The 283,651-nt window shown below is 55.8% G+C and overlaps 4 protein-coding genes, 5 long non-coding RNA genes and 1 other non-coding gene across 37 annotated transcripts; 4 read left to right on the top strand and 6 right to left on the bottom strand.

Annotated features, from left to right (window-relative positions):
- Positions 1 to 13,841: 13,841 nt before the first annotated feature.
- MYOM2 (myomesin 2) lies at positions 13,842 to 88,183 on the bottom strand. Of its 3 annotated transcripts, none has more exons than XM_045451773.1 (38): positions 88,053 to 88,170; positions 84,814 to 85,070; positions 83,116 to 83,234; positions 80,430 to 80,573; positions 76,847 to 76,985; positions 76,572 to 76,729; positions 75,324 to 75,416; positions 68,548 to 68,636; positions 68,421 to 68,471; positions 65,901 to 66,065; positions 61,658 to 61,819; positions 59,150 to 59,291; positions 56,921 to 57,120; positions 56,226 to 56,279; positions 52,174 to 52,301; positions 48,444 to 48,627; positions 47,039 to 47,213; positions 45,403 to 45,524; positions 44,332 to 44,519; positions 42,648 to 42,774; positions 42,049 to 42,227; positions 40,947 to 41,061; positions 39,840 to 39,996; positions 39,651 to 39,757; positions 37,152 to 37,196; positions 36,460 to 36,596; positions 31,737 to 31,881; positions 31,567 to 31,626; positions 30,281 to 30,348; positions 25,081 to 25,194; positions 24,805 to 24,892; positions 24,245 to 24,283; positions 20,680 to 20,785; positions 19,445 to 19,608; positions 19,204 to 19,240; positions 17,900 to 17,922; positions 15,695 to 15,750; positions 13,842 to 14,571 (listed from the first exon to the last, which is right to left on the bottom strand). In XM_045451773.1, exons 3-38 carry the CDS (start codon positions 83,220 to 83,222, stop codon positions 14,257 to 14,259), a joined length of 4,383 nt encoding a protein of 1,460 aa, XP_045307729.1. In that variant the 5' UTR covers positions 83,223 to 83,234; positions 84,814 to 85,070; positions 88,053 to 88,170; the 3' UTR covers positions 13,842 to 14,256. The 3 variants fall into 3 exon arrangements, with proteins under 3 accessions (XP_045307729.1, XP_045307733.1, XP_045307722.1); XM_045451777.1 differs by having other exon boundaries at positions 84,814 to 85,050; XM_045451766.1 differs by lacking the exon at positions 84,814 to 85,070 and having other exon boundaries at positions 88,053 to 88,183.
- Positions 88,184 to 111,947: 23,764 nt separating this feature from the next.
- On the top strand, positions 111,948 to 119,072 carry LOC123584157. The gene is made up of 3 exons (XR_006705204.1): positions 111,948 to 112,236; positions 113,265 to 115,116; positions 118,012 to 119,072. It is a non-coding gene; the product is annotated as an uncharacterized LOC123584157 (long non-coding RNA).
- A 4,717-nt stretch (positions 119,073 to 123,789) lies between these two features.
- Positions 123,790 to 151,784, bottom strand: KBTBD11 (kelch repeat and BTB domain containing 11). 11 transcript variants are annotated; one of them, XM_045451518.1, is made up of 3 exons: positions 151,657 to 151,784; positions 136,994 to 137,274; positions 123,790 to 130,583 (listed from the first exon to the last, which is right to left on the bottom strand). In XM_045451518.1, the coding sequence occupies exon 3, from the start codon at positions 129,802 to 129,804 to the stop codon at positions 127,750 to 127,752; it is 2,055 nt and encodes a 684-aa protein (XP_045307474.1). In that variant the 5' UTR covers positions 129,805 to 130,583; positions 136,994 to 137,274; positions 151,657 to 151,784; the 3' UTR covers positions 123,790 to 127,749. The 11 variants fall into 11 exon arrangements, with proteins under 11 accessions (XP_045307474.1, XP_045307500.1, XP_045307506.1 ...); XM_045451544.1 differs by having other exon boundaries at positions 137,134 to 137,274; XM_045451550.1 differs by lacking the exon at positions 151,657 to 151,784 and adding an exon at positions 151,315 to 151,551.
- Positions 129,126 to 131,212, top strand: LOC123584149. The gene is made up of 2 exons (XR_006705197.1): positions 129,126 to 129,216; positions 131,017 to 131,212. It is a non-coding gene; the product is annotated as an uncharacterized LOC123584149 (long non-coding RNA).
- A 25-nt stretch (positions 151,785 to 151,809) lies between the features above and the next one.
- Positions 151,810 to 153,566, top strand: LOC123584140. 3 transcript variants are annotated; one of them, XR_006705187.1, is made up of 3 exons: positions 151,810 to 151,993; positions 152,223 to 152,473; positions 152,609 to 153,566. It is a non-coding gene; the product is annotated as an uncharacterized LOC123584140 (long non-coding RNA). The 3 variants fall into 3 exon arrangements; XR_006705189.1 differs by lacking the exon at positions 151,810 to 151,993 and adding an exon at positions 152,003 to 152,123; XR_006705190.1 differs by lacking the exon at positions 151,810 to 151,993 and adding an exon at positions 152,003 to 152,135.
- Positions 153,567 to 163,530: 9,964 nt separating this feature from the next.
- LOC123584151 lies at positions 163,531 to 165,814 on the top strand. Its single transcript, XR_006705203.1, has 2 exons — positions 163,531 to 164,970; positions 165,432 to 165,814. It is a non-coding gene; the product is annotated as an uncharacterized LOC123584151 (long non-coding RNA).
- Positions 165,815 to 166,505: 691 nt separating this feature from the next.
- ARHGEF10 (Rho guanine nucleotide exchange factor 10) lies at positions 166,506 to 283,068 on the bottom strand. Of its 14 annotated transcripts, none has more exons than XM_045451395.1 (29): positions 282,959 to 283,068; positions 254,654 to 254,721; positions 246,841 to 246,990; positions 245,962 to 246,249; positions 243,555 to 243,618; positions 238,965 to 239,041; positions 236,630 to 236,686; positions 229,513 to 229,676; positions 225,960 to 226,076; positions 223,069 to 223,183; positions 219,529 to 219,635; positions 215,251 to 215,328; positions 214,841 to 215,020; positions 213,070 to 213,186; positions 211,074 to 211,166; positions 207,692 to 207,862; positions 205,677 to 205,822; positions 201,385 to 201,557; positions 196,471 to 196,586; positions 195,955 to 196,082; positions 195,694 to 195,794; positions 191,705 to 191,826; positions 190,467 to 190,553; positions 187,409 to 187,599; positions 186,749 to 186,906; positions 181,930 to 182,072; positions 177,627 to 177,801; positions 170,710 to 170,862; positions 166,506 to 167,618 (listed from the first exon to the last, which is right to left on the bottom strand). In XM_045451395.1, the coding sequence occupies exons 2-29, from the start codon at positions 254,691 to 254,693 to the stop codon at positions 167,107 to 167,109; spliced, it is 4,023 nt and encodes a 1,340-aa protein (XP_045307351.1). In that variant the 5' UTR covers positions 254,694 to 254,721; positions 282,959 to 283,068; the 3' UTR covers positions 166,506 to 167,106. The 14 variants fall into 14 exon arrangements, with proteins under 14 accessions (XP_045307351.1, XP_045307360.1, XP_045307370.1 ...); XM_045451404.1 differs by having other exon boundaries at positions 170,710 to 170,832; positions 282,959 to 283,057; XM_045451414.1 differs by having other exon boundaries at positions 170,710 to 170,832; positions 211,074 to 211,163; positions 282,959 to 283,057.
- On the bottom strand, positions 187,608 to 189,349 carry LOC123584133 (formin-like protein 5). Its single transcript, XM_045451694.1, has 2 exons — positions 188,762 to 189,349; positions 187,608 to 188,537 (listed from the first exon to the last, which is right to left on the bottom strand). Exons 1-2 carry the CDS (start codon positions 188,863 to 188,865, stop codon positions 187,709 to 187,711), a joined length of 933 nt encoding a protein of 310 aa, XP_045307650.1. The 5' UTR covers positions 188,866 to 189,349; the 3' UTR covers positions 187,608 to 187,708.
- LOC123584147 lies at positions 190,658 to 191,639 on the bottom strand. Its single transcript, XR_006705191.1, has 2 exons — positions 191,270 to 191,639; positions 190,658 to 191,232 (listed from the first exon to the last, which is right to left on the bottom strand). It is a non-coding gene; the product is annotated as an uncharacterized LOC123584147 (long non-coding RNA).
- TRNAR-UCG lies at positions 278,537 to 278,620 on the bottom strand. Its single transcript has one exon. It is a non-coding gene; the product is annotated as a tRNA-Arg (tRNA).
- Positions 283,069 to 283,651: the final 583 nt, after the last annotated feature.

Here is a 283,651-nt window from a genome sequence, read left to right as displayed (position 1 = left end):
TTCAAAAAGAACAGGCAAGAGAATTCACAGCGACATCAAGACATGGTTAACTCTGGAGCAGGAGAGGGGAGACAGCTGGGCAGCAAACTTCACATCCAACACCCAATGGTGTGAGTGTGTGCATGCGTGCTCCTGAGACACAATTTTCTGAAGTCTTGTGGGTGTTTTAAATTTTTACTTATAAAACCATAAAACTAAAATAGACCCGTGCAGTGTAAACACGAAAGGAAAGAAGGAGCAAGGGGAAATGGAGGGAGGGAGGGAAGAAAAACAAAGAGAGGAACCCATCCAGAAACAACCGTGATTATCCCTTAACGTTTACGAAGAGCATGATGACTCTTGATCTGGTTGTGCAGACACGGAGACAGCTCGACTTGTTCGATAAATTCCAATACATACCTAGGTTTCCTTCCATGTATACGAGGGCTGAATTATAAACATGGTTAACGAGATGTTTCCTCGACTATCTCTGGTAACACAAAGTGGAATGACAAGGAAGGACCTAGCATAGACCCTCTGTAGTTTGCCGCATCATATTTATACTCTGCAGAATATCCATGGAGCACCTGCCTTGTGCCAGGCATGATTCTCAGGGCTGGAGGTAACACAGCAAATAACACGGGTTCTGCCCTTGGGGGGCTACAGCGTATGGATGGTTAGGGCTTCCTGTGTTAACTGTTCCCGTGCTTCCGAAGTGGGCTTTCAATCTACTGGGAATCGGAGTGAGTGCAAATATTTCTCCCACGATCTTGTTCACATTTATTATTTTGCTTCGTAAATCCCCTGCTCAGAGATAATTCCAAATAAAAACTAGCTTATTAACCAAACTAGGTTATTTCGCTAGAGGGATCCAAAAAACTAAGATTTTCCCAGCTTTGTGGATCCGTCGATGAAGTCAATTTTTGCTGCAAAAATGCAATGTTTACCCCCTTTTATCGTTGTTTGCAAATGTCTAGTGAACAGCTATGATCTGAGCTGAATTGTGCTCAATGATAGAAGAACGAAATAATTCTTTGTGGTCTCAGGTGCTTGTTGAAGAAGTGATGGGATGAACACATGAATGAGTGAATGGTTTAATGACGATTTGCCTAGAGCCAGGACATAATTTTTCAAAAGACCGTAAGGCAAGTAGCAATGGTGTAGGGGTGGAAAATATTTTAAAAGCATCCTATTACCCAGGTAGCCTCGATGATAAATACAAGCACTTGCTTTTTCTTCTTCTTCTCTTAATCTTTAGTAGGGGAGCATGGAAACACAGGCCTGTGAGTTTTCTTCCATTGGGCAAAAATCGAAATCATTCTTTTTATAGCTGAAGAATACTCTATCGTGCATATAACATACACCACATCCTCTTCATCTGCTCATCTAACGAGGGTGGTTTCCATAAAACACTTGGGCTGTTGCTGTAATTTGGTTATTGTAAATAATGCTGCTATAAACATAGGTGTGCATGTATTTCTTTGAATTAGTGTTTTTGTATTTTGGGGGAGAATTACTCAGCCATAAAAAAGAACGAAATCTTGGGGCGCCTGGGTGGTTCAGTCGGTTAACCATCCGACTCTTGATTTCCACCCGGGTCATGATCCCACAGTTCATGGGGTCGAGTCCCACATCAGGCTCTGCACTGACAGAGTGGAGCCTGCCTGGGATTCTGTCTCTCTCCCTCTCTTTCTGCTCCTCCCCGCCCCCCCCCCCCCCCGCACACTCTCTCTCTCTCTCAAAATAAATAAATAAACTTAAAAAAATGAAATCTTGCCATTTGCAGCAACATGGGTGGAGCTAGAGAGTATAATGTTAAGCGAAATAAGTCAGGGAAAGGCAAATACCGTATGATTTCACTCCTATGCGGAATTTAAGGAACCAAACAAGCAAAGGAAAAAGAGAGAAGCCAGGAAACAGACTCTTAACTCCGGAGAACACACCGGTGGTCACCAGAGGGGAGGGGGCTGGGGGAGGGGGACACACATGATGGGAACAAGAACACACTTGTGGTGAGGGCCCCGGGTGGGGGGTGGACGTGCAGGGTCACTGTATTGCACACCTGGAACTAATATTACACTGTGTGTTAACTACACCGGAAAGAAAATAAAATGAAGTAAACACGGCAAACAAAAACCAAAATCACTCCATGCCAGTCGAAGGCAGACCTGAGGAGGGCCTGGAAGGTGAGGAGGCTGTGCCCGCCCACTGGAGGAGATCCCCGCCCCCCCCTCCCTTGGCCCCCCTTCCCCGACCCCTTCCCCCCACCCCCGCACCCACCCTCCTGCCCAAGCCCGGACCACCTGCTCCCCGAGCACCATGGCCCCGCCCACTGCTGGAGCAGGCCCCGCCCACTTGTGGGGACGGCCCCGCCCACTGCTGGATTCCGGGTTTGCAGGGCGGGACACACAGCCTTTCCGGCCGGAAGCCCTGGGCCTAAGGTCGCTGTGCTTCTCCAGCGCTTTGAGCTGTCTATGCGGGAATCCTCGGAAGACGGTCCTCTGTCCCGGGTGCTGTCCCCACCCTCCTGACAAGCCGGTCCTCAATCAGCAGGTGCCTACGAAGCGCCCTCTGGGGACCTTGGGGGGCACACTGCAGCCTGTCCAGGGCGAGTCCTGGAATGGCCCTCAAATGTGGCCTGTTTCTTAGAGTCCCTCCTGGTGGGGCTGGGAGGCCCGCTGTCTGTTACCGTGTGGTGACCTGGCTCTTCAGGCCCTTCACGCGTTCTGAATAGTTCCGTTAGGATATGGGAAGAAAGCCGGAAGGACGAGCGGGGTGGCTGCCGTCCCAACCTGCTGCCAGAACCGACGGTGGCCCGCGTGGCATCCCCGACCAGGAGACCAGCTCTGCGGGGGCAAAGGCCGCGCACAGTCTCCACCAGGCCAGGCCCGGGAGGACAGAGGCCTCGGCACCCCGGGCCCGTGGCACAGAGGCTGGGGAGCCGAGGTCGTGAGCAGACTCCCCATGGACACGAGAGACGCACGTGCTGACGTCCCAACGCGAGACCTCTGACGGGGCTTTACGAAACCTCTGGCCGGCTGGCCCGACAGAACGAACGATCCCAAGAAGGTGTTGGAAACGAAAGTCCCACGTGCAGGACACTGCGGAGCGTGCCCGGTGGGGGGTACAGGTGTGCTGGGCCCTTTGGCTCCTGAATGGGGCTCGGCGTGAGACCTGCTGACCCCGCTCCCCCCTCGAGGAAACCGAGGCGCGGAGAGACCAGACAGGCGCAAGGCGGTGCAGACAGCCCCTCGGAGCCGATACCGTGTTCTCCCGCTGTAGTCTGTGTTCGTCTGTTTGTGCTGTGGATGCAGTGAAAGAAGTGAAAGAAACCCGTGTGCGCCCGGAGAAGCGGACTCACATCTCGAGTGAGGTAAGAGCAGATCACTGAACGCAACGATGAGTGAGACCAGGCCCAGAGAGCAGACGTGATATATCAGGAGGGGGCCGAAGGGCAAATGGGACGGGCCTGTCGATGTCATAAGGCTGGATCGGGGGGGGGGGGGGGGGGGGGGGGGGCATCGCTGGTCTCCACTGGAATTTGTAATGTGATCCTTTAATGTGCCCCTTCGGTATTCCCTCCCCGCATAAGAAGTATCATTGTGGTTCTCCAGGTAAAATGATGTTTAAATGGACCCCATCCATTTTGAAGCCAGTGAAAAATGAGACCGTTACAAGTTAATCTTTCTTTCCATTACTTAACTAAATCTCAAAGGGGCAATTAAAACCAAGAAGCAGTAAAGACGCACAGTTAACCATGTTTGTTCACTGCAAAAGACGGGGTGATAGGACTCCCCGATGCCTCCCCAAACCTGCTTCTGCCAAATATCCATAAGGAAGACGCCTCTGAACATCAGGAACCAGAACAACCACGGAGAAAACACTCAAGGACACACAAGGACGCGGGGGGAGCGCAGCTCCGGGACGATCCAGAAACCCCTCCGCCTCACCTCCTCCGTCCCCGACTGAACTTCTGTAATATCAGGTGCTTCCCGTGAAAAACGTCAATGCCGTAGAATTCACTGCTTTGAAAAATGAGTGAACCGGCTGCATTTGACATGACTCCTTGAAACATGGAATATTTAATATTCATGCCCCAAACTTAATGTATAGATACATCACATATTTTGATGACTTTGCTGATGTCATAAGAGCCTTGTAATATCTCACAAGGTGTGTTTTATTCCTTCTAATGTGTATCATGTGAAGATTAAGAGGCTATATTATTGCCTTCAGAATGGCCTGCTATTTCCTGGAAACAGTACTTTGCTGGACCTGTCCTTGTCACGGTGCCTTTAATCATCTTCCATCACTAAGTGATTGTGTTTGCATCAGGAAGATGTATCCGGGTCGGCCGCGCAGGCAGGCAGTCCGGGATCTGTTCTCGGAGCGCCATCTAGAGGCTTCGCGGGGCCTGAAAACCATTCTTCGCGTTATTTATTTGGGTCCTAACACCCTTAGGTGAGGCTGGGAACGGAGGTCTCCAGGGGTGCTGTCATTATGTAACTTCTCTCCCAGGGGGAACCGATGGCTCAGCTGAGGGCCATCCTGGCTGGGGCGGGGCTGAACCCTAGTCTGTTCCCTCCCAGTGGGAACGGACAGGTGACACTCAGCTGAAGGCCAGCCTGGCCGGGGCGGGGCTGAACCCCGGTGGGGGGCAGGTTGTACCGGGGAAACAGAAAGCGGGAAGCTCACCCGTGAACCTCCAGCATCCCTTGAGGTAACACCTCAAAGCCGCCGAGAAGCTGGCCTTGGCAAGGCTTTAACAGAGTTCCTTTTCTGACAAGCAGGTGCGCAGGAAGATTGGGGGAGACGGGTGCTTCCGCAGGAGCACCGCGCGAGAGCCATCTTCCCAGCCCCACGGGCTCAGAAAGCACTGAGCTGGGCCGCCACCCGACCACCTGCCACCGGGAGGCCACGGCGGCCACCGCAGTTCTGGCGAGGGCAGTAGACACCATGGAAGAGGTCCCCGCCCGCCAGGCTGGGGATTCGCAGTTGAATCGCGCCCTGTGGGTTTGTCAGCACTAAGCCCTAAGACCGGGGAGGGGACCCTGCTTTACGCTGGAGTCACACGTGCTGTCTGTGCTGCCGTTTGAGCACAGGCGATGGAGACATGTGACTGACCAGTCTCGCTATTTCAGGAATGGCCGCCGACCTACCGAAGATTCCATTTTCTGCTGCTAGAGCAACAAAGCCATGATTTGGATGGAAATGCGGAACAATCCCATCTTTCCAAGAGCGTTATTTTTTTAAGGGAATGTTTACAGAGTAAACGTAGAGACAAGAAAAAAGCATCCCTCAGTAGCTCTACAGACAAGTGGTCCGTGACAGGTGGGAGGAGAGGCCTGACCCCAGATGAAAACTCCCGTGAAGGAAAACGGTACGGAACGGCCTAAAATGTTCAATGAAATCACAGAAAGGATGATTGAGAAAAGGCATCAAAGTGTGGATGGGGAAAAAGAGGAACAAATCAAGACAAAAATAATCTAGGTGAAATACTAAATATTAGACATTAATGCTAGTAGTGATGGGTGTTAGCCAACATGCATTTATGTAGCACTTGCTGTATACTAGGCACTTGACCTGTGCTCACAAGTGTTCCGATGGAGCCCTGGGCTGGAACTATCACCCCCACCTGACAGCTGAAGAATGAGGCACCAAGAGACAAGGATTGTCCCCGGCTCCCAGGGTGTCAACACAGGGCTGGCATTCGAACCTCACAGCTCAGGAGTCTGGGCCCTCGGCAGCCTTGGTGTGGACCGGCTGGGACACTAAACGGGGACCAGATGTACCACAGAGTGTGGGGGAAGTAGAGAGGAGAAGAAGGCTCCTTATTTCTTAAAGAATGATCTGGCCTGGGCATGCCGTGGGGGACGTCCGGGCAGGCTGGTGGCTGAGACGGGGCTGTGTTGGCCACCTGGTGCCCACGGCAGTGCCTCCCTGGCCCTCCCAGTGACAGGACATGGGGCCCTATCTGTTGTGATGGTTGTATGTCCGAGGGATGGCTCCCAGATCCCTGAGCGGGACAGTCCAGGTTATGAGACTGGCAAGGGGCTGGGAGATTTACGTACACGTCAAAGGGAGGTCGGAGGCATAGACACAGGAAGACTCCAGGCCACAGAGTTTCCTCAAGCTCACGTGAAGGCTGTCTTCATCAGGGCCTAGAAACTTCCAGACAGCTCAGAAAATGTTTGGGGCTGGCGGGACATCAGCGGAGCACTGCAGACAGACTTCGTCCAAGTGTAAGAACAGAAAGTGGCTGGGGCGCCTGGGTGTCTCAGTCAGTTGAGCGTCCGACTTCGGCTCAGGTCATGATCTCGCGGTCTGTGAGTTCAAGCCCCGCGTCGGGCTCTGTGCTGACAGCTCAGAGCCTGGAGCCTGCTTCAGATTCTGTGTCTCCCTCCCTCTCTACTCCTCCCCCGCCCATACTCTGTCTCTCTCTGTCTCTCAAAAATAAATTAAAACAGTAAAAAAAAAAACAAAACAAAAAACAGAAAGTGGCTGGGATGTGGAATCTTCCTCGTGGGACATTGCCCAACATTCCCTTGGGGCCTGCCTCCCTCACCTCTTGAACGGAAAGGTGAGTTAATGCCATTCCGTTGGGAACAAGGCGGGAGAGTCGTGTTGGTCTGACCGGTCACAGGCGCCCCGCGCACGCACCCCTGGCCTTCTTTGGAAACCCTCTTAGTAGAAATCCCTCCAACCCAGAACCCCAGAATGGAAGAAAAGCTTTCTGTGAAGCACCCAGGTGATAGACTTTCCCCCATCGACATTCGCACAAACCTACCTTTGTTTAGTTAATAAATAATTTGCATCCTTAAAACAAAACAAAACAAAACCTTTATAGCAAGTACCCACCCAGTAATGAAACACTCTGGGTACCTTTTGCCATGAATGCGCATCTGTTTAATGCCGTGCGCGTACTTTCTATGAAATTTAATTTCTAAATCTATTTATGGTTTTTAATTTTCCAAGTCATTAACGTTCACATGTGGATTCCCACTGAGCTCCCCGGTTAAAACGTTTCATGGGGGGAAAGTACGTGTTTTGCTGAAAGGAACACATTTGTTGCCCACTGAATGAGGTGAGCAAATGAAATCTGAGTGCTAGCAATGGTACCTGTCTCCCTCTTGGCCACCGGAGTAAATCCCCAGAACGCGTCTCCTTCTCCAAAAACAGCGAGCCGCTCTGAGGTGCTGTAAGAGATGGGATTCCCTGTAATGTCTCTTGACTAAAGAAGCTAGTGGGGGACCCTTAGGGAGCAGCTGGTTCGTGCAAAGGGCCTGCGGTCCCCTTTGCTTCTCTGCCGTGCATCTCGGGGATCAGGGCTCATGTGACGTAGGTGAATTGCACTAAACTCTGCAGACAAAGTGGTACTTTCCTGTTCCAGGGTCTCCATCCACAGGAAGTTTTACTTTTGCCAACATGCCCTTCCGATGCATAAAACAAAACGAAACAAACACACGAAAAACAGCAATCCCAGAAAGGAGTCTCCAGCTCACATTCTAACTCATACCCTTTCATTCTGGCCAGGCCTGAGAGCAGAGAGGAGGAAAGTAAGAAATGAATTATTTCTTTAAAAACAGGACATGAGCAATCTTAAAATTTAATTTTCAGAAGATGCAAAATCCTTCTGTTTCTCCCATGAGTTGACCGGGGTAGCGCATACATTCCCCCAGCTCTAGAAGATATAACTGAGGCAGGACATCTGGCAAAGCATACAAGGTGCTGATTTAATATATCGCAAAGGGATTACCACCATGGCGTCGCCATCACATAATTACGATTTCATTTTGTGGTGAGAGCTTTCCGGGTCAGCTCTCTTAGCAGCTTTCCCATATATAATACCGTATTGTTGGCCATAGTCACCCTGCTGTGCACGGGACCCCCAGAGCCCACTCATCTTAGAGCTGGAAGTTTGCTTCCTTTGGCCAACACCTCCTGTTTCCCTCGCCCGCCCCTGGTAATGAGCATTCTACCCCCTGCTTCTGCAGGGTCTCCCTTATTAGATTCTGCATATAAATGAAACCATACGGTGTGTCTCTTCCTCTGACTTACCTCCTTTAGGATAATGTCCTCAAGGTCCATCGCTGTTGTCTACAATGGCAGGATTCCCTTCCTTTTTGTGGCTGATATTCCACTCTGTGTGTGTGTGCGTGCACGCACGCGCGTGTGCCTGTGTGCGTGCACATGCGTGTGTGCACATGTGCGTCTGTGTGCGTGTGTGCATGCGTGCGTGCATGTCTGTATGCGTGCGTCTGTGTGTATGTGTGTGCACGTGTGCATGTGTGTGTGTGCACAAGTGTGTGCGTGCCTGTGTGCACACACGTGGGTGTCTCTGTGTGTGTCTGTGCACGCATGTGTGTGTGTGTGTGTGTGTGTGTGTGTGTGCGCGCGCGCGCACATCTTTATCGGTTCATCCATCCATGGACACTTACGTTGTTTCCACGTCTTGGGGATTGTGAGTAACATGGCAATGACCGTCGGGGGGCAGGTGTGTCCGGAGACAGTAATTCCGTTTTCTTTGGAGATATGCCCACGAGCATTAACAGATTCCAGTGACAAGCGGCTAGTAGGAACGTGGAAAGCTGCAAAGAAGTGTTGTGGTCGGCTGTCCCCTAATTAGCCTTGACTCAGTTTGGGAGCTGATGACCTGGGACGTCATCGGTTTGGTGAGCACAACGTTGGTAAACGAGGGCTCACTTTTCAGCTATTCACAGCCCCACACGCCCACCCTGCTTCCCGCTCAGGGCAGCCGCGTCTCAGGGGAGGCCGACTTGTGGGGCTGACTTATGTTAACTTGTATCTAACTATTCTCAAGAGGTGGCCCTAGAAATGGCAGAACTGACGCACATTTTTAACAGACGGCTGATTTATTTAAAAGCCCCACCTCTACCCCAAATCACCGTATTCTGTGATCACGCAAATCCTAAATTTGCTCTTTCTGTAATGAGCTATCGGAATACAGACCACACCCCTCATAAAAGGCATCGTTTCTTCTATTTTCATAGATTAAAGGAAACAAGGCTTAAAGAGTCCAACGACCGGCCCGTAATGAAAAAGCTGCCCGGCCACTGAGCGGGGACGCGGTGCAGGACGCGTGGACCCCGCACACCTTGCTGTCCTTGGCCCGGGTGCGGTCGTCAGCCGACAGCCACAGGTGGGAACAGGGGAGGTCGTGTCCGGGTCACGGGTCCTTCCCAGGGCAGCAAGCCGTGAAAAGGAAGCGTGACCCCCGACATGGGCGTTATCAGGGGAGCTCCCCATTCCCAGCCGGAAGTGCAGCCAGGGATGCTGGCAGAGGGCGGGGGAAGGGCGTGTGCGGACAGCTCAGAGGTGCAGACACGGGAAGGAGGACTGAGCGGAGCACAGACGAGTGAACGGTGCCATCGGGCACCACAGTAAACACGGACATATTGAATACAGAATGGCACGGGGCCCAGGAGTCCCGTGCGACGGTGACAGACCAGGCAGAAGTGTGTGACGACGAGCAGAGCAAGGACCACGAAATGGCACAGGCACTCTTGGAGCCACGGGAGAGTCCGTGGCTACCACCCCCGGGGAGCATTCACCTGGTCTCCACGTGTCCCCGCAGACGGCTTATGAGCCGCAGGGACACGCGGCCGCTGTGAGGTCCCTGCAGCCTCTGATCCCGGGACAGAAACACACTGCTGCAACGGACTCCACGCACCTCTGCACGGGCCACCGTGGGGGCCACCACAGCCGCGTGACCGTCAACGTATGTGTCAGCCAGAGGGGCCTGCAGGAGGCCGGCACCCGTGAGGACAGAGGAGCATGTGATTCGGGGGACCGAGTGGACAAACCCCATCATCCGATCCGCTGGGGCCCGAGTGGAGCGAAAGTGAGCGGGAAGGTGGACTCACCCTGCTTGAGCTGAGACAGACTTCCTCTGTCCTCGGACACCAGCACTCCCGCCTCTCGGGCTTTCGGACTCAGGCTGACGGCCACCCCCCCGTCTCCTGGGCCTCCACCTGCAGACGCGGTCGGTGGCATTTCCCGGCCTCTGTGACCCCATGAGCCCTTCCTGTAACAGATCTGCTCATCCTGATCCGTCTATGGGCTATCATCTATCTATCCATCATCTGTCTATCTACCTATATATGTCTATCATCTATCTACCTATCGTCTATCATCCTTCTATCTCCATATCTATCTATCTATCTATCCATCGTCTACCTATAATCTATCTATCGGCTATCATCTATCTCCTATTGGTTTTGTGTCCCTGGAGAACCTTAACTAATGCAAATAGTAATGCAACCAGGGATGCATAGCTTGAATTTAATCATCAGTAATTATCAGCAAACCCCAATTAAGAAAGACTCTACAGGGGCGCCTGGGTGGCTCAGTCGGTTAAGCTTCCGACTTCGGCTCAGGTCATGATCTCACAGTTCATGGGTTCGAGCCCCATGTCGGGCTCTGTGCTGACAGCTCAGAGCCTGGAGCCTGCTTCGGATTCTGTGTCTCCCTCTCTGTCTGCCCCTTCTCCACTCATACTCTGTCTCTGTCTCACAAAAATAAATAAATGTTAAAAACAGTTAAAAAAAAAAAAAGAAATACTCTATAAAATAACTGGCCTGTGTCCTTCAAAACTAACAACATGAAGAAAAGGAAGGGTGGGGAGCTGTCCCAGGTTTGAGAAAAGTCAAGAGACGTGGCCAGTAAGTGCAATACAGGATCCTAACCTGGGTTCTGGATTCAAGGGAACCTCTAGAGCTTATGACTGGGATAACTGGCCAGGTCAGAATGTGGATTCTGCATTACAGTTCTGGATCAAAGGTAAATTCCTTCTACTTGATAACCGTACGGTGGTAACATAAGAGGATACCTTGGACTTCGTTCGAAGGAGACATAGCCACAGTGTTAAGGGAGAGAGACCAATGATGTGTGTGACGTGTGCCGTGTGCTGTCATGTGGTTCTGAAAACAGTGTTATTTCGGCCCACCGAATCAGCGCCTCGGCCGGGCAGCCTTGTGCTTCTCGCGGCTGTCACGGGAGCACGCGATTCAAGGGAGCGTGTAGGGCTCCCAGGGCCCGATGGCGTCCCCTAACCGAGCCGTGAGCGTTCCTCACCCCCGTGCCCTGATCCTAGCCCAGCGCAGTCTCGACAAGAGCGGTGTGGATTCCAGAAAGGAACTAAAGGCAGACAACCGCTCTTTGGAGGCAAAGCCCAGTCACTTCTAGACAGTCAATGGAGGACACCGATACCTTCCCCAGGTACTTAATCCCTTCTGTTGCCCAGGGAGTCACTGGTAATCGTAGTGGGATCACCTATGCTGTGCTGCAGAGATACAGCAGGTGGGATGTGTGATAAAAAATACGAGATGACCCCAGCGCCAGGTCTTGGATTCTGGTCCCACAGTCCAGGACGAGGAACCAGGTGTCGCTGGAGAGACGGCCGAGTCTAGGGCTGGGCCAGGGTAGATGCAAGGTGAGCCCGCAGTGGCCGCGAGAGCCAGGTCAGGAAGGGCTCAAGACAGCAAACGGCAAAGGACCTGGGGGCCAAGCCCAAGGAGCCCGTGGGGGCCAAAGTGGAACAGTCTGGGCAAGGAGAGCAGTCGCTTCATCATGGATCGTAACCCAGAGTAGGAAGGAAGTCTCCTGACTCCATGCCAGTATACATGAGTGGCTGAAGAAAGAAAGACAAGGCAGAGAAGAGACTCGTGTTTCTTACAGAAGAACCCCAAATACCGTATGCAGACGCTCTCCCTCCAAGAGAGGGCTCCCAGCCCGCAGACCCCTCCCTTGAGGGCGGAAGGGCCCTCGGCACTCGGATGCAGGAACAGACCAGGAGAGGGGGAGTCGGTCACGCTGCGGGGAGAAACCGCTGACACCCCTCGTCACGTGAGGAAGGTTAGCGCCACCCTGATGTGTGGATGCGGGCCGCCCGCCAGGTCTTCCCAAAGCCCCCAAACCCCACCCCGGGCCCATCAGGAGGGGCCGTCGGACAGACCCAGACCGGACGGCATCCTCAAAACCATCGTGCTCTGGAGAAACAAGGGGAGACGAAGTGTCGGGGACCAGACTGGGGAGAAGTGGCAGCCGGGTGCCAGTGGCGTCCTGAGAGGGCACGGGTGCGACCAGCGGGGGGATCCAGAAGCTGGCTGCAGCGGACAGCCAGCCTACCAAGGTCGGGCTCCTGAGCTCCCGCAAAGGTACGGTGGAAGCCACGTGTGGGGCGGGGAACTCTGCACTGTCTTCGCAACGGTTGTGTGAGCCTCAGGTTGTTCAAACAGAACAAGCTCGTGTTTAAGATAGTGTAAGCCAGGGGGCGCCTGGGGGGCTCAGTCACCTGAGCGTCCGACTTCAGCTCAGGTCACGATCTCACGGTTCATGGGTTCGAGCCCCGTGTCGGGCTCTGTGCCGACCGCTAGGAGCCTGGAGCCTGCTTCGGATTCTGTGTCTCCCTCTCTCTGCCCCTCCACCACTCATGCTGTGTCTCTATCTCAAAAATAAATGAACATTTAAAAAACTTAAAAAACGTAAAATATTATAAGCCAAACTGGAGACAGCGAAGAGGTCGGTGGCTGCCAGGGGTTGTGGGAGGAGGGAGGACGAACAGGCGGAGCACAGAGAGGTTTGGGGCAGTGAGACTACGCCGTTACTCTCTAATGACGGACACACGTCATTATACATTTGTCCAGACCCTCAGAATGTACGACACCAAGAGGGACCCTGATGGAGACTGTGGACTCTGGGCGATGACGACACCATCAGTTCTAACAAATGCACCGTCTGGTGGGGGTGCTGGTGGAGGGGGAGGTTGTGCGTGCCGGGGCGGGGGGTGGGGGGCAGGGGTGCCCAGGAAATCTCTGCACCTTTGTCTCAAGTTTGCTGTGAACCTAAAACTGCTCTAAAAATATAAAGTCCACCAAAAGAAGTGATAGGGCTTTAAGAAATTCACCACCGTTTCATTCTTTCCCACGAACTACGATTGCTAAACAAAAATGACTATTGAAACTAGAAAAGAAGCCAGTTCCGTTTAACCCAATAAAGGCCAAATAACAGGAAAATCTGTCTGTGCCCACCCTTGCCAAGATGTCTGGGAAATACGCTCCACACCACAGTACTAATAGAGGCAGCTGGAGTTCGCCTGCCCGACACAGAAGGTAGAAATACTTGTGGAAATTCTGGAGGGTACTCAGTCTACCTGCTATAAACCCCCTCAACCACCTGGCGATACCAGAGACGTATTTAAATGGCAGAGTTTCTTTTACGGCCTTGGGAAAATATAACACAATCTCATGGAGTCTGGATTGGCCTTAACCACAGAGAGAGAAAATAATCTGAACCACCAAAGCTTTTTCTGATAAACGTCACGTGTCTACTACAAAACTAAAATATGGAGGTAGGATTTTTGCGCCCAAGGGATTTCAGCCTCTTCCCAAAGGAAGGAAGAAAAAGTTCAAAGGAAGGCTGGGTCCATCCGCGCACTTTAACTTCACCGAGAGACGGACGGTCGGCCAAATTTCCGGAGTTCCCCAGGCCACTGCTCCGCTCCTTTCTAACCGCTGCCTCCTCTCTTGGGAAGCCCCTGATTAATCAGCACGCTGAAAAGGAACACAGCCACCTGCACATTTTGTGGCCCTCTACAGAGGTGTGTTCAGGCCCACGCGGTGATAACCACGTAACAGTGCCTGTAGACGAGGTGCCCCTTCTTAGGACGCCCTCCTGGCCACCACCCCTGGAGGGGGCCCAGCACGGCTGGGCTCTGCTCGCCGCCCCGGCTCTCCGGATCACAGGCCCACGCGTTCGTGCTCCTGGCCACGCCACCACACGTACTGAGGCCCAAAAAGGGAGCAGGTGGAGTCAGGCACGGCTTCATACAGGAGAACCACGAGTTGTCTTTTAAAGTTTTATTCGTTTACGGCAACAAAAACCAGAGCGTACCCGGTAACACGTGCATTTAAGGCTCTACAACCAGGATTTCCGAGCGGCTGGATCTTGTCCACACCACAGACTACAACCACCAGGAGGCCTGGGGCTTTGCACCCCGTGCCAGCATCGATGGAAACCGGAGCGGCCACCTTGCAACCCGCCCTCTGCGGGAACCCGCAGACCTGAGCTGTGTCAGCCTAGTGCAAAACCTTAGCTTTTCCCCTTAGGTAAACATAAAATGCCAAGAATCAAATGCCAGAATTCAAAGCCTAACGCGTGACGGCCTATCGGCACACGTGGCATCCCCCGTGGCCGTGGTCACTCACGGGAACGGGTGCGCAGCACTCAGCGGCCTGCCCCCCGCCGGCGGCCACCCCCCTATTCCGTCACGGAGGCAGACGCCGGGATGAGCTTCGGCTTCGCCTGCTGGGGTGGTGCCACGTCGGGGATCTTCTCCCCGTACTTGTACACGCTGACGGTGACGTCGATCTTCTCACCTCCATACTTGTTCTTCACGTTGATGCTGTACTTGCCCGAATCCTCGGAGGTCACGCCCTTGATGGTCATGCTCACGTACTTGGCCTGCTCCACCTTGACCGAGAAGTGCTCGCTGAGTTCGATGTCCTTGTCGTTCTTGAACCACACCACTTCGGGGTCAGGGTTCCCAAACACCGTGCAGGTCAGGTTCAAGGTCTTCGGGAGGGAGGCGTGGGCGCAGAAGGGAGGGTTAGAGACAGAGAAGTCACACCAGCCTTCCAAAGGGGCCCGGCTCCCTGTGACACTCACTGAAGCGTTTACCTATCCCCCACGTTCATTTGGCCAACACCCTCTTTCTACGTGTAAGCACCACGCTAGACACGCGGGATCCGAACACAGCACACGCGAGCGAGTTCGCTGTCCCGCGAGGCAGCTCATGAGAAAAATCAGTGATAGTTTTCCCTCTTTGTTCTCAGTTTTAATCCATGGCCTGACAAGATTAATGCATTTAGAGGTAACGAAACCACATTTTACAGTAGACGTATTTAGCCTGTTTCTAAATTTCCTTTCTATTCCAACTAACGGATCCATTTTACCAACATCTTCTCTGGATTTCCTCTGGCAAATCCAGAGAAGGTGTCTTCTAACCAGTAATCAGGCGCAGCAAACGCACTGACAACGTGTGCTCGGCCCATGAGCAGCAACACTGCTAACAGCACCAGCACAGCCTCGTTGTGAGGCCCACGGTTCCTCCGTCTCAGGAACTCGCTAGAATTTCTTTAGCTGCTCAAGAAAAGGCCTATAAATTTTAGTGTTTGGGCCTAATAAAATTCTCTCGTGTCTCTGTCCCCTCGACACTGACTTAGGACGGCCGCAGACAGAGAGAGCTTCCAGTCGGATGTCGGCAACTCCACTGACAGGCAACAAGCACAAACTCCAGGAAGTGGTTTCCGTTATAAATTCCAGAAGGACCTCGAAAACCGGAGTGCTTTTCTACCTTCCTGCCGGGCCAAGGGTGGCGGGGGGTGCGGGTGTGTCCCACCTTCTCGGTGGGCAGTTACCACCTGGAAGGACCAGGACCCCGCAGAGGCCCAGGGCCGGGAGCCACACCTGCCACACACCGGCTGTGTGACACCTGCGTCGGGCTCCGTGTCCCTGTGGGCCTGTGGTTTCGGAATATTAAACTCTGCCGTCCCCTGAGAACGTGAGGGTGACCAGGGGCAGCCTGAGACCGCCATCGGGGTGGGTGGGGAGCTCCCCGTGGTCCGGGCTCTGGGCAGCAACCCTGTCCCCAGGCTCCCCCTACACTGGGCTGCATGAGTTCCACTGTCCTTCTTACCTTGCCCTCCATTATGGTCACCACGTCAGGTAAGCCACCGATCACCTTGCCACGATCTGCAACATGAAGGCCACTGGGTTGAGTAAACCGTCCCCGGGGACGTTTCTAGGAGCAGGCCCCATGCCGCGCAGCAGTGGATACAACACGACATGGGAGGGGCCCCCACCACTAGGAGGGGGACGACGGCCGGGCAGACCCGCTGGTCCCGTGAGGGACGAAACTGAGGATGAAGAGTTCCCCGAGGGCCACACAGGGAACCGGACATGTGGTCCCTGGAAGGCAGAGGGGTCCCCTGCGTCTAGACAGCAGGACTCTCCCAGGGCAGTGGACTGTCCACTGTGTTATGTTTCCAGTGTTTTCTGGGTTACGACGCTTGACATCCTAGAAACCTTCCTGCCTGGGAGACGGCGCCTCCCCCGGCAGCCAGTTCTCAGAGACGACAAAGGTCCCAGCCTGGGACAGGCCGCCAGCCCATCTGGAGCCAGCCCACCTGTACCCACCCCTGCACCCTGGAGGTGACCCCACCCCTGCCCCCGGAAGGCGACATCCCTCCACCCCACCTCCCCCACCCACCCCTGCCCCCGGGACGTGACCCACCTCCACCCTGTGTGCCCCCCCACCCACCCCTGCACCGGGATGTGCCCCCCCCAACCTGTGTCCCCCACCCACCCCTGCCCCCAGGAGGTGATCCCTCTTCACCCACCTCCCCCACCCAGCCCTGCCCCCGGGACGTGACCCACCTCCACCCTGTGTGTCCCCCCACCCACCCCTGCACCGGGATGTGCCCCCCCCCAACCTGTGTCCCCCACCCACCCCTGCCCCCAGGAGGTGATCCCTCTTCACCCACCTCCCCCACCCAGCCCTGCACCTGGAGGCAAACCCCCTCTATATTGCATCCCCCACCCACCCCTGCACCAGGAGGTGACCCCCCTCCACCCTGTGTCCCCCATCCACCCCTGCACTGGGTTGTGAACCCCCTCCACCCTGCGTCCCCCACCCACCCCTGCACCAGGAGGTGACCCCCCTCCACCCTGTGTCCCCCACCCACCCCTGTCCCCCGGGAAGCAACCCCCCTCCACCCTGGGTCCTCCACCTACCCCTGCCCCCGTGAGGCGACATCCCTCCACCCCACCTCCCCCACCCACCCCTGCCCCTGGGACATGACCCACCTCCACCCTGTGTGCCCCCCGACTCACCCCTGCACTGGGATGTGACCCCCCCCACCCTGGGTCCCCCACCCACCCCTGCTCCCAGGAGCTGACGCCCCTCCACCCCACCTCCCTCACCCACTCCTGCACCAGGAGGCGACCGCTCTCCACCCTGCATCCCCCACCCACCCCTGCACCAGGAGGTGACCCTCCTCCACCCTGCGTCCCCCACCCACCCCTGCACCGGGTTGTGACCCCCCTCCACCCTGTGTCCCATACCCACCCCTGCACCGGGAGATGACCCCCCCCTCCACCCTGCATCCCCCACCCACCCCTGCCCCCCGGGAGGCGACCCCCCTCCACCCTGGGTCCTCTACCCACCCCTGAACCCCGGAGGCAAGGTGACACCCCTTCACCCCTGCCCACAGGAGGCGACACCCCTTCACCCCACCTCCTCCACCTGCCCCTGCATCCAGAAGCCCTATTCCTCTGCCCTGATCATCCCAGGGCCTGGTGCCAGGCAACTGGGGGCCTCCCCTACTGACCAAAACCCACAAAACTGTTCAAACTAGTCACTCCTAAGTTGTTCCCCTGCCCTGCCTGCGTGTCCCACAGAAACCTGAACACAGGTCACGGCCTCAGCGCTCTCTTCACTCCCGCCTCCTCCACACCTGACCCGGTGCCTCCCCAGGTGCCTGCGTCTCTAGCACCTGTGAGTGTGATGGACTCTGATCCCCTGAGCCTCTCCTCTGCCTCCTCCACCTGTGGCTGCACCTGCCTGACATGTCGTAGAAGAACAGGGGGCAGGCGGGTGGAGGGCGGAAGGGAGGCGGAGGCCACACAAATGACAAGGAGCTGACAAGGGGAGGTGGGCTGGGCGGAGGCCCAGGGAGTGCCAGGATCGGGAGGGCAGGTGCCAGGAGTTCTGGAAGGTTCCCCGCCCACGGAGCAGGTCTGCTGTCTATCAGTGAATACACGGCATTAAAACTCTACCGTGGGACCCGCTGCCCCTCCCCAGATAATAAAGGGTGCTCGATACCACATAACATATACTCACTCTTCTCTGCAAAAGCGGCTGCCCTAGGAATTAAAGGGGCGGAGAGAACAGGAAGTCAGTCATGAGAAAAGGCTCTGCACGACAAGCACCACACATCTCAGGGCTTCGCCGGGCAGGGGGCGAGAGGAACAAGCAGTGTGTTCTCCCCTTGGAAGGACAGCAGGGCACAGGGCCCAAGGAACCATAAACTGTGTGCATTTCTCCTGCCCTCTCCCCCCGCCCCTTGGGGGGGCCCGGTGGGATTCCCTGTCTCTCAGCTGGTGAAACCCATGGGAAAGGTCGGCATTCAGGCTCGTAGGCTGGAGAGATTTCTTTCTTCACCAAGTTCACCAGATGGCACTGGAGAGTTTTAGATATCTTTGAAAACCCTGGTTTCGGACTTATCTCAGCCGTCTGCTCATCCGTTCAGCCAACGTTTCCTGACTAGCCTAGCATAGCCGGTGACCGCTGTCCGTCCTGGGTACTCCCAAATTCAGAGACACACTTAAAATCTCAAGTGATTCTTTAAAAAGTTGCTCTGAACAAGGGGATATTATCCAGCGCTAAACATAAAGGAGGCTTCGAGCCATGAGAAGACACAGAGCAGCCCTGAGTGCAGACTCACTAAGCGAAAGAAGCCGGCCTGAAAAGCCCACACACCCATGATTCAGCCCCGTGACCTTGCGGAGACAGCAAAACCGTGGAGACAGGGGACAGTGACCAGTGGTCCACAACGAGGGACACAGAGGATGTGGGAGGCATTGAGAATTCTCTGTACGATACTCCAGTCGTGGGCAGGTGCCACCATACATTTGTCCAGACCCACAGCCACTTAGAGGGAACCGTGACGGGCACGGCAGACTCTGCGTGGGGATGATGTGTCCGTGTGGCCTTGTCGATGGCAACGGATGCAGCACCCAGAGGGGATGCTGACGGGGGGGCTGGGTTTCGGGGACCCGGGAATACTCTGCACCTTCTTCCCCGTGGTGCTGTGATTAAATGGCTCTAGAAAAAACAAGGTCTTTAAAAAGAACCTAAATACCTGACATGAAAAAATTGCTCTGTGCCACGTTACCATAATTATAACTATTGCAGAAATCCATCACTATAATCACTGAAGCAACCCAGGGTTATGGGGACTCTAGAAAGTTACTTTATAAACACACGCATGGCTTAGGGGCATGCCTGCCCTCCCCACACTGGACGCTTCAACGCCACTTTTAGGTCAGTTCCCTGGACAGGGCGCCCAGCGGCCACCCACACGCCCACGAGGTCGGTGGCCCCAGGGACAGACAGACCGCCACGCACACACACACAAATCTTACTTGAGCTGCTGGAATTCCGCAAAGGCCTCATCGAACGCTGTAAGGAAACATTTCAAACATTTTAATGGTTTCGTTGCCAATGTATTGGCTTAATGAAAACCGACAAGAGCCAAAGACTAAACTGATTATTCGGAGAGAATCTTCTCCGAATGAAAATCATGAACCCGAGCGCTTCCTCTCCCAGCATTCTCTGTGGATCGCCGAATATGAAGTCAGGGGGTGCTAAGGAACGTGATCTTACCCTGGCCGGACAGGTCGAGGGAGCGATGATGGTTATCTTTGCCGTCGTAAATCTCAAAAGTGTACTTTCCTTTATCTTTCTCTGTGGGCTCACAGATCTGCAGCCAGGCCATATCCTCGGTGCCTCCAACCCTCATGTGCTCACTAGACGCGATCTTGGCATCTCTTTAAAAAGAAATCAAAGGGGGCGCCTGGCTGGGGGGCTCAGTCAGCTGAGCGTCCAACCTCAGTTCAGGTCATGATCTCGAGGTTCGTGGGTTCGAGCCCCGCGTCAGGCTCTGTGCTGACAGCTCGGAGCCTGGAGCCTGCTTCGGATTCTGTGTCTCCCTCTCTCTCTCTGCTCTTCTTCCCCCGCTCGTGTTCTCTCTCTCTCTCTCACAAAATAAATAAATGTCCAAACGTTTAAAAAACAAAAAAAAGAAACTATGGGCTAAAAATGTTGCCTACGCCCTCAGGTCAGAGCAGAAACAGCCCGTCCTGTTCCACCTGCCGCGGCTGACGCCCCCTCCTTTGCGGGCGAATGCTGACCTCCGTCCTCTGTGCTCAGAAACCACTTCTCTGACAACTGTTTCAGAGACACCCCTGGGGTGCGGGTTGGAAAGAGCCAGACCACAGGAGCCCGCCTGTGCCGTGACTATCACAACGGCTGCTTTGGGCGGGGACACCACCCACCTAGAGAGGCAGGAGCAGCAAATGTGAAACAGAAAACCTGCTGGTCTCACAGCCTTCATCTTCTTCCACGTTTTACCTTTGGGCTTGTTTGGTGCTTCTCTTCTTTTTTTTTTTTTTTTTTTTTTTAACGTTTACTTATTTATTTTGAGAAAGAGAGAGAAAGCAAGCAGAGGGGGGGCAGCGAGAGGGAGAGAGACCGCCCTGTCAGCACAGAGCCCGACGAGGGGCTCGAACTCACAAATTGTGAGATCACGCCCTGAGACCGACAACTGGACACTCAACCGACTGAGCCCCCAGGTACCCCAGCTGGTCCTTTCCTTCGCAACCAAGCTAGCGAGGAGCTGACCGACTGGAAACTGACAATGTGGTCTCCACGTATTATTTCCCCGTCGGCGGTCTGCTGGATTGCGGATGAGACGTGCGTCGGCAACAGAGCCACGTTTGGCAAAAGCCAGAAGGCGAGGACATTTGTCTCCGGCACCTTCAGGCATTTCTGTCTTCCCCTTCCGCGAGGCCCGCCTGCTGTCCCGGGCCAAGGCCACAGGGAACCACACTTGTACTTACTTGTGATACCAGTTCGCTTTCATCTCTTCGGTAAAATATTTCATGAAACACTGAAGCCTGATTCCTTCTGGGGTGCAGAGCACCTTGAGCGGAGAAGCGGACGCGCCTGCAGGGAACAGAAGGGATGCGGATCTAAGAAGGGCAGCGTGTGCGCCTTCGGAACGCAAGGCGCTACTGCCCCTTGGCGGCTCAGCTTAAGAAGAGGAGGAAAATTCTCGCAAACGGCGCCGAACACCGTTCGTTCTGCGTGAATTGATCCGGAACTGAAGTATGGGGGGTGGGGGGGGATGGTGAGTCAGCAGAAATGATGCAGGGAGGGGTCAAGGAGGGGTCAGGGAGGGGTCAGGGAAGGGTCGAGGACGGGTCAGGGAGGGGTCAGGGACGGGTCAGGGATGGATCAGGGAGGGGTCAGGGAGGGGTCAGGGACGGGTCAGGGATGGATCAGGGAGGGGTCAGGGAGGGGTCAGGGAGTCCTAAAACTGCAGTTCGGCCTTCAAGCTGAGTAAAGACGGGATGAGAGGGAGGAGGCAGGAGAGACGACAGGGGAGGAAAACCCACGACGTGAGAACAGACTTCATGTGTCTGGAGCAGGAACGCGGCCTCGCGCGACAGGACACAGGGTCTGGGGGGCGGCGAGGGGTCAGGACTCGGGAAGTTACGGCGAAGGCTGACCCGGAAGCGGAGATCGTTACTAGATGCGTAACTTCAGAGAACCGGCGTGGGCCCGGGGTATTCCATCACCCAGATGCCGTGTCCGTGCCCGGCAAAATAAAAGGAAACGATATGATGGAGAGGGACCTTCCGAACGCACCATCTCCTAACTGTGGCAAGCGACCTGGACACTTCTATTCATCCTAAAGTCACAGCACTCCACGCGGTCATCGTACCTACAGGCGTCGCCGCACCTGCAGCCCGAGGTGCTGGACGCGTAGTAGCTCTGGGGCTTCAGGTGTGACAGCCTTCGGCTCCAAACCAGGTGGACATTTTCCTGGAAGGGCCAGGGCTGTGGGGTGTGGGGGTGCAGGGAGAAGCTGGGCAGGAAGACAGACGTAGAGGGAGGGAGGGAGGGCTGAGAGCAGAGGAGGGGCAGGGGCTCGCTCGGCGAGGGGGCATCTGAGGTGTGAGTCTGTGTGTGTGTGTGTGTGTGTGTGAGGCTGGGTGTGTCTGTACGTGTGTGTGTGATTCTGTGTGAGTGTGTGAGTCTGTGTGTAAGTGTGTGAATCTATGTGTGTCTCTGTGTGAGTCTATGCATGTGTGATTCTGTGTGTGTGAGTCTGTGTGTATGTTAGTGTGTGTGTGTCAGTCTGTATGTGTATGTGTGCATGTGTGTGAGTTTGTGTGATTCTGTGTGTGTCTGCGTGAGTCTATGCTTGTGTGCCTGTGAGTGTGTGTGTGTGTGTGTGTGTGTGACTCTGCGATTCTGTGTGTATATCTGAGTCTGCGTGAGTCTGTGTCTGTGAGTGTGTGTGTCGACGTGTGTGTGTCGGTGCGATTCTGTGTGTGTGTGTGAGTCTGTGTGAGTCTGTGCTTGTGTGTCTGTGCACGTGTCTTCCATGAGTCTGTGAATGTGTCTGTGCTTGTGTGTATCTGTGTGTGTGTGTCTGTGAGTGTGTGTATGAGTCTGCGTGAGTCTGAGTGCATGAGTCTGTGTGTGTGTCTGTGCAATTCTGTGTGTGTGTGAGTCTGTGCTTGTGTGTATCTGTGTGTGTGTCTGTGCTTGTGTGTATCTATGTGTGTGTCTGTGTGTGTATGAGTCTGCACGAGTCTGAGTGCATGAGTCTGTGTGTGTGTCTGTGCAATTCTGTGTGTGTGTGAGTCTGTGCTTGTGTGTATCTGTGTGTGTGTCTGTGAGTGTGTGTATGAGTCTGCGTGAGTCTGAGTGCATGAGTCTGTGTGTGTGTGTAAGTGTGTGTGTGAGTCTACGTGAGTCTGTGGGTGTGTCTGTGTGTCAGTCTGTATGTGTGTGTGTCTGTGTGAGTCTGTGCTTGTGTGTGTCTGTGTGTGTGTGTGTGTCTCTGTGTGTGTATCTGTGAGTGCGTGTGTGTGTGTGTGTGAGTCTGTTCGTGGGCACTGCCGATGCTCCCAGGAGAAACCGAGGGAGGCGAGTGTGCTGTGTCCCCGAGGATGCAGGATGGAGACGGCCCCACCGACAGGTCCAAGAACAAAGGCCCCAGTTTCTGAAAGCCGAGGGGACCCACGGCACAGGGGATGGTGGCCCGTGACGAACGGCAGGTGGCATGGGAGCCCACAGACGTCGCTCCGGGACTAACGCAAGGCCGGGACACCTCGAGGTCGCCAGAAGTGTCCCTGCGGCCCTGCGAGGGGCCCGCGGAGAGGACGGCCCGGGGCAGCAGGCGGGGCCCTGGGGGTCCCGGACCGTGGCACGGGGCGCGGGGGCTGCGGGGAAAGCGGTGCGCTCCCAGCACACACGTGTCTTTCAGCAGACGGCAGCGGCTCCTGCCCCTTTCCCTCAGGGGCTTCCGCACACGCGGGCCTGGCCTCTCGGGAGAACACGGTCTTCGCGTGTGGGCCCCTGGAAGCCCCGCGTCTGTTCTCTCACTACTCTGGCCCCCGCACACGCCCGCTCACGTCTTCAAGGACGGCGCTCGGCTGCCTCCACGGCGCATGTGACACGACAACTTAACACAAGGTAGTTCCCAGGGGCGCGGGAGCGCACCCACCTTCCTGACAGCTCCATCCGCCTTCCCCAGGGGCTCCACCGCCACGAAGGCGTGTTTGGTCCCTTAATGACCATCGAGGCTAAAACTCACTTAAAACGTGGTCACGTTTCCTTGACCAAAAGTAGAAAGAAGTGAAATCTAGCCCACAGAGCTGTTCTGAGGAAACAACGAAAACCACAAAACCACAAGAAGCTTTTGAGGAGAAGGTCAGAAAGCCTGGCGAGAAAGCACTTGGGTTTGGAATTGGACGTGCGCTACTTGGCGGGAGAGCCGTGGCTCGAGCTAGTGAACGCCCACAGTTGAGCCGGGTTCCTGCTGCGGGCCTGGCCACTTGCTCCGAAGACAGAACTTAGGGGATCTCTAGAAAGCCCACAGCGGTAAGTGGTGTAACCCTTAGCATAAAACTCTACACGAATGCCAGCTAAGGTTACTGAGTCACTAACCGATCCCTTCATTGTCCGTTTCCATGGAAGGGGACGTGGAGAGAAAGAATTTATTTGCAAAGCTAGAGAATGGCCTAATACGTACGACGCAAAGCCAGAGGCTTAAAATCTACGATTGCCGCTCCACATGGGTAATAAAGACGCTGACAGCAATTACGTGCACGGCAATCATCCAAACAAAGCGGCGGCAAATCGGAAGACGTGGCTGATCAGGAAGTCCCAACTGGGTTTTTCAAAATACGACATAGATCCTAAATACAGTGCTGGAGACCCCTTTAGAAACCCTCGGGAGCGGTCAGCGGACGGCTCTGTCTGGCCCCCGGGCCGCCCGGCGTCCACGCGCAGGTGCCTCAGCCTTCCCCTTGCGGTGCTAAGTGCCCGTCTCCGCGAACGAGACGTCCGCACCCAAAATAACTCGAAAGTTAGTGGGCATTTACTTACCGCAGACTCTGCTCATTGCCAAAACCATATCCTCGTACACTGAAAGGAAGAAGGGAGAGGTGCCGTTACGACGTACGCTTTTATCAGGACGCAGCATTTTCATGTTTAATTAAATGGATACAGGAAATCGTCATGTTCATTTGAAAAATGAAACATTACAACGGTGACATTTATCCATTAAAGGTTCACGTGTGTCATAAATCCCTCTAACCTGTTCGCTTTTTAAACAAGGAACAAGAAAACCTTACGCCACGTAAATCCAGCTGTACCTTTAATTGAATTTAACTTCCTCGCTGTTTCAATCATTTTAACTGCATTAGTAATGGGATAAAACCTGGCTTACGATGACACGCTCAAATGGCGTTTCTAATGAAGGCGAAGTAACATCACACATTCTTCTAGAACGCTGAAGCAGGTTCGAATGGAAATAAAACACAAATCTACTTTCTCCTGCTGTGTTACCGCCATAAGGACACGGACGGACGTGCCCTCATAGCACGTGGCATCCCGCTGGCAAAACGGATCTCTCGTTGCGGGGAGCAAAGAGGGTTTTGTTTTACCTTTGCCAGCGATCTCCAGGACAGACACATCTTGACCTCTGTCGTCTTTCAACGTTGCCTTGTATTCGCCGAGGTCCTTCTTTGACAGCTGCAAGAAAACATACCCCACGTGCGTGTAAAATCAATGCCAAGATGGAAAATGTAAGAAGTGCTAATACGGTTTTTGGCCAACCCTGGGAATTCAGGCCACAAACTGGGAGACAGCACAGGATTTGCAAGTTATTAGAAAGACGAGCTTTTGTTTGGCCCTCCACCGTTTCACACGACACGGCGTACCTTCGGTATGAGGAGCTGACAAACTCCCTTCTCCAGGTCAGGCAACGTCTCCGTTTCATACAGAACATCATCCTTCAGCCATTTGAAAACCGTGTCTTTCTTAGTGTTTGCAACCTACGAGGCAGAAATCTTATGGTTAGTATGTAAATCGCTCCAGGAAAAAGTCTCTGGATTTTAAATCACAGACTTAAAAAAAAAAATACCATCAATGTTTATTATAGCCTCAAATAGAGGCTTATGGAAAAGCTGTCAGTCCTAATAATGGCCAATAGACTTCTAAATTCCAGCTTCTGAAATAATTAAGCCCTCACAGTTGCACACAGAAGGACAAATTGTCCTAGTCCGCGGAATTAAATGATGTGAGGCACTTTTGGTTTATATGAAATGCCAGTAATAAAAACAAGTCGTGAGCAGTGTATTTTAAATTTGCAGATAATATGAAATACTCTTAGACGTCTATAAGACCATTCACTGGCTGCTTTTCGGCAGTAGGACATTTCAGATGTGTCCTTATGGGGTGAATGCAACCATAACACAAGATAAGCCCACTGGGAATGGGAACTCCCCTTCTACTCAAATTCCTCACAAGTCAACCTCTGACGTGAGCTTGAATTTGAAACTAAGCTTTGCAGAATTCCAAGGGGGAGTACGCATGTCGATCCACATGCTGTGACACGTACGTCATATGGGTGAGAAAGGAGCCTGGTTCCTATGAACGGAACGTACCGGCCACACCAGAACACACAGGCTGGACTTATATCCATTTCATTTACAAGATGCATTTACATCCCATACGGGCTCAGCCACAGCGAGGCCAGTGTCGAACAAACAAATGACAAGTATCCAGACAGCGAGACTCGATCCGATTGCGCGGTAGCACGGCCCAGAGCTTCCGCGTGGGCCCTGAGCTGGTGTCACCGGTGACAGCGTCAGAGCACCATCCCCGGACAGCAGGGACTCTGAGTGTGCTACTCACACTTGCACCCCGGGCCACGGCGGCACGCCCACGAATGTCTGCCGAGCGGGTGGACGGACCGTTCCCACCAGACTGTGGGACAGGAGCTTGGTTCTCTACCCGGAAGCAAGAGTTGACACTAAATGGCAGGACGGACTGCCTCCAAACAATTCCGGCAGACGACCTCCCGTCCCTAACCAAACCTCGGTATCCATTTTCACTGCCAACCCTCCCCCCCACATCCTTCACCTCAAGTCAGTACTGCTTTCCCTGACTCTGGTTTTCCCGGCTGCATTGTCCTTGAGCGCTAAATAAGCCCTTTCCAAGGGCCTCCCGCCTCTGTTCTCTACAACAGACACCCTCAACTGGCTTCCCGGTCCAAGAGCTGGGACGTTCTTCTGCCCCTGGAGGACTCTGGTCTTTCCTCTGTACTCTCTACGATTTCTCCCTACTGCTCCTAAAATACGGGCCCCTGAAAGGTACATAAATACCTCGAAAAGACAGCAGCAAGACCCCCAAGACATCCACGTGGCACACGCCTGACTCACTCTCCAAGAGGGAGCGCCCTGAGTCCCCACGTCTGCTGTACAAGAACTTTCTAGAAGATTTTCTTCGGTTTCAGACTCAAGTTGCTTTTACTATAAACTTTTATTTTTATTTTTTTAGTTTTTTTTTATTTTTTTTTCAACGTTTATTTATTTTTGGGACAGAGAGAGACAGAGCATGAACGGGGGAGGGGCAGAGAGAGAGGGAGACACAGAATCGGAAACAGGCTCCAGGCTCTGAGCCATCAGCCCAGAGTCTGACGCGGGGCTCGAACTCCCAGACCGCGAGATGGTGACCTGGCTGAAGTCGGACGCTTAACCGACTGCGCCACCCAGGCGCCCCTAAACTTTTCTTTTAAAAGACGTTTTTTTCTGGGGCACCTGGGTGGTTCGATCGGTTAAGTGTCCAACTCTGGATGTCAGCTCAGGTCATGGTCTCATGGTTCATGAGATCAAGCCCCAGATCTGGCTCTGTGCTGACAGCATGGAGCCTGTTTGGGATTCTGTCTCTCTCCCTCTCTCTCCGCCCCTCCTCTGCTACCTCTCTCTCTCTCAAAATCAATAAACTTTAAAAAATATATACATAAATAAATTAAAGACGGTTTTCTGTAAAGTTATATTATGAATTATGTACCCTTGCATAAATCACCTCCCTGTGTCTCAATGTCTCCATTGTTTCTTAAGTAAATTTTAAAAATCTGCCCAAGTATCATTAAGGGAAAAACTATGTAAAATAGGTGACAAAATCACAGGAGATGGGGACACAAGTACACAAATTAAGTGCATTAAACTGCAAAATACTCAAATCCCAGTTAATATGTATTCAGTTTCTCCAACAGCTGTGTTTAAACACTTATAAATCGCTTTGGTCAGGCAATGTGAATCGTCCTCACGGATTATATGTGAAGGCACATACCACTGGGATGATAGCAGATGTACACGCAGAAGGAGAATTCCCATTTCGCCCGTGGAGGCGGGTACTGAATGCCCACAATCAGGAAAAGACCATGACCCAACCACCACCAGCCCCTCTGCCCCGGCTGGCCAACGAGAGCTGCTGACTGTCTGAAGAACAGACTTGGGCAGTTGCTGGGGTCGAAAACTTTGAAGATACACACCTTCTTTGCATTTGACAATCATCGGAAAACACTGTTGTTCTTCTGATCCTGTTTCCGAAATAAACGGCCCGTCCTCGGGGACCTTGTGGAGTTTCCCTGTAAATACCTACTGTTGCCACTTGCTGACCAGACACTTGTAACTTCGGTGCCCGTCAGCTTCTTGTACTTTAAGAATGAGGTGGGCGCGCCGGGCGGCTCAGTCCGTTCAGCATCCCACTTTGGCTCAGGTCATGATCTCGCGGTTTATGAGTTCATGTCCCTAATCGGGCTCCGTGCGGACAGCACGGAGCCTGCTTGGGATTCCCTCTCTCCCCCTCTCTCTCTGCCCCTCACCCACTCACGTTCTCCCTCTCTCTCAAAAATAAATAAACATTTAAAAAAAATGTTTTTAATGAGTTTGTCTCTGCGTCTTCCTTATCAGCATACCGGGGTAAGAAACTCACTATGAGAAGAAAGACATCCAGGAATTTTTCTGAAATGGCTCGGTAACAACCTCGAGTGTGTCAAATATCAAAACTTTAGCCTCAGTTATTACACACACAAAAGAGCCAGGAACAGGGCCTCTAGTTTCGAATTAGTCGCCAACACCAACAATGAGTGGGGGCGAACAGGAAAAGGTCGGGGTAAGCATGGGGTCTCAAGGCCCACCGGGAATGCACCGAGGGCGCCCACGGCCCTCACGCGGCTGCCTCCTGCAGACCGTCCTTACCTCACGCCCCCTGTCCCGGGGCCCTGTGCCCCCGCCGCATGTCAGCGCCCTGCACGTTTCTGCACCTGAGCACGGGCCTCCCCTTTACCCCGGCCCCTCATCTGACAACAGCAACGTGGAGAAGCCGGCATCCTGGTGCCCCTGCCCCGCCACCCCAGCAACCCCACTATCACCCGTCTCCTCCTGCCGCCCCCCCCCCCCGAACGCCAGCTCCCCGCACGGATGCACACCCGCATGGCCCACCTGCTCCTTCTCCATCAACCCATCGGGCCAGGGGCACAACCGGCTGACGACTGAATCACCAGCACACAGCGCCCGCTCTCACCTCCTCAGACCGGCCCCTCACGCCGTGGTCCTGACCGTCGCCCGTTCTCACCTCCTCAGGCGAATGCCACTCCATCCTTTATCCTACTCTCCTTTGCTTTCACCCCATAACTCTTTGTTCCCGACTTCACTGAGATATAGTTGACAATATCATTATTTAAGTTTAAGGGATACGACGTGATGATACGATATATTCAACTACTACGAGATGGTCACCACCTTAAGATTAACACATCCATCCCCTTACATAATCACCTTTTTTTGGTATATTTATGGTTGAGAACGCGAAGATCTACCCTCAGCAGTTTTAAGGGTGTTATATGGTATTACCAACTACAGTCACCATGCTGTCCACTTACCAGCCCTAGAACTACTCATCTTACCACTGGAAGTTTGTGCTCTTTGAACAACTTCTCCCCAGTTCCGTAACCCCCAGCCCCTGGCAACCACCCTTGCACGCTGCTTCTGTAAGCTCAGTTCTTTTAGATTCCACATATACGTGCGATCGTACGGTATTTTCCTTCTCTGTGCGACTTACTTCGCTTGGCACAATGCCCTCAAGGTCCATCCATGTTGTCACAAGTGGCAGGCTGCCCTTCCTTCCAAAGGATGAATAACACTCCACATTAAGGATACACACGCTGCCTTAACCCATTCATCTGCCCACGGACACTTGGCTGCCTCCTTCGGCTGTTGTGAAAAATGCTGCGGTCCACACGGACGCGCAGATACCTATCTGAGTTCCTGGTTTCAATTCCTTTCTCTGCCGGATCCTCAATAATTCTACATTAAATTTTTGAGGACCTGCCTTACCATCTGCCACGACGCCCAGCCTCCGAATATCCACAAGTTGGCAGTTTCCGAGCTCCGTTGCTTTGTCCGTGCCCTGGGCCTCCCTGGAGAAGTCTCTCCAACCTGACTGCCCCTGGACCGTTCCTGGTCTTCCTCCAGTGTCCACCCCAAAAACCCTCACTCTGTTGAAATTCTCTGTTTACCTTCTCTTTCATCTGCTCGTCTGTGAGTAGCTTGAGGAACAAAACCCTGCATTAGCGATCTTCCCCAGCACCTATGATAGTGCCAGTCTTGCAGGAGATGCTCCTTAAAGTCTGGTCCCCCAAACAGAGATCTGTACAGTCAGTAGTAACTAAGGCTTACTTTACTATTCAATTGTTAAAGAAAAGCGTTAAGGAGCATCTTATTCCCAAAACATACCTTTTATTTCTTAAAGAAACCACGTGAGCGGCACGGGAATCACCGGATGAATGTCATCGTGGCACACTGTCCCTGAGTTCACTCACCAAGATCTTAAATCTTCTAAACGGCCTACTTGACTCCCCTGGCACGCCACCACACCATAGTCCCCTCATAAGGAGCAGAGACAGGCACGGAAGCGTAAGACCACAACGTCCACAAGACGCAAAGTCGCTCAGCACACCCACGTGCGGCGTTTCTTCACGTCCTGGGACGGACAGCACACGCTTCCCCGAAAGGGCTCTCGCCGGCCCACGGACGACACCTTACCACTCTCTTGTTGGAGCTCAGTCCTCACCTTACAAACAAGTCGAACCTCGCACTCGTCTGTAACATCCCAGTGCAAATATTCAGCAAAATGAGGGCCTGGGGGGAAAATAGAAAAGTTTTAAAAGGGGGAAAAAATACACACACACACACACACACACACACATATATATCGCACCCACGCAATGCATATACACACACACACACACACATATATACTACACACATACATATACATACATATATATCACACATAGACACACATATATACACACACACATATATACCACACACGCATATATACACACATATATATCACACCCACACACATATATATCACGCACAGGCACACATATACATATATATGTGTGTGTGTGTGTATATCTATACTTGTGATGCATTTTGAGCAGAAGAACATAGCTTTTCTGTTTGAAACTGAGATGACATTTCTGATGGATGTACCCTTTCCTCATCACCACCCCCCGAATCATTCATGTGGTAAGTACTGAGTTCTGACCAGCCCCGGTCCCCAGAAGCTCAAGGTCATGGCCTCCAAAACACCAGCTCAGGTCTAGCATACGGGAGTGGCCTGGAGATCCAGCTCGCACTTTGCACGGTGCCCCAGATTGAATGGGGGACCGTGGGAGACTATGTCGCTGTGGGAGGGCCAGACCACAGAGGGATGGAAAATGTGTGTGGGGGGCGGGGGGGGTGGAGTGGGACTGTAAGGAGACCAGCGGGCTCAGGAGAGACTAGCTGGTCTGCAGGTTGGCCACAGAGCCCGGGTACCTCTGGTTACCCTGATCATGTCCCTGATTCGTAGTGACAGAAGTATGAACACTACCTAGTGGATTCCGGGACTTTTAAAGGTAGAAGCAAGAAAAGAATACAGATGAAATCCACGTAAAGTGCAAAAATCAGAGAAATACCCAAATTTCTGCAGATAAAAACCATCTAACATCGCGGTCATTTAAAATAGCATTTAGTCATTGGGCATTGAGCAGAATTGGCTTTAAACAAGCATTCAAATAAACACTGAGTCTGGGGGCTCCTGGGTGGCTCAGTCGGTTAAGCGTCTGACCTCAGCCCAGGTCATGATCTCGCAGTTCGTGACTTCAACCCCTGCATCAGGCTCTGTCCTGACAGCTGGGAGCCTGGAGCCTACTTTGGATTCTGTGTCTCCCTCTCTCTGCCCCTCTCCTGCGTGCTCTCTCTCTCTCTCTCTCTCTCAAAAATAAATAAACATTAAAAATTTAAAAAAAAAAAAAAACACTGAGTCTGCTGGGGGCTCGTGCTGGGGGCGGGTTAAGTACATACCTTGCTTCCTGAGGAACTCCTTTCTTTGAAATTCAGCCTCATCCAGAATAGCCTTGAATGCTAAATTCGGTATTTAAGGGGGAAAGAAATGAAAGATGTTTGTTTCTGTGTGGTCAACACAATTTTCTTTGAATTTTCTTTTACAGGCATACAAAAATAGTGTCGCATACCATCTCCGATGAGAACCAGAGAAGACTGACTTTTGGCTTTTCCGTCATGAATCTGAACAGTGTAGGTGCCCTCGTTCTCGATAGTAAATCGGTCCATGACCATCTCGATAATGCCCGTTGCTTTGTCGCATTTAATTCTGTGTTTCTGGAAGCAATGGGGGAAGTAGAGAGGTCTACAGTGAAATTCCGTCTTCCGGTCTGACCCCTGACGTTAGGTAGGGGCATAATGTCACTACTGCATCTTCGGGGACTGGGACGTACACAGAAACACAGAATGAAATTTTATCCACTAAACCTCTTGGAGAACGGCACATCCACCAAGGGACACAAACATCCCCTCGGTGACCAAGCCCGCGTGCTGCGTGGAAGCCGACGACGCCAGGAAGGCTCACTCCCAAGAAGAGGCGCCTAGCGCGAGAAAATTAGACACGCAGGAGGGACGAAACGGTGTGCATGTCAGCGTACCCCACGCTGACCACGAAACCACGGGGAGCCAGCAACAACGCACCGCGTGGCCTGCGGCTCCGAGGCCGCCGTGTGACCAGGGCCACAGGAGCTGCGTGTCAGGTGGGCAGAGGTTTTCTGGAGGAGTGAGGAGGAACTGTGCGTGCCTTGGCGGTTCTGGCACCTTGCGCCCGAGTCCGTCCTGAGGCCACGACCCGACACGGCCTCTGAATGCTCCCAGCGGACCGCCGGCCCCATGCCCTGCAGACTGGTGTGGGGAGCACTTGCCTGAACAGCCCTGGGGATCGGCGGGGTGCCTTCCCGTGAGATCCCCGCAGTGCCTGCCTGCCCTACAGGGCCATACCTTGCCCCGGTCCAGATGTCCTCTCGCTGTCCGCCCGTCTGGCTGGACGGTAAATCCTCAAGAGCGAGGACTGTCCTCACCCTTTCCACCTGGCACGTGAGCGCCCAAACAAGCGTGTAGGGGATTCTCGACGAGAAAGTCAGCCTGTGCCGATCGGCTCATTTTGCCGTCTACGGTGCTGAGCTGGCTGCGGTCCCTGACCGCAGCGTAGTTCCCCACCGACGCGTCCGACCGGGGACATGACCCCGTGCTGCCCAGCCCACCCGAAGCCCGGCTTCTTTTCACGGTGCTCTCATCTTTCGTGACGAGCTGACACACGCTGACGTGTTGTGGTGGCTAACGGACTCCATCTTATTCCCACCTCGGACACCACGGAATCTGAAACTTAGGGCCACGGAGGTGCGGGGACCACATCCAAAAAATGAGTCGTCTCCGATGCAGAGAATCAGCAGGGAAAGGACGGCACCAAGGCACTGGGGCTCCTCCCTAGAGATGCTGCTCACGGCAGGGCCTCGACCTCCGCGTGCCCAGGGTGACCTACAGGACGGCCCCTGCCGGCTCTCGTCCTCCCATTAGGCTGAGCCCCACTGGGACTGTGGCAGTGGCTCTCCAACCTGAATGACGACCTCGCTCCTGAGAAGGGGAGGCCCACGAGCCAGGAGAACAGAACAAACACCCGTGACCCACGGTCAGTAGGCTAAGGAAACCCCATTGGCCCCCTAGAAAGTGCGCTCCATGACATGCCCCTTTCTAAGAGTTTAGAATTTCTGTCTGCAGGTAACTTAACAGAAAACCTGTGAGCAGGGGCGCCTGGTGAGCGGGAGGGGGGGCAGTCAGTCGGTTGAGCATCAGACTCTGGATTTCAGCTCAGGTCGTGATCTCTCAGTTCGTGAGCTCGAGCCCCACGTCGGGCCCTGTGCTGACAGCTCAGGGCCCACTTGGAATTCTCTCTCCCGCTCTCTCTGCCCCTCACTCTCCCTCCCTCTCCCGCTCTCTCTGCTCCTCCCCCGCTTGCTCTCTCTCGTCTCAAAATAAATAAACATTATTTAAAACATCTGTGAACGGAGCCAGAGGAAACAGGACTCACTTTCTGACAAACACCGCATGTAATTTCCACGGTGCTCTCCTCTCTCTGAGACCACAGTGACGCCTCAGCATTCCAAATGGCTGTGTCCCAAGAGACTTCAGAACACAGCTATTGGCAAAACAGCAACTTTGCCCGGTTTACCGGTGAGCGCATCTCCAGGAGCATTGGGCACCGTCTAAACTCTCCCGCAGGAAGGCCAAGGCCCCGGTCTTGGCCCGCTCCCCTCCGGCTCCTGGCATCTAGCTGTCACACCGCCAGCGCTCAGCACAGGCAGCACCAGGCTGGCCTGTCCCCCGCCCACCTCCCCCAGACTCACCCCGGGCACCCCCGTTCCCCAAGCCTTCCTAACGGCTTGGGCCTCTCCCGTCTCTGCTGCCCCTGAGCTCAGATGGCCCTGCTGCTCTGTTCTCAGTCCCTGCGTCCTCCCCTGAGGGACCCGGTCCTCCAGCTCCAGGGGACCCTCCAGGAGGGCAGGCTCACCTCACTTCTCTGTCCCTACTGCTGGGCTGGCTCCGGGGGACCATCAAAAACGATTCGCAAAACATACCCCGCGGGAGACAAAGACGACTACCCCATTCTCAGTGGTTAACGATGAGGCTTCAGGTCCTGGCTCATCAAATACACCTTGTAGGTTTTAAGTGAATCAAACCTACTCCCCGGCCCTGACTTCCAGTCAACATTAAAAAACCACCTTCATAGTTAGAAATTGCCGTGCGATTTCATGGACGTACGGCACACGATATGCGTTTGTTTGAGGTCATTTACGCCGTGTCCAGATGGGACGCTGGTCTGTGGAACGTGATGGAGAGACAGAAATGAGCAAGAAAGGCTGGCTTCAGATCGCTTTCCGGGAGAGAGAGGCCAGGGTAAGAGGCGGTACTGATCACAGAATGTGGAGTCACTCCTGGTGGGGGGGGGGGGGTGCGGGGGGCAGGAGGAGGGGAAGGCCTGTAAGTAAGGGCACACTCAGACACCTGTAAGTAAGGGGACTCCAGGAGCCTCCTCGTCAAGTCTGAGAAGCAAAAACACGGCACTCTCACCCCCCAGATTCTTAACAATACAACCGCCGTTTCCATTTTCTCGGCTTCCGCACTGTGGTATCCGGGCAGGTTTTAGGAATTCATTAGGCTTCTCGCTATTATGCAGCCAGATGAAGTTCAACGATTTTCCGGGTGCCATAAATACAGGCTTTTATGTGACTTACGCAAAATAACATCAATCTTCACATGGGAAAGTCACCTGTGGATTGCTAATTAAGCAAGTGAAACAGCTCAGCCCTACTCCAAAAGATTAGCCACGCAGCAAAGACATCAGTTTTTAAAGCAAGGTCTATGCAGCAGGTAGGAAACGTTAATCAAAAGATGTTCTTCAAATAAAGTGCAATTACACTAACTTCCTTTTCATCTCCTGGCACGATCTCTGCTCGAAGAAAATGCCTCCAATTCCTTCATCATGCCGTACTCTCCCAGGGACAAGAGTCACGTTTCTGGCTTGTTTGCAACCAGGAAGAAAATACTGCTATCTGTCAGCCGATCCTCCCACGTCTACGAGTCTAACGTACGTCACTGTTTTTCAAGGTGAAGAAAAATCACACGCTCTTTGTCCATTCAGGATTTCTGCCTGATAGCCGCTCACGCTACCAGATAAGCTTTACCAAACGCCCACCGGACACAATGCCCGCACTAGGGGTGAGGGGCCCGGTGAAAGGCACCTGCGTGGCTACAGCGATTCCCACATTTCAACCGCCCCGTGAACGTGTGTGCAGCACACACAGGGGGGAGGCGTTCAGGGGTTAGTAGGATGGTACACGGACCAAGGACGCTTCGCACGGAGCAGCCGGGGGAAGAGCAGAGGAAGCGCGGTCCCCTAGCTTTCCATGCAACAGCAACGAAAGGGCCCGTCGAGCAAGGCTTTCCTTTAGCTGGCTCTCCACGCGTACTATAGCTACTAGACACGAAGAAATACGTCGAAACGTAACCAAGGTTCCACAGCCAGAAAAGGAATATTTAGAATAACCGTAGGATTCGTCGCACACAACGAAAAGCAGAACGACGGTAAAAGCGTTTGAATCCCAGCACACGACACGTTGTTGGCGATTCTGCTGGTCTTTGCCCAGATCTGCCATAACAGAGAGCAGCCTAAAAGTTCAGGGAAGGTGTACAAACAGATTTACCACGAGGTGCCTGATATGGGAAGTTCTCCGTGGGAGGGGGGGCCCCCGCCGGCCACGTTGCAAAATGCATGCCTTCAAGACCACGATCGAGAATAAATACACCTATCCATCAGGGATATTCCCACGTCCCTCGTGTCACCTGGACCTTTTGATAAAACCAGGCTCAACGTCTCCAGGGGGGGTGCCTGGGTGGCTCAGTCGGTCAAGTGTCCAACCTCGGCTCAGGTCATGATCTCGCGGTTCGTGGGTTCGAGCCCCGTGTCCGGCTCTGTGCTGAGCGCTCGGAGCCTGGAGCCTGCTTCGGATTGTGTGTCTCCCTCTCTCTGCCCCTCCCCCACTCACACTCTGTCTCGTTCTCTCTCAAAAATAAAAAAACAGCAACAAATTTAAAAAAAAAAACCGGCTCGACGTCTCTAAAACATAGCATCATTTTTTTTAATGCTGGCAGGCTGGGATTCAGAGGGCTTCCGATCTCTTCTCTGGCCCAGGCCAATCTCTGAACATCCCAAGAATCAGCCATCACACAGGCATCTCACCAACCTGCTACACCCCAAATTCTACCGCTCAAACACAGAATACTGACTTTAAGGAACTGACCTACTGAAGTAAAACCTGGCCCTCTTCAAAACCCCAGATCACTCACACATAAACTCACCTCGCTGTCGGAGACTTCTCTGTCGTTAATAATAAATCGGTAGCTGGCATCTGGTGATAAGTGCTCAGCCTGGAGCCAGAAGCGAACCTGGCCCTTATCAAAAATCTCATAAGCTAATTCTGATTTCAAAGGAATTGCTACAGGAAGAAAAGAAATCAGAAGTCAATAATGCATGAATCCTTATGAGAAAAATTGCTACATATTGGTGGAAAATATCAATCCCAGTTATTAAATTTTTTTGCGAACGTGAAGCCCAGGAGTACTCAATGGGATTATGAAAACCCAAAATAAAAATAAACCCCTCGTTAGCCTGCTGTGGTTAAAGGCGTGCCGTGCGAGCTTTGTGTGCCCGTCGGCACAGCCTCGCTTTCCCGGCTGATCCGACGGCTGCGGATGTATGATCTGTGTATTCAGTGTAACTCAATCACCAAAGGTGCCATCTGACTGACTCACTTGGATTAGGAACAGCTACGCTAAGCCCCAAATTCTAACCACTCTCTATGCAATAAAAATTTCTACGAGTTACAGTACCAATTCGTTTTTGTTTTAAATGTGCAGGGGACACGCCTGTAAGCTGGGAGCGTGAAATGAAGGCGCTCTGCCCCAAAGAGCTCCTCCGTGAGCTCCGTGCGGCAACAAACACCCCCCTCTCCCCTGGTTGCGTCAGCCTGCAGGGTCGGGGGCTCACTTACTGGGATTTTTGATTTCGTTGCTCAGGGCCATCAGACGTTCAAGCTCTAAAATTAAGAAAAATACTCGCGTCGGTTTTGCCCTGTACATTCAGAAGCTTATAAACAATCGAGCGGAGATGGGACATCACCGAGATTTAATCTGGGGCGGTGTAAGAAATGTGAACCGGAAGTGAAAGCACGAGTCGGAGGTAAGCCACCTTCGAACACTCTCTTCGGCTGAGATCCTCACCATTTAATAACCCGGTCCCGACGGGCGGTGGGGTGTGTGAGGGCGGAGCCTTGGGGACAGCGGGTTTGGGGTGGGGGCGGCTTGCAGAGGGGAGGTTTACAGAGATCCATTTCCAGACCCTCTAATTCCACAGGATCCTAACATGGATCCGGCAGGCTGCGGACAGGTGGGTGGTCTGTGATTTTCTTCCCCCTGCAAGATGGCCTTCTTCCAAATGCTTCGCCCCCCCCGCGATTTCACTGTGATGTATTATTGCCACAAGTTAACAAAAACAAAAATGCATCACTCCTGAGTCTCAAGGACAAGCTAAGAAACGCTGAAGGTTCTCAGCCCTTTCTTCCCGGCTTCCTTCTTTCCTTCTCTCCTTCCTCCTCAATGAGAATTGAGAAAGGCAGCCGTGGTCACGAAGGCATGTGTGAACACGCTGATTTGAACTCAACAATGAAGTCGGACTGCTCCTGACTGGACGGCTGGCCTGGCTTCCCGATGAGTCTAAGGGCAGGAATCCCCATAAATCAAATGGGCAAAACGTGCAGCTTCATCCACAAGACAGACGTCCAAAGTCCACATACGTTACAGAACACGCTGTAAATGCGCATCATTCGCAACTATTTAAAAGGAGGGGCGCCTGGGTGGCTCAGTCGGTTAAGCGGCCGACTTCGGCTCAGGTCGTGATCTCGCGGTCCGTGAGTTCGGGCCCCGCGTCGGGCTCTGTGCTGACAGCTCGGAGCCTGGAGCCTGTTTCAGATTCTGTGTCTCCCTCTCTCTGACCCTCCCCCGTTCATGCTCTGTCTCTCCCTGTCTCAAAAATAAATAAAACTTTAAAAAAAAATTTTTTTAAATAAAATAAAATAAAAGTAAAGACGCCATCTAGAAGCTTAGCGATGGTGCCGAGGGGGTACAGACCACTCTTCAGGGTTACCTAGGGGTGTTTGGAGCCTGAATGGTTTGAGGACCACTGAGTTGGGTCAGAAAAGGCAGCCTAAAAGGCACTGCAGCAGATTGTGGATGTGCCCCTGTCTCTGGGCACGGGCACACTGAGCGAGGACCCCACACGCAGACGCTGTGCGGAGCCCCCCGCTGGAGTCCTGCTCGCTCTGGTGAAATGTGCATTTGCTTCACCAGGCTTCCCAGCAGCTGCACTGGACACACAGGGGCCTGACGTCAGGGGTAGGGGGCGCCTCCCGGCGGGGGCCCAGGCCGCTCCCGCCTACCCACACCAGATGGCCACTCTAGGTCAGCTTGCCTCGGGACCACACTGCCTCCGGCCACCACGCCACGGGTGGCTGCACGGTCTGCTCATCAGGCACGAGAGGCATTTTAATAGAGGGCTCGGAGGGACTCAGAAGCTTCAAGGACCTGAAGAAACCTGTCTGGAACTGCACGGTTCACCCCACATCCCGGTAAGGCTGACCTTGACCTGCATGTACGGCGGACAAGGGCTGGACACAAACAGACCGAAGCCCAGGCAGCACAAGAATCCGCCTCCCGAGGCTCCCTCGTTTGCCTAGCGGAGTCGGGTGTGTGAGCCCACCTGAGACCACCTTCCCCGAGCCCCGTGGCCCGAACAGACTTTGCTCGTTTCCTCCTTCGGTCTCCTACTCCTAGGAGAGCGCGAGAGGTTGACTCTGCTGGCTAGACCCTATTTCACACGCAGAAAATGCATGTTTTCTTTTATCGTCCTGATTATTCAATGTTGGGAGGGAAGGGGCGTCTTCCGTACGTGTCCCTTGCATCAATCTCACGCACTTACCTGCTAACATGCCCCTCCCTGCTTGCAAGCCTCCGAAATGTAGCAAAACCCAACGTTAAAAGCACAAGGGGGAAGTGGGGGCCGCCTGGAGGGCTCAGGTGGCTGAGCATCTGACTCCTGGTCTCGGCTCAGGTTGTGATCTCCGTTGGTGGGTCCGAGCCCCGCATCGGGCTCTGTGCTGACAGCGCGGAGCCTGCTTGGGTTTCTCTCTCTCCCTCTCTCTGCCCCTCCCCTGCTCACTCCCTGTGTCTCTCTCTCGAAATAAATAAACTGGAGAAGAAAAAGCACGAGGGGAAGCTATAAAGGCAGCAGGTCCTGGGCCGGTGATTTACGTGGCGGACGGACTACAAGCTCCAGAGTCTCCTCGGTCCCACGGTAGGTTTGCTTCTGTAAATGTCCCGCACCCCAGCCTCCCCCGGCACACGCCCTTTCCCTAAGTGAGTCCTTCCTGTGTTGCCGTCAATCTTTCCAAGCGTCACACACCGAACCAGGCGAGCCCACGTCACGTGGACCTTACCTTCTTCATCCAACACAAAACTGGAGGACACTCCGTCGGTGTCGCTTACGGACACGGAGTACGTTCCTAAATCCTCTTTATCCGGCTTTTTGAAGTACAGCTTCGAGCTGAAAGGGAAGACGCATAGGAAGCGTTACCGTTTGTGACGGTCCCCCGGAGTCCCAGCGGCCAGCTCCAAAGCGGACTTACTGGTCGCCCACCGTCTCGATCCTAAACTTCCCGTCGTCTCCGACCTCCTCGTAGGCTTTGCACCAAGTGAACTGGGAGGCGTCTGTCATTTCTTGGCAGTCAAAGCTCAGGTAGATGTTTCCTTCCTCGTCCACACCCGCACTGATCTCCTTCGTGCCTGAAGGGCGAGGACACAACTAGACGCCTTAGGATTCTTTTTTTGGAGGGGTGGCTCCTTTTACCCCGACTCATCAGGTTGCTCTCCACGGTCACCGAGGACGCTGAGTCGGACCCGTCGGAGGGCAAAGCACCGCGGGAGCAGAGGGCAGAGCATGCTGGGCGTTCCGCCCATTCCCCTCTCTGCGCCCAGTCCCGCCGTGGAGAGTGTGTCGGCCAGGAAGACCCTTCCTCTCTCTCTGAGATCTGGCCCCTCACCCCTGCTAGGGGCCCGGGCAGCCGTGGGCACACGCGGGCCCCCCCCTCTGCTCTCCTTCCCTGAGGGGCAGTGGGGGGAGGGGAACTTCTGGCTACTCTGGGAGCAGGGGACACCCGGCCCATCGCAGGCCAGTCCGAGTCGGCCCCTCGGGAACCAGGGACACGTCAGCCTGGGCAGGTACGAACAGATCACCGGTTTCCGAGAAGACAGAGAGGCACGGAACGCCGGGGGGCAGAAGGAAATGAAGCCAGCCCCAGGGAGGGGAACCGCCGACCCCCCTGTCTGCGGCTCGAGCACACTCCTTCCCCACGTGCCCTGTGCGCCGACCTCGTCCTCAGAGGTCACCTCCATGGGGCTTTGGCTACTTGGAACCCCGAGCAGTACCAACGGCTTCATGAGCTCCTGGTCCAGAGTCAGCAGTGAAACGAAGACCACCGTCATCCCCACCGGTTGCGGTCCTCCTCCACGTAAAGCTGCCACTGACTCTGCCACGTGGCCTGGGGCACCCCACCCTGACCCAACGGTCTGCCAGGGCACGGGGCTGGCTGGACACACGTGCTCCCGTCTGCCACTCAGCTGCTCCAGCATCGCGACGGGACCCAGCCGTCGCCGCGCTCACGCGGACACAGAGCGCGCGCCCCTCCTCCCGCAGCCCGGCCACCGCCTCGCGTCGCTACGCGCTCCAGTCTCACCTGGTCTGGCCTCCACCAGCACCGGCTCAGACGTGTCCGACGGCCTTCCCACCCCACTGGCGTTCACGGCCCGGACCCTGAAGACATAGGTCTTACCCTGGTGCAGGTTACAGACCTTGTGAAGACAGAGAAAACACCCCATGTCAGTCGACAAATGACACAGACTTTATACTTTTCACATTTTACCGTGAACCTGCTTTTTAAAAAAGCAATTCATTTCCCAGCTGGAACGTGGCAAGGAAGGAGGAAGGCCAGAGGTGAGACAGGCTGACCATCACTCCCAGCCTTACTTTGCAAGAGCAAACACTCACTCTTCAATGTTGCTACGTTGTTTCTTTTTTCTCTGCATGTTTCAAAGCAGAATTAAAATCACACCTCCAGTTTGCAACCTGGGGTTCATACTTAACACGATTCTATGGGACGAAATATTATTTTCACGGTGAGTGCTAACCGCGCGAGATATGCCATCATTTGGAGGCATGAAGATTAAATCATTTTCCTCTCGCACATACGGAGGTAATGTGTACCGCAATCCGCACTGGTAAGTAAAGTGTACCTAAGTCATTTGCTTTGCTAGATCCTTAGAAGCTGATCGGTTCATTCAGAAGAACCCGATCTTGTTTTACACTGTCGGCTTGCTTCCCAGAGGCTGATGCCGATTTACGTGTCTGAAGGTGCAGCCGGGGACACGACCCAGGTGTGGTCTTTCCGTACAGGCGTGTACGTGCCACGCCACAGAGACCCCAGTCAAGCGACAAAAACCCCTGGGTGAGGGCAGCTGGGGAACAGACCGGCCAGGTGGCCTCCTGCTCCAAAGACCAGGGTCACAACTGCCCCCAGTGATGGGCAAACCGTAGGTGCTAAAAATAGAAACGTGGAGCAAGAACAAAGCTGTGCGTGTGCTTCTCGGGCAGACGTCTGTGAGCCATCCTGACTTATTCGGACGAACTCCAAGGCCTGGAGCGCAAAAAACCAGTAGTGGAGACCGTGCACGGTGGCACCGAGCTACGCGGGCGGCCGCCTGGTGGCTCGGAGCCCGTCCGCAGCGGGACCAAAGTCACCCTCCCCGCGAGGCAGCGAGCGAGCGGAGGAACGCGGTCACCTTTAGGTAACGGTTGGCGGTTGCCGCCTCGTTCACGGTGCTCCATTCTCCAGAATCCTCCTCCTTACAGTCCACAAAATACCCAGAAATGGGGCTGCTGCCCGTGTACATGGGCGCCTTCCAGAGCATGACCAGCGACGTGTCCCTGACCTCACAGAACGTCAGATCGTAGGCAGGACCTGCAAAGTGGAACATACCCCATGCCCATGCACGCACACGCCGGCCGCACGGCACAGCCGCCGCCCCGGGGAAACACTGCTTTTTCGCACCACGCTCATCGCTAATCTGCCTACTGAATGTCTCCATCGGCGTTTGTCGGAGAACGTCCAGGAGGAGCGTGGAGGGGGGAGTGGGGGGCGTCCGGCCGGCCCCACAGCCGCGCATGGGGCACGGGGGGCACTGCGGCCACCCTCGCGATGGCTCGTGAGCCCACATCGCTGCTCAGGACCAGCAGCCTGTCTCACAGACAGAGCGGGTGCACCCAGGTGGGGCACGCGTGTCACCCACGCCCATGCAGGAAACCTGTCCGCCGCAGCGCCCGCCCCCTGGCCAGCCCCATGCGTGCGCAGGGCACTCGGGGCCCCAGAGGGGACTCGTACCAGGCTCAGGCATGGTCCACGCCTCACACTTGAAGAGCTCGCTGGGGTCCGACGACTGCCCGATCCCCGCCAGGTTGGCGGCCGCGATTTTGAACTCATAGAGTGAGCCTTCTGTCAAGCCATCCACCTACGCGGATTATTCAAGTTAACGCATGAAATAAGCGTTGCGTTGCAGTCGTTCACGACTGACTCACGAATGAACCCCGAGGGAGGGGCCACGTCGGTAAACTGTGCAGTGAGGTCAGGGAGGGCTGCGGATGCCCCTGCCGCATGTGGCCGCTCCAGGGGACCTCACCTGCTTTGCCCTGTTCCTTCCTTGCATAACCTCGCCTACAGGGGCAGAGTGATGACCCCCCCCGCCACCACCACCGGCAGATAGGGCTCCGGGGGCTTGGAGACACGAAGGCACAGAGGCAAGTGAACAGCAGAGCAGAGGGGCCCGCCCTCAAGCCCCCGTCCCTTCTGTGAACGCTGGCACATTGGCCGCCACGGGCTGGGGACCCGAGGCCTCCCTGCCAGACCAGGGCCTCACTCTGTGACACCGGGCAATCCGTCACCGTCCCCAGCACACCGGCTGGAGGCCCTTCGGTTGCGACCTCAGCCACACGAGGATCTGTACCCAAACGTGAGGGGAAGGCCTTGACCAGGACCCTTAGCGCTGCCTGGCAGTTTCCAGACAATACTGTCTCTAAAAACGGATGACCTGCAAAGCGAGTGCATTTAAAGTCCAACGGCCTCGGGCGCCTGGGTGGCTCAGTCGGTGAAGCGGCCGACTTCGGCTCAGGTCACGACCTTGCAGTCCGTGAGTTCGAGCCCCACGTCGGGCTCTGTGCTGACAGCTCAGAGCCTGGAGCCTGCTTCGGATTCTGGGTCTCTGTCTCTCTCTGCCCCCACCCGCCTGCTCATTATTGTCTCTCTCTCTCTCAAAGGTAAATAAACATTAAAAAAATTTTTTTAAGTAAATGCTTTTCTCATACACACGTGAACACATATGCACACACATTTGTGCACTCATACCCATTCACAAATACACGTACACATTCATATGCTCATGTGCACACACAGGCACACGTGTGCATGCTCACATGTGTTTGCACTGTGCACACACGTTCACACACACAAGCCTGTGACCTACACTGTGCGAACGAGGAGTGGGAATGTCAGAGGTCAGAAGAGAAAGCCCACGGGCTGCTGAGGGTTTGTGTCTGGATTCGGTCCCAGATCTTCCTTCCTCCAAGCCCACGTCCTTCCCACTCTCTCCGCTCGGACAGAACAGGCGTTTGGACAAGTGACTCACTCGGGGGCGGGCATGCAGCCTTGCTCAGGAAAACCACGACAAAGAAGCCGGGGGCAGGGGGACTCCCTGACTGACACCTGCTGGGCGCAAACCTCACATCCCCGCGGCCGCTCGCTGCGACAAGCTCGGGGCCTGGAGCCGGCCGCGGCGGTGTCCCTAACCCCCGCTCCCCCGCCCACCCCCTTGCCTCTCCACCTGCTCCTGCTTCACAGGACAAAATGCTTCCTAAGACCCAGTTCTAGAGATACAGGATCTCAGGAGACCGCGAACTTTTCTTAACCCGCTTTTGCTTCTGTGTCACGTGATCTAGTGTCTGAGTCGCCGAAGGAAGGACTCTGCCCGGGACGCGAAAGCAGAGCGGAGACCCATGAACCCGGAAGAACCAACCGTCAGGATCCTCTCCTTCACAGGCGAAGAGTTGACCTCGTGCCAGTTCTTGTGCTGAGCCTCGCGCTTGTCTATGTAGTAACCCAGGATGGGGGCCCCGCCGCTGAACCTGGGCACCTTCCAGCCCAGCGTCATGGAGTGGCCGTCGCAGTTCAGAAGCGTGACCCCGTACGGATGCGAGGGGACAGCTGCAGGGACACAGGGCGGGAGGGTTACCCCAGAGTCGGCCTGGGCACCCCCTGCCCCGCGGGGCGGCTCCTGCACTGGGGTAAGGGGGGGCAGGCGGCAGCTGGGGGGGTGGCGCCCAGACCCGACCCATCTTTGTGTGTTTTCATCTCTTCCTTTGAAGAGAGGACGCGTCCGTCGTATGTATTTATTGCTATTTCTAAACACATCCCCCAATAAATAACACAGGCACACAGACGTCTTCCAATATTTCAATAATACAAGGGCAATAAATTATTGAAATCTGGCCCGGATGGCTGAAATATGAGATTCCTCCCCCTCCTCTGGGGAAAGCCCCGAGGAGCCGTCTCATCACATCCATGAACGACACCTGTGCCCCCGTGACCAGAGATGATGAACGTTACAGACGCCAGAATCACTCAAGTGAGCACGAATTTGTATTTTCCTTCTGAACCCATTTGGAAATGGACCATCTTTTCCTACTGGGTTGAAGAGGGACACGTCTCTGCTCCCCCACCCCCAACTCTGGGTGACCTACGCCCAGCCGTCCTCTGTCACCTGAGACACAGGTGACCCGGGAAAGATCCGTTCTCATCACAGAATAAAAATGTAGACGATTGCTTTTCGTTTAGTAGAAAGGACTCGAAGAGGAAAACGGTAACGTTTGGAAGTCCTTCCCGGGAAAAACTGACAGATTAGAATAGTGACCTTAAAACAAAAGAGTAACTGATTTTTTTTTCTTTTTCTTTTTTTTCTTTTTCTTTTTTTTTTTTTTTTTTTTTTTGCTCTATTTCCCACCTAAGTGTTATCGGATCCGACATTCCTCGGAAATTCCGTAACACTGTGCATCATCAGAAATCGTAAGTAAGCCCGCGGGTTACTCACTGAGAGCGGCCTGGACCTTGATGACGTCCGACTCCTGAGAGTTTTCACTTGTGCCGACGGCATTCACTGCCTTCACCCGGAACACGTACTGCTCACCGGTGGTCAGGCCGTGCACCACGAACCTGAGGGAGACACCAGTCAGGGGCACGACTACGTGGCTGAACCGTTTTTCTGTCTCCCGCAGCACAAGTACAAATCGTGGGGGACACGCCAACGTTTCTGCCACGGGGGACGAGAAGGAACGTTACTCTGAGTCGAGTTGTGCACACACGGTATGCATGGGTTCCCGTGGCAGTTTTAGCTTTCTGATGCAAACCAGCACGCGGGGTCAGGAAGGAAGGCGGGGTGACGCCTCACTACGCGAGGAGCTGGAGGGGCACAGGTCTGGGGGCACGGAAAGCAAGCCCCTCAGATCCTAAGCGCCCCTCTTCCTCCGTGTCGCCCACGTGCTCTGCGCCCCCCCTCCCCTTCGCTTCCCCAGTTACCAGGTTCTGTCTGAATCAAACGTCTGTCATGAAACAGCATTCAAGTCCTCATCTAAAGAACCCACGTGTGGAAGGCTTAGAAGCAGGAAGCGTTCCGGACACGGAAGGGACCCTAGTCAGACGAGCCCCGAACACCGGCCTCCACACTCCACAGATTTGGGCCCCTAGTCACATGCCTCCCCCTTGGTGAGGCTGCTAGCCCATCTGTGAAACGGGACATCGGCCCCCTCCTCCAGCACCCCTGGCAAGTGTCACCCGGGAAACCCTGCACAGGCCGGCGCTCTGCCCGGTCCGCGTAAGCGGTCACCGCTTGCCTCACCGGACCTGTGAACGTGCTGTGACCTTCTACAAAACTCTGGCCTGAGAATGCTATTTTCACCTCTTTGTTCTGAGATCTCTTTCTGCATTTGCCGCCCGTGAACTCTAAATAACACCTAACCAATGCTCTCAGTCGCATCTCTTCTTTCGCAGCCACAGCCTTTTCCAATCTATTACTTTCTTAAGAAGACTGAAACGGGAAAGACGGCTGAGCCATCACTGACCGCCCGTCCATGGTGCAGAGCCAGACAGCTGCCTCTGTTTTCTGGAGAAGCACATCCTGGAGAGGGCCTAACAGGGTCTGACATTCTGCACCCTTGGCAGGAAAGGGGAGTGCATCGATGCCGAGCGAAGATGCTCCCTCCCACGGCAGGAGGGGCCCAGGTCCCCTGCACCAGAGATGGGACGTCCCCCGGCTTTGTCTCAATCGGTGGTAGAGTGCGGGCTCTCACTTACGCAAACGAAGCAATTTTAAAAGTTCGAAAAATCAACACGGAAAAATAAAACACCTCTCAGGTCGCGGTTGCGACTGTAACTTTCCCGCTGGAAGGGAAGCCTTAACTGCTCCCGTGTCGGGAGAGTCAAGGTTCTGGAGCCTCCTCTGTCGTGAACACACTAATCGTTTCAGGCACGAGCCTGGGGACCCGAGCAACCTGTCAGCTCTGGAGTCCTGCGCCCCTTACGTGGGCACAAGAAACAGACCTTTGTGTAGAGGCTCACGGGCGTGGGCACCACGGCGTGGACCGCTCTGAGCCTGAGCGGCTCCTGTCTGCTTTTGCGTCTCCTACTCTGTCCCCTCACACGGCAGTTCTGGGGCCCCCGCAGGGCCACACCTGTTGTAGCCAATGGGCTTGTGATTGCACGGCTCCCAGACGTTGGACCCCGCCACGGAGCAGTCCACGTAGTAGCCGAGGAGATCGTCTTCCTGCTTGGGTCTGTCCCACCGCACGACCACCGACGTCTTCGTGTTCCGCGACGCCAGCACCCGGCCAGGGGCAGAAGGCACGGCTGTGCAGGGGAGACACAGTGACAGATGGGACATGGTATCAGAGTTTTGGAAGCTGTACCACAGACCCTCGAGCCCTTGTGTCCACAGGGAAGGACGACCTGAAATCTGCACACGGAGGGAAGTGGAGGGCAGGCTGCCACCCGGGGGAGCCAAAGGTGCCGGACCTTCCTCCGTCCTCCCAAGTCCTACCCGACTCACAAAGGAATTACAACCACCGAATCTCCCATACCCCCACCAGAAAAGTTGAAAATCACGTTCGGGGCGCCTGGGGGGGCTTAACCGGTTGAGTGTCCAACTCTTGGTTTCAGCTCAGGTCATGATCTCACGGTTCATGAGATTGAGCCCCACATCAGGCTCTGTGCTGACAGCGCTGAGCCTGCTTGGGATTCTGTTTCCCTCTCTGCCCCTCCCTGCTGGTTCTCATTCTCTCTCTCTCTCTCTCTCTCTCTCTCTCTCAATAAATAAAACTTAATAAAAAAAAAAAAAAGCATATTCTGATGACACACACACTTTGGCTAACAGGGTAGTTAACAATTTCCGGAGGGTGAAATGACTGATTTTAAGAAAACAAGACACACTCCTATCAGATTGATCAGAAACTTGACGGGATTCCAAATCTAATCGTGACTTGACCACAGATTTTTCTCACCGGTGCAATTCAGAATTTCTGTAACTCCTACTTGACATCTTCCAAGAGGGAACTTGAAGCCATACGGGCAAGGAGTTCCGGTGTGTTCAGGGTTTTTAAAAAGGTGGCCAATGCCTAAAAATATTTCTAACCCATTTATTAGTTCCATGAAAATAAGATAGAGGGGCACCTGGGCAGCTCAGTCAGTTAAGCATCCGACTCTTGACTTTGGCTCAGGTCATGATCTCATAGTTTAGGAGTTCGAGCCCCAAATCAGGCTCTGCGCCGACAGCACAGAGCCTGCTTGGGATTCTCTCTTTCCCTCTCTCTCTCTGCCCTCCCCTGCTCACAAGCTCTCTTTCAGTCTCTCAAAATAAAGAAGTAAACTTAAAATAAGACAGAACTTTGGGGAAATGTTGAGTACCAACCAACACAGGGCAAAGAGATCTCTGTCTCCTGTAAAATGAAATTTTAAGACAGCTTGAATTTTAACTCCCGTACAACATGAATTGTCTTTTTCAACACAACATCATGGCCTCTGATGTCAGTGACTCAGGGCCTGTCCCCAGCTGTGGTCGCTCACGGACATGACCGTACTCACCAATCATATCCTGGGCCTGGATGGGGGCGGTGATCTCCGATGGTTCGCTCAGGCCATGTTTGTTGGCTGACAAAACCCGGAACACGTATGGCTTCCCTTCAGCAAGGTCAAAGACGGCGTAGCGAGGGGACCGCACGGCCATCTGGGCGTTGACCCGCTGCCAGCTCCCGCTCCCGACCACCGACTGTGAAGAGACATGGGATTCGCCAAAGGAAGCCAAGAACCGCCCAAACACATGCTGACGGAACCATTCTGCTTTAGCTAGCCAAACTAATCTCTAGGGACGTCCGGGGGTAGAGCACGTCCCGGGCCATCAGTAAACCTTTCCTGAATCACGCGAAAAGGGAATTCAACCAGGAAAAGTAGGTAAGAAATTACCCCAAGTTGGAAATGCTCAGCAGTAAAAAGTTTTACGTGAAAGCAAATAAACTTCAAGGAATTAACACATAGGTTGTAGTTTTAGTAAAGTGGAATGAACTGTAAAGAATTAAAGAAAATTTAAGGTATTCATCAAATTCTATCGTAACTCAACTGGTCACATTTCAATTTAAAATGTACAGTATTTTGCGACTATTATCATAGTAACAGCAATCTACCTAACTAGCAGCAACGTAAGACGCGCTATGATACATCCGTACGTTGGAGAACGTCGTCACTTAGGCTACCTTATAAAAATCCTCAATCAGAGGAGAGCGACTGTTTTGCTAAATGTAACACAGGATGCCAACTGTACTGATGACATATAAAGTATACAAAAGACTATAGAGAAAAAGACTCTTAATATATGTATCACACGTTCATCATGACTATTTCAGGGGTGCCCGGGGGCTCTGTCAATTAAGTGTCCAACTTCGGCTCAGGTCATGATCTCGTGGTCTATGAGTTCGAGCCCTGCATCAGGCTCTGTGCTGATGGCTCAGAGCCTGGAGCCTGCATCGGATTCTGTGTCACCCTCTCTGCCCTCCCCCACTCACTCTCTCCCTCCTTCTCTCTCTCCCTCTCTCTCTCTCTCTCTTTCTCAAAAATAAATACTTTTTAAAGCATAATGACTATTTCAAATGATGGAGTTATCAGTGATTTTCATTTTATTCTATATAATGTCTCTGTATTTCCCAAACTTTCCATACTGCAGGTTTCGTTTTTATCATTTGATTTTCTCATCACTGATAATTATTTTTTTAAACTTCAGTTACAAGTTTCACTTAATTGTTTCCTATAGAGAAAGATCCCCCTTCCTGAAGGGATCCTGAGGCAGCAAAAGCACGTGCACAGTGACCCTTGGAAAGGCTCCCAAGAACAGCGAAAGCATTTCAAATGACCCCGGGCTTCTAGAAGTCAGAGTCACATTGAAAGCTGTCTCTTGTTTCAGCAGGAGCGAAGTCACCGTCTGGGGGCTGGTGCAGGCACCCGCAGTCGGAGGCCCCCACGCGCCCCCGTCTGACACTCAGCTGGGGCCGAGCAGAGAGGAGGAGCCTCGCGTTGGAGGCATGACGACAGGGAGGAGGGAGGAAACACAAGGGGCTTACTGCCAAGCTTCTAGAAGCCCAAGAAAGGCTCGGGAGCCAGAGCTAAGTCGGGAGCTGCTCATCCTTCGGTGGAGGCTGGAAGGACGTGTGTAGGTCCCCGTGCCCGGAGCAGGGCCCCCAGGGCATGCGTCTGGAGCACAAGAGCACTCGGGGCACCGCCAGCTTCACCTCAGGCGGACTAGCCACTGAAGCGGCCACTAGCCGCTGAACCACGGGCGTCAACACGGCGGGAGCGGCCCGGGAGCCGTCCAGGAGCTATCCAGCAGAGGCGCAATCGCGCTGAAACTCCGCTCCGGGTGATGCAGCAGGCCACCCGCTTGGCGTCTGGGTGCCGGGCTGCCGCCCCCCACTCTTGGTGTCAGCATAAAGTGGGAAAGAGGAATCCGTATTCCCGCGCTTCCTTCCGGGCCTTGACAGGAATGAAGTCACCACAAGACCACCTCAGACGGGCTGGGGGTAGACTGCCCGCCAGGAGCCCACACTCCCGGCCCCTCCCGGGGGCCTCACGCTGCTCCCCGGGCCCCCGGCGCACGCCACCGGGCCCTGAACACCTTGCCCTGCAGCACTGCAGGGTCAGCCGCCACATAAGGCAGCCCTGCAGACCAGCGGTGAGGGCCACGGGGTCCGTCCACGCCCTGGAGGCTGAAATAGCGCTCACTTCATTCCCGCGTCTGCTTCCTCTAGTTGTACCGCGCGCCGTTCCTGTGCCGCACGCACCTGTTACTTGCTCTGTCCCGTGTGTATGCCATAAACGGCGCACTCCACACCACACTGTGGCGTAAGTGGAGGGTCACAAAACCAGCCACGGGATCTGGACCACAGCAATTTTTCTCAATATGACCCACAGCCCACTAGCAGGTCACTGAGCCCGTGAAGGGGTCAAAAGCTGTGTCCAGTGCTACGGGACAGACCAAAGTCGGAGTGCATCATAGCATGCGGTAAGGATGTCGCGGTTTGGGAGTTGTTGGTTAGACGTGTGCATGTGTGTGTGCGACTGTGTGTGCATGTGTGCAAGTGCATGCATGTGTGCATGTATGAGTGTGTGCGTGTGTGCATGTGTGCGACTGTATGTGCATGTGTGCAAGTGCATGCATGTGTGCACGTGCGTGCATATGTGTGTGCGTGTATGAGTTGCGCATGTGCCCGTGTGCGTGTGTGTGCATGTGTGTCTGAGTGTGTGCATGTGTGTGCCTATGTGTGCTTGTGTACATGTATAAGTGTGTGTGTGCATGCATGTGTGTTTGTGTGTGTGCAAATGTGTGTGCTTGTGCACATGCATGTGTGTGTGTGCATATGCATATGGGTGTATGCATGTGTGTCCACATTTATGAGTGTGTGCATACGTGTATGAGTGTGTGCTCACGTGTGTGCGTGTTTGTATGTGTGTGTGTGCGTGTGTGCATATGTGTGTGCGTGTATGACTGTGTGCATGTGCCCATGTGTGTGTGTGTATGAGTGTGTGTGCATGTGTGTCTGAGTGTGTGCCTATGTGTGCTTGTGTACATGTATGAGTGTGTACGTGTGTGCGTGTGTGCATTATGTGTTCGTGTGTGTGCAAGTGTGTGCACGTGTGCTTGTGCACATGTATGAGTGTGTGTGCATATGCGTATGGGTGTATGCATGTGTGCACACATTTATGAGTGTGTGCATACATGTATGAGTGTGTGGTCACGTGTGTGCGTGTTTGAGTGTGTGCGCACGTGTGTGCATATGTGTGTGTGTGTATGCGTGTGTGCATGTGCATATGTGTGTGCATTTATGAGTGTGTGTGCGTGCGTGTGCCGGGCTGCAATACACAGCTACTTCTCTCTGCGTCCAGACCTAGAGCCCTCCAGCCAAGAACCGGCTCTCCCGGCCAGCTGCAGTGTGAATCCCTGTACAAGACCGCCACCAAGTGGCCACGCGACCTCTGAACAAATGCAGAGCAGCAGCAAACGACCCTCCTGCCCACGTCTCACTCGTCCTCGAGTGAGACGTGGGAGCTAGACTGCGTCGGCAGGAAGAAAACATACAGATCCCCCATTTCCGTGCCTTCGTGGGGGTGGGGCCGCTCGCTCACAGGAAGGCAGCAAACCCAGACCCAGGACGCAGTCCCCTGATTCCCACTTGCACGGCCGGGCTGGCCACGTACTCACAGCAGAGCCGGCGCCCTTAGAGCGCAACCCGCTGAACAGCACAATGTGAGGGTTTACAACACACGGTACCTTCTCGATGAAATACATCAGCGGCTCCTTGCCGCGGGGAGCAGGCGGGTCCCAGCTGAGGACCACATACGTCCTGCTGATCTCTGAGGCGTGCACATTGGTGGGCGGCCCTGGGATCTGCACGTCGCCTGCAGGAGTGATGAACTCAGTTAGTGCTGGGTGTGCCCCAGGTCCCCCCGTTCGCCGGAGCCCATCGTGGGAGCACGGTCCCCGGGGTACGTTCCCAGGCACCAAAGATCTGCCCTATCAGTGACGTCCTCTGCTTCGCTTCTATTTGGGGACGGTAAGCAAACTATTTTTCCCAGCCAAGTCTAATGCAATGCTTAAGATCACCTAATTAGTTTTGTTTCTAACATAAGCCAGCTCATTAAAAAAAAAAAAAAAAGAATCTAATCCAAAAATCTTCCAGAGTTCCGCTGGAAGGGGAGGCGGGAAGATCCACCCGGAAGAAATAGAGTGCTTAACCAGAGTGGAGCTTTAGAGGTGCCAGGAACCTGTGCAGAGGAGGTGCTCTCGGTCTGTGTCCCGCGATACGGAAGCCTTCTGGAAGGGGATTACCCTCGCTCTGCTGGTCCCCTGGGTTATTTTCCTCGTACTGCTCGTCCTCACAGCCCTGGATCTGTACACCGACCTTCTATAGCCCGTCGTTCTTCCCTCCCTAGGGGGGCCCGGGCCACGTTCACAAGCACTGGAACTTATACCCACAGGTTTAAAATCCTGGAGTGATCTCAATAAGCCTCTTGCAAATAACTAGTTTGGAACATTTGTGATCGGAGGGGTCTGCTGTGCCTGGCTTGTGACACACCCCTTGCTTTAACACACGTGAAGGTGTCAGGGGCGTTATATCTGGAGAGAGCTTTTCATGAGATGTGGAGGTTTTCCAGACCCACAATCTCTGTAGCTGTGATACAAAATATTATGAGCTTCCGATTAGATTAGCACATGATTAAACCGGTTTGAACGTCCCCAGGACACGTCTGAGCCCTTCTCCATATCCCATTGCGCCCTGGGGACTGTGCAGCCGGCAAGGAACTGCACCACCGCATGGAGACGGGACAAACAAGACTGGGTCTGGTTTCCCAGGAGTCCTGTTACACATCTTACAGGCCACTCGGCACAGAAGGGTGTCGTGGCCTGATCTAGGAGCTTCCTGGCAAGGGGCTTGGATTCAAACAAGGACTCCGGGAGTCTCTCCAGGAAAGTGCCAGTAAGGCTGGGTGGAGCAGGGCCTCCGGACACCCGACAGGACCCACGCACTGCGTCCCCTCCTGAAGAGATCCGGACACAGCCCTGACGGGAGAAGATACAGGAACCTCGCCCTCGGGTGACGCGTGCCAAGCCCCCAGGGCTGCAGCCTGGTTTATGCTTTACGTCCAAGGTGCCGCAGGACGTGGGAGGCACGCCCAGGGAACAGAGGGCGGCAAGGCAGGTGGTGAAGGCAGTAAGGACGTGTGAGTGCCCGCTCACAGAGCTGCTGTCCACGTGCTTTCAGGTGTGAGCGTGTCGCTGTTCTCAGACCCCGCACAGAGCTGCCAGGCCCGGAGAAAACGGAGCAGGAAGCATCTCGTCCGATGCTGGGGGACAAGGAAGAGTCCCCATTCGTGTCAGCGGGGGACCCCTGGCTGGGGCGAGACGCTTGGGTCCCAGAGCCTTTCGGCGTCAGGCCGACCCGCAGCGGCGGGAGCCTCGGGGATGTGCTGACGGCGTCAGCCACGGACAGCAGAGGGGGGCCAGGGAGGGGGACAAGGAGAGGCCACGGGCAGAACCCACCTCTGTTACCCATACTCCCAACAGCCGAGAGGAGGGCGCAGAGAGAAGCAAACGGAAGCAAACGGAGAGGACAGGAAACTCCAAGTGCGTTACCAGGTTACCCTGGGTGTCCCCGCGCCCACGGCGCTCCCGCGTGACTGCAGGTCAGCAAGCTGGGATGCCCAGGCCCTGGTCTCCCGATCGCAAATCCTGCACTTGGTTCTCTCCACCCTGGGAGACTGCAACCCCCACAGGCTGCCCAGACGTCCCCTCCACGTCAGTGAAACCCGAGCTTCATCCCCGGGATGACAGAGCCCGAGAGACGGCGCACGTGTTCAGAGCACACGGTGCCTTCGCCCCGGACGCCGGGTGTGCAGTTAGCGGAAGGCAACCATCTGCCTGGGCTGCGAGGCCTGTCGGCCCTTCCCAGAACAGACTGTGCACCTTGCGAGCGAGCAAGTCAGGAAAGGCTGGGAAAGCTGGGCGACACTCAGAGAGGGGCACTGACCGTAATTAACACGTTTGCAAGGGGGCGCCGGGGTGCCTTCTCTGAACTGCCTGCCCCTGACCTCGGACAATGTGCGGCCGCACCCCGGAGAGCTGGCGCCCGCTGGCTGGACTCCGGGAGTACCATGGCCCGTCTGAGCGTCTCAGCCCCTGGCCCGCATGGCCAGACACACAAACAGAGCCTCAGAAACACCAGCCACAGTGTGGATATAACACAGCCACGTTCGAGGGCGCATCACACAAAACGAAGGCACCTGCCTTCTTATAAGAAAGGAAACACGAGAAGCATGAAAAGTGGGGTCTGTGACGTCACTCCAGTTGGAAATAAGATGCATTGCGTCTGTAACTCCCATTTTATCAGCCGGAAAACAGTCTCTTACGTTGTGTTATTTCTTTGGCACTTAATAGCTGGCCGTTTACACCCAACACGTCCGTATCTATGTGTAAAAAGGCAGGTGTTCTCTGCAGACAGGCACGGGTCCTGCCACGGGAAGGTTTATTATATTATTTCTTACTCCCATTGCTTTGCACGGTGACCTTCACGTAATGCAAATTTCACCACTGATAGGCGTGGGGAGCAGCCAACGCCTCCTCGTTTGGGGCAATTTTATGTGAATTCCTACACACCCACTCAGGATGGCTCAGATGGTTCTCTCCTCACTGACCCCATCGCCCACCAGACGCGAACAAGAGAACTTCCTTTTCCTCGCTCCTGTCAAAAGCGCCTACGTTACCCAGGCTGGGGTGCTGCAGGAACCCCTCCTCCACTCTTAGCAGGACCAGATTTTACTTGTTCAAAGAGCGATGTTTCCATCGGGTATTTATGAAGCCACAGTAAGTCAACCTTCCCTAAATTGTTTTTCTTTTGTCACCGCTTTCCTGGGCATCTCCCCCCATCTCTGAGAATGTCTGGAAGTGGAGGTCTCATCTAAGCCTTCAGATGTTCCCGTGGGGCTCAGCCAGGACTCTTAAAGGGCGTCCCTGCGGACGTTGGGTGTTCTTCTTGAGATACTAGAGAAAAACCATTTTAGGTGCAGAAGATTGCAAGCCTGGAGACCATCTGGGGGCAAATATGGAAATCAACGAAGGACCCCTCAGTCCGCGGCTCCCTGAGGACAGAGTGCTTGGACCACAGCGATTTCAAAGGAGAGCTCGCTCCAAAGTACGTGTCCTGAGGCTCCAAACTCAACTTGCTTCGTTTTTAAGTTTTTCATTGTTCTCTATGAACTGTCCTTGTGAGTCCAAGATCTTTGGCTTTCTGATTCATAATGCCAGGTTCCCCTCCTTAATAAATTCATCCTCCTCCCTGTCTCTGAGAGAACTATCTAGGAGAAGTGTTCATAAAATCCAGTATAAATGAGGGAAATGCCAACTTTGAGACCAGGGATACCGACCGCAAGAACTCACTCCATTTCGGTTAAAATGCTGGAAATACAATCTTGGCTTAAAAGGAAAGACTAAAATAGTCCTCCACTAATGGAGTCTGAGAGAAGGGGCCCCAGCCTCAGCCGGTGATCAAGGCTCAGATTCAGTGTGATCTTCTCTGCACGCCCCCAGGAGAACGCCGTAGTGAACCCTACACGGAAGCAATGAGGCCCCGTGAGGACCCCTGGATTCTAATCCTCTCCTCACTCTGCCCTGCTTGTGCTTCCTGACTTCTACAGGCCGTAAGCACGCAGGCCTGACCCGCAGGCTTTATGTTTACATGTAAAGCCTGTGCTGACCAGCTGATCACACTCGTCTCTACTTGCCACCCTGAATCCCCAGCTGAGCCAAAGCGGTGAGAGGCCACTTACCCTCAAGGTCGTCCTGATACATTACGACTTCTTTATCCCCCTCCAAATGGACCGCTGCAGAGAGAAAGGTTGGTGCTCAATTTGGCATCCAATGGTTTCCTGAAGAAAGCCCAGCTTCCCTAACCGAGCGTGGGATCCAAATCCCCTCCGCGTTATGATTACAGCATATTCCCGACTCTACAGGAATCAGCATAGGTATTCCAAACAGGCTTAAGAGTTAGTGCTTCCCAGATCTTTGTACCGGATCAGAAAGACCAGGGGCGGGGGGTAAGGAACACGTACGGGCTCACTTAAAACCACGACTGAGGGGCCCACCGTCCCATCCCTTTCGGGAATCTGGGTCGTGGGAAATTAAACTTTGGAAACAGAGCGGCCTGGTCTCAAAGGCTTCTGACTCTTAGCATGTGTTGAGATCGCATCACCAACGGACTAAGAAAAGGCTAATTCTGAACCCAGCGATCTGGATTCCAGTGGAGGGGCATGAGGACGGCAGTGTGCGCTCGTGGTGAAGCACACGTGCCCGCCCGGCCGCCCCGCCCCTAACGCGGCCCCGGTGGACACACGGGCACCACGAAATATCACCGCCCCACGCTCGGCCCCGGGAGACGTTCTTAAGGCTCACATACAGCTGAGCACAGAAGACAACGTCCCAAGTTTCCAAGACACGACTGGAGCTTGCAATCTGCACGGCCTACCTTGTAACCTCCTGAGGTCTACGGGGTCAAGGGCAGCCACGGCCTCGGAGACTCTGGAAGGCCTGCTGATGCCCGCGCTGTTGACCGCCCTCACGCGGAATATGTAAGACCTCCCTTCAAAAAGGCCTGTCACGGGGTATTTGCAGATTTTCACAGGTGCGTCATTGCACTGAACCCAATTGTCTGTCCCTACTTCACATCTGTGAATTACAAAAAGAGTAGAGAATAACAAATACATCAGCCTAGTAAATTCACTCAGGTCTATATATCTATTCTACACACATGTGATGTATCTAGGACAACTGTAACAGGAAAATACCTTGCATTGGTAGAAACCGATGCTGGTGAAGTACTGATTTATGTCAAAAGTAGTACAAATAAACCATAAAAGACAAAGCTACTTAGGAAATGTGAAATAGATATATTTATATATTTAAAAGCTTGATGACTTATAGCTTGAAAATCAATTCCTGCCTTCAACCACATTTAGGCAAAATGACCTCCAAAGGTCACTCGAGGCGTATCCTTGATAGTCCTTTTTCCGACACACGTGGCGAAATCACAGGGTGCCCTAAGCTCCCCAGCATGCCCAATGCCAGGGTGCAGGGGAGTGCCCCGCTGCCCGTCCCCCACATGCCTCCCACCCTACTGAGCCCCAGGAGTGAAGGGTCTCCAGCCCGATGGCTCAGTCTCTCCCGATGTCAGAAATACGTGTCTTTCAAGCACGTCTCGTGTGGAATTTGGAAGTCTTTTGAAAACAAGTTAAGTGCTGGCTGGACACCTGGAAATGCAGAAGAGATCGGCCTCCATTTTTCACAGGCTGGGAAATTTCAGCACCAAAACGTCATGTCAAATTCCCAGGAGAACACAGCAAGTTCAGAGAAATCATTTTCGGAGCCATTCGGAGCCAGGCTGTATATTCGCTTTAAAGAATCAACTCTCTTTCTAACTCTTCGGAATTTTTAATGGAAGTTCTGCGACCCACACGTGCTAACCTGTTACAGGCAGAACGTGCCATGGTCATAGCTGAGCATCTGGCAGGGAACAACTTGGCTTAAGTCAACACCCGGCTGTTGCAGGACGGGAGGGCGCGTAGGGTAAGAGCTGCCTCCCCGACCTGAAGTCCTGTTGTGTTTATCTTTGTCAATGAAGGAGAGAGGGGGAAGATCATTAACTGCGAAGGGCCATGAAATTGTTTTCGCCAAACGGCTGAAAAAATTCTCAAATGTCACAGGAAAACAGAAAATAGCTTTGTTTTAGTTTTTTGTTTTTTAATTCAAGGTAAACCCCGACCGATGCCCTCTGCAAAAGCTGACCTTAGCACTTTCAAATATCATCCCGATGGTGAATATTTTACCTAAACAAGCAGCTTTGTTGGTGTGGAAAAGGGAACTTAACAAACGTACTGACAAAAAAAAAAAAAAAAGATTTGATTTTTCTGAAACAAACGTCTTATTTTACTGTGTTTTATACATATGGCATCTTAAATCCCTCCCCAGATGCATCATCTTCTGAGATCCATAGCTTAGACCTTTTATCTTACTTCCAAATTCATTTTCTTTGACTACAGTTTTTCTCGGTGATTGGTGTGTGTGATTGAGGCATAAACTGCATGTGCAACAAATTCACCGACTCTGCTTGGTTTCCTTCCCAGGCCCTGAGTGCCACACCAAGTAAAGGAACATGAAAGAATTAAGACTCTGATGCATTTTGTGATGATCCACATTTAAGTTATTAACTCAAAGGTGAAGTCCGATCTTCTGTACTTGAAATGTCAATAGATTTTTTTTTTTAACTCGGAAACAAGAAGAAAACCTAATTTAATGGAGAGGAAGACTGGAATTTGGTACGAATGGGCGGGCGCTCTTCCCAGCTACGCTTCACGCAGCCTGTCTTCTGCTCCGGAAGGAGGCGCAGGACGGAAGTTCTCCCTAGAACCCACAACCAGGGTTCCGCGTGCCGGGAGAAGCTGGAGGGCATTCGGTACTGGGTGTCGGACAGGCAGGCAGAGCTCCAAGCACCACGTGCAGAAGTCTACCCGCCCTCGCCCCGCCATTTGGTGATATCTTCCAACTATCCGGTCAGGAGCCTTAAATAACCATATAGTGACGTACCTGATCAAGAACGCTATCGTGAACTTGAGTTTAGAAGTATATCCAGAGACACTGTCCATGCCAACAATAATTTCAGGAACGTTCCCATCCCCGGAAGAAGACAATGGGCACTCACCGATCAATGAAATAGCCAATGACAGGGCTCTCCATGGTCGTGTTGGGCGGCTTCCAAGTCACGATGACATAATCGCGGTTTGCGTCATAGCACCGCAAGTCCATAGGCGCACCAGGAGCCCCGGTCACCAGTGGGTCTGCGTCTGCACCGGGGTGTGGGGGAGGGGAGGCATGAGGCTTGGGACACTGTCAAGCCTGTTCATGGCTCCTTCAAACTCAGACTTGTATCTACTCAACTCAATCTGACCCCTGCTTCGTCCTCACGTCTAAATGACCTGACTTCTTTTTGACTATGATGGATTGGTGACAAGAAATATAAGCCTAGTTAGGAGATTTTAAAGTCAACATGTTCTGCCCTCTTTAAGATACTCAAGTCTATGATTTTTTTGTAATTGATTCCAAAATGGAAGGTCACCTTCTCTTGATAGTGGATTATCCCATAAGGTCATGTCAAAAACTAACCAATGAAATGATAATAGTGTGGCCTTTTTAACACCTGAGAAATATTACCTTAGACGCTTTTATCTTTCAAAATCCTTCGGAGATTGAGGATTTAAACCTTTCTTTTTCTGCAAGCTGTGAGCAAACGTTTAGGTCCACACGACACTCACTCTTTCATGGGCCACTCGTGACCACGGTGCACATTAAGTTTTATTTTCAGGTTTTAATTACAGGAGCACTGAGGCCAGCAGAGCTATTCAGAAAGTGGATACGCCAAACATTGAATTTCCTTATCTACAATCTGTATTTATTCCGTAACCGTGACTGCCACACTCTCCTGTTCGAGGCATATTAAAAGCTAAGCATTTCGTGACATTGAGCCAAATATTTTCTCTCCCATTCAAAATCCTCAGAAAGTAATCAGAACAGTAAAACTCCCCCCTACGTGCATCATTTTCCTCCTGCTGGTGGTGCTGAATAAGCAAGGCGATTTCAGCTATGCTGTATTTATTGCATTGTTATGGGGCGAGACATCTTACCAGAAGGCGTACAGGAGAACGGGAGGGACACTTTAATGCCAACCTAATAAAAATGGTAAAACTTCACAGAAGGGCCTAAAACCCCGGCCCTGCAGGTTTATGCCATCTTGTGGGATTGGGGAGGGGAAGGGGATTTGTTTTACATTTATTCCTTTTTTTTTTTTAAGTTATGATACTCCCTGATGATACAGCCCATTCTTGCGCTCTGACAGCTCCAGTGGAAAACAGAATATGCTGATGGGACCATCCCAGGCACATATAACCAGAGCTGGCGGTAGGCACAAAGGTGCCGGGAACACCGAGTGCAGGTCAGGCTGGGCAGCCCGTCCGAACGGAGGGGCTCAGGACAGCAGCACCGGGCAACTAGAGCGGAAGTGTTCTGGGATCTTCGGCGGGGCTCAGCTGGGCCCCGCGGAGGAGGGCCTCCAAGCTGGAGGCCACAGGGGTCCGGGAGTAGATACAGGGAAAAGGGCTCTGCCAGGTGAAGAGAAAAGCCCGGGGGCTGTTGAGTGTCCAAGGGAAGGCTCCAGCTGAGGGTCCAGACACCTGACCCCCTGCCCCTCCAGCCTGGAGAAGTCCCCCAGCCCTCTGAGCCTCCACATTTGCATTTGGGAAACAGAGTAACAGCCCTTGCTTACAAAATGGGCCTAAGAATTGTAGGGTATATACACATACGTGTGGATGTGTGTGTGTGTGTGTGTGTGTGTGTGGACGTGCACATGCACACCTGTGTGCACACATACACAGACACATACATACACTGCATACGTATGATATACATAATTTTATCCATTTCATGTGGCCATGTGTCCGTTTTGTACAGGATAGATATACGATGTGTACGCATATGACACGTCCACGTATAAACGTGCACATACACATACACACACCTCCGTGCCCACGTGTGATAGGGATTCATAGATCATGTACAGAACGTGTGACCCCGTGGCTGGTATGCCATGACTTTGTCCTCAATTCCATGAACTGGGAGTCAGGAAGCCCCCGGCGGGACCACGTCAGGGAGAAAGGGGACAGCGCGCAGACTGCTGGATGTCAAGCTCTTTGCAGGTGCCGATGCCACGCGGGCGTCCTACCCACACACTCGCTGGAGGCAGTGGTGACAACAGCAGCCCTCCCCTCCCGGCCTGTCCTCATGAGTGCGCCCAGAGGCAATGAGGGGCGCCCCCCTGGAGCCCCCTACTCCAGGGCCCCCTCAGCTCTGCAACGCTCTCGAGAATTAGTAACGCAGGCGTATTCATGCTGGAAAGCCGTCTCATAGATTCTATCGATTTATCAACGGAGAGACAAAAATGGAGACTCTGATCTGTTCCCAAGTGTAGTCAGGGACTCGCTGTCAGGACAGGAGCTGACACGCAGGACAGGGAACGCTCGCGTCACGTCAGGAGGCTCCGAGGAGCAGAGTGAGTGACCCCACACACGCACCTGCTCCGGCCTAGCCCCTGTGAGGTCACAGCCTCCCGCGCTCACGCCCTGACCGTGCCCCCCTCGCCCCCGGAGGCTCCACGTACCGCAGACAAACAGGAAGGCGCTGTGCTCGCTGATGCCCCCTCTGGACACAATCCTCAAGGTGTACAGACCCTCGTCGTCCTTGTTCAGGTGGCTGAACGACAGGGAGGCCTGGCCTTCGCCGAAGAACATCTTGGTCCACTTGGACTCCTTCACTAGCACATCTGAAAGAGCGTGCAACACGGGATCGCCTCAGAAACCGTCAAGGAGATCGGACGATGAAAGCGCACAACGTGTCCTGGCCGGACGGCGGGACACAGAGGAAGGGAGCCTCAGCCTCACGGCGGCCCGTCGGGAGGACGGGGGCATCCTCGGGACAGGACCGAGGCCCGCACTCGGGGTGCGCAGACACCCGGCGCGTCTCCGCGGGGACGGCGGGTCGACCTGGGCTCAGAGCTCCCGGCCGTGTGACTGCTGTCCGCCTGCCCCGCCCCACCCGCACCTAACCACGTGGTCTAACCCACGTGGTCTAACCACGGCCACGGCTTCCTCGCAGGTAACACTCTCCTGGGCGGAAAGCTGGCCTGGGAAAGACCCCGCCCATGCGCCTCAGCAAAGAAAGTACAAGCACCGACAAACCATCCTTCAGAGGCCGTGAAACGAAAAAGGCGGCTGCGGAGAAAGAACAGATGAGACTACAAGCGGCGAAGGACACCCACGCTGGAAATCAAGGCAACACCGGACGAGCGATCCTCGCCCGCCTCCTAATTTGGCTACATCCACACTTGGGAAGGGCGGAGAGACCCCGCCACCCGCCTCCCAGGGGAGAACAGCCACACGGGGTGAGTCTGAGGACAGGCACACCGTTTGGGGCACAAGCACCAGTTCCAAGAACGTGTCCCAGGGGGTGACAATTTCATTCAAGAACTGTCCCCGGGCACCTGGCGGGCTCCGTCAGTTAAGCATCTGACTCTTGACTTTGGCTCAGGGCACGATCTCACGGTTCGTGGGTTCAAGCCCCACATCGGGCTCCGTGCTGGCAACACAGAGCCTGCTTGGGAGTCTCTCTCTCCTTCTCTCTCTGCCCCTCCCCTGCTTGCTCCCTCCCTCCCTCTCTCTCAAAATAAATAAGCTCTAAAAAAAAAAAACCCGAATTGTTCCTAATGGGAAAAATAAAGACCAACTCAAGCCCTGAGACCGAGGACAAATACGGACCATCCTACAATGGGATACGGTGCCCCAGAGCCAATGACATCAAACAACTACTGTCACGGAGACACGGTGCGGCCTTTTGTGAAATGAAGAAAAGGAGAGTTGTAAGTGAATGTATCTTCCCTGTTTTAACATGTATGTACACACACAAGATATATTCTACAGCCAAGCGGTAAGAGTAATTTTGGGGATGCGGCACCCGAGTGGCTCAGTGGGTTGGGCGTCTGACTTCGGCTCAGGTCATGACCTCATGGTCCGTGAGTTCGAGCCCCGCGTCGGGCTCTGTGCCGACAGCTCAGAGCCTGGAGCCTGCTTCCGATTCTGTGTCTCCCTCTCTCTGCCCCTCCCCTGCTTCTGTGTGCTCTCTCTCTCTCCCTCTCTCAAAAATAAACATTAAAAAGAAAAAAATTTCTAAAAAAGAGTAATTTTAGGGTGAGAAAAATTCCAATTTAGGGTTTTTTTTTTTTTTTGCAAAAAACAGACACGACATTTGTATAAGAAAAAAGTTACTTGTGTATTTTCCATTTTAAAAACAGGCTTGTCGGGGCGCCTGGGTGGCGCAGTCGGTTGAGTGTCCGACTTCAGCCAGGTCACGATCTCGCGGTCCGTGAGTTCGAGCCCCGCATCGGGCTCTGGGCTGATGGCTCAGAGCCTGGAGCCTGTTTCCGATTCTGTGTCTCCCTCTCTTTCTGCCCCTCCCCCGTTCATGCTCTGTCTCTCTCTGTCCCAAAAATAAATAAATGTTGAAAAAAAAATTAAAAAAAAAAAATAATAAAAACAGGCTTGTCTCAGGCTTGACTGGCAGGCTCAGGAGTGCATTGCCCGACAAAGTACCCTGCTGCACACAGTAGGACTTTCCATTCCTGGAACCCAAGAGGCGAAGCCCCACTCAGCAGCACTCTGTCCCGACAGTGTGGAGCCTGCTGGGATTCTCTCTCTCTCTCCCCTACTCTCTGCCCCCTCCCCTTCACACTCTTTCTCAAATAAAAATAAAAAATATTTTTTAAAAATTTTAAGTATCATAAAAATAGAAAGTTTAAAATATTTTATCACTTTTTCTCTCTTATCCAGAGGAACTAGCACAGTACTTGATACACAGTAAGTATAATATAAATATAAATATAATATAAAAATATAATGTGATATAATACAAAACACAACGTTAAAATGTTAACACTCCAGAAAGGAGTGAGTGAGATAGGATGATCAAGTCATTGGAGTGGAGGGGGAACGCTCCCCAGTCTGCAAGCCAGTGGGGGGAGGGGGCCTTGCGGGCACCCGGGTCTTGGACCTCCAGCCTCCAGAAGTGTGGGAGGTCCGTCCACTGTGTGAGCCGCCCGGCCGTGGTATTTCTGTCGGCGCAGCCGGGACGGACTAAGACACCAGGCTATTCCCGGCAGGATGCTGTCGTGGCTCGTGCTCTCGAGGACCTGTCTGTCCCCACAAAGTCCCTCACGTGCCATAGGGAATGCACGGCACGTACATATGTGACTTGCTTGCAGTCACATGTATTTAAGACCAGGGCCCATCAGCTGCAGTGGCATGTCTAGCCAGGAGCCAGTCCCCCCAGCAGAGGCCCACCCCACCACGGGCTCCATAAGCATCTCAGGACTTGCCAAATCGGCCTCAAGTGCAAATCACACCCAAGGGTGGGTCTCGGGTTTTAATATGAGTAAACGTGGTTCTCCCTCCTCCTGTTAGATTAGAGTTCTAATCCATCGTAACTTGTGTCCCCAATTCCACATGTCCCGTTTGCACGGTGTACCTGCCGTGCCTCACGGAGGACAGCATTCCTCGGGCTGACATCACCTTGGGGTTTACCAGCCACCTGGAGCCTCACAGCTCATGAATTTTAAAGGGTAAAAAAAAATCCCCAAATCTCCTTGCATTTGAATGTCTACAAATAAGCCACTGATAAGTCTCTACCGGTTCCCTCTTGAGTACTAAAGCCCGTGAAGATCTTACCGTGACTGTGCACGCGGGGCGTCTGGCACAGCTAAGCCCCCTAATGCCACAAGGCCCCAGCTCGCCATGGGGACAGGCCAGGCACTGGCTCCGAGCACAAGTTCTCCGCACACAGGTCAAGGCCAGGGAAGTGCCGCGTCACTCGGATGCCAGGCGCTTCCCCGTCACTAGGAAACCCTCCAAAGCTGACGTCACTATCCTCCGGGGACATAATGAAAACTTTCCTCAAACCTATGTCATTCTCCACAGAAGAAGTAAATTAGAATCTTGGAACTCAACTTAGACCTCCTGTCTTAAATTAGAACTACAGAGGGTAAATTAAATCCCGCCTGTCACCACAAAGAGTGTCCCCCTCCCTCCCTCGGCTCCGCTCAGACTGGACACGTGGTCCTTGCCATGTATTTGGCAAAGCGTCACGTTCTGGGACATTTCTTACACTTTAAAAAGACACGGCTTTATATTTCTATTTTCCTGCAGCCGGATTATAAATACCTTGTGGGCAGGCTGGCCTACGTCCTTGTCATATTTTGCACCGTGTTAGGGCCCAAGAGGAGATAAGCAGGCCAGTCGCACTGGCTGCACAGAAAACCGGTTTCTGTCAGGAGCCCCAGGGCAGACACGATGAAGGAAAACCCTCTCGCACCGTCCCTGCGCCGCGCAGGACAGCCGTGCACGCTGGGAAGACGCGCAGCGTCTGCCCCAGTCCTGCTGCGCAGGAAGCACCTTGAACAAGCCCCTTGTCGCAGCGCCCACCTGTCGCAGGGAGCCACAACCCCATCCCCGTCTCGGGTCCGCGTGGAAGAAGGGTGTCACATTCAACACACAGTCCGACACACGATAAATGGCGGGGGTTGTTTTAGCCAAGGAGGAACACAAAGACACAGACACCTTGCTTCTTCTTAACCCCAGAAAGACCCTTCTTAGGCAGCTATAAAGATCTCCTGTGCCTCCTCTAAATTCGGGCACCCCCGTTAACCTCTCACACGCCGGGGTGAAGGTCAGGGTCCGTGGCAGTCTCCCGGCTCTCCCCAGTCTCCCTGCTTGCCGTGCTGTCTGCAGCGACCACGGCGGGGACACGAATGCCCAGGGGTGTCCCCGGTCGGGGGGTCGTCCCCACATCACACTCACCATCCCGGTACCACTCGGCACGCGGCTGCACCCTCTTCAGCTCCGGCGTCACCAGCAGCGTGCACTTGAGAGTGACAGTCTCGCCTTCCCTCCTGAAGGTGACTCCAAATTTCTCCAGAAACTGGACGTCAAAGTGCATGTATGGGATCACGGACGAAGGGGGCACTGTGCAGGGAGAGCGGGACAGCGTCACAGTGGCAGGCGCAGCCATTCCCAGCCCAGCAGGTGTACAGCAGGCCATGACCGCGAAAGTCCCCCAATCCACCGTCACACATCCTGTCCTCGAGGGAGGTATGTGATGGGATAGACTGGTGTCCCCCAAAGTCACGTGTCAAAGCCCTAAGCCCCAGAGAGAAGGTACGAGGAGGCGGGGTCTTGGGAAGGGGGGGAGTTCTAGATCAGGCCATGAGGGTGGGCTCCGTGATGGGACTAGCGTCCTTATCAGGACAGGCAGACGCTCGGGCTCTCTCTCCTCCGTGTGCAGACGCGGTGAGAAGGCGCCGTCCGCACAGCTGGAAGGGGGCCGCAGCCGCTGGGCCGACACAGTGATCTCTGACTTCTGAGATCCGTGAGTAGACGCGTGAGGTTGAGGCCCCCAGCGTGTGGTCGTGTCCTGGCAGCTGAGCTCACTAACCCACTCCCAGAGAACCAGAAGACCCGTCCTGGAGAGGAGCAGACCCTCTGTGACAGAGGGGACAGAACCAGGTGGGACAGGAGGCAACCCGGAGTCTGAACCACAGGTAAGAGTAAAGGGTTTGAATCCTGCATCGACCCCACATGGGGGGCTTTCTCGTCGTCAGAATGAACCGTGGCACATTCATCAACTGAATGCCATTTACGCTGCAGACAAAATGAATTAACCAGATCCAGAGGCAGCGAAACTGAATCTCAAAAATACACTGTTTAGTGGAGGGGGCAGTATTTTAGAAAAAAAGCGCGCAGTAAATTTTCGAAATAAAAACCACCTGTGACTTAGAAACACATGCCTGCAGGGAAGATGTTTTTAAGGAGCTGGGAGCTCCAAGGTAACGGTTTCTTCTTGGAGGAAGACGGGTGAGGGGAAGGAGGGAAGGATTGTGGAGACTCCTCAACTCCTGATAGTTTTGCTCCCTAAAAACACCCGAGGGTCACCGAAGTGTCCATTTGAAGATGCTTAGCTTTGTGTTCTGCCAATCGGACTCCAATTTTTTAAAAATAACTGAAAAAAGTGGGAAAACATTCACATCTGCTGAACACGGGTGGTGACCAACTGCACAGCATCTATTATGTCACGGTCCGTGCATATCAGTATGTTATAGATACCGCAGAGGTTTTACTGAAGCAGACACAATTTTAACCAACAGAGGAACCCCGGGGGACGGGACCAGGGGACAGCCCCCAAGGTCCCTTCCGTCTCCACCGGTGCCTCAGGGCCATCCTCCCAGCGGGCTCCACATGGTCCCTGGAACCCAGGGGACACCGTCAGACGTCTCCCCAACACACACGTTCTCGGGCCTCCCTGCCTCTCCACCTGTCAGCTCTGAACTTGTCCTGCTCGCCTGCTAATGGTCTTCGACAACCCCCGAGGGAAGGACACGCGCCAATCCAATACCTGACCCAGAAATGGCCAAAGGCCGACCACACACAAGTGTCCAGCAGCTGCCAGAAAGGCTTTCCCCTCGGGCACCCGACCTGAAGTCAGGTCTTCACCGACACTTGACCTGTAACATCTCCACCTCCCGTCAGGGTAAAACGAAAGCTGCTGTGGAATCACACGATTATTCTTTCGGAAGGTCAGGTCAACCCCAAACCTCACTCCCATCCCGTGAAAGAGCCACGGTAAGTCACTGAGTCAGCCTGCCAAGTCCTGGTCCTGGAGATGCTATGGACACGGCTCCCTTCTCCACCCTCACCCGACTCGGGCCACCCCCGCTTCCTGGCCTTCTGGCTCGACACCAGCCCTGGGACTCAGGAAGACACTCGACTTGCCTCATCAGGGGCCCACCTCAGGTCGCCTTGGAAACAGGGGGCCCACCGGTGGCCTCCAGTCCCCAAGCCCCGCAGAGGAGCTGACAGCATCAGACACGTGTCCACAGTGCAGAGAGGGAGAACCTTCCCAACAGGTAAGCGAAAGAGCCAGGTCCGAAGTCACAGGGGCTACGGGCATCACACACAGCGGGAAGGGAGCGTCCACCATTTAAAGGCAGGGCCCCGAGCCAGCTTCTGAACGTCATCTGCCACACGCCGTCACCCTGCTCGACGGTGGCTGTTTGCTATAAATGGGCCCTGTGGCAACAGCACGCATTCAGGTCAAAGATCTGGATCCCGTGTTGTCCCCAATCCAAAGGTGTGAGGTCCGTCAGTTTCACCAGCGTCTCAGAGTTCCACCTAGCCACAGAGTTACGTGGGGACAGCCTGTCAGCATACTAGCAGTGCCAGCAAACACACGGCTTTAAGAAACGATTCGACCCTCAGAAAATGACTTTTTAGTGCTGCGTCGCCACGCGTTTTTCTGCACAAAAAGGAAAACAGCGGACTTACATCCGATAGGGAGTCCCACCGAACGGAACGGCTCCTCGTCTCCGTGGAACCCTGCAAGACAAGCCGCTGAAGGGCACGGGGGACGGGAGGCGCCAAGGCGTGCCCGCACCCCGGGAGGACAACTCACTTCTCACGACCACGGCAGCGTTGGTCGACACCTGTCCGTACCCGTTTGTGGCCACCGCGGAGTACGTTGCCGTGTCGTCAAAGTTCGCCCTTGGAGGAGAGAAAGCAAGGTCATGCCCTGAATGCACTGTGGGACTGTTCTGCAGGGGCCGGTGACCCTAATCTGAGCACAAGGTTCCTCGAAAGCCACGCGTGTGACCCAGATCCTTTGTTCGTGAGTGGTTTGTTTAAGAACAATGCCAGCTCTGTGGAACGAGCTGTTAATTATAGACACGCAAGGTCTGATCCCAGACTATGGCTTCCCTGTCCTCGAGGAAAACAGTAGTACAGATGCTTCTCGATCTCCTCGACTGCATTCTCAAGGGGAAGTCTCTGTTCCCCTCTGGCTCAACAATTCTTCCTCTGTAGGATTCGTGGCTTTATTTTGCCAATGGGAAGGCCCCCCCGACCTCCACCACCGGGAAAATGAACTCCACCTCACTCCACACCCGGGGTTCCCATGTGGACGGGAGAGTATTTCCCAAGCCCCAAAATAACAGATACGAAGCACCCACTCGGGGGTGTTTTGAAGGTGTCGAACTGGACCCAGCCCAGGCAGCCACGCCCAGGGCCATAGGGATGATGGCCTCCAGAAAGAACCGTGACCCAGGAACCACCAGACCCCAGCTTCTCCAGGCTGGAGCCCCTCCACACCCCCCCCCAAAACTGATCTGGAAAAAGTTGAAGCTTCCCAACAGAATACAGAAAACGTCACAGAGACCACGGATATAGGCAGGAAATTGAGCCCCAACACGGGGCTCAAACTCACGAACCACAAGGTCATGACCCGCGCCGAAACGGAGAGTGGGATGCTTAACCAACCGAGCCACCCCGGCGCCCCAAGCCATTCCGTTTTCATAAACGCATTCTGCAGACAGGAGGGCATCCGGCGTCTGGGATCAGCCCCACACCTGCCCCTGGAAGCAGCACCCCCACCGGCAACAGCACGGCACAGCCGAGGCCACACGGAGAGAAGCACGGAGGTCTGTGAGAACCGCCGGGTCAGGGTGTCCCGACCCTGAGCCACGTGCAAGGCGGGGAGACCGGCCGCCACGGGAACACGGGTCCTCAGGGAGCACGTATGGGGAGGCCACTTAGCGCTGTCCACTTGGGCATCGTGAATCTCTTTCCTGTCTCCTTGGCCTCCTGGACTTCGTACCGGTGGTCCTCAGGCTGTGCCCCGTGGTTTACACACCAAATCTTCCCATTTTGCCTTCAATGTATATTTTAGCAGTTTTTCAAAGTACGGCAGGGGTGCCTGGGTGGCTCAGATGGCTAAGCGTCCGACTTCAGCTCAGGTCACGATCTCACGGCTCGTGGGATCGAGCCCGAGTCGGGCTCTGTGCCGACAGCATGGAGCCTGCTTGGGATTCTCTCTCCCTCTCTCTGCCCCTGCCCCACTCCATCACGCACATGCTCGCTCTCTCTCTCTCTTTCTCTCTCTCTCCATCAAAATAAATAAAGTTTAAAAAGAAAGACTCTTTAAAAAGTGCAGCAACCACAGGCACTCGGCAAGCGGTGCTGGGATATTACGAGCCGGCAGACGGGTCACGTCAGATCCTCGCCTTCGCTCCACCTGCCTGACGAGTTCATCCGCTGACTTTGTAACGGATAGATAGCATCCGCCTTAAACTTCTCAGGTACGTCTACCGTGTACCTGCCCTTCACTCAGGTGACTCTGACAATCAAATAAAACAACGTATTTGAAAACACTTGTAGTTTGTAGGACCGTCCCTCGCTCGTACATTATTCATGAAAACATATTAGCAGAGCTCCCGGACCCAAGTTCGAAGATGCTTCCCTGCTCGCTCCATGACTCGGGCTCTCTCCTCTGCCTCCACGTTCCAACAAAGCAAAACAGACTTCTAAGCGTTTTGAGAACTGCAATTAATTGCTGTTTCGTGTCTCTGTGGGTGGAACAGCCAGAAGGGACAGGGGAAGGGAATGCGCCTTGTGACAGAGTCCCTGGAAACAACTCGGAGAAGGGAAGGAAGGGGCAGGGTGAGTCCTGCAGGGCAGGACCCAGCCAGGCAGCAACTTCTACAAGATTCTGAGCTGGTGTCTCAGCCGAGAATAAGAGACGGAGGGGAGCTCCCTAACACATTAGCACTGACAGGTTGTCAAGGGACCAATTATCACTTCGTACTTAGCGGCAGGGATGGGGCTGGGGAGGAGAAAGCCGGCACTTAGGAGCTGGAACCTTCCCTCGGTGACACATAGACTGATTGTGTATGTGCTCGTGTGCATTTATCCAGAACAGGGTCCACGGCGCTCGTCCGGGGTGCGAGGAAGTCCACACGCCCAAGTATTCAGACGCCCTGATTTACTGCAACCGTCCGGGGAGGGCGTCCCACACAGGTGCTGGCTGTGGATAAGTCGGCACTTGGTCTTACGTTTACTTTTATCTCGTTGCTTTCGCGTTTCCCCTTTGCAAACGTTTTATGTTGCACAAAAAACGCCGGGACATCGAGAGGCTGTAAGGAAGCGTCCCTGGGTGTATGGGGGTCCTGCTCACACACGCTGCCCCGTGCTGGTGCTGCGTGCGGGCTGCGGGAAGGACAGTGTCTGGGGCACTGGGGCAGCGTGGAAGCAGAGGGTGGACGGGCCGGGCACGCAGATTTTGAGGAGACTGTACCCAACTCAAAATTCTGTCCAACCTTCCCACGGGCCAGCAGGACTGCGTTCTCTCTCTCCTCCCCCAGGCCGCACCGGGAGGTGGCATTGGGCGATCCCCTCCCCATCCTCCGCCACCCCCACCCCCACCCCCACCCCCACCCCCCGGGGCAGAGCCTGCTTCCGGCCTGTCCTTCGCGCTGTGAGAAACCGTAAGCGAGTGATTAAGAGGCAAACGGTTTTATTTTCTGTTGGGACAGGTTGCCGGAACAGACAGAGGGGGGTTCCTTTGGTCCCCGTTTGTACAAACTTCCCGGGGGCACTTCTGTGTCTCAAAGTCTTGATCTGAACTGCCTCGAAAAGGACTCATGATATTGTATCTAGTTTAAAGAGGACAGACGAATGTTTCAGTGGTCTGTGGCCTGCCCTGGCTACTCTGGCCCAATGTCCTTACGCGGGGTTCACCATTTAACTCGAATCAGAGTTTGCGTATGGAAGTCTAAAGAAAGTGCAAGAGGAGGTCAGCCGTGCTGAGCTCAGCAGGCAATGGGGGGGGGGGGGGGGGCGGTGCTACAAAGAAAACGGGAGCCAGATCCCTCTAAACGCTCTCATTACACTAGGAGAGCAGCATTAAAATTCCCTGAAGAAACAGGACGCGCATGATGAGTCCCCAGAGAAAATCTTACGAGCGTATAAAATAGTGTCGAATTCGAACAGCACCAAAGGGTCAGAAGCTTCCCTTCCGGCACTTTAAGAATTCAGACGGCCGCCAAGGAGTATTCCTGGAGGTGAACGTCACTCCTGCGGCCACGAAGGAAGAGGCTCGCAACCCCCCCCCCCCTCCTCCCGCCCCTGCCCTCCCAACAGACGTGGCCAGCACATTCCCCACCACTCGGAACGGCCACAGATCAAATGATGGCAGGTCAGCACTTTGGAATGAACAGCTGAGCCCAGCGGCAGCTGCGGGCCCCGCCCCCCCCACCTCCACTCTGTGTCTGAAGAAGGTTCACACTGCCTCTGCCCAGAGGGTCTCGACCCAGGCCTATCTGGGTTCACGAACTGCGGATGACGGCATCCGGGGCCCTTCGAGGATTCATCAGTCTGTTTGGTCCAAAGCCTGTATAAATTTAAACGTTTTGGGGCCTCTGGGCGGCTCAGTCGGGGGAGTGTCCAACTCTTGATTTCGGCTCAGGTCATGGGTTCGTGGGATCAAGCCCTGCGTGGGGTTCTGTGCTGACAGCATGGAGCCTGCTTGGGATTCTCTCCTCTCTCTGCCCTTTCTCTCTCTCTCTCTCTCTCTCTCTCTTTTTCAAAAAATAAATAAGCATTTTTTAAAAATTTAAAAGTTTCATACTTGAGAGTGGAAAGTGGTTTTTCCTCTTAAAACTGTCCTTACCACGCGGCTGGAGGGGAGCTGGCTGGATCGTCAGCCTGACCCTTGTAACCCTCACCGGCCACAACGCACCCCAGGCCAGAGAAGGAGATGTCCCTGAGCACAAACGCACCCCCAAATGAGGGTGGACATTCTCCTTCTACAGAGCGTGGCTCTCCGTCCACTAAAGTTTCATGAATTGTGGAAACCAAAGGAGAGAGAACTAGTCTCTGAAAATTGCAGCAAGGGGCCAGGGCATTCCAATGCCCCAGGCGAGGAGACCCTGACCCTCTGTGCGTGCTTGTACCTAGACCCGCCCCCCTTCTGCCTGCTCATCTCAGCGGCCCCCTTTCCACGAGCACCCCGCCTCCGATCTGTCACACTTCCTGTCGTTCTCTCTCCAGAACCCGTGTAGAGCCCACGCCCTTCTCGCCAGCCACGGCATGGCCACCAGCACTCAGCCCTGCCTTCTGTTCAGAGCCAGGCTTTAGACCCTTTCAAGACACGGGTGAGATCTCCCACCGCCCCCCTCAAAGTTCTTGCCACGGCCCACAGTGTCCGTGTGGCCCTCACGGTCCCGGCTCTATCTCTGACCTCCTGTCCCTCGCCGGCCACAGCCCAGACCAGCCCGAGGGGCTGGGACACAACCTCTCGGAGCCTCTACTGCAGCTGCCGCCTCGGGCTGGCACCCTCGTGGCCCAACTCCCCATCTATCCCATTCACCATCTCCTGTAAGCCTTGTTCAGAAGATGTCTTCTCAGGGAGGGCTGGCCTGACCACCCCACTTAACCCCACCACCTAGCCCGCCCCCACACCAAGAGACCCCCATTCCCCACGCCCAGTACCACAGCCTCCTGATTTATTCTCTAACTCACTATTTTATTACGCTTACGGTTCACCTCCTTATGCCAGCACGTAAGACCTCAGAGATGAGGACCTCAGTGTTGGTCCTGTATCCCAAGCATGTGGACCAGTGCCTGGTACACAGTAGGTTGTCAATAAACAGCACCAGTAGGCCCATGAGGCCAGAACCTCCAGCTTCCTGAAAGAGCCTCCTATTTACCTGGCAACACAGGGTAACGACTTGTCAGATGCGTCCATGCTCCCTACAGTCTTCTAACACCTGTTCTAAGTAATCTGTGGGTGCAGTGACAGTTCTGGTGACGGGGAACCTTCCGGGCCTCCAGAGGCACACACCGGGTGCGTGTGACTGACGAGGAAGTTGGCCTCGCGTGAGGACGGTGGGTGGGGGGGGGACACACAGCCTGGGGCTGACAGCCAGCCGGCGCCCCGTGCGGGGCGGTCCTGAGTGCTGGGTGGGCCGTTCCTGGGGGCTCACGCCTGGGCTCTACCCCAACGTCAGAGTGGGAAACAGGGAGGGAGAAAACGGGCAGGAGGCAGAGGATGAAAGAGCGAGGGCGACGAAGGAAAGCGCAGAAAGGAGGCGAGACCGACTTCCCGCTGGGTGGAGGGGAGCCGGCAAAGACTCCCGCCCGGATCAACCTGGGTCAGCCTCCGCCGAACCTCGACCTTGGGCCTCGTCCTCATGCTCGGGAAGCCCGCTGCGTCAGCTCAGGGAGCCCCCAGCTCCGTGTCGGACCGGGCTCCTCACCGCCCCCCAGGCGAGTCCCATCGCCTGGCCGGCCTTCGGCACGAAACCCGCCGGTGGGTCTGGAAGGACCCCCGCCCCCTGACGCTTCCTCGTGGTGGTCTCCCTCCGCGCCCCCGCCCGCTCCGAGGAGCACACCCCACTGCCCTTTTGGGGCAGGGGCCTGGGCCCCACCCCCTGGTCGCCAGACGGAGCGCCCTCAGAATCACCTTCTCTTTAAGGGAACCCAGGTACGAAGGCTTTTCAACAAAACAGGAGAGAATCCCCTCGGCGGAAGAAGTGTGTCTGGAAAACGGAGCCAGGTAAAGGTGACGCTGTACTGACTCGTGACTTCCACGAGTCGTCTTGGGAATTATTTCCTTGGAGCTATTTTACTGGGGATTCCTTTCCCTCTAAGTAAACTGAACCTAATTATGGCATGGTGGCTCCACAGGGTGGTAACAGCGAACCCAGGAAAGTTATATATTCTCACGCCTTACTGATTTCTTGCCTTTATATTAGGATCCCTTATCTTTTCCTGGAAAGGACTCGATGTGACATCCTACACACACACTCACCACCTGTTTAGATCACGTATGTCAACGTGGATGCAGTGTGTGTGTGCATGCCTGTGTATGTGTCGTATAAGGAAAACGACATGCTGTCCATCCAGCAAAGTACGGATGCCAGCTGTGGGAAATACGATTTTTTTCTTTTACTTACCTGTATCCTACATTTTCTTCAATTTCTGAGAAAAAAAATACAAAAGTTGTATTTCCTTGGGGAGCCCGGGTTGAGGGACTCCTCCTCAAACCTGTACGAGACGCAGCCCCGCGGCCGGACAGGTGTGGAGGAATCCTCTGCACCCACCATAACCTTTACACCTGAGCGTGTCCATCTGTCCTTAAACCACTTGCCCTGTTCCCAGAGCAGGGGCCCGGACAAAACCACCGGGTTTGCCTCCCTGCGGCCCGACACCGAGGATAACCAGGGAAGCTTCTACCACAGATTAACTCGGAAATACCACCGAGAGCACGTGGCACACACAGGGACGGGGTGCAACCCGACCTCCTGGCTTTAAATTCGGTTTCTCTCCCGCATGAGCAGCGCTGACTATTTGGGGCAGGCGTCCCAGGGCCCGTGGCCAGGCCCACCGAGACCTCACCTGTTGATCTCCAGGGTGTGCACACCATACTTGTTCTCGATTCTGTACTTCCCCGGCTCTCCTGCTTGGCAGATCAAACTGCCGTCTTTATACCTAAACGAGGGAAACGCCGATTTTAGCGCAAAGGCAGAGTGGACTTTGCATTTGGTCCCAGCCTTCTTTACGGCCCCTCGGGACGCTACTCCCTGCCTGTGCGAGCTTCACGCAGGGCCCGTGGGCACAGCGGAGTGGCCAGGGGGGCGATCTAGGGCCCGTGTCTGCCTGTCTGTTTAGGGGAGAGCAGCTCTTGCAGGATTCGGCCCGTCTGGGCGATCCTCGACCGATGACAGCGAGGGCCGCGGGGCTCCTTGGACTCCGTCGGGAATCCAGGAAAAATCCTTCCATGAGAACGAATTGTTGCCAGCATTAGCTGGGTTCCGGGCCAGCCTCTCCAGAGAGTTCCACAGGATCAAACCACACTGGACCCTGACTCGAGGAAGCTGGCCTCCTTGCCCCATGCAGGACAGCAGGACCTCGTCTCCCTGAGACTCAGAGGCTGCGGGTCGCAGCCTCCCCTGCCCGCCTGGCACACGGGCTCCTTTTTTCTGATCTGGGCTGAGCGCCCCAATCCAGGGTGTGAGTCAAATGCTTACAGTTTTTGCAGCAAGCTACAAACTTCGGGAATGTTATCACTTCCAGCAAGTGAGGAAACAGACAAGCACATATGGGGCCTGGAGACTTGTCTTGGCTCCTAAGGTCCGGTCGACCACAGCGGGGAGCCTTCCCAAGTTAAAAGCAGAGCCACTCGTGTAAACACAGGCCACCCGAGGGAACTCTCTCGGAAATGAAAACCCTCTGAAAACTCAGCTGAGTCTGTTGCACCGACATGAAAAACGTCGCCATGGTATCTATAATGGACGCCCTGCGAGTTTTTATAAAGGCCTCTCCCGGAGTCTTGCACAAGGGGGTCAGCGGGACGGGCCGCGTGCCACGTGCTTCCTTCGCGTGGACCTCCCCCTGCACGGCTCAGGCAGCCGTTTCCAGATCCCTGCAAGAAAGTGCAGGCGCTGGGGTGGCGCGGTGGGTAAGAGTCTGACTCTCAATCTCGGCTCAGGCCATGATGTCACCGTTTGTCTGATTGAGCCCCATGTCTAGGTCCCTCTCTCTCCCTCTCTCTCTCTCTCAAAAATAAGTAAACGTTAAAAAACCATCCTCAAAAAGAGAGGGCGAGAACAGGACAGCCCTCCCCGGGCCGGGAACGGCACTCACCACTGCACCACGGGGGTGGGAAAGCCTTGCACGGTGAAGCACAGCTTCACGGACATCCTCTCCCACACGGTGTGGGAGCGCAGGCGCACCAGGATCTCGGGGGCCCTGCGCATCCGCTCCTCGTACGAGTGCCTCTCCCCGGCCAGCTTGTCCTCCACCTGTCCCGGGGACGAGGATGCGTCAGCGCCCCTGCCCCGCCAACGGGCCGCGCGAACGCATCGGGAGCACCCGGGACGAGGCCCGCGCCGCTCCCGGAGACGCAGGCGGCCCCTCACCATCTGCTGGATGGCATATCTGTCCAGCTGGTGCTGCGCCTGAGAGCGAGCCAGGTGCACGTTCTCTTCCATCTCCGCCAGCTCCCGGAGGAAACGCTGCCGCTTGGCTTCTCCATACGAAGCCACCAGAGACTGGTACCTGCGGGAGAGGTGACGTTACTCTCGGGACACACCGAAAAGGGCACGTCTGCCTGTGTTTATCTCCTTCGAGACCTCTGTGCGCTGGTGAGCCCGCACCGCACAGAGCTGTGACGAGGGCAGGTGTAGGAGGCGTGAAGGAGACCATGCGGGGGGCGCCTGGGGCGCTCAGTCGGCTGAGCGTCCGACTTCGGCTCAGGTCGTGACCTCGCGGTCCGTGAGTTCGAGCCCCGCGTCGGGCTCTGTGCTGACAGCTGGGAGCCTGGAGCCTGCTTCCGATTCTGTGTCTCCCTCTCTCTCTGCCCCTCCCCCGCTCACGTTCCGTGTCTCTCTCTCTCTCTGTCTCGCAAAAATAAATAAAAAATTGAAAAAAATGTAAAAAAAAAAAGAAAATTCAGGGATTGAAACAAAAATGTGTTATTTTTTATAAACACATAAAACGTTAAAATTGAAATATAGGGGCGCCTGGGTGGCGCAGTCGGTTAAGCGTCCGACTTCAGCCAGGTCACGATCTCGCGGTCCGTGAGTTCGAGCCCCGCGTCAGGCTCTGTGCTGACAGCTGGGAGCCTGGAGCTGCTTCCGATTCTGTGTCTCCCTCTCTCTCTGCCCCTCCCCCGCTCACGTTCCGTGTCTCTCTCTCTCTCTCTCTCAAAAATAATAAATATTTTTTAAAAAGGGAGGGGGCACCTGGGGGTTGAGTTGGTTAAGCGCCCGGCTCTTTCTCGGCTCAGGTTCTGATCTCCCAGTCTGTGAGTTCAAGCCCCATGTCGGGCTCGGTGCTGACAGCGTGGAGCCTGCTTGCGATTCTCTCCCCTCCCCCTCCCCCACTCGCACTGTCTCTCTCTCAAAATAAACAAACATTGAAAAAGGGAGAAAGTCAGCATCTGGCGGCCTAGGGGTCTGACACCCCACGCTGAGGCGCCCACACAGACGACGTGAGATTCGTCCTGCGCGGAATCCCATAAAAACCGCCTGTTCTCCTGGGGAGACTGCTGTTCTGAATGAATGTAGGACTGGGTTAAAGCCTCCTGAATCCACAGCTACAGACAGGAAGCAAACCTGTGTTCCAGGAAAACAGAGAGGATGCAAACAATTAAGCTCCTTTCATCTGTGGGAGCAGAGAACGAGGTGCGGCTGATCTGGCCCGGTGCCATCTTTGTGAGCCCAACAGGGCCCGGCCCACTCCCGGCCCGCCTCTCCTGCCCCTTCTCCCTCTCTCTCCCTCTCTTCTGTCCTTCTCCCTCCCTCCCTCCCTCCCTCCCTCCCCTTCTTTCTTCTCTCTCCCTCTCCCTCCCTCTCTCCTCTTCCCTCTCCTACTCCCTCTCCCTCCCCCCAACCACTGAGGGAGCATCTCCGCTGCTCTGTGATGAGGCGTCCGGGCCTCTGGCCCTCTTCTGCAAGCCCACAGACAGCCTGTGTGATGCAGGGAGGCCCGTTTTTCACTAGCACAGAAGCAGGGGCGTGAAAGGGCTACTTCTCATCCACGTATCCCCCAGGAGGACACACTGAGATGCGCAGAGCTCCCGACGAGTCTTGGGTTCCTATTTTATGTGAAGACAGAGTGATAATTCCAACGGACGCACCCACGGGTTCATCTTTCGAGCACCAATCAATCTGTCCCACGCATTAAACTAGTTTCTGCCGCAGGAGGTGAGGAACAAAATGAGCTGGGGAGACACGCGTTATAACCCACATACCTGCCATGAGTCAGCTTCCTACTTCGGGCGAGTAGCCTCGTGTATCCCAGAAAGATTTCCCACAGCCAGAAGGTCACCAAAGTCATTATCGCCAAAACCACGTGAATCCCTGACCTCTCAGATCAACAGAAGTCGACCTTCCCCCCATTTCACTCCCTCAAAAACTGAGGAGTGGAAAGTTCTTGTGGCATGTTCAAGGACACAAAGAATGGCTCATAAACTTATAAAGCTCTAGTCCTCTCACTCCCCGCACTTGAACCCTGACTATGGCTAGAACCATTTTTTAAATAATCCAATACCAGAAAATCCAGAGTTTTATAATGTACACGTTTTAAATTTTTTAAATGTTTATTTTTGAGAGAGAGACAGAGTGAGTGGGGGAGGGGCAGAGAGAGAAGGAGACACAGAAGCAGGCTCCGGGCTCCGAGCTGTCAGCACAGAGCCTGACGCGGGGCCTGAACTCAAGAACCGTGAAATCATGACCTGAGTCAGACCAAAAGTCAGACGCTTAACCAACGGAGCCCCCCAGGCACTCCTCTAACATACACATTTTGAAGTGATTCTCTTAGAAAAGAAATCCTCACTTTATAAAGAAATTCATGTGTCGAGATTCCCATAAGGCATTTAAAAGATCATTCAAAGATTAAAAATGAGGGCTAATCTCTTCAGCTGTACATTTTTATTACACAGATCCTCCCATCGTGAAATTCATCAGAAATGAAACCTGTTGACCAAAATCTCATTCTTCTTTCAGGCTTTCAATGTGTTAGAGATGTCGAGAAAATTTTCTAGAAGTAGGAGGGAGAGGTGAGGGGGGAAGCAGCAGGAATGAAATAAAGCACTCATGACCCACCCAACTATTTTGTTCTTCTAAGATCACCACCTGCCTCTCTGATCTGGAAATAATTTTAAGACTGACGTCCCTATTAATCCATGTCACGCCCGTGACATTTTCCCCATGAGCTGAGTCCCCTGACATGCACGGCACGGCCGTCTACGGGCCCCTCACGACTGTTTCCCCACGGACACCCCTGGGCATGCTAGCGCATCTCAGGAAGATCGCCTTCCTGGAGTTGGCGGCCTCACTGCCCCGCTTGAGCAGCTCAGGAGGCTGTCGGTGGGGGTTCCACATGACCTTCAAAACGCCAGGTCTTAGGGCTTTAACGTGAGAATCCCACTGTGCGGGGAAAGCTAGCGAGTGCCCCGTGTGGCGGCGACCGGGACTTGATACAGGATGCCAGTGGCCACGCACACGTGGCACGCGGCCCCATCTGCGACGTTCCCTTCTGCGACAGTTATCCTCTTAGGGTCCACTGAGGTGATGTCTCTGACGAATAAGCAGGCAGCGGGAGCTTATGCTTTTGTTAGAAGCAAGCATCACCGGGGCACCTGGGTGGCTGAGTCGTTAAGCATCCGACTTCAGCTCAGGTCATGGTCTCACAGTTCGTGGGTTCGAGCCCCGCGTCGGGCTCTGTGCTGACAGCTCAAGAGCCTGGAGCCTGCTTCGGATTCTGGGTCTCCCTCTCTCTCTGCCCCTCCCTGCCCCCCCAAAATAAACATTTAAAAATGTCTTTAAGAACAAAAAAGAATACAGAAGAAGTGTGACCTTCCGGGCTCTCTCGGGTGTGCGTCTGGCTGCCGCCCAGTCACTGTCCCCGCCCCTGGCCTTCAGGCCCTCCCTCCCGAGGCGCGGTGACTCCGCGGGCCTGCGCGGCCTTTGCAGGCAGTCTGGGGGAGGCGGGGGTTACCTTCTCTTCTTGTCCTGCTCCTCCTCCTCCAGCTCGGTGCTCAGCCTCTTCGCACAGATACTGCACGTTGTCCCCAGCGCCGTCTGGTCGGAAGCCCTCTGGGAAGACGACTTCCTCTGGGCGGAGGACTGCGTGGAGGTACGCCTGGGTGAGCGCGGAGAAATCGGAGGCGTCAGAGAAGGACACGGGGAAACGTGACAGATTGCACGCAGGGCGCGCGAAGGAAAATGAGGCACAACAGAGAGGGAGCAGACCGTAAGAGGCTCGGCAATACGGACAGCGACTGAGGGCTGCGGAGGGAGGTGGGGGGGATGGGCCAGACGGGTGACCGGCACTAAGGAGGGGGCTGGCGGACGGGCACTGGGTGTCATACGTAAGAGATGAGCACTGGCTTCTACTCCGGAAGCCGGGACTGTGCTGCAGGTTAACTAACTTGAATTTAAATGTTTTCATGCTAAAAGCAGGGGCACTTGGGTGGCTCCGTTGGTTAAGCGTCCGACTTCGGCTCAGGTCACCATGTCACACGGTTCCTGAAATCAAGCCCCACATGGGGCTCTGTGTGTCAGCACCGAGCCTGCTTTGGGTCCTCTGTCTTCCCCTCTCTCTGCTCCTCCCCCACTCATGCTCTCTCTCTCTCTCTTTCTCTCTCACCTCTCTCAAAAATAAGTAAATGTTTAAAAACAACGGTAGGGGCGTCTGGGTGGCTCAGTCAGTGTAGTGTCCGACTTCGGCTCAGGTCACGATCTCACGGTTCGTGGGTTCGAGCTTCCTGTCGGGCTCTGTGCTGACAGCTCGAAGCCTGGAACCTGCTTCGGATTCTGTGTCTCCCTCTCTCTCTCTCTGCTCCTCCCCCCACTCGTGCTCTGTCTCTCTCTCAAAAATAAACATTTAAAAAAAGTGTTTAAACAACGCTAAAAAATAACAAAAACTAAAATTAAAACCAGTACACAAAGTTATCATCGCAGACACGCCCTTTTCCAGCGGCGGCACACCTGCGTGAAGGAGCACGCACACGCGTGCAGACACACAAACGGGCGCATGCACGCTCACAGCTAACACATGCGCATGCGTGCACGCACGCGGAACTCCGCCCCCATCTGCACTTGCCTGTGCCCGGAGGGGCGCGTGCGCGCATGAGTCGGCCTCTCCCCCTTGCCATTTTCCCTCCGTGCCAGCCAGCGCTTTCCACGGCGCTCTTGGCCCAGCGCCACGATTATATATATCTCCGAGGATCTGAGGCTCCCGGAGGCTGCCGGGAGCGCTGCGAACGCTTGGCTGTGTGTCACAAGGATGGCAAAGGACACCGGGCCGCGGGCACGTCTAAATATAGGGTGTCGGCGACACGCACGAGCCCCCGGGCCGGCACACCCACGGCGTCTGTCCATCCTTCGGCACAGCCGTCTAACCGGCCCAGGCCAATCCCGGACTCGGCACACAGGCACGTGCTGCGGGTCCCCGAGGACGCCGGTGAGCTGCGGCTCGACGCCAGCCTACTAGGCAGCGGATACGTGTACGGTTTTGCTATGCGTATTATTGCGGCAAAATTATGGGTATCGGCCTCCACGTGATCTGCACTCTGCCCCCAGGAGCTTTTCCTCCCTCTGACGCTCTTCCCGTGGCCCTTCCCACCGCCCTTGTGCTGACTGGTTTTGTTGTTGTTGTTGTTGTTGTTTGGTTTTATTTGAGAGCAAGAGAGGGAGCCGGGGAGGGGCAGAGAGAGGGAGACAGAGAATCCCAAGCAGGATACGCGCTGTCAGCCCAGAGCCTGACGTGGGGCTCAAACTCACGACCTGTGAGATCATGACCTGAGCCGAGATCAAGAGTCACTCGGGGCACCTGGGGTGGCGGCTCAGTGGTTAAGTGGCCTCTCGCGGTTCACCGGTTCCAGCCCCGCATCGGGCTCTGTGCCGATGGCTCGGAGCCTGGAACCTGCTTTGGATTCTGTGTCTCCCTCTCTCTGCCCCTGCCCCACTCACGCTTTCTCTCTCTCTCTCTCTCAAAAAAAATAAACATTGGGGCGCCTGGGTGGCACAGTCGGTTAAGCGTCCGACTTCGTCCAGGTCACCATCTCACGGTCTGGGAGTTCGAGCCCCGCGTCGGGCTCTGGGCTGATGGCTGGGAGCCTGGAGCCTGTTTCCGATTCTGTGTCTCCCTCTCTCGCTGCCCCTCCCCCGTTCATGCTCTGTCTCTCTCTGTCCCAAAAATAAATAAACGTTGAAAAAAAAATTAAAAAAAAAATAAAATAAAAAAATAAACATTGAAAAAAATTAAAAAAAAAAAAAAAAAAAAAGAATCAGACGCTCAGCCAACTGAGCCACCCAGGCGCCCTAGACTTTCTGGATCCTAGTTCTGGAAGGTGTGTAGAGAAGAGCAAAGTCAAGGAGCACTTACAAAAAAGTCTCTGTGTTCATCATCTACACTAGGGGCTCAGAGCCAGTCTACCAGCATCTACCAGGATCTTCTAGGATCTGCCAGGACCCGCCAGCATCTACCAGGATCCCAGGTGTGCAACCTGGAGCGTCCAGTGCAGCCAGGAGAGCTAGATTTCCCCTGGGGTGCTGGGCGCGGGCGTCAGGCAGCCTGCCACCTCTGACCCTCCCGATGCTCCCGTCCAGGTTGCAGGGGACCGGACGCCAGACCCCCACGACCCAACCCCTCCCAGTCTAACCGCTGAATTTCAACTTACTTTTTGGCAGCATATTCATCCAGAAGGTACCTCGTCTGAACATTGCGATACGACTGGTCAAAGTGTTTGTGTCGCTTCTGGTAGAAGGGCACTGCGGCGAGTGACATCTCGGTGGGCACCTACGAGTAAGGAGGGAGGCGGACGGTGCTGAGCTCCATCCCCCGTGCAGTCTCGCCCGGGCAGTGTCTATACCCTCGGGTTGTTCCAAGGGGGGAAACCAATTTCAGTCCATCAAACCCCTTCAGGGGAGGGACGGATGGAAGAAACGTTATGCAAGTGAAAATAATCTTGGGCTGGGAGACCAGACACCTATCAAGTTCCCTGGGGTCCGACATCATTTTCTGTTTGGTTCTTTGGAAATTACAAGATTGGGTTGTAGGTTTCTTTTCATTGTGAGCTCACCAAATGTTTCCACAACACCCCGTTTATCCAAGGCAACGTGAAAGGCAGTGTGAGTGACAAGGATAAAAATAGGTAAAACACAGATTAGAGAAGTAAACAAATACTTAGAACACAAGATAAGAGCGGAAAGAGGGACACACGCCCTGAGAAGCTAGGAGGGGGCACACGTAACAGGAGAGAGGGCAGCCAAATGAGGTCCCCTGAAGTAGGTGACATTTGAGAAGAGCCTTGACAGATAGATAGGCTGACAGATGCAGATGGGGCAAAGAGAAGGGCATCCCACGAGCACAGGTAGGAGGCGGAGAGACAGGATCTCAGGATACTTGAAGAGACGTGACAAGAAATCACTCTGGAAGGCTTGTAACCACATACGGTGACCTGGAAAGGGAATTCGTCTCCAGGACGCTGTCCAGATCCACGCTTCTAAAATCACATCCCGCAGGGTACTTGTAGATGCCCACGGCTGGGGTGGGCAGGAGCAGGGCTGAGCCCAGCAGGGAAGCCAGAGGGGCGCGGGCACGCGACACATCTTGGTCAAACTCCCTGAGAGTTCGTCCTGCGGTGCGGCGTCTGGGAATTTGCAGTAGTGCTGGCACCTGGCCACGGGGCCACCTGCACCCACAATGAACAAAGCGCCACGTCTCGCTAGGCTATTTGGCCATCTCCGAAGCGTGACACAGGCAGTATGCCTCAATCTCGGTGACCCCTAACCCCCCAAACCGAGGGGCGAAGGAATTCTCAATCCGAGCTCCACTTTGGTCTTTTGTGTGTAAGTTCCTCCGCCCCCACTCGAAGAAGAAAACGCAGAGGCAAGGCAGTGCTGGGGGACAACGGGAACGGAGACCAGGAGTGGTCAACACGCAGGCGCGGCTCTGAGGTGAAACGGCCTGGCCTCCGCCACCGTTCAGACCTTGGCGCGGGTGTTACAAAACCCTCCAGGCGCTCTGCTGGTGATCCCTGTAGACTGTGATGTCCCAGAGTCACAGAATCGCAGGGCTCGGGAAGATCCTTAGGGATTATCTCCGCCCCCACTGCACTGGGGGTGGGGACGGGGGTGGGGACGGGAGCAATGCCTCCCCTGGAAACGTGCAGAAAGGGCTTCAGACTTCTATCTCTGGGCCTCTGACCCTTTGCCACACGAATACCAATGTTTCCTCTTAAAGACCGACCGGTCAACCAGCCTCCACGGGTCCACTGAGGGCCGGGCATGCGTTTCACAGCATAAATCTGATTACAAATACGCAACAGAACGTGGCGCCTAGTGGAACACAGCGCAAAAGGCGCCTCTCCATCCACCTCAGCTCTGACACAGGTATTCTAGCGCTGAGGCCAAGACCACAGGTTTGACACCGGGCAGACCGAGGTCTAAATCCTGAGCCCCGCCCGGTGACGTGGTCACGGGTGACTCTCTCGCTGCCGTAACCCCGGGGTTCTGAACGGATTCCGTGGAACGTTTGGCACGCGGTCTCCAACAACCAAAATCGGCAGCTGTCCCCGTCACGCTACGTGCTATCGCTGTTCTCCAGCCGGATGCTGTGGGTGGGAAAAGGTATCTGAAAAAAATGCATTCTGTCCCTTGACTGAAACGTCCTCAACGGCATCCCCGTGGGTTCTCCGGCGAGTTCAGCAAGGTGAATCTTCAAGAAAAGCTTCCTGCCCACAACCGCGTGGCTTCCACTGGTTGCGTCCGGAGTCCCCCGTGTGCTGCGGAAAGCTCACGAACCAAAGTCAGCCCGGGGTCGGGGGACACACTGCACCACTCTGAACCAGCTTCCTGTCTCGGGCTTCTCCCACCGCACCCGCAGGGCCGGAGGAAAATTCTACGGCACCGATCCAGGACGATGCCCGCAGGTGCTGTGATGCCAGGTGGTCACGTCCCATCTCAATCCTTGCTAACGTTGCCGTTGAGTCAACCTTCAAACGCGTTTGCATTTCTCCGTGAAGGGAAGAGCCCAGAAATGGCCCCAATGATAAGAGGTGATATGCTATCTTGACATGTCTAAACTGTGGCAGCCGGTACCCAGAGGAGGGTACACACACTCGAGGGGACCCGTGCTTCTGTTCTGACTTAACTTGGCGTGTGCTTGTGCGGGTCTGGGAGTCCTCAACATTCCCCGTTCAAGGAGCACACACTTTGTACTGATTAGCGACGCGGGGCCGGAATCGAGCGCACACGGCTCCGGTGGTCCTCGCTCCGACTCCTAGACCTGCTATCGCTGTTTCTCCCGACCCCAGACGGCCTTGGGCAGGGCAGGAAGAGAGCACGTCACTGCACTGATCCCACATCTACTCTCTGCTCACTTCACGACACACTGTGCAGATGGCCATCAAAACCAGGGGCTTCCGAGGACCCTGCAAATGCAATTATCCTCACTTCTGCCCACTTTTCATGCCACAAACACGTGGAGCCCCTGCCCCGTGGCGGCCACGCCTGAATCACAGAACCACGGCATGCCAAGGACGGGGCTGTCTTAGAGGCCCCCCCTTGCCCCAGGGATGACGTCACGTCTTACATCTGAGCCTTGTGCCAGCGACCTCAGCTCCTCCTGCCTGTGCTGGCTTTTCCCAATCCCCTGGGTGACCCAGACGGAGCGGCAGGACCACCACGCGGCCCACGCCCACGTCCAGGCCACTCGACCTCTTCCCCGCCCAGTGGACCTCACGTCTCAGTGCCTCCGCGTTGTCCCTGACCGCCCCAGACCGGGCATGCCGAGATCCCTGCAGGCTCAGCACATGCTCGCAGCTGCAGCCTTGGGTCGCAAGGCATTTATCTGAAACCACAGAGCGATTCCACAACTTGCCACGGATGATCTCATTCTGTCCTGGGTGGATCTCAGCCTTCCCTGCGAGGAAACTGAGTTTCAGATGGTAAAAATCATCTGCCCGGGTCACTGGCTCGTCGGAGACAGAGCCGACGTCCCACCTTGCACTTGTGACTCTGTGCCCACCTGCCCACACCCATCCCCGCCACTCACGGAACGCTTCTGACACGTTTGGGAATTAGGACAGCAAAGTGAAATGCGAGCCTGTCCTCAAGTACAGGAGACCGTGCGTCTGTGGCATGCTTAGACCTAATCCCTTCCTGCCAACGATATTTGGAACCCGCCTTCCCTGCCACCAAGAAGAAATTGAATTTGTGGACGCATTTCAACCACAATGCATTTATTTCCATTTAATAAAAGAAGCTGTGGCCTGTGCAGCTAAAAATGTCCAAGTCAGTGAGTGTACCAGGTGAAAGCTTTTCTAGAGGAAGGAGAAGGATTGGTTGGCGCCCACAGTGGGCCGATGCCCCCCAGGTAACTCAACCCTCAGACCCCGAGACACGTTGTACCCACCCTCATTCACACCGAGGTCTACTTTCCCTGAAGCTTTTTTCAAACGACTTTGCACCAAAAGACAACTGAGCACAGAACCACTCTTAAAATCAGCCTCGATGACAAATCTAATACGGTTTGACATCTAATGTCTGGCGGCTGAATTGCTCCAGCATTCCTCCGAATCATCTTTCGGAACCGCGACCTGAACGGCAGAGGCCTGCCCTCGCGGCCACAGGGCTCTCCGGCTTCCAGGGACCCCGAGTCCCTGTGTCCTGACGCCAAAGCAGGATCAAATTCGATCAAGCAACGAGATCGTGTGCAGCTTCCTGGACGAGAGACGGTTGCCATTTCTTCACGAGTTCAGAGAACTAAACACAAACCAACAGCTCCGGAAATATTCCAGTGCCGTGAACTTTTACGCACAGAGTCTCTGGGTTTGTGTGGGTGAAGGTCCCCCATTCAGCGTTAGTTTCCGGTAAGTTCGCTGCAAATGTGACCCAGACCTGGTTTACTTAAAACTTCAATTATCTTTCTTCCACTCGCTCTTGGATGCCTGTGTCACTTGTGTCCGGGAAGCGAGAGCTGAGACCCAGGAGGTGGGAAAGTGACCCTTCTGTGCACAGGCCCCCGCCCCAGCGCCTTCCTCGTGGACGCACCTCCAAGGGCGGGAGGGAGCACGCCGGCTCCGCCGAGGGCACCGAGCCCAGAGACTCTGCAGGACTGTCGCTCATCACAGAGCACGGAGAAGGTGGCGTGGGGAGCTGGCAGTGAGCCTTCTTCCCCTCCCCCAGACACCAGTGTCCAGGGCCACGCTAATGTCCCTGCTCCCTCCTTCTCTCCAGAAAACACCTTTTACTCCACACCTTTTCAATCTGCACTGCCCCCACAGACTCCTTCAGGGCTCAGACTCTGGAGAAAGGGCACGGGCTCCGGGCCCCAGTGAGAAACGCCGCAGAGCTCGGGTCAGCCGGCAGGTGCCCTGAGTGGGTCGCACCCGATAACACTGGCGACTGTGACCTCGGGAAGCATCGGAAGCATAAGGTCTAGTCCGGGAAGGACAGACGCAGACCGAGTCGTTGGCTGCCTTGTCTGTCCAACGGAGCGCCCTCCCCCGCATAGGTCCACCTCGGACACCTGACTGCTACCGGCTCTGCACGCGTCGTTATTCCTTCTTCCAAAGCCCCGGGTTAGAGAAGGAAAGAAGCAAAGGGGACTCACCCAGAGAGAAAGGAAAACGGCACAGACGAGAGATGCCCTGCCGGCCTGGCTCGCCCACGACGCGGCTCTGGCTGAGGAAGGCGCAGCTACTTCTGCCTCCAAGTGCCCGGCCCTCCCTCCCATTTATGGCCCGGGAGGCGCTATATATAGCCACAGGGACTGCCTCGCCCCGAACTAATACCCGCACCATAAGTCATCAGCCGGATCTAAAAGGGAAAATTCTTTGAGTCGGAAAAAATCAAAATCACAAAGTGCACAGTGCCTGTCCTGTCCGCAAAGCGCACCTGTCTCTCCCCGGGCATGGGTGTGACAATTCGGGGAGAACCCCAGGAAAAGAGGGACGGGCCGGCAATCCACGTGGCTGGCTCTCCCGACGCCTTTTAACTTTTATGCATAAACTCTCAGACTTCTCTTCAATCCTGTGGAACCACAGGTTCCCTGGATCATAGACTGCCACCTCCAGAGGAGTCTGATGACGGCCAGACTGCCAGCAGGCATTTGCCTTTTGTCCCCAGGGCACTCGAGCGCTTCTGGTCCTGGAGGAAAGGAAGGCAGCCTCTGTGGCTTTTGGGTGTATGGATTTGTTTTGTTTTGTGTTTATTCCAGAAACGATTCGAGCTTTCTCTGGTCTCATCCTGAGGTTAATTTAGCAGGAACTGTCCTCCTAAAAGAGGAGCCAGCCCAGTCGGCAAGTTACGTCTTATTTATAGTTATTACCACAGATGTGCGCTGTGTCTAACAACCAGATAATTGCAGGGTGTCCGTCTTTTCGCACAGCATGTGTCCAAATATAAATAACACATGCCTGGCACGGCCACGGGCTGTAACCTGGCACGAATCGCCAAGAGGAGGGGCCGTGTGGCCGTGGCCCTCGACCTCAGGATCCAGAGGACTGCGATCAAACCACAGCTCACCACGGAGGCCGTGTGACCTTCGGCCAGCTGGTCTACCTCTCTGTTTTCCCCACCTGGAAAGCTGTCTTTACGTTTCTTACAAACATTGGAGAAAATACTATCCTGGGAAGGGCCTGGGCACTAAAAAAACCCTCTGTGTCCGCACAGCTGGTGTATCAGGAACACAGCCAAGGACCAGCAACACAGGTCAATGAGTGTGTAAATCTCAGCTGAGAGTCCCTGACGTACTTGGTCAGGGGCTGCACGCTTCTATTCGGGGCCTTATTCCCACTTAGTGTTCCAGTGGCCTAGCTTTTAATGTAATAAATGTTAGTTAAATGGGTATCAAATAAACACAGGTAGTTGGTGTGTTACCTGTTTAGCACCTTCTCGAAGGAGACCAATCCTGCCCTCGTCCGTGAGCCCCGCAAGACGGTCCATCGTGGGCTCTGCCCCCCGCCCACAGGCACGGCCCCACAATGCGGAAAGGACGATTACAGGGGCCCGTCTCCCATCAGATGGCATCGCAGCCAACTGAGTCCCAGGAAACTAGCCTCTTCTGAGAAAACAATCTCATTCCAGGGAGAGACCATCTCCTGATGGGACCAGAGGCGGACCAGCTTCTCATGCTCCTCACCGTCCATTTCAGAATTGCCCCGGCCCCTCCTATAAGGTAGGGGCTCACCTCCTAGAATGCTGCCCTAGGAAAGGCACACCGTCTCAGCCATACTACGTAGGGAAGCCAAACACTGGTCTGGACAGAGCAGACCCCTGACGGGAAGAGAGTCCCCCTCACTGAGGGGTGAGACCCATCTGTCTCGGTGCAGCCATCGCTGTCCTAAGAAGATGACGCCACGGGCACTGTAAGGGGCACTTGCGGGCAGGCTGGGACCCTGCCCGTGTGCTCAGACACGCCATACGGCAGTGGCCGCTAGACCTCCCCATCTACAGGACCACCAAAGTCTCTGATGAAGCTCCCTGGACGCGGGCTTGTATCTTGCGCGACCCAAAGAATCCTGACAGACACACAGGAAAAACGATCAGCGATTTTATTTCCAAACCCACAGCTGGAGTTTGCGCCATGCAAAGGATAAGCGAAATCGGCATCAATGAGAAGTGTCAGATGACGTAAAAAAGGACACGGGACGCTAATAAGTGGCATCCGATATTTTCCATCAGAGGAACCGGGTACGGTGCGTGGTTCACGGGGCAAAGTCAAGTCCTCAGGATTTCATTAAATTCTAGCGCAGGGCCCAAAACTGATATTCAGGTCACAAAATCTATTTGAGTATTTGAAAAAAAGAGCAAAATTGTTCTTAAGGTATTTTGCCAACTTCCATATACTCTTAGGAAGCAACAACCAAAAAAATGGCCTGATGTATTTTAGAAAATGTCTATCCGACAGGCCGGATATTCCTAACTGTTCTACATTACAAAGGATGAGGCCACACAGAAAAGGAGCATCCAGGGGGCCGCGACGTGGGGGGTGGCAGAAACACGGGCCCTGGCACTCCAAGACTTGCGCCCGGCTTGGCCACCTGTGAGCCACGCGGCCCGTGGGACACTCCTTAGCTTGGATTTCCTCGTCTCTGAAGTGGGTCCCCCAGTGCTGCCCAGAGACAGCATGTGTCCGACACGCATCAAGGCCCTAACGGACAGCAGCTGCGGTGACGGGCTGGGGTGCCGGACCCCCAGCCCCAGGCTTCCCTGACTCCCCCTCGACTGGTCATCTCTCTGGCACAGGGGGTGTTCATTTCATCCCAAAGAACTTGATCCCGGTGGTCTGGCTGCAGTAGGAAGGAGCTGCCCCCGGCCCGCCTGGCCCTAGGCTTCGGCCGAAACAGGTGTCCTGCCCCAGCTCAGCTCACTGGCTCCGTTCAGCTCTCGTCCCAGCAGCTGCCACCTACAGAGGCCTCACAGGGCCATGCCCCCCTCGCCACGTCCACGAGGGTCCCGGTACGTTCGCCTCCTGGCCCGTGAGCGTGCGGAGCTCGGGGCTGCCCACGACGGCTGGCTTCACTTCAGATCTGAGCTAGTGAAACTCTAACAGACACGCTTTCAAGTGCCATACGGCCGTCTCTGCCTCGATCCCATTTTAATCTGCTTAAAATACGAAACTTCTGCGTGAAATTTCTTAAATAACAATCTGATTCTTAAACTGGGCAAAATCTGATTCTTAAAATGGGGGGGGCTCAGTCGGTTGAGCGCCCGGCTTTGGATCTCATGGTTCGTGAGTTCAGGCCCCACCTTGGGCTCTGTGCTGACAGCTCAGAGCCTGCTTTGGATTCTCTGTGTCTCCGTCTCTCTGCCCCTCCCCCACTGTTCTCTCTCTCTCTCTCTCTCTCTCTCTCTCCCTCTCTCTCTCTCTCTCTCTCAAAAATAAACATTAAAAAAAACAGGCAAAGGACTTGAATAGACATTTCTCCAAAGACAATGCACAGATGGCCAACAGACACATGAAAAGATACTCAACATCCCTCCTCATCAGGGACGTGCAAACCCAAACAAGATACCACCTCACGTCTGTCAGAACAGCTAGCATCAGACAACAACCACAAAAACCTAGAAAACAACAGTCGCCGGCGAGGATGCGGAGGAGTTTGAGGCCACGCGCGCTCTTGGTGGGTGTCTTTGTATTGTTTCCGCTGTGATCATTTCTGACAATTTGTTCTCATCGCCTCAACAGGGACGGCCAGCTTGGAACACCTGGTGGAGAGGTTTCCACATCGCTTCCCTGGGCGTCTGGGTGTCAGGCGATCTCCCCGCGAAGGCGAATTACTAGTTCTCCCCTCCTCCAGACGTCTGAAGTAGACCACACTTCTGTACATACAGGTACGTCTATCACCCCTCGATCGGTAACACAACTGCTCCTGTCAGGACAAGACTCTTACCCAGAACAACTACAAATTCAGCTTCAATACAAATAAGGAGGGACACCTGGGTGGCTCAACTGGGTACGCGTCCAACTTCTACTCAGGTCACAATCTCACAGTTCATGAATTCAAGCCCCACATCAGGCTCCGTGCTGACAGCTCAGAGCCTGCTTGGGATTCTCTCTCTCCCATTCTCTCTGCCCGCCTCTCTCTCTCTCTTTCTCAAAAGTAAACATTTAAAAAAAAATTTTAATATAAATAAGGAAAGAGATGAGAGAGAAAGAAAGAATAGATGTATGAGAGATCAGATAGCTGATAGATGATAGATAGATAGAAGATAAATAAAGTGGATCAATCGATCGATCAGCCAGGACGAGAGATGCTAAGGCCCCACGAGAGAACTGTGTCTTCCCGCACTCTGTTCTTGACCTTTGGACATTCTCCCACTCCTGGCTGGCTGAAAGCTAGGAAGGCAGAGACCCGCTCTAAGAAGCTGAGAGAACAGTGGAGCTTTCTAGCAGTGTCACAGGACTGGGGGGAGAGAAATTGGAGCCTGAGTCAGAGGATGCATGCAGGACGTGAAAGGCCAGGATGCAGGAAGAGGGCGAGGCCCACAGATGTGAGCCCAGGGCGCGACACTGACTTTCACCACAATGCACCGCGAGAGCAAAAGGCAAACAAAAAGTAGTAAAGAGGCAAAGCAAGGTTTCCAGCGGGTCCATGGTGCTACTGAGACCAACACTGGGGTTTAGGACCCTCCAAAAAGATAGGGCCTTTTTAACCCAGGTTCTCCACGGGGACCCCGAACAGAGTGGGGGCACCGTGGAGGCAGAGGGCCTCCTGCTCCTCCAACCGGCTTTGCTTGTCCTCAGGACCCGGTGGACGCAGGTGCCATCTCCCCGCTGCCCCTCAGGACAGGTGGCCCCATCCCATGAGGCCAGCATCACTCCGAACCCGGACAATATCTCTAAGGCAACTTCAGTCACTCAGGCCAAGTGCACTCAACAGGAAGACTATTGTTTGCTGTGGGTGCTGTAATGACTGTCGTGATCTCGGTGGCTTAAAACGACAGAAATGTAGCCCCTCCCCGTTCTGGAGGCCAGATGTCAAAACTCGGTGTGTCGGGGGCCTGTGCTCCTGCAGGCTCCAGGGGAGATCCTTTCTCCTCTCTTCCAGCTCCTGATGGCCTCCTGTCATCCACCACCGTGGACGCCTCTGTCTCGGGCACCTCGGTGTCTGTCTCCACGGCTCCTTTCCTGTTTCTGTGTCCTTTCCTGTCCCTCATCAGGGCACTCACATCGGATTTAGGGTCTACCGTAATCCCGTATGATCTCAGAACAATCTTTAACTGATTATATCTGCAGGAACCTTACTTCCAAATAAGATCACATGGTGTGTGGCCAGTGGGTGTGAATGGGGTTGGGGGTGGCTATTCAACCCAGTATAAAGGCCTCCAGAATATGCTAATCACAGGGGGCAGCTCTATCAGTTAAGTGACGGAGTCCTGACTTCGGCTCACAGTCTGTGGGATCGAGCCCTACCTCGGGCTCTGCACTGACTGCACAGAACCTGCTTGGGATTCTCTCTCTTCCTCTCTCTCTGCCCCTCCTCCCTCCATCTTTCCTGCTCTCAAAGAAATAAATAAAAGCTTTAAAAAAAAAAGAATAACCCAATCATATAAAAAGAGCCCAGATTTCCAAATCATTGGAATTATCATACACATTTTTTTAATATCTGCAATTACTATGTTCAAGAAAAAAAGGGGATAAGATGGAGAATTTCACCAGAGAACTGTATTTTTTAAAGAACAGCACGGATAGTTTTTGTAATTTACTCCTTATTCTTTTGGAAACAGACTCTATTTTTTAGATCAGTTTTAGGTTCATGGCAAACTTCAGTGGAAAGTGCAGAGGTTCCCGTACACCTCGTGTCCCCACGTGTGAACAGCCTCCTCCACTATCAAAATCCCCACCAGATGGTACCTTTGTTGCCACTGATGAACCCACACGGGCACGACGTCATCATCCAGAGTTTACATCAGGGTCCCTCTTGGCAGGGTGCTTTCTGTGGGCTTAGCCAAATATATAATGGCACGCGTGCACCATTACAGTGTCACAGAGAATAGTCCCACTGCCCTCAAGATCCTCTCTGCTCCACCTGTCCAGCCCTCCTCCACCCCCACGGATCTTTTCCTGCCTCCATAGTTTTGCCTTTCCCGGAACGGAATCACACAGTACGTTGTTTTTGCACACAGCCTCCTCTCCCTCAGCGTCAACATTCAAGGTTCCTCCGTGTCTTTTCACCGCTTGAAGGCGCGTTTCTTTTTAGTGCTGAATAATATTTCATTGTCTGGATGGACCACAGCGTCGCCATCACCTACTGAAGGACATTCCGGCTGCTTCCAAGTTTGGGCAAGGATAAATACAGCTGCTATCAACACACATGTGCAGGCTTTTAGGTGAACATAAAACTTTCAATTCATGAAACTTGTTTTCCCGAGTCTTCAACTCATCAGCACCACTGACGGATCACATGGTAAGAGAATGTTCGGTTTTGTAAGAAACCACCAAACTGTCCTCCAAAGTGTCTGCACCATTCTGCATTCCCTCCCGCGGTGAGCGAGAGCTCCTGGGGCTCCCCCTCGTCACCAACCCTGGGCGTGGTCAGTGCTCAGGCTCTGAGCCTCTCTAACAGGAGTGAGGTGATACCTCAGCGTTGTTTTACTTTGCATCTCCGTAATGCCATGTGCCGCGGAACATCTCATAGGCTTACTTGCCATCTGCCTGTCATCTTTGCTGAGGTGTCTCTTCAAGTCTTTTGCCCATTTTTAAATCGGGTTTTCCATTTTCTTGCCGAGCTTTACCAGTTCTTTATATATTTTAGATATCAGCCCCTTATCAGAGATGTCTTTTGCAAATATTTGTCCCCGACTGTGACTTTCCGCCCAATCTCTTCACAATGTTCTGCACAGAGCAGAAGTTAGTTTTTCATTTTAATGAAGTCCAGCTGATCAATTATTTCTTTCGTGGATCATATCATTGGTGTTGTGTCGAAAAGTCACTGCTGTCCTCGAAGTCATCTAGATTTTATCCCAGAATTGATTTTTTTAAAGGATAAAAAGAAAATTCTAGAACTGAAAAATACAACCAATGGTAAGAACTTAATAAAGAGCTTTAACAACACTCCGTTGCTCTCCCTCTCCCCCTCTGGCCCACACGCCCTCCCATGCATGGACTCCACGCCTTCATGTGTGGAAACTCCCGGAGCTCACAGAGGGTCTGGAACACTCTGGATGCCCTTCAGGCAGGAGGGCGATCTCCTGGTTCATGGGATGTTTGCACTGACTCAGCAGTTGGGTCACCATTAGCCCCATGAGAAAGGCTGCTCTCAGACGTCCGTGAGCTCCAGAAGGTGGAACACAGATCGAACTCACTAAGTAACACAGAAAATGTTAAAAAGATCCAAGTCAAACTTTTGTATGTGAAAATGGCCACGTCTGAGATATTTTCAGTGCGCTGATGGGGTTAACAGCATATTATTTCAGAAGAAAAGGTCAGTGAATATATTGGAGATATAACAACAGAAAATATGCAAAATAAAACAAGGCAAAAAAAGGCAGGAAAATGAAAAGAGCCCCCGCCCCCAGGGCAAGCCTGGCCCCCACCGCACACAGCAGTCGGGAGGCAGCAGACCCCTCTTGGGCCAGCACGATGACCTCGAAGTCCCCGTCACACAGGAGTTAAATAGGTTCCAGGGCCCCCTAACATCATGCAAAGTCCCTCCCCCTCACCTTATGCAAATAACTTCTCCTCCCCCATGGGCCCTGCCCCCCACACCTGCCCTGAGGCTCTTCTCTCGCCCCCCACCCTCTACACCATTGCTTCTCAGTGCCCCCCCCCCGGATATGTCCCCATAGTCCCCAAATGTCCTCCAACCTCCCAGACCCTTTCCTCGGCCACACATCCTGCTACAGCTGCTGACCTGTCCTTCCAGCCAGACCTTGGAAAGAGCTGCATACGGTCACATTTTTCCATGCATTCACCGTTCCCAAACCCTTTGTCTAGTCCAGCCTGCCTTCCACTCCTGCCACATCACACCCCAAAATAGCTGGATGGCACCATGGCCACCAAATCCAAAGTCTTTGTCCTGCTCTCCCGCTGTCCACCTGTCCCCATCCTCCGAGCCCGCCGACTGTCTTCCCGCCTGGAGTCCATGCTCCCTGGGCCCCTGTCCCTGCCTCCAGCCCCTGCAGGGCATGGCTCACGCCCCCTCCCTGCTCGTCCGCAGCTGGGCCACGGCTTTTGAGGGGCGAGGCTTTGATGTCAAGCAGCCTCTCCGCCTTCTTCTGAAGAGTAAATGGAACCTCAAACCCAACAGGTCAAAGACCAAACTCACGCTCTCCCTGCAGCTCCCCATCTGGCCTCTGTCAGTGTCCCCTACCCCTGAGTGGCACCAGCCGTAAGCCGTGGACACCTTCCTCGGGCCACACATCCCAGGCGTCATCCCTCCTGGATACCCCATCCAGCCTGCCACCCGCCTCCGTCCACACCGCCCGGGCGCCACCTCGCCCCGCCTCCCGCATCCCACCGCGTGCCCCAGCTGGCTGCAGAATGTCCTCCAAACCAAGTCCCACACAAGTGTCTCAGAGTGCATACCTGGAGAGTCACCCCGTGGCACCCTCGCCCCCACTCTGTCTCACCCACAGCCCCGCCTGGCCCTGCCTTCCTCCGCACGGTCCGTCCCGCCTCTCCCAGCCCCCGGCCTAACTCCCGTTCAGACTCCCCCTCAAACGCCCATTTCTCAGATGCCTTTTCCCACCCCAGTCTGTCAGGTTTCTTTGTGACACACTCCCGACAGCCGCGTTTCCTGCTCCCAGGGGCCCTGCCTCGACTGGCAGCCACACATTCCTTATGGCCACTGCCCCGCACGACCATCTCTCCCAGCTGACCGTGAACACAGGGTGTTTTCCAACCACCGGAGGTGAGGAGACACACATCAAGAAACATTCGCTTCCCGAACCAGTAAACCAAATAAATTCGGTAATGTGCCTCCTTTTTTATCAATAAGAAACTGAGTGGTGATAAAACCGATAGCCTTCCCTGAACATCAAAGCAACTAGATTGGCCGGTATTTGGGCGTCGCTCAATGGCTCTGTACTGAGGCCCGAAGTTTTTCCATGTTTTGTAAATCAAAACACAGCCTAGGAAACCTGGCAGGCAGCCCTCAGCAGGTATCATATGTGCATTCTGCCCGGCGTGACCTCCGTCGTACCCGTCGACGAGGTGGGGTACTGGGGCCACGCGTCCAGGGCCGTGGACACACGTAGCCCGGCTCACCTAGCAGTTACAAGTTCCTCTCTGACTCACAAGGATCTTCCGGACCAGGTAGGGGGTAAACATTTTCTCGGCAGAGAGAAAAACCCAAAGGGGGTGCGGAGACCCAGGCGGGAAGAAGAGAGGCCAAGACCGAGGTCGCGTATGGTTTGCGTCAGACCACCGCAGGCTTCTGCACCTCGGTAAAACTCAACACGAGCACCAGGTGATGTACAGAAGTGTGGAGTCATCATATTACACGCCAGAAACTAACAGAACACCGCACGTTGACTGTACTTGAATGTAAAAGATGAAAACGTGGCCGTGGACGCAATACGCATGGTTATATTTAAAACCGTACGAATCGTCCACCTGCCCGAGTCAAAACCACACAACGGGCTCCTTTCTCCCGAACGAACTGTACCCAGTGACCACAGGGTCGTGAGAGACAAAAGTGGCTGCAGATCCCCTGACTTTGACTGAAACGGTGCCTTGTGCATCACAGAAACTCAACAAGTGCCTTTTTTTACCCCGTAGATTCTATTTACAGGTTTCTATTTACAGATACGGCCCTCCATTAATGGGAAGTTTATCTCTGCGATGTCATTAAATAATCAGAGCGAGGCTACAGAGGCCGAGATCTGGCCACCGAGCCCCGAGCCGGTCGTCAAGGGCACTGGCTCCGGGCCTGGCTGGTAAGTTTGCTAATCTGTTGTCAAAGCTGCGTGACCCGGGCAGAATCTCCTCGACCGCCCTGGGCCTTGGCTCTCCCGCTGGTAAAGTGAGCCTTGGACTACATGATCCCCGTTTAAGCCCCAATACGCGACGATTTCAATCCTGAATGATCATGTCCAGGGAAGGGAGCGTCCCCGCACATGGACACAGTCACCAGCTGCCTGGCTCCAAATAGGATCCAGGAAACAGGAACCAGAGCACAAGCCGGCCTCGCCAAGAGGATTCCATTCCGAAAGCACTTAATGGCTTAGAGATTACCAACGATGCGGCCCAGCCATGTGCTTGGAAGAAGAGTGGTCGTAATAAAATAAAAATGGATGGAAGGCACTCGTGCGCACATTCAGCTGGCAGGGCCGGCCTGTCCTGGCGGAGAGGGAACCAGCCAAGTGCCCCTGGGCTCCAGGAGAGGGTGGGGCGGCTGGAGGCTGGGACAGGAGAAACTGTCCGGGGTCACAGGGCTGTGCAATGACTTTGAGCCCAAATTTAAGTATCTTGATGTCAAGGCCATCGCTACTCAGCCTCCAGGGAGGGGTGGTTTCCAGGTCAAGGTCAAGGTGAAGGCCATGAGCCTGTTCTGCACTCGACTCTGGCCAAACCTCCAGGGGTAGTTACTGGGTCACGTCTGCTGAGACCCTAGGCTTGAGGCGTAACAAAAGCAGGCTCTGGGGGCAAACTCTTCTTAAATCCGTGAAAGTCAGAAAGGGTCACTAGAATCCCGTGTCACTTCCCTGGCATTTCTACTCCCAGCGGGGTGGTCTGTTCCTGCTTCCTGAGGGCAGGCTGTGCTCGGGCGGGGGCCCCTGTGAGGAGACTGGGCTTCCGCACCGGGCGAGGCACGGAGACATCTCCCCCAGGAAGCTGACGCTGTGATTACTCCAAATCTACCGGCCCACGCAAACCTTAAGACTGTGCCCTTAACAGCTGTCCCCAGTTCCCCCCGCGACAGCAGAGAGCATGGCTTTTTCCACCTGCATAACGAGGTGGGATGAAGGAAACTTTCTTCTCGGGGTTAAACGGAGGTCAAGGCAACACTCACCCATCATCCTCAGACAGCTAAGCTTTTGGATGTGCCTGGCTTAGGATGAGTCCCGCTCTCCAGCACATTCTCAGGAACTGGGTCCTCACATGGTCTGCGGCTCTTCGAGTCTGTTTGCCGTGGGGAAGCTGCCATCGCACAGCGGCCTCTTCTCCCGAGGGGCTCAAGCGCCAGCCTCCAGCAAGTCCCTCTGGGGCCACCGCCATCATGCCAAGACACCCATTAGGCCACAGGCAAACTGAGTAAAAGGAGAGATGATGACACCGAATAAACGGCCGTACACGTGGTCCCGGACTGCCACTCCAAGCATGCATACTAGAGACGGTCACCGATGAGCCCTGTGACATCAGATCACGCAAATATGCAGCCTCCCACTAGATCGCAGGCGGTGAAAAGATAGTAGTCAAACAAAGCAGTCACTAAGATCTACCTCACCCCCAAGCGTCCGTGGTTCTGTTACAACGTGGGGACCACACAACCCATGACCCACACGGGGACCCCCTCAGCAGTGGGAGAAGGGACTAATAATCAACACGCTGCGACAACGGGCGTGTATCTGCCATCACCCTGTGAGGGGTCATTTTCATGTCAACTTGACCTCGCCCAGGGAGGCCCGGGGCGCTGGCGATTTCCGGGGCATCTATGGGGGTGTCCCCAGAAGAGATCAGCACGTGAGCGGAGAAGCCCTCTGAGATACAAGCGGGCAACATCCGATCCGCTGAGGCCCGAAAGGAGCCCCAATCCCCTCCCTCTGCGGGGCTGGGACAGCCGTCTCCTCCCGGCCTCGGACCTCGCTTCCCTGGTGCCCAGGCCGTCGGGCTTGGATGGAGTTCTACGGCGCCGCTCCCGGCGCCCAGCTCGCAGGCGGCACACGGAGGGACTTGCCGGCCTCCCTCATCACGGGAGCCGGTGCCCGTAATAAATCTTACTTCCATCGACCCAGCGACCGACCTGTCCATCTACCCGTAGCGGACCGGTTCTTTTCCTCGCGGACGCTAACACACAGCCTCGTTATAACCAACATGAGATCAGCATCCAAGAACGGGACAGCGCCGGCCACCACACACTTTGATCAACGGTCACCACCACAGGAGGCACGCTGCATAAAAGGGAAACACAGGCAGGCTCTCTCTGGGCGAAGGACAATTAAAATGTTTCTCCAAAAGACCAACGTTTGTGCAGGGTCCACGTCGTTCTGCCTACTTTGCCCGTGAGCTCTGTACTTAGTTATTTTCTAACTACGCGGTGCTTACACAGAGTCATGTCGCTGAACCTGGGCTTTCGATTGTCATCCTTCCTTAAGTATTTTTTATTATTATTATTTTTTATTTTTGAGAGAGACAGAAAGTACAAGTGGGGGGGGGTGGGGAGGGCAGAGAGAGAGAGGGAGAGAAATCTCAAGCAGGCTCCACACTCGGCGCAGAGCCCAACGCGGGGCTTGATACCACGGCCCTGGGATCGTGACCCGAGCAGAGACCAAGAGAAGGACGCTGAACCGGCTGAGCCTCCCAGGCGCCGCCTTCATCCTTCTTTAAAAGTATTTCTTCCATCAGAACAGACTTTCTTACTTGCAGAAGATTCTGTGGGGAAAACGTACACGCACCACACCGATGGCAGAATATCTTAAGTTAACGGAAAGTTGATGTGCACAAAATTCTCATTACCACCAATTAGGCATAAAACCACAAGTCCCAATTCCAGGGGCCCAAGAACACTCACTTATTCATACATTAAAAGATGATCTGGGGCGCCTGGGTGGCGCAGTCGGTTAAGCATCCGACTTCAGCCAGGTCACGATCTCGCGGTCCGTGAGTTCGAGCCCCGCGTCGGGCTCTGGGCTGATGGCTCAGAGCCTGGAGCCTGTTTCCGATTCTGTGTCTCCCTCTCTCTCTGCCCCTCCCCCGTTCATGCTCTGTCTCTCTCTGTCCCAAAAAAAATAAATACGCGTTGAAAAAAAAAAAAAAAAAAAAAAAAAGATGATCTTTCTGAGTTAAATTTGGGAGTGATGTTAGGAAACTGAGCAAATTATTTTCAGATACGTACATAGATACGTTATTACTGTCTCACCCCGGGAGAGGTAGAAACTAGTCTCATTCTCTTGTTATAGTTCAGCGGTGTCCCTGCACATACAATAGATACCCAATAAGTACTTCTTGATTTGGTTGTTTTAAAAAAATAATGAAATAAACTGAGCTAAGACATGTGGTCAAGTCAGGGATGGAACCTGCTTTTAAACTATGAAATGGGGGCGCCTGGGTGGCGCAGTCGGTTAAGCGTCCGACTTCAGCCAGGTCACGATCTCGCGGTCCGTGAGTTCGAGCCCCGTGTCGGGCTCTGGGCTGATGGCTCGGAGCCTGGAGCCTGTTTCCGATTCGGTGTCTCCCTCTCTCTCTGCCCCTCCCCCGTTCATGCTCTGTCTCTCTCTGTCCCAAAAATAAATAAACGTTGAAAAAAAAATTAAATAAAAAAAAATAAAACTATGAAATGTAAAACTATAATTATCAACTACTAACTGTTTTGATATACCAAGGAGATGATATAAAGTATCAACAATGAACAAGATATGACTCAAATTATTATAGTGTTTTTCTCATTTTTTAAATATTTGAGAGAGAGAGCACGCACGAAGAGGGGAGGGGCAGAGAGAGAAGGAGACAGAGAATCCGAAGCAGGCTCCAGGCTCTGAGCTGTCAGCACAGAACCCGACGTGGGGCCCGAACCCACGCACTGTGAGCTCATGACCTAAGCCGAAGTCAGATGCTCAACCAACTGAGCCACCCAGACGACCCATTATAGTTTTTGAATTCAGTTTTACATTTTATTTATTTATTTCTTTTAACGTTTTATTTATTTTTTTGAGACAGTGAGAGACAGAGCATGAACGGGGGAGGGGCAGAGAGAGAGGGAGACACAGAATCGGAAGCAGGCTCCAGGCTCTGAGCCATCAGCCCAGAGCCTGACGCGGGGCTCGAACCCACGGACCGTGAGATCATGACCTGAGCTGAAGTCGGCCGCTTAACCGACTGAGCCACCCAGGCGCCCCTTTATTTTTAATTCTCTGTAGATTATCAGGTACTATTTCTTCAATCTAAACATTCTCAAACGTTTTGGTCAAATACTCCGGAGCCCTACGCACCCTTCAAAATGACTGATAACCCAAACAGCGTTTCTTTATGTAGGTTGTATCTACCTACGTTGACCACACTAGAAATTTAAACGGAGAAATTTTTTATAAAATTCGTGTGCTTTTTCATTTTAAAGTAACAAAAACGAACCCATTATATATTAACACCAACAACATATTTATGAACAATCACGATATTTTTGAAGACAAGAAAACAGCTAGAGCGGCACGTTTTCGTATTTTTGCCAATCTCTTTGATGTCAGGCTTAGGGAAAGACAACTGGGTGTGTGTTTGTGCATCCGGTGTGTTGGGACCCAAGTGCGGGCTGAGATGTGTGGAGGAAACCCAGTCAGGAGCAGGGTCAGCCCCATCAGACGGCTGTAGACGGTCTTCCTCATCGTGCTCTGCCACACGGCAACTTCCGGAGGATGAGCCGCGACGTGGGATCTGAAACCACACCAGCCCCTTCGACAGCTCCCACACATGGGTGGATCTTCACCCACGCAGAACCTGGTAACGTCACACATTGGCCATTTGGAAAATAATAGTTCACTGAATTATGCAATCCACCCAAATGCCATCACCCGGAAGCAAAAATTCACATTGTTAAAACAATCACTGACCTTATCAGCATTATGCAAGTGATTCGGACCCCTCGGCTCCCTAAGAGGTATCAGAGATCTCCCGGAGACTCCTGGCCACACCTGGAGAAGTGCCATGCCAGCCTTTTTTAAAGTTCTGCACCTTCCAGGCTTGGGAAATCTCGCCAAAGGGAGAATTCAACTTACATCCACTAGATGGAGCTCCAAACCCTCAAAACCATCTTTGTCCTTCTAAGGGGGAAAAAATGTACCCATATCAATAACTTTGAGAAGAAATCCAAAAGCACTTTATGAGAGAGAGGGAAAACATTAAACAAATTTAACTAATTTTATTTCTGGGGCACCTGGGTGGCTCAGGTGGTTGAGCATCTGACTTGATTTCAGCTCAGGTCATGACCTCACGGTTCATGAGCTCAAGTCCCACATTGGGCTCTGTGCTGACAGCTCAAAACCTGCCTGGGATTCTCTCTCCCTCTCTCTCTGCCCCTCCCCTGCTTGCACATGCATGCTCTCTCTTTCTCAAATAAATAAACTTTTAAAATTCTATTGCCAACAATCTTTTGCAATTTTGGGAAAAATTATATTAATCCTAACTTGGCTCCAACTAGTCATAGTAATAGTATCTAACCAAAAACATATCAGTGTAAAGAACTCCAAGTTGATTAATGGCAGATTAGTTGTTTATAACAACTCTTACACTGAAAATAAACTTTGGAATATCTGAAGTGTGTGTGTGTGTGTGTGTGTGTGTGTGTGTGTTTGTATATGCTGTGATGGTTAACTTTAATGTGTCAACTTGGCCATCCCATGGTAACTAGATGCTTGGTCAAACACCAGTCTAGATGTTGCCATGAAGATATCTCTTAGACAGGATTAATAGTTAAATCAGTAGGCTTGGAGTAAAGCAGATAACCCTGAATGGTACTGGGTGGGCCTCATCCTATCAGTTGAAGGCACCGATAGGAAAAAGACTCACATCCTCAGAAGAGGGAATTCTGCCCATGGATCACCTTCAGACTCAAACTGCAACTTCTCCCTGGGTCTCCAGCCTGCTGCCCAACTACAGGTCTTGGACTTGCCGAAACCCCATAATTGTGGGATCCAATTCCTTACGATGAATCTCTCTCTAGGTCTGGTTTTTACATTTGATTTTATGTGTTATCTTCTGTTGGTTCTGTTTCTCTGGAGAACCCTCATTTTCTCTCTCTTTCTCTCTCTCTCTCTCTCTCTCTCTCTCTCTCACACACACACACACACACACACTCACACACACTCACACACTCACACACACAGAAGAACTGACCAAGAATTTCACAAGGAATACCAGCCTAAACAGGAAAGAATAATAAAGTCCTACACGATGAGTATGGAAACAATTTTTCCTTGATGGCTTCTGTTAATCTCACACACACACACACACACACACACACACACACACAAAACCCTTTCATTTGACAGCCTCACTTAGGAAGGCAGAAATAAAACTCCCGTGGCTGAGAGGAGGTGAGGAATCTGGCGGGCGACCCCCTCCCAACCAGGAGATCCAGAGGGGCACAGGTCAGGGTGAACACGGGGCGATGCACAAAACCACAGCCTCGGGTCAACCCCCCAGTACCATCACGAGAACCTTGTGCCTTGAGCTTGGTTGAAGGGAGTCCCAGATTAATGGTTCCCACCCCTGCCCACCCCCGCCCATCCCCGGCAGCCTGGTGGAACTAAATGTAAACAAAAAGGAAAAGGCACCTCATTGGCAGGAACAAATGGTTCCTACAATCTTTCAAACACAGTAACTAGCACATTGTCAAAGAGAAGGAAAGATCCGTGACAACTACCCCATGCATCAGAGACAACAGACAGCGAAAACAGATTCTGAGACTTCTGCCGTGGCCGGCATCAGGCAGACACAATATGCTATAAACCGGAGAACCATACGCTCTTAACAGATGTGCTTACGGCATTCGCCATCAGGGAAATGCACATCAGACCACAATGAAACACTGCATGCCCGCTACATGGCTATGACGTTCAAGGCTGATGGTAACCAGCATCGCAGAGGACCCGAGAAAACAGAACTCACACACACCGCTGGTCGGGAGTTTAAACGGTGCCCCCACTCTGGAAAACCGTCGATGCCGCTCCCAGGTACGCACTCCAGAGAAATGGAACCAGGGGCCCACACAAAACCCGTGCATGAGCGCTCACAGCAGCATGGCTCGTCAGATCCACAAAGTGGAGACAGCTCGACCGTCCAACAGATGATCAACAGGTAAAATAAGACGTCACGTACCGGGCGTGAAGACCCCCTACTGGGTGATTCCATTTAACGAAGGGTCCAGAAGAGGCCAATTCTTGGAAGCTGAGAGAACTTAGTGGCTGAAAGACTGAGGAAAAAAAGGAAGTGACCATTGGCGGGGACAGGGCTGATTTGGGGATGAGGAAGACATTCTAAAGCTGCCCATGTGATGGGTGCACAGCCCTATGAATGTGCTACACACCAGGGGATCGTACACTTTAAACGGGTGAAGTGTGTGGTATGTGATAGATACAGATATAGATATAGAAAACCTTGGATTACGAGTGCTCCGCAAGACGAGCAACCATTTCTAATACATTTTAACTTGATAGAGGAGTGATGTCTTGCAATTCGAGTCGTATGTGACACCAAATGTCACATGACCACAACTGAGCCAATGGTTTTTGAAATTTGCTTGGATGTACGAGTGCTTTAGGTTAAAAGCATGTTTCTGGAACAAATTATGCTCACAAACCAAGGTTTTACTGTGTGTGTGTGTGTGTGTGTGTGTGTGTGTGTGTGTAGCCATGGGGCTAAAATATATGCTAAACCACTGAAATAAAAGGCAATCCTGAAGGTATCTAAGATAACAGGAAACCATAAAAAGGCACACCTCAGATTTTAAAATAACCAACTAGAGCTCTCAGAAACAAAAATTAAATAGCCAAAGTCAACAACACAATGGGTAAACCTAACTGCAGATTCGTCACATTTCACGAACCGGAATATGAATCAGAATAAGTTATCCAGAGACAAAACTGCTAAGAATATACAGAATAATGTGAGAGCTATACAAGGTAGAAAGTAAGACATTCTAAAATCTGCTTTATTAGAGATTGACACAGAGCCAAAATGTGAAGAGACGATAACATCTTTCCAGAACTGATGCAAAATACCAATCCACAGATTCCAGAAAACTCACAAATGCCAAGCAGAAGAAAGACAAAGAAATCCACACCTAAACTGACTGCGAGAGAGACAGAGAGGGAGGGCGAGCCGACAAAGAACCAAACACAAGCAGAAAGGGGCCGGGGTTACCCGCAGTTTGAGGACAGTGGACCCTCCACAGCAGCCACCGAGAACAGCGACGCCGGAGCGGTGTCCTCTGTGGCCACGGGGAAGCGGCTGCCCCCCGGAACCGTGTCTGACAACCAGAGAGCAGATCCCCCGAGAACAACAGCAGTGCGGGCGACGTTCCAGACAAACAGCCACTGAGAGACCTTCCGAGCAGCAGAAAACGCTAAGGGTGTAACGCAGATGGAAGGAAAACGGCTCCGGGTGGGAAACGTACGGGACAGAGCTACAGGGCAAAGAAAGCGGTGAACCACCCCAATCCTATAGAAATGCTCGCCCATGAAACTCACGGAAAAAAAATTGCTTTAATTGGGTTGAGTTTTATAAGACCTCGATGACATCCTAACGGGACACGCATCGTGGCCCACATCACCGGCATTAGCCTCATCTCGGGGAAAGAGGGCACGCGTGTTTTTGTACACGGCCCAAGTCAAACGGCTTTCACATTTTTAAAAGGTTGTAGAAACAAAACCAAACACAATAAAGAAAAATACGGACAAAGACCAGTAGGTCCTCCGAACCCGAAATATCTACTGTCTGGCCCTTTAGGGAAAACGTTTGCTGACCGTTGGTCTGGAGTATTTCGATTACAGGGTGGTGTTCTTTGGATTTGCTTTCTTTTCTTTTCTGTCCTAGATGCAAAAATATTTTCAGTGAAAAGAGCAGCTTGTTTTTCTCGGGCAAAGAAAATGTGGTCATAATGGGAGAATGTGGCAGGAGGTGACTTAACAAATTAAACCCCAGGAGCCAAGGATGGGGTGTCACTTGAAATGTGATGTCCTTAACTTTGCTAACAAAATCACCCAGGAGCTCCTGGCCACATGTGACAAGCAGCTTCCCCGTCGTGGGTCTGTCTGCCACGTGGATGGCCACACTTACCTAACAAAAGTGAGTTTCTCCTCAAAACAAAATTTAAACCCCATGAAGTTTGAATGACTGGACAGAATTGCTGGCATGTATGAATTTATATTTGAACATTTCAAATGGAATTATTTAGAGATATACTTCTTTTTTTTAAAGATGGATGAAGTCCTTTTAACATATGATACTAGAACAGCTGGGTATCTACATGGCAAAATATATACCTGGCACACGCCACACGTGAAATTTAGTACGGGGCGCCTTGGGGGCTCAGTCGGTTGAGCGTTCGACTCTTGATTTTGACTCAGGTCATGATCCCAGGTTGTAGGATCGAGCCCCGTGTCAGGTTCCGAGCTGACAGCATGGAGTCTGCTTGGGATTCTCTCTCTCTCTCTCTCTCTCTCTCTCGCGCGCGCGCGCGCGCGTGCTAAAACAAAACAAGTAAAAATTAAAAATCTTAGTATAAATTTATATTATACAAAAATTTAGTATACGCGCACAAAAATTGTGGAAGCAGAGATATAGCCCTAAATGTAACAGTAAAAGCTATAAAGCTCTTGAAGAAAATATAGAATATCTTTGCAACTTGGGAGGAGACAAAGACTTCTTAGGTCACAGAAAGTGACACCACGAAATAATAAAATTGATACGTTTGGACTTCATCAAACGAAAATACTTCTGCTCATGACACAACATCACTGAGAAAATTTAATGGACAAACCTCAAATTGGGAGAAAATATTTCTTAGAATGTATATCTGACAGAGAATACATATCCAGAACACAGAAGAAGTTCTTACAACCCAGTAGTCACATGAACAACCTGCTGTGGTTTGAATGTTTCTATTGTTCCCCGCCCCCCCCCACTGTCCCCCCACCCTGCCAAAGTCATGGGTTGAAATCCTAATGCCCACTGTGTTGGAACTAGGGGCCTCTAGGATGTCTCAAATCATGTGGGTGGAGCCCTCATGAGTGGGATTAGCCTCTTAAAAAAGAGACCCCCCATAGCTCCCGAACTTTCCACCATGTGAGGTTACAGCAAAGAGACAGCCACTTATGAACCAGAATGCAGACCCTCACCGATCAGAACCAGACCAGCTGGTGCCTTGATCTTGGACTTCCCAGTCTCCAGAACGGTGACATTTTTCTGTTCTTTATAAGCTACCCAGTTTATGGTATTTTGTTATAGGAGCCCAAATGCACACAACCCAGTTAAAAATTCAGACAACACTACACAGAGGGAGATAGAGAGACAGACATAGAGATATGTAGATATAATTAGTCATCAAGGAAACGCAAATTAAAACCACAATGATACCACTGTATCCTCATTAAAACTGCTAACATTAAAAAGACTGACAATCCTGGGGCGCCTGGGTGGCTCAGTCCGTTAAGCATCCAACTTCGGCTCAGGTCTTGATCTCACAGTTTGTGAGTTCAAGCCCCGCGTCGGGCTCTGTGCTGATGGCTCTGAGCCTGGAGCGTGCTTTGGATTCTCTCTCTCTCTCTCTCTCTCTCTCTCTCTCTGTCCTCCCCCTGTTGCACTCTGCCTCTCTCTCTCAAAAATAAACATTTAAAAAAAATTTTTGTGAAAGACTGACAAATACCAAGCTTGGCAAGGATATGAGGCAGCCAGAACTCTCGGGCATTGCTGATAGAAATGTAAAACTATACAACCGGGGCGCCTGGGTGACTTGGTTGGTTAAGCGTCGACTTCGGCTCAGGTCATGATCTCACGGTCTGTGAATTCGAGCCCTGCGTCGGGCTCTGTGCTGACAGCTCAGAGCCTGGAGCCTGTTTCAGATTCTGTGTCTCCCTCTCTCTCTGCCCCTCCCCCGTTCATGCTCTGTCTCTCTCTGTCTCAAAAATAAATAAACGTTAAAAAAAATTAAAAAAAAAAACCGTACAACCGCTTTGGAAAAATATTTGGACGTTTCTTACAAAGTTAAACATACACCTTCCCTTTGGTCTAGAAATTCTAGTCTTACAGATTTTAGAGATAAATATTTCGAAAACATTTACAAATATGACATCAGAATGCTACATGCCCTGGGGCGCCTGGGTGGCGCAGTCGGTTAAGCGTCCGACTTCAGCCAGGTCACGATCTCGCGGTCCGTGAGTTCGAGCCCCGCGTCGGGCTCTGGGCTGATGGCTCAGAGCCTGGAGCCTGTTTCCAATTCTGTGTCTCCCTCTCTCTCTGCCCCTCCCCCGTTCATGCTCTGTCTCTCTCTGTCCCAAAAATAAATAAACGTTGAAAAAAAAAAAAAAAGAATGCTACATGCCTATATACACACACCCACTCACACACACTCACACATACATACACGTGTACATACACACACACACAGACACGCACACACATATACACACTGTAAACCAAGTTAGGAACACCACCACTCACGTGATAAATCAGCATTGGCTCCGAGGGCACCTCAGGCTTTGTAAATCAACTGCTCCCACACATTCCCCATCACATATCACTCTTCCTCCGCCCGAGGCAACAATACACACCAGGCACTACTAGGGGAGGAAAAGGATCTAGAATATTCTTTGTTCTCTCCAGAATTCCAACTCGCCACTCATTAGTCTATCGATGTTGTCCCCAACGCCCTCAGATGTACATATGCGTCCATATGTCTGTATGTCCCCGTATTTACAGGAAAAACTAGCTTCCAACGGTCTATAATGTTCCCGTTGCTAGCTGGGTTTTCTGGGGAGAAGCAGCACCTGGTGCAGCCACAAGGCCCAGGGGCCACGTCCCAGCACTAGTCTATTCCTGCAATAAAGGGAAAAGCCAGCTGGTTCACTAGATTTTTCGCAGCAGCAAAATTCTGTGTTGAAATGGTTGATTCATAGCACTGAGCGCCACCCAAAATAGTACCTAAACTTTGTATCTACACTCGTGTAAAGCCAGTGACATTTCCAAAACCTACAGGTCTTTCGGGGCGCCTGGGTGGCTCAGTCAGTTGAACGTCCGACTTTGGCTCAGGTCACGATCTCACGGTTCATGAGTTCGAGCCCCGCGTCAGGCTCTGTGTTGACAGCTCAGAGCCTGGAGCCTGCTTCCGATTCTGTGTCTCCCTCTGTCTCTGCCCCTCCCCTGCTCATGATTTGTCTCTGTCTCCCAAAAATAAACATTAAAAAAAAATTTTTTTAAGTCTGAAAAAAAACCCAAAAGCCCTACAGGTCTTTCTACTACAGGCTGCCCAGGGTCCCAGCCAGAGAAAATGCCTGAAGACTCGGCCGGAGCAGGTCCGTGCACAGATCGGGGAGCTGGCGCCCCGGGGACAAGCCCGGCGCACACAGCTCACAGCACCCACGCCACCCTGGCACAGCGTCCAGGAAAGCCACAGGGACCCGGCCCCTGCCGCGTGAGTCTCCCACCCTGACGACCCCCATGTCCTCTGTCAAGCGTTACCCACATTGCAGAAAAATCTCCTGTAGGAGCCAGGGGTGGGCGTGAAGGGATGAGCCCATGACTGGGGACAGCAAGACAGAGGGCTAAGCTGGGTCTAAGCTGGCCTCGAGACGCCATGCCTTTCCACGCCCACACCTGTTCACCCAGCGGGTCCCGGGTGCACCTGCTCCGTACAGGGTTACTCAAGCGCTGAAGGTCAGGCTATGTTCCAAACACCCTTGGAGAGGCCGCAGGACCCAAGGTGGTTCACAGAAGCGAACAGCCACTGGCTGGTGACCCGTACCGAGGTGTGGACAGAGCAGGGAAGGCGCCCAGGAGCCCAGCCGGGGTTGTGACTTAGGGCAGGTGATCCCGGAGGAGCTCATGAGAAGGTGACTCTGGGGTAAAGACCCCCGGTCCTGGCTTACACCGCACACAGTCCTCTCTTCCTTCATATTAAATGATTCTATGGTTGCTAAAAATAACATTTGATATGTTCTTCCTCTCAGATTGCTGATTTTTTAAATGTTTATTTTTGAGAGGGGGTGAGGAGGGGCAAAGAGGGAGGGAGGGGCAGAGAGAGAGAGAGAGAGAGAGAGAGAGAGAGAAGAGAGAGAATCTCGAGCAGGCTCCACGCCGTCAGCACAGAGCCCGACACGGGGCTCAAACCCATGAACCGTGAGATCATGACCTGAGCCAAAATCAAGAGTTGGACACTTTGACCGACTGAGCCGCCCCGGTGCCCCATCGGATTGCTGATTTTTCACGTTGTGAACATTAGGTGTAATTTTTCTGCCTGCTTATAACTCTAGGCTGACATGTGGGTTTCTCCAAAAGGCTGCTGATCAGAGGAATCCCATATGTCCACTCATTATTGTGATTTCTGGGACACCACGGCAGGCACAAGGAGAGAGACCCACGCGCATTATATTCTTAACACAAATACGTGTCACTATAGGACTTAAGTCATGCATTACCTTTGACAAAAAAATGCACTTGAACTCTTTAGTTAACCAGCATTTATTACATAAAGCTACTTAACATAATATTAAACGTATGTAAAAGGGTTTTGAAAATGCATTACATGCCCTGACTTGTTTCGCAGTAGCTGTAACATGATTTAAAACAGTTTGGTTATTTCCCTGATTCAATGTCCTGAACGTTTTCGGGCGTCCCAGAAGTGTAATTCTCCGTGTTCCCCAGCAGATGGCGGAATTGGAGGCACGCAGGCCCCTCGAGGTGGCCTTTCCAGGGCGAGACAGACCCCAGACTCACACCATCTCAGAGCCAGCAGGGCCCGGACCCAGCATCGCATCGGACCCACGTGTTCTGCGGTGAGAATCCTGACCCAGAAATGCAGCGACAGGTGGCGGCGGGGTCATTTGGACCACGACGGAAGCAGGGGCAAACAAAACCTCTCGCGCCACTTGAAGTTGGGCAAGGTACCCAGGATGAGCACATCTATACGGGGGCTTCACGTGGAATTCAAAAGGGGAAGGATACAAACTATTTTTGAAAGTAGAAAAGCCACCAGATGAAGCCCACGGCCGAGGGGGGAGCAGGTGGGCTCGGGGGCTCTGCCTCCCGGGGTTCACTCAGCCGCCCGGGGCCGCTCTGGTGCATGGACAGCTGTTTGCCCCGTGAGGGCTGGTTTCTGTGTCCAGCGCCACCTGGATGCCCAGACTGAGCGGTACTTGTGGGCAGTCCGAGGGTGCTTCCCGGAGGGGTGAGCACCGCAGAGGAAGAGCAGTGGCCGTGACGGTCCCCAGCGTGGGCAGGTGTCACCCCCTGCACGGGGCCTCCCTGCTCCAGCTGGACACGCGTCCTCCGCCGACGGCACGCCCGCCTCGTGGCCTGCCGGACAAGGACCGCAGGGCTCCCAGCCCCCGTAACGCAGCAGCCAACACGGCACAGCAAATCCCTCTCTGGAAATGTATGCGTTTCCTCTTGGTTCTTTCTCTGGGGAGCCTGACACAGCCTCCAGGTTCGCTAAGCAGAGATGACGAGTAATGCAAGGAGAGCTGGGCCAGGCGGGCGAGCAGACAGGAGGACGGACGGGGATGGCGGGACAGGCGGACGGACGGGGATGGCGGGACAGGCGGACGGATGGGATAGCAGGTTACAGATAACAGATGTGCTTCCACACTCCTGGTAAGAAACACACGCATGTTCCAGGGTGGGACATGTGCGTGTGTGTGTGTGTGTGTGTGTGTGTGTGTGTGTGAGAGAGAGACAGAGACAGAGACAGAGAGAGACAGAGAGACAACTGTCCGCCCTGACTGCAGGGGACAAGCTCTGATATTTTTTTATTCTTCTACTTTGACTTGTACCTGTTAATTCCTTACAATTGTGTTAACAATGAAAGGGTTTTGCAGGAAGCCTCCCCGCTCGTCCATGCTGGGCCCGGGCCGTCCTCACCCCTGCACCCTCCCCTCCTCAGCTCGTCCAGGACGCTGTCAGGCTTGGCATCTGTCGAAATGACATCTACTAATGCTTTTAATATCATCTCTTCCTTCCTCGAATCCAAATCTCTGATGTATTCAACCCAAACAGAGAGGCATTTGTATTGCACCAAATAAATGATTAGTGAGCGGGCAGAGAGAGACAGAGACAGAGACACAGAGAGAAACAGAGAGAGACCGAAACAGAAAGAGACAGAGACAGCCAGCAGAGACAGAGACACAGAGAGTCAGAGACAGAGACCCAGAGACGGAAAGACACAAAGAGACAGAGACACAGAGAGAAACAGAGACAGAGACAGACAGAGACACAGAGACACAAAGAGACAGAAACAGAAAGAGACAAAGACAGAGAGAGAGAGAGAGACGCAGGAGGGGGTAGGGAGGCATCCATCCTTCAGGGCTGGGATCAAAGAACGACTTTCTGTCTCCACTTACCCATTACTCCTACCTTGACCTCTTTTGAAAAGAACAGAGGCAGCAACATCAAAGAAAACTCTGTTAACAAAATGGTACGAAATTAACAAATAAATGTTCTTTTTCTCCACTGCAGTGACCTCCTTAAGCAGCAGAGGCCACTAAGAGTCTTCCCGTTTGTCCCTGGACCCTGTCCCGCCAGAAGGCGGAAACAGTGAGGAGATTCAGGCCAGGGCCCAGAAGAGAAAGGGCCTTTGTCCTCCCCGGAGCCGAATCGCGCTGGCTTTCACACACACACACACACACACAGACACACAGACAACGGACACTTAGCCCTCTGTGTTTCTGGTTCTCAGTATTCACAGACGGTGACCCAGGGCAAGCACGATGGAAGGGGAACAGCATCTTGTGTGCAGAACCCGCCCGGAATTCAGTGCCGTCATTTGTAAAAATCCTTCCAGGAAGAGGAAGTGAGGGCCCCAGCGGCAGAAAGGCCCACGGGGGGAACAGGTGGAAACCGCCAAGGCAAACGTCCGTCCATGTAGCACCCGAGACGCGAGATTCTGTTCAGCCCCGTGCCGGCCGTGTGTGCGTGCCAGGCCGGTCCCCACCAGTGTTCGCAACCCTGCTGTAGGAGGCACCTCAGGACTCTGCTGTCCTGACCGAAGCCACGCAAACCGGCCTCACGATGGATCGGCCCCCGGTGAGGCACCCTCTCGGATTCTCGAGCAGACGGTGTGCCCCCTGCCCCGCGGGCTGTAAGTCAGACTGAGTCGCCTGTTGAATCCCAAAAACCACCCAACATTTTCAAGAGTAAACATTTCCTAAACAGCAACAGCTGTGGGGCAGCATTTAGCTGAAGCAGGACCCGGGTCCTGACCTCGCAGTTCCCAGGATCGCTGCCTGAAGGGGAACAGCATTGTTAGCCTGACAGACTTTACGTGGAGTTAGTCCTGCGTTATTCCAGACGCGGTTGTCTAAACCCGGGGGAACGTGGCAGCCTCTCGGGGCCTGTGCAATACTATTTAAATGGCTCTACGATGCTGATACCGTGGTGGACACGATGTGCATTTTGATAAGTGCAATGGTATCATTACTGCTCAGAGTTTAGAGAGTTTCCGGATTATGCCACCGGAGCAGAAGGAAATGTCTGCGGAATGAACTGCCAAGGTGAGCATCCGGTTTGCAGAGACACCAGAGGACCCAGGCCCGGATCTCGTTGCTCGATGTGCCCGAGAACTGCAGAACTCCGGGCAGATGGGACTACCCAAACCCGGGCACTGGGACCTGGAGCCTGTGAGGCTGTGTCCTGGGGGAGCGCTGGACCCACCCGCGAGAGTCCCGTAAGAAGCCGGGAGCCTCCAGGAGAATTCACCATCCAGCCAGCGCATGACCCCGCTTGGAGCATTTACTGGAAAGGACTCGGAGCCCCGACTGCTGTCTCTGGGATGTGTACGCCCCTCCCACCCACAGGAGCGTCTTGCCCAAGGACCTGAGAGCCGTTCCTTGGAAACGGAATCATCAGGAGGGACCTCCGTGTCCTGGTCCCTGCAGAGAGGGTGGGGTCCCAACTCAGGTCACGGCCAGCAGGCAGGCACGCCCGTCTCCTCGCATTAACACTGTGCAGCCCTCTGCGGGTGGTCACTGTGCCCACTTCCCCGTCCCTCCTCCCTCAGTGCCCCTTGACAACACCATCACCTCCGCACAAATGCCACTCTGTGCCCTGGCTCCTTCTCTACTGTCAGGAGGGGCAACAAAACCTGGTGTCACCACGGTGATGTCCAGCGGTGACGGCCTGACGTGCTTCGGAGGCCAGCAGTTCAGGCACCCGCAGCCGCGCCTTTCCCGTGGCAGGAGACCAGGGGCCCCCGCCGTGTCTTCTGGGCTGCGCTGACACCCACCCCCCTCACGACAGGGCATCAGCCTCTCTGACTGCTCCTTACAGCGCACCTCACATCCTTCGTCGTGTTTGTGCAGCTGACTTGAAGGTAGGTTAGACGGTGTATCAAGAGAACGTGTTTCAGTGTGGACTTAACACAGAATGTGCTCGTGGTTCCTTTTATTAAAAGGAACTCGACAACACATTAGCATTTACACATCCTGAACCACTGTTAACAAATATCAGACACGCCATTTGTGAAACTGCTAAAGGCTCATCCCCAAATAAGAAACCATTAAGAAAAAAATTAATGGATTTAATTTTTCAAGTTAAAGATTAGTTACTACTCCGTAAAAGATCCCCACCCCCCAAAAAAATGCTCACAGGTAGAATGTGACAGAACACATTTAAAACCCCTAAAATAAGCCAAGGGGCAGTGCCTAAAATCTACGAGAGATTGTAACTCAACAAAGAAAAATGTACAGGGGCGCCTGGGTGGCTCAGTCGGTTAAGCGTCTGACTTCGGCTCAGGTCACGATCTCACGGTCCGCCAGTTCGAGCCCCGCGTCGGGCTCTGTGCTGATGGCTCAGAGCCTGGAGCCTGCTTCGGATTCGGTGTCTCCCTCTCTTTCTGCCTCTCCCCCACTCTCTCTGTCTCCCTCTGTTTCTCAAAAATAAATAAACACTAAAGAAAAATGTAGAGAAGGTAAACAGGTCACAGGTCGCAGAGTGGGCAGGGGACAGGGACACAAAGGGCCCTCAATCCCGTAACCGTCAGAGAAATGCAAATTAAAACAAGAGGGAGCCCTCTCCCGCCCGGCGGTCAGACACGGGGAGGCCACACGAAGGCGAGTGCCGGTGAGGATGCGGGTAGACGCTGGGCGCCCAGTGATGGCAGGACGCGAGCGCAGCCGTGCAGAAAGGCCCCTCGCTTGAGCGGTATGTTATCACTGTGCACGTGCCCGCAGAGCTGCTGCCTGGGGTGTGGACCGTTGACGAGCAGTCCTGTATCGCGGGGGCACCCGAGGGGCCCATCCCGGGAGGGCTGCTAGGTGAAGGACAGCACGTGCACAGGCTGGGTGGTGTGCCTGGCTCGGGAGGAGACGACGTGTAGAGAGGCACATCCCGGGAGGTGGAGACCGGGCGTGGACGGCAGCCTCGTGCATCCTCCTGGCACCGCGGCCAGGGCAGACCCTCGGGATCAGACAGCGGGCCCCGCGCCACCCGGTCACCAGCCGGCCTCGACGCGGCCCCTCCTCGCTCACGCAGACCGGTGGCAGAGCCGGGCGATGCCCCGTGCTGGCTGCAGGGCGAGGGGGCCACGCCGTCCCCCACCCCCCACCACCGTGCCTCCCGGGAGGCAAGTCCCTTCACTGCTCCAAGCAGGAGGTGCCGCGGCCTCAGACGTGACAACGGCCACCGCGCACACCACGGAGACGGGCCAGCGGCCAGCGGCGGTGGGACAGGTCGACACCAAGCAACTCAGGCAGCTCTCTTTTTAAACGCGAGAAGACAGACGAGACCCAGTCGGTGTCGGACACGTCTGTGTGTCTGCACACGACAAGGACACGCGTCTGCACGTCAGCGGGCGTTGAGGCCCGTTCACACTCCGAGACCAGCTCATCCCAGGCACAGCAGGACGTGGGACATGTGCCACCAGGACGGCGCATGGGATCCGCCGCTCAGGGCACCCACGCCCCGGGACAGCCACACGCACACACACGCCGAGGGGCAAACGGGGAAAGGAAAGGGCAGCCCAGGCAAACGGAAGCCGGGGGCACGTGGGTCTGACCTGATTTGGTTTGGGGGCAGACCCTCCTACAAAAGGACTGGGAGCCTGTCCGCCGAAATAACGAACTCTCACTGCTCACAGCTTCTTCGGAATTGCCCTGACGATCGCACTCCTGGCTGGAAGTTAAGAAACAAAACAAACGAGCAAAGGACAGGGAAAAAGGAAAAAGGGAGAGCGAGGCAAACCCGGAAACAGACTCTTCACGGAGACCACAGACGGTTCCCAGGGGGAGGGGGGGGTTCAGAGCGCAATTAGCATAAAGAAGAATAAAATAAAATAATTAAAAAATAGAGGTTGCCCTGACACGAATGTTTCTAGAAAGACATAAACGGCCAGTTAAGAGCTGTGTCTCTGATGGCATGGGGTCTGTGAGCTCCGTCGGGGGGGGGGGGGGGGGGGGTGGCTCTGCTCACGCCTGCCGGTAGGGGAAGGGGGACCCGTGAACGCACCTGCTCCTCGGTGGTCTCGGCAGCCGCACAAATGGGGGCTGGGTGCCCCCCCACGGGCCAGGCGCTGGCCGAGGGTCCGGGGACACAGGGGAAGGGCAGCCCACCTCTTCGCAGGGCTCGCTCCGGTGGGGACAGCGGACACACAGGTGCCCGGCTGAATAATCACAGTGAAGACGTGACATGCGGGGCATTAATACAGACCGGGCGTCATCCACGTTAGGAGTGAGAACGCGGTGCGAACGGGTTAGGAACATGAGGCACGCGGACGGTGAAGTCACGCTTACAGGACAGCGCACAGTGGATTACAGTAACACAGACGCCATCGAACTAGACGCTGATGAAAACCACCCGCGAAGGCAAGGCCTTCCCAGCGAAGAGGCAGTGGCCGAGGGGCCCCCAGTGCCAGTGCCGCGGGGAGAACAGCCAGGCAGCCAGAATGCCTGGAAAAGACGAGGGAAAGGCAGGGAGAGGGTGCGGGGGCGGTGGTGTAGCGGGATTCTCACACAGAGAGTCGTGACACAGAGGCTTTTTCATTTCCAGCAGCAACTTTATTCGTGCCGGCCCCGCTCAGTTGGGTTCGTACCCGGAGAACTGAGCCCCGAACGCCACGTGGTGTAGTGTTGTACGCTTTTTCTTTGTCTCCCGTACATGGGAACACACAAACATGCAGTGAGTGGTCTCAGTTTACGAGGTCGTGAGGGATGTAGTCACGTAGGCACACAGCCAGGTTACCCTGAAGCTCTCTCCTTTCCTCTCTCCTTAGGGAGGGGGCCCCACCACAGTGGGGGTGGACCGAGGAGCCCCTGGGCCGGGGCTGGAGTCTCTACTCCACACTGAGGTGTCAGCATGCTCCCGGAGAGTCTGAGGGGACGGGGAGGGACGTCCCTCAGACAGACGCTCGGCGTGACAACAGCCGAGGGTGAGGTTCACCTCAGACCCTCTCCACTGATGTTTAAAATCCATGCAAGCCCAGCCTTTCCACTCAGCACCAGTTAGGGTCTGAAGGGGGCAGGAGATCTGGTGCTGGGAGTCGAGCAGGGGGTTCCGAGCCCCCACAAAGGCAGCCAGAGGCCGAGGCCTGAACATCTAGGCCCAGTGTCCTCTGTGGAGTCGGGCCAGGTGGAGGCTGGGATGGCACCCCCAGAGAGGAGGTGCCTCCAGGCCACCAGAAAGAGGACGGGGGACAGAAGGGCCTCGGACGGGCCAGGGCGGGGAGCAAGAAGGGAATCCTCAGGGACGGGAGGACAAGGGGGTCCTGTGTGGAGCCAGGCCCGGCCCCTGTGTCCTGTCTGCCTCTGGGACCCACGGCTGGCGGGCACTTTGCTCTGTGTTAACGGACCGGCGGCCAGGGCAGCCCAGAGCTTAGGGCCGACCCTCAGAAGATACACCAGTGGTTGCTGAATGACTGACTAGTTGATGAGCCTGCAAAGAGTCCAACAAAAGCCTCACCCGCCCTCACAGCCCAGACAGGACAGCACGACCCTCCCCCCGTGCTCTTGACTCCCACTGCTTCTGACACAAACAAAAACACCTCAACTGCTCTTTAAATTGTAGCCTCGCGGTCTGTGAACAGAGTCTGAAACCCCAGCGGTGTCTGCACACTGAGCCTCTGGCCCGTGGTTCTCGAACAATCCCTGCAGTGGGCCGCTCTGGGGGGCACGACTCCAGGCCACATCCACGTGAGGGGTGAGTCACCCCCGCCGTGCGGGGCAGGAGGCCGGGGGCACAAAGGGCTGGTGAACGTGCCCACGGCCAGAGGACGGTCGGGCAGCCCTCACGCGGTCTGGCCTCCGCCACACTTACTCAGGCTGTGAGTAAGAACCACAGGACGGGGGGCGGGGGGGACACTTCTGGTTCACCTGCCGACCCTGCGCGGTGCTGACCGCAGAGAAGGCTTCATAACTGATGCCCGAGGGCATGAGCCCTCGACTGCAGGCGCGGCAGGCCACTGGCCGCTGGGTCACATCCTGGGAAGGAGAGCACGTCGCCCTGTCTGTCTTCAAGACATCGTCAAGGAGGGCTGTGGGGTGCTGGCGGGGTTCACGCTGTGTCCCCACACCTGGAACAGAACCTGGCCCTTACGAGGCGCTCGCTCTTGTTGAGGGAGGGCACCGATCGGTCGACACTTGGAGAAGGTTTCCGGGCACCGGGAAGGAGAGTCCGACCCCGGGGCCACCTTGGAACCGGTGCACCTGCACGGGGCCCGCATATGAGTGTGGGTTCGCTCACACCTGGATGGCAGTGCGGGCCACCCCAAGTCAGGACCCGAATCCGGGAGGGCTCTGCTATGCCGGTGGGCAGGCTGTCCTGAGCTCTGGAAAGACCTCGCCGTGCCGAGTGTCACCTTGGGGACCATGAGATACCTACCCCACAAACGTCTGTGAGGCGTGGAGGTGATAATGTGTGCAAAGTGCCCGATGTGGCCTCTGCCTGTGGATGATCCATCAGTGAAAACCGTTCACTTAAACAGTAAAGTATCTGATAGCTGGGTGCTCTTAAATGCTTTATAACTGGTGGTGACTTGCTTTGCAGAGATGGTTTGGTATAAAACGTAAGTGGCTGCTACGTGATGTGGGGAGCGAGGTCGCCCCAAGTTCATTTACAAGGTGGCTCGTGCCCCCTTTTGGCGCGGAATGATTGCGTGTGCCTTTACGGCTACCGAAAATATGACAAAAGGTCATGACTTCCGCCCAAGCCGACAGAGAGAAAGGACTGGGGGAGAAGGCAGGGTTACTGCCGACCGACCAGCAAAGAGCACCCATCTGACCATGAATTTCACAGCACGCTGCACAAAGGGAAGTTACACGGCTGACAGCATGTGGGACCCAAAATCTGACAAACTGCCAGGCAGAGTTTAGGTATTCGTGGCAGGACACAAGCATCCACGCTGTCATTTATCACGCAATTGACCAGAAATCTGGCTGGGAAAGTGCTGTCCTGCCCCCGAGACAGCCGTTATAATTAATCCAGTGTTCCCTACCATCACCCCTGCTGCCTGCAGAGCTTCAAACACTGCATCTGTTTTGAGGAATAACCTTTCAAAAATAACTTGCACAAAAAAAAAAAAAAAAAGATCCACACACAACATCTAGATGGATCTCAGAACATCGTGCTGAATGAGGGAAAAGGGACGACAGACAAAAGCAAATGCTATATGTCTCCATTTCCATGAAACTGAAAAACGGGCAAACGGATCTATAGGGACAAGGGCAGGGCAGTGACTGCCCGGAGCCAGGGCGCTGGGGTGTGGGAGCCAAGAGGCACGAGGGAAGCCACGGGTAAGGGACTATTCTGTGTTTTGCCTGTGCTCTAGATCCGTGGACACCTACGTGCATGTATGTATATGTTTTGTCAGAAGTCCTTGAACTGTGTACTGGAAAGGAGTGTATTTTGTTCTGTGTATCTTTATCTTAATAAAGTTGATCTCGGGGCGCCTGGGTGGCTCAGTCGGTTGGGCGACCGACTTGGGCTCGGGTCATGATCTCGCGGTCCGTGAGTTCGAGCCCTGCATCAGGCTCTGTGCTGAGAGCTCAGAGCCTGGAGCCTGTTTCAGATTCTGTGCCTCCGTCTCTCTCTTACCCTCCCCTGTTCATGATTTGTCTCTCTCTGTGTCTAAAATGAATAAACGTTAAAAAAAATTAATTAAAAAAAAATAAAGTTGATCTTGGGGCGCCCGGGTGGCTCAGTCAGTTAAGCATCCGACTTCGGCTCAGGTCGTGACCTCACGGCTCACGGGTTCGAGCCCCACATCAGGACCTGTGCTGACAGCTCAGAACCTAGAGCCTGCTTCAGATTTGTGACTCCTCTCTCTCTCTCTCTCTGCCCCTCCCCTGCTCGCTCGCTGTCTCTCTCAAAAATAAATAAATGTTAAAAAAGAAAAAACTTACACACACTTTATCCTAATTGCCAAAGCTTAGAGGCAACCAAGGTGTCCTTCAGCAGGCGGATAAATCAGTAAACTGAGGTACGTTCAGATAACGGAATAGCGAACGCTAAAAAGAGGTGAGCTATCCAACCATGAAAGCATGCAGGAACCTCAATGCGCATCGCTCAGGGAAAGAAGCCGATCTGGAAAGACTACTTACTGTGTCATTCCAGCTCCAGGACGTCCTGGAAAACGCAAAACTACGGATACAGTGAGAAGATGAGAGGCTGGCTGCCAGGGGTTGAGGGAGGAGGGAGGACGAACAGGTGGAGCACAGGGGGGCTTGGGGCAGTGAGGCTAGGCTGTGTTATTCTATAATGATGGACACGTTTGTCCAGACCCACAGAATGAACACCAGGAGTGACCCCACGTGGACTATGGACTCTGGGCGATGACGACGACGTGTCCGTGCAGGTTCATCAGCGTAACAAATGCACCGTCTGGTGGGGGTGCTGGGGGAGCGGGAGGCTGTGCGTGCTGGGGGTGGGGGATTAGGGACTCCTCGGTTCTGCCAGAGGCGGCACGTATCACACCCGCCGGGAAGGTTCACTGGCGTCCCCAGATGCGGCGCATTCCCTCTGGTTTATCAGCCCAGTGTTACTGGACTTTGACATCGCAGTCTTGGTAGCTGCTTGGGATTCCCTCACTGTAAGTGACTTATAATAAAAAGCTCTTTCTTAGCTCCTTCCTTTACCCACATGTGGTTTGTGGCCAGCACAGGCTCGCACCCCAACGTAACACCGCCGGTGGGGTCTGCCGTGGTCGTGGGTGACGAGGGGCAGGCCAGGGAGACGTGCTAGCAGAGAGGACAGCCGGCCCGGCACAGGCCTGGGCTCCATGGGGACCACCTCACCGTTCAGGCCCCACGTGTGCACACGGCCAGGAGCACCGGAGTTACCTGTGCTGTTTGTTAAAATGCGAATTCCTGGCCCCACCTCAGACATCTTGCCTGGGAATCTCTCATGCTGGGACCCAGGAACTCGTATTTTTAATTAGTTCCCAGAGGGGGGCGCCTGGGTGGCTCCGTCGGTTAAGCGTCTGACTTCGACTCAGGTCATGATCTCAGATTCGTGAGTTCGAGCCCCGTGTCAGGTTCCGTGCTGATAGCTCGGAGCCTACTTGGGATTCTCTCTCTCCCTCTCCCTCTGCCCCTCCCCCGCTTGCCTCTCTCAAAATAAACTTAAAAAAAAAAAAAACAAAATTCCCGGAGCGATTTGCCCAGACCGTGGGGTTTGAGAAGCCCTGCCCTAGTGGGGCCCTGTGGCAAGTATTGCACACGCCTGAGCTCGTAAGCACTCTGGGGGGGGGGGGGGGGGGTTTACAATCCCGAGTGTGCAAACAAGGACACGTGACGGTTCGCGAAGCAGAGGAGTCTGTCCTGCGTGTTCAGCAGGCGGGGGACAGCACTGCAGCTCAAAACGAACTGCAAAGGACCCCCTTTCTGTGTGCTTTTCCCGCCGAGTTGCAACCAGCAGAGAGGACAGCTTCAGGGAGTGAAAGGGCAACCTGCACTGACCCCTCGCCAACCACGGGTGCCCACCCCCCGAAACACTCCCGTGGCGTGCCGCCAGGGGAATTCCTTGGGTCACGGCCGAGGGCATCCAACTGCTGCCCTTTGGTTGCTGGAGCTACCAGACCATTCTAAAGGCAGCGCAGTGCCCAGATCACTGTCGTGTTAGCGCCGAAGGGCAGGGACACCAGCCACTGGCAAAATGGGTCCCCAAGGAAGGTCCTCAACGGGCCTTTGTGGTCTCTAAAGAGTTGAGTGCAATGGACTCTCCTTTGCAAAAACATTTAATTTGTCAGAAGTGGTTAAAAAAAAAAAAAAAACACCACCGTCCCTTCTCACTGAGCGAGAATCTTAGACTAATGCGAACTTTTCCCACATCCTTCATCGGCCCCGACTTAGTTACAAGAGTCATCACCTCAGTCTGAAAAGCCCATGGGTGTTGTGGCATTCCGTCTAATTTAAAAGATGCGAAAGGCCAAGAAAATCATTCCAATCTATTATCGAAATCCCAAAACTCAGGGGGAAAAGTTGCAGCTGTGGAAAAGTTCAGATCTAATTCTATTTTTGCAGGGGGAAAAAAATGCTACGAAGGAAATTACAGACGGCAAGGTCGGGGCGGGGAGCATCTTAGTGCACCCTTGCCTCAGGATGTGCTTTTAGCAACACCGCCCCCTTCCCATGAAGAAATGTTTTTCAAGAGGAAAAGACCTAATTTTTTAAAGAGCCCTTCCACATTAACAATAACACAGGTCCGTGCTCATGGGGAGCACAAACCAGAAAGAAACCTTTGGGTCTATAAACCACATTCCCAGGAGGCTACGGGAGCACGGTGACCCAGCGGTGTGGCTGGCATCCCGACCGTGATGAGCCACCACCCGTGGCCAAGGGGACAGGGGAGGGGGAAGGGAGGTGTCTGCACACATCCTGTAAGTAGTAAGAGACCCCGGTACCTGAACCTTGGAGCTGCAAACTCCTCCTTCATGAGACCCCAGCCCCAAGCCTCACAGGCAGGGCTAGAATCTTCCCAGCCCAGGTGACCGCGTTTCCCACGGGAGGGTGCCTCACCTGCTGCTCTGCTCTGAGGGGGGAAAAGACGGGCAACTCTATCACAGACTTGAGGAGCTGGTTTATTTCATCTCGGCATACGCAGACACACACAAGGGTTTACAGCATTTGTGCCCAGGTGGTGAATACCAAAGCGTTAATAAATACATCCACTGCACGCAAGCATCAGCTGGCCTGAACCGGGCCACGAGCAGGGACGGTGGGTCTCTAATCAACGCCACGCTGCAGTTGTTTGCGGCTTGGAAGAGTTTTGGAGGAGCCTCGGTATCACGTGAGAACACATCCAGCCTGCACTTCAGCTCATTGTAAGCGACTCACTGAGCACGAGGAGAGCGGCTGTGCCCGCAGGTGGGGCGTGAGGGCCGGTGGCCGCCGGGCATCTCCCCGTGGGCGGGTCGAGTGCCGACTGCTTACTGACGGGGAGGAGGGCGCCCCCGGGCCGGGCGCTCATTGTGAGTGCCACCGTCTTCTTCGTTTCGTTAATGCCCAGAGAAAACATCTTGGAAGCCAGGAAAGCATCTGAGATAAGACAACACAACACGGCACCTTTGCTTACACTTCACCCCCACAAGGCGTCCCAGCCGGCTGCGTCCAGAAACTACCTTGACTTCAGGAAAAACGGCAAAGGGCCTCCAATACATCCCGTTTCCAAAGCTTGCCCAGGAAGTTACCCAAGAGACCCACAGACGAAGCGGCTGCTACCAGCATTACTAAGGCAACAGCGGAAAGCGACAGAAATACAGCAGACGGCTCCGCGTCTCAGGCGTCTGTGGCAGAACCCACGCTGTAAGATCTTTCACTGGAGCCAAAGCATGTCCACAGCTTCGGCTAGTTCTCTTAGAGAAAAAGAGAGAGGGGCCACCAGAGACGCAGAACTCCAATCAGCAGGTCCCGGACGCAGCTCCAGAAAGCTGCCGAGCCGTCCGCGCCGGTGCTGAGGCTGTTCCCGAGACCAAGAGAAAACCCAGGAAGTGAAGCCTGTGTCTCTGGCTTTCAAATGAGCCTCGACGGACAGTACAGAACCACTGCTGGTAACCAACCAAAGCATCAAGCTTTCGTGTCCACCACAGTTTCCCCTGACGATGCCACCGCTCCCTCAAATCTGTAGAGATGTCAGCGTGCGGGGATGAATCATGTGAGAACTGTGGATGGTTGGCCTCCAGACGCTGGCTTCACTTGCCGCTGACAGATCGATCATCAGGAGCACGTCTGCACCTACACGGGTAACGAGCAACACCAAGGCATTCCCGCACAGTGCTGGGTGCAGACTCGGAACATCACGGGTTACACGAATAGACCCCTCCTGGCAACGACAGCCCTCAGAGGCCAGTCCCCGCAGGGACTGCCCGCCGCCCCCTCCCCACGCAACCCTCCGCATCAGCGACCCCAGAGGGATGGCTTTTTGGCTCGTGTGACTAGTACAAACCCGTGCGGCTGCACCTGCAAATACCGCCCGCCCCCCGAAAGCAAAATCAACTGGTCCTCCTGGCGTGCCAGGTCCTGCAGTAATTTTTATGAGGTATTCCTATTTAGAAATAAGACACAGAAGATTCTACAGCCCTCACTCACCCTTAGGCCTCCCCAGATGTCCTCGGGCATTCCACCGGGACGAGCCCCCAGGGCTCCACGGCCGGTTCCCCCCGGAAGCGCCGCAAGGTCTAGGACCAGCACTTCTTTATTAAATCAGGTCACAAAACAAAATACAGAGCTGCAGGCGGGTGTGTGATTGCAAGCCTGTCTGCACCGGACATCCGAAGCCCCCCAAGTCCCCCGGTACCCCCTGTGCGGGTGACTCTAGTTCGGAAGTCCCCTTCCGTGGCCTTTTGTTTTTGAACAGTAAGCATCACAGGAATGGTTTCTCAAGCAAAATCACAGTGATCATATTTCATGAATTCGATATTTAAGGAAAGAAAATAGTAGCCTGGTTCCATGTCATATAAAAGCTTTAGCATAAATATAAGAACGTTCTAGAGAAAAATGTGCTGCGATACATTTCTTTCAACGAACCTTGTGTCCTTTTGCTCTAAATTCTCTTTCTACTACCATTTCTGCATTCTGCTCCTATAAAAGGCCGATAAAGTCAGGCAATAGGACGTCTGTCTGTCTTAAGATGCTTAACCAGGCTGCCAAGCTGTCCTCCTGGTTGGTGAGCAGAGTCACGAGCAAGCACACAGATCACCAGAAAGAATAAACTTGTAACCGAAACCGTAAACTCCATTCCTCTGGCACATGCATCAAGATGAAACCGGTCATTTCTAAACATACTCAACCGGTAACTTTCATAACCACAGACTCTAACCTGTTTCCCAATTACCCACTATTGCTACAGAGAGGCCAACCCCCATCACTGGGTGAACAAGTAAGGAGCCATAAGGTGTGTATGATTCCATCTAATTACATGCCAGTGACTTTCAATGCAAACTTTTCCCGTCATAATCAAAGAGTGCATTGGGTTCGGAATCCAAATCACTTCGCCTCCATTTGTGAGCATGTATCGTACCCTCAAGTTCTTAGTAAGGAGTAAACTCAGTCTACACCGATCTGAAAAGTAAAATGTTATAACAAATGAGGATCAACCAATTTGTTTTTAATGCTTGTGATCCCTCAAAGTACTGAGCTCCACGCTAAGTCTACTAGGGTATTTTGGAATTCAATTAGAATTCCCGTAATTACTTACTATTACGTTTCAAGTAGATGTTATTTTCCCTATGCTAATATGCTTTTTGTCACTCTGCTATGTTTTCTTAGAGTCATGCTTAAAAAATTAATTTCCCTCATCAGAATTATGTAACATATATTGGGAACACCGTAACTGGCCGGTTCCAAATGTGCCTCCATGTTGGTCTTCGGAAGCATCAAAAGGAGCGGTTTTAACCTTCTTTCTCTGGGAGGGAGAGATAATCAATTCTTTGAGCCCATTATAATACATGAAGGTGGCTGACACTGTCTATCAAAGGCTCCTTTTCCAACAGACAGGCGTCCTTGTCAGTCAGCTTTCCCTACTCATGATCTGCTCTTTGGGAAACACTCATTCACCAAAGATCTAAGATTCAAAAAAGAGCAAATCATTACTATTTCATCAAACATAATCATTAAGATCCTTTAACTTGAAAACATATAACCGTCAGGGGATGCCCGGCTGGCTCAGTCGTAGAGAGTGTGACTCCTGATTGCTGGGTTGTGAGTTCCAGCCAGACCTTGGGGGTAGGTACCACTTAAAAATAAAATCTCAAATTATTTAAGCGTTGTAAACTGCTCTTGAGAGAGGGGTGCGAGACCCACCCTCTGTGGCATCTGCGGTAGACACGGGAAACGTCTCTGCTGGGTGCTGGACAAGAGACCCCACCTTCTTGCGAAACCTGGAATAAACCCAACCCACACTTGAGCTTACGATGACATGAGCTTTTTAAGTAATTAGAAAAGGTTTAAGAGTTCTACTTATCAGTTATAAGGGGCCCAACGGCAGGGTGGCCCTCTCTCGGTGGCTCACCAATACAGCTCACGGTGGCCGACTTCAGGGATCTCGCTGCAGCCTGGTGGCCCCCGAGCCAGCTACTGCGCAGGCTCACGTCCGGCCAGCTCTCCACTCCGCCCGGGAGCGCACGTGCCCCCGAGGACCCGGGCGCACCCCCGCCCACCCGGGCACGCTCTGTGTCCCGCCCACTGTACCCCAGGCCTAATCTTCCCAGTCCTTTTCCTTCTCCCTCAGGTATCCCGTGTCATCCTTGTAAGGCTCCCTATTTGCACACAGCTTACACCGTCGAGCCCGTTAAGCAAAGCGACGCGAAAAGGAACGCAGAATGGGGCGGCAGACCTTAAGACAGCGCTGCGAAAAATCTTCAAGGCCGCGCGACAAGCTTCCAACTTATAAGCGTTTCAGTGGTCCCCGCGGACAGCGCCCACTCTCTCTCTCCCCGCCCCCCCCTCCCCCTCTCCCCACTTGAACCTCGGCCCACGGGGGGGCGTCCCTGAGGGAGATGCCCAGGTGGCCCCAGCCCGCCCTACGCGGCGCCCTCCTCGCCTCGGTCCGGCTTCTCGGGCAGGTTGAGCACGAACGGGAAGAGCGCGCCTCGGGCGTCCAAGGGGGCGCGGAGCGGCGCGGGCTCGAAGCTGCCGCCCTCGCCCGCGCCCACGTCCGCGCCGGGCTCGCTGTCCCGCGGGGGCACGAAGCGCCAGGTGCCCGCGCGGCTCACGCAGTAGATGGCGCCGTCCAGCGCGGCGCAGCGGAAGGGCTGCAGGCCGGACGGCGCGCCCGGGGGCCGCAGGTGCGCGGCGCAGCGGCTCCACTGCTTGGCCAGGCAGTGGTAGCGCAGCACGCTGACGCCCCCCGCCGGCGCGGCGGCCGCCTGCGAGTCGCCGCGGCCCCCGCCCAGGTCGAAGCGGTAGATGAAGCCGTCCAGGGCCACCATGGCGGCGGAGCGCTCCCTACTGCTGCTGCACGGGCACTCCTGCCACTCGTCGCGCCGCGGGTCGTACTTGAGCAGGCGGTAGAAGAGGGAGCCCCCGGACACGTAGATCTCGCCGTTGCAGGTGGCGGCCTCGTGCGCCACGGCGAAGGCGCCCCGGGGCAGCGGGGCCACGGCGGCCCAGCGGTCGGCGCGCGGGTCGTAGCGCTCCACGCTGAGCAGGCACTCGCCGCCCACGGCGTACAGGTGGCCGTCCAGGGCCAGCAGCTGCAGCTGCGAGCGCGCCTGGCGCAGCGGCCGCACGGTGCTCCAGCGGTCGGTGGCCGGGTTGTAGCAGAAGACCTGGTCCGAGGGGCGCGCGCGGCCGTCGGGCCCCGCGGGCCCCACGCCGCCGGCCACGAAGAGGTAGTTGTAGAGCACGCACAGCCCGCAGCCCCGCGCCGGCGCGCCCTCGGGCAGCCGCGTCAGCTCGCGCCACTCGCCGGCCGCCTCGTGCAGGCAGTAGACGGCGGCGTCGCCGCGGGCCTCGGCGTCCCCCGACGGGCTCTGCGGGCGGCTGCCCGCGCGCTCCCCCGCCGGCCCGAGCGCGGCGGCCAGCAGGCGGGCGCGGCCGGCGCGCAGGCGGCGGCGCAGCAGCAGGTCGCGCTCGGAGCCCGACAGGCGCCCGAACACGGCGGGCTCGCGCAGCACGTCCAGGTAGTGGTCGCTCATGAAGCGGTAGGCCGCGTCGCGGAGCTCCGCCAGCCGCTGCCGCTTGGCCGCGCTCAGCACCTCGTAGCAGTTGGCCAGGCTCAGCTGAGGAGCCACGGCGTCGGTGGCGCGCTGCACCGCGCACGGCAGCTGCAGGCGGCGCGCGCCGGCCACCACCTCGGCCACGTTGTCGGGCCGCACGCCCGCCATGCGGCCGCTGTACGCGTAGGCCAGCAGCAGGCGCAGCGCCGCCCAGCCCACGCCCTGCACCCGCAGCACGTCCCGCGACGCGCGCGCGCGGAAGTAGTCGCTGCGCGCCGCCAGCACCGCCTTGTGCGCCCGCAGCCGGCGGCCGGACACCTCGATGACCAGGTCGGGCTCCCCGTGCGCGGGCCCGACGCCGGGGGGCACCGGCGCGGGGTCCCCGGGCTCCTCCGGGGACGCGGGCTCTTCCGGGGTCGCGGGCTCCTCCAGGGACGCGGGCTCCTCCGGGGACGCGGGCTCCTCGGCGGACACCGGCTCCTCCAGGGACGCGGGCTCCTCCGGGGACGCGGGCTCCCCGGGCTCTTCCGGGGACGCGCGCTCCTCGGCGGACGCGGGCTCTTCCGGGGACGCGGAGTCGGCGGGGGACGCGGCGCCCGCGCTGCCGACCTCCCACTGCCTCTCCACCACCCGCTGGCCGCTGCGACGCGAGGGCGGGGGAGTCGCTGCGCCCTCCGCCGCGGAGGCGCGAGACTGCGGCGGGGAGTCGTCCCCGGAGCTGAAGCACAGCGACGCGCTCAGACTGCAGGGTGTCTGCGCGTCCGGTGGCTGCAGGCTGCCCTCTCCCGGAGCCGCGGCAGCGCCGCCCCGGTCCCCGGCCTGGCCGCACGCTCCCTGCGCAAAGGCGTCCCCGGCCTCGGCCCCGCGGCCCTGGTCCTCCCGGGGGTAGAGGGCGCAGGGGGGCACCGGGTTCTCCATGGGTCCGCCTGCGCTCGCCGCCGCCGCGGCCCGACCCCCGCTCAGCAGCCCACCATGACCGCGCCCTGACTCAAGGTCGGCGGTTCCTCTGGGGCTCTGGCTGCGCAGGCTTTTCCTGGCCCGCGATCAGATTTCACTTCTGCGTCCACAGCCCCCGTGGCGCTCACACAGCGCTGCCCTCTCCCGCGTGCAGGAGGGGGTCGGCCCTAGATGCACTCTCGGCTGAGCTGCTGAACCGCAGGCACGCTACCGCTGGCCAGCCGGGCGTCGGGGTCTCCGTGGCTTGGTCCCCAGGCCGCAGCACTGATGCTTTGATGAGGGTCCCGCGCAGGCACCCGCCGGGTATCCGCGGCTCCGTCCCCAAAGCACTGGGCTACTGGGTACGGCTGACCCACCGGGGCATGCCCCCTCCTTCCGAGTCAGTGTTCATCACTCCGGGGTTCCTCACTGGGTCCGAGGACAAACACCACCCAGGCAGGCTGTCTCTAAACTTCAGAAGGGGGACTTGAACTCGGTCTTCGGTAGAGAGCCCCCCCACGGAGCTTTTATGTGTACGACTTCCATTTATATTAGTCTCGCCTGGCAGCATCAGCAGCAGTCCTGATGCGTCTGCGTGCGCACTGGTCACCCCCGGGGGGTGTCCATAATTCACTTGCCCAGGTGTTAGAAAAACACAATTACTGCCCTGAGAGCTGGCCTTCCTCACGGATCGGTCAGGAGCCTCTTCCTTTGTGGAACATCAGGTGTTTCCATATGGTGTCACCACACTCTTCTTGTTCCTGTTTATGGGAGAGAGAGAGGGGGGGGGCATTTGAATGTGCACTTTTCAGTGGGGTTATTCTGTGTCAGTGGGGTCTACTGCGCTGCCCCTGACTTTCAGGTTAGGGGACTCACGTTTGGTGGGAAAGGGGTTTGTGACCTTGGGCTGCTGGAGAGTTTGATGGAGAAGATATACAGAATAATTTAGGGATTTTTGGACGTGTTCTCTCCCCCGTTCCTGCCCTGACTGTGAGGCCCCCGAAGGAGAACCCAATTCAGGCAGAGGGCTTTAAACACATAGGGTTGATCTGAACAAAACTGCTCATTTTGCAGCTAAAAAGCAGTCAAATATCAACAGCTTCTTTTCAAAGTAATGAGATGTATACGTAAAGAACGGTCAGTGAGAGAGCATAATTGACCTTATTAATTGTATTAATATGAGTTTTCCTACAGTCTTTTCCAGTTGATTCAAATTAAGTGGCAAAAGATACTTGGAGGAAGGACCTGCTCTGGAGCTGGCCTCAGAGGCCTAACTCCGAAATCGGTCTGCACTGCTCATTCTTGGAATCGTGTCTTTAAAACCTCAGGGAAGCAATTCCCCACAAACAGTCCATGCACAGCAAAACAAAAGCCAAAGCAACAACAACAAAAGAAGAAAAGAAGAAGAAGAAGAATTAAAAAGGAACTATGTGGAAGGCAGGTGTGAGCACGTGCAGGTGAACCGTAAAGTCATGAAATATCTTTCCCAAGTTGGCAAAACCTTCTGAGACTCCCCAGCCTGGAAGGATCTGGGCAGTTTTACCACGAACGTAAAGGGAGGGCCCGACCGTGTCCCAGCTTTCTAAAGAAGAGAACTTACAGGGAAGGAAACCACATGTAGGCTGTGTTAGCCTCTCCACTGAGATCCATGACAGTCACCTTCCCTCAACCTCTCCTGGTTTCTACCTCGCCTACCTGGTCCTCATAAACGTTCAGGGTTCAGCATTTACACTTGCCTGCCCTGTTCCTCCTGCTGCTATTACTAAAAAACGATTCCCGGGGCGCCTAGGGGACTCAGTTGATTAAGTGTCCGACTTCGGTTCAGATCATGGTCTCGTGGTTCGTGAGTTCAAGCGCCGTGTCGGGCTCTGTGCTGAAACAGCTCGCGGAGCCTGGAGCCTGCTTTGGATTCCGTGTCTCCCTCTCTCTGCCCCTCCCCTACTCGTTCTCTTTCTCTCTCCCTCAAAAATACACAAACATTAAGAAAAAAAAACTTTCCCATTATGTTAGCAGTAAATGTCTTCAAGTTGAAAATTCAAGACATTCAATTCTCTCGCTCTCTCTCTTTCCCTCCGTCCCTCTGTCTCTCCTTTCCAGATATCTTTAACAGTAACTTTCAGGGCACGTCCGCTGTGTGCAAAGCAGAGTCCCGGGACACAGGGAAATGCAGAGTAAGCTGAAACCCTGGCCTGCCCGGGGGCGCGGGTGGTGGAGGAGGCTCTCCTGTTTACTCAGCTGTGGCCCAGCCCCGCTGTGGTGCAGGCTCAGTGCTGTCCATCCCGGCCCCAGCGGCCATGCCCCGGCGAGGTGGCCGTGACCGCTGGCCCACAGCGAGGCAGCGTGACAACGAACTGGAAACCTATACGCACTGTGTAAGCAAAGCTCGTGGTGTCTCCTCAGGGACCCAGTGGTGCTTTCTCATCAGTGAGGTCACTCAAGGGAAGGTCTGAGACGTACGGACAAATCGTACTCAAACTTCATAGATGCAGAGAACAGACTGGCGGCTGCCAGAGTCAGCGGTGGGGGAAACGGACAAAAGTATCCACCTGTGAACCTTCACGTCGGGCAGAAAGTCAGAGGGACTGGCTGTGTTCTCAGGCTCGTTCTTTCACACTTCTGCACTCCGCCTAAGACCGTAGACCTCAGAGAACCAAGCTAGTATTTTATTTCTTTTTGTGGCTGAAAAAGGGCCCCAGAACTTCCTGGTTCTTTCTCTGGCTGGACTCGGTTCAAAGAAAACCCTAAGAGTTGTCTTCTTGTAAATCATCACAGACTGAAAGGAACGGCAGAGAACAGGACGCGTTTTTAAAGCTTACGCTTGGGGCTCTGTGTTTTGAAAGCCCTACAGGATGAGTGTGAGGCCCAAGAGACTCGGGCTGGGAAGCATGGGGTATGTTGTAGCTACAATGAAGCACCGGCTCTCGCTCCACAAAGGAACCAACAACACAATCCAGAGCAGCCCGTGGTGTGGCCCGCTGGGGCCGTCTGCTGGCCTGGGAGAGACGGAACCGGTTCTCGGCCCAGCCACCCAGAGAAAGATGAACAATGCTCTCGAGAATCCTGCCTCTAGAGTTCTAGTGACAATACCACTTCTACTCCTCGGCACACGTGAAAGTTGTGAAACTGTCCTTTTGAGGGATATTTGCAGCAGAGACGGTTTCATGCTGTTCCGCGGACGCTCGGGCCCCGGGCTCCCCGGGGAACCCGGCTGGGGTTAGAGCCGGTGGGCAGAGGCCCCCTTGCCTGGATATCAGTGATGCGGCCACGAGATCCCCTCCCAGCTCAGCCACGTGCCCAGCTGTGCACCCCGGGACCAGGTCACTCCCTGCTCACGTCCAGCCAGCCAAGGCGATGCCGCACACGGGTGTTACCAGCTGGGCCCCAAGACGGCCTGCCACTCGACGTCAGGCACGGCGATGCCGAGTTAGGAGCCGGGAGGCCAGCCCTCCCCACCCACCCCCCACCCGAAGCTCCTGGCCAGCGCTTCTGGAAGACGGTCCCCAAGCACCACTTCGGGCCTCTTCCGAGTCTCTCCCAAACCTTGAAGAATGGGCGGGTCAGAGCCCACAGGAGAAATGAGGACATTACACAGAGGGACCACTTCCTTTCCCGAAAGGTGTTAAAGAAGCTCCACAGTAGTAGCTCTGTCTTCCCTCCTCCCTGAATGGCCCGTTGCTGTGATTTTGCCTGAAAACAGATGGGGAGTAGGGACGCCTGGGGGCTCAGTCGATTAAGCGTCTGACTCCTGATCTCGGCTAGGGTCATGATCTCATGGTTCGTGGGATCGAGCCCCATGTCGGGCTCTGTGCTGACACTGCAGAGCCTGCTTGGGGTTCTCTCCCTCTCTCTGCCCTCCCCTGCTTGCGTGCATGCACGCTCCCTCTCTCTCAAAATGAACTTAAAAAAAAAACAAACAGATGGGGAAGAGTCAGCCCGTTTTGCATCTAACAGTCCCGAGGCCTCAGCAATCCTGCTGACGAGGTTATCGCCCAACTTCCGTGGGCTGGGAGCCACAGTTTTCCCTCCATGTGGTGGTTGGTTCTAGAATCAGAATTCCAGTAAGGGAGTCCTGCAGGACTCTGGGCAGGGAGCCCGTCCTGGCCACATGAAGTAACCGAAACCCTGCACCCGGTCGTGGCATCAGGAAGGACTTCTTTCCCGAGTGATCGCCATCAGGTGTTGCCCCGAACACTGCTTCTGGGGGCTGCTGCGGCAGATGGTGAAAAGGGACGTGTCAGGGTGGACACGTAGGTGACAGTGACAGGCTCCCTTCTTGACTGTAGTCAGAAAGTGTTTCAAGAACAAGTCTTATTTAAATGTCATTTATGTAGCCTTTCCCCCCGAAGGAGTTTCTTCTTCACAGAAACCTAAACCAAAGTTTTACCGTTTCTTTCCGTGAGTTTCTTCACTGTGAACAATGAATTTTTTTTAATGATCGTACGATATCCTAATGGGAACATTATTTGTGTCTCTAACGTGGAAATTAGTTGATTTAAAATTAAAAATGCTTCATTGTAATATAGGTTGCGAAAAAGAATCCTTTAATTACAGTCAGCTTTTTAAAAAAAAAAAATGTATTTGTCGGGGCGCCTGGGTGGCTCAGTCGGTTGAGCGTCCGACTTCGGCTCAGGTCACGATCTCGCGGTCTGTGAGTTCGAGCCCCGCGTCGGGCTCTGTGCTGACAGCTCAGAGCCTGGAGCCTGCTTCGGATTCTGGGTCTCCCTCTCTCTCTGCCCCTCCCCCGCTCATGCTCTATCAAAAATAAGTAAACATTAAAAAAAAATTTTTTTTTTAAACTGTATTTGTCAATCGACTTAGGAAGCTTATGTGAGTTTCCGTGACACGTACTGCTTGTAAGGAGCTCCTCCTGGGTGCTGTCCACGTCCTGCCCAGCCTGTTGCTCCATAGACGTCTCCATCCACACCCGTTAGGTCCCAGAGGCCCTGGGGAGAGCGCCCGTGCTGTCCCCACTGTGTGCCTCCCTCAACCCCAGAAAGACACCATCCTCCTGGTAAGCAGCCAGCACTCCATGTGAGGTTCATCAACAAGGAGAGCCATAAGGGGAACTGTCACAGAGTCTTACAAACTCCTAGGAAGCTCCAGGAATGTTCTGTTGGATTAAGGAATGTGTTGGTTTGCCTCGGCTGTTCACACCAATATTACTTTTCAAGATGATGTCTTCTTTGGGCCCCAATTAAAACGAGTTGGCAGTTTTGGAGGGGGCCTAGAGCTGGTGGGTCAGGAGGGAGCCCAGGCTGTAGATGAACCGATGTTCCGCGAGGCTCTGATCTTCACCCCAATGCCTGGTTTGTGTTTCATCTTTGTAGTACAGAGTGGAGTTTTAGGAGGGCCATCACACGATGTGTGCGGAATTACAAAGTCCAAAGCCAGGCATGAAGAAGCATCGGTCCCAAGATGCGTCTTCGTTTTGAAACACATCCCAGTAACACTGCTGTCTGGCCACCAAGAGCACGGTGCTGCATGGTGTCAGAAGACGTGAGAAGTGGTCCACACCCAGCGAGTCTGGGAGAGAGCTACAAGGTTTCAAGCATGGAGATACTCAGTGAATAAAAGAAAACTAAAAGCAACTTAGGTAACATAGTCTGTGTAGTTTAGAAATGGACAGGGTAGGAGTGCCTGGGCGGGGGGGGGGGCTCAGTCAGTTGAGTGACCGACTTCGGCTCAGGTCATGATCTCACAGTTCATGGGTTCAAGCCCCACTTGGGGCTCTGTGCTGACAGCTCAGAGCCTGGAGCCTGCTTAGGATTCTGTCTCCCCCTGTCTCTGTGCCCTTCCATGCTCGCTCACTCTCTCTCTTTCTCTCTCTCAAAAATAAACATTAAAAAAAAGAAAAGAAAAGGAAATGGACAGGGTGGCTGGTGACATACTTTGGTGAATAATTTGATGAGTAAGTGGTGCCCTTCGGTAGGTCCGGTGACATTGGGGTTTATGTGACCACACTACAATGTACGATTTTTATTTTTTATGAAGGAGATTCCTAAAAGCGCAGATGAACTGTAACACAGGCTGACCACACAGTAGTAGTGATAAAAACGATAGCTAACATCCCTTGTGCCAGGCACGGTTCTCCTGTGATAAATCATGCAAACATGCACAACCCTCACCACCGTCCTGTGAGGCCCTTGCTTTCACTAGCCCCATTTTACAGAAGAGGAAAGGAGATGTGAAGCAATCTCACCCACATCATACAACGAACCAACTACGCGGCTGGTAAGTGGCAGAGCCAGAGTGGAACCAGCGCCCTGGCTCAAGTGCACCTGGCCCAGAAGCACCACGCCCAATGCTTCCGCACGCGCTACTGATCGAGCACGAGGGGACTTCTGTCACAGCCGCGAGCTGGGCGGACTGAAGCCCACACCGTCTCCAAACGCTCTGTCCGTTGCCCAGGGCGTCCCGTCCCGGGTCCTAGTAACTCTGGGTGCCCCACCCAGTTCTGAGAATAAAGCAGTCAGCGGCGTGCACGCACCTGCTCAGAGCGCTTTGGCGGGAGTCATTTAGGGCAGTTGCGATCTTTGTAACTTTAGGGGGTGAATCTTTGGCAGGGCTCACTTGCACCAAGTAAAATTTCAGAGAATTTCCTGAATAACAGGTGTATGTAACAGCTCTTCCTAAAGTCCCGAGGCCAAGGCTGGTGAAGGAGGCTCTGAGCTGTTCCCAGGACACCTGCGCCCTCGTGCAGGTCTGTATCTTAGATCCTGGGCTGACGGGTTCCTCCTGCCCCGAGCCAGCTTGGTCAGCATTTCAACTACGATCCCCCTCCTTCTTGAGCTCCAGCCCCGTGCACCCCATCCGGTAGAAACCGCTTGCCTCCCTTCCCTGTGAGGTGGCGTGGTCTGTGTTCCCAGAATGTCTTAATTTAGCTCCACCTAGTATCGCCCCTCATCTGCCTGTGCACCACCCTTTTCTAGAAGAACGTGAAATTCGGGACAGAAGATTTCATTAGTCATTCTGTCTTTAGCACAGGGATGGGTTCTCCAAGCACAACCAGTAAACGCTGGATGGATGGATGGATGGATGGATGGATGGATGGATGGATGGCGCTAACTAGGTAAACAACAAAAAACAAACTCTGAAAACACATGAAAGTTCGGAGGCTGTACCAAGGATGACACACATTACAGTTTTATCAAGGAACGAGGATACTGCTCACAAAAAGAGTTCTTGAAAGGGATTGGGAGTTGAAATAAAGATGGGCTTCCTAATCTCCTCCACAACTATGCCGGGTTCTCCATTTCCTAGATAAACGATACTGCTCTGTAATCCTAGAAGATGCGGGTGGGTTTTAATTACAGGGCTGCTCCGGGCCCGGCCCGCTCCTCGGTGCCGGGTTCAGCGGAGCACGGCCTCAAGCCAGGTCTTTTGCAGCAGTGACACATCAGCCTTCCAGTTGATGCAGGAGGAGAAAGGGCCTTGCCTCCGCGGGTCAGGGAGCTGAAATCAAAGGAAAGCTTGTTTTCAGTAGAAGAAAAGGAAGCCAACACACAGAGCAAAACCTAGGAGATGGAAAGAGAGGCCCCTGGATCGAGCCGTGCCCACAGCCAGCTGCACCCTGGGGCTTCTGACGTACGTGAGCTAATAAGTTCCATCTGTAACCTATGCTGACTTGGGTGGGATTCCCGTCCCTGGAAACCGCAGTCAGACTGGCTGAAGACAAGAACCGCCACGCTGCATCGCCCAGGGGGTTAAGCGGGAGGTTTAGGGAGAACCGGGCACAGCACAGCTCCTGCCGGGAAGGCATGCACAGCGAGGTTCCCACCCCGACAGCAGCACAGAAAGCCTCGAGCGGGACGAAGGAGAGCGAACAGCCCCACCCGTGTACCCAGACGAGCCCCCTCGCGATCCATGCGTGAGGACAAGTGTCACCACCGTCTTGATTCAGTAAAGGAGAAAATGCCTGAAGCCCAGACAGTTCGAGTTCCTAGTCTCAGAAAACCGAAAAAATTAGCAACAGACCCAAACCACGGCAGCCTTCTCTTTTCCCATCTCTGGAGTGTTGACTGCGTGGCCTCAGGAAAACCTTCCCCGGGCTCATTCCGTGTGTTCACCAGCGGAGCGGGCCACGGGAGCCATGGGGGCCGTAGGGGTGAGCACCCCTGCCAGTCAGCCCGAGGCGTCCTGCTCCAGGCGCTGTGCTCCCGGCTCTGAGGGCAGCTCAACAGTGCTGCGCTAAAGGCCAAGGCAACGCAGGCTCTCTGGACCCGCATCCTTGGCCGTGCTGGCAGCTCGGAGCCCGGAGCCTGCTTCGGATTCTGTGTCTCCCTCTCTCTCTGCCCCTCCCCTGCTCGCACTCTGTCTCTCTCTCAAAAATAAATAAACATCAAAAAACTTAATAAAAAAAAAAAAAGAATGCAAACTCAAAATCTGTTGAAATAGAAGCATCTCTCTTTCTTCATGGGTCAAGATTCAAGAATCATGGATTTGGCCCAACATACAAGTGTGAGCACTAAGGTTAGAGAATCACTGACAGTCTGCAACTTGTAGCTATAAAATGCATTTCTGAGCAGTATTTGGGTGAACCTGGCCCTTTCCGAGTAAATCTGTTCTGTGCATCCACTGAAATAAAGCGGAGTGTCCCACAATGACGGAAAGCCGGAAAATAAGAGACACCCCGTGCCAACTCAATCCTGGTTTTTCTCAGTTGTGCTGTTAACTTCCCATGGATCCCTCAGCACTGATAAATAGCGAACAATGTGCATTCGTTGACTCATTCCTCGTTGATCACGTTGCACACCCACAATGTAGCAGGAAGTGTACGGCGTACCAGGAAGCACCGGGGAACACAACAGGTGTGGCCCCAGGCCCCATGGCCCTCACGGGCTCGTGAGGAAGGTGAACCTAAAGCCGTCACATGAACTCTAATGGAAATACAAACCATGGCGGGTGCCTTGAAGGAAACACACACTTCTGAGAGTTGATGATGGTGGACGGGATTCCTACTCCGGGATGGGGAAAGAGTCCCCCGAGAGTATGGAAGGTAGGCTGACCGCTGAGAGGGGTAGCAGTTAGCAGGGAAGGTGGGAGAGAGCAGCCACGGGGAGGTCCTGGGGTGAAAAGAAGCCTGACCGGTTCTAGAAACAGAAAGCGGCTGGCTGTATTGCGGAGGACCAGCCACGTCCATGGAGCCCCTCTGTCTTGGTTACAGTGGGGAGCCACTGATGGTTTGTGAGGAAGTGCAGGGAAGGTGACCTGGCAGCGACCGTGCTCAGTCCTGTGTTTTAGAGAGAATGCTTTGTGTCCTGCTGCACAAATGGAATTCACTAGACTGCGTTTGGACTACCCTCGCGTCTGCCAAAATCACTATATACGTGAAAATGAGCTAATTTACATTACTGTGAATATATCTCAAAAACACAACTTCGAATTTTTGAGGGTTTGCAGTTGGTACAAAGGTACCACGTAATACCGTCCACATCCTGCACACGAAGTAAAATCCTGTAGGCTGTTTACAGGATGTGAAAAGAACAGGAAGGAATCTGGCATAGAGGTCACTTCCCAAGAAGGAAGGAGGAGACGTTTTCCCAGCTTGCTATCATTTGCTTTTTCCGGAAATTTAAAGCATCCAAGGCAAAGGATAACTTGTCTATTTCCTTTTACACATCGTTTATGGTGTTTGAGATATTTCACAACTTAAGATGTCAGATGTTCCTCTGTTTGTTTAATTTTAAATTTTTTTTTTCAACGTTTATTTATTTTTGGGACAGAGAGAGACAGAGCATGAACGGGGGAGGGGCAGAGAGAGAGGGAGACACAGAATCGGAAACAGGCTCCAGGCTCTGAGCCATCAGCCCAGAGCCCGACGCGGGGCTCGAACTCACGGACCGCGAGATCGTGACCTGGCTGAAGTCGGACGCTTAACCGACTGCGCCACCCAGGCGCCCCTTCCTCTGTTTGTTTAAATGGCTATCCGTCCTTATCAATTAATGAATCTGGCTTCACTGAAAATGAATGGAAGGCGTACGACCTTAATCATAAGCAAGTAGATTTAATCAACAGATAGTAACTTACTTCATTCCTAGTGCTGGAGTGCTTGATTAACTTATTCAGGATGCTTAAAATTGTACTGGAATTGAAATATGGTGACATTAAATAAAAACTCACATTTTGTCATTTTCAAAGTTTTAAGCTCCTGGATTTATAAAAGAGAGCCTTGTCCAAGATCAGACCGGATAAAGGAGTTTAATTAAAACCTGTGCAGAGTCCTGGGAGGTGGGGGGGCACCTGGGCGGCTCAGTTGGTTGAGGGTCTGACTTCGGCTCAGGCCATGATCTCACGGTTAAGTTGGTGGGTTCAAGCCCCGTGTCGGGCTCTGTGCTGACATAGTGGAGCTTGCTTGGGATTCTCTCTCTCCCTTTCTCTCTCTGCCCCTCCCCTGCTCAAGTTCTCTCCCTCAAAAATAAACATTAAAGGGGCGCCTGGGTGGCGCAGTCGGTTAAGCGTCCGACTTCAGCCAGGTCGCGATCTCGCGGTCCGTGAGTTCGAGCCCCGCGTCGGGCTCTGGGCTGATGGCTCAGAGCCTGGAGCCTGTTTCCGATTCTGTGTCTCCCTCTCTCTCTGCCCCTCCCCCGTTCATGCTCTGTCTCTGTCCCAAAAATAAATAAACATTGAAAAAAAAAATTTTTTTTAAAAATAAACATTAAAAAAAATTTTTTAAACCCAACTATGCAGAGTCCTAAGCCAGTGCCCTAGCTGTCAATGTCACTGTTTATCTACCGTTGTTGATACACATTGAAAATAAGGTAGAAACCCTTCTCTCCAACTTCTGCTTTGGTCTGATTAAGACATAATGCAGTCTTTCCTTCCCACTGCACCTGCATCACCAAAACATCCAAAAACATCCTCAAAAAGAGGATGTTATTTAGCTTGTACTTCCTCCTCGGGCATGGCTGTTCCCGCACAGTGAGTGTGGACTGCCGTGGGTCCAGGGAAAACGCCTGCGGTGTGCTTCAGGTCACGGACGGCCACGCGGAACAGGCTTTCTGCCCAGTGTCCAGGCGGACGTGAAGTGCTAATTGCTCTCACTGATATTTTAGCCGCTACCTTTGAAGGAGAAATCAAGACAAAAGGTCTGACGAGTGTGAGTTCACGTGTGTGAGCCACCAGACAGACCACTGGGCGGTGCAGACACAGCCAGGTGAGTGCAGATGCGGACGCTAAAGGTTCATAGTTCTGGCCTGAGATTGAATCTGAGGAGCCTTTGTGCTACTACCTGCTGTCTTTGCAAACGCTTTGAACATCGGACTGAATGTGGTTTCTAGATGAAAGTCGCCAACGTCTCGACATGTCTTCATTTTGTCCCTGGGAGCATGAAGCTAACGCGAAGTGAGTTCAGGGCGAGAGAGGAAACCAGTCTCACGAAGGTGATGATTGTAGAAAAAACCAAACAGTCCCACTCTGCAGATGCAAAATACAGTAAGACATCGGAGTGGCTCTGGGGAGGCTGCGACTTCGGTGCGTGACCGTGAGGCACCGGACAGCGTCCCCCGCAGTGTGTCCAGCGTTTGAAATTCCAGGAGGACGTGGACAGTTGCTGTGTGTCAGGCCTGGACAGAGGCGACGAAACCAGTGGCGATGAGCCTCCCCGCACAGAATCGCAGCACAGCTCGTGTCTCCTCGTGGGGAGGGTCAGCGCTTCCTCGGCAGGCGACCTCTCACAAGGAGCCAAGGCCACACGCGGGGCGTTCCTTCCACGGACGCTCGGCCTCTTCTCCCGACACGTAGCCTGTGTTTGCAGCCACCCTTCTGTTCGGGGGTCTCTGCAAGCCGCCCGGCCCCTCGGCCCAGCCCCCAGCGACAGGAGCTCCAGAAAAGGGCTTTCGGCTTTTAGAGACGTTTCTGTGGACGCTAGGACAGAGTGTGGACCCCTTCGGAGCAGGAGAACGCAGTGCTTTGTCAAACTGCCTTAACCCAGAGTGCACGACCCGCTGAAAGCAGGCGGGGGGCGGGGCGCGCCTGGGGGCCGCGGTGCTCACACAGGCTCCCTGTGCGAGGACGTGCTGCTCAGAGACCCGATCACCTCGGGAGACCTGCGCCTGGCATGTCCGAAGCACTCACGACACGGACGGAAGCCCCACTCTGGAAAACCAGAGCTCTGAGCACAAGGACTTCCCACAGCATTCCTATCTGCAAAGCCCTGGGATAACAGACCAGGAATTTTACCAACAAATTCCGTCGTGTTCATAGGCCCTTGTTAAAAGCTACCTTCTCGAAGTTTCCAAGCATTTGTGAAAACGCCTCGACCACAGTGACCCTAGAGACCAAGATCACAAGGCGGCACGTGTCACTTACAGAGCAGTATGTGTGTGCGCGCACATGTGTACGTGTGTGTGCGTGTGTGCATGTGTGCGTGCGTGTGCACATGTGTATGTGGGTGAGTGCACACGTGTACATGTGTGTGCGTACATGTGTATGTGTGCATGCATGTGCACATGTGTGTGCGTGCGTGTTCACGTGTATGTGGGTGGGTGCACGTGTGTGCACATGTGTATGTGGGTGGGTGCACATGTGTGCATGTGTGTGTGCACATGTGTATGTGTGTGCACGTGTGTGCACATGTGTATGTGGGTGGGTGTGCGCACATGTGTACATGTGTGTGCGCACAAGTGCACATGTGTATGTGGGTGGGTGCACATGTGTGCATGTGTGTGCGTGTGCACATGTGTATGTGTGTGCACGTGTGCGCACATGTCTATGTGGGTGGGTGTGTGCACACGTGTACGTGTGTACGTGTGCACATGTGTATGTGGGTGTGTGTGTGCGTGTGTGCACGCGCACACACAGGAGAAACCACAGAAAAACATTGAGAAAAATACCAAAAAGTCTAAAAATCTTGTTTGTGGCAAGATGATGTGTGACTTCTCTTTTCATAAATTTTGCTGCCCTCAAATTGTCTATCCTCAACAGGTACTACTTTGGGAATCAGAGACATTATTCTACATGCACACACCTCTATGCACAGATGTGCACATACGCACGCCCGTGTGTGTGCACACGTGTGTGTGTGTGTGTGTGTGTCCCCGTGCACAAAATAAAACAACACTGACTCCGGAAGGGCCCCAAAAGGAAGGGCCCTCGGTGAAGAATTCAGTGAGATGGCCAGGCTTTCAGGCTTAGGGTCCTGAAAAGAAAACGTCACTTTCAAAAGTCAAATTCTGCTAAATCCGGGGCCTCCTGTGGGCTGCAGGTTTGCAGGGAAAACACTCCCACACAGCCTGCCGGATGTCAAAATGTCCAGCTCCAGATCCCGTCCCCAAACCCAGGCCTCTGGGGACCCCGATGGCCCCAGGTCTTCAGGTGCCCTGCCTTTCACTTCAACAGGGGAAACTCAGACCAGACGGGTCAAGTGACTGCTCCAGGCTGACCCGGACTCGCGACCCCAGTGTGCCCTGCTTCCTGTGTGGTGTTCTCTCAATTCCAGGAGGCCGGAAGTCTAGGATCCAGCCATTTGTACAGATTCCTACAAAGCCCACGACACCACAGAAGACAGGCCACGCGGCCAGCAGTGAGTGCATCACACTGACAGCTCCTAGAGGCTTCGGGGCCGAGGCTGGTGCCTCCAGGAACAGGTGGTAGCAGGACAGCGTGAAAAGACGCTACCATGCCTCTGGGCCTCGTCCTGTCTGCCGCCGAATGCCACCTGCTGTAGCAGGGGGACCGGCGGGGGGGGGGGGGGGGGAGAGCTCCACGGGGGGTGGTGGGGGCAAGCGCTCTCAGTTCACACCCCGTGTCAGCAGACCCAAGGCACCCACAAACCACCAGCTAGAGCCACGCCCGAGCAGCATGAGATTTGGGACCACGGTCTCCCCGTGGCCTTGGGGCTGCTCGTGGAGACATACCCCAGGTGCCTGGAGTTCACTCAACGTTCCCCCTCGTGGTTCACAACCTTTGGTTCATAAACTGGGCTTCTTTCTCCCATCCCAGTATTTCTCCTTAAAAAACCCAACGGGGTGCCTGGGGGGCTCAGTCGGTGAAGTGTCTGACTTCGGCTCAGGTCGTGATCTCGCGGTCTGTGAGTTCGAGCCCCGTGTCGGGCTCTGTGCTGACAGCTCAGAGCCTGGAGCCTGCTTCCGATTCTGTGTCTCCCTCTCTCTCTCTGCCCCTCCCCCGCTCATGCTCTGTCTCTCTCTCTCAACAATGAAAAAAACATTTAAAGAGTTAAAAAAAAAATCCAACCTTCACATAAGGTCTCCTTAATAAATAACAAAAGTGCACATAGCGAATCATGCTGTCTGCCTGCCTGCCTTCAGGAAACGAAGAGAACTGTTCTTTACATCTCGGCTTCGTGATCAAAATGACAACACACGTGGCTAAAATTACTGAACCCGATCTCCACGTTCGGCCAAAGCGGGGTTCCCGCCAGCTCCGGGGACAGTGACCGTGCAGGTGAGCGCCCCATGCAAAGTGCCAGGACTGATGAATGAGAAGCTGTGGCATGAACTAAGGCACAGACTTTTCTTGCCCCGGTCACGTTTCACAGCTGCTATCTTGTCCCGGGACAGAATTCCACAGCCGGCATCCGTCCTTCCAGGGCAGAGGGCGGGGGAGACCGGCTCTCCCCTGCACCACGAACTCTCCGCCCGCTGAGAACACAATCCTCCTGGCAGAGACACAGCCCACGCACTGTCCAGGGCCCTGTTGGGTGGGCTTCCTTCTAAGTCATGCATTCGTTCGCAAACGCACGCTGACGGAAGCCCACGAAATGCCGGGCGCAGATGACAGGGAACAGGCCACGAAGAATCCTGGCTCACAGGCTCCCGCTGCAGGGGGGACGCCCAGCCCTCATTCATCAGCTCCCCAAGCCCACCGGGTGCCACCCCACACAGGGCGGGTGCAGGACGGGTTTCCCGGGGCTTCTGGTCCAGGAGGCGAGACAGAACCCACCCCCCCCCCTGCCACCCGTCCTCAGTGACTGAGTGAATGATCACAGATGGGGGGAGCACAGGGGACAGACCTCCCCGGCACGTCCAGGGATGCTTCCCAGAGAAAGCCAGGTGTACCTGAGGGCGAACAGGACGAGCAGGACTCGAGAGGAGGACAGGAGGCCTGAAGACGCGGTCCCCGCACACAAGCTGTAAGATGGGCACGGGGGCACCGAGGGAGCTGCCGGCAGGCCATCAGGAGGAACGGGGCCCGAGGGACACACGGCTGGCGCGCCCTGGCCCCCCCGGTCCAGCCCGTCCCACGCTGCCCTCCCCAGGGGATGCTGACCCCTTAGCATCCTCTGGACCTGAGCGGCCACGTTGCAAACAGCAGCTGCTGGTTCTCGTCCTTGTGACACCCCCGCCTGGATTCCCGTGCCCACACGGCGGGGCGGGGGGGGGGGGGGGGGGAGGGGTGTCACTGGAGCGCCCAGCCAGAGGGGCCACCAGAGACAGCGGCAGTGCTCGCCGGCAGACGCCCCAGCCTGGGTTTTGGAAGGGCGTGTGCACCTGCGCAGAATCTGTTTGCATTTCCCTCAGCTGAGTGAGGCACAGAGGACCCTCCCTGCAGATCCCTGCAGAGTGTGACCAAAATAAACCCTGCTGTTTCGAGCGGGTCTTCTGGAATGACTGGTTGTGCACACCCCCCCCCCCAACCCCGGGGCTCTCGGCCAGGCAGGGCGCTGGGTCGGAAGGACGTCCAGCAGCTGAGCAGACGCCTGGCAGCCAGCGGGCCCCCGGGGGCCAGGCCCCTGCCCCGAGCCCCCTGTGACGGGGCGGCAGAGGGGCTGAGGGCACGGCCAGCCTCGCCGAACCGACGGCCTCGGGGCGGTCTCCACGCAGGTCTCAGTGATGCTGCTGAGGTTTCTCTTGATGGCGCGATGGAACGAGAGGAGACCAGGTCCGGGAAGGAAGCAGTCAGTTCTCAAGTGACACTGGGACCTAGCAAATATCAAGGAACCGGGCCTTGCTGGGGGCTGGGGTCGAAAATAAAACGGGCCCGTTTCCCAGCCTCTCCAAGAGCGTCAAATTAAGGAGCTTCAAGTAAGGGTCAAACCCAGATCCTTTGTGGAGGCCTCGTAAATGTCGGACGGGGCGCCTCTGCGTCTCTCAGACAGGAGTCCCCTGAGGCGCTCCTGCCTCGTGGACACTAAACTGCAGCTTTTGGGAATTTCAGGGACTTTTTTTCCGAGCAGCCCTGGCCCAGCGGAGGTCCAAGGTAGACCGAGGACTCACGCCAGCGACATTCGTGACCGCTGCTTCTGTCAAACGGCACGAGTCCCAACAGAGCCACAGGCGGCCCCCCGCGTCTGCAGCACAAACAGGAAGAGGCACGACCAGCGTGGACTCCGTGGGACAGAGACAGCACAAGACGGAAAGAGGAAGCAGGCTGAGAAAAGCGTCAGCTGCACACACCAGGCATTTCTTCTGGACAAGAAAGGGTGACTTCCAAGGGAGCGCCACGAATCCAGAAGGCAAGGCCAAGAGCAATGGAAAAATCGTCCTCAGGAATTCGAATCGAGCCCTTTCCAGGAACTGCCAGCTTGGGCCGGACTGCAGCGCAGGACGCACGGGCCAGGCTCTGGGGGCCTCCCACATCCGCTGGGGAACAGGCGGGTGTGACGGGGACGTCCACGTGTCTGCGTGGCTGGGCCGCGGTACCCAGACGCTCCCTCCAGCACCCGCCTGCGTGGCTGGGCAGGCACCGTTTAGAGGGAATGATCGCTTAAGCTGGTGGACTTGGATAAGGCAGAACCCCCTCCCTGATGCAGGGGGGCCGCATCCAACAGTCGAAGGCTCGGAGCGGGGGAAGGGCTGAGGTCCCCCAGGAAGAGAGAAGCCTGTCCCCGGACGGCCCTCAGGCTCCAGCGGCGGCCCCCGCCCTCCCCAGTCCCCTGCCCGGCGGCCGCCAGCCTCACCGGCCCCACGGCCACAGGAGCCCGTACCTTAGCAGAAACGAGTCTGTCTCTGTCCAGGTACGAACATCCTGCTGGTTCCAGCCCCAGGGCCCGCGGCATCTGTCCCACACGCGTCTGCCACTGCATGTCCGGTGTGGGGCAGGTGGCTCGGGGCGTGGGTCCTCACGTGAAGAGCGTGTTCACGAAGCTGCACTCCTGACCAGCAGCCAGGACGGCTCACGCGCACCTGGGCCTGATTTCGGTGACGGGATGCTGGAGCCTGAGCCCGATGCCACGACAGGATGAGGTTGGGGGACCCAACGGGGGGGTCGTGACACTGCACGCGGGAGGAATAGGAAGTTAGTGGCCAGAGAGTGGGCTGCGGCACAGGGTATTTTCCAAAGATGGCCCCACGGACGTTTCCCGTCCAGCACGATCTTCGCACCACGCAAGAGGACACTCGCCACGGGAGGTGAGGTCCACGTTCCCTGCCTTTGAACCTGGGCAGGCCGGGAGCTGCCGTGAAGTGACACGGGGGGACTTCCAAGCCTAGTCTGGGAAAGGAGGCGCGGACTCCCCCCGGCTCTCCCTCCTCAGGACGCGGTCCTTGGGAACCGTGCCTCGACGTGGACGAGGTCCAGCGCACTGAAGCGGCCAAGCTGGGAGAGCACCGGGAGGGGCCGCAGAGAGACAGGGACGCTCCAGGGTCCCCGCCTGCCTGAACCAGCCCCACCCGGAGCCCAGACAACAGAGCTCAAGGCTGTGCGGGCTCTAAGCCACCCCCATACCGCACCGCCCGCCGAGTGGTACAGAGACGAGCCGTCCTCACGCCGCAGATCTGTAAGCAGATTGTTCCCGTGTAAAGCCACCCTGAGTCTGCTGACGTTGCGATACAAAAACATCAGAGACAACAGATACTTATTTCCCACGGTTCTGGAGACTGGCAAGTCCCAGATCAGGGAGCCAGCATGGCTGGGTGAGGGTCATCTGGGTGGCTGACTTCCCGCTGTCCTCACACGGTTGAGACAGACTCCTGTCTTCTCGCAAGGGCACGAACCCCATTCATGCGGGTTCCATCCTGCCGACCTGCTCACCCCGAGGCCCCACCTCCAAACACTATCGCAGTGGGGGTTAGGGTTTCACATACAGCGGCGCATGCGGGAGTTTGTGGGACAACCAGAGCAACTGGGGTCTCACCGCCCAGGTGAAGAATTGTGGGGTGCAGCTTTGACAGTGGGAAGCCACTGACGCCCCAACACGGTAAGATCTGTGTTTGTAAATGACTGCTCTGACCACCGTGTGACAAACTGACCAGAGGAGACAAGAGGAATGTGCAGAGCCCAGACGGGGGGCTCAGCCACAGTAAAAACGAGAGAAGACGGTGACTCAAAGGTAGCAGGTTCCTCATTCACACACTCGAGGGACCTCACAGCCTAAGACTTCGTAATACAATAGTAATAACAGCATTAACGCTGGCACTGTGCTTATCAGCTCATGAAACGTTTCGTCTACATCATCTTATTTGGTGATTTCCCTTTATGATTCGGTAGATCTCAGCTCTGCAAAATTAACCCATATCCTACTCCATCAAGCCCTAAAGTATGAAGCCCCATCAACTTGCATAAATGAAATATCACAATAACAAAATTATATGAAGTTACAAATTACGACTCTCTGCTCTGGCCTTCCTTCAGTTTTCCAGTGTACCCTAGTCCTCACCACAGGGCCTTTGCACACGATTCCCCCTGGGACCTCACCATGCCATCCTCCTTTGCCACTTCTCACTCTTCAGATCTCAACTCAACATTTCCTTGTTATGTGCTTTCATGGTTTATTCCTTTCCTTCAGAATACTTGTCTTGATCTGTTACTACACAAGAATTCACACGATCACGTTTACTGACTTTCATCTCGTTAGAGGCTAGGCTGCAAGGGGTTGGGGGACTGGGTCTACTTCATTCATCACCGCCCCCAGAATTGTGCCTGACCCACAGAAGGTACTCAGTAAATATTTGTGAAAGGAGGAAATTAATTTTTAATTGGTGAAACATTGCATAAGACAGAGAATGGCTTCAATTTCCAAGGCACTGTTTATTTTAATATCGTTTCCAGCAGGAGCCAGGTTCTTGGCAAAAGATAAACTCCTAGAAGTTTTAATTTTATTACAAAAGTTATTGCTGCTCTTTGAGAACTATTTTGCAAATATGTGCTGGGTACCAACACTGTAATTTCAACATAATTACAATAACTGCAAGAGAAAAACTCCAATCAGGGCCACGGTGGAGACAATAATCCCTTGAACTCCAGAGAAGAGCAGATCTTATCCTGAGTCACCAGGGGAAGATGTGTGAAATGACACGGGGGCTTTCTGCCCTGCAAGCGGACGGCGTCACAGGCGCCTCTGAAGCCCAATGAAGCCACAGTCCTCTCGGGTCACAGAGCTCAGATGTAGGGAGGCTCGGGGGCATTACAGCTGCCTAAGTGATTCCAGATTCTCTGCAAAGCTATTATTACTGAGCAATTTATGCTGTTGGCATTCAGAAAACAACAGAAATATGATTCCAGATGGAGGCGTTCAGAGCTTGGAGAACCTCTGTTTTTCCGGAACAGGAACAAAGACTCCAAAGGTGTATTTTAAGCTAAAAAGAGACCTTTTCCTTCCCACCGCCGTTTGTACCGGGACTTAAGGAGGTGGAAACGGAAGCAGTGGGGACTGTGTGCAAAGACATTCATTGATGAGGCCAGGGCCTCACCACTCTTCCAGATTCTTCTAGAGTCAAGGCTGGGCCTTCCCTGAAGGGATGCCCAGAGAGCAAAAAGGCCAGAGGATCGTATACAAAATCTCCCTGCAAGCATGTAGTCTCGGGCAGACACCCGCACTATTTTCTTCTCCCTTCCCAAACCGAGATTGCCTTAAACACAAGCAACATCTTACAATTTTGCTCATTCTGTTCTAATTATATTACCAGCAATATCTGTGCAGTCGACACTAAAAGCTCAAGAGACTTCTTATCTCATTAAAATTTTTGCTTAGTTATCCCCAGAAGAGAGGCTCCCAACGCCAATTACCATAAATTTGCAGGCAAGGGCCATCCCCGGAGCAAATCTGGTGGCAGGGGAAGGCTGGCTTCTGTGGTTTTTGGGGGGTGCAGAGGAGTATTCTAATAATAGGACGCCATTAGCTCAGGATAAAAGGCTCAAGGGCAGCGCTGGCACCCGTTAGGAGTTCCTAATTAGAGTCTGAGTAACTGCTATTTAATGAGATGGTGAGAGGTGCCCAGAGAACAGGCCGGAACAGAGCGAACTCCCCACTCCCTCGGCACTTAAGGGGGAAGGGCAGGGAATTAAGAGCTGATGCTCACGCCTTCAGTGTTGTGCGTACAAATGCGGGTTATCATATTGTTTTTTCTTTTCCCTTGACACAAATGTGGGGGGTGGAGATAGAGAATACGGTTTCGTAGGAAGCTAAGAGGTACTCAAAACCGTCCTTGTTTAAATGCTCTGGGAGCCTTGGCTCCCGAGCCAGCCCCTCCCCCAGACCTGCCCGGTCCCGCGCAGGGGGGTCCCCAGCACGTGTGGGTGCGGACCGGCCGCGCGGCTGGCATTCAAACTCCCCTCCGGACGTCTTCCAGTCGGTGGCGCAGGCAGAGCTGGTTCCGCGCACCGGGTATTTCGACGCCGCTCCTTGTCATGCCCCCACCCCATCGTGATGTCGGGCACGTTCGCACAGGCCACCGGCGCTGGCACGGGGCTGCCCGGCCCGGTCGGGGGCACAGGCTCCGCGAGAAGGGAGCGCAACCGCGGGCAGCGGCGGCTGAGGGCGACACCCTCGGGGCGGGAGTGCGACCCCGGGGGCGGGGGCCGCGGGGGCGGGGTCTCGAGGTCCCGACCTGCGGCCACAGGGCTCAGAGCGGCCGAGGGAGGAGAGACGGCGGGGCGCGTCCCTCCGCTCTCCCGGGTCCCCAGTCCGGGAGGGACCTCTCGCCTGCTTCCGGGGACCCGCGAGTAGGGCGCCGCGCACAGGCCCTGAGAAAGCGGGGATCCCCGGCCGCGCCGGCAGCAAACGTGGCCACAGCGCACTCCCCCCCTCCACGAGCGCTCCGCGGGGGCGGCGGGCCTCCGGGGGGCCTCGGGCTGGGCCGAGCTGCGTGCGGACACGCGTTGGGCCGCGGCGCTCCCGGGCCTCCGGGGGCCGTCTCCTCGGCGGCGGTCACCGCGGGGACAGCGCGGGGCTCGTCGCCCCCGAGACCCAGCGCGGCCGCCGATTCCCAGCCCACTCCCACCGCACGCCCTGCGGGGAGGCGGCCACCCGCTTCCCGGGGGAGTCCCCGCGGATCGGACACCCGCCTCCACGCGGGCGCCCGGGGGCGAGACGGAGGTGCGCCCAGCCCACTGCCCACACCCCCACCGCCAGCAGGGCCACCACGGCCACCTCCCCCCTCGCCCACCTCCCCCGCCTCGGCGGCCACCCCCTTCCCGCCCCTGCTGCCCCAGTCCCGCGCCTCCGGGGGCGTCTGGCCACCGCCTTCCTTCCGCGGGGCCCACCCCTACCTCAAAGCTCCGCGCCTCGCCCTCCACCCCGGGGCCCACCCGAGCCAGGACGCTGAGCCCCAGTCGGTGGTCTCCGGCGCGCATGCGCGCGGGCCTCTTCCCGCGCACCTGTGAGAGCGCCCGGGGGCGGGGCGGCCGCCTCCCGCGCACCTGTGCGAGCACCCCGCGGGGTCCCAAGCCTCTTCCCGCGCGCCCGGGAGCGCCCGGGGGTCTTCCTGCTCTTCCTGCGCGCCCGGGGGGGGGGGGAGGGGGTCCTCCGCTCCTTCCCGCGCGCCCGCGAGCGCCCCGGGCCCCTCCGGCTGCTGCCCGCGAGCCCCGGGGCCCTCCGGCGCGGCCGGGCCCGGGCCGGCGAGCCCTCCACCCCCACGCCCCCCGTCCCCGCCGCTGGTCCCCGGGGAAGCGCGCCCAAGCCCGGCCCCCGCGGGGCGGACAGCGGGGCCCGGCACTCACCCTCGTCCGCGGACGCTCAGCCGCTCCGGGGAGCGCGCCGAGGCTCGGAGCCGCGGGGGCGGGAGCCGCCACAGCCTGGGCCGGGCGCGCGTGCACACGGGCGCGCGGCCTCCGGGCGGGAGCGCGAGCCCGCGCCGCCGCGAGTCCCGGCTCCGGGGAGAGGGTTGCGGCTCGGCGCCGGGGCCGCCTCCGCGCGCCCCGCCCGCCCGCCGCCCGCTTAACCCTTTCCAGGACCCCGGGACTTCCTGCCGAGATGCGGGCTGCAGGCGTGGAGGGCGGCGCCACCTGTCCCCACGACGGCCCCACGGCCGAGGCTGGGCCCCAGCTGCGCCCCGGTGTGAGTGAATCCCCGCAGCCACCCCGCGAGAAGCGGAGAGCAGGTTCCCGCCGGCGCGCTCGGGGTTTCTGCCCCCGACCACACTCTTTTGTGTCCTGCTTCCCCTCCCCCGCTCCTCCTCTACAAAACCGTGAGATAAAATGTAGTGTTTACATATGTTTGCAAAATTGGGGACGCTGCGTTGTTGGCATATTTAGTGGTTAAAAACCTATTGCCTACCTCCTTACAGATTCCAGGATAAAAGACAAAAACGTTGCGAACGCTCAGAGGAAACTGCTGAACTTTGTTCTTCTGTCTGGAAGTGTGGCCTCAACCATCTCCGGCTCCCTGCAGCTCGGACCTGGCATAGGGCCACGGGGGGGACCCTCTGGACCTCACCGAGAACTTGAAGTGTTAGCTCCACAAAGCCAGTGGACAAGGGAGACACTTCCTCTGACTTCAGCCGCTTTTTAGTCCTACATACAGCTGCTTCCTGCCCAGGTCAGTTCTAATTAAGACTGGACCCCTGATGGCAAATGCTATTTTTAAAAGTTTTGTGCAAAAATTATGATGATTACATTTCCATAGGCCCAGAGAGCCTCAGACTTGACTTTTTTCAAATTTTGCTTTTGACAGCCTTTGCCGGTTTCATACACTGCGAGGCTTTTGGATTTCAGCGCCAGAGCTAACACCCTGAGAACATCCTTAAAAAACGTTTTCATTCTGCCAAGTGGAATACTTTACCTCGGGATTTGGATCAAAGGAAGCAGAAACCAAGCAAACTACTGGGATGTATATTTTTAAATTATCAGTTAACCATACCAGAAGCAGATCTTTTGGGGGCTGAACTCCTTCCCATCAGGCTCCATTTTTGTTTTGTTCTCTTTACTCCAAAAACATTCCAAAATCTACTGGGCTCTTTTTTCGCAGATGTTCTGTTCACCTTCACATGGAGACTGTGTGTCACTAGCTCACCCAGCTCCATTGGCTTAAAGATGCCTGGAGTGGAGTTTTAAACTTATTTCCCAGCAATGCCTCCATCCCTCACACCCCCATTCTTTCAGGGGAAGCTTTAGGCTGACCCACAGCTTTATAGCCTCATCCACGTCTCCCACCCACTTTTGTGGATTAGAATCCAGTGGCCCCTAAGTTTTCCCCAACCAAAGGTGGAGTACTGACCTGTCTTCTCTACCGCTCTCCAAACTTCCAGAGATCAGGTACGTCGCATTTAACTTTTCTTCCCGCGGGATCTTACTATGCTTGCCATATACTAGGTTCTTAGTAAATGTTTACTGAATGAGCGAAAAAGTAAATGAATTAACTTAAAATATTCATCCAACCCATATGCCATCTGGTAGATAAGGTGTGTGGGGAACCCCATCCCTTTTCAGACTTTACATGTTTTATTTTTAAAAACGTACTGTGGTCCCAATATGGCCAATGGAAATTGCCGGGGAACGATCCATGCATTTAATTAGGAAGTCATTCAAACTACAGGGACATCCAGAGTCCCTGAAGTCAAACATGGGATCCAACAATACCCAGAAGAAGAAGGACTTGTCATAAACATTAAATAATGTCCATTCCAACAGTATTTCAAGAATATTATTATTTTACTGTTTTAAATTTTCCACTGCTCAGAAAGAGCCTAACCACGCATGGCACACTTGAAGAAGTGTATAAACGAGCTGTGCAGAGCTGTATGAGGTATAAGTGAAAACGTAAGTGAAACTCAGAATTGCCCTGGGTGAGATGGTGTCCAGCCCCCTAATAAATGCAGGGTCTCCCGGCCTGGGCACCAGGCTTAGGGGACTCTGACCCCCATCTGGGAACTGCACGGGGAGAGGAGAGAGCACAGCTTTGGAATTCAACAGACGGGATTTCAAACACCAATGTCACCATTTCTCCATCTTAAGAAATCTGCACCGGGGCGCCTGGGTGGCGCAGTCGGTGAAGCGGCCGACTTCAGCTCAGGTCACGATCTCGCGGTCCGTGAGTTCGAGCCCCGCGTCGGGCTCTGGGCTGATGGCTCAGAGCCTGGAGCCTGTTTCCGATTCTGTGTTTCCCTCTCTCTCTGCCCCTCCCCCGTTCATGCTCTGTCTCTCTCTGTCCCAAAAATAAATAAACGTTGAAAAAAAAAAAATTTAAGAAATTTGCACAGAACCCCTGACCTCTCTGTGTTCTTCTGTCCTCTTCTGTCTGACCAAGGTGACACATGCAAGGCATTTAGCGCAGTGGGTCTTCACTCTAGCGGGAGGACAGCCCCACTCGTCACCTGTGACTTTGTCACTGCCCCTCTGGCTGAGTGTCAGCAAATACTTTCTGCGCTCCCAGTTCTGTGCTTCTGCGTGTCGTTTTCATCACACAACACCCAGTACTTACAGAAGATTCAGGCGGCTGGGCGGTCCAACATTGGGCCCTGTTTGGGTGCTGGGCACCGGTTTTCTACTCGTGCTGATGCCAGAGAGCAGATAGTTTCCCCAAAGCTTAATAGCCCATAAGAGTTGACGCACTCCTGCCTTCCCATAAAAAGCAATTAAATTCCAGTAGCTGCCAGGAATCGATCCACTTGCTACATAGTACTTTGAGTCTCTTGGCATGAAAAATTAACCAGAATATCTGTGTGTTGGCGTGGAAACATCAGTCCCCGCGGCCTTGAAAAATTCTGCCCGTGTCGTACGAACACGAAGCCATCTCCTACACAGAGCTCCCCGAAATTCCCCTGGCCCCACCGTGACTACCCGCTTCGGCTCTGATGGCTCTGGGTCCGTTTGCAGTGTCGTGTAAGCCGTTTCTTCAACATGGTGAATATTCTCCTCAGGCCTGACTTTTCCCAAGCATCTAATTAGCCCGTGCCTGAGAATGTTACACCCGAAAAAGAGGAATGTAAGTGCCCTGAAATACTGTTGACGATTGGCCATTAACTGGTTGTGTACTGACCGTGTACTTGTGATGTCACTGCACACATTTTCTGTTACGGACGGTCCCGGGTTTAGGAGAATACCTGAGCGGTCCTGATCTGAATAGGACAGTGGAGACCTGTCTTTTTAGCCTCAAGCCCCAGGGCCAGCACTGTGAGCAGATCAAGCTGTGCTCGGTGCTGGTCCAGTCGGTGAGAGGAGGAAGCCTGATTGTGCTGAGTGTCTCCCTCCTGCCGTCCTTCATCACTGTGGGCAGCGGAAGGAGGGGGGGTGGGGGGGGCTGGCAGGCCACCAGGAGGCCAACGGTTCCTGTCAAGTGAGTCAGGACTACAATCCCTAAAGGCCGTGAAGTTTATTAGTGCTCATTCTGGTAAACCTTCTCTTGGAAAAGACATACCAACTGAACAGTTACTTTTAAATACTTTAAAGGCATGTGTTTATCCTGTTAGAGCAAGTTATTTACAATCAAATACGATCTCACATGAATCTTTGCGGTATACCTACACGTAAGCACGCATGTAACTCCGCAAAATACCCAGGTGTAGATACATGCACGCACCGCTTCCAGAGGGCAGTTTTACAGTTGAGGGAACGAACTCTCTCTCAAAGAGTCCGATGTCACTTTCGTGTCACGTGCGGCCGAGCAGGGATGCTAGTCCTGCCCAACCCTGGGCCCTTCTTCACATTGACAGTGAAACACCGTCTTTCCAAATGAATGAGTCCGATCTTCTGAGTACAGATCAAGGAGGCACAAAACCATACTTCGTGTAATGGGAATCGATGTGTTAAAAATAAAATTGGCTTCCTGGTACATCTCAATGGCTTCATCCTGACACACTGATTTCCACCCCAAGCCCCCAAACACTTTGTGCTGCGAGTGAAGGGTTCACTTTTCCAGCCGAAGCTGCCTGGTGCGTGAGTCGCCCGAGACCGGGGGCGGGGAGGGAGGGTGTTGGCCTTGCAACCTGGGGGATGGGTCCTTCTCTGCCCTAAAAACCATTCTGCTCAACACTCCTACTTCACACAGTGGGCCTGCAGGAACTTTCTGGAAGGGAATCTCCTGCCGTTTGCCCACTGCTCTAGTAGGTTAGGGCCAGGACGGGAGTTCTCTCCTGGACAAGCGGCACTGGGGACGCCCAGTGGTGTGGGTGCAGCAGGAGGGCCCGGTGCCTTTACCGCCACGCCGGGAAGGCGGTCCCCAGAGCGGGGTGCCTGCTGTTCTCAGATCAGTCTCTTCTACAGCACAGTTCTCTCACTACACAAGGAATGCTCATGGGGCGTCTGGGTGGCTCGGTCAGTTAAGCAGCAAGGTCAGGATCTTGCGATTCGTGGGTTCGAGCCCCACGTCAGGCTCCTTGCTGATGGCCAGGACCCTGCTTGGGATTCTGTCTTGCTCCTGCTCTCTGCCCCTCCTCTGCTCTCTCTCTCTCAAGATAAATAACTTAAAAAAAAAAAATCCAGTTAAAAAGAAAACAATGTCAGCAATGCCTTAGGTGAGGTGCAAGTTAAATGAGACAAAAACCAAAATCAAAATGGAAGCACAGTGTTACTGTCTCCCCACTGATAACACAGGGACTGCAAAAAAAGTTTTGTTTTTTTCAAGTTTTCCCACAGTAAAGGTCTAATTAGGAAATCTCAAAAGTATAAACTAAATAAGGACACCTTATCCAATTAACCCCAACTTAAAGGTTCTTATGGGTTAAGTTGTGTCCCCCCGACCCCCGATAAAGGCATGTTGGAGTCCCAGCCCCTCAGAGCGTGACCTTATCTGAAGATGGGGCAGCCAAACTGAAATGAGCCGGTTAGGGCGGGCCCTAACGCAAGATGAGCGGGTCCTTCCAGAAGGAGACTCCGTCACAGACGTGGACAGGCACAGAGGGAGGCCGAGTGAAGGCAGAGGCAGAGGCTGGAACGATACGGCCACAGCCAAGGATGCTGGCGAGCTCCGGCCCGCAGACGGCGAGGCCGTGACGCAGGGGTGCCAGCCTGGCCCACGGACCGTGGGAGGGCGCGTGTCCCCTGCCCCGGCCTCCCGCGGCCCTTCCTTATGGCAGCTCTGGGAAAGCAGGACAGGGGTCCGGGGTCTTCGCCTCTCCGACGGTCTGCTGTGGGGGAGCACGTGGCGGTTTTCCTTGTTTTTAACCCGTTGAGGACTGGCCTTCTCAAAATACGATACAAATGAATGGGTGGACAAAGGAGAGTTTGGCAAGGGTACACAATACAGACGGCCACTTCCTCGGGACGCAGCTAAATGGGCACACGGCATTCTGTCAAAATGTCACCCGCGTCTCTGCTCCGCACGCGGCCTGGGGACAGTCAGGGACCCGGCCCGGCTGGAGGATGTGGGTCTGAGGAGCAGCAGGCTGCCGGGTGGTCCTGGAGAAGCCCCGGGCCACGGCACCCAGGGCGGCACGGCTGGGCTCTCCCGCTCCGTCTGTCCGGACCTCGACTTCCTGTGGGGTTGGGCAATGGGCTCGCGGAAAAGTAGCCGCGGAATGGGGGAGGGGTGGTCACAAAGGGGCTCTAAACTATTTCCAATAAACATACACAGAATCCGGGGCGCCCGGGGGGCTCAGTCAGGCAAACACCCGACTCCTGATTTCGGTTCCAGTCAGGAGCTCACGGTTGGTGAGCTCGAGCCCCACGTCGGGCTCTGGGCTGACAGCGCGGAGCCTGCCTGGCATTTTCTCTCTCCCTCCCTCTCTGCCCCTCCCCCACCGGCTCTCTCTCAGGATAAACGATTAAAAGTCTGTACGTGGACACGGAACCTGGCCAGGCGGGCCTCCGCGTCTTTCAGCACACGGCCCCTTTCCCGCCGCTCCGGGGTTCGGCCGGGCGCCTGCCAGGAGAGCGCTCCTGAGGGACATCGAAGCTGGAGGGCCTGTGTGAACCCTGGCCTTTTGGGTGCGTGATGCTCTGGTTTCGTGGTTACAGAGATGCTGGACGCTGCTTCCTCGGCCCCCCCCTCCTCCTGCGCTCAGCCCCCCGGAAGCAGGGGGCGGCCTCGGCCAGAGGAAGGGCCGCCTGGCGCAGCTGCAGGGGACGGGACCCCGCAGCTCACAGTCGTTCTGTGCCGCCGCAGGAGGCCCGGGGCCACCAAGCCTTCCCAGCTCCCCCTGCCTTCCTCCCGAGAGGCCTCTGCCTCCTGCTGTGTCTCCCCTCCTCGGGCATCTTTGGGGTCCCGCTCGGGAGGGAGCCTCCGTGGGAGGGGACCCCCGGGTAAGCAGATGACGGCACTGAGCTCCTGCGATCATCGGACCCTTCCAGCAAGGCCGAGCCGGGCGCCTCCGGGAGCCACCGGACGAGATGGGTGGAAATGTCCACGCACAAAAGCGGTTGCGTTACAGGAGCCCCCCCGCGGCACCTGTGTCGCACCTGACACGGTGTGTGTCCGGGGGCTGCTCCCAGCTCTGCGTCCAGGCCCGCTCGGGGCCTCTCCGAAGCCTGTCTGCCACCTTTCCCCAGGCCGGGCCCAGACCCCGCTGCCCGGTAGGCGCGAGGTCCCAGAGCCGCTGGCTGAGGGTCCATCCCTGCCCTGCCCCACCAGGTGTCCTGGGCCGGGACGGCCTGTCATCAGAGACCTCCTCGCCTGACGACTTTGTTGTTCGTGCCTTTTATTTCCCCTTGAACATCTACCGTTTTGCTCTTAGAAAGGAAAAGAAAACATAAATGCGATTACTTTGGACAAGTGTGTTTGGGGAATGAGTTCCACAGAGACTCTGCTGAACCTCCAGTCGCCCCACTGTCCCCTCAACCCGTCCCCCTCTCACGCCCCCTTCTTTCCCACACGTCACCTCTCTTCTGCCAAGCGAGGAGTCTCCCTGCCCGGCCACAAGGTTGGCCTGGGCCTCAGGCCTCCAAGGGGACGGGAGAGGGTTCGAGGAGGCTGCGTTCGGAAGGGACTGTGCCGGCTGCAGGGATTCACTGCCCTCGCCCCGTGGGGCCGTGAGAGTTCACGGGGTCCCCTGCAGAAAAGATGCCATGGGCAGAGCTCCGGGAAAGCCGGGGGACTCGGGAGACGGCTGTGGCCCCAAACCACACCTCAGCCGCCTTGGAGAACAGTAAGGCGTCATTTTCCCACGGCCTGGGGCCGCGGGGCCTGCATCTGGCTTCTGCCCTGAGTCCTTGGGGACTGGAGGCCCACCAGGCAGCAGGCGTGCTGTGGGAACACCCGGGGGGCTGCAGGTCTCAGAGACCCCCGACCACCACCTGCTCCATCCAGGCAGAGCACAGTGCAGAAAACAGGAAGTCGGGACGCGGTCCCCACACCTGGAGAGCCCGCTCCAAACCACGGAAGCCCTGCTGGGTCAGGCGGCACCCGGTGACTCCTGAACAGAGCGCGGCGTGCAGCAGCCCGGGGGAGCTGCTGGGACACGGGGCTGATGGTCACTCTGCGGGTTGGTGCCCCTCCACCCGGCTGCAAGAAGACCTTTCAGACGATCTGCTGTCCGGTCCCATCTTGCCCTTCGCCCCGGAAGGTGTCCAGCAGAAGACGAGAAGCCTCCGCAGGATTCCTCCGGGCTGCCAGCGCGGCCGCCATCTGACGGCACCTCTGCGTGGCCTAGTCCTGCACGAATAAGAACTCACGCTTTCAATCCACAGGACGGTGCGGGTTCCCTGTGGTCGCTGTGACACGCTGCCATAAAATCGGTGGCTTCAAACAATACACATTTCTTGCTTACGGTTCTGCAGGTGAGAAACCCACCCTGGGTCTCCCCGGGCTAAAGTCGGGATGGTGGCAGGGCCGGTTCCTTCTGGAAACTCCAGGGGAGGCCCCGTTTGCTCGCTTCTCCGGCGCGCACAAGCCCCTTCCTCGGCTTTGCCCCTGTGGCTCTCTCCCTCACCCGGTTCCTTCTCTGACCCGCCCGCCTCTCCCTTGCGAGGACCCTCGTGATGGTGCCTGGGCCCCCATGATCGAGTCTCGCCCCCTCACCCCAAGATCCTTAATTTACTCACATCTGCTAAGTCCCTTTTGCTGTGTGAGGCAACAGGGGGTCTGGGCACTAGGATGTGGGCATCTGGGGGCTGTCGTTCGGCCCGGCACACGAACTCGCCGAGATGAGCGAGATCTGCAGAGGCGTCTGCACAGCACCGGAGCGGCGTGGCCCCGGGTGGATGCCCCGGCCTTGGCCCTCCCAACCAGGGCCTGGCCCGCTGCAGGCAAGCAACACATCCTTGTGGAGAGAATGAACGTATCCAATAAGAAGTGAGAAAACCATGGGAAGATCAAAATAATCGTGGCCTGCAGGACGGCGTGGTGGAGACAGGGGTCCAGAGGGAAAGCGCTTTCCGGAGTGACGGCTGCCCGACCACAGGCCGGGCACTGAATCGAGACCTTTATCCATTATTTTATGTAAATCTTACCAACCTCCTGCATTTTACAGGTGACAGAATTGAGGCTCAAAGAGGTAATTAGCCCGAAGCTGCATGGCCAGCAAACCTAAGTCGCACAGCCACCGTCTGACTATCAAAGCTTGTGTTCTCAGCCCCCCGTCTGTACTTCCTGAAAGCTGAAAGAGGTTTCAGGATGCTGGCACAAACCAGGACAGTGGCTCCAAATAATCTTCTGGTCGCTAACTTTGGCAGAATGAATGCTCCAGCTGCTCCCGGGGCGGGAAACGCAGACACACACAGCAGCCGGCACACGGGCTGCGTATGCTTCCTGGCAATTCAGAGCCCCGATCGCCAACTGTGGCCCCTAGAGATCCACAAACCCCAGGTGGTGGATCCTCGTCTGGAGAAGTCCTGTCCTCTGAGGAATTCCGTAGCGGAGTCAGTCGTGAATCTTTGTGCGGAGACCAAAATTACCATTTGTGTAAATCTGGACGTGCGCACGTTGAACTTGCCCAGAATAGGGTGCCGAGAATAGCGCCAAAGCCAGGCGGACGCAGCGAGACGACGGGGACATCTGGGGACAGAGCAGGAATCCCGTATGTTCACGCCAAATAAAGAAATCGAGCAAGCGACCTTCCCTGGAGACGGAGAACGTGAAGAATTGGTGTGGCCTCAGCTCCGCCGGCCGGGGGCCGTCTGCGCACGGGGTGTCCAGCGTCCCCCCTGGCCTCGGCCCGCCTGCCGCCCTGCCTGGATGAGAACCACTGAACTGGACACAGGACACGAGTCCCACACACTTGGCACCACAGGAAAAAAAAAAGCAATAATTCTTTGATGAGCAGAAAAACATAAGAATAACTCCTCCACTACTTACCGACCTAGAGCAAGGCGCACAGGGCTCTCTCTCTGCGTGCGCGCCATGCACCAGCAGCCCTGCACCTCAGAACCTTCTAGAATTCGCCTGTCAGCGGCTGGGACACACTTTACTGGGTCCCCCGGCTCTGCTCAGATGCTGTACGGGAGCAGACCTTCCAGAGCAGGACCCTCGGGGACCCCGCCCCTCCCTCAACCTCAGCTCTGCCCTCCCCCTCGCTCCCCTCCCCCACATTCATCACTGCCTGGCCCTGGGCTCTGCCTCAGCCCTCAAACTGCATTCTAGAACACCACACGCGGCCTACGTCTGGTCATCCTCCTAGAAGGCGGCTGGCTCCGTGACGCTCAGCTGATGCGCTGCGTACCAGGTGGTCTGTGTGAACCAGAACTTCTAGAGACCCCGTGCATCGTAACCGGAGACAGCCTGGTGGGCACATTCAGCCAGCAAGCCGCTCGTACGGGTGATCCGTTATCTCTGGCGTTGACAACCCAGCCGAGGGAAAAGCCCCTCAATCACGCGGGGCCTCGGGTCTCTGTGGGCACCACTGTGCGGGTACGCTGGCCGCCCTTCTGCCTGTCCACTCCGCGGCCTGGCTGGGCTCCCGGCAGCCCACCCACACGATCCCGGCCAGCGGGGCCCCCGCCAAGGGTCTGCGCCTCCCCCTTTCTCCCCGCGGTTCCCACCCGGTCATCCCAGTGCCGGTAAATTCCGGTCCTGGCCGAAGGCCGACCCAGTCCTGCTGTCTGTCACCAGCGTCCGGCTTCCGCGGCTCTGTGCCCAGTCCCCTCTGGCGGGACGCCCGACCTCTCCCAGCCGCGGCGTCCTCACCGCCCAACGGGGCACAGACCCCCCACCTCCCACGGCGACTGTCTTTCATAAAACCACAAAGCTGTGCCCACATGGTGTCTGCCGACAGGAGGCGCGGAGAAACGCCGCTTCAAGAGTCAGACTCGAGAAAGTGTCCTGTACAGCAAGATGGCCTGTGACGCACGGACGGCTGCTCAGTCCCCGCGCCAAGTAGGCAGGGGCCACAGCCCTCACGGCGCAGGTGAGAAAAAGTCACCTGAGCTTCCCAGGCCGCCCGCTTCCTGCCCTGGCTGGGCACTCCCGCGCTGGGGGCCCAGGGCTCGGCACCTTCTCAGGAGGGACAAGGGGCCGTGTCACCGACTGCAGGTCCGGAGGGCGAGGGACACACCATGCGGACGCCTAGAAGGACCAACGCGGAATTCTCCCCCACGAAGAGGCGGCAGAAGGGTGCCTTCAACCCAACAAAAGCTATCAGGCACCAAACAATTCACCAACCCGCTTTTCAAGGGTTAATTCTTTCTGAGGCTCTTTGGAGAGAGCCAGCAGCAGGGAGCAAACTCAAGCCAGACCCAGGCCGAGAGGCTGCCTCTCTCTCTCTCTCCTCTTCTGCCTGAATAAACATTGTGCAGACAGGCCCTCGCAGGCGAGCACAGAGGCGAGTGTGCAAGCTGAGTGTGTGTGCGTGCGCGTGCCCAGGGACTGCAGGCGAGGCGTGAAAGAGATGTGGTCTGGAAAGGGGGGAAGCGCTCTGCGCCCCGAAGCAGAACCACCACGCTGGGTGTGGGAGGGGTGCTTTCCAACGGTCTCAGGCAGCCGGAAACGGTCCTGAAACTGTGCGGTCGGGGACCCTTCACGGATGGGTGGCTGGCCACCATCAGCGGCACACCTCGCTTCCCTCAATACACCTGCGCCCTGGCGTGGGACAGAACGCACTTCCCCGCACGTAAATCCGAAAGTCACCCGAAAACTATCTGCTCTCTAGGGCTTAAGCTGTGTCCGTTTTATAGGAGAGAAGACCGGCTAGAAACTACCCCACTTTCCTCAGGATCTAGGACACGCTTATCAGATTGAACCCACAAAATACTGACATACAGCAGCTTTGGGACATGATTTAGGAAATCAAATACGAGGACTCCATTTGCAAAATCCCATTTCTATACAGCCTGTCAGAAATACCCCAGAAAGTGGGGCATCCGGGTGGCTCAGTCGGTTGAGTGTCCGACTTCGGCTCAGGGCATGATCTCACGGTTCATGAGTTCGAGCTCCGCATCGGGCTCTGGGATGACAGCTTGGAGCCTGGAGCCTGCTTCGGGTTCTGTGTCTCCCTCTCTCCCTGCTCCTCGCTTGCTCATGCTGTCTCTCTCGCTCTCAAAAATAAACAAACATTAAAATATTAAAAAATAATAATAATAATAATAAAGAAAAGAAATACCCCAGAAAGTGAAGTGAGTCGCCCGTTCGTGACCAAGGAAACGCTGCTGGAGAGCAGGCCCCGAGCCGCCTAGAAAGCCAGCCAGCAGGCCCCGAGTTCACCACACCAGGAAAAAGGCACCGGAGTCTTGGAAGGAAGCCTCTCGCCCAGCTCTTCCCCTGTGTGTCTGCTGGGTTGGTGGCCGGGGGTTCAGAGGGCGGCAGCAGGCCCTGGCCGAGGCTGTTAGGACGTTTCCTCTCTCTCTGCTGGAAGGAGGGCCTCTCACGGGCCCGGGGTTTTTAGCACTTCTGCAGGGAACAGGGTTATCTCAGAAGCCAGGCGTCCCCAAAGGCTCAAACTGCGGAAAAGGCTGTGCTCCCAGCCAAAGAGGCAGACACAGGAGGTGGTGTGGGTAGAGTCCAAATGGATGAGGTCAGAGCTGGGTCCCTGCAGGGGACTCTGGGACATCTGCATGTCAGCTCAGAGAGGGGTGCTCGGAGCCACCAGCCCTGCCCAGCTACCCGGGACGGGGGGTGGGGGTGCAGAGACAGGAGGTGGGGGGAGGGAGACAGGTGGGGGCAGGAGGAGATGAGGGTTCTCTCCAACCAGGATGGGGGGCAGGAGGTGCCTGTCACAGCCCCTGTCATACCCCTGTGTCTGTCTCTTGCCCTAAGTTTTCCTGGCACACCATTATCCGCTGAGCTTGTGAGCCGGGCTGGGCCCGGCTGGGCCAGCTCCTGGAGCTGAGTCCCTCATCAGGTCCAGTCCAGGCTTGGGGCATGGAGACCCCGGGGGCTCCCTGCTGTGCAGGGGGCCGAGTGCCAAGGAGCCTGAGGACAGGACCCCTGGCACCACTTAGATTTGCAGACGTACTTGCCCCCCCCCCCCCAGAACACGGAGCCCCCATCCTGCCTTAACTGTTCACAAGAACCAGATGTCCTCACTTCTTGCCCGAAAGTGCGCACCAATCCTGCAGGCACACCGGTCAGAGTCAGCCCCACAGGACGAGTCCACACTTCCGGGTTGGCTCCGGGTCCCTTCGGGGGAATGACAGCACCCACCTAACACGGGGGCGCCCTGGTCTCGGTCCCGCCCCGCCCCACCCGCACTGACGTCCCTCCCCCTCGGCCAGCACCTCTGCAGGCTCGCTGGGGGGAGCCGGGCCCCATCCCCCACAGCACGGAGCACGAGGGGCCTCCTGGGTGAGCCCTGAGCTCCCAAGGCCCCTGGGCGGCAGGACGGCCGTGCAGGGGCAAGTCTCCGGGTGCCGGGTCGTGGCCCACAGGGGCCCAGCGTGGGGTCGGCGGTCTGGGGAAGGGCCCCCTCTGGAAACGGGGCCAGTACTTCAGCAGCACATAAGGTTCCAGAGACAAGCGCCACCCTGGGGCGGGGGGGCGGGTACGGGAGTGCCGGCGACGGGGGCTACGCTTTACCCCTTGGGGCCGCAAGTCCAGAGCAGAGGCTGGGCGGGGCCGGTGTGATGGGGGCTCCCTGGCTCACAGACGGTGTCTTCTTGCTGTCCTCGCGGTCCTCGCTGGCGGAGGGGCTGGGAGCTCTCCGGGGACCCTCTCCCGTGTGCGTTGATCGCGGCACGGGGCGCCACCCTCGCCACCTCAGCATCGCCCTCCTCCTGACGTCACCACCTTGCAGGGTGAGATTCCAACCTAAGAGTTTGGGGGCACCCATCCACGGCACTGGCCCAAACGCACCCACACCTGGGTCTGACCCTGGCGGTCCCAGGATGCCGCTGGGGGCCAGGCGCCAACCACACGCGGAGCCGCTGAGGCCGCCGGGCCAGGGGGTGTGAGGGGCCCGAGGGAACCGGGCCTCGCCCCGAGGCAGGGAGGCAGGGTGGGGAGCCCCAGTTGGAGGAGCCAGGGCCCTAACTCTTGGAGCCCAGGAAGAGCTCAGGGGGCCGCAGGTGAATCGGAAGACAACTATGGCCCCAGAGAGAGGCCGCTTAGCGCCCAGAGCCCCTCGCAGAGCGGGACCGCTACCACGGGAGCACCCTATGTGGCGTCACATGGGGTTTTTTCTAATGACGTCATCGATGTTACAACCTAAACGCAAACCTCCACCTGTACGGCCTCGTTCTCTCCTTATTTACGCGAGAAGAAAAGCTACTGGTTTGGAGGTTTCTGAGACGGTATCAGGTCAGAGTCCTTCCGTTCCCCTGGCCCGTGAAAAGACCGAGAACCTTCACGACTTCTGCCGCACAGACGTTACGGAGCTCGGTGGGCTGCAGATGCGGTCTTCGTGTTTTACACGAAATTCATTCAACCTGCGACGTCACTCAAAATGTAAAACGGCGAGTACGCGAGTCTCTTGGAAGTGTCTCAGCTCAGCACCCACCTCAAGTCACAGCACTGTTTTCCTCTCACGCTGGGACTGTCTCTGGAACTCGTACTAAACTCCCAGGCCGGCAGGTGGCCATCCTGAACTTGAAACGGCCCCTCAGACCCCCCCAACTGCCCCTTTGTGTTTTATGGGGGAAAAAGGCAACTCGAATACTGTATTTTTAAATAAAAAGACTTTATTTATGACTTCAGGTAGCAGCTAACAGTTTAAGAAAGCTTGGGGAGAGATTACTTTCGCGTGGGGGTATATGTGCACCTTGGGAAATATTTGGCTAAGGCATAAAATTAGCATTTTTTAGTCATCTGTAAAGTGCTGAGAAGTTTATCTCCGGTGACGCCCGCATTAATGTTCTCAAACCGCTCAGTGAGTACGACACGGAGACGTAAACCCACGCTGCACGGGACGGGGCCCACTGCTCGCCCGCACGCCTCGACCGCGCGGGGGCTCTGTGACCTCAGAATGCAAGCCTTCGTGCTTGAAGGAGGCACACTGAGGCAGTGTCCCCGGCCTGTGTCCCACCCCAGCAGGGACACACCCACACTCTCTAGCACCATGAGTAACCTCAGAAGGCATATTCGAAGCAGGCACCGAGGTCCAGGTCAGCAGGCGCGGGAAACACCCTGAAAGAGCTGAGGACACGCTCAGTGTGCATCTCCTACGAGAGGGAAACGTGCATTTCTAATGTGGGTATTGATACTCTTTGCGAGGAGGAGGGAAGGATCTTCTGGTGTGGACGCTCGAGTCTAAATGTTGATAAGGTATTGAGCATTTTGGTTCAAAGCCGAACGTTATTTGTGAAACGTTACAGACGATATATTGACTAAAACATTAACTGTTAATCTTTAATAGAAAAAAAAGGCAGTACAAAAATACTACTTTGTTAAAGTACACAACACGCACATTATGCCGCTTTGGAAAACCCACTTCACTTCAGAAAGCAAATACCACCACCTGGACGGGGGGGGACGTTAGCTGGCTCTCTTCAGCGTTACAGACTCTGTGCTGGAATTTAAAGATATACAATATAAATAAAAGGAGAGACTCTGAATCGAGTAAGGTTACTCTAGGAATTGTTAATAAGTTTCTCTACGACGGAATAAGCTGTATTTCCCCATAAGTTCTGAGTCCGCGAACTCTCTAAGCAGCAGGGCCCGCGAGTGGGTGTGGAGCGTCTGTGTTTCCGCGTGGTCTGCTGCGCTCGCGAAGCACGCGGTCGCCCCCGGACGCCAACACGGCTGCAACCCGGCCTGGTCCTCTGTCCCCTCACGGGCGTCTGTGCTGGCTTCCGCTCCGGAAAACACCACCGCGACGGTATTGCACATTTCTTCCCCCAAGACGTGATTTACCCTCAACCAGTGTAGACACGGCTACAGCCCTCGGGTCGCCTGGCTTGGCCGCAAGGACACGGCCACCCAGATGGGCCGCAGACTCACGCGTTCAGCAGGGGGATCTGCCAGACCATGATGGAGGCGGCCAGCTCCTCGGGGCGCTGCGGCCGGGACTTCCTGCTCACCCGCCGGTGGCCCTGGCCCCCACACACCACCAGCACTGAGCTGGCTTTCGCCCTCCTGACCCGCCGCCCTCTGCTCGGCAACATGCTGGGGAGCCGCAGGAGGTCGTAGACGACGCTCTCCTCCGCTCTGGGCTCCAGGGAGCCTGAGCCCTGCGATGGGGTCAGGGACCCGGACGACGAGGAGAAATCGCTTCTGTGGGTCATGGAGCCCAGCGAGCCCCCCAGCCAGACGGCGTCTGGGCTGCTCTGACTCAGGCCGGGGCCCGGCCCCTCGCCCGGCAACACATCCTTCTGGTCTCCGTCCTGAGGGTCTGCGCCAGGTGGCGGGCTGCCCGAGGGCTTGTCCTTGTCTGTTTTGAGGGCGGCGGTGGCCATGACCAGGAACTTGACGGGCCCGTTGTGTGCGTGGTAGGAGACCATGCCTCTTCCTGGGGGACGGTGGGGGGGGGAGGGGTCATTCAGCAATCTTCAACAATCACCGCATGCGACAGCCCAGAGGGGGTCAACATGCATCTGCCCCCGTCTAAACCACAGAATCCCACACACGACTGGGACACCGACTGACCACTTAACACGAGAACAGCTTCTCGAAACCTCGTGGATTTTTAGTTAAGTCCACGAAATCTTCCAGAATGACGGGCTAGGATACAACCCTGGTTTTCGTCCACAGCAGTTCCGCCCCGACACCCACAGGGGACTTTTCACAGCAGCGAAACAGCTGTTTTCCTGTTCTCTGTATAAATGCCTTCTCACTTGCTCTACAGAAACATGTTTAATTTTTCTAAGTCTTGATTGAAAATTTAAATGCCAGGGGTGCCTGGGTGGCTCAGTCGGTTAACCATCCGACTTTGGCTCAGGTCACGATCTCGTCGTTTGTGCATTTGAGCCCTGTGTTGGGCTCTGTGCTGACAGCCCAGAGCCTGGAACCTCCTTCGGATTCTGTGTCTCCTCCTCTGTGTGCCCCTCCCCCATTCACACTCTGCGTCTTTCAGTAATAAACATTAAAAAAAAATTAAAAAAAAACAAACAAAAATTTAAATGCCAGAAATGTGTCAGTTTTAAGAACAAGATGCCTAAGTAAATGGCCAGTAGCTTCCTGCCATTTTCTGTTACAAAAAGGTTCTAGGAGTTACTTCTGTGGTTTTTAATTACATTGGGGACTTTTTGATTTAAAAGTGACGTGAATTTAATTTTAAAACATCACCTAGTCCAAGAGCACATGTCAGAAACTACCTATAGGTCTTTTTCGAAACAAAGTTTATTTCCCCCCGAACGTCCTGACCCTACGTTGTCAGGTAGGAACAGGGTGTCAGCACTTTTTTTTTTTTTTTAATTTTTTTTTCAACGTTTATTTATTTTTGGGACAGAGAGAGACAGAGCATGAACGGGGGAGGGGCAGAAAGAGAGGGAGACACAGAATCGGAAACAGGCTCCAGGCTCTGAGCCATCAGCCCAGAGCCTGACGCGGGGCTCGAACTCATGGACCGCGAGATCGTGACCTGGCTGAAGTCGGACGCTTAACCGACTGCGCCACCCAGGCGCCCCAGGTGTCAGCACTTTTTAAGTGGTTCACAGGTGAGGGGACCAGGATGGGAAGCATGTGTCCCTTTGTCACCAGACGCTTTAATAAAGGCTGACACGAGGCCCTAGCCCTCACCTTCACCCCTCCTTGGCCAAAGCAGATTAAATCACAGGACTCTTTAGCCGGTGTGAGTGGCAGTGACCAACTAGTAGGTGCTGGAGGGAACCCAGAGGGGGCAGGAAGGCTTGACCCCAGCTGGGGAGGTGTGATCTAAAAGTTACAGAGGGGGGCGCCTGGGTGGCGCAGTCGGTTAAGCGTCCGACTTCAGCCAGGTCACGATCTCGCGGTCCGTGAGTTCGAGCCCCGCGTCAGGCTCTGGGCTGATGGCTCGGAGCCTGGAGCCTGTTTCCGATTCTGTGTCTCCCTCTCTCTCTGCCCCTCCTCCGTTCATGCTCTGTCTCTCTCTGTCCCAAAAATAAATAAACGTTGAAAAAAAAAAATTTTTAAAGTTACAGAGGGACAGACACATCATATGTTATGAGGCAATTATAGAAAATGGAAAAAAAAAACAGCAAAATCACAAGTTTGGTTTTTTCAGGTACAAATTGGCAAAACTATACAGAAAAATCAACAGAACGAGGGTGTACGACTCAGGAGAATAGTCAGGTATGTTGTGAGGGAGGGGCCCCTGTGCCAGGGGCAGGGGCAGGGTGACCGCTTCATCAGCACGGTCCAACCTGTACGTGTTGGTTACGTGCAATTTCGTGTAAGTGCAATACAGAGATCAGAATAAAAACTGAGATTAAGAAATGAATGACCGGGGCGCCTGGGTCGCTCAGTCAATTAAATGTCTGACTCTTGATTTCGGCTCAGGTCACGATCTCGCAGTTTCAGGAGTTCAAGCCCCACATCAGGCTCTGCCCTGACGGCACAGAGCCTGCTTGGGATTCTCTCTCTCTCCCTCTGCCCCTCCCTGCTCGTGCTCTCTTTCAAATAAATAAATAAACTTAAAAAAAAAAATCAACAAAATTGGAATCCTTAGCGCTAACAGGTGGCTCCTGAACTTAGGGAAAGATAAGTCTGTTAAAGCCCGTGGAGAAAAAAAGCTTTTTGTCTGATGTCACATGAAATACTCTAAAGTTGTCAGTAGGAAAAAACTATAGAAACAGAATCTTTATTGACATTTTGGTGAGTTTCCTACAAATCTTTTTCTTCGGAGAGTTTTTCCCACATCGCTGATGTTACCTCATCAATGTAAAATTTGAGATCTTGGTTTTACTTACGGAATTGACGTTTTGTGTGTATCGTTTAAAGCTCTCCACAAACACCATTTCTACTGGCTACGTCATATACCAAAATGGCAGTGCAACCATTTTCTCAACTGTCTCCTTCCCCCTAATTTTAAGTTGTTTCCTATTCCGGGCTACTAAAAATTGAATGCTGTATCGAGTATCTTTTTTGCATCTTGTTTTTGTTCACGGACTCGGCTGCTTACCAAGGCAGATTTCTGAACTGAAAAATCCTGAATCCAGACACACAAGCCTTTTCAGGCTTGTGATCTAAAGTGCCGAATTGCTTCCTGAAAATCCTGCACCCATTTGAACTCCTAGCAACGTTGTGCAAAAAAGCACACCTCACGTTGTCCAGAGGCTGGGCTTCCTTCTTGGCCACGTAAGATATAAAAAGCATCCACTCCCACTGAGCAAAACCATACAAAAACGACAGAAGCTAACAGGTGGCAGTAAAGGTAACATGAAAGTGTGTTTGGGGGGAGAGATTCTCCCTGGGCCACTAACAGAAGCAGCAGAAAAACAAAAGCGGGAACGGATCCCAATTAGCAGACAGTGCAGAGTATGCCAGAAAAGAAGGGAAAAAAGAACCCCAGATAATCTACACGGTTTAAGCAGACCCTCCCCCCCGGCTGCAAAAGCGCGAGGAGGCAGACGGGCTCGGCGAGCTGACGGGAGGGGATGGTGCGTGCGGAGGGGTCCACTCACCGGTCACTTTGGGGATCCCCTGCAGACGAGGCACGGGCAGGGCCACCACGAAGCCCAGGCTGGTGCCGACCATGAGCAGGCCATGGCAGACGAGCAGGCTGGTCACTGACAGGCGCTGGTGCCCTGCAGGGGGCGGGGGACGGAGTCCGGTGTCTGCAGCAGGTGGGGGCGGGGCAGGTGCTCACCCCCACCCCCCGGAGCGCTCCCCGCCCGGCCAACCCCCGGTTGGGGACCACCGGCAAGTGGCTCTCCAGCTACACGCTGCACTCAGCCCCTGCCCATCCAGGAAGAGGAAGGCCGCAAGCCGAGCATCGTTTCGGCCCTCCCCACCCCTGCCTCCTAGAAGGAAAGGCCTCGCCTCACAGGTGACACAGAACTAACACGTGATCTGTGTTCTGTGTTCTACGTCATGCGCCCAGCACGACTCCCCTACAAGTGCCCCGCGGCACAGCTCATCAGTGACGGCAGGTGGCACGGAGCTAACACGTGATCTGTGTTCTATGTTCAATGTCATGCGCCCAGCACGACTCCCCTACAAGCTCATTGGCAGCTCATCAGTGACAGCAGGTGACACAGAGCTAACACGCGATCTGTGATCTATGTTCTACGTCACGCGCCCAGCACGACTCCCCTACAAGTGCCCCGCGGCACAGCTCACCAGTGACGGCAGGTGACATGGAGCTAACACGCATTCTATGTTCTATATTCTACGTCATGCGCCCAGCACGACTCCCCTACAAGCGCATTGGCACAGCTCATCAGTGACAGCAGGTGACACAGAGCTAACACGTGATCTGTGTTCTGTGTTCTATGTCACGCGCCCAGCACGACTCCCCTACTAGTGCCCCTCAGCACAGCTCATCAGTGACAGCAGGCCACACCCCAGGCTTCTGTCGGGACGGGGAAGGACGTGGGACATGGTTTGGGAAATGTCATATGGAACGGTGGCACCAGGAAGGCCTTCACGGCATGGCCCTTGGATCAGTTTGGGTTACAGCCACGGCCCTGTGGCCCAGAAGTGCACGGGGCCACCTGGCTGGTCTCCTGTGGGCCTCTGCCCTGAAGGGTGCCGGGGGTGTCTATGTGATCACCACCACTCCGTGGGTGGCACCACTCTGAGCGAGACACACGGTGACCCCCGGCCTCTCTCTGCCAGCTCGAAAGCCGGCGCGTGGACCAGACGGCGTTCCTTGTGTGTGAGGCCACGGTGGCACCTAAGCTGACATGACCCCATCCTGCACAGACAAGGTTCCTTCCAACATCTCTGCATCGACCTCAAGTTCACCTCCCGTAAGAAACATGGCAACAAGTGGCCTGGTACCAAGGCCAAAGCTACATTAACACGACTATTTTTACGAATTTTTTTGCAACGGCAAAAAACAAACAAGAAGGGGCGCCTGGGGGGCTCAGTCGGGTAAGCATCTGATCCTTGGTTCTGCTCAGGTCATGATCTGGCAGTCTGTGAGTTCAAGCCCCGCGTTGGGCTGTGCGCCGACAGCACGGAGCCTGCTTGAGATTCTCTGTCTCCCTTTCTGCCCCTCCCCACTGGTGCACACTCTCTCTTCCACTCTCTCTGAAAATAAGTAAATAAGCTTAAAAACACAACATCTACAACGAACAAAGATTTGGTTTTGTTTCTCAACACAGACTTACATCCTGTTTTACAAGCTCATGATGGTTTACGTTCCCAGGACTTCCGAACGTCTGACTGAGGGACTCCGTTCTGGAGATGGGTGGGTGCTGCGTGAATTCTGTACACACCACAGAGCACAGGTGCACAGGCACCGTCAGACGTGATGGGCCCAGCGGACGTGGCTGAGGGATGAGATCCTCAGCACCGTTCACAACCGCCATCAACGGGCGACAAGCTGGGGGGTGTCCACACGCTCGCGGTAGATACTCCAACAGAGGCAGGGAGCGGGGGCAGCACAGAGCCTCTAAGAGTGGGACGCAACGCTTCACAGGGTCCCTCTCTCTGCACCAGCACCCAGAACACCCCACAGGCAGCGGACAGGGCCCAGCTGGTTAACCCGGGATTAGCTGCTGGCTAACCCAGGACCACTTAATCCAGGATGGCAGCAGGAACCAGGATACCAAACCCCATCCCCAGTTTTGCTTCCTAATTCACAAATCATCTTCAGTCTGGTTTAATTTGCTGACTTCCCCTAGGATGTGGTCATTGAGTATTTCTTTTTAAATTATACTGATTTTCCTTTTTTTTTAATCCTAATTTGGCCATCATACGTGGCCACATCCCTCCTGGAAGGCAATGCGTTTGCTCCGTGGGGACACAGAAAGGCTGACTTCACATGACCTCTCAGAACTTCTCTGTCAAAACTGTCTCCCTGGAATATTCTAGACAAAGAGGCAAAACGTGCCGCTTGCATCGTGGGGTAAGTAACTGAGTGGGAGCCCCAAGGAACAAAGCCCCGTTACACGCTTTCGCTGTAAATTCTACACCAGCAATCTGCTCTCCAAGGTGTGTGTGCTCATCCGGAGGCTGCGTTATCCCGCGTTCGACCGCGTGAGGGCCGATGTGCTGTACGTCACGGAGCCTGGGTGTGATGGTTTTCAGAACAGAGCTCTACCCAGAGGCAGCAGACGTGGCCCACTCAGCACAGCCACGTCCTCCTCCAGGAAAAGCATGCTGGGGCCTCCGAGAATTATTCGGGTTCCATGAAGTTCTGTTAACTCCCAAGACAGGTGTGAATTACCAGTGTATCAATTTTGTGTTCGATTTTTGTTCTTTCTGGCTTGGGCAGTCTTTATCTCCAGAACCTACTGGAATTTCATCGTCCGGTAAGGGCACAAAAGGGTAACTTCACATATTTCTGCCAAGTGTACACAGTGAAACGCATGTGGGCAACCCATGAACACGACTCTCGGACAGAGGCTCCGGGTACGTGCCAGCACTGGATGTGCAGGAGTGCGGGAAAGCCGCCGGCAGTCACAGGCACCAGTGTCCAGAGAACGACACAGCCCAGCGGCCTCCAATCGGCGCACCTCCGTGCCCATAGCGTGAACACCGAGTCCCCCGAAGCCGCTGCCAACTAACGCTTGTCTCCAGGAAGCACCGGCCTGAGGGTAAGACCACCGGTAAAAGTTCAAGGGAAGACGTGGGGCTTGGGCCTTCTCATTCTCTACATCACAAAATGCAACGAGCATCAGACCAATTTGGGGGCACCTGGGTGGCTCAGTCGGTTGATGTGGACTCCGGTCATGTCTCAGGGTCGTGAATTTGAGCCTTTGCATCAGGCTCTGTGCTGATAGCCTGGAGCCTGCCTGGGGTTCGCTCTCTCTCCACCCCTCCCCTGCTCTAGTGCGCGCCTGCTTGCTCGTTCTCTCTCTCTCTCTCTCTCTCTCTCTCAAAATAAATAAATAAACTCAAAAATGTTTTTAAACATCAGACCAATTCTGGACCACGTCTTTCTGAGGACTGTACCCCACAGCCACTGAGGAGACGAGACAAAGACAACAACATTCCGAGCGTAGCGGACTTTGCTCTAACCACCCACCCCCCTCCAAGGCCGCTACGCAACCTTCACGGAGGGATTGAGACGCGGGTCAGGCGTAAGATGCCCCCGGACGTTGGTGAAATTCGGGAGAACACGCGTCACCCGAAGGCTCCCGCCCCGAGCTGGCCTGGAGGCTTGCTGGTTCTCCACAGCCTGACGGCCACACGGGAACGATGACCCACGACCGAGGGGACGTGTGCTGTGACCACAAGGACAGAGCCGAGCCCCGTCGGACGCCGGCGTCCGGCCTGCGGAGTGTGGGCTTCGGGAAGCGTCTCACCGCACAGCCTCTCAGTCCCACCAGAGCCCAGGTGGGTCTGTGACAGCACAGGAGAGCCACGCAGAGGGAGGCAAGAGAGTCATTGACTGGAGGGTGAAACCAGACACGAAAATGCTCGTGAGAAATGAAGGAAACACCTCCATGTGTGGGTCTGTAAACACAGCGTGGACGTGAAGCCAAGTGAGGACAGGGACAGAGCTCAGCCCTACGAGAAGGGGCCCAGCCCGTGGCACTTGTGGGCTAGCCTGTGGGGGGTCTGGAACCGCCTCGACCTTGAGCAACAAGGGCAAGATGGCAGCAGGTCCGGGGCTCCCCTGGGGCTGCTTGGCCAGTGAGGCCAGCAGGGCCGCGGGGTCAGGACTCTGGGGGCACAGAGGGCAGTCCCCCGACGGGCCGGCCGCTCACGGGCACGATGACAGCCTGCCCGACACACCATCTGATACGACGGATCCAGATTGCACACACCTGCTCCACCACCTGGCGTGCGAAAGGGAACACACCAGGTCCCCAGGGAAGTGCCCGTAAACCAGCGTTTTCTTATACGCAAGCTCATAAATTGTGTCAATCTGTGCTCCTCATGAGACAAAAGCGCCCTATGTTACTTAAGAAACGATTTGCACACAGCTCGTCCTATGGATTAAATCTCCCGACCACCACACACGCGTGCACATGTGGAAACCATGAAGTGGAGAATGCGTTAGCTCGGTTGCGGCGAGCCCTTCACGACGTGCACACGTGTGCAAGCAACGAGCCACACGGCCGGTGCGGTTTTACATGCCAGTCACCCCGGTACAGACACGAAACACAACCAGGGAGCAGCTGTCCCTCGCTCGCCGAGCCCCAAACAAACGTGTCTTGTCACCGTCCCTGCTCCCCACTGTCCTCTCTGCCCCCAGCCGGCCTGCCTTCCAACTCCAGTGTACTTCCCCTGGTCAGAGGCCAGCCTTTCTGGAACCTGAACCCAGACTGTTCATTTCTCAATACGTCAACGGTGACCGTTCCTCCAGTACCTTCCGCTCAAGCTACAGACATCTTTAACACTGGCACTGACCCATCTGCCACCAACCCACCACCAAATCTGCCCTGAGTCTGTAAGATTCTGAGAACTTGTTTCACTACCGACATGAGCAGGGGACCCAGACAACTTCTAAGAGCTTTTTTCCACGCTTACGTACTTGCAGAATTTAAATGTCAACCGACACGTAATCCCGATTAAGAGGCAACTTGATCGGGGTTCTCTAACCTGCTCAGCCTTTCGTGATGAACTTTTCCAAAGTGAATCCTAAATTCAGTGCCTTTACTATCCTGGTTCCCCCTGCTCTCCAACACCAGCAGCACAGCTCCTCCTTCACACGTACACACACACACACACACACACACACACACACACACACACAGGTGTGGTGCACACACCACACCCACACTCACCCACACCCACACTCACGCGTGCAAGCACGCTCACGTACATACAACAGCACTCCAGGTACACACACGCTCTCACCGCCTGCGAGCACCCATGCACACAACACCCCCAGGTGCATACAACGTGTGCACACGCACGCACACCAGCACTCAGGCTGTGCGCGTGGCCGTCCCCTGCCCGGTGCTCCTCTCCTGGCCCCTTGAATATGCACTGCAGGGCTGTCTGCGCTCCTGATGCCCCCTCTGACTCTGCACAATCCTCTCACCTCGTGACGGTGGTACCTGACTCTGTCTGTCCTGTCCCCCTGTCCCTCATCGCTCGCCGGGAGGGCAAAGTCCCACACAGGCCCCTTTCCCGACTCGTCGTCCGCATGCCAGCCCCTCCTTCCAATTTCCCACGGGGCTCCTCCGCTCAGCACCACACATGCTAGCTTCCTCCAAACCGGCTCTGTGGGACCCAGTGTCGCTGATGACTTCACGTTCTTCCCGAAAACCCAAGCCCCAAATCTCAGGCTTTCTGGCCCTTCCTCTCCCCAGTCGGTCCCGCCGCAGGTGACTCTGCTCACTGCCGCTTGCTGGGGTGCGTCCCTTGGGACCACAGGATGGCCCGCCACCCTCCCGTCCTCGCAGCCCGCTGCCGGGAAGCCCCTTCCACACTCATGACCGCACAACCTTCCCGGCCTCCTCCTTCCCTCTGCCCCTCTGCCCTTGCACAGCAGCCCCCTGCTTACACATGTCCGTCACACACGGACGTGCCCCAGCTACAAGCCCGCACACACCAGCGATGCGTTCCGCATACGACCTACACGCATGCAGGCACCAGGTACGCGCTCACACACACTAGCTGCACGTTCGTTTATACGTGACATACACACACGTTAACTACACGCCTATATGTACCAGATACGGGAATACGCTCTAGCTCCATGGGTGTCCGTACCAGCTACACGAAATACAAACGTATACATATTGGCTAGAAACTTATACACACTGGCCACACACCGGCAACGTGGTCCTCGCATGTGCTAGGTGCCTGTTTGCACTTACTGGCTACACGCTTATGTACACACTTGCATATGTGTTTATGCAGACACACATGTATGTACACACACTAGCTACGCGTTCACACGTGCCAGCCACGTGCACACACATACCAGCCACATGAATCTACCCACATGAGCTACACGCACACGCACATGTGAGCCACACATGTATACACACCCGCCACCCAGACACACACACACACACAAGCTACTTGCCGCCCCACAGCCGCACTCCTGCACCTTTGCTGGTTTTGTCCCCCGTCCCACCCCCCCCACCCCCGCTAGCGGCATCCTTCCTGCTCTGTGCCTGGTGGCCTCCCAGCCGAGAAGCTGCGTCTCTGGCTTCCCTTGGGAGCTGTCCCCGCCCCAGCAGATCTTTTCCTCCTCTCTGTTCTTCAGCTTGCTCCCAGGGTGGAGTCTTACCAGGCTTAACTGGCGCACACGGGCTACGATCAACGGCTCCTGACCTACAAAAGTGGTGCTTGAATACGGTTCCACGCCAGCGCACAGAGTCGCGGTACGCACAGCGCCCTCGCCCGGAAGAGCCGCGCCTGCGCGCCAGCGCCCTCGCCTGGAAGAGCCGCGCCTGCGCGCCACGTCCCCCGCCGTGTCCTCCCTCGGGGGACATCCCCCCCCCCCGCCCCCGGGTGCAGTTACCTGGCAGCATATGGTGCACAGGCGTGGCTATGTTGATGTCCTGCAGATGCTTGAGCGTCTCCGTGTGGAAGAGGCGAAGCGTGGAGCCAGAGGTGAAGGCGATCCAGATCCCCACGCCAGCGACGACCATGTGAGAGACCACCATGCCTTCTTCCTGGTGGGCGTCCAGCTGATTCTGGAGAGATCAAGGAGAAGTGGTAGACGGGGCAGCGGGTGTGCCTGGAGCCCCGCCCACCGCGGAGGCAGAGCCCGGCAGTCCCCGGCCGGGGTGGGGGGGGGGGGGTGGGTGGGTGGCGAGAGCAGGAAGACGGGAGGGACAGAGGGACGGAAGGCCCGGGAACAGGGAGACACGATGGCCAAAGGAGGCCAGCCAGCGCCCCCGACTTTGGTGGGGAGTCAGCAGCCCTCCCCCAAATCCCGAGCAGGAATGGAGGTCCACACCCCAGCCTTGGGTAGCCCCGAGACCGCCTGTCTGACCCCACCGCTCCCAGCGGTCCTGGGCTGCCCACGGTGTCTGGGTTTGCAGTCGCCCCTGGCCTGCCCACAAAGGCCACCTGCTACTTCTCTGTGTGACCAGGTCCTTCCTCCCGGGCTTCTGGCCGAGCTCTGCCCCGTCCACATCTCCATCCTGACAACCCTGCTCTGTGGGGACCCACGGGGGCAGATTTTGTGACTTGGTCACAGCGCGGATGGGCCAGCACTGGGCAGCGGGCGGTGTTGTCTGCTAGGTCTGGAGGAGGGGTGTGAGCCTGGAGACTCCGTGTGAAGACACAGGGTCCTCAGGGCAGACCAAACCCCACACGGTCCTCCCCACACAGTCCTCCAGATGGAAACACTGGAGGCTGAGCCACACGGGAAACAGGCGGGCTTACTTCTCTGACCCAAGGGCTGGTCCCAAAAGTCTAAGCGCAGGGGGGGCTGTATAGAGCCCACTGAACTGCCCGCCTTCCCCGGCTGCTCCTCTTGGGCCTACGACATGGCGGTCACTACTCCCTGGCGGAGGAAGGCACATCCGGGGGGAGGGTTGTGCACGTTACAGAAGCTCGGGAATCAAGGAGCAAAGCCATGTTCTGTCCTTGCCGCGGACACTCCAGGAAAGACGAGGAAGCACAGGTTGCTGGCCCTCAATCCCGGTTTCTAATTCAGCAGGCTGAGGGCGGGGCCCAGAACTAGCATTTCCAGAATGTTCCGAGGGCCCGCCGCTGCTCCACACCCCCTTTTCTCCACTGCTTTCCGGCAAGTTACTTTATCCATTCACTGCGGTTTGTCCTCCTTTCTGTCCCGAGTCACGTCACATGCGGCCTTGATGTGCTCCCAAGATGCCGCGGGCACGTCTCCAGTGCTGCTGGCGCACGCTGTCCGCGACTGCCTGCTGACGTGTCTCCTGCACTTCGCGGCCGGTGGCCTATCCTCCCAGAACCAACTCGTCCTGCAGGCCTGCAGGTCCTGTGGGCCCCCCCCGACGTGCGTGGTCTCCAGCAGCACCCCCTTCCGCTGAGGCAAACCGGCCTTCAGAGAGCACGGACTTCCTGACATCTGCTCACATTAAACCCCCTCGGTGGCTCACCATCCACCCAGCGTGGTGGTGTCCCTGCTCCGGCCAGACGTGGCTGCTGTCGTGGGACACCTCCCGCCCTGGTGGCCGTCTGCGATGCTCACAGGGACCGAGGAATAGCCCTAAGCTCGTCCGTAATGAACATGAGGTCCCTTCCGACCCCACCTGTGCCGCCCCCTCTTCCCACCAGGCTCTCAGGCTCCCCCGACCTTTCTCGCACGTGACGGGCCTCCCTCCTCACAGGCTCTACGTCGTCTCCTTCCAGGAATTCTGCTCGGTCGGGACAGCCGGCGGCATAGGGCTCTCGGGCAGAAATAATCCAGCGTTTCTGTCCTGCCCTGTGTGTCCCTGGCATCAAAGCCACGATCCCGCTCTTTCCTGCCAGCTGCCTGGCGCGGCCAGAGCCACCGCTGGCTGACTTTCTGCCAGCTGCAGGAGGTGGGGTCTTGCAGGACGCTGGACTGGCACATCAAGGACAAGCCACAGAAAAGCTAGTTGTGGTCCAACGGAAAGTGCATCGACCTCGAGCCCGTCTGGGACCCAGCGCGTCCAGGTGTGGCACCTGGTGACTTCCCGAAGGCCTGCTGTCCTATGCCACCCTCGGGGGTCTCGCGCAGTCTAACACCGTCCACCCAGGCCCGCACGGACTCGGTGTTACTCTGACCGCGGTCAGCCCACGCTCTGTGACGTGAAGGAGCTCCTACAACGGGCTGGAGGCTTACGGTCCACCTTCTGACGTTACAGAATCTGCCACCAAGCGTGTCCATGAACAGGTTTCACGAATGTCTTGAAATGTGTCTCAATGAGTGCTGGCAAAATGTCTTCAAGCCCCTGTCCTGGCTGAACCGGTGACCCTTCCTAAGGAGAGTCTCGACAAATATTTTTGGAAGTCCACGATGACTAAAGTTGATCACGAGTTTGTGGAGATTGGCAACAGTCATTCCAAAATGCCCCCAGGGCCCTCACGGGGATGACGGGGACCCTCCCCTGAACAGATTCCTTTCTCTACCACCTTTGGTGTGACGCTCAGAGGAATTTTTATCTGTGACAGGATTTGTTTCATCGGTGGAAAAAAAAAAAACAAAACCTTCGCTACCTGAGTTCATTTAGAGTAGAGGTGAGAAATGGTCATGTGTAGACAGAAAATAATTAGGTACGTGCAACTTTTAATAAAAAAAGAAATATATAAAATGGGCAAAAAATTCAAAGGTATAATAAGTAAAATTCTTTCTCTCTCATCCCTGCTACCCTGCTTAGGACGGCTTTTTGTGTGTCTCTGAAAGTACACACACGTGCACGTGTTAAGCAACTGCTAACAACAGGTAATACGTAAAGCGCTCTGCGGGCACCCTCTGTACCTGTACGTTCACACAACAACACTCTGCAACCTGCCCCTCCTCCGCTTAACTGAACACCTGCCAGCGCTGCCCGCTCATTCTCTCCTGCCACTGCCAGGTATGACGTTATTTACCTAGTTCTCCCACTGGTGCTCGTTCGGTATTTTCAATTATTCGTGGTATCACACAACGCGGCGATACGTAACCTCACCCACACACGCATGAGCTTATCTAAGGAGCAAACGTCTAGCGGTGGCATTGCCAGGAAAAGGATTGAGCCCTTTGAATGCCAGACGCCAACGCGGGATTGCCTTCCGGGGACGCCGCACAGTGGCCTCCCTCCACTGGCTGAGTCCCGGAGCCCTGGACTTGCCCGGGACCAGCCACGATGCGCCCACAGCTCGCCAACGCTGGAAAGTGAGAACGTTTCACCTTTCGCCCAGTTGAAAAATGGCTCCTTGTTACAATAAGCACTTTCTAGAGATGAGGCTAACGCACGTATGCCTGTACGTACGGGTAAACACGTGTGTGAGTACACCGGCCGGGTGTACGAACACATACCTGTGCGCTGCACGATTCTTAGTTTAGTGCCCTATTCGTATTTTTCTCTAAGCTGCCTTATGTCCTCTGAACATTTTGTACTAGCTTGGCTTCTTTCTCTTAAAGTTAATAAGAATTCTCTTTAATAAGAACATTACCTCTCAGCCACAGATGTGGCACATATTTTCTTCATTTTCATTTACAAAAGTTTCTATACAAACACACACTTATTAAATGCGCACAGAAAATGTTCTAAAACCGCACCAAATTTATTTTTTTTATTATGGCAACTTCTAGGCATGTGTCATGCTTGGAAAATCTCTCCCGCTACAAAGTAATGAGAACATTGTACTGCTTTCTATCTAAGTTTATGATTTTGTTTATGTTTTTAAAATTACCTCCATCTGTAATGTTTACAAGGGAAAAGGCTCGGGGCCAGAGGCACGGCTCCACGTTTCCACATGGCCCGTTGTCTCCTGATCCTTTGTTGAATAACCCACGGATTGCACTGATTGGAAAAGGCCACTTCGATCAAATGTCAAGTCCGTCCATGTCCTTGAAGACTCTCTATTATGTTCGGACTGAGCACGTTTTTTAAAGTAACGTGTTTGTGGTCGTTAGCAGATAAACAAGCAACAGTTGTTTCATGGGCGCGTGGCTAGAGGACGGTTGGCTGAGTTATCTACTTAATCTGGTCTTTCCCAGATTTCCCTCCCAAATCTAGGAGGAATTTTCTCTCCGTGCAGGGCCACATGCAAGAGGCTGCCGGCATCAGCTACAGGCCAGAGGCCCTCTGACCGCCAGCATCGGAGGCTAACTGGGGCCAGCTCTAAGATGCGTCTCTTCTGCGCCACGCACTCAAGGGGCTTACCTCTATCGTGTGGGTCTCGGCGCTGATCGTAAAAACTTGACCTCCCGAAGCTGCCCATAACGTGTCCTCTGTCATTACGAGACTTCTAACTGGTAGCACGCCCAGTTTGATCACTGTCTGAGGTTCGGGACTCCAGGATCCATCTTGAAAAACAAAAATTTTGCTTTCAAATTCAGTTATCTGTACACAGGGAGTAGGGACAGGATCCCAGCTCATTTTAAGTAACAGGCAAAATATCCTCGGTAACCGTGACGTTCACACTTGGTGCTGGGCGTCCAGAGTTCCACGAGCACCATTTCCACGAGGCAACTCAGCACGGTGGCAGAGCCTGGAGTGCACATGACCCCAGCCCGGCCACCTGGCGCGTGTCCCGCACAAACGGCCCGAGAGGTGGCCGTGACAGTGTGAGGCATGACGAGGTGATTGATCAGCTCAGCAAGGTGCCCGGCGGCCAGGTGTCTCGTATGCCCTGTCATCTACAACGCCAATACACGAAATGACCCCGTCGTCAGGAGGAGGGTCCACACCCACATGGTGCGGGCCAACGTCCGCACCTCCCGCTGCCTGCTGGCTCTTTTGAGCTTTCCCTTGATACGCATCCTGTATCATCAGGATGGACCGTATCTTCCCTGCATTAGAACAGTAAGTCAGAACTGGGAGGAGAGGCTTTCGCTCGCTCTGGTCCTGAAGCACAGGCCCTGATGAAATATGTCGCTTTGCAAATACTTTCAAGGATCTAAGGATGAGGTCTGTCATACTTCACATGAAGTAGAGTCAACAAACAACTTGGAGAGCGGATACAAATATGTAAAGCAAGACTAGACACACGTTTTCAACGTGACTACATAATTGTCCCGTGAACATTTAAAATAAATTTTTCAATTTTCAAAGCAACCACTAATTAAGCCATCATGCCTAAAAACATCTTTAAAAAATTGTTTTTTACATTTATTTATTTTTGAGAGGCAGAGAGAAACAGAACACAGGTGGGGGAAGGGCAGAGAGAGAGGGAGACACAGAATCCCAAGCAGCTCCAGGCTCCGAGCTGTCAGCACAGAGCCCGACGCAGGGCTTGAATCCACGAACCGTGAGATCGTGACCTGAGCTGAAGTCGTCAGATGCTTAAATGACTGAGCCACCCGGGCGCCCCTATGCCTGAAAGCATTTAATGGTTCATCCACCAGTGCCTCTGACTTCCTAATCAAAACAGAGCTTTGCTCAGGGACGAGGGCACAGTCTTGGTTCCGAACCAAGTTCTGGCTTCTGTATTCTAGATCTGAAGCACTGAACCTTTTAATCCAATCCCTCTTTATGAATAACTTTAGCTGAGGTTGTGCAACCACCAGGAGGCAACCAGGCAGGTTTTGAATTCCATGGCACACTTTCAAGTTATAATTCAACTTAAATGGAGATGCTTTTATGCTACAATTAAGCCAAAAGATGTTGCGGGACAATTACTGGTTCCAGTGGACAATGACCTGTAAAATCATTTGTAAAATCCGCACTGGACCTGGAGTATCATCGCGTGGTTACACATGCGTGCACACACAAGCACACGCTCACTAGCAGTCACACGTGCACATACATACACACAGAAGCACACAGGCCTTCTCATCCGGGACTCAGAGCCCTTTGAGACCCCGCAGTCTCCACTTTCGATGGGATCACAGAGGCTCCGAGCTGAGACGCGATTCTCCCCAACACTCGCACAGGACTGAAAGAACAGGGCTGTGGATCCCTGCTGCCCCCGCCCCTGCCCCACGGGGCCTGCCCCCCAGATGTGGCCACGTCCTCCAAATCAAGACGCCTGCTGCTGTCAAGTTATTTTGGTTTGGGAGTAACTTCTAACAATTGAACTTTGTTTTCCGACCACCTAAGTCACTCCTTCCACAGATCCCGTGCACAAAATCCTCTGGGGGCCATGGGGAGGGCACAATGTCGGTCCCTGGGATGCGGGCCTCAGCTCCAGCTGACACGCCACCTGTCTGGGGACAGCCTCTTTCTGCAGTCTTCCCTCCAGACCTGAGTCCCCAACCAGGCTGTCCCACCACAGCTGGGTGCAAACCCATGCCAATGACATTTTGAGCCCACACTTAAAAATCTGGAAATTTCCTACAGAACATTCTAGATTTCGAACGCCCTGAAAAGTCAGATGCTTGCAGCACTGCCTGGCTGAGAAGCAGCCTTTCCCCCTCCGGCTAGGCACATCGTCACCCCTCAGAGAACACGACGGTGGGGAAGAGACACCTCTCCAAAGAAGACATTCAGACGGCGGACAGGTACGTGAACTTGCTGCGGTCAGCACCACGCATCAGAGAAATGGAGTGAAAGCACAATGGGCCATCGCTCCACACCTGTGAGAATGACATCATCAAAGACACAAGAAACAACAGGTGTTGGCGAGGATGCGGCGAAAGGGGGACCCTCGTGCACAGCTGGCGGGAATGCAAACTGGTGCAGCCGCTCTGGACAACAGTGCAGAGGCTCCTCAGGAGATTAGAAACAGAACTACTCTACGACCCAGCTGCCCCACTTCTGGGCTCTTACTCGAAGGACATGCGAACAGTAATTTGAAAAGGCCTGTCCGCCCCATGTTCACACGGCATTATTTACAATCTCCAAGACACGGAGAAGATCCAAGTGTCCCCCAACGTGTGAATGGACAGAGATGTGCTATACCTACAACGGAATATCATTCGGCCATAGAAAATGAGCAAATCCTACTGCTTGTAACGTAGGAGACAGGTCAGACAAAGACAGACAAACCCGCTAATGGCCCTCGGCCGCCCTCAGGAGGGACACAGACCCCTGCTCCCCGCCCTTTCTAGCCTGCGCCCTTCCCGGGGTCCCGCAGTGGCCCGGCCCCCTGGCCGAGCTCCACAGGACGGGCACCTCCAGGCTGGCTCCACGGCCTTCCCGCACATGACTCTGACCCCAGCACCCCCCAGCGCTCTCTGGGTGCCCTGAGAGCTATGTTCACCTCTGGGTACTGTTCTGTTCGCCCCCCGGGCGTGAGGAGTAGGACCTGTGCCCATCTGCAGCCGCTGGTGACCAGCTCAGGGTCCCCTGAACCAGCCAACACTCAGACTGTCCCTGAGATGGTGACTGACCCCAGTACAGAGCTGGGGGGAGGGGGGTTCCCGAGGTGGACCACAGGCGGGCAGGAGCCAGGGCGGGGGTGGGGGTGAGTTCCTGAGGTAGACCACAGGCGGGCAGGAGCCAGGGCGGGGGTGGGGGTGGGTTCCCGGGGTGGACCATGGGCAGGCAGGAGCCGGGGCAGGGGGAGTTCCCGGGGTGGACCACAGGCAGACAGGAGCTGGGCAGGGGTGGGGTTCCTGGGGTAGACCACAGGCGGGCAGGTGCCGGGGGGGGGGGGGGCATTCCCAGGGTGGACCACAGGAGGGCAGGAGCCAGGGTGGGGATTCCCGGGGTGGACCACAGGCAGGCAGGCAGGTATCAGGAACAGAAAGGACCCAGGGGGGCCAGGCAACCCCCATTCCTTAAGGGGCCTCAGCCCTTGGCTTCCCTCACTCAACCCTTCCGATAAATTTGCCATTTTAGGGGCGCCTGGGTGGCACAGTCGGTTAAGCGTCCGACTTCAGCCAGGTCACGATTTCGCGGTCCATGAGTTCGAGCCCCGCGTCGGGCTCTGGGCTGACAGCTCAGAGCCTGGAGCCTCAGATTCTGTGTCTCCCTCTCTCTGCCCCTCCCCTGTTCATGCTCTGTCTCTCTCTGTCCCAAAAATAAATAAACGTTGAAAAAAAAAATTTGCCATTTTACTTTTCCTCATCGGGGACCCAACTGGACACGGGGCTGCCCAGTTGCCGTGGAAACCAGCCAGCATGTGCAAACCGCCCGGACTGGGCAGAGGAAGGATAGGTAGGGCGCTGAGCGCTCACACGTACCGTGTCAGGTGGGGCCCCGTGACAGGATCAGCGCCCTTGCAAGAAGGGGACGCCCCAGAGCGTGTGCTCCGTCCGCCGCATGAGGACCCTGTCCCGCGGTGGGGAGGCGCCCTCCACAGCAGAAAGCGACTCTCCCCAGGGACCCGCTGCCACACCCTGCTCAGGCCCCGCTCTGTGGCATCTGCTATGGTGCCCGAGCCAGCCAAGACACGACGTCTTAGCGCTGAGGCCCCGGGGCGGCAATCCCACATGTCCATGTAACCCCCGGACGAGAGGTGCAGGGAGGCCTGCCAGCCAGGGGTGAGGTGAGAAGGAGCCCCTGAGAACAAGAGCTTCCGCAAAGGGGCGACAATCCGTCAGATCAGAGCTGGCAGGAGCAGGTGTGGACACAAGGCCCCCTGCCTCTGCCTCTGAGAGCTGCAGCCCGGGGGGCCCTGGGGGCCCCGGGGAAGAGACGCCCACCGGCCCCTCTGCTGTCACTGGAAGCCACTGGAATGCTCAGCCAAGCCTGTGACAAGAGAAGGAGCCTGAGGAGGAGGGACGATGGCCAGGCTGGTGGGCTGGTGACAACCTCACGTAGCCGCTCACCTGGGTGGCCTGCAGTGCCCCCCCTCCCCCGGGTAAGAGAGCCTTGCGGGGCCGGGGGACAGAATCGTGGCTGGGGGGAGACAGACGCACACAGAGGAAGGTACTTGGCGGCCTGCTAAGGGGTCACCGGGAGACCGTCCTCTGAAACAGCTTCCCACCTGTGCGGCTGGGGTGCTCCTTTTGGGGCTGGGAAGTCATGTGCCCGGGACAGGTGGGGGTAAGCGCTGGCGGGGACGTGACCCAGAAGCACACAGCTCAGTAGCAAACCCCCGGGCACAGCCACGAGACCGGCCGTGCAGACGCACGCACAGCGCAGACGCAATTACCTTCCGCCTTTTGGTAGACGGCCACGGCCCCGTTGACCAGGCCGGCATACAGGCTCTGGGCCGCGCAGGCAAGGCTCATGACCGTGGACTTGTCTGGGGTAAAGAAGTGCTGCAGACGCACCTTCTTGGAGCCTTGGCTGCTCTTGTAAATGGAGATGCTTCGAGAGAAGAACGCAAACCTTGTCAGTGCATTTGCTCGGGAAGGAAGGGCAGCCTCATCTCATCACAAAGTGCTCGTGACGCCCCAGCCCTTCCCGCCTCCTCCCGCCCTGGGCAGAAACGCTGCTGCCTCTCAGCCCCCTTCACTTCATTTTAAAGGAGAAAGTTTGGGTTACACAGATTTTGAAAAATTACTTCTTTCAATCTATCTTAAAACTTCATATCAGGAAAACCATGTTAACTTCCCTTTAAAAGGTGCCTGTGTTCAATATGTTTACAGCACAGACTCTGGCCGTGTTTTTTCCAAAACATGAAGAGAAAGGTACTTTTGAAATCAGGGATAAGAAGAAACACGTCAGGGGAAGCGCCAGGCAGCACGGGCGCACTTGCTGGTCGTGTCAAAGGTCAACGACCCCAGCCACTCTCGCCACGCAGTGTCACCCAACAGATGGAGCAGGTGACCGTCCGGCTCCTCGTCACAGAGCGGCACGCGGGGCTCACCTCCCCTCCTCAGTGCCCAGGCAGATGGTGGGCACGCCTGGCGCCCTCCCGGCCGCGGCCCCGGGCTCCGCAGGGATGAACACCATGCACAGCGTCCGAGACTCCACGTTGAAGCACTCGATGACTTTGGGGCTGGAGCTTTGAAAGGAGACGATGGCGATCTGGCCCATCTGACTGGTGCAGCTTCCAATCTGAGGCAGGGTGGGGTGGGGGGTGGGGGGGAGAGAGGAGCGGCTAAGAGCTTCCACAGCAGCTTTGGATCTGAGGCAGGGGTGGGGGGGGGAGGAGCCCTGGGAGCTTCTACAGCAGCTTTGGATCTGAGGCAGGGGTGGGGGTGGGAGGAGCACTGGGCGCTTCCACAGCAGCTTTGGATCTGAGGCAGGGGTGGGGGGGGAAGAGAACTGGGAGCTTCCACAGCAGCTTCAGACCTGAGGCGGGGGGGAGGGGGGGAGGTGCACTGGGAGCTTCCACAGCAGCTTCGGATCTGAGGTGGGGGGGGGGAGCACTGGGCGCTTCCACAGTAGCTTTGGATCTGAGGCAGGGGTGGGGGGGGGAGGTGCACTGGGCACTTCCACAGCAGCTTTGGATCTGAGGCAGGGGTGGGGGTGGGAGGAGCACTGGGCGCTTCCACAGTAGCTTTGGATCTGAGGCAGGGGTGGGGGGGGGAGGTGCACTGGGCACTTCCACAGCAGCTTTGGATCTGAGGCAGGGGCGGGGGTGGGAGGAGCACTGGGAGCTTCTACAGCAGCTTCGGATCTGAGGTGGGGGGAGGAGCACTGGGCGCTTCCACAGCAGCTTCGGATCTGAGGCAGGGGTGGGGGGGGGAGGTGCACTGGGAGCTTCCACAGCAGCTTCGGATCTGAGGCAGGGGTGGGGGGGGGAGGTGCACTGGGCACTTCCACAGCAGCTTCGGATCTGAGGCAGGGGTGGGGGGGGAGGTGCACTGGGAGCTTCCACAGCAGCTTCGGATCTGAGGCAGGGGTGGGGGTGGGAGGAGCCCTGGGCGCTTCCACAGCAGCTTCGGATGTGAGGCAGGGGTGGGGGGGGGAGGTGCACTGGGAGCTTCCACAGCAGCTTCGGATCTGAGGCAGGGGTGGGGGGGGAGGTGCACTGGGAGCTTCCACAGCAGCTTTGGATCTGAGGCAGGGGTGGGGGTGGGAGGAGCACTGGGCGCTTCTACAGCAGCTTCGGATCTGAGGCAGGGGTGGGGGTGGGAGGAGCCCTGGGCGCTTCCACAGCAGCTTCGGATCTGAGGCGGGGGGTGGGGGGGGAGGTGCACTGGGAGCTTCCACAGCAGCTTCGGATCTGAGGCAGGGGTGGGGGGGGGAGGTGCACTGGGAGCTTCCACAGCACGCGGAGGCCTGACACTCCATGGCAACGAGAGACCCGACATGCCCACGAGGGCCGGCGCGATTAAGAGGGTCGGGGCGCCTAAACAATCTGCCGTCAGAGCACATTTCTCTTCAACTCACGGGGCTACTCTTCCCGTTAATTCTCGTAACAGGAGGGGGGTTTCGGCTTTTTACAATTCGTGTTTCCATCCCTGAAAACCCGCGTCCCCGGCACCACACAGGTGACAGCCTGCTCAGGCACCACTTAAGTCCTAAGTACATGAATACCGAGTCTCAGCACTTTAACACTAACGCTCACCTAGGAAAACGAGCGCTTGGGACCAGGCAGCGTCAGAACGCCTCCCCACGTGGTCACCAGCGTTCGCGTGCGAGGCCGTGTGCGGGCGCCTGTGACACCTGTGTCACCGCGGGGAGGCCCGCGAACCTATCTGCCGGGTCACTGAACACACTCGGCAAACTTCGTTTCCAATTTGAAGTTAAACTGTTGGTTTACTTATTATTTTTATTTTTGAGACAGAGACACACGCACAGAGTGTGGGTGGGGGAGAGGCAGAGAGAGAGGGAGACACAGAATCTGCCACAGATTCCAGGCTCCCGACGCGGGGCTCGAACTCCTGAAGCACGAGATCATGACCCGAGCCAGTCGGACGCTGAACCGACTGAGCCACCCGGACGCCCCCAACTTAAATTGGTGTTTAAGTGGGAAAGAGTGCGATCTTGCTCTCGGAAGAACTGACCCCACAGAGCTCGCGAGGTCCTGGAGGGGAAAGTTGGCCGGGTAGGTGGTGTTTAGGCTTCACAGACCCTTTGTCCTTCGCGCCGGCTTTGCCAATGCTGCCACACTCCCCTGACCCCTCCTGCGGTGTCTCCACGCTCACATACGCGTCCTGCTCGGACAGCCTTCCAGGCGAACGGTGCCACCAGCTGGCCCTGCTCTGACCGGCAGGGGCGGGGTGCGACCAGGAGAGGGAGTGAGGTACCCATGCCACGTCGGACTGGTGGGAAAACTCTCTTAACGTTCAAAAACCTTAGGGAGATAAGCCCGTCCCGCCCTCGGTGGCTGGGTGCACAGAACAGCCCGTTAATGAGGCGGCCCCTTCTGCGCACTCAGGGAGGCCACTGACCACACAGAGGCGCTGGCTGGGGGCAGGAGAGGTCGCCTGAGCGCTGGGCACCTCGGAGCTGTAAGACAGCAGGGCGCCCGTCGGGGAGGAGGCCGGGGGAGCGCAGGGAGCGGGGCACAGGAGACCTCAAAACACAGTGCATGGGGACGCACTTTGGGTGCAGGAACCAGAAACCCCGCTTCAACTGCAGCGTAGTCCAAATGCAACACTTCATTTGGAACAAATTAACCACTAAATTTCCAGTGTAAAGAAGCCAGCAACGGCTTGGACAGGGAAAAAAGAAATCTCGTGCGATTTAACTGAAGAAATATTTAAATTCCTATATTCGTTAAGTTGGTTGAATCTACCCTGGTAAAGTTTTAGATGAGAAAGAAAAGGCAGGGAGACTCACACATCTTTCCCGAAAGTGTTCAGTCCCCTCTCCTGGTCCATGACTTCCGTGTTTATAAACACAGCCCAGGACACGCGGGCAGCGAGCACGCGTTCCAAGTCTGAATCTTTCAGACCTATGGCTTCTCGTCACGCGGCCCATGGACCCTGATTCTTCAGGGACCCGCATTAAAGACACGCAGCGCGTCTTACCCACAGGAAACCGTGCGCCATGGACGACGAATCCGGCTGAACCTCATTATTCACGCAGGGCTCAGGGTTGTAGGCGGCACATTCGATCTAGCGGGAATAAAATCAAATGCCCACATTTAACACAGGACCAGGTGGCGTCCAGACGCCACGGTACCTTGAGCGCATGACAGACTTCTGACACTGAGACATAAAACCGCAGGTGATTACGTATTAGAGATTAGAATGGAAGGAAAAAAACAGACTAAAATCAGCTTTTTGGAGGCAACCCTCTAAGGAGCCACATGGGTCATCACTTGAGTATCTTCGGACCCCAGGACGTGCCGCAAACGTCTCAGGGCGCACAGGCGGCTGCAGCGTCCGGATGCTGGTGGTGTGGGCATGCGGACACGCGGTCCCGCCCTCTGCCCGCCAGCCCGCCTCCCTGGGGAGCCGCAGGGGGCCCAGGCTCCGGGCCCAGGTGTTGGCCTGAGACCAGGAAGCAGGAATGTCTTTGTTTCTCACAGGAGGACACATCCACATGTCCCCGATGACACCCGCTGTGGTGCCTCAACAGGCAGCCCAGGACCACGAACAAAACAGCCCCTCGACCCAGACTAGCTTCAGCAAACAGTGTGCGACCCTTCAGGCAAACACGAGGCCTCTGATTGTAACCCACTGTCGGGACCTGGATGCCGCCCTCTGACTGTGACCCACTGACCGTGACCCACGTTGGGAACTGGGTGCCGCCCTCTGACCGTGACCCACTGACCGTGACCCACTGTGGGAACTGGAGGCCGCCCTCTGACTGTGACCCATGGTGGGACCTGGGTGCCGCCCTCTGACCGTGACCCACTGTGGGAACTGGAGGCCGCCCTCTGACTGTGACCCACTGACCGTGACCCATTTTGGGAACTGGGTGCCGCCCTCTGTGACCCACTGACCCTGACCCACTGTGGGACCTGGATGCCGCCAAGCCAAGGGCAGCTGAGCCCACAGGTCTGAGACGTGTGCCCTGGGAGGACTAAGGGTGCCCTGCAGGCGTCAGATGCGCGACAAAGCCCCAGCGCCAGGCCGACGGCTGAGCACAAAGGCAGGTCTCGCCTTCGTGCTCTAATGATCCTAACTGGCTCCCCGCCACACAGCCACGGAGAAGGGGAAACCGTAGTTGACTTGGGGCGACAACATGGGGCGCTGTCCCCACCCAGACCAAGAGGGCACATAGACAGTGGGCCCTGTCTCCTGGTCCACCCTCCTGTCACCTTGAACTCCTGCTGCTTGGCCACCGTCACTGCCATGTGTCCCACGAGGAGGGGGTGTCTCTCCTTCTTAATCTGATTCCCGTCATCCTCCACGCAGAACCAGCCCATGTGGTTCTCCTCCTCTGTGGTCAGGTCAGAGAGAACGGGGAAGGACAGCTGAGCCATCGGCAGCTTCCTGAGGGCCCTGTGGAGCCCAGGCTCGGGCCACCCTTCCCCCCCAACCTGTGTGCGTGGACCCCAGGCTCGCCGCCCCCCTGCCCTGCGTGCATAACCCAGGCTCAGCCCCCCAACCCCACCCTGCGCGCGCAGACCCCAGGCTTGGGCCTGCTATCCTGCGTGCAGACCCCAGACTCGGGCCCCCTGCCCTGTGCGCGTGGACCCCAGACTCGGGCCTCCTCTCTTGAGCACGGACTCCAGGCTCGGGCCCCCCTGCCCTGTGCGCACGCACTGCATGCTCAGCGCCCCCCTCCCCCGCACTGAGCGTGCGGACCCCAGGCTCGGGCCTCCTATCCTGCGTGCGGACCCCAGGCTTGGGGCCCCCCACCCTGCGTGCACGCACCCCATGCTCAGCAACCCCCCCCAACACTGAATGCGCCAACCCCAGGCTCAGGCCTCCTGTCTTGCCCACGGACTCCAGGCTCGGGCCCCCCGCCCTGCACGCATGCACTCCATGCTCAGCCCCCCACCCCCCGCCCTGTGCACACGCACCCCATGCTCAGCCCCCCACTCCCCTGCCCTGCGCGCACGCACCCCAGCTCAGCACCCCCCTCCCGCCCTGAGCGCACGCACCCCATGCTCAGCCCCCCTCCGCCCTGCACGCATGCACCCCATGCTCAGCACCCCCTCCCCTGCCCTGCGCGCATGCACCCCATGCTCAGCAACACCCCCCTGCCGTGCGCGCATGCACCCCAGCTAAGCACCCCCCCGCCGCCCTGAGCGCACGCACCCCATGCTCAGCCCCCCCCTCCCCCCCGCCCTGAGCGCACGCACCCCATGCTCAGCCCCCCACCCCCCGCCCTGCGCGCACGCACCCCAGCTCAGCACCACCCCCCCCCGCCCTGAGCGCATGCACCCCAGCTCAGCCCCCCACCCCCCGCCCTGAGCGCACGCACCCCATGCTTAGCAACCCCCCCACCCTGCGCGCACGCACCTCATGCTCAGTCCCTTCCCCCCCCCCCCGCCCTGCGCGCACGCACCCCATGCTCAGCACCCCCCGCCCTGCGCACACGCACCCCATGCTTAGCCCCCCACCCCCCGCCCTGAGCGCACGCACCCCATGCTTAGCAACCCCCCCCACCCTGCGCGCACGCACCCCATTCTCAGTCCCTCCCCCCCCCGCCCTGCGCGCACGCACCCCAGCTCAGCACCCCCCCCCCCGCCCTGAGCGCATGCACCCCAGCTCAGCCCCCCACCCCCCGCCCTGAGCGCACGCACCCCATGCTTAGCAACCCCCCCGCCCTGCGCGCACGCACCTCATGCTCAGTCCCTTCCCCCCCCCCCCGCCCTGCGCGCACGCACCCCATGCTCAGCACCCCCCGCCCTGCGCGCACGCACCCCATGCTCAGCCCCCCACCCCCCGCCCTGTGCACACGCACCCCATGCTCAGCCCCCCGCTCCCCTGCCCTGCGCGCACGCACCCCAGCTCAGCACCCCCCCCCCGCCCTGAGCGCACGCACCCCATGCTCAGCCCCCCTCCGCCCTGCACGCATGCACCCCATGCTCAGCACCCCCTCCCCTGCCCTGCGCGCACGCACCCCATGCTCAGCAACACCCCCCTGCCGTGCGCGCATGCACCCCAGCTAAGCACCCCCCCGCCGCCCTGAGCGCACGCACCCCATGCTCAGCCCCCCCCCCCCCCGCCCTGAGCGCACGCACCCCATGCTCAGCCCCCCACCCCCCGCCCTGCGCGCACGCACCCCATGCTTAGCAACCCCCCCACCCTGCGCGCACGCACCTCATGCTCAGTCCCTTCCCCCCCCCCGCCCTGCGCGCACGCACCCCATGCTCAGCACCCCCCGCCCTGCGCGCACGCACCCCATGCTTAGCCCCCCACCCCCCGCCCTGCGCGCACGCACCCCATGCTTAGCCCCCCACCCCCCGCCCTGAGCGCACGCACCCCATGCTTAGCAACCCCCCACCCTGCGCGCACGCACCCCATTCTCAGTCCCTCCCCCCCCCGCCCTGCGCGCACGCACCCCATGCTCAGCCCCCTCCCCCCCGCCCTGCGCGCACGCACCCCAGCTCAGCACCCCCCCCCCGCCCTGAGCGCACGCACCCCAGCTCAGCACCCCCGCCCTGCGCGCACGCACCCCGTGCTCAGCACCCCCCCGCCCTGCGCGCACGCACCCCATGCTCAGCCACCCCCCACCCCCCACATTGAGTACGCGGATCCAGCCTCGGGCTCCTGCCCTGGGCGTGTGGACCCCAGACTCGGGCCTCCTCTCTTGAGCGTGGACCCCAGGCTTGGGCCTCCTGCCCTGGGCGAATGGACCCCAGATTCGGGCCTCCTGCCCTGCAGGGGATAGCAGAACTAAACATTCGTCTCTGGAAAACAGCACAATCTTTCCTCAAGGGAAAAGCAGTACGTTCGCTGCTTTATCTGAGAAAGCGCGTCCGTCCCGCGTTCCGGTGTGCTCCCCGTGACTGCGCTGGCGCAAAGGGCTGAGAGACGTCACTTGTAAAGCACCTAAGGCTGTTTTTCTTGATCCCCTTTTTTTTAAGCAACGGAAATGTCCAGATTCAAATACCACTGATACAGTGAGAGGGTTTTTGACAACGGGACAACGGTATGGGACAAAAGTGGAAACGAGGACACATTTTGCTGTAGAGCGAGTTGCCCATCTCAGCTCTGGGCTCTTAATGAAAGCTCTTAAAGACACAGAGAGCTCGTTTCCAGGTTCAGCTCACTCCTCAGGGAGCGGGCCGTTTCCCGGGTTGTGGACTTGCTGAGGAGCCTGGCCTGATGAAGCATTAGATTATTCAGGAAGGAGGGGGGCTCACGTGGGACGAGGGCGCTTCACTCATCACAGCTCCGGGGGCGAGAGCACCACAAGGGCGCAGTTCCCTTCTGTGTCTAATTTTCATTTCACGACCACATCTCAAAGAGAACTGCACGCACATGTGTACACACACGCAATATCCAGCGTGAGCTGAGCAACAGACCCGCGTGTGTGAGTCACACACATCTCCCTACGCAGGTCTAGAGAGGGAGGTCTGCACGATAACGTGGATGGAAAGACAGCAAGGCTTTGGACAAAGAAGCAGGAAAGTAACCATGAGGTCAACTTGTCTCGGATCAAACTACAGGACTTCCTTTTCCTGCTGCAGGATCGTTGAGTGACTACTCGGTGCCACCCTATCCTTTCTCCCAGGTTGGGGAGGGGGAACCACGGCTAGACCCAGCCAGACCCGACTCCCGACTCCCGGGCCACAGACTCACGGGCCTTTATTGCGAGTGCTGGCAGTCTCAGCTGATGTCAATGTTTTATTACAATAAAAGGGACGGCTATCTATTTTTTAGGATCCCTAAATTATAACATAGAGGTCTTAAAAAATCACTCATCCTGGAGCCAATTTTTCCCGTTTAAAAACATTCTTTCAGGGACACCTGTGTGGCTCGGTCGGTTAAGCGCCTGACTTCAACTCAGGTCATGATCTCACGGTTCTGTTCGTGAGTTTGAGCCCCATGTCAGGCTCTGTGCTGACAGCTCAGAGTCTGGAACCCAGTTCAGATTCTGTGTGTCTCTCTCTGCCCCTCTGCCGCTCGTGCTCTGCCTCTCTCTCTCTCTCAAAAGTAGATAAACATTAAAAAAAATGAAAAATAAAAACATTCTTTCAGGTGAATGGATGAATCTATCGTCGAGGTCATTCTCGACCTGGTTTTACCCTCTTACGCACATATTTCACCATCACGGAGAAAACCAGGGACCAGCGGACGCAGCCTGGTCGTGCGACCATCCCTCACTTAGCTCCCATGAGCCCAGTCTTACCCAGGGCGAGCTTGGCCATCTTCAAGTTGTTGGTCCAGGACTCTTTGATGGCAGGCGTGAACGTATTGAACACAGCCGTGAAGAACGTGGGCCGTCCGGACCTGCCAGGGACAGAGGAAGGCATTCGTGTCCCACAGTGTGCCCCGTCCGGGACACTGCACCCTGCCTGCCCGGCGCCATCACCAGACCACGAAGGCTGGCGTCACGGCAGAGCGGGCTCCCCGGCCGGCCAAGGAGGCCCCTGGCAGGGTCACTACTAACTTGTCCTGCTTCCCGGGAAGCTGTAACTGGAGTCTGCAGCAGTCCGCAGCCCTGATCTCCTCTTCTTTCTTCAAGATGAGCCTTTGTAAACCTGACGTCCAGTCGTGGGCTACTGACTGGTTTAGGTTCTGCCAACGAAACACATACGTGCGCGTTTTACGTGCGTGAACAAGGTGGGGCCGGCGCAAGGAGGACAGCAAGGCGGGACCAGGAACGTTCCGAGGAGACAGTAACGCTCTGTTGGATTCCAAACACGAACCCCGGGGCTCGGGCCGCGTGCCGGTCTGGCTCAGACATGTCTGAGAGAGGGAACTGCTACTCAAGGCCACGCGCAGACGGAGGACGGCGACCCTGAAATAGTCCCGCCCCACCCGAAACGGGAGAAAACACGCGGTCGGACTGGTTCTTAAAACCACCGTAATCGTCACGCCTGGTGGGACCCGGAGGCACGGCCACGCTCTGACAAGGACTCACAAGTGACAAAAGAATTCCGAGTCACGCGGCTTCGACCGTTACCTGATAGTTCCCCTTGAGGTTACCGATCAGCTGAGAAATCTGACCGATGACGTTCAGGTCATGTAGGAGGTTCTGCAGATCCTGGTACAGCTGTCCCGGCCCCACGTACACCTGGTCTGCAAAACAAGCAAGCAGCACGCACCTGAAGCGCCGTCCGCACCTACGCCGGCGGGGGGAGAACGCACTAACATTAAGATTCCGGTCGACTTAGAACGTTTTTCAAAAGTGGGTACTTTCAAGCACTTGGTGGTTTTTCCTTTTCTAAGTTTTAACTGTGGAATGATTTCAGACATAAGAAAGACGCACAGAGGTCCCCCGCGTACGCCCTTCGCCCTGCGTCCCGGGACGCCGCGATCTCACGGAGCCACGCGGACACAGCACTGCTAAGTAACCTGCAGCCTCCCCACTCACGTCATCTCGGTGCGTGGTCCCACGCGCACTTAGCTGCTGTGATCTCCTTAACTCTCCTCCAGTCTAGGCCCGTTCCTTGGGCGTCTGTCTTTCATGACCTCCACTTTGTGACCCGAGCCAGTGAGCTGTTTCACGGAGCATCTCACGCTCTGGCTCTGACGGACGGTTTACCGCTCTGGGCGTTCTCTAAGCCTTGTTGATGTCATTGCGGTAAGCGGTGTCTACACATGGCACCGGACCCGAACCAAATTTCCCGTAACCAGGGTCATCCGACACCAGAGTGGGCTCCCCAGTGCGCTGTCTCTAACGTGAACAACAGGAACACAGGCAGGACTCTCGTGTCCGGGGGGAGGGGGGAGGGGGGCAGCGTCCCTCCAGGGCCCGCCCCCCCGCTGCCCTGGACTCAGGGCGGCCTGCAGGTCACAGGATGCAGTTCCAAGTATTCTGTCACTTCCCCCCACGGTCACACAGGCAGGATTCGCACACAGAACCACACTCACAGCCCACACTTGGAAGGACGTGCAGTGGTAGCCACACTTCTCTCCCATGTCCACGGAAATATACCGCCTCGCGTCCCCTCGACGGTAACCGGCAACAGGCGGAGCAGGAGCTCTGACCCAGGGACGAGGGGAGGCTCCGCTGGGTGAGCAAGAGGTGTCTCTCGGGGTTCATGTTTCCACGGCACCAGCTTCGCGGTGTCAGCCCGGGAGCCAGTGGTCAGAGCTGCCCTCAGAGCTCAGCACGAGGCTGTGCCGGGTTGGGCATCGACACTCGGTAAATGAAATTGAGTACGTGTGTCGTTAGCCAAAATTATCTTAAATTACAAACGTACTGTTAGGGAAAAACAGGATGTAAAGTTGACCCATGTGACCACCGGGACGGTTTTTCAGGCGTGGCCCAGAAGAAACCAGGTCCCCTGGTTGGTTCCAGGCTCCACTGACCGTGACTCAGAATCCTTAAGAGTTGTGAACAAGGCGCCCTGTGTTTTCACGGTGCGCGTGGCCCGGCACATGGGGCGGTGGGGGGACAGAGATCTGAGGCAGGTTCCGAGCTGTCCGTGCAGAGCCCGCCATGGGGCCCCACGAAAATCTGCCACACTCTGGGCAGGTGCCGGTCCCGCCCGCCCTGTGTGCCCCCGAGGACGGACAAGTACAGCCATGCCAGTGACTTTCACACTCATCTTCAGGGACGGCGACGGGACGGAATCCTACACAGTCGCACGCGCTCCCCCACAACATGCTCAGCCTGCACCCATTTCTCCAGACGTCTGAAGACCTTCTCCTCGGGATGTGTTCAAAGAGGCGACGGTGGGTCTCCTCCAGGGAAGACCCCGTCCCCTCCCCGGCCCCCCTTAGCACAGTTCCCTGAAAACTGGGGGTGCCCCAGACGTGCCGGTGACGGACGGAGGCTGTAAGGACCCTACATGAGGAAAACCCTGGGGCGCCTGGGGGCTGAGTCGGGTAACCTTCTGACTCCTGATCTCAGCTCAGCTCATGACCTCACGATTCATGAGTTCGAGCCCCGCGTCAGGCTCTGCGCTGACGGCGTGGAGCCTGCTCGGGATTCTCTCTCTCCCTCTCTGCCCCTCGCCTGCTTGCGCACGTGAGCTCTCTCTGTCTCTCTCAAAATAAATAAATGAACGTTAAAACAGAAAGAAAGAAAACACCTTGTCTCTGGCGACAGGTGAATTCATCCTCCCGTGAACGCACTCCCAGACAGGCTGCGGCCCCGTGCACGTAACCCCACCGCCGGGGCGGAGGCGGCAACGGGGGCTCTGAGGTTGCCAGCTCCGACTCACAGTGTCCGTGAAAACTTTTCAGTCACCCCGGAACAAAGCACGGAATTTTGCGAAATAACTTCAAGAGGCCTGTTTTCTGCAACGAAGCCGTGGGGTCGCAGAGGACCCAGCACGCACCCGGGGGCACCGGCCCCCAGCGCAGACATTGGCGCCAATGAAACGTCACGGGTCGGGGAGGCGAACCCGGCGGCTCTTCTGGGGACGAGGCGTGTGTGCGGCTCCTGGGGCCCACGCGCAGCGGCCACGCCGGCAGCTCCTGACAGTGGTTGCTACGCAGTGACGCCCACACTCCGTCTCCAGCACTGAATAACACACCGAATTTTCCGGGCTGGCTTTCAGAGCACAGCCATCCCAACAGCAGGAGAGTCATGCGGCTATCCACAGAGCACAATCGTTCCTACTTCGCGGCTCGAAATAATCGAGGCATGACAAATCAAGAGAATCAGAAGGAACACAAGCAGTGTGGGTGCATCTGAAGCCGTTCTATAAAAACCCTGAGCCGCTGGGCACAGGCCTGCTGCACCATGACTCGTGGACGGGCACGGTTCTACGTGCACGAAAACTAAGCCACTTGCTGGCCGCAGGCCGGTGCGAAGGAGATCAATACTATGGATCGGCTACACAGACCGGGTCACTTTCTGGCCCCAACAGCAGACTGTCCCTCGTTCCTGATGAGTCTGGACGGGGCAGGATGACCCCTGCCGCAGAACTCGCCAGTGACCACGTTCCCAGCCGGCGCCTCTGGAGCACAGGAGCCCAGATCCCCTGCCCGGAAGCCTGAAATTGCCCCGGAGAAGCCCGACTTGAGTTCGGTCTTCTAACGCACACGGAATCCACACGTTTTAATTTGTTAAAAAAAATTATCTTTACCTTGAAGGCATTTAAACCACCAAACACATTTACTCCACACCGGTCTTTTCGGAGCCCAGAGCTAAAATTGCAATCCACCCTGTGGACAGGGAACTGGGACAGGGGACAGGGACACGGGACTGACGGCCACACAGCAAAGCTGCACCCCTAAACCTGGAACCCAGCAAACAAACGTCCCACAGACGTCCGTGTGTGGGGACCTCCTGAACTGTAGTCTTGGTGCCCACCGGACCCCCAGCTTTGGGCACTGTCTGTCCACCGGTCACCGCCAAGGTAACGCCCACTGTCCACGTAAGGTGGGTGAGCCGTACCGTAGGAACACCACGATAAAAACGTTAACGCTGAAACAAGTAACACGTCCAACACAGAACTGACACCGTTAAATGACTGTGTCAGGAAACCGGGACATCAGGGTGGGCAGTGACCCTGCCAAGTGCCCTTCCCAGGACTCCAGGGCCACGAACACTGCTTCCTGGAGCTTCCTTGAGGCCTTTCCATCTGGAAAGCTGCATCCAGAAAATTCCCAATCAAACCCTTCCATGGCCACAGTCTGTTAACGATGGGCGATTCCTCCGTGGACGGACAAGCACGTTAACTCTTTCTCCTGGAGAAGCTGGTATCACCTGAACATCACCAGCCACCTTCATTCTGCTCTTTGTTGTTCTGAGAAACAGACAGTTTACCAAGTAACCAGCAGTGATTCAGTTTTCCTTCTCTGACCCAATGCTTCGTTCTCCCGGCGTCTGACCGCACGTGTAACAGAAGCCACGAGAGCAAGAGGAACATAGGATGAAACATGGGACAAGGGCCCCTAGGCCCCAAAGCAGCGTCTCAGGTCCCCAAGTCCACGCAGCTCCACACTGACCTTAGAGCCCTTCCTTTCAGACGCGACAATCCCTAGGTTGCCTGGGTGGCTCAGTTGGTTAAGCGTCCAACTTCAGCTTAGGTCATGATCTCACAGTTCGTGGGTTCGAGCCCCACGTTGGGCTCCGTGCTGACACCCAGGAGCCTGGAGACGGCTTCAGATTCTGTGTCTCCCTCTCTCTGCCCCTCCCCCGCTCATGTTCTCTCTTTCAAAATAAATACTTCAAAAGCATTAATGTTTAATATAAAGGCTCATTCCATGCATAAAAAGGCTTACTGAAAGTTCCCATTCATAACTCGGGCAGAGGCCAGCAAGTGAGTGAAACTCAGCCAGGTTTTATTTGGATTAAGAGAGAGAGAGGGAAGGAGAAAGTCATGAATACTATGCTATGTCCAAAATCCACAGTCCAAAGACCACAGTAATATTTAGTAAGAAGTATTACACAACTGTTGAAGCATTGCCAAAGTTATCAGGACACCCTTGGCTCATCTCACCCCGTCAGGCGCACAGCCCAGCACCCCCTCCACGAGGAGCCTGGGGAAGAGAGAAAGGGCTTTCCGGGCTGGTCCATGCAGAGCTGAACCTACAACCCAGATCCACACACTCAAGGATGTCCTGTGTGGCAACTCAGTGCACACTCAGGAGACAGGAGCCAGAGCCCTAACTGCTTCTGTGGGAAACGCAGAACAGAACAGAAATCAAACCTGGGGAGACTGAATGCACCCATGTGATGGGGCTTCCCCATAAACCCACAGGATGCACACCAGTGGAGACAAGCTCAAAGATGAGGGTTCAGTCTACACTTGTCAGCCAACATAAAACACAGGCGCCAAAGACGACATCATCCAACGGCTTGACCATCTACCTGGGTCCTTGGATTCATGTTGAGGCCACGGAAACAGGGTCTATTAGGTCAGTGCAGATGCCAGCCCCCACGACGCACAAGCACGTTAGTAAAAGTGTCACTTACTTGGCTTAGCGTTGGCAACGACCGCCAGGCTCTCAGGTGGGTACACCGGGGGACACCTGTTTTCTCCAGCACCTTCATTATTGCCGTACTCTATTACTTCTACGTGTCCGAGAGGAACACTCCACTTTAACAAATACCTTTGGCTGGTGGACATCGTGCTGCTGTCCGAGGTGCTGAAACATCGTTATTTCATGGTTAATTACGTGCGCAGGTCTTGATACTTTTTATATCCCTTAGTCAGGTGAGTAACATCCACCTATTGAAACATCCTGCTCCTGACCTTCTTACTAACAGTTACCACTTGGTTCCATAATGAGGCCTCCCCTTAGATGAGAGGGTAGGAATTCTTCACTGTCTAATCCAGGAAAACGGGAGAACACGAATGCTGATCTCCCAGAAAGCTCTCAGTTTCCCACAAGAGCTTAGAGGGAATGAACTGGAAGACCCCTGATGACTTTTTGAGCAAAGATGCTCGTGGATTCTGGCAAATACTGTTAACAGGGAAACTCTCCTATGTGCACAGAGATATTCTCTGGTCATTTCATTTGAATGAACCTTAAAGTTCCTCGTACTGTTAGTTGTGGTATAAGCATTTTAATAAGATTAAATCATGTCATCATACTCCATGTTTAAAATACTTATTGACTGTGGGGGCAGCTGGGTGGCTCAGTTAGTTCAGCATCCGACTTTGGCCCAGGTCATGATCTTGTGGTTCAGCCTGGAGCTGATTCTGTGTCTGCAGATTCTGTGTCTCCCCCTCTCTCTGCCCCTCCCCTGCTTGTGCTCTGCTTGTCTCTTTCTCTCAAAAGTAAACAAATATTAAAAGTATTTTTTACTTATTGACTATGTAGAAATTACACAAAAAAAATTCCATGACCTACGTAGACTATTTTCTTCTTTAATGATAAAATGAAGCACGCAGAGAAACATACCAAGCATACTGGTTCAGGTAGGTGGAAAATGCCAGAGCAGACACCTGTGTGACCACCCCCCAGTCCAGGCTATAGGGCTGCCAGCACCCTGAAGCCCTCCATGTGACCAGGAAAACCCCACCCCTCTGAAGCAATCAATGTTCTTACTCCTACTGATAATCAGTTTGCTTTCTTTGAGATTTTTTTTTTTTCCAATCAAGATGTATTTGGGAATAACCAAAATGTCAGACAGCATGCTTTAAACTGAAATCCTTGACCTGATGGGAGTCAGCTGGGACCAAAGCTCCTGGACTCCTCTCTGCTATGAAAGGGTTTGCTTTTCAGCTTGTAGCCCACACGGGAAGGGGGAGAAGGCAGGGTTCAGACGCTGGTAGGAAATGAAAGACTGAGTTCTATGACTTAGATGTGCTTTATATTTAAAAATGAAGAGGTTTGTGAACTTGACCTTAAATTTCTACCCATCCTATTTGAATCAAAAATCTTTGCTTCTGCAGAGGCTTGGGATCTCGATGTTCTGAGGTTATCAGGGGGTCTCCTGGGGCTATTTTAACATCTCACCCAGAGCAAAGTGGGTCCTCCCTTCACCACCTTCCAGGAGAGTCGCTGATAACACATCAGTGGGAACTGAACTGTTCCTCTTTACTCACTTTGTAAAAAGGTGTCAAAACTCGGGATCTATGCCACAGCCCGGGCATTATTTTAAAAAACAGACCTGGCAGCTAACACAGCTACATCCATTTTTAAGGATTCATTCGTTTCTTCTTCAGCTTGAAATTTTTAAAATTACATACAAATTTCAAAAGAACCAAATGGACGCGGCTCCTTTGGTGGATCACGCACCTGAGCTGCCCACGAGACGCTGCATGATGCCACGTGCAGGGAGGGTGGCCCTCCCACTACATTCAGACAAAGGTTGCTTACGAACAGCAAACACGTTGGGCAAGAAACACCCACCTCTGCTCTGTGCTGAGCTGTCTACAAAGTCATCTCACTGTGTGACCTCATCTTTCATGGCGGCACCTCCCGGGCAGGCAGGGGGCGTCTGGGGCAGCCTCGCCCAGAGCCAGTGTGGGGAAAAGGCACTGGCTTCACCTGGAAACGGGGGGTGGGGGCGCTTCCTGGGCAGTTAAGCCTGGGAGCCATGCTGCTAACCACGTGCCATTAACTTCCGTGTTGCAGGAAGCAGCACACGGGCTGGGAAGCCAAGAGCAGAAAGGTCTTGCTGGGGAGACACACCCCGCAAGCCTCCCCGGGCGTCCAGACTCGGCACACACCTCACAACGCACGGACGCCACTGGCTGCTCCTTTCTACACGTGGACGAAGGCAGGGACCAGACCATGCCAAACGTGGCTGCTTCCAGAGGTCAAAGTGTGGCCACGGCAAATCGAACGATAAAGGCTGAGCCACTGACAGGGACCAAACAAACAGGATTCTTGCCAAAGGGGGTGGTCGTTTAAAATAGGTAGATTTCCCAGGGGCGCCTGGGCGGCTTGGTCAGTTAAGCCCCCGACTCTTGGTTTCGGCTCAGGTCACAATCTCACGGTTTCGTGAGTTCAAGCCCCACATCAGCTCTGTGCTGGCAGCACGGAGCCTGCTTGGGATTCTCTCTCTCTGTCTCTCTCTCTCTCTCTCTCTCTGCCCCTCCCCCACTCATACTGTCTCTGTCTCTCTCGAAATAAATAAATAAACTTTAAAAGAAATAATAATCAATATAAAATAAAATTGGCAGATTTTCCAGCCTTATCTCGTCGCTGCCTCAGATCAAGTGTGGCCGAGGAGGAGCCCTAACAGAGGCGATGGTTACTGGGCAGGACTGTGCCAGGCGCTGAGCTGAAAGTCTGATGACGGTCCTGGGCTGGACCCTCACAGAGGTCCCAGGGGTGGCTGGCTTCCTCACCATATGAGCACGGGCGTGAGGCTCAGCGAGATGGGGTGGTTCCCGATGTCCTGAGAAGGCCAGGCTGGGACCGGGCTGGAACCCAGGCTGTGCAGTGTAAGCCCACAGAGACTCTGCCACACGGCTGCCCGCTAGGGCCCCACTCAGCCTGTGCTGGGGAGGGCCTAATGCCTGGCTTCCACTGGGAGGGGAAGGCCTCACTGTCTCCCTGGCCAGTCTCCACGCTGTAAACACACACGGTGGGCGATTTCAAGCAGGCAGTGGTTTGGAAACCGTCTCCCAAGCTCCTGAGCGTGAACAGCAATCCCTCTCAAGCCATGACGAGCTGGCTCAGGATGTCAGTGTGTGTGACTTTATAAAGCACCCGGAGCATTCAATTCAAAACATGCCATTTTACCTCAGTTCCCTTACAATCCACCTCTATGTGTAACTTCTCAGATTTCGTCAACCGGCTACAATATTCTAGGTGTTGGGGAGGTTTTTTTGTTTTATTTATTTTTCAGAGAAAGAGAGAGCGAGCGAGCGCAGGGGAGGGGCAGAGAGAGAGAGCGACACACACACAGAATCTGAAGCAGGCTCCAGGCTCTGAGCTGTCAGCAGAGCCCGACACAGGGCTCGAACTCTCAAGCAGTGAAATCATGACCTGAGCCGAAGTTGGATAGTTAACCGACTGAGCCCCCAGGTGCCCTGGGGAGCAGTTCTGATGATAAACAAATTTAAGTGTAGGAAATGCTGAAGCACTATACCCTCGTTTCTTTGGTTTCACAGTGAACATAAATGCCTCCAATATAATTATATAAGATGCACTCATCAAAAATGTATTCACAGAGAGGCAGCTAAGGAGAAAAATCTGAGTGAGGAATGATACAACAAGACTGCAGAATGAGTTAGGAGGCAAATAAAAGAAACTCAATGTAGCTTCTGGTTCCAACGTTGGCCTTACGTTTAAAGAGAAATAGACCAAACGTCCCTAATCTCCTCCAGCAGTGACCTGGCGACTTAACAATGGACCCCTTTATTATTTTTTTAATTTTTCAAGTGTTTATTCATGCTTTTTAAGAGAGTGACAGAGTGTGAGCAGGGGAGGGGCAGAGAGAGAGAGAAGGAGACAGAATCCAAGGCAGGCTCCAGGCTGCGAGCTGTCAGCACAGAGCCCGACATGGGGCTTGAACCCATTGTCCCTGAGACCATAACCTGAGCTGACGTCGGACGCTTAACGAGCTGAGCCCCCCAGGTACCCCAACACTGCACCCATTTTGCCCTCAGCTTCTTGGGGACCCGACTCTCCGCAAACCCTCGGCTTGATTGGGACCTGGCCCCCCGCAATCCCAGGAGAGGGGACGAAGACGTGCACACAGACCAGCGCAGCACGGACGGGAGCGATCACGGAGTCACCCGCTCAGCCGGGATGCGCCCCGCACGCGAGCGTGAAGATACCCCGGTGGCCGCGGCGGACACTCACCGTGTACTGACCGTGGCACACACCAACACATCACTCAGCATGAAGATCCGACGCTCCTTGGTTTTCATGATCTCCCCTCTGTCGTTGTACACGGTTTCGATCATATCGTCAGACCGCACGAGGTACCGATTCCCACTGCTGAGAAGCTGAACATTCAAGGTCACGCTCGACACGGCTCCCACAATCAAGTTCATCAAAAGAAGAAAACAGGTGAGCAAAAGTCTTGCAACATATAGGCATATAGAGTGTCAACGTTTACAGATTTTTCCTCACGGAGAGTCCATGCACTTTCAAGGCAAGCACGCTTCACATGTATGCTATTAAGAATTCCTGGGGCGCCTGGGTGGCGCAGTCGGTTGAGCGTCCGACTTCAGCCAGGTCACGATCTCGCGGTCCGTGAGTTCGAGCCCCGCGTCGGGCTCTGGGCTGATGGCTCAGAGCCTGGAGCCTGTTTCCGATTCTGTGTCTCCCTCTCTCTCTGCCCCTCCCCCGTTCATGCTCTGTCTCTCTCTGTCCCAAAAATAAATAAACGTTGAAAAAAAAAATTAAAAAAAAAGAATTCAGAAAGTGGCTTTTTTTTAAACTAAATAGTTGTATGACCAGCGGTTATCCTGAACAGCGAGTCAGGAGTTATCCTGAACAGCGAGAGGAGACTAACCCTGTCCTCGTAAACACAATGCCTCCGGCAAGGAGGGCTCATTCGTTTCCACCCAGCGCTCATCATATTCCCTTCTCCTTAGATGACGTGCCCGAGTGCCTGCTCCATTCCTCACACACCGCCGTCCGCACCTGGCCACCACTCTGTTCTTTACAACACCGCACAGCCGAGAGTACTTACGAGTGCAATGTTACTTGGTCTTACTCTTCCCAGGGTAACAATTATGGAAGCATCTTTGCTTCTTGTGATTCCCCACATTTTATTTCATTGAGCCAAACACGACACCCTTGGTCTTTGGAGACATGCTTTGTATTAATTAGTAAACTGAAGTAAGTCACACAGAAGTCGGACTTCTTGCAACAATTCAGCCCAAAAGGACATCTGGAACCCTCAGCCCAGATGATCAGTAGCATGTCTGGATTGTAAATCTGCAGCGGCCGAGCTCACCGCCTACCTATTCTTGACGTGCTCACAGGGTAACGGGGCTGTGCGCACAGGTACGGAATCGGTAGTGAGCGACAAGGCTCTGCCTCCTCGTCCGCCTGGGCTCACTCTGTGCCGCACAGGTTTGCAAACGCTGTGACCACAAGCGGGCATGACTCTGAACCACGCAAACTGTCATATAATGCAATTTTTGGCTCATAGAAATTCCCATACAAATCACTTAGAAAATCAGGAAAACCCGTTCCTTAAAATGTAACACAGTAAAGTTCTCGTAGTTAAACTGAGTGTCACTCTGTGCTCAGAAATTACCCCTAATGACAAAAATGAAAGGTGACATTAGCAACAATACATATGATAGATATCTATCTATCCATCTATCTATTGACAGCTCCTGTCAATAACTTCTTCTGGGGGCCAGAGCCATGCACAGCTATGGAAAAGCCCACCTAAAACCAGCTTAGTGTCGAAGGAAAAGGACTCGTGGACGTAAAGAGGACACAGAGCTCTGCCCAGGAGCTGCTTGCCTGCCATATTTTGGCCCGTTTCCATGAGGAACACAGCTTAGGACACGCACAGACGGGTGCAGGTGAGAACGTAAGCAACACTTCTGATTTTATCGTGACCATCCAAAAGGAAATACTGCATTCTGGCAACAGATTCAGCTACAAGAGCTGATGGGAACCGCCATGGCGGTCCCGGACCCGTCTGCGGGTCTAATGACCGTGGGAGCCCCTTCCCCGAGAAAATGTGTCACGACCCGCCTGACGCTCCCCACCGGCTTCCAGACCAGGGCTCTGGGCCACGGCGTCACTGCAAAGCGTCCACGAGATTAGTAGCAAGCAGGTGACATACGGGTGGCTCATTAGTACAAAGCAAACCGAACACCAGCCCAGACCGGGACGCCTCGGGCAACCTTGTTCAGGTATCGCTCGTTTATGGCTTTGGCCACGTGCTTGATCTCACAGCGCTGGTCAGCGTCCCTCTTCCTCTCGTTGAGCTTCTCCGCCAACGTCTCCAGCTCCGTCAGCGCCATCTGAAGGGGCAGCCGGTCAGGGTGCCCTTTGGACGTGTTCTTCAGCATGTCCTTGGGGAGAAGAAACACGGTGAACAGGGGGCACGTGCTCGCTGGTGCGGAGGCGCAGACGGCTGCACAGGCACGCGTCCGGCCAACACCCGCGTGGCGCACGAGCCGGCAGCGCTCGGGCTACTTGTGGGGAGGAATAGAATGAGCACGGCGGCCAGGATGGTAAGCTAGCTGACTCACGGTTTGGCTGAACACCAGAACGGCTCCTTGTGCAAAAACAAACTCACTCAGTGGCTTTGCTGATGGAGGAAGCCAGCGTTTTCCAATAACAGGCACCATAATCACAGGCACGCCACATCCCGGAAACGTCCCGTGCCCGGCAGCGGTGTTCAAGGTCACGCCTGGACTGTTTCCCTCTGGCGGAGCCGGACCAACGGAGCCCGGCCCCACGCACGGCTCCAGCTGCTGTGTTTCAACGGGTCCGTTCCCGAACGCCAAGTGGGCACGGCTGCTGGGGCGCCTCGGGCCGCAGCCCCGGCTTCCCCGCACACGGCAGGGCCTCGCCCCACCCCGGGCGCCCCACCCCTGCCAGAAACCTCCGTCCACGCCTGCAGGGCCGCAAAGGGACGAGCAGGCTGCAGGAAGGATGTGCGCCAGGGAGTGACAACGTGGTCACCAACAGAATGACGTCACGTGGGTCAAACACGGGGGAGGCTTGCAAGAGCGACATCGAAGTGACAGTCCTGACGTCGCCACCTCGATTCCACACAGGCCCTACCGCGTTCCAGCTGCCACAGACGACGTGCTGACCTCTGCCGCAGGAGGCAGACGTGTGCAGACGCGCCCCCCTCTGGCCAGCCTGGCCCTCCGCCCGGCCCCCCCACGCTAACACCTGCTTAACCCGAGCTCGAACTCAACGGCACCCTCGTCTTCTAAATCTACTTTTCGTTCTTTATCGGGAAAAAACAAAGCACCACACAAATGATGAAATACTTCTGGTCTGAACGAACACTGTATGCTGAGCTGCGATACATCTGCGCCCCCGTCAGTCACATCAAATCCTGGCAAGGGAAGTCAACAGTCTCACGACGGGTTCTGGCTCCACCGTCACCTGCTGGCAGCATCTACCTGCTATCTGAGCGCCATCAGGACAAGCAGCAGGGAGGACCCGCCAGATGCCGGGACAGAACCACGTGAGGGCAAAGGGGGGTCCGTCGTTCTCTCCGGACTGTTACTTATTTGGGGACAACGCAGGACAGGAGACAGGAGCAGGACACAGCGAGACGAATTCCAGGAGGACCACGTGTCGGAACCCGCAGGCCCAGGAGAGCCGGGAAGGTTCAGGGAAGGCCGTGGGGTCCTGGCACCACAGGGGCCCAGGCCCAGGAGAGCCGGGGATCAGCACACAGACAAGGAGGGAAGGGTGCTGACGGGTCACAGGAGGGGAAGGAAGCACGCCAGTCCCCAGGCCGTCCCTCCCCGCGCACTGACAGTTCAGGAGGGAGGGAGGGCACTGTCCTCCTGCTCCTGGGAGCCGGGTCTCCGGGCGCCCCCACGCAGCCCTCTCAGGTGCACAAACTTCACCCCGTCCGACTCCTGCTGTGCGTCTTCCTAAGTAACCCGGACCCTCCCTGAGCCACCCCCAGAGGGAACCCTGAGGGACAGAGGGCGGGCCACCAGGGACCCCGCTCACGCATCTGGAGACATCTCGGGTGAGTCTCCCGGGTGCCCAGGTAGGACGGGGAGGGATGGGGGAGGAGCACCACAGCCCCAGGAAACAAGGGCGGGGGGGACAGCGACGCGCCACTGCTCTTAGACAAAAATCAGAGAAACGTCACCCAGGACCATGTCCTTGCTCTCAAGCAGTACGAGGCTCAGAGCTTGTCCTGAGATGCTTTTGTTCTGTTGCCCATGGCCTTCTCACCCTTCTGGAAAAATTGATTTTGGTAAAGCCCTGGGCCAAAGGTTTGCCGTCGTTTATTAACGGCTAACCAAAAGCCGGAAAGCCAGACTGCAGACTACGTCCAACTTTAATTAACTAAGGACAAAACGCTACTCACGAGCGAGGTGTGACGACCTGACAGTACCTCAGCGCATGCGGTAAACGCGGGCGACCGGCGATCACTTAGCAGCACGTCACTAAGCGCGGTCTGCCCAAGCACTCGAACATACAATGCACGGGTTACAAGCGGTTCCGTCTTTGCTCTTGGCGCCTGGGTCGTGACCTACCGACCGCCAGCACCTGTGGCCCGGGAGGCTGGTCCCCGTCTAGCTAAACAAGGAGCTAGCTGGTTTCTGGATGTGACACCTGTCTTCCTCACCACCCTCTGCCACCCTCTGCGGTGGACCGACGCAGGCCTGGAGCCTCACGTTCGGAGAGCCTGGCAAATACTTGTCAACTGGAGGAATAAAACGCGTTTCCCGGATATTCTGATCTCAGGGGGAAATCATCGGGCTTTTGTTATTAACATTCTGACCCAGGCGTTTGGAAACCAGACACCTGATCTAACGCGTTCGTGTGACTGGATACGCACCGGGAAACACAAGCGGAAAAGGGAGAAAGACGAGAGTAACCACAGAAGCAGCCGATGTTCACGTTTCACGTCCGTACCTTTTTCTTCCTATTTTCACGACTCCTCTGTGTAGAAGGAGTCGGTAAGCCGGGCAAAGCCGCCCGACGTGCTCGGGAGGGCAAGGTGAGGGATCTAAGAGACCCAACGCCGCAGGGGCCAGCGGGACCGTCCTCAGAAATGCCATCTTCAGGCAGTTCTGGGAGGTGGGTGCAGAGCGGCCCCAGTCGCGGGGTCACGGGCTTTGGAGTGGACAAGGGGTACACATGGACAGTGCGTCACACGGGAGCAGGCCGGGCTTCCCGGGGCGGTATTTCGTACCCCCGCTCGGAACCGGTCCTGTCGGAAACAACACGCGTACTAGTCTGAATAGCGTTAGTCTGAACAAACGCGGGGTCCGCTGGGAAACCTCTTCTCCGGGGAACCTCCCGCTCCCTGGACTGTCTGTGCACCAAGCTCACGGCCGGCACGGTCGGTCTGAGTCTCCACTCAGTCTCCTGAGCCTGCGCCCGCCCCCGGGGCACAGAGGATGGGACGTTTTCCCCGCAACCCTGGACCCGACCCTGACTTGGCAGAGGGAGCGGGTTCCTCTCCGCCCCGGGAGTCCGGCCACCTCCACCCGCGCACAAGAGCGCGGGTGGGGCCCGGGGCCGTGTCCACGCTCGCTCGGGGTCCCTGCCCACGACCCCGCGTGCCCTCACCTGCAGCAGGAGGATGAACTGCGGGAACCTCTGTATGGGCTTCATCATCAGGCTGTAGAGTGTGATGCGGTCGGGGCTGCTTTCCTGGCACTGCTGTGAGGAGAGGCCTCCATGACCCGAGCTGCTCCCGACACGGGGGCCGCCCTCCCGCCCGACACAGACGCCTCGGCAGGGCGCACGCCCCGACCTCGCGACCCCCCACCCCCACCCCGACGCCTCGCACGCCAGCACAGGCGAGCCCCTGTGCTTTAGGTCTGAGCCGGCCGGGGCTGGTTCCCGGCTGAAATCTCCCGTTTTGTCATCCGGTGCTTTCAGGGCCACCTCTGGGGGTGCCCGGGGGGCTCAGTCGGTTAAGCTCAGGTCATGATCTCACCGTTTTGTGAGTTCGAGCCCTGCATCTGTGCTGAGCATACAGCCTGCTTGGGATGCTCTCTCTCTCTCTCTCTCTTCCTGCCCCTCCCCCTCCAAAATAAATAAACTTTAAAAGAATTAAAAAAAAAAAAAAGAGCCACCTCTGACACCAGGCAGCATTTATCCGTTTACCAATTCATTTAATCCTCTAAGTGCTGAGTTAGTTTCTGGGACCCTACAATCACCGGAAAACTGCACTTACAAAAAAAGAAGAAAAGAAAACCACAGAATCCCAAACGGGAGTCGTGAGGACCCTTAGCGGTAGCCTGCCACGGGCGCTGGAGCGAGATCTCCGCGGTGGCCACGGACCCCCTGCATTCGGCCCCAACCTCCAAACTCCCTACTTCAGGCTCCAGGTGTGAGGGTCTCAGGGGTGGGGGTGTCCCTGGGTCTGTCCTGTCTGAGCTGCCCCAGCTGCGGGCCGCCTGGTCCCTCCACCCGCCTCTCAGCCTGGCACGGACACCCCACCGGGCCAGACCGTTGGCAAACCAGGGTGGGGTATCCGGCTCCCTCCAGCTGAGGGAGTTGTGCGGTCTGATGGCAGAGGGAGGGCTCAGCCCCCTCCCCCAACACCGGTTCCCGGGCTTGAGCAGGAGGTCGTGGGACAGTGGGGGCTGGGCCGGCTGCCCTGCTGACATCTCAGATCCGGTCCCCAAGACAGTTCGGCCTCCCGCAAGGAAGGAACTGTCTGGATGGCCTGTAGTTTCTTCCCCAGGAGAAGAAACGCCGTGGTATAGGAAGAGGCCACCAAGGCTGGGGGCTGACTCCATCCCTCGGCAAGCCTCGACTGGAGGAGGAGGGGAATAACGCAGCCCTGATCACACTGTGGTCAGCGAAAACAGTTTCGTGTTCGCTCACTGCCGGACAGCCTGAGCCTCGAGAATATGGGTCAAGTAACAGGACCAGACTCTGGCTGGCTCCAGTGTTACAACGGGAACTGGAGCCTCGTGCAACGGAGGTCCGGGCTCAGTGGCTGGCCGCCGTGAGCGTCCGCAGGGATCCCGTCGTTTCTATGCGCAGCAGCCCCCGTGGCCGTGAGCTGAATATCCCGGGTCAACGTCCCCCAGCAGGAACCCCACGACGTCCAAGTCAGACAAGCCTGGGGAGGGTAGCCCTCTCCACCTGACATCAGAGCCCCCCTGGGGGCCACATCCTTGCGGGTCAGCTCACTGCTCTGACTTGAAGGGGGCCAGAGAGCTCTACCCAGATCCCCAATGTTCGGTCTGCTGCTCCTGATACTATGCTCAAGGACAGGAAGCCAATGGCAGATCCTTGGGGGCCCGACCCTCACATTCTGTCCATCCACGTCTACACACATCCGAGGACCCGATCCTCGCTTTCTGTCTACTCACGTCCACACAAGTCCGAGGATGTGCAAATCAAGGTTGTTTTCAAAGAGCCAAGCCACTGCTGAAAATTCATGTTTATTTCCAGCACTGACCCCACACCTTGGTGCCAAAATCTTTGTAGAGGACGTTACACGTTTAGAGGCAGGGTTTGGTAAAATCTCATTGTCAAGTGTTTTCGCATGGAACCTGTTATCAAAAGGTGTTAAAACCTAAACGAAAAAGCAGCAAGTTCTTACCTTTAGAAATTCAAGGAAAGCAGGTTTCGTGGCACACGTTTTCTTGAGGATTGCCACGGCTGTGCTGAAATTATTCACATACTCGCTGTAGGCGTCCAGCACCATGGATTTGGAAAACTGAAAGACCAGAGAACATTGGGCAGCGTCAATGATGCACAGAGCCCAGACCCTCCCCCTTCCAGGACGGGATAAAAGGTTTGAAACCTGCCCTAAAAGCCACCTCTCGGGCACCGCGATGTCTGCGCAGGACGCGCTTCATTATGCCTGGGTGTGATTCCTTTTCCGTCTTTAAACAAACTCGTCAGGAACTGTTTGGACAGCTGATCTTACTCTGCTCCCCCTGGTGCCCGTGCAGGCAACCCGGTTCACATCCCCGGCGGGCTGGCTCTCAGGGAATAAGAGTGGACATGATCATTTCCGACCCCCTTCTGAAAGCTGCGGCCGATCCTCACTGCGGATTTCCCCTGCGGGAAAGACTGGCACACAGGCCCCAATGTCCCAACGAGCCGGCACTGACTGTCCCCTGGAAACGCTCCGAGGCAAGAAGAAAATCAATCCCCTCCAGCCCTTGTGGCTGAGGTCAGTGTCCTATCCATCCGTCTGTCCGCCTACTGCCCTGTTTTCCTAGAAACACCAGGAGGCACAACCACCACCCTCCCGCTGGTATTCTTCGAAGATCTGGCAAGTTCTCAGGATAAACAGGAATATCCATAGCGGGTATCCGGTGTGACCGTCACTTACGGCAAAATGCTTCCACCTAAATTTTAGACATATGTATTTAGTTTTTTAAAGTTTTTTTCCTTTTAAAAAAAAGTTCCCAAGGTAAATAAATATTTTAAGAAGAGGAATAGAGTAAACGTTTATGCTAAACCCAGAAAATAACCAGAAAATGCGAGAACAAAGGAAATATCCACGGTTGCTTTGTTTTGTTTTTCGTAAAGGTCCCCGAAAGGGATCCTACAAATATCTCAGGAAGAGCTCTTGTTTCTGTGTTCAAGGCATCCTGTAATTTATATACATCATTAAGGACACACAGTCGTACAGAAAAAAGGAAAAGGTTTCTTTATCGTTACTACAGCGTTCACGTAGCGTTGGAGCACTTGAACCTCCAGCTTTGATGGCATTCTTGTTTTCACGCAGCTAGGGAACCCGTTCTCCTGAGCTACAACCTCCCGCATCCAGAGAGACCGCTCCCTCACGCACGACACACGGTCACAAATGACCGAAGATAAAACCGCCGGGTGAGACCTGAGGCTGGGCTTCCCGGGCAGCGCACGGCTCCCCCTGCCAGGAAAGGCTCATCCTGTGTCCGCGGCCGCCCGGCCACCGCATCCGCACCCCACACCCGGGTCACAGAGGACAAGCTTCAGAGAAACGGGTCGGTAGTTTCCCACAGGGCGTTTTCCGCCGCCCCCTGACAGGGACAGGGCTCAGGGCGAGACCCACCTGACGAGGGCGTGAGCAGGATGAGGCTACAACCCTGTCAACAGAGCCGTCGCGTTGGCCACAGGCCACAGAAAGCACGCTCAAATCGCCTGCTGGTGCACAGTCCGCCCAGACCTCCCCCCGTCCGCCCTTGGCCTTCGTGACCCTTCCCCCTCCTGTGCGCTGGGCAGAGCGCCCTGTCCTCACGGTGGCCTCGAGGGGCCCTGCAGGGCACCAGGGCTCCCCGCCGACACCGACACCCCGTGTGACGTAGCCGCGTTCGCTGGGACGGGACGCGGCTCCGGAGCCCAGGACAGCGTGGGGCGGCTGGGCCGCCGAGAATTACCGAAGCCACGAAGACGTCCCCGATGGTCTCCACGGAGTCCCACTCGGCCACGCGGCTGGCCAGCGCGATCTGGAACATGCCATGGCACTGCAGCAGCTCTTTGACCCGGTAGAACACCGTCTTCAGCTTCCTCTCACTCAGGATCTTCGGTTCCATCTCCGACAGTGGCTTCTCGTAGCGCTAAGAAACACACAGGGAGGCAGCGTGCGCCACACACGGGGGGAAAGCCACTCACGACAGCGTTCACCACAAATCGCCGGACTTCACGTCAACATGCAGACACGGCACTTAGGGTCTTCTGAGGGTTCTGCGAGTTTGATTATGTCATGGCTCATACACACGCACACACACACACGTGCAAGAAAGGTGAGTAAAACCTGCGTGTACTGTGTGACACGGTGTTTCGGTACCTCCAGAATCCTCTTGAGAGCATCCACGTAGTTCTTCTCACTGTCCACAACTGAACCCAGGATGTATCTTCTTACCACCTGTTGGCAATTTGAAAATACGATGGTGGGGCGCCTGGGTGGCGCAGTCAGTTAAGCGTCCGACTTCAGCCAGGTCACGATCTCGCGGTCCGTGAGTTCGAGCCCCGCGTCGGGCTCTGGGCTGATGGCTCAGAGCCTGGAGCCTGTTTCCGATTCTGTGTCTCCCTCTCTCTCTGCCCCTCCCCCGTTCATGCTCTGTCTCTCTCTGTCCCAAAAATAAAATAAAAAATAAAACGTTGAAAAAAAAAAAAAGAAAATACGATGGTAGCAAACTGCGGCAGAAAACGTAACAGAGAAAGTTTACTTCTTGTTGATTAAAGGAATTGCTTGTTGTTTTCTGTTTTCAGAATAGTAGGTAAATGAAACCTTCAAAGGCCTCTGAAATACTTTAAATTGTGCAGTAACTAACGTCACAGGCACGAAACATACTTGTTCCGTGGCTATGACTTTGAAATGTTTTATTTTTTTAATTAAAAAAATTTTTTTTAACCTTTATTCATTTTAGAGAGAGACACACACAGAGCATGAGCGGGGGAGGGGCAGAGAGAGAGGGAGACACAGAATCCGAAGCAGGCTCCAGGCTCTGAGCTGTCAGCACAGAGCCCGACGCGGGGCTCGAACCCACAACCATGAGATCATGACCCGAGCCGAAGTCGGATGCTTAACCGACTCAGCCCCCCCAGGTGCCCCCCAATTATGAAAGATTTTAAACCGCAAATTATAAACCATAAGTACAGCAAGGCAAGTGAAATTAGAGCGGTAACAACAAATGCATTCACTTATGCAACAATTATAAGCTAAATTAATTGTACTTGACGTGTCCTACACTGACTTACGTGACGCTTCACGTATAAATTGAGTATAAGAAAGCAGTTCTAGTCTTGACTCAAAGAATGCTATTAGCAACGTTTATCTCATAAAATTATCATTCCGAAGTCGGAGAAGAAGAAGCTTTTGAAAGATCGAAGAATAGATTTTTCTTTTTGGCCAAGAGCTTCTGACCAAAGACGCACCCACGAGGCGGAGTGCACAGTGGGTGAAGTAACCCTCCACAGTCTGGGACGAGCCACTTCAGACAAGGACGTCACTGTTGTCGCTACGCAGGTACATACACGGACAAACGTCTGGCCGCACGATTCCTGGTAACGGCCAACGTTGATGCCTGGCCCTTGCATCAAGCCTACACGTATTCTGGCAAGTTATTTTCTCCAATGAACGGAAAACAGAGCACCAAATTTCAGGAAGGCTGCCTCTCCACCACACACACCCGGAACAGCGGGGGGAACCACCAGCAGGGAGTCAACACTCACCGCAGGAACCACACCGCCACCCAGTGGGTGGACACGGCACCTGCCACAGGGGAAAGCCCTCAGTCCAGAACATTCCAGGGCCACCAAGTCTTCCAAAACATGACTGACGCGGGAGCAATTCTCTGCTCCACAAGAAGGACCGTTCAATTCACAAAATTAAGACACAGATCAGTGCTTCCAGAACACGTAGAGAACAGAGTGATTACTTCAAGAGCCCAGACGTGTCTGGGATTAAAGCCAGCTCCCACGAGGGCGCCCACCCGCCCAGCCTGGTCGCCCAAATTTCAGATTCCCACACACTTCAAGTCTCCCAAGGCAGAATATTCAGGGTCACACCCAGGAATTACAGACATTTTTACAAGTCTTGAGAGGATCCTAATGTGTCAGGTCAAAGAATCGGGAGTCGGGCATAAGCTTGGAAATACAAAAATAGAATAAAAAATTCCAGCAGGTTTTGTGGCTCCTACAGGTTGGGTTGGCCCTTCTAGGAAGTTAAATCTAACGAAATGAACAGCGTGCCCCACGTGGACACGGGTGGTGAGGCTCCAGGGTCGTCGGGCTCGTCCTGAGGGCCCAGCACCGTGGCTGTGGACGGGGGAGATCCAGGCCCAAGTGGGCGTCTTCACCACGGCCACGTGGACAGATCAGGAGAGGCGCCGGCCAGGAGGGCGGACAGCACGAGGGCCCAGCTGCTGGGCCCAGGAGACACTCAGTGGGGGGGGGGCAGAGCCCCGTCCCCAGGCAGGGCCCCCGGCCCACAGCATCGATGGCACTTTTCGAGAAACAGCAAGCAACCCATGAAATAAGAGAATTTCTTGTGTTTTTCTTCCCAAACGGGGCGTGAAGAGAATGCTGGATACGTGACATTTTAGTTACGTTACCTCATTTTGATTTGGGGAGAAAATGATGTGATAAAGAACACGAGCGCCCCGGTCTGACATCTCTCAGGACAAGTCCCACGGAGAGCACGCCCGGTCGCCAGAGGGGAAGGGGAGGGGTCCCCATGAACCACGACCACAGGGAAAGCTGGGGGACACAGAGATCCTGAAGACGAACCCTTCCGTAGCCCCCGTCCCGGTGGCCTGTCCCCTGGTGCTGACCTCACCGTGTCCACATGCACCGTGCCCGCGTCTGCGTCACTGTCCCAGGAAGAAACGCGCACAGACACGGCATCCCTGTCTCAGAGAAGAGAACTGGCCCGGGCGGTGAGGGGCGAACCTCACAGGACTGCCCAGCGAATCCCAGCGCAGGGGCTGGGGCCAGGCCCACGGGACACCGTCCTGGAGGCCCTTCCTCAGCACAGACCCCCCGTGGCCAGCACGCTCGTGGCCAGCACGCAGCCTCTACGAGCGCCCGAAACAGACTGGCGGGAGCGTGCATCTAAGACCCTCCCGGCTCAAAACACCTTTCCGCTCCTGTCTCCTGACAGATGCTCACAACACCCAGCCTCCACCGCCGAGTCCCGGCCTGGACAGTGACGCCCCCCCGCCCGTCCTCTGTCCTCTGCACAGCCGTCCCCCTGTTCCATCACAATGTCCCACCCGTGACTGCCACCTTGCCTGGGAGTGCTCTGCGTCACACGTCCCCGACACAACAGCCTCGGACAGGAGGGTCCAAGGCCCAGTCACCCTGCGGCCCCCCAGGACTAGAGAGCACAGGAGCGGGGCAGGAGGGACCCAGGCACAGAGACCCCAGAGGAGCGTCAAGGCTGTTTCCCAACCATCAAGTCTCTTTTTCAAACTTCTCTCAGTCTCGTGAGGCTGGAGAACGGGGGGCACGGACACACGGGGCTACGGCAGAAAGGGCCCAGGCGCACCCCACGGGGTCACGGCCACATCTCCCCGGGAGCACCACACAGCAGAGGATTTATGGCTAATCTGACTTAGATTGGAGGATTTTAGGTTTGGGGATCAGAGATGTGGCTGGAACGTCGGGCCCTTCCCGCCTGTGGCAGGTGCCGCCCCGGCCTCCTTGGAGCCACGGTGTCCTCCCACAGGACGCGTGCGCTCACGGAGGGACGTGCGAGGCTTTCCTGACGTCCAGGGCGCTCGTGGGGGTGCCGCGGGGAGCAGACGCAGTGGTGGCTACAGGGCGTCTCTGTTACCTGGTTGAGCGCTCTTTCGCTCCCGACATGCTCACAGGCCAACCCCTCGCCCCCGACACGTTTCCTCATCACCGCAGCCCCCGCTGCTTGGCTCCCCCTTCACCTCGAAGCTCGAAGCTTCCCAGCCTGGCCCGACGATGATGAACAGCCCCGGGCCTCCTCCCGGCTCGGCTCCCATTCCCCAGACTCTAACCTTACCACCCGCACCAGCCGCGCAGGCCCCTCCGTCCCAGCCTCCGCTCTGCCCCCCGTGCGTGTCCACCTGCCCGTGCCCACAACGTGAGTCACACTGCGCACGCACACAGCGCCCCCCAAGAGCCCCTGCCCCGCTCCCCAGTGTCCTGAGGCTCGTTTCCTTTCACCCAAGGATAACCGAGAGGACGCCACCAACTTTCTCTTCCCTCTGCTGCCTACTTCCAGACATCGAGAGACTCCTTAACGCGCAATAGTAACGGTATCAGTTGGTGGAAATCTGTGTTTTCATCTCTGTCAGAGGCACAGTTGACACAAACGCACGCGGTGTCTCTGTCAGTAAGAACGGGCGTAGACGGCGCCCACACAGAGGGCAGCTCCACACCCTTCTCACGCTTACTCTGGGGTGGGAAGTGCTCGAGGACCATAGAGCCCGCGTCCAGGCCACAGCCGCTGACCGGGGCCGCCGAGACCCACTGCTGTGCCCGAGGACACGGAGGGGCCGGGAGCGCACAGGGGGCAGTCACCGGCCGCGCACGCGTTCAGGCACGTCTCCAGCCAGCACGGCCGTGCCGGCCAACAGCCCCGGCCTACCTGCTGCTGAGACAGACCCTCAGGCATCGGCGTCAGGATGGCCTCCGGGTGCCTGCAGTCCACGTCGATAAAGAGATTCTGCTCCTCTTCGAGACAAGATCTGTGATCTGAAAAAAGAATGCACTCGTTTGACACCGAGACGGCACGCCCGTAACACTGCAGCGCGGTGAAATATGCCGTCGAACCGATGCATCGGGCAGACACCTCCGTTTCCTGTGTTCTCTTCCCGCCTGGCAACGACTAGGTCAAAATTTTAGCAAACCCAAGACGATATCCTCTCCACCAGAGGAACACCGTGTCCGTCAAAGTTTGAAAATTCCAATACCTTGGAAGTTTCATTTCAAAAGGCAGAGGGGTGTCATTTGAGTACCCAGTCGGTGAAGCCGAGATAAATACCTCAATTTCCTCGTCTATAAAATACGACACCCAGAGTCAGAGAAGGGCAGGTGAAAACAGCTAAGAACCCACAGTCAGTAATCGACGAAAGCTAAGTGGAGACTCCGTGTATTTCTTGACCTTCTGTGTGTCTTTCTCACTGGAAAAACACAGCTTCCGCCAGATCAAAACATTTAGACCAAATCTAGATTTATTTTTAAAAACTCAGCCGTAGCTAAATAAATGAAAGAATCTGGGGCGCCTGGGTGGTTCAGTCGGTTGGGCCTCTGACTTCAGCTCAGGTCATGATCTCACAGCTTGGGAGTTCGAGCCCCGAGTCGGGCCTGCTTCAGATTTTGTGTTTCCCTCTCTTCTGCCCCTCCCCCCCACTCACAATCTGTCTCTCTCAAAAACAAATAAGCATTTAAAAAAATTTAAAAAATATAGGGGCGCCTGGGTGGCGCAGTCGGTTAGGCGTCCGACTTCAGCCAGGTCACGATCTCACGGTCCGTAAGTTCGAGCCCCGCGTCGGGCTCTGGGCTGATGGCTCAGAGCCTGGAGCCTGTTTCCGATTCTGTGTCTCCCTCTCTCTCTGCCCCTCCCCCGTTCATGCTCTGTCTCTCTCTGTCCCAAAAATAAATAAACGTTGAAAAAAAAATTAAAAAAAGAAAATACATTAAGAAAAAAAGAAAAAAGAATCCACAAAACGGCTGGAAAACAGAAAAGCAAAGGAATTCTTAGGTAATAGGACCCCAGAGATTATCGAATTTAAGTATCCCAAACGCTGGCTGCATAGAAAAATTCCTGAGGAGCTTTAAAACCCCCCCAGTGTCCGCCCACCTATGAGGATGGCCCAAATCCAGAGCACCGACCATGCCAAGTGCACCAAGTGCTGGAGAAAACGTGGGCAGCAGGGACCCACGGCCGGTGGTCGTGCTCACCGTGCAGCTAGTGTGGTGGTTTCTCACAAAACGAAACCTGCTCTTTCCCCACAATCCAGCGACGACACTCCTCGACATTTACAAGGAGTTGAGAGCCCGCGTCCACGTACAAGCTGTGACGGACGTTTACGGCACTCTGTTCCCGCCTGCCCAACCTTGGAGGCAACCACAGCGCCCTCCGGTAGGTGACGGATAACCGAACCGGTGCGTCCAGACAGCGCAAGATCATTCAGCGCTAAGAAGAAACGAGCCCTCAAGCCACGAACAGACATGGAGGTCTGTTCTTAAACACGTTACTAAGTGAAAGAAACCAGTCTGAAGAGTCTACACCACGGATGATTCCAACTCTGACCTTCTGGGGAAGGCAAAACCATGGACACAGCAAGGCGAGAGGCCACCGGGGCTGGGAGGGACGAACGGTGGGGTCCAGGGGGGTTGACGGCAGTGAAGCTCTTCTGTGTGACGATGGATCCCCGTGGTTGTACTTTTGTCCCAACCCACGGAACGAGCCACATCAAGACATGCACTGCGGACCCTGGGTGGTGACAATGTGCCCGGGCGGGTGCGTCAGCTGTCTGTGTGACAACGTGACAACGGGGGCAGGGGCGGATGTCCTGCTCAGTTTTGTTGTGAATCTAAAATCTATCTTAAATAATAAAGTCTTACAAAGAAATAGGAACAGAACCTTCTGGCGTCCAGACCCCTCCCTCGAGTGTCGCTGACTGGTCCCGGGGTGCTGGGCCCGGGCAAGTGCGTGCACATCCAGGCTGAGGAACTGCGAATTCAGCGTTATCTTCCCATGTCACAGTTTAGGACACGAAGGTCGTTGGGCTCAAGGACGTGCCTGACGACCTGCTGTGCCCCCGGGGGACCCCCGTGGGCCTCCTCCCTGCCTAGCTTGGGGCTTCAGGCCCACCCTGCGTGCTGGGTCACTGGCCCGCAGATCCTAGTTCAAGGCCTGGGGTGGGCCAGAGTCGGCGTTTCTGCCCAGCGTCTGGCATCCAGGGCCCCAAATCCCAGGCCCAGCCCCTCTCAGACCCTGCCTCTGCTCTCCAGGGGCAGGTCCCCCACCGTGAAGGTGTTCCTCCTCGGGGTGCCCAGCATACTGCCAGCACCTCATCGGGGCCGTCCCCTTCCCAAGTAACCCACTGGGGCTCCGGACCTTTCCTCTGTCTTGTTTCAAGGTGAAGATGTTGTTAGCACTAAAATGTATTTAAAAAATCTAGTTTTGACTCCAATGACTTCCCCTTCCAGAAGCGTGGCCTCACTGTCCTTTCCAGGCACCGGGATTAGCAAATGCTACACTCACACCGGCACTGGGTTTGCCTCTGAGAATGTCTGTGCAAACAACAAAATCCCGTTTTTACAAGAACCGGTCAGACGCCCCCTGGGAGCGTGTGCTCTCGTCCACACTGCACGTACTAGCCAGGCTGTTAAGGACACGCCAGTGCGTAGACATTTTCTCCGACGTCTGAGAATCCTTGGCCCACCGCCGGGCGTCAGCAGGAACACAGCAGACACAGCCCATCTTCCTGACAGACGGATGGACAGCATAGGCTACACCCCCCCTTGGTGAGAGTCTCAGAAAACCTGAAATTTCTGGAATCATCTCAGAGCTTCCCACACCAGCAAGAGCGTTCCTAACATCTCTGCTTAGAGCGAGACCTTCTTATAGCTTCGTCCTGGTGGGAAGCACACGTCTGTATGAGGGTACACCGCACGCGAGATCACCCGTTACCACGCCTTACTGAGAACAGACTTGCTGAGAATCATGCCTGACTGAGGTCCCAGGGTACCCAAGGGGGTTTCAGGAGACACAGCAGAGAGTGAAGCCCCCCGGGGCAGTCGGGGGGGAGGGGGTTTCACTAAGGGCCCACAATGTGCTGGGAGGAAACAATAGACAGAGAAGTGATGTCTATTACCTACGCGAATTCTCTTAACTTTCCGCTGCTTGTCGTGTGTGTGTGTGTGTGTGTGTGTGTGTGTGTGTGTGTGTCCCCGAGCTGCTGCACAGGTCCGTGCAGGCCCTCAGCGGAGAGTGTGCACCCTCGCCCCCATTTGGGAGCTGACACCTAGGTGGCCCGCTGAGTCAAACACCAGCTGAGTCAAACACCACTGTGCTGAGGTTGTGTGTGACGTGCCCGTGGCCGCGCTCCCCACCCCAAAGTGCTGTGTCGGGGGGACCACAGGCTTGGAGCACCTGTCTGCAGGCCGGGCCACTGACCTGGAGCCATGAAGGACTTGGTCCTAATGAGAGAGCGGCCTCTCTTCACGGCAGCCTTGGTCTTCTCAAGCCCGTCTTTAGTGCCTTCCTTCGCAGCCTTCATGAGTTTCTGCATCTGTAAAAAAAAAGGGAGAACCGTGAGAAGCGGACCGTCGGTAAAAATCCCCTCGCTGCTTTTATTTTGTTTTAAAAGAATACTGTCAAGTAGCTTGGTCTTAAGACGTCGCCTGAAACTGGCTTTTTGATGTGGGAGCACTTACTTGGCTTGGTGTGTGTGTGTGTGTATGTAACTTGGGCCACATTTTGTTTGTTTAAAAGAAAAAAACGAGGACGAAAAGCAAACTTGAAAAGCGAGCCCTTCTTTGACCTGGTTTCCTGCTGTGTGTAAACGGCAGCCTCCACTTTTCTTACGATCACTTACAAACACAGAGCCTGGCGGATATCAGAGGGAGCAAGTAAAACACACACGCGCGCGCGCACACACACACACACACACACACACACACACACACACACACACTCAGGCAGCCGGCCCCAGGTCACAAGGCAAATGCAGGAAACCAGGAAACACAGAGCCCCGGCTGCCTTCCTGAGCTCCCTGGGGAGCCAGGACAGAGGCTCACGGGGCCCCACCGCAGATTAACAGACGAGGAGGCAGACGGGCGGGAGTCAGGAACACCACTCCACACTGTCACGCCGTGTAGGGAACCTGGCTCACCCACCCCGGAGTCCTGTGGGCACTCCCGTGGGCCATCGGTGCCCAGAGCAGCACGGACCCGCTCTGGCACACCCCTTACGCTGGAAAATTCTAAGGTCTGAGGTGTGGGCTATTGGGCTCCAAGCGATTAGAGAAAACCCAAATGGCCTCCTACAGACAAAGCAGGATCCCGCCAAGGGGACGTCCGCGCTGCCCGCTGCCCTGCTCCTCCTGTCCTGGATCCCGCCAAGGGGACGTCCGCGCTGCCCGCTGCCCTGCTCCTCCTGTCCTGGATCCCGCCAAGGGGACGTCCGCGCTGCCCGCTGCCCTGCTCCTCCTGTCCTGGATCCCGCCAAGGGGACGTCCGCGCTGCCCGCTGCCCTGCTCCTCCTGTCCTGGATCCCCCCAAGGGGACGTCCGCGCTGCCCGCTGCCCTGCTCCTCCTGTCCTGGATCCCGCCAAGGGGACGTCCACGCTGCCTGCTGCCCTGCTCCTCCTGCAGACTCCCTCCGGCGTGCTCATCTGTCTCTATCTCCCTCCTCAGCCCGCCTTCCCTGCCAGCGTGCCTCAGGATCGGACCATCAGGGCTACTGCCGGCACCGTGCTGCCCAGTTACAGCGGGGGACGTGGCTGTCCACGCTGCACCGTGTCCCCGCGGAGCACACTGGTGTCAGACACGCACCGCGGCCCAGCTGTTTCTGTACGTCCTCTGTCTCCCGCCACCCAGCGGGTGACACCGAACCACGTCCACGCTGCCCAGCCGGGGCCCTGCCCCAGCCCCCGTGGGCCACGGCCACTGCAGTCTCCCGGGAGACACAGCCACTCCGGGATTCTCTTGCGTCCCTTCCTCCCCATCCCGGGGACGTGCCCTCCACCACACTCACCACCTCCCCAGCCACGCCTGTGGCCTCCACCCTGCCCCACGCGCCCAGTGCTTGTCTGCCTGCAAGGCGTCTCGGCTTTGTCTCCTGACCCACACGGCCCTTTCAGACCCTTCCCTTTCTTACCCCACGCCAGACCCCTAAGCCTCGGTGTCAGCCTGACCCCGGTCAGGGACCCCGTCCTCGAGCTGCGATAAAGACCCAGGTTCCGGGGAGCTGAGACGCCCGTCCAGGTCACACGGCAGCCAGGGAACAGCCGGGGCTCCTGACCCTCCCTAACGTCTGCTTCTTGCTGGGTGAAGGGCGTCCGCCTGGCCCGGCCCTCACCCACTCACCCCATCTTACTGATCGCTGCCCCCCAACGCACACTGTTCGCCCTGCCACGCCCTACTATCTGCACTTGATTCCAGACTCCTCCATGGAGCTGGCCTCCTTCACGCTTTCCCCACGGCCAATGACTGAGCTCGGGGCTCCCCAGAAGACCCCATCAGGCCCCAGACGCTCCCACGTGGGAACCAGCCAGAGGCTCCATGGAAAGAAGTGACTGCCAGCATTTTGCTCCCACTTTGGGGAGCCCGGGGCTCAAGAACACTCTGGAATTGAGCAGGCGACCATAACGGGAGACACTTATTTCTAAGTGAACGTCTGCTTGCAGGTAGACGCCGTTCAACACACACGAACAAACAACAGAACATCAGACGGACAGGTGTAACGGGAGTGACAATTACTCGACAGTGTCCTTGCAAAACACATCTCCGGGAACTGACTGCCACCATATTCAAACCTCGCGGTTCTCCGACCTCCGGTCTCCGGAGCCCTTTGTACCCGGAAAGATGCCAAGGGCCCCAACGAGGTCCGTTTATCTGGCTTTCACTCATCTACCCTTACTGGATGAAGAATGGAGATTGACAAAAAATATCGAACTTTTACGAATATTCATTTAAAAATACTAACGAGCCCATTCCGTGTTATCTAAGTAACGCATTCGTGAAAAATTACCGTGTTTTCCCAAACCACAACATAGGCGGTGCTGTTCTACACGGCTGGCCATCTCTCGCGGCCGGGGCAGCACACACACAGTGGAGCCTCAGGGAAACTCCCGTCCGTGCGTACGAGGACGAGAGAGAGGAACGCAAACGGTGTCTCGGGATTAATCTGACCTCGGTGACATCTGGAAGCCCAGGACCACACACTGAGAACCAGTGTTCACACAAAAAGGGCCAAACTTAGTTTCCTTGCGCTTCTGTTTAAAGTACGGTCTGTTTCTGAACAAGCATTTTCCACGCGGCTGGTCGAGAAGTGAGCCACACTACCTTCAGTTCATGTTTCTGCTTTAGTTGCTGAATCTCTGTGGCTGCCACCGTGCTTGCCATCAAAGCTCTCATCGTTCTCTCATAGTGCTCCTTGAGACGGGTTAGGTCATGGGAAAGCTACAGCATAAAGAGACACAATCTTCTCACAAAAACGCTCCCTCTGGTACTCTGAGACGATCGTACATTGCGAGGCCCGGGGGGCGGCGTCTGGGGAAGCCCACGCGCCACGGGGAGCCCCCAGCTCTGGCCCACCGACTCCTGAGAGAGAAAAATGGGGCGGCTTCTCAGGAGCCAGACTGGAGACTTTTCTGTGCCAGCCCAGGACAAGAAAGTGAATGAAGGGCTGAGGGTTGTCATTCACGTCCACGTGGACGACGTCACAATGATCAGACGTGTAAATACAATACGTATAAAACTATTCCTTATGTCAGCACCAAGGCACAGGACACCGGGGCTCACGACTGTACTACAGGGCATCAGAATTTGGAAATGGGTGGCACTGATTTTTAAGTCTCCAAACTGACGTGCCTCGGCTGACGGGGAAGGGGCGAAATCTCATAAGACGCCGCCCCCTGTGATCACGCACGCCTCAGACGTGGAGTGGAAACCCAGCCCTCGAGGCTTCTCGAGACAGCGTCTCCCATGTCAACACAGGCAAAGACACCGTGCGCTGGGAGCAAATTCTGACTAGGGAATGGACCCTTCTTGCGTTGACCTCAACCACTTAGGGTGCTCAGTGGACCGTTCTAACACAAGACTTCAAGGAGACCGCTAGGTCCTTCCCCCACTCCCCCCGCCCTCCCTCATGCCGGCCGTGCTCCCAGCGCCCCCAGGGTGTGGCCAAGCTGGGGCCAGGGCGGTGGGAAGACCCCGCCTGATTATCCCGCACCTTGAGCCACGGTGTGGCACTTCACCTGCTGCCGAGCGGCCTCTCGTGTGGCACTTCAAGGGCCTGCCTGGTAACCCGGGTCCATTCGGAGGGCGAGGAAAGCACGGTTCGTTCAGTGAGCGTGTGAGCGGCTCGTCAGCGGGCACCTGACACGCTACCCGCCCACGGGAAGGACACCCACGTGGCCTCACCTGATACCCTACCCACCCACGGAAGGACACCCGCGTGGCCTCACCTGATACCCTATCCGCCCACGGAAGGACACCCGCGTGGCCTCACCTGATACCCTACCCACCCACGGAAGGACACTCTACCCGCCCACGGAAGGACACCGGCGTGGCCTCACCTAATACCCTACCCGCCCACAGAAGGACACCCTACCCGCCCACGGGAAGGACACCAGCGTGGCCTCACCTGATACCCTATCCGCCCACGGGAAGGACACCAGCGTGGCCTCACCTGATACCCTATCTGCCCACGGAAGGACACCCGCGTGGCCTCACCTGATACCCTACCCACCCACGGAAGGACACTCTACCCGCCCACGGGAAGGACACCAGCGTGGCCTCACCTGATACCCTACCCGCCCACGGAAGGACACTCTACCCACCCACGGAAGGACACCGGCGTGGCCTCACCGGACACCCTACCCGCCCACGGGAAGGACACCAGCGTGGCCTCACCTGATACCCTATCCGCCCACGGAAGGACACCCGCGTGGCCTCACCTGATACCCTACCCGCCCACGGAAGGACACTCTACCCGCCCACGGAAGGACACCGGCGTGGCCTCACCGGACACCCTACCCGCCCACGGGAAGGACACCAGCGTGGCCTCACCTGATACCCTACCCGCCCACGGAAGGACACTCTACCCACCCACGGAAGGACACCGGCGTGGCCTCACCGGACACCCTACCCGCCCACGGGAAGGACACCAGCGTGGCCTCACCTGATACCCTATCCGCCCACGGAAGGACACCCGCGTGGCCTCACCTGATACCCTACCCGCCCACGGAAGGACACTCTACCCGCCCACGGAAGGACACCGGCGTGGCCTCACCGGACACCCTACCCGCCCACGGGAAGGACACCAGCGTGGCCTCACCTGATACCCTATCCGCCCACGGAAGGACACCCACGTGGCCTCACCTGATACCCCACCCGCCCACGGAAGGACACTCTACCCGCCCACGGAAGGACACCGGCGTGGCCTCACCTGACACCCTACCCGCCCACGGGAAGGACACCCGCGTGGCCTCACCTGATACCCTATCCGCCCACGGAAGGACACCCGCGTGGCCTCACCTGATACCCTACCCGCCCACGGAAGGACACTCTACCCGCCCACGGAAGGACACCGGCGTGGCCTCACCTAATACCCTACCCGCCCACGGGAAGGACACCAGCGTGGCCTCACCTGATACCCTATCCGCCCACAGAAGGACACCCGCGTGGCCTCACCTGATACCCTACCCACCCACGGAAGGACACTCTACCCACCCATGGAAGGACACCAGCGTGGCCTCACCACTCTTCCCGGCACCTGTGCTCGACTCTCCAATCTCAAGCCCAGAGTGTCGGGTGCATAGAGTCAAGCATGACCACAGGATTAAGTGTCCGCTGTGCCAATGCCACTGGCAGAGGGGGTCTAAGGGACGGCTGTAGGACAGGAGGTGCTCGGGCCACCTTCCCAAAGCGGGAGGCTCGTCCTGAGCGTCACAAAGCAAGCTCATGGAGTGCGGGAACTAGGCCCCTGTAACCACCCGCCAGCCGGAGGTTCGTGGGGGCTTCAGCCAAGAAACCGCGCATCCACGTACTGGGGGCCCACGGCATCTACCCACGCTGTCATGGTGGCGAGGCAGCAACTACAGCCCAGCCTGCACCAACACAGAGTCACGCGGGCCAGGCTCCGTGCGCCTGTGGCCTGATGCTCGGCCTCACACAGAAAGCACGTGACATCTGCAGACACGCGTGGGGATGTCGGTGCACAACAGCCCTTTCACTAGCAGCCGGAGCCCACGGCCAACAGCACGGGCACAGCCGCTCGACACTGAAAACCAGAATCTCATTAAGATCGTGTGCCTCAACTAAAGCGCTTGTAGGTCCCACGTCTGACAACCACCCAATTCTAGAATTCACACTCGTGATCTGTGAAGTTCCTCCTCCAACCTTCACTTCCGGAGACCCCTCCCGGCCACACACACACCTTCCACTCAGGACAGAGAACGTGGGGCAGCTTAGGAACTCTGGTCCTCAACATCATTTTGTAACATATTCTATCTTTAGACCTTCCTTTTTGTGTAGAAAACGCGGAAGTTCCAAACGCCCCTTAAAGGGAAGCAGGCTTGTGCCGCGTCTCAGAGAGACCCGATTCGGTCCAGTGAGCACAGAAAGCATGCTGTCTACACAACACAAAGAACGAGGGGACAGTCACATAGGACCCCCTGAGTGATTTCATTTATAAGAAGGTAACTTCCCATCCTGCTACGATTACACTTACAACGTGAAATAAAGGAGCCTCCCCTGCGGCCAGGGTCTCACACCCTCCCCACACCCGGTACCAACGTCTTTAAGGGCACTTTGGTATTACGGAACGAAAATTCTGCAGTCCGTGCCTGTGCTAACGCGAGACGTGTGCCTCTCATGCAGGCTGAACACATACTTGCTTCCTGTGGTTGCTGCGCAGGAAGGACCTGGGGACCCCATTCTTGCACTCGGAGTCACTCTGCTCCTCGTAACTCTCAAATTCACTGGAGCTCCATCCGTATTCCAAAGAGCTGTTTCCACCTTCATCTCCATTCTCGACGTCGTCATAAATCATTTCATCTGAAGGCCAGAAGGCCAAAAGGAAATAAAAACACAGAATTCTCTAGTTATGTTTTACCGATCACCGAGAGCTGGGGTCAGGAAGCGTGTCAGAAGCCCGCAGGGGCAGCGTGGAGCCTCGGGGTCGGCTCCCTATACAGGTGGTGGGGAGCCCCTCCAGGGTGCGGGCAGAGACGTGCGGGGCCGACAGCGCTCCGGTGAACCCTCAGCCCCAGGTGCGTCCCGAGGGCTGCTGGTCTAGAAGAATCCACCATGACAATACAAAACAAGTTGCCGGCCATACAAAGATAAACCCACGGAATATGAATGAATTACGCAAGTGGGTGATAGAGATGCTCAAATATGAACACACGTGAGGCTCACGGGAAACAGTTCTAAGTTTTGCCTTTGTGTGAAAAACCGTCTCATAAATCTCATCTATTACTGTTTTTAAAATATTTTCATCACATGAGTCATGCAGAATTAGTGAAAAACGTTTATGCCACCAAATACGATGACAGGGGCTCTTTACTTTAAAAATTCTGCAGGCTTTAATTCCCATCTTTTGTCTCACAATCTCTGTTCTGCAAAAGTGAAGTCCCGGAGCAAAGCGGCCTCGTGGGCGCCCCCAGGGCAAGGCACACGTCTTACCAACTAGCCCACTTCCTTTCTGATACACGCAAAGGCCTCAGGTCCCAAGAAAGTAGTTCTGTGAGACTCCCTGACAATTACAGAACAATACTCAGTGGAAGTAGAAAACACACATGGAGTTTTGTGCGCTGGGACTTTCCGAGAACAAAAACATCGTTCTACAAACTTCTGGAACATCAGTGTCTCTCTAAGTTCTGCAGCTTGTTAAGAGAAGGGTTATCTCAGCTGGAGTTTCTCAGGTATAAATGATGTGCTAAGAGTGATTTCTGCTTAAACTATCACTGAAGGAGAATACCATGTGAGATAAAGACATTTCCACACCTGGGAATACATTTTTGTTTCTCAATTAAATTTATTCTCTGGGCACCTGGGTGGTCTAGTCAGCTAAGTGTCCTACTTTTATTTGGCTCAGGTCAGGATCTCATGGTTCATGAGTTCAAACCCCACGCCAGGCTCTGTGCTGACAGCGTGGAGGCTGCTTGGGATTCCCTCTCTCCCTCTCTCCCTCTCTCTCTCTCTCTCTCTCTCTGCCCTTACCCTACTCATGCGTGCACACACGTGCACACTCTTTCTCTTTCGAAATGAACACTTAAAGAATTTATTCCATATGCTTCTTCAGTTATTCTCTGTAATAAACTTGCCCTTAAAATTTTTTCAGTAATTAAACCTCGATTAATAGATTCTCGAGGGCCAAGAGCAAGCTTTGTAGGTATAGTGACATTTAGAGGCAAATGTTTGCTTTCACTGGAAATGAAAAGTAGATACAAGGTTGTCAGTGAGGATCTCAGATTACTTGGCCTCACGTTCTCTCTCCACTGAATTCAGATTAATTTTGAATATAAAACAGAAATCCAAACTTCTGGTTAAAGGCTCTGAGAGTAAATGTCATCTGGGTAAGAACATGCAACATTTGAAAACGAGCTCATTTTCCAGAAGCCACGGGAGCGTGGGTCAGTGTATCTGCCCTAGATGACCACCAACTGGGCAACGGGGTCAACAGGACCAGGTGGATTCCAGGGATGTGGCCAGACCCTGACTCAGCTGCCATGCAGGTCGGGGCCGAGAGCCATCCTGATGAAGGCAGGTGCCACGGGAAGGACCTGGTGACCTCCATGGCCTGGTCGGCAGGAGGCATGCAAATGCAGAAATGTGCCTGTGCCCTGTCCCCTGGTGCGGCTCATGAATCCTGGAGCTGCCCGACTAGCACCCCCTCCTCCCTCCATGAACCCCTGTGGACATCGGGCTACTCTTTGTGCGGGAAACAAGTCCGGATGCGTAGCCGGGCGGGTGTTGCCCACACCTGCAGAGGGACGTCCAGCCCGTGGGGGCGGAGGCGAGCTGCAGGTACACCCAGGTCAACTGGGCGGCTGGTCCTGGCTCCGGGGAAGACGGCCGAGGGTCCTGCTCTACTGTGAGCCCTGCTCTCAGGTGGGCTGGATGGCTTGTCCATCTTGGGGAGGCAGGAGCTACCAATGCCAGGCACCATGGGCCACCTCTAACTCAGGTACATCTCCACTCAGCAGTCAGAACGTGGGAAAATAATGCTTCTCCAAGTTCTGGAAAAGGCAGTAGTATCTGGGCCTCACCCACACGCTGAAACCTTCAAGGACTCTGAAGAGCCTTGTTAAGGACAGATGACTGATGCTTTGTGAATTACAACGCCCTCCTGAGCTCCCAGATGCGCAGACTGGTGCTTTCTGAGACCAGACCGAAAAGCAAGCACAGCCCCAGGGCCTGTGTTTCTCCCACAAGGCCAGCGAAGGGAGAACTGGTCTACGTGGCTGGATTTTGCTTGGCAGCAACCTTGCTACCTGCCCTGGGCCAGGACGGACCTAAGAAGTCTAAGAAGTGCCACTGCAGTGGCAGTGGCCACAGAGTCCTGCGAGTGTGCTTAATGCCACTGAACTATGCACTCTAAACTGGTTAAAATGCTCAATTTTATGCAGTGGGCACTTTACCACAATAAAAAAAAAAAAAAAAAAAAAAAAACAGAAAAAAGTAACCCTGGATGGTCATCATCATATCTCATAAGAAATTCTTCAGTATCCTGCCAGTATCGTGACAGAACTTAACCCAAAACGACCATCTTTTGCACAAAGCACACAGGCCTCCACTCTCCCTCAGACACCTCTGTCTCCCCAAGTTCACCAGCTGCACAGCTGAAGTCCTGAACAGCTGGAGGAACCTCAAAGATCCAGTGCCACCGACTTCACTAAAGAATATAGTTACTTATCAAATATGGAAATGCGCCAAAAGGCATACAATAGCAGGCCTGTCTGTAGACCCCGCCCAAACCCTGCTTCAGTGCCCACTCCTGTAAAGGCAGCAGCACAAGGCAACATGCATACGGCCGGAGCTCTGGCCCCTCCGCCAGGCCAGCAAGAACCGTTCTTGGCGTGTGGCTGTCCACTTACCTCTGAGGTGTGGGTTTACCTGAAGGCCACATGCAGCCTACCTCTGTGCGTCTTGCTTTTTGCTCAACATTGCCTTTGGCTGTATACACACACACAAACACACCATTTATTCATTTTTAACTGCAATATAATGGTCTGTTGTATAAACTCATTGCCATATGCTGATCCCTTCCCCGAGTGTGGGGCCACTATGTTTCCCTTCATCTTTGGCTCTTTACAAACGGTGCTGCAGATAAGCATCCCTGCACATGTCTCCCGGATAGCGGGCATGAATTTCTCCAGGAAACACACCTGCAAGGGAACCACTGGTTTGTATCACCATTTACACGTTAGCTAACTCTTACTAAAGTGTTTCTCAAAACAACTGCAGCACCAAGATGCTTAATGAGACAAAGAGCAAAGGGCCACAGAGGGAGCCAGGACCCTTTGTGATCCTAACCAGGGAGGGTCCTGGCTGACGTGGGACTGAGAGCAACTGTAGACGCCCATCAGGGTCAATATACCGAGGGAACTGCGTAAAAGAAACACATTAAGACATCTTTTATGGCCACAAAAGTTTTCAAAGTATTTGTGGGAACCTTGAGCAGACTCTTATGTATTTAACAAATAAAGAGAGTACGAGGGAGGTATTCTTTCAGCTGACAGTTCAGTGACTCTTGGCTGACTCCACACACATCAGGGCCCTGCCGCGCACTGTCCTTACAGGGACGTGGCTGGCTCTATGCAGAACAGCTGTCACCTTTGGTAGGTAAACTACTGGCGGACCTTTTGCCAGTGTTTTGGATTTAGAGTGGCCAGATCAACGTTCTGTGTTGGCAAAGGCCTACCTGGTAGCATAAATTACCCAAAAACAAAAAATTTCAAGCTTGTTTTTACAGAAACCAGTCTTGAAGCCCCACTTTATTTGCAGCATGTATTTAAATAACCACCTAGGAGCACATTTATTGATAAGAACTTCCAGTTCTGTTTATAAAGGGATCCAAATGTCAAGCTTTTGTCTCCCTCAACGTAGGAATCTCAAGGGCAGGGGTGACCCTGTTAGCTGAAACTAAACTGGTGCTCGGTATGTAACAGCGTCCAAAAGCATTTTGGAATGAATAAACTACCGTGTGCTTTTAACTCTTCATCACTTAGTACGCTGGATGTGGATTATAAGAATGTGTCCTTTTTAGGTCGAAAATGTTTCCTTCTATTATGAGTTTTTAACATTGAATGGCCACTGAATCTTGTCAGGTGCACTTTACGGAAATACTAAGATGAGCCTATGGTTTATGTCCAGAAGTCTGTTCCTATGGAAAAGGTGGTAAAGGAACCTGCTCATGTTGAAGGGTCTGTCACCCCCTGAGACCAATCTGAAGGGTTCAGGTCAGCTTTTGCTGATTCGTTGGGATATTATCAGATTTGATTTCTTTACATTTTCATCAGGATGCTCAGCGTCACCCCTTCAAGCGAAGGGGGCTCTAAGTTTACACCAACACCCTAAGATGGGTTCCCTGCTCCTGGGTAGCTGGGGTCCGCTGGGACTACACGCAGAGCCGAGGAACTCTGTTCCCTGACGGTTTAGCAATTCTCAGACGAGGACACTGGTCCTAGTGGGCTGCCTGGCAGATTAAACAGCTCATTCTAGATTGTGAATCGTTAGACATTAGCGTGTTCTACTTCAGGTGCAGTCCACATGTTTCAACTAGTTGATATCAAGGTGTTTCTAGAATCCCTTCCTGGCGTTTGTCTCTACCACACTTTCCTGTTCCTGATCCATCCTTCCTTCCTAACACTACCAGGGGCTTGTCTGTTTTTACATTATTTTTGGAGAACTGCTCTTGGGTTCTGTTGATACTTTCTGTTGTTTCTTTGTTTTCTAACACTTTTGCTGTTATCATTTTTTGTCCTTCTGCTTTCGCTGAGTTTGCTCCGCTCTTCTCTTATGTCACGGAGCAGAGGCTCGGCTCACTACTCCCCCACCGTCTTTTCTTAACAGGTGCCATCGTGACTGCAACTCTTCATTATTTTAAATCTTCCCCATAATATTTTATGCCATATTTTCATTATTATTCAAGTCATAATATTTCTACTTTCCATTCTGTTTTCACCATTGTCTGTGAGCTAAGTACTAGTATTATTTTTAACTTTCAAGTGTTTCTTCCTATTGATTTTTTTCTACTTAGGGAATGAGGCCTAAATGCCAATTGTTAGGCATTTCTTAATATTTGCTTTGAGGAATGCTATATGGTTTTTATAAATATTCCATGTGTTTGAAAAGAAATTTCAATCTTTAGGTTAATCATATACTATATTCTTCCGCAGTTTACTAGTTTTGTATCCAGTATCCAAGACAGCGGAGGGAACGGTCTTAAAATCTCCCACTCTAATTATGTACTTAACTATTGCTGATTATTTCTCAGTCATATTTTGCTTTCTGTATTTAGAGGCTATCTTGTTAGGTACACACAAGTTTAGAACTGTTATAATTCTCTCTGGTGAATTATATGTTTTATGGCCTAAAATTCAATATGTTATAGTAATACTGGCTATATTTTGGTTGGAATTGGCCTTCTATTTCTTTTTCCATCCATTTACCTACGAATGTTTTATATCCTTACATAGCTGTCACAAAAATATGTGGCGAGCTTTGCTACTTCATCCCACCTGAGAACTTTTTTTTTTATGGGCCACTGGATTCAATTTATATTTACCATAAGTAGCAATATATTTGGACTAATTTTGCCATCTTTTTTCGTACCATTTGCCATAGTTTCTTACTTTCCATTTTCTTGCTTTCTACCAGACTGAGGTTTTCTCTACTGGTTTGGGAGTTAAATAATCCATTTCTGTTCTTTTAGTGGTTACCCATAAGATGCAGACCTGACCTATCACAGCCAAAAACACACATCATTATCTACGCTCTTCCTGGAAAACGCACAGACTTTAGATGTTCAGGGTCAGTCCACCCTCCAGCTGACAGTTACCACAGCCTGGGGCTTTGGTCCCACCCTGCAAACGAAACAACACTATTACTGCTATCTTGGTCAATACTCCTTTCGATTCATGCACAAAGTTATTATTTGCTCCCTGTCGTGTCTGCTTCTCATTAGGTTCGGTAACCTTTTCCTTGAAATGCAACGTGACAGTTTTTAGAGTCTAAGTGGTAAATCTCCCCAATCTTTATCTAATATTGCCTTTGCTTCCCTCTTTTCAAACACCCGTGTTTTGGTATGAGTGGACTGATTTGTGCCCAGCAGTTGTTAAGTGTATGTGCCTAGGTATGGATTCAGGCTTAACCCTGCGTTGAACTTGTATTGCTACAATCTGAGAACTTAGATCCTTCCTGAATTCTAGAAAAGTATTGGTACTTCCAATTGGTACTACCTTCTCATTCGTATCATTTATCAAATATGTGCTAGTACGTAGCCTCCATATTTCTTACCTTTCCACTTGTACACTCCACATCTTTAATTCCCTCTGCTTTACATGTATCAACTATCCTATTTACAGTTGTAACACAGGGGCGCCTGGGTGACTCAGTCAGTTAAGCATCCAACTTTGGCCCAAGTCATGACCTTCCTGAGATTGAGCCCCACATCGGGCTCTGTACTGACAGCTCAGAGCCTGGCGCCGGCTTCCGATTCTGTGTCTCCCTCTCTCTCTGCCGCTCCCCCGCTCATGCTCTGTCTCTGTGTCTCAAAAATGAATAAATGCTAAAAAAAATAAAATAAGTTGTAATACAGCCACACACATCTATGTGCTCTAATATTCTACCCCATGGTATCAATGAGGCACTATGAGACATAACAAAATCCGTAGGAGCTGCGTATCTAGGGTCTGTGTGCACAGTGACTAGTCATTTTTTATACCCAGCAGGAAAGACTGATAATCTGAACCTTCTAAAACTCAATTTCAGGCAACTCAAACCTGGTTCAGAGTCTGAATTTTCTCTTGGCACGTCGTCATAAATGGCTTCTTCTGGATCTGGAATAAAAAGAAGGAAGCTTTCAAAACCGACCAACACCAAGTACAATGTCCACTGTTCAGGGCCACAGTCTCACACGACGCTATAATGATGCAGAAAGCTAGTTCCAAAGGGCAGACACATGCACCTTCCCAAAGCAGAAGTTTTCTGGGGACTGAAGGATGACGCTCTACGTGAGCCAGGTATGAATGGGGAATTTTATGGTTTCTAGGCCAATTTAGTCCATTATTTTGTGTTCACCTGCACGTCTCTGTGTGGCTCTTTATAAATATTTTTCAGCTTACGAAGTTAACGTGTTCCAATGTACAAACAATACAGAGGTGCCATACACGGTTTCAGAAACAACGGGACAGCCCAAGAGGTGCTATGTTAACAGGAAACCTAAAATAAGTCGATCATCTATGATATCTTTTTTTTTTTTTTTTAATGTTTATTTATTCTGGGGACAGAGAGAGACAGAGCATGAATGGGGGAGGGGCAGCGAGAGAGGGAGACACAGAATCGGAAGCAGGCTCCAGGCTCTGAGCCATCAGCCCAGAGCCCGACGCGGGGCTCGAACTCACGGACCGTGAGATCGTGACCTGAGCTGAAGTCGGACGCTTAACCGACTGAGCCACCCAGGCGCCCCGATCATCTATGATATCTTGCACTACTGGATATAAAAACTGGGCACACGCAAGGATGAGAATGTTCACCTGTTAGGATAAAGTCTCTCTGACTACACTACGTGGAACATTCGTGTCCTCTTGAGACTGTAACACGTTTTCTTAAGAAAAGGTCGGGATCCTTCCGGGCCAGACTACTGAGCGAATACCGTATGAGAAGGTCGTGTACGAGAGCAGCAGTGAAGCTAGAAATGCATTTCGGTATTTGTAAGTTTGGGCCTTCATGGAAATCAACCACGTTATGAAGTCGGTCTTACACACTGAAAACCGTGAAGGTCACCGCGACTAAGCAGCACCAAGAAGATGAGGTAAGTACTCCCAACTCTGCCTCTGCTCTCAAGCCAGTTACATTCTGGGGAGGGGAAAGGGGGAGGCAGGAAACTCGGGAAAGCCCCTCGTTCTCCTCCTGCCGTCAGGCCCCCATGTGACAGACACCCCCTTCCTTGTAATAAGATTAACTGCAACCGTGATATGCATTTCCACTCCCGACAATGTGTGGGATGCTTGACTACGCACCCGTGAAAACCACGGCCGTGAAGCCCACGAGTCCACTTACATGCAGATCTGATTGTGACACCTGCACGAACCTGTTTGTGATACTTTATTGTAAGAATGCAGTATGTGACACATACACACAATATAATCGACGGTGTATGTGATTAGTAAAGCTTCCAGTCACCAGCAGGCACCAGTAGGAGTCAAAAGTTATACCCAGATTTTTTACTGTGGGGGTGTCAGCACCCCTAACCTGTGTGTTATCCTAATTAACTGCCACTTGTGGAATAAAACAAGTAATGGGAGAAAGTCACACAAATTTTACTCTGGAAATAAAATTGCTAGCGAACAGGAGGAAAAGAATTTCATCCCTTAATGATCCCCATTTAGCGGCCCCCTAGCAGAATCCTCTACTTATGCTAGGTTCTTTGTTTGACAATGTCATAATTAAAACCAGAACACGACACATTCCAGGAGATAACTGATCAGGAGACAGTTAAGATGGTTCTTCCTTGTAAGTCAATCATAGAAAATTACACAGAAATTAGTGAGCCAGTAGATAATAAAGAGATAATTGGAAAAGCCATCTTTACTTTTCTTAAAAAAATAAAAGTCAAATCTAGTTAAAAATAGCTCAGCTTTCTAAGCCACATGTGGAACAGAAGGTCTGGTATGCCATCTGGACAGTGGGCTGGCTTAACCAGCCATCCACCCCCTTTCCAAAATGGTAGCCTGAAAAAGCATCTCCGTGAGAATCACAAGAAAATGCCTGGTAACGTCTCCGTGGTAACTTGCTGAGTGTGGGCCCGTGTAAGAGCATCAGTTCCCCGAACATGGGACCATCGTGACAGGACCCAAGGACTGTACTGGGAAGAAACAATCAGGAGGAAACCCGTGTGGGATGCGGGGAGCAGAGATGTTCTGACTGGAAACAAAATAAGGGCTTCAGAGAGCCTGGGGACAGCAGCGACAGGCAGCTCTGGTTGGTCCTTCAGGGAAACGAATGCAGTTCTGAAGGGACGTGGGAATAATCAGCGGAAGCCAGCAAACACACATCGACCCCTGGGGCGGCGTCCACGCACGGCCCCGCCGGCTTCCCGGAGGTCAGCGTACTTACTCTCCATCCACGCGGTGTTGGCCGGGTCCGCCGCCCACCGGGCGAGGGCACTGTCCTCCTTAGGCGCTCGCTCGTCACTGGGAGAAAACAAACCAGGAGACCACAAGGGTGAGCGTGCTTCCGGTCAGGATGCTGCCGAATGTCCCCAAAGGGTACGTGAGCTCCAACGTGTGCACGCTGTCCCCAGATGTTACTCCGGGCGTCCTGTGCTGAGAACGTCTTCTGAGTCTCTGCCTATGCATTTTATGTATGACCCTGCCTCACACCCACAACGCGGACGTGTATGGAAGGACCCACACCTGTGGTCCCACCACACCTTCCCACTTGGCTTTTTCGGGGCCCCTTTTACAATAAACACTTAGACTTAAGCCCTTGAAAAGTCAGTGACCTCTGCCCTAACCACCTCATTAGGAACCAGTGCCTGACCTCGCTCTGTATCTACGGGGACAGGGGACGCCCTCCCCCGGCCCCCTGCACGCACCCCATTTCTGGGATACGTGAGTAATATACCTGGGGCCTTCCCTTCCCTTGTGCGTGGGGGCGGGTGTACTGAGGCCGTGCCTTCGATCCAAACGCCCCGGGGGCTTCACCTCCCAGAGGTCTCTGGGACGCTGAGGGGGCCACCGGCTGACACAGGCGGGGGCTTCCGCCCCCTCACCCAGCAGGTCAGAATCTGCATGTGCTCGTTTTATCGGACCAGCCGCGGCTTCTCAACACAGATGCCAGGCTCAAGCTTTCGTTCCCAGCGGTTTGTACGTGCTTCCGAACACCCGCCACGTGCCCGGCACAGGTGCTGGCACAACAGAAACAGGAGAAACGAGGTCTCTGCTCCAGGGGCCCTGAAGCGTCTTCCCGTTGTTCGCCAGAACTTCTTGCGGGCCTGTTGTGTGCCGCGCACGGTACCGGCTGCAGAGACACGCCCGAGTGACAGAGGGGCCTTCTCGCCTCCGGGAAGGGACCTCACGCAGCCAGAAATAAAAAGTGCTCACGACTCAACTGGTGCTGTGCTCTAGTGCAATGGTCCCGGGGGCCAAGTCACAGGGTCACACACGGGGATAGGAATGCTGTCCCGCGGGGTATGGCAAGCCTCTGGAATGCTTTATTCAGAAGAACGACAAGGTCGGCTTCATTCAATACAGCTGGGACAAGACCAACCTCAGGGGCCTGCGGTCTAGGGGAGCTCTGCAAGGAAGAGCCGAGCGCAGTGTGGAGCACTTCACGGGAAGGGAAAGAGGCTGGAACTAGGGTGAGTGCTCAGAGACAACCATGGGCAGCTCGGTAAAACGCACACATGCAAAGGAGAATCATTCATACGGAGTTAATGCCACACTTCACGATAAGTGACAGAGATGGCGGGGGTCACTGCAGCGTGGTCTCTTCTATCATCATTTTTGTTAGTTTTCTAAAAGTTCTAATGGTTAAATGCAAGACTTAAAGGCCAAGGAAGATGGCAAAGGTCTTAAAAATGTCCAGGTCACAGACACTTTAGCTACGCAAACATGGACACAATACGCTACATTGTGGATGCGTGTAAGAAAAGAAGCTGAGCCCGTCCCCACACTTAGTTGAGGAACGTGTCACATAAAAAAAAAAGTATTCTCATACTTTTCAAGTCTAAAATTACATCAAAATGAAGTTAAGCAAAAAAACAGAAAATCTAAAGCAAAAATGGATGATATTTAAACTGCTCCCGAGTGTTTCCGTAGGTTTAAAACAGGTCGCTTTCTGTAGATTTAAAAGAGGTCGTGCTTTGGAAGAGAATCTGAGCTTGCCCTCTCACACCACTTCACGTTCTTTTTGTTCTAAGCAACGATCCTTTCAGCAGACGTGTTTTCCACCGTACGTCTCAGATCACCAGCGATAATGTGCCACCCGCTCGTGTCTCGTCACACGCACACTGTGATTCTACTGCGGGGTCTTGGTGGACCTGCTCTGCCACATGTAATGTAAACCAGGTGGAAAGAGCTTGCGCATCCCTTTCTGCAAAGACACCACTCTTTTAGGGACGAGTATGTCTTTCTACGTTCAGAGGCCAGCCTACCACCCCAAAGAAAAAGCCAGGTGAGCGTGAGAACAGCAGGCCAAGGACCCGACACCCGAGTCAGGAGTCCGTTCTCGCTCTCCATCTCCTCTGCTGGTGCCTGCGCGGGCGAAAGGAAACACCGCAAGGCGCCATATGGGAGGGAGGGAAGTCCTCGCTGGCGTGCTGAGACCGGTTTACTTCCTCTCGGTCTCTGATGCCGATCACAAGCCAGGCACTCGGTAAAGGCTTGGCGAACTGAGACATAACAACTAAAAGTGGATAAACAAACAGAGCCAGCATGCACCAAACACAGGACCAGGCAAGGTGGTAGATATTCTAACGCTGGGTAAAGCCTGGTCCCACAAAATGGCCTTTAACTCATAAAAGGTCACAGAAGGCAAAGACGGAGATCATATATTGAATAAAGGTCCAATAGAACAAGAAGATATAACCATTACAAACATACAACTAACGAAGAAGCCCCAAAATAGATGAAGTGAAAATACACGGTACTGAACACAGAAATGGACCATCTCACAGTGACAGCTGGACACGCCAATGTAGCACTGTCAACAGCAGAACCACCAGGCAGAAGACGCTAAGAGCGCCACAAATCAACTAGACCTAAGAGACATGGCAGAACGTGGCACCCACCCACCCTCACGAGTCAAACTACAAAACTCTTAGAAGAAAACAGTGAGAGAGCTTCATGACACTGGATGTGCCAACAACTGACTGGACAGGACACCGAAAGCACAGGCAATATAAAAGAAACAAAACACATAAACTGGATTTCATCAAAATTAAAAACTGTTGTGCAAAGGACACCATCGAGAGAGTGAAAGGACAACCCACAGCATGGGAAGAAATGTTCACAAATCACGCATCTGATGAGAGATTAATATTCAGATTATATAAAGAATACCTACAACTCAACAACAACAAATAAACCCAACTCAAACATGGGGAAGGAACATGAATGACATTTCTCCAAAGAAGACATACAAATGGGCAACGGGACATGATGAGGTGCTCAGCATATTAGTCATCAAGGAAATGCGAATCAAAACCACCGGGAGGTACCATCTTACACTCCCTAGAATGACTACAATCTTTAAAAACTGGAAAATAAATTTGGTGACCATATTGGAAGCAGTTCATTGCAGGTGGGAATGTGAAATGGCGCAGTCTCTGTGGTACAGAGATTGCTGGTCCTCAAAAAGGGAAATGTAGACTCACCATAAGATCCAGTGCTCCGCTCACAGGTACAGAGCCAAAGGAATAGGGAACAAGGACTTAGATGCTCATACACCTGTGTTCCCAGCAGCGTGATTCACAACAGCCAAGAGGTGGAAACAAAACAAGTGTCCTTCGAGTGGTGAGTGAGTGAAAAGGTCATACGTGCTTACAAAGAAATATTATGCAGGCTTGAAAAGGAAGGAGATCCGGACGCATCCTACAACACGGGAGAACCTCGCAAACATGATGCAGAGTGAAACAAACCAGACACAGAAGGACACGAGTTACCTAGATCGGGCCAATCCACGGAGACAGGACGCAGAGTAGGGGTTGTCGGGGGCTGGGGGAGGGGGGGCGGTAGATTACCACAGGAGGGTTAGAGCTCCTGTCTCAGGTGATGAAATATTCTGAAAGGGGAGAGTGGTGACACAGTATATGCACGCAATGCCACTACATGTTACACTGAAAAGGGTTCAAATGGCAAGTTTTATGTTGTATATATTTTAACACAGTTTTAATACGGACAACGCAGCGTACCAAAAGCCACAAGATGGTCCACCTCGAACAGGTGTGGATAATGCGTCAGTATGGCTACACAGCCGCCAAGCAACAAGCATGATGGCATGCTAAGCCTTGGTCAAACCTGCTCTCCCCCTTCACAGGATTCTCAGTCCAGCAGCAGAAAGGGACAGGGGAAGTCACAGTGAGAGTGCACTGTTTTAATCAGTTTTAAAGCCGGTGTGCCCACACAGCTCTGGATGAACAAGAGGGAACTTTATAAAACGAGACACTAAGGCAGGGTTTTGAAATGCATGCAGGAGTTTGCCTGGAGGACGGGCTTTTCCTGGGCATCTCAAGGAGGAGAAATAGCATTTTTGAAGGCAAGTGGCATGAAAGAAAGGTCTACAATCAAATCAGGTTGAAGTACTCTCGCTGAAAGCTGGGTCAGACACACTGAAAAATCCCCTCCGGCCCCACAGGGTTCTGAGACCCTTCCCAAGGCTGAAGTACACACAGAATCTCCAGGGTGGAGGCCGAGGAGGGCCACCTCTCCAGGGCCTATCTGCATGTGCGTTTGTACGGTCTGTCCTTCTACACAGACAGTATGAACCTCTAGCCAAGTCCTTGTATTCTGACACCCATCCTGGGAGCCCCTGGGCGAGAGAGCAGACGGATGCGGGACTGGGAGCGGAGGGTCTGGGGTGGGGAGCAGGCCTAGTCAGTCACCACCTCACAGCACTGAGGGCAGGCAGGACAGGTGTCCCACACTCCACATTACAGGGAACGGTCATGGACCCAGAGCACGTGTGTAAAATGAAAAAATTTACCTGTTTGCTGGATCCTCAGAACTTAAAGAATTAAATGGGCTGTCTTCTGCTACTTCCTGTGTCTCTGTGAGGAAAGAAAAAAAAATCATATGGGTTCATGCTTAGGGTAAAATTGTAGGAAACAGATTTTTACATTTAAAATGGTTCCCTATTTTCCATTCTTATGAATGATAGGCTTATCTTAGCATAAAAATGATTAACTGATAGATTTAAGGTTTTTTAGGTTAGATTCAAAATAAGATGTTTTCAAAACAGAATTACAGTAAAAAGTGATATCCAAAGGCTCCTGAAACAGCTGGAATTAAACCCAAAGAAAGCAGGCTACAGTAAGAAACAAATTTTCTCCTGTGTCTTAACTTTTCATGGGAATTTACAATTGTGATTTATTGGAAAGTATGTCTAAATGGGAGCCTCCAAAGATTCTCAAGGGAGAGTTACGTTCATGATATCTGGCAACCAAGTTTTTATATACTCACACGCACGTGCACACACACACACACACAGTCTGTCACACATGTCCAGCTGACTGCTGTTCTCCCACCTCTGGGTTTGATTTACCAAGGAGTGATGAGCTCAGGCTTAACCACGTGCTCAACCAACAACTGGTTAATTGCTACACTGGGAAACTGTCCATAAACACCGTTTTAGAAGGAATTTACTGTGTGCTAGGCAAACGTTCTTGACCACTTTCAAAGCGCTCAGCAGTTAACTCAAGGTCCAGGAAGGCTGGGCTTAATGCAATAAGCTTGGAGATCTCACTCATAAAACTGGTCCCCTGATCCCGCTAAACAGTAACAAATACCCCTTACCCGGCGGTGGGATTTGCCTGGCGGTGCACCAGGAATTGTAGAGGCATGAACTCAACAAGTTCTCGAGGCCATGGAAAACCTCGCTGTCTGCCAAGGAGCACATGCCAGGTCAGAGGCAGGGCCACGATCTGAACTCAGACCTGCCCATTCCAAAGACTTCCCACCACACCACACTCCCCCCAAAAATGGCCCACATGACTTCCTAAAAGACAAAGATACTCGACAAAGTCAACGAAGAAAGGATGTGGACTGGCAGCGAGCACACTTCACACAGTGACTACCTTCCCCGCGGCTGTGTCAGGGGCCGCTCTCACCACCCCTGAATGCACACCGCGCGTGCCTCAATGCACCCACCCAACACCTTCCTTCCCGGCGCTCCCCCTTCTGAGAAAGCAGATGCACCCGGAGGTGATGTCTGCTAAAACGAGAACTCTGATGACGGTATGGTGAGCACACTCGAGAGGAAGTTCTCCCGCTGGCCACGCACACTGCTCATCTCTCACTGTTCTGGAAGGATCTGGAAGCCCGTACCATGAGGCAGAGCACCATGAGTCTCTGGCCACTGGAGGACCAGTAACGAATGAAAGTGGAGGCTCAGTGTTGGTTCTGGGCAGTGGGGAAGATGACGGGTTCCAGCTGTCCCCGACTCTGAGGCTCGTGTCCCAGGGGAGCCTCTATGCGAGTGAGGGAGCCTCAGCGAGGACGTGCATGCATGCTGACCGAGCCCACAGAGCCAGGCCGCCCTGTGTCCACGAGGGAACCACACGGTGCAAATGGTTAGGAAGCCGGCCAGGGCACCACAGGACATATGTGCACATGCGTGTGCTCGTGCAAGAGTGGGGGAGGGGCAGAGAGAGAGAATCCCAGACAGGCTCTGCACTGTCAGCACCGAGCCTGACATGGGGCTCGACCTCACAAGCCTCGAGAGCATGACCTAAGCCGACATCGAGAGTCGGATGCTCAACCGACTGAGCCCCCCGGGCGCCCCCCCTTCTCCTCTCAATTCCATAATCTACTTCCTTATTTTCACATTGTTCTTACTTGTCAGAGGCCACAAAACACGAATAGCATTGTTGACCACGGTTAATTTCCAAGATTCCTACCAATTACAAGAAAACATGTGAAAAACCTCAACCCTAAAAACCTGTGGTTTCCAAACAAATTCAAGAGCTTCTTTAACGAAGACTTTTTTTTACCCTCAATGGTCACAACTGGGAAGGAGAGAACGTGTTTACTGAAATCTCGCACAAGCTCTGATTCCGTGTCCGAGCGGCCTCGCGTCCCTGAGAGCCTCTACACCTGGGACAGCGCCCGTGCCGCGTCCTCGGATAGGGAGCACACGCAGATCTCGGCAAGAGAACAAACACTCGGCTGGGCTGCCTCACTGGCCGCACTCGGAACGGAACAGGCCGCCCTCTGCTCAGGGAGGGCCGCACTCGAACGTCCCGCTGCCCTCACGCACGCGGACCCACAGGCACCTGCCGGGGGAAGGTGACCCGGGTCGGCTCCGGTGGCTCTACCAGAACACGGAGGACTGCGGGACACACGGACGACAGGCGGTCACGGCCCGCAGTGCGCAGCGAGGAGGAGGACACTACCTTCCTCTTCCAGGGACGCGGCGCGGATGACGACAGGGCTGGAGTAGGCGGGCACGAGCAGCGGGAGGTTGCAGGGCACAGCGTAGCCACAGGGCACGGGCACCGAGTACCCGCTGGGCACCGGCGGGCTGGCGCTCTCCTCCTCGGCATCCGGGTCGGCGGGCGGGGGCTGCTCCTCCTGGAAGGGCGTGATGTCGATGACGGAGTAGGGGTTCACCCGTGTCGGGACCTCAAGCGTCGGGCCTTCCGCCGGGGCCTCCGCGTCCGTTCCCCTCCCGATTTCACCTCCTGGAGGCAAACACACAGTGTGGAGGAGGTGAGGACAAGTGGAGCCACGTCCCCCCAAAGGGCACGCAACACCAGGGCACCCAGGAGACGCCCAGATCTGGGAGTACAGGGCGGAGCATTGCTGGGGTCAGCGTGGGATACCCCAGGGCCTGGCAGCTCCCAGGGCGGCTTCTCTGCTGACAGGCATCAGGTAGAAGCCGCCGGACCAGGGGAGCCACTGACTGTGCGGAGAGCCCTCGCTGTGGCCAAGAAACCAGCCCTTGTGGTCGGGACAAAAGCAGCCACCTCCAGGATCCAACACGGACTCCATGCATCTCAAAGAGCGTTAGTTTCAGAAACGTTTCCCACCACGCAGTGACACGGTGCTGAGATGTGGCCGATACCCACCCCCTCTGAGAGGCCGCCAGGGGCCGCCGAGCAGCCTGACGCCCGTGGGAAATGCCAGGGACCAAAGGAGCGCGGCCAAACTCCAATGAGCCATCACAGCTCACGTCCCGCTCCAGGACACCGACTTCCCCCCACGTCACTCACCCGCGGTCGGGACGAGCTGGCTGCTGGGCCACGGGCGCCGGGGGCGGCCCGGGGACTCACCTGAGCCAGACGCGGCATCCGCGCCCCCCCCACCGGCCGGGGCGCCCGCGGCTGGCCGATCCGCTTCTGGAATCTCGTCTCCGCTGTCGAAATCGAACTGCTCCCCCTCGTCCTCTTGGTTGTTGTTCCTGTCGTATTTCACCTCGTTTTCTAACGGTGAAAAGAACACAGACTCAGCCGCCACAGGAGCAGAGACGCGCTAGCATTCAGTGCCAGGGACTGTGCGGGTGGCGGAAGCGACGGGCAGAGGATGAGGGACAGGAAGCGCCAGGAAACGAGGGAGGCCACAGACTTCAACACTAGTGGATTCCGCTCAAGCCCCACGGGGCCCCAGGCCCCTTCGGTTCTGTCCACGCCAATCACCCACAACGTACATGCCACCCAAGGAAGGGGACCTCGCAACCCCTGCCCAGGCCAGGCCCACCCTGCGGTCCCCGTCCTGCACGCGTCCCCGCGTGTGGATGTGTACGGGGCAGGATGGAGGCCACTCAGACCCACAGATGCCGTCCACCATCCCGTGAGAGGCCACAGCACCCTGGTGACCACGCCCAGGCTAGGGGGCCGGGGCAGGGGACAGCCCAGTGGGGAGGGAGCTTCTGCTGCTCCACGACACCCCAACACTGGGGCCGGAAGTCAGAACACAGAAAACTCCCAAACCTGACGGCCTTCTCCACTGGTGCACAACTCACTCCTCTGTACCCAGACGGTCTGCGGGCATCTGGTGCTCACACAGATCACGGGAAGTTGGTCATGGGGACCCGTCTCCCAGGACGAGGACGCTGCACACCCACACGGGGACCCTCTCCCAGGATGGGGACCCTGCACCCTTGGGGTGTCCAGGGCGGTTCCCTTGCGAAGGAACGAGTAGGTGGGCACTATGGAGAGGGAGAAATGACCCCGAGATGGAACCCAAACCGCTCACTCTGCAAGCAAACCGGGGTGCTGCAGGGTGGGCCAGGGCATCAGGCGTCCCCACGGAGAGAGAGCTCCGGTCCCACTGGGCTGCAGAGGGATCTGCTGAGAGAGGCGCCCAGGGCCCGAAGCGGGTTCCCTCCTCCCTTCCAGAGGGTTCCACCCAGCGGTCACACAGGCCTGAGTGTGGGAATGTGGGATCTGAACCAGTCATCTTAGAGCCAAAGACGCGTGAACACGGGCTGGGAAGCCGGCCACAGGGCGGTGGGGTGACAGAGCCAGCACCCCTGAGCCAGAGCCAGGTGGGTTCTGGGGATGGTGGGGACGGGGGGTGCAGAGAGGCTGGGGAGGAGTCACCCCCCCTGGGTCGGGGTAGGGGTGGGGTGCGTCGGGGCACGGACTGTCCCAGCATGATGGGGGGCGGGGAGGGGGCCTCGGCCCCTCCAGTTCCACTCCCAGCGCCTCTCGCTCCTGGTGCAGGGCCCCGGTCAACATCGCCCCAGCAGACACAGATGCTGTGCAGGGGGCAACGTGTGCTCTCCAGGAAGGAAATGTTCCACAGCCACCTGGCAGCTGGGGGGCGGGGCCGGGGTGGGGGGAGTGGAGCCGGGGGAGAGGGGAGGAGGGGCTCGGGGGTAGGACGTGAGACTCAGGCTTTCAGAGGTGGCTTGGTTTCTAGGGAGAGAAGGTGACAGAGCTGGGGCTACCTGAGCCAGTCTAGGACGGTCTTTCCAGCTGTGGCCTTGTGGGTCCAGATGAACCTTCGATGGTCCAGAAACAACGGTCTTAAATACGAGGTGCTCATTTTTCCCTTCGGTCTTTGGAACCGGCAACACGTCCTAACAGGTGTTTTGAAGGAAACACCTTACCACAGAGGTCAGGTGGACGGGCTCTGTCGGGGCAGGAGGGAGCGGCCCCTCAGCGGGGACCCAGGGGGAACGAGACTGCCGGGTCCACAAGCAGCATTCTGGGGCAATTTCTCCCCAGTTGACACGTGCTAAAAGCATGATAGGGGCAAATACCGAAATGGAATCCAGAAAACTGTTCTGGTGAGAGTATGCATTGGCGACTTTGTGGAAGAGAACTCGCCAACACGTACCAATGCCGGACAATTCTGTACATCCCTTGTCGCAGAAATCCTACTGCGAAACACTTATCTTAAGGAAATAATCAGAGACCGTCACGATACTCACCTGAATGTACTTTAGTAGGAAAGAGACTTTACATATTACGCATTTATACAGCCAGACGCTCACGAAGCCATTAAAGTTATCTGGTCGAAGCTTATTCGAGAATTTGGAAAGAGGTCTTGACGTATTAAGTTAATAGTCTTTCTAATCGGTCTTTCCACACCCATTTAACAGAAAACAACACACACTGATGAGGGTCTGCAGAAACTGGAACCCCTTGCAGTGTTGGCAGGACCAGAAAACAGAGCGGCCGCCGTGGCAACTGGAAGGAGGCCCGTCACGAAGGAAGCACAGAACCAGAACCACCGAACGACCCCAGGATCCTGCTTCCGAGCCTCACCTGGAGGAATTAAAGCAGGCACACAGATCCCAGCGTGCCCATACAGGTGTGCAACCACACGAGTGTGCCACTGTGTGAGCGTGCAACCATTCAAGCACGATAATTCACAACAGCCAAGAGACGGAAACAAGGCAAGAGTCCACGGACAGATGAACGGCCAGATGGACTGTGGTCGACGCACACAACGGGGAGCATTCAGTCCTAGAAAGGACAAATTCTGACACCTGTCACCACACGGACGGACCCTGAGGACATTCTGCGGAGTGAAGGGAGCCAGTCACCACGGGACAGACACAGTGTGACAGCACCCACGGAAGACAGGACGGCGGGTGCCAGGGGCCGGGCAGGGGATGGGGGTCAGTATCTCGTGGGGACAGAGCTTCAGTCTGGGAAGATGGAAAGTTCTGGAGGCGGAGGGCGCTGCTGGTGGTTTTCGTGCTCCCGAGGGGCACTGAAGAACGGTAAATGTTATGTATATTTTACCACAATAAAGGCAATCATCTAAAGACCGTTGGTTTTACTAATTTCATCCCCTTCACGCACAGACCCAAATATTAACCGTGGCCTCTGCAAACGACTGGTACTTTTTCCACTGTGATTCCCTGCATTCGGCAAACTCCCTACAACACATACGTTTCCTGCCTGCCGTGAGGCTGTGTTCGGGTTCAGACCACATTTCCACTTGGGCTAAACTCCAGGAGCAGGCTAATCCCGAGGTTCGTACTTAATAAACACAGACGCACAGCTCACCGCCGCCACCGAGTGAGGACAGCGTCACAAGAAAAAGCAGCAGACAAGGACCGGACCTGGGGGTGGACGCAGCCTGTGTCCGCGGATCAGTCACGCGACGTGCGCTCTCCCACCAAGTCGGGTCTCGGGCCCAACGACAGGGAGGTCGGCGTGTGGGTTCTCGGCGTTACCATTAGGGAGTCAGTCAGCTTACTCACAGGAGTAACCTGGGGAACACGTTCCAGGGCAATAAATCTCTTCAACAGAGAAAAACCAAAACGCGCAGGATGCTTTCCAAATACAACTGTTCCCACGACTGGATTTGTGTTTGCCGGGTCAACGTGACAGGGAAACAATACGAGTTAAACACCCAGCCGGAAATGATGACGGGAGAGCTCGCGCTGTGACCCGGCGACGTGACACGTGGAGATCCCACCGCCCACACGTTCCACTGGGCGCAGCAGGGACTCAGAACCACCTGCCTGCTCTCCCTCCATCAACCCTCCTCTCGGAAGTCACAGTTCATCACTGCCGGACTTTAAGAAGTAGATAAAATACACCTGAAAGTGATTTTATGAACATTGCTTCAAACAACAAAGCCTAGAGCGCCTGGGTGGTTCAGTTGGTTAAGCATCTGACTCTGGCTCAGGTCGTGATCTGGTGGTTTGTGGGTTCGAGCCCCACGTCGGGCTCTGTGCTGACAGCTTGGAGCCTGGCTCCTGCTTCGGATTCTGTGTCTTCCTCTGTCTCTGCCCCTCCCCTGTTCACACTCCGTCTCTCTCTCTCAAAACTAAATGAATATTTTTAAAAATCTAAATAACAAAGCCTGACAGGGGCTTCCCCTTAAAGGAAGAAGGTAATTCTTGTTCAGTGCCTTCAGCAAGGAAGATGGGCAGCACAGGGCCGGGCCCTCACGGACAGGCCGCCGTCACCCAGAGTCCACGGTTTCCATCCAGTGATGCGCACCGCATGGGTGTGGACAAAGGCACCGTGATGTGTGGCCACCATCACAGCGTCACACACAGCAGCCCAGAAACGTCCCCTGCACTCGGCCAGGTGACCTCCCCTGCCACCCCCGGAATGCCTGATGCCTCCCCACCAGCTAGTGACCTGGCTTCACGCGCTATTGGGTGCCTTGTCCCCAGAGCCAATGCCCGTGGTCCTTCCCCGCTGTCCCCTACGGTGACCTCACCGCCCCGTTTAACATGACCATCCTTTGGCATCAATGACACTACAGTCTCCCGGCTCCCTCCCACACACCCAGCTGCTTGTTTCAGTCCCTCTTGAGGACAGAACCGTGTCCCCCCACACCCTGGGCTGAAGGTCTAACCCCAGGACCTCAGAACACAGCTACGTGTGGAGACAGGGCCTCAAAGGTGATTAAGGTAGAATGGGGTCGCCAGGGCGGCCCCACTTCAGTACGACGGGTGTCCTCGTCAGAGGAGGTCAGGACACACACACACCGAGGCACGACCACGTGGGGACACGGGGAGGGACGGTGTCTGCACGCCAAGGAGAGAGGCCTCTGAAGGAGGCCGGGATCCCCGATGTCCGCCTCCAGGCTGTGACAGGTGCAGGCCTGTGGCACCGCCCACCGCACTCAGAACAGCTCCCCAAGCTGACTCTGCTTCCCTCCACGGACCCCCTTGCTTCTGCCCCCCCCCACCCCCCCCAGAGAGTTCCAGCGCACCTGGCACTCTCCCCACGGGGAGGCCGGGCCTGCTGGAGGCCCCGGTGTCCATCTGCACAAAACCCCAAGTCCACACCCAGACCCCCTGCTAGAGCCCCAGACCCCCATCCAAGGAGCTCTGCTGGGGTTTCCGTGAGGCCCTCCAACCCAGCCCTGCCCCCACCCCCCTCCGTCCCCGCCCACTCCCAACCTGCCCTGCCCCTGCCCCCCTGCGTCAGTCCCCACCCACTCCCAACTTGCCCTGCCTCCCATCCCTCTCCGTCCCCGCCCACAAAGCCCTGTGGGTGCCCATCGCCAAGGGTCACAAGAGTCAACCGCCCACAAGGCTGTGCGGATCAGGATCTCGGTTCTTGAACTATGGTGTTCTCTGTTGTCAAATTGCGGCCTTCAGTCCACACCAAAGCCAGAAGGCACACCCACAGGCTACCAGCCAGGAAGAAGCCATCCACCCACAGAAATGGGGACACTCTCCCCCACCCCGTAAGGACGCTGGCCACAAGCCCAGAGGGGAACTGAGAACAGGGGTCCATGGGGGGATCCTTTCCACCTCCCGGCTGCCTGCCGCCCAGGGTCAGTTCCCAGCTCACAGGGCCTGGGGCCTGGCCCACAGATGGCTTGACCGGACCGGCTGGGCCCCACAGTGACAGGCCTTGCGGTCAGCCTGCTTGTCGCTCTGAACGTGGAGAACAGGGTGGGTGTGGGCTTGCAGGGAACGCGGGGTGGTTCTGCCCGACGCCCTCGGCAGCCCCCCACTGTCCCGGCTCCTGCCTGGCCCTCTTTCCCTCCTCCACTGAGACAGAAGTCACAAATAAAAATGTGCACGTTTCAGGAGCACACGGGAGGACTCTGAAATAACCACCCAAATGGGGCTGGTTACCGTGCACCCCACGTTCAAGAACCACTTCTCTCCCGGGGAGCACACGTCCGAGCTGCCCCCTCAGCACACTCCCAGAAGACAGCCTTGCTGCCACCCCCGCCCCAGCCCCGGTCACATCACTGCTCTCCACGAATCGGATATGCTCCCGCCCACTGAAGCCTCGCAGAGCCTGCCCACGGCCGCCCGATGCCCTGGGCTTCACAGGCCGTGACTCCCCTTCCCAGGTCCCCGGCCCGGCCCACTAGCACAGCCACCCACACCCCAGCCGTGTGGTCAGGGCCCCCTCCCGTCCCAGACCAAGTGCAGAGGTGCATCTGGGGGCGAAGCCCGTGGGTGGACGGGCGTTCCTGCAGATCCACTCAGTATCACTGCCAAGGCTCCGTCACGCACGGGACCAGCCCCAGCCGGCTGCTGCCAGCAGATGTTGGGACACACGGAACGAGAGAAGGGCGGCGTCCGGTTCCTTTGAAAACAGCGGACAAAGCGTGGTGGAAAAAGGCACGCACCGCCATCAGATTTTCAACAGTCGCAAGTGCCACCCACTCTTAACAACTGGTGCGGAAAGGGCTTCTGGGCCTTTTATTTTCTAGCTTTTCCCCAACAAGTGCGGCGAGCCCACCCTGGGAGCGCCACTCTGCTCTGCCGTGACCACGTTCCAGACGCGGCCCGGCCCAGCCGCCCGGTGTGCACACCACGGGTATCCCGGGGAGAGCAGTCAGCACGGCCCATGCAGGCCACGGAAACCGTTGACGTTGAGGACACAGGGACCGTCCCACGGAAGGCAGCCCACAGGCTCCCTGAAGCTGGGTGTGCCAGCCCCGGGGACACGCCCAGCCACATGTGTGTAGGCTACACCCAGCTTGTAGGGGAGGAAGCAGTGAGCAGTTCTGGGACCTTCCCAATTATGACAAACGAGTACGATCCAGCCTGGAGGAGCCTCAGTGCCACCCCCGACACACGGTGGACACCTGCACGGGGGCCATCCAGGACCCCCCCCCCCCACAACCAAAGCCCGCCGGCCGCAGCCCAAGGAGGGAGCCAGCCCCCCCGGAAGGCGCCCCGCAGAAGGAGCAGGTGCACGGCCTGGGCCGCGGGATTCCTGGGGTGCCCTCCAGCGAGCCACCCTCACCCCGGGGCTCAGGAAACTCTCCAAGGTCGACAGCTGGCTCTTAGGTCACATCCGAGTGCAGACGCTGGCTGAAGGTGTGCAGGGGCCCCTCTGGCCACATAGCCCAGCATCACTGGCTCCTTCTGGACCAGCCCTCCCCACAGGGCTCTCCAGTCGAGCTGAGCCTTCCTGGGGGGCCCAGCGCCCAGCAGCCCAGGCACCCCTCGGCCCGAGCCCTGCTTCCCCACAGGAGCGGCTCCACCTGTGGGCTGCCTTCCTTCTGTTCCGACTGGGAGCCCGAGGCCCAGGGCCACCTGCAGCGCAGAGCCGGGCCGGGGCACTGCCCAAGGGCCCACGCCTGCCAGGAGCGGGAGGGCACGGAAGAGCCACGGGCCCTGCGTGGGTTCCTCCCACACTCTCGCAGCTTCACATGCTGAGGGTTCTGCCCTTCAGGCCCTATAGCCTCCGGGTGTGCAAAGGACACGCGAGTCTGTCCACGGGGCACGTCTGGGGAAGCCTCGGGAATGGGGAGCCCGGAAGGAGGCCCTGCCCCGTGAGCGGGGAGTGACACCAAGCCCCCGACGCCCCACCGTGGCGAGGGGACAGGACAGGGAAACACTTGCACCCCTCCCTCACGGTCCTCACAGTGGTGGAGGGAGGCAGATAAGGAACGTGCCCCAGAGCTGGATGGGACGTCTCCCTTCCTCATCATCCTCCAGGCCACCCTCCATGCCGGAGGGCACTGATGGGTCCCCACAGGTAGGGCTCACAGCAGGCTGTGCTGGCCCGTGCCCTGCGGGGGGGCCCAGGGCCAGGGAGGCGCTCAGCCAAGTTACCCCAAAGTGAGGATGGGCCCTGGTGGCCAGGGGATGGGGGGGGGGGGCGGCTGAGCTCCACCTCGTCGGTACCTGTGGTCACCCCTCCCCGTCCCCAAGGGGGAAAGGGCCCCTGAAGGACGCCCTGTTACCTTCGGGCGCGGGGGCGGGTGGCTTTGGCTGGTCCATCATGCAGCTGGGACGCTCACTCCTGGGAGCCCTGGGGAAGGAAAGACACCACGGTCACCACAGGCAGAGGCCGCCCTGGGCTGCAGGGGGCTCTCCAGGCCAGGCCAGCGGTCACCCACGGCGGCAGCTACAGGACCAGCCCCTCCCCCACAAGGCCTGCCAAGTGTCCTCTGAGACCACGCCCAGAGCACGGAGCACACAGTCCGGGTGGCCTCACTCCGCCCCCCCAACCCCGGGTCCCCGCCGGGAGCTGCGTCCGCGCCCACGCTTCGGGGACGGCCCCTCCCGCCCTGCACACGTCTCCCCCTCCCGTTCCCTCCGCTGCAGCCTCGAGTGAAGCCCTCGCCACCCGGGACTGTGGGCCACGCTCACGATCTCCTCAGCCTTCAGTCTCTGAACCCTGGGTCTAGGCCACATCTCCGCACACGTTTTCCTCTCTTTTTTGCAGATCCCGTTCCCGTACATGCGATCAGAGGAAACCCAAGTCTGAGAATGAGCGTGAAACCAGCCAAACTGTGAGGAGGTCAGTCCCCGGGCCCCGAGGCGGCCGTCCTGTAACCCCCCTCCCTGTTTACGAGGTTTAGGGTATCAAACACCTGCCCGGCTCCCACCAGAACGAGCCGGTGAAAATGTCCAGGCTCCACTGCAGCAAGGACAGCAGCAAGGGACAGTGACGACGGTGACAGTGCCCTGGCCGCCATCCGCCCACAGCGCGGAACATGCTGGAGGAACCAGGATGCAGCCCGCTGTCAACCCATGTGGCAGAAGGGACTGCTCGTGTGGGCTCTGGCGGGGCACCACTGACACTGCCCGCCCAGCCACGCACTGAACACACATAGGCCACACACCAGCCCCCACAGCAGCCACGACCTGGCCCCCGCACAGGTCCCACCTGGGCCATGCCCTAGCCACCCACAGGCCCCACACCAGCCCCACATGGGCCACACACCGGCCCCCACAGCAGCCACGAACTGGCCCCCGCACAGGTCCCACCTGGGCCATGCCCTAGCCACGCACAGGGCCCCACACCAGCCCCACACGGGCCACACGCCGGCCCCCACAGCAGCCACGAACCGGCCCCCACACAGGTCCCACCTGGGCCATGTCCTAGCCACGCACAGGGCCCCACACCGGCCCCACACCAGCCCCACACGGGCCACACACCGGCCCCCACAGCAGCCACGACCTGGCCCCCGCACAGGTCCCACCTGGGCCACACCCTAGCCACCCACAGGCCCCACACCAGCCACGCACAGGGCCCCACACCAGCCCCACATGGGCCACACGCCGGCCCCCACAGCAGCCACGAACCGGCCCCCACACAGGTCCCACCTGGGCCATGCCCTAGCCACCCACAGGCCCCACACCAGCCCCGCACGGGCCACACACCGGCCCCCACAGCAGCCACGAACTGGCCCCCGCACAGGTCCCACCTGGGCCACACCCTAGCCACCCACAGGGCCCCACACCAGCCCCACACGGGCCACACACCGGCCCCCACAGCAGCCACGAACTGGCCCCCACACAGGTCCCACCTGGGCCACACCCTACCCACCCACAGGCCCCACACCAGCCCCACACGGGCCACACGCCGGCCCCCACAGCAGCCACGAACCGGCCCCCACACAGGTCCCACCTGGGCCACGCCCTAGCCACGCACAGGGCCCCACACCAGCCCCACACGGGCCACACGCCGGCCCCCACAGCAGCCATGAACCGGCCCCCACACAGGTCCCACCTGGGCCACACCCTACCCACCCACAGGCCCCACACCAGCCCCACATGGGCCACACACCGGCCCCCACAGCAGCCACGAACTGGCCCCCGCACAGGTCCCACCTGGGCCACACCCTAGCCACCCACAGGCCCCACACCAGCCCCGCACGGGCCACACACCGGCCCCCACAGCAGCCACGAACCGGCCCCCACACAGGTCCCACCTGGGCCACACCCTAGCCACCCACAGGCCCCACACCAGCCCCACATGGGCCACACACCGGCCCCCACAGCAGCCACGAACTGGCCCCCGCACAGGTCCCACCTGGGCCACACCCTAGCCACCCACAGGCCCCACACCAGCCCCGCACGGGCCACACACCGGCCCCCACAGCAGCCACGAACTGGCCCCCGCACAGGTCCCACCTGGGCCATGCCCTAGCCACGCACAGGGCCCCACACCAGCCCCACACGGGCCACACACCGGCCCCCACAGCAGCCACGAACTGGCCCCCACACAGGTCCCACCTGGGCCACACCCTACCCACCCACAGGCCCCACACCAGCCCCACATGGGCCACACACCGGCCCCCACAGCAGCCACGAACTGGCCCCCGCACAGGTCCCACCTGGGCCACACCCTAGCCACCCACAGGCCCCACACCAGCCCCGCACGGGCCACACACCGGCCCCCACAGCAGCCACGAACCGGCCCCCACACAGGTCCCACCTGGGCCACACCCTAGCCACCCACAGGCCCCACACCAGCCCCACATGGGCCACACACCGGCCCCCACAGCAGCCACGAACTGGCCCCCGCACAGGTCCCACCTGGGCCACACCCTAGCCACCCACAGGCCCCACACCAGCCCCGCACGGGCCACACACCGGCCCCCACAGCAGCCACGAACAGGCCCCCGCACAGGTCCCACCTGGGCCATGCCCTAGCCACGCACAGGGCCCCACACCAGCCCCACACGGGCCACACACCGGCCCCCACAGCAGCCACGAACTGGCCCCCACACAGGTCCCACCTGGGCCACACCCTACCCACCCACAGGCCCCACACCAGCCCCACATGGGCCACACACCGGCCCCCACAGCAGCCACGAACTGGCCCCCGCACAGGTCCCACCTGGGCCACACCCTAGCCACCCACAGGCCCCACACCAGCCCCACATGGGCCACACGCCGGCCCCCACAGCAGCCACGAACTGGCCCCCACACAGGTCCCACCTGGGCCATGCCCTACCCACCCACAGGCCCCACACCAGTCCCACATGGGCCACACACCGGCCCCCACAGCAGCCACGAACTGGCCCCCGCACAGGTCCCACCTGGGCCACACCCTAGCCACCCACAGGCCCCACACCAGCCCCGCACGGGCCACACACCGGCCCCCACAGCAGCCACGAACCGGCCCCCACACAGGTCCCACCTGGGCCACACCCTAGCCACCCACAGGCCCCACACCAGCCCCACATGGGCCACACACCGGCCCCCACAGCAGCCACGAACTGGCCCCCGCACAGGTCCCACCTGGGCCACACCCTAGCCACCCACAGGCCCCACACCAGCCCCGCACGGGCCACACACCGGCCCCCACAGCAGCCACGAACTGGCCCCCGCACAGGTCCCACCTGGGCCATGCCCTAGCCACGCACAGGGCCCCACACCAGCCCCACACGGGCCACACACCGGCCCCCACAGCAGCCACGAACTGGCCCCCACACAGGTCCCACCTGGGCCACACCCTACCCACCCACAGGCCCCACACCAGCCCCACATGGGCCACACACCGGCCCCCACAGCAGCCACGAACTGGCCCCCGCACAGGTCCCACCTGGGCCACACCCTAGCCACCCACAGGCCCCACACCAGCCCCGCACGGGCCACACACCGGCCCCCACAGCAGCCACGAACCGGCCCCCACACAGGTCCCACCTGGGCCACACCCTAGCCACCCACAGGCCCCACACCAGCCCCACATGGGCCACACACCGGCCCCCACAGCAGCCACGAACTGGCCCCCGCACAGGTCCCACCTGGGCCACACCCTAGCCACCCACAGGCCCCACACCAGCCCCGCACGGGCCACACACCGGCCCCCACAGCAGCCACGAACTGGCCCCCGCACAGGTCCCACCTGGGCCATGCCCTAGCCACGCACAGGGCCCCACACCAGCCCCACACGGGCCACACACCGGCCCCCACAGCAGCCACGAACTGGCCCCCACACAGGTCCCACCTGGGCCACACCCTACCCACCCACAGGCCCCACACCAGCCCCACATGGGCCACACACCGGCCCCCACAGCAGCCACGAACTGGCCCCCGCACAGGTCCCACCTGGGCCACACCCTAGCCACCCACAGGCCCCACACCAGCCCCACATGGGCCACACGCCGGCCCCCACAGCAGCCACGAACTGGCCCCCACACAGGTCCCACCTGGGCCACACCCTACCCACCCACAGGCCCCACACCAGCCCCACATGGGCCACACACCGGCCCCCACAGCAGCCACGAACTGGCCCCCGCACAGGTCCCACCTGGGCCACACCCTAGCCACCCACAGGCCCCACACCAGCCCCACATGGGCCACACACCGGCCCCCACAGCAGCCACGAACTGGCCCCCGCACAGATCCCACCTGGGCCATGCCCTAGCCACGCACAGGGCCCCACACCAGCCCCACACGGGCCACACACCGGCCCCCACAGCAGCCACGAACCGGCCCCCACACAGGTCCCACCTGGGCCACACCCTAGCCACCCACAGGCCCCACACCAGCCCCACACGGGCCACACACCGGCCCCCACAGCAGCCACGAACTGGCCCCCGCACAGGTCCCACCTGGGCCATGCCCTAGCCACGCACAGGGCCCCACACCAGCCCCACACGGGCCACACACCGGCCCCCACAGCAGCCACGAACCGGCCCCCACACAGGTCCCACCTGGGCCACACCCTAGCCACCCACAGGCCCCACACCAGCCCCGCACGGGCCACACACCGGCCCCCACAGCAGCCATGAACTGGCCCCCGCACAGGTCCCACCTGGGCCACACCCTAGCCACCCACAGGCCCCACACCAGCCCCACACGGGCCACACGCCGGCCCCCACAGCAGCCACGAACCGGCCCCCACACAGGTCCCACCTGGGCCATGCCCTAGCCACGCACAGGGCCCCACACTGGTCATGCACAGGCCATGCACCGGTCACACACCAGCCACACATCAGCCACACATCAGCCCTGCACAGGCCACACCCCAGCCCCCAAAGTGGCCCCCACACGGGCCCACGTGGGCCACGCACCTGCCATGCGCCGGCCTCTCTCGCTTAGCATCTCCTTGCTGTGCACTTGGAAACACCACACCTCCGGAAAACAGGTTCCTTTTCAAAATGAGAAAACCAAGGCTTGGGGGTCCTGGAGGAACCCACCCACAGGGAGACCCAGGACAGACATGGACGCACACGCTGGGGCTGTGATCTCTGCTCCTTGCTCTCCTGCGGGCCACCAGGAGCCCCAGAGTGTCCGTATCTCTGAGCCCAAGCCTCCACCTGGAACGGAGGGACGGTACGGGCCTCAGCGGCTGTGGGGATCAGAACAGGGCCCAGCACACAGGGGACACTCGGTGAACGGCAGCAGGTGGTGGTCCAGCTACACTGCCCTCTGTCCTCTGTGAGACCATGTCCACCCCCAGGCCCTCTCCAGAGATCTGATACGACACACACTCAGTGGTGTCAACAGAGGCCACAGCAAAATTTGGCCAGAAACCAGAGTTAGGTCTCCAAACAACTCAGACAGACGTGCACGGACCACAGCGAACCCTCGGGAAAATAACGCGGGAGGAAGCACGTCTGGCCAAGAAGCTGCGGCGACCTCAGGTGACCTGCTCCCCAGGGACGGGGACACAGGAACCCAGACGCTAACAGGAACACCACGCCTGCCACGTCAGCAAATGTCCCTGCAACGTCCACCGTGGTCAAGGCACCGAAGTCGAGTCTGCAGGAGGTCACAGCCCGCAGCCTGCGGGTCTGCAGCCCTGCAGGAGGTCACACGCGCTCTGCTGGCCCAGCTGGCACGGACACCAGAGGGTCCACCTGCTCTGGGGCAGCGGTGCCAGGAGGGGCAGGGTACGTGACAGGCTGCAGGAATCACGCAGGCCTCCGCAGCACGAGGGGGGGAGGGCCTTCACCCTCAAATGAAGACACATTCCAGAGACGAGCCTGCAAATCTCCCTGGAGTGCGCCAGCCATGACCCGTCATGACGTACATGAGGCCGTCGAGGGCGCGGGGGGCTCTCACCGGTGCTGCTCACACAGGGAAACGCCAGGCTGGTCCCAACACTGGACCCGGCCCCTCCCGGCGCACCAAGACCCCGCAGGCATCGGGGGGAACAGGAAAGAAGAGACATCCGCGGGAAGAGGGGCCAACGGATGCCACAGTCATGGGAGGAAGCGAGGAAAAGAAGGGAAACTGGTATTTTTAGCCATCTGAGAGGTGAGTGGACCAGGGCTTCCGGCTCCTAGGCATTCTCTCCACAGACCAGGGACACACATCCTGCACTCTTAGCTGCAGAGGACAACATTCCCACGTGGCAGAGCCCACGGGAGCCAGAGGGGCTCTCGGGCTTTAGAGCAAAGCACAGCTTTCTATGCGGTATGATCTCTGCACACGTTCTCCTCCCGCATGAGACGTGCTGGAGGCCGGCCATAAAAAGGCATCCTTCCCGGTGGGGACAAAGCGGTGGCGTGGCTGCTGGGGTCCCTCAGCCACATCGACCAGCCACACCCTCTTCGTCTTAACCCGATTCTCTTCTCTCCATCATACGCCCTACTCGGCTTCCAAACTCTTTAAACCTCGGTGCACAAATCTCATTAATGCGAATCGTTTGTCCTTAAGACACATCAGAACAGAGTCCAGTCGGGCTTTTCCCACGGGTAACCGCGGCACAACACGAGAACTGCCCCGACGCCCGGCCCGCCGACCAGCACGGCTCACGCCCACAGGGTACCGGCTGCACACAGGACCCGTTCCAAGCAAGCCCGGGGCTCGCTCACCGTGCGCCCGAGCTGGGGCTGGAGCCCGGGGGCCCCTGTGCCGCGATCTGTGCTCCGGTAGCCGGTGAGCGCCAGGCAGATGGCAGAGTGCCCGGTGACGGTTTGCTTCCAAGATCAGCGTCCACAGGAAGCCGTGCTCCTGAGAAGGAAATGTTCTAGGCAGCAAACGCACAAGTCGGCTTCCGGAAGTCACAGAGGCACTGACCGTGCCTGCAGCCTGCCCGGGCACCGTGTCTGCACCCCCGGGCCCTCCAGGCCCCCCGCAGCCAAGCAGGTTCTGAAGCCACTTCTCTGCACCATCGGGTGCCTGACAGTGGACACCCTCCCCGGGTGCCCTCTGGGATGGCAGACGGCGTTCTGGGGACTGGTCCGGGCTGCAGCCCACTCTGCCCGAGACCGACCCGGGGACACGGGACAAGAGTCGCTTACACGATGCCGTCCTCCGACGGACAGAGCATGAGATGACTCCAGTCCGGGCTGTGTTACTGCTGTCACTCTCCAATTTCGGCATCCTAATGAGAGATTGTATCGTGCACCCAGATTGCGGTTTTCGACCAAACGATGACGCATCCATTCACAGCAGTGGCCAGAGGTCAAGCGCTGCAGGAGGATTTTGTGCCACGGGTCTGGAGGCCATGTGGCTCCATGTCACAAGATGGTTTCCCAGGCCAGGGAACACCCCAGATCGCTTCCCTTGCCTTCTGCGACATCACGGAAATAGACTTGAACCTTTACTCCCGTGGCATTTTTGTGTGTGTGTCCTGCACGATCCGCGGAGATGCACAAGGTAGCATCTGGGGCCGGTGGGCAGCAGGATGCTGAGGCACAGGGGGCCGGTGCTTCCTGCGGCTCGTACCCTGTGACCGCAGCAACGCTGAGGTCTGGAATCTGAGGACTGCGGCACTCTCGCAACCTAGGCCCCTTCCCCCGAGAAGCAGGTGAATCAGCAGCAGAGGGCTGGGGGCCGGACTCTGCCGACACCCTGCCGTCCTGACCCCTCCGGGCTGGACCAGGCTCTGCTGTTTGCGCCTCGGTGTCCTCAGCTGTGCCACCCGCCCGAGGGCCACTGGGGGTGAGACGACCCCATGTCCGCGAGGCTGAGGCAGCGCCCCGGAGGGGACAGGCTCTCGGCGCATCGGGCTCAGCTCTGCTAGCACACGGCACCCCATGCACAGTGCACTCCGGGCTCGGCTCCCCGACACCCACCCCAACGGTCTCCCCACTCTCTGGGTGGGCCTCCACCCGAGCCCGCCGCCACCAATCGTGCCGGGATCAGAGCACCTGCCAGCGTCCCAGACTAAGGGGCTGGCTCAGAACATCGGCGCAGAGCCCGGGTGGGGCAGGGAGCCTCGGGGCCCCGTCCCTCAGGTCTAGGGGGAGGCGGCCCCGAGGACAGAGCCAGGGGCCAGGGGCTGAGGGGCCAGGGGGCCAGGGGGCTGAGGGGCCAGGGGGCTGGACGCTGAGCCATCGGCGTGAGCCAGGAAATCCCGGGTGCTCACAGCAGGTGCGCTCAGTTTGGTACTGGAACCAGGAGCCTCTGGGTCGGCGTCACGGCCGTAAGGCTGTCCCTCAACAGAGACCACGAGGGGAGAAGGGAGAGCACCCGAGAGCTCAGCGAGCACGTCCTGCTGGAATGGCAGGGTCTACATTTAACCAGATTCCACAGCAGACCAAACACGTCAGCCCCCCGTCCTCACGTTTCCAGACTTTTAAGTAGAGGTAATGCTCACACAAAAGGGGAGGGGTGGGGAGGAAAGAGGGTTTTCTCTGACACCTGCAGGGAACGTCGCTGTCCACCTGGCACTTCCGTCCCGTGATCGCCTGGATTTTACCGCCGGGGCGACAGTGAGGCATCATCTCGTCAAGGCTACGCGGGGGGCAGGTGTCTGCGCATTTCCGACCGTAAGAAATGTGCCCGAGTCACACTGTCGCCAGCCCTGAGATCTCTTCCCTCCCGCACCCACTGGCCCAAATAGAAGTAAAAGAGAAGCAAATGTACAGGGATCAACGGCTATCAGAGAACCTGAGGCACCGGCCGCTCACCGGCTCTTTCCCACTCGCCCCTGCTTCAGGGAAGGGAAGTGAGGTCTCCCCGGAGGGCGTGCGCCCCTAGCCAGAGGCTGGACCCTGCATCCCATCTGCCGTCCCCAGTTCACGCCAGCCATCTCCACGCAGGCCACCTCCATGCAGCCTCTCCCGGCACTCCCCCTGCAAACTCTGATCCCTCTCTCTGCCCTCCCTCCCACGGCTGCACCCCTCCTGCATGGCCTCAGTTCCCAGCCACAGGAGGGGACACTTCTCACCTGTGGAAAAGGACAACGCCCAGCCTCAGCACAACGAAGCATCACCACAAGGAAATCCTAATAGGAGCAGCCCACTTGGGGGCCCAAGGACACAGAATCCGGGCGTCCTGGGAAGGAACTAAGGACAGGGTGGGGACCAGAGGCTGGAGAAGCAGGGCAGACAGCCCAGCCAGGACTGCACTTTGACTGAAAGTGTCCAGGAATGGAGCGCAGCCCACACGCGCGCTGCCCCTCTGCCTGCCCTCCAGGCCCTCCTGCCCTTCCCCCTGGCCCCTGCAGCTCACCAGTTTGTTCGCCTCCCAGGACCTCTGCACCTCTGCCTCCTTCCCCCTCCCAGGACCTCTGCACCCCTGCCTCCTTCCCCTTCCCAGGACCTCTGCAGCCCTGCCTCCTTCCCTCCTCCTAGGACCTCTGCACTCCTGCCCCCTTCCCCCTCCCAGGACCTCTGCACCCCTGCCTCCTTCCCTCTCCCAGGACCTCTGCACCCCTGCCTCCTTCCGCCTCCCAGGACCTCTGCACCCCTGCCTCCTTCCCTCTCCCAGGACCTCTGCACCCCTGGCTCCTTCCACCCACCCAGAACCTCTGCAACCCTGCCTCCTTCCCCCTCCAAGGACCTCTGCACCCCTGCCTCCTTCCCCCTCCCAGGACCTCTGCACTCCTGCCTCCTTCCCCCTCCCAGGACCTCTGCACCCCTGCCTCCTTCCCTCTCCCAGGACCTCTGCACCCCTGCCTCCTTCCCTCCTCCTAGGACCTCTGCACCCCTGCCTCCTTCCACCCACCCAGAACCTCTGCACCCCTGCCTCCTTCCACCCACCCAGGACCTCTGCACCCCTGCCTCCTTTCCCCTCCCAGGACCCTGCACCCCTGCCTCCTTCCACCCACCCAGGATCTCTGTACCCCGCCTCTTTCCCCCTCCCAGGACCTCTGCACTCCTGCCTCCTTCCCTCCTCCCAGGACCTCTGCACCCCTGCCTCCATCCCCCTCCCAGGACCTCTGCACCCCTGCCTCCTTCCCTCCTCCTAGGACCTCTGCACCCCTGCCTCCTTCCCCCTCCCAGGACCTCTGCACCCCTGCCTCCTTCTACCCACCCAGGACCTCTGCACCCCTGCCTCCTTCCCCCTCCCAGGATCTCTGCACCCCTGCCTCCTTCCCCCTCCCAGGACCTCTACACTCCTGCCTCCTTCCCTCCTCCCAGGACCTCTGCACCCCTGCCTCCATCCCCCTCCCAGGACCTCTGCACCCCTGCCTCCTTCCACCCACCCAGAACCTCTGCACCCCTACCTCCTTCCCCCTCCCAGGACCTCTGCACCCCTGCCTCCTTCTACCCACCCAGGACCTCTGCACCCCTGCCTCCTTTCCCCTCCCAGGACCTCTGCACCCCTGACTCCTTCCACCCAACTAGGACCTCTGCACCCCGGCATCCTTCCCCTCCCAGGACTTCTGCACCCCTGCCTCCTTGCACCCACCCAGAAACTCTGTACCCCGCCTCTCTCCCCCTCCCAGGAACTCTGCACCCCTGCCTCCTTCCTCCTTCCAGGATCTCTGCACCCCTGCGTCCTTCCACCTCCCAGGACCTCTGCACTCCTGCCTCCTTCCCTCCTCCTAGGACCTCTGCGCCCCTGCCTCCTTCCCCCTCCCAGGATCTCTGCACCACTGCCTCCTTCCCTCCTCCCAGGACTTCTGCACCCCTGCCTCCTTCCGCCCACCCAGAAACTCTGTACCCCGCCTCTTTCCCCCTCCCAGGATCTCTGCGCCCCTGCCTCCTTCCCCCTCCCAGGATCTCTGCACCCCTGCCTCCTTCCCCCTCCCAGGACCTCTGCACCCCTGCCTCCTTCCCCCTCCCAGGACCTCTGCACTCCTGCCTCTTTCCACCTCCCAGGACCTCTGCACCCCTGCCTCCTTCCCTCTCCCAGGACCTCTGCACCCCTGCCTCCTTCCCTCCTCCTAGGACCTCTGTACCCCTGCCTCCTTCCACCCACCCAGAACCTCTGCACCCCTGCCTCCTTCCACCCACCCAGGACCTCTGCACCCCTGCCTCCTTTCCCCTCCCAGGACCCCTGCACCCCTGCCTCCTTCCACCCACCCAGGATCTCTGTACCCCGCCTCTTTCCCCCTCCCAGGATCTCTGCACCCCTGCCTCCTTCCCCCTCCCAGGATCTCTGCACCTCTGCCTCCTTCCGCCCACCCAGAAACTCTGCACCCCTGCCTCCTTCCCCCTCCCAGGATCTCTGCACCCCTGCCTCCTTCCCTCCTCCTAGGACCTCTGCACCCCTGCCTCCTTCCCTCCTCCTAGGACCTCTGCACCCCTGCCTCCTTCCACCCACCCAGAACCTCTGCACCCCTGCCTCCTTCCCCCTCCCAGGACCTCTGCACCCCTGCCTCCTTCCCCCCCCAGGACCTCTGCACTCCTGCCTCCTTCCCTCCTCCTAGGACCTCTGCACCCCTGCCTCCTTCCCCCTCCCAGGACCTCTGCACCCCTGCCTCCTTCCACCCACCCAGGACCTCTGCACCCCTGCCTCCTTTCCCCTCCCAGGACCTTTGCACCCCTGACTCCTTCCACCCAACTAGGACCTCTGCACCCTTGCATCCTTCCCCCTCCCAGGACTTCTGCACCCCTGCCTCCTTGTACCCACCCAGAAACTCTGTACCCCGCCTCTCTCCCCCTCCCAGGATCTCTGCACCCCTGCCTCCTTCCACCTCCCAGGATCTCTGCACCCCTGCGTCCTTCCACCTCCCAGGACCTCTGCACTCCTGCCTCCTTCCCTCCTCCTAGGACCTCTGCACCCCTGCCTCCTTCCCCCTCCCAGGACCTCTGCACCCCTGCCTCCTTCCCTCTCCCAGGACCTCTGCACCCCTGCCTCCTTCCCTCCTCCTAGGACCTCTGCACCCCTGCCTCCTTCCACCCACCCAGAACCTCTGCACCCCTGCCTCCTCCCCCTCCCAGGACCTCTGCACCCCTGCCTCCTTCCACCCACCCAGGACCTCTGCACCCCTGCCTCCTTTCCCCTCCCAGGACCTCTGCACCCCTGACTCCTTCCACCCAACTAGGACCTCTGCACCCCTGCATCCTTCCCCCTCCCAGGACTTCTGCACCCCTGCCTCCTTGCACCCACCCAGAAACTCTGTACCCCGCCTCTCTCCCCCTCCCAGGATCTCTGCACCCCTGCCTCCTTCCTCCTCCCAGGATCTCTGCACCCCTGCGTCCTTCCACCTCCCAGGACCTCTGCACTCCTGCCTCCTTCCCTCCTCCTAGGACCTCTGCGCCCCTGCCTCCTTCCCCCTCCCAGGATCTCTGCACCCCTGCCTCCTTCCCTCCTCCCAGGACTTCTGCACCCCTGCCTCCTTCCGCCCACCCAGAAACTCTGTACCCCGCCTCTTTACCCCTCCCAGGATCTCTGCACCCCTGCCTCCTTCCCCCTCCCAGGATCTCTGCACCCCTGCCTCCTTCCCCCTCCCAGGACCTCTGCACCCCTGCCTCCTTCCCCCTCCCAGGACCTCTGCACTCCTGCCTCTTTCCACCTCCCAGGACCTCTGCACCCCTGCCTCCTTCCCTCTCCCAGGACCTCTGCACCCCTGCCTCCTTCCCTCCTCCTAGGACCTCTGTACCCCTGCCTCCTTCCACCCACCCAGAACCTCTGCACCCCTGCCTCCTTCCACCCACCCAGGACCTCTGCACCCCTGCCTCCTTTCCCCTCCCAGGACCCCTGCACCCCTGCCTCCTTCCACCCACCCAGGATCTCCGTACCCCGCCTCTTCCCCCCTCCCAGGATCTCTGCACCCCTGCCTCCCCCCCCTCCCAGGATCTCTGCACCTCTGCCTCCTTCCGCCCACCCAGAAACTCTGCACCCCTGCCTCCTTCCCCCTCCCAGGATCTCTGCACCCCTGCCTCCTTCCCCCTCCCAGGATCTCTGCACCCCTGCCTCCTTCCCTCCTCCTAGGACCTCTGCACCCCTGCCTCCTTCCCTCCTCCTAGGACCTCTGCACCCCTGCCTCCTTCCACCCACCCAGAACCTCTGCACCCCTGCCTCCTTCCCCCTCCCAGGACCTCTGCACCCCTGCCTCCTTCCCCCTCCCAGGACCTCTGCACTCCTGCCTCCTTCCCTCCTCCTAGGACCTCTGCACCCCTGCCTCCTTCCCCCTCCCAGGACCTCTGCACCCCTGCCTCCTTCCACCCACCCAGGACCTCTGCACCCCTGCCTCCTTTCCCCTCCCAGGACCTCTGCACCCCTGACTCCTTCCACCCAACTAGGACCTCTGCACCCTTGCATCCTTCCCCCTCCCAGGACTTCTGCACCCCTGCCTCCTTGTACCCACCCAGAAACTCTGTACCCCGCCTCTCTCCCCCTCCCAGGATCTCTGCACCCCTGCCTCCTTACTCCTCCCAGGATCTCTGCACCCCTGCGTCCTTCCACCTCCCAGGACCTCTGCACTCCTGCCTCCTTCCCTCCTCCTAGGACCTCTGCACCCCTGCCTCCTTCCCCCTCCCAGGACCTCTGCACCCCTGCCTCCTTCCCCCTCCCAGGACCTCTGCACTCCTGCCTCCTTCCCTCCTCCTAGGACCTCTGCACCCCTGCCTCCTTCCCTCCTCCTAGGACCTCTGTACCCCTGCCTCCTTCCACCCACCCAGAACCTCTGCACCCCTGCCTCCTTCCACCCACCCAGGACCTCTGCACCCCTGCCTCCTTTCCCCTCCCAGGACCCCTGCACCCCTGCCTCCTTCCACCCACCCAGGATCTCTGTACCCCGCCTCTTTCCCCCTCCCAGGATCTCTGCACCCCTGCCTCCTTCCCCCTCCCAGGATCTCTGCACCCCTGCCTCCTTCCACCTCCCAGGACTTCTGCACCCCTGCCTCCTTCCGCCCACCCAGAAACTCTGTACCCCGCCTCTTTACCCCTCCCAGGATCTCTGCACCCCTGCCTCCTTCCCCCTCCCAGGATCTCTGCACCCCTGCCTCCTTCCCCCTCCCAGAATCTCTGCACCCCTGCCTCCTTCCCTCCTCCTAGGACCTCTGCACCCCTGCCTCCTTCCACCCACCCAGAACCTCTGCACCCCTGCCTCCTTCCCCCTCCCAGGACCTCTGCACCCCTGCCTCCTTCCCCCTCCCAGGACCTCTGCACTCCTGCCTCCTTCCCTCCTCCTAGGACCTCTGCACCCTTGCCTCCTTCCACCCACCCAGAACCTCTGCAACCCAGCCTCCTTCCCTCCTCCTAGGACCTCTGCACCCCTGCCTCCTTCCCCCTCCCAGGACCTCTGCACTCCTGCCTCCTTTCCTCCTCCTAGGACCTCTGCACCACTGCCTCCTTCCCCCTCCCAGGACCTCTGCACCCCTGCCTCCTTCCCTCTCCCAGGACCTCTGCACCCCTGCCTCCTTCCCTCCTCCTAGGACCTCTGCACCCCTGCCTCCTTCCACCCACCCAGAACCTCTGCACCCCTGCCTCCTTCCCCCTCCCAGGACCTCTGCACCCCTGCCTCCTTCCACCCACCCAGGACCTCTGCACCCCTGCCTCCTTTCCCCTCCCAGGACCTCTGCACCCCTGACTCCTTCCACCCAACTAGGACCTCTGCACCCCTGCATCCTTCCCCCTCCCAGGACTTCTGCACCCCTGCCTCCTTGCACCCACCCAGAAACTCTGTACCCCGCCTCTCTCCCCCTCCCAGGATCTCTGCACCCCTGCCTCCTTCCCCCTCCCAGGATCTCTGCACCCCTGCCTCCTTCCCCCTCCCAGGATCTCTGCACCCCTGCCTCCTTCCCCCTCCCAGGACCTCTGCACCCCTGCCTCCTTCCCCCTCCCAGGACCTCTGCACCCCTGCCTCCTTCCCCCTCCCAGGACCTCTGCACTCCTGCCTCCTTCCCTCCTCCTAGGACCTCTGCACCCCTGCCTCCTTCCCCCTCCCAGGACCTCTGCACCCCTGCCTCCTTCCACCCACCCAGGACCTCTGCACCCCTGCCTCCTTTCCCCTCCCAGGACCTCTGCACCCGACTCCTTCCACCCAACTAGGACCTCTGCACCCCTGCCTCCTTCCCCCTCCCAGGACTTCTGCACCCCTGCCTCCTTCCCTCTCCCAGGACCTCTGCACCCCTGCGTCCTTCCACCCACCCAGGATCTCTGTACCCCGCCTCTCTCCCCCTCCCAGGATCTCTGCACCCCTGCCTCCTTCCTCCTCCCAGGATCTCTGCACCCCTGCGTCCTTCCACCTCCCAGGACCTCTGCACTCCTGCCTCCTTCCCTCCTCCTAGGACCTCTGCACCCCTGCCTCCTTCCCCCTCCCAGGACCTCTGCACCCCTGCCTCCTTCCCTCTCCCAGGACCTCTGCACCCCTGCGTCCTTCCCCCTCCCAGGACTTCTGCACCCCTGCCTCCTTCCGCCCACCCAGAAACTCTGTACCCCGCCTCTTTCCCCCTCCCAGGATCTCTGCACCCCTGCCTCCTTCCCCCTCCCAGGATCTCTGCACCCCTGCCTCCTTCCCCTCCCAGGATCTCTGCACCCCTGCCTCCTTCCCCCACCCAGGACTTCTGCACCCCTGCCTCCCCCCACCCAAGGCCTCTGCCGTGGCTGAGATGAATTCATGTGCATGTCAACCTTCTTGTTTGTTGTTCTCTGAGCCCAGCTCAGGCCCCCAATCTGGAGTCCAGGAGGAAACACCAAACCCCTCCCCTAGAGAGAGAAAGGGGAGGGAAGGAGCCTTGTCCAGCCCCACCCCGGAGGGAGTGCGTGTGGCTCAGGGTGGGTGGGACACATCCAGGAGCCTGTCCAGGCAGGCTCCCTCTGGAAGGGCGCAGGCTGAACGCTGGCTCAGAACAAGGAACACACGTAACCTTGGCTGATGCCCAGGCCATAAGTGCACGTTTGTAGAGCTGGGAAAATACTTCCTTATTTAGGACCTGCTAGTAAGGAACAAACTCCAGAAAGGGGTTTTGTGAGGAGGGAGGAAGAGGTGGGGAAGGGACACAGGAGCTCCTGGTGGGTCACACTGTGGGCAGCTGGAGGCCCAGGTCGAGGGGAACCCCCTACCCCGGGGGTGGGGTCCACACGGGCTCTGACCATGTCAGTGACATGGCTGTGCCCTCCTGTCCTCTGACGGTCAATTTACCAAGAGGAGACTCACCACCCAACCGCACGTCCCCCGGAAAGCTCTGGAGGGCCCGTCTGCACTGAATGCACAGACTCGAGTCATCGGAGTCAGAGCAATCCAGACTTTTCTCTAAACCTCAACTTCACCTGCACAAAATCACAACTGCTTCACATGATCAAGACTTACCGAGGAGTAAGTGAGATCTGTCTTTATCAGGCCAAGTCTTTGAGAAATGCTTTCTTTAAATATCAAGCTCGGAAAACAAAATAGCAGAAAGTTGCTCATGGAAGCGAACGGTCTCTAGAGCCGCCTCCGCTCCCAGAGCCCACACCCTGTGCTCCCACCAGCCCTCCTCCCGGAGCCCACACCCTGTGCCCCATCAGCCCACCAGCGGGGGCGCCGCTCTCTGATTAATTCTGGAGCCGGGCGCCCTCCGCAGCCTCTCCAGGCCTCCCTGTTCTTTCCCACGCCACACTGTGCCCGACCCAAGGACAGGGCAGAGCATCCCAGGAAAGGGTCACCTCACAACGTGACCCAGAGTAAAACCACAAGCCCCTCCACTAAGACCCACGTGCCCAGAAGTCTCATGCATAAAGTGAACTCCAACTGTAAGAATCAGCCTCAGAGACCAGGACACGTGGCCTCAGAACGGGGGTCACCTGGGACCCAGGCCAGAGTCTGAGCCCTGCACCCCCAGCAGGACAACCTCCGTGCCCAGGGTGCAGGGCCTCCAAGGGGTGGGGGCCGCCCAGGAAGGGAGTTACTTACGGGAAGCGTAATCGGATGCTCCCACAGAGAAATGTTATCACATCGGTCAGACCCAGGATAAGTAAGAGCCATCCCCCCCAGGGCACAGCAAGCCTCCTTCCTCACACACGTGGGGAGGGGAGACCGGGAACCTGCTCCGTCCCCCGGGACACGGCCCCCAGGGTGCTGGGGTGCCCACACACCCAACACCAGCGGAGCCACACCGTGGACCCTGGGAAGAGGAAGGAGAGGGTGTCCAGAGGGCGCAATCACTGTGCCCACACAGCAGTCCTGGGCAGGGAGGCAGGAGAGCAGGCTAGGACTCTGCCAGCACGGCTGAGGCAGGGCTGCGAAGAGAGTGCTTCCCGGAGGAAGACAGAGGAGGGCAGCACGAGGGGAGGGAGGCCCCCCACCTGCAGGGGGACCCCCCCCCCCATCCAGGGCAGGGCCTCGTGCTTGGCTCCGAGGGGATCCACGGACGTGTTTGAGTAGGGAACTGATGTGGCCAGAGAGGCCTTTTTAGAAGGTTACTCAGGTATCGGGGTCCACAGGGCACCGGGGAGGAGGGCCAGATGGATGGGGGGTATCTCCAAGACCACGGGGCAGGAGCAGAGGCTCATGACCATGAGACGATGCTAATTAGGCAAGTGAAGACTCCTTAGCCTGCAGCCCTCCAAGATGGCGGGCATTTCTTTTTTTTAATTTTTTTTTAATGTTTACTTATTTTTGAGAGAGAGAGAAAGATTCAGAGCACAAGCAGGGGAGGGACAGAGAGAGAGAGAGAGGGAGACACACAGGGAGGGAGACAGCACAGAGCCCGACGCGGCGCTCGAACTCATGAACCGCAAGATCATGATCTGAACCGAAGTAGGACACCTAACCACTGAGCCAACAAGGCGCCCCCAAAGTGGTGGGCATTTCTCCTTGAACCCCACCAAGTCTTAAAGTACGTGTGACAGGTGGCCAGACAAAATCAAACAGGAAACCCCAGCCTCAAACGGCACATCAGACACGACGGACTTCACATACAGAGCATTCGTTTCCAAAGCAGAATACACGCTCTTCTCAAGTGCATACGGCACATTCTCCAGGACAGATCGCGTGTTAGGTGACAAATCAAATCTCGACAAACTTAACAACACTGAAACCATATCAAACGTCTCTTGTGATCACACTGGAATGAAACTAGAAACCAATCACAGGAAAATGGGGAAAAACACAAATATGTGGAGACTGAACGACATCCTAGTGAACAACCAGTGAGTCAAACAAGAAACCCAAAGGAAATAAAAAAAAAAAATACCTTGTTTCGTTTGAGACAAACGAAAATGGAAACACAACACTCCAAAATCTATGGAATGCGGCAAAGCTACTCTGAGAGAGAAATCTGTAGCCATAAATGTCTATGTTAAGAAACAAGAGGGCTCCTGGGAGCTTGGTCGGTTGGGCGTCCGACCTTGGCTCAGGTCATGATCTCACGGTTCTTGAGTTCGAGCCCTGCATCAGACTCTGTGCTGACAGCTTGGAGCCTGGAGCCTGCTTCGGATTCTGTGTCTCCCTCTCTCTCTCTGCCCCTCCCCTCCTTCTCTCTCTCTTTCTCTCTCTCTCTCTCACTCTCTCTCTCTCTCTCAAAAATAAATAAACATTAAAAAAAAAGAAAACAAAGAAACAAGAATGGGGTGCCTGGGTGGTTCTGTCAGTTAAGCATGAAACTCTTGATTTCAGATCAGGTTGTGAGATTGAGTCCCCTGTCGGGCTCCATGCTGGGCATGAAGCTCGAGTAAGACTCTCTTTTTTTCATTTTTTTTTTTTCTTAATTTGAGAGAGAGAGGGAGCACACACACGAGTGGGGGAGAGGGGCAGATGGGGAAGGAGGGAGGGGGACAGAGAGAGAATCATAACCAGGCTGTCCGCTCGGTGTGGAGACTGATGAGGGGCTCAATCCCACTCTCCCTCTCTTTCCGCCCCTCTCCCACTCATATATGCTGTCTCTCTGTACATAAAAAATAAAAAAGAAACAAGAAAAATCTCAAAGGAACCACCCCCACTCTACATCTCAAGGAAGAAAGTAACAAAGATCAGAATGGAAATAAATCGGACAAAAAGCGATAGAAAAAAATCAATGAAACTACGAGGTTCTGAAAAGATACAACTGACAAACCTCTCACCAGACCTACTGGGGAAAAAAACCAGAGAGGACTCAAATAAAACCACACGTAGCAGACGAGCCATTTCATCAGACACCAAAGAAATACAAAGGATCATAAGAAACTTAGTACGAACAATGTTAAGCCAACAAACCGTACAACCTACAAGGAATGGAAAATTCCTACAACCAACTTACAAAGACTGAATCAGGAAGAAATAGAAAATCTGAACAGACCCGTTGCTAGTAAGGAGACAGAATCAATCACCAAAAACCTCCCAACACACAAATATCCAGGGCCAGACAGCTTCACGGACGAGACCTACCAAACATTAACGTTAGAATTAATACCAATCCTTCCCCATACTCTTCAAGAAAAACAGAGGAATGGGAAACACTTCCAACTGCATTTTAGGAGGCCAGCGTTACCCTGATGCTAAAACAAGACAAAGACAATATAATTAAGGAAAATTACAGTCCCGATGAACAAAGACGTAAAAATCCTCAGTGACACAGTGGCGAACCATAACGAACGCCGCGCTGAAAGGACCGACCGCCGTGACCAAGTGCAGTTCACCCCAGGAATGCCAGGCTCGACATCGACAAGTCAACAGGGTTATCACCAGCAGTGCGGAAAAACCATTTGACAAAATTCGACATCTGTGTATGACTTAAAAAAAAAAAAACCTCAACAAGTGGGTATAGAGACAACGTACTTCGACCTAATAGAGGCCCCATGTGGCAAGCCCACAGCTGACATCACACTCAGTGAGGAAAGCAGAAAGGGTCTCCTCTAAGATCAGGAAGAAGACAGGGATGTCCTCTGTCACCACCTTTCTTCATCATGGTGCTGCAAATCCCAGCCTCAGCAATTAGGCAAGAAAAGAGACAAAAGGCATCCATGCTGGGAAGGCAGAGGTAAAGGTGATACTCTCCGCAGACAACATGACACTGTCCATAGAAAACCCCAGAGACTGCACCAAAAGACTGTTAGAAACAAATTCAGCAAAGCTGAAGGACACAAAATCAAAGCACGCACAAATCGGCCGTACTTCTGCACAAAGTAACAAGTGACCAGAAAAATTAAGAAAATGGGTGCCCGGGTGGCTCGGTCAGTTAAGTGTCTGACTTCAGCTCGGGTCAGGATCTCACGGTTCGTGGGTTCGAGCCCCACATCGGGCTCTGTGCGGACAGCTCGGAGCCCAGAACCTGCTTCGGATTCTGTGTCTCCCTCTCTCTCTGCCCCTCCCTCACTTGCACTTGGTCTCTCTCTCTCTCAAAAATAAATAAACATTTAAAAAAAGTGAGGGAGAGGGGTGCCTGGGTGGCTCAGTTGGTTGAGCATCCAATTTCAGCTCAGGTCATATCTCCTGGTTCGTGGGTTCGAGCCCCGCGTCGGGCTCTGTGCCGACAACTCGGAGCCTGGAGCCTGCTTCGGATTCTGTGTCTCCCTCTCCCTCTGCCCCTCCCCCGCTCGTACCTTCTTTCTTAAAAATAAATAAATATACATTTTTTAAAAACCGGGCAGAGGATCTGAAAAGATATCTTTCCAAAGAAAACACACAGGTGGCGCAAAGCACATGGAAAGGTGCTCTCACCATCAGGGACCATCAGGGAAATGCAAACCAAAAGCACATTGAGAGATCGCCTCCCGCCTGTCAGGAGGGCGAAAATCGAAAAGACGAAAGGTAAGGAGTGCTGACAAGGACGTGGAGAAAGGAGCCCTGGAGAAGGCACGCAGGTTCCTCGAAACATTAACCCTAGAACTCGCCCACGGTTCGGCAATCCCACTTCTGGACAGTCATCCTAAGACGCGTGTAAGCCACCGAAGTGTCCACGGAAGGAAGAACGGGAAGAAACTACGGTGTGATACACACGCCATGCGGACTACTACCCTGCCGTGGGGACAGAGGTTCTGCTCTCCACAGGGACACGGGCCGGCTGGCCGCGTCACATTGGCTGAAACAAACGGAGAGAGACAAGTATCAAGTGACCTCGTCTTACGTGGACTGAAAACGAGCTCAGAAGTACAAAGAACGGATTGGTGGTTGCCGGACGCAGGGGTGGGGGTGGGAGAAGTGAGGGGAGGGTGTGAGAGATCCAAGATCCCACCGACAAGATCAGTCGGTCCTGAACGTGCCACAGGCAGGGACACTAGCGCTAAGAGCACACTATGGCACGCGGGTCCCCCGCTGTCCGAAAGGACAGTGTTCCGACGAAATCCCTCAGAGCAGAGATAGAAGGAATTATCATTCATTTCTATGGGAAAATCTGTGACCGTGAACAGACCCCAAAAATTATTCTCTCAGGCTTTTCTTGGGCCACAGGGACACATGCCGCTGACAGACACCCGAAATAAATGGAGAAGGCACAGACGGGGACAGGCGGCTGCACGCGGAGCGTCCCTCAGACAGAGCCGGGCTGTGCCCCTCTGGCTGGAGGACACACGTCTGTTTTCACGGATCGACTGTTTTCACAGAAGCAAAATCCTCCTCGGGCTCTTTGGGCGAGGGAAACCAGGTCCTAACGTGGGTCTTTCCAAGGAGCCAAGTGGCTTAGAGTGACCTTTCAGAAAGCGGGAGACGCTCGTATCTGAAAGTTGCTAAGGGGGTATGCAAAATGTTCTCCCAGAGACATCGCCGGCCCCAGCGGGAGGCACCTTGCTCAGCGTATCGAATTGTGAGCACTCCCACCCCCAGAAACCTCCTTCTTGCCCTCGCTCGGGACAGAACTTCAACCTCTGGGAGTTACCCCGATCCCCCTTTCTCCTGTTCCCAGCACATAACCCATTGGGAATCGGGCCACTTCCGTCTTGAAATCATTACCGGAATACGACCAACCACTCCCTCCAAGGCCACCTGTCTGGACCACACTGACTCCTGTCTCTTGCCTGAGTTACTGGAAAAGCCTCACGAGTGATCTCCCTTCCCCTTCCTCAACCTTCTGTAAACTGTTTTCAAGACTGCAGCCAGGATGGCCCAGTTAAACAGGGGTCACGTGTGGTCACAGCCCTGCCATGGCTTTCTGTCACCCTCTGTCACTTCCCTGAGGCCAAGTCCTACCTCTGTCTTCCGCAGCCACGGGCCGTCTTGCTGTTCCTGGACATGCCTGGTACGCTCCTGCCTCAGGACCTTTGCACGTGCGATTCCTTCTGCTTGCAAAGGTCTCGTTGCCTTATCACTCACCTTCTTTAGATCTTTACTCAAGTATCGCCCTCCTAGCGGTCCTACCTGCTCCGTGTGAACAGCATCACCCTCTCCTCACCTTCACACCCCCAGCCCTGCCTCCACCTTTACTCTTCCAGAGCATTTATCGTAGTCTCTAGTCCATTTCAGCAGGCCTATCATGTCGGCTTAGTAGTTGAACCCATTTGATTCCTGGTGCGAAGCCTGGGGAGAAAAGGTGCCTGGGGCCCTTCCGCAGCCCAGAGCCGGGGAGCAGGCTGGCCGGCCAACTGCGCCCCCGAGCACCATCAGGAGAATGGGCCTTACTACAAACACACCTGCGTGTGAAGCCACAGCCGCCTCGGTTACAGGTGAGCACGTGCACGTCCCGTCCCAGCCCGAACGCTGAGCAGGGACCCGTCCCGGGGTGCACATCTCCCTCTGGCCAGGTCCTGCCTAACAGGGCCATCTCCTCACTGCCGCGAACACCTGTGCCTGGTTCCCGCACACCCCTGCGGCCGGGCAGAATGGGACACCTGTCACTCCCTCCTGGTAAGTCGCACAGTGCTCAGGAGGGACAGCAGACCGCCTGGGCTCTGCCTCACTCTCACACATCAGGCCCGGACCGAGGCCCTCACGGAGGCCGCTGGCCCCTGCAGTCCTGGGAACCTGGCGGCGGGAGCGGGATCTCAGCTGCAAATGACAAGTGACCCCCTCCCTGCAGCACAGTAGTGGTGGACAGGACGCCCCGGCGTGGCCCCGTCAGAAACGCTTGTGCCACCAGACTCCCCGACACGCCCACGACATTCCCGCAGCTCCCGGGAGGCAGGTGGCACGCGGGGCACGAGTAAGCCCACCCCCCCCACCGCCCCGCCCCGCTGAGTCAGGGCTCCAGAGCGGTCTTATCACTGCTGCAGCACAGGGCCGGGGAGGGGGACGGACCCAGTCCCTCGTCCTTGGGACGAGCCGAGCGATGGCCCACAGCCTCCCGGCCGCCCGATCCACCCGGCCCGCAGGCCCAGACCTGCTGGCACAAGTGCCGAAAAGACACACGGGAGTCTTTCCGCTGGAGCTCAGCGCCAGCCTCGGGAGCGCGATCCTCCTGCTCTCCGGGACTCCCCGGGCTGTGTCTACACCGGCCCGTGCAGGCCTCCCATCCAGACGGCTCAGCAAATGCCCTCGGGGTTCAAGTCACTTCCCAGCCGCTGTTAAAAAGGCAGAGCAGCCAACAACCACGGCTGTGCTGGAAACTCGACGACAGCCCTCCTGAACACAGCCCTTCCAAGCCCTGGCTTCAAACTTCGCCCGCTGGCCACGGAAGACCACGTCAGCATCAACACCTCTTCCAACGCACTCGCCTCCCGGTCCTTAAAGCCAGGAACCAAGCGCAAGTCACTGCTCTCTTCTTCGCTCAGAGAAATGAGAACAACAGAATGAAACCCTCAGTGTGCCCAGCACGCGTGTGTCAAGATGTAATGCCCGGGCCTTTCTCACGCGGGCAGCGTTTCTTACTTCAACGTTTATTTATTTTTGAGAGAGAGACAGACAGAGCACAAGAGGGGGAGGGACAGAGAGAGAGAGGGAGACCCAGAATCCGAAGCAGGCTCCGGGCTCTGAGCTGTCAGCACAGAGCCCGACGTGGGGCTCGAACCCATGACCCTGAGATCAGGACCTGAGCCGAAGTCAGATGCTTAACCGACTGAGCCACCCAGGCACCCTAATGTTTTTGTTTTTATTTATTTTTGAGACAGAGACAGAGAGTGAGTGGGTAGGGGGCAGAGAAAGAGGGAGACACAGAATCCGAAGCAGGCTCCAGGCTCCGAGCTGTCAGCACAGAGCCTGACGCGGGGCTCGAACTCATGAACCGTGAAATCACATCCTGAGCCGAAGTTGGGGGCTTAACAGACTGAGTCACCCAGGCGCCCCGTCCCATGGGCAGCTGTTAATGACCCACACTAACAAGAGAAGCCAGAAGTTCAGAGGTCACGTATATATCTGACATCGTGGTTTTCCTTGTAACATCCGTATCTCAGAGTAAATGTCTACGTTGCCTTCTTCAAATAGTAACGGTGATCATGGCACTGTCACGTAAGGGTCTGGAGCTCCACAGCCAAACCATGTGGCAGTGGCCCGGATAAGAATGAAGACACACCCTCAGCCCACAAAGCGAAGCCCACATCCTCGGGGACCCCGACACGCCTCACGCTGGAAGATCCCTTGCTACGCGTGTCCGTGCACAGAATACCCAGGCACCCTCCCCCATTCCTTCTGCTTTCTTCATGAATTCTCCAGTTTGGGACGTGTGAGTGGTCACTGGGTCAAGCTTCCGGAGTCTAGGATGGGCCAGCAGGTAAGCAGACCCCTCGGAGCCCCCGCGGAGAGCTAAGAGCCGCCCGATTCCCTCCAGACATGCAATGCGCCACCGCCCCCCCCCCCGGCTCCTACACAACGTACCCCCCTTCTCCGTGTCTCCCTGTCACAGAGGCCACCCCACACAGTTTTAGCTGAGGCTGTGTTTTACTGTAACCAATTTCTGATACTGGAAGGCGGTTCATGGGAGGGAAAAACACGAACACTACAAAAGATTCAATATTTCAATCTTTTTCACGTGAAAATATGAAATAAAAACACACAGCCCCTCCCACCAGCAGGCATGGATCACTTCAGTGACTCAAAGAAAAGCAGGGGGAGAAAGAGTACCAGTTGTCCTGACAACCATTCCTTTCCATGATCGGAGCTTTGAAGATTCACGAACAGGCAGTGAGAAGAGTGAGGTGTGTGTGTCAGGGAGGCTGGGGGCGGAGAAGGTCCCGGGTCTGTCACCTGCTGTCAGCCAGGGCCGTCCCTGTCACAGGCGAGGCCCCGCCACAGCCTCCCACAGATGCACTCAGCTCTCATCTGGGACCCCGGGTCAGACGCACCCAGACCTGGAGCTCCCATGCCTACCGCACAGCTCCAGGATCTCCCCTGTCCTTCCAAAATTACACTTGCAGGAGGCTTGGGTGAGAAAGGTATGATCCCACCTAATCGAAGTTTCACACCTACTCTCCCTTTCCGTCTTCTTTCTCTCCACTCCCCTTCTACCCGTGCGGACTAGGAGTCACGTATCAGCTGAACACCAACACGTTCTGAGACCTTTCTACCACACCCTGTGCAATACAGCAACATCCTACAACTCGGGTTTTTAAACTATTACTTACGGAACAACACAGCCAAAATCACCCCATTTTCATTTCACTCTGCAGACCATTTTCTGTGTAAAAAGGCTTTCCATAGAAGCTGTGTTCCTGCAACTTTGTAAGTGAGTAGACTTGAAACTCTGTGGCATGACCTGACTCACCCCGGGTCAGGTGAGCACTTCCAGACCTCAACCCAGGGCTCCTGACATCAAGCCCCTTGCTGCAACCGGCCTGCCTCTATCCAGAATTCCCAAACACTTTCCTCTTACCTTCACTGCAAAGAAACTGCATAGAAAACACAGCGGATCAAAATATTGAGATGATAAATTTAGTAAAAGTAGAAAGGTAAAAGGTAAAAAGTGGGGCGCCTGGGTGGCTCAGTCGCTTAAGCGTCCAACTTTAGCTCAGGTCATGATCTCACAGTTTGTGACTTTGAGCCCCGCATCGGGCTCTGTGCTGACAGCTCAGAGCCTGGAGCCTGCTTCAGATTCTGTCTCCTTCTCTCTCTGCCCTTTCCCAGCTCGCTCGCGCGCTCTCTCTCTCTCAAGAATAACCATTAAAAAAAAAACAAACAAAAAAAAAACATTTTTAAAGGTAAAAATCTATTTTAAATAACTCCCAATTTCCCTCTTCCCTAATTGTAACCCCTGGTGGAAGGTTAATCAGTTATGACACAGCACCTTAGACAAATGACAAGGAACCAGGAAATTCTGTATCTGACTACAAACGGACCCCCGTCCCTAACCGTTAGCCACTCAGGCCAATCAAATAAACACTGTTAGTTGTGGAGCAAATTATATTTCAAAAATACAGGGGCGCCTGGGTGGCTCAGTCGGTTAGGCGTCCGACTTCGGCTCGGGTCATGATCTCGCGGTCCGTGGGTTCGTGCCCCGCGTCGGGCTCTGTGCTGACAACTCAGAGCCTGGAGCCTGTTTCAGATTCTGTGTCTCCCTCTTTCTCTGACCCTCCCCTGTTCATGCTCTCTCTCTGTCTCAAAAATAAATGTTAAAAAAAAAAAAAAAAAAAATATATATATATATATATATATATATACAAACACCAAATCTTATCTTTCCTTTCTAATAAAAGTTATTTCCTACGAAACAGATATGCGAAATAGATTTAGTAAACAGTAAGTGAACAGTGAAAACCTCACCCCTGCAATGTTCCACCTGGCGGGGCACTCAGGCACGCCTGCACCGAATCCGCAATACTGACAGCTTCTTAGGTTGTACTTTGCGGCTCAACCAGAGAGGAGAGAACAGCCCGCGAGGTTTGGAGTTAATGAGAAGTTTCACCTCTAGCAAAAGTGAGTCACTGACATGAATACTGCATTGCGCCAATCTGCTGCTTTCTCTGAACACGGATGCATCGTTTACCCAGATGTTGATGCTCAAAACTGAGGGTCTCACAGAGGCGAAGTGTCGCCAGCTGGGGGTGAGTAGGTGCCTCCTGAGTATGGCCTGCACCCCTGCTTCAGTTTCTGGAGCTGTGATACTCTGAGAGAACGGGGACACACACTTGCTTCCAAGATGTAATTACGTTTATCCTAAAGCAGACCAATGACTTTGTCTTTACAGGAAAAGGGAAATTACTGTTCCAGATAAACACCTCAGTTCCTCCCGTGACTGGAGTGGGGTCTGGTTGACTCCAGCCTCCAGGCCCCTGCCTGGAGGACCCTCCCACACAATCCTGACAGCCCATTACCACTATCCCGTGGGGGAGGACCCCAGGCACCCTGCCGAAGTTGGGGGGCTGCTCGTGGGCTTGCTCCCTCCACATGTGTGCGCGGGGGTAACAGGAGAAATTCCACCCAACTTGGCGGCCACTCGTGGTCTGTTACCTGTACCCAGGAGTGTCTGTACCCAGACTGTCTGTACCCAGGAGTGACAGGGAGCTGGGGGCTGCTCATGGACCCCCTTACACATGAGCTGTATTGTCTGTGCCAGGGGACACCCCACTGGGTGGGGTGCTGCTCACGGTTCATCACCTGCACTGTGGGTGCTCAAGGGTGCAGGGGACACCCCTCTGAAGTTGGGGGGGTTGCCTATGAACCACTCCTTGATGTCTGTGCTCAGAGGAGACAGGACACTCGTCTGAAGTTGGGTGGCTGCTCATGGGCCTGTTACCTGCATTGTGTGCTGGGCTGAGGGCACAGGGGCACCCCACTAAAGTTGGGAGGCTGCGTTCAGTCCTTTATGTCCACTGTCTGTGCCCAGGGGGAAGAGCATACCCCCAAGTTGTTCAGAGTGAGGGCGGGGGCGGGGGCGGGGGAGGGTGGGGGGGAAGGGGTGCTCATGGGCTGGTTAGCTCCACAGTGGTGCTCGGGGTGCCAGGAACCAACCCGCAGAAGCTGGGTGCTGCCCGTGGTCCATTACTTGCACTGTGTGCTGGGGTGAGGGCACAGCGCGCACCCCACTGAAGCTGGGGGCTGCGTGCGGTCCGTTACCTGCACTGTTCCTGGGGAACAAGGCCCCCACCACCAGGGGTCTGCGCCTCCCGTAAAACTCAGGGTGGGCGGGCAGCCCAGAGTTCACGGATCTGTGGGATTTAGCGAGTTTAGGGGGCACTGGACGGAAGAGAGTCTTTCAAAGGAAAAAGCAAACTCGTCCGAGACCCGCGATTAACTCGCTGGACGCGCCCTTCAAGGACCCCCGCCTTCCATTCCTGGGCCCTCGCCCTCCCCACCGGAACCCCCGCCTCTCCCCGCAGGACCCCCAGACCCCTTGCGACCGTCAGTCATCCCTGCCCCCCCCAACACAGACCCCCGGACCCTGCCCCTGGGCCTGCACCGTCCCCCAGGGATCCTCACGTCCCGGCCCGAACTCACCCCCCCCCCCCCCAAGGACTCTGGCCCTCTAGCTTGCACTCACCCAGGCGGGACCACCGCCAGCCGGCCCTCCGAGCGCCCCTCACCCTGCCCCGCTGCTGCCGCCCTGGGATGCGCCCCGGCCCCGCCCACAGGGAGGCAGCTCCACCCCCACAGTCTGATTGGGCGGCTTCGACGGTGCCGGGAGCCCATTGGATTCTACGCCTGCCCGTCCTCGGCCACGCTCCGCCCACACGCCCGCGCATTCCTGCGGGGCCACGTGGCCGCCCGCTGCCCCTCCTAGGCCCAACGCCCCGCCTGGCTGCGCACGCGTGGGCGGGGGGCGGGGGCACGGTCAACCAGACTCCCGGCCCTTCCTGAGGACGCTTGTGCACATGTGGGCGGGGGGCATGGGGACGCCCCCCCCCCCACCCAAACGCCAGCCCTTCCCGAGGACCCTTAGACTATGCACGCGTGGGCGGGGGGAGGCATGGGGACGCCCCATCCAAACGTCAGCTCTTCCCGAGGACCCTTAGACTGTGCACGCGTGGGTGGGGCAGGACCACCCCCCACTCCCACCCTGCCCCAGATACAGGCCTTTCCCCAAGCACCCATAGACTGTGCACGCGTGGGCGGGGTCGTGGGTAGGACCCCTACCCCCTACCCCCCGACGCCGGACGCTTCCCGAGGACTCTCGGGCTGTACACGCGGGGGAAGGAATCCCCCTTCTGCCCACTCCCACCCGGCCCCAGACACT

This window comes from Leopardus geoffroyi, chromosome B1 (assembly GCF_018350155.1).
Source record: "Leopardus geoffroyi isolate Oge1 chromosome B1, O.geoffroyi_Oge1_pat1.0, whole genome shotgun sequence".
In the NCBI taxonomy this organism is placed as follows: domain Eukaryota; kingdom Metazoa; phylum Chordata; class Mammalia; order Carnivora; family Felidae; genus Leopardus; species Leopardus geoffroyi.
This window is presented reverse-complemented; position numbering and strand designations above follow the sequence as displayed.

Excerpts from the sequence above, each read along its gene's own strand:
- MYOM2 (XM_045451766.1), bottom strand. The coding sequence starts at position 88,175 with ATGGGAGGGAGGGCCGGGCACTTGGAGGCAGAAGTAGCTGCGCCTTCC. Across the intron at positions 25,195-30,280 it reads AGGTTCGACTTGTTTGTAAG|GTTGCAAACACTAAGAAAGA; the intron begins GTGAGGACTGAG and ends TCTGCCTCGTAG. Across the intron at positions 24,893-25,080 it reads GTCAGCTCCTCATACCGAAG|CTGTCAAAGAAGGACCTCGG; the intron begins GTACGCCGTGTC and ends GTTTTCTTGCAG.
- KBTBD11 (XM_045451518.1), bottom strand. The coding sequence starts at position 129,804 with ATGGAGAACCCGGTGCCCCCCTGCGCCCTCTACCCCCGGGAGGACCAG.
- ARHGEF10 (XM_045451395.1), bottom strand. The coding sequence starts at position 254,693 with ATGATGGACCAGCCAAAGCCACCCGCCCCCGCGCCCGAAG. Across the intron at positions 243,619-245,961 it reads CGCGTCCCTGGAAGAGGAAG|AGACACAGGAAGTAGCAGAA; the intron begins GTAGTGTCCTCC and ends CTTTCCTCACAG. Across the intron at positions 239,042-243,554 it reads TCTGAGGATCCAGCAAACAG|TGACGAGCGAGCGCCTAAGG; the intron begins GTAAATTTTTTC and ends GTTTTCTCCCAG.
- LOC123584133 (XM_045451694.1), bottom strand. The coding sequence starts at position 188,865 with ATGTGCTCTGACGGCAGATTGTTTAGGCGCCCCGACCCTCTTAATCGC. Across the intron at positions 188,538-188,761 it reads ATGGAGTGTCAGGCCTCCGC|CTGCTGTGGAAGCTCCCAGT; the intron begins GTGCTGTGGAAG and ends TCAGATCCAAAG.